Here is a 288,358-nt window from a genome sequence, read left to right on the forward strand (position 1 = left end):
TTTCCATCTTGATTTTGATGCAGAATTTTTCTCGGACACTTTGCCAACTGGGGACCTCCAATGGCTAGTGACAACCCCAGCCTGAGCCTTGATTGAGACTTGTTTTGTTATCTAGCATATGGTCTATCTTGGAGAATATGCCATGTGCTGATGAATAGAATATATATTCTGTAGTTGTTGGGTAGAATACCCCATTAAGGATATTGGACAAATATCCATTAAGTCCATTTGTTCTAGGGCATAGTTTAAGTCGATTGTTTCTTCATTGACTTTCTGCTTAATGACTTGTCTAGTGCTGTCAGTGGAGTATTGAAGTCCTGCAAGAATATTGTGTTGCCACGTATTTCATTTCTTAGGTGTGGTTCCCAGGCCAATGGAGTTTTGTTCCTAAGGGGATTATATCTGCCCCTGCTGCATCACACAGGTCACCAGGGAAGTAGGGCAAAGCTGGCAGGCACAGGCCTCACCCAGCTCTAGAGAGCCCAAAGCGCAAAAGACTAGTCTCACTCCCACTGTGCTCCTCTAACAGCACCGGGTTTATTTCCAGGTAGCCAATGAACAGTGGTGATAACTTGCCCCAGGCTACACGCCTCCCAGGTGAGAAAGCAAGCTGACTCACAGTTTCCTGGCTGTCCTGTGGAATCTGCAGCAGAAATTCGATTCCTTCAAAGGGTCTGTGGATTCTCAACTAGGCAATTTTATACCAGGGTGATATAGTTTGGCTGTGTTTCCACCCAAATCTCACCTTGAATTGTAATAATCCCCACGTTCAAGGGTGGAGCCAGGTGGAGATAATGGGATCAGCGGGGGTGGTTTCCCCCATACTGTTCTTGTGGTAGTGGATAAGTCTCATGAGATCTGATAGTTTTATGAAGGGAAATGCCCCTAAACAAGCTCTTTTGCCTGCTGCTATGTAAGATGTGGCTTTGTGCCTCATTTGCCTTTCACCATGATTGTGAGGCTTCCTGAGCCATGTGGAACTGTGAGTCAATTAAACTTTTTTCCTTTATAAATTTCCCATTTTCAGCTATGTTTTTTAGTAGCCTGAGAACAGACTAATACACAGGGACGTGAGCACCTACAGATTTGTGTATTAATGGGAACAGACTAATACACAGGGACTTGAGCATCTACAGATTTGTGTATTAATGGGAACTCTTAGTTAAGATTAGGTTTAGGGTTAGGGTTACAGCTAAGGAAACCAGTCACCTATGTATACCAAGGGATGACTGTACGTAGGAATTAATTTAACCAAAGAAGTGAAAGGCCTTCACACTGAAAACTATAAGATATTGATGAAAGAAAATAAAGAAGTCACAAATAAATGGAAAATATCTGATTATCATGAATTGGAATAACTAATGCTGTTAAAATGTCCATTACTACCCAAAGACATTGACAGATTTAATGCAAGCCCTATTAAAATCCTAATGGTATTTTTCACAGAAATAGAAAAAAAAAATTTAAATTAGTATGGAACCACAACAGACCCCACACACTCAAAGAAATCTTGAGCAGAAAGAATAAAGCTGGAAGCATCACACCAACTGCTTCCAAATATATTACAAAGCTGTAGTAATCAAAACAGCATGGTACTGGCATGAAAACAGAAACATAGATCAATAGGACAAAATAGAGAACCCAGCAATAAATTCACAAATGTATAGTCTATTAATTAAAAAAAAGTCAAGATCACACAATGGAGAAAGGACAGTCTCTTTAATAAATGGTGGTGTTCGGAAAACTGGCTATCCATCTGTGGAAAAATAAAATTAGGCCTTTATCCTTCACCATGTGCAGAAATCAACAGAAAATAGATTAAAGAATTAAATGTAAAACCTCAAACTATACAACTTCTAGAAGAAAACAGGAGAAAATATCCATGGCAGTGGTCTGGGCAATGATTTTTTAGATATCACCTCAAAAGCAGAGGCAACAAAAGCAAAAATAGATAAATGAGATTATGTCAAACTAAAAAGTTTCTGAACAACAAAAGAAATGATAAACAGAATAAAGAGACAATAAATGGCATGAAAAAAATTGCAAAGCATATAGCTGATGAGTTAGTATCCAAAATCTATAAGGAACTCAAGCAACTCAATTGTAAGAAAGCAATTAACTCAATTACAAAATGGACAAAGACCCATAACAGACTTTTCGAAAGAAGATATACAAATTGCCAACAGATACATGAAAAACTATTCATCACCAGTCATCAGAGAAATGCAAATCAAAAACACAATAAGACACCACTTCATACTTGTTGGAAGGCCTATTAAAAAGACAAAAGATAAGTATTGGTAAGGCTGTGTTGAAAAGGGCATCCTTGCATTCCCACTGTAGGTGGGAATGTAAATTAGTACAGCCATCATGAGAAAGAGTATGGAGGCTCCTCAAAAAAATTAAAAATATAACTGCCATATGATCCAGCAATCCCACTGCTGGGTAGATATCCAAAGGAAATGTAATCAGAATGTCAAAGAGATACCTGCACTCCCATGTTCACTGCAGCATTATTCACAATAACCAAAATATGGAATCAACCTAAGTGCCCATCAATGGATGAATGAATAAAGAAAATGCGCCAGGCGCAGTGGCTCATGCTTGTAATCCCAGCACTCTGGGGGCCGAGACAGGCGGATCACGAGGTCGGGAGATCGAGACCATCCTGGCTAACACGGTGAAACCCCGTCTCTACCATAAATACAAAAAGAAATTAGCTGGGCATGGTGGTGGGCGCCTGTAGTCCTAGCTACTCCGGAGGCTGAGGTAGGAGAATGGCGTGAACCCGGGAGGCAGAGCTTGCAGTGAGCTGAGATCGCGCCACTGCACTCCAGCCTGGGCGACAGAGTGAGACTCCGTCTCAAAAAAAAAAAAAAAAAAAAAAAAAAAAAAAAAAAAATTCAGTAATACATGCACAGTGGAATACTATTCAGCCTCAAAAATGAAGGCAATCCTGTCATTTGCGACAATACAGATGGACTTGAGGATATTATGTTAAGTAAAATAAGTCAGACTCAGACAAATATCACATGATCTCACATACGTGTGGAATTTAAAAAAGTGGAATTCATAAAAGCAGCGAGTAGAATGGTGGTTAACAGAGGGTGACAGAGGGCAGAGGTTGAGGGAAATGTTCATCAAAGACAAAAAAAATTGTAGGAGGAATGTGTAGTTCCAGAGATCTATCGCAAAACATGGTAACCACTCTTTATAAAAGTGTATTTCATTCTTGAAAAGAGCTAAGACAGTAGATCTGTTAGATCTGTTTTCTCATCACAAAAAAAAACTATAAGTATGTGAAGTAACACATATGTCAATTAGCTCAATTTAGCCATTCCACAATGTATACGTACTTCAAAATAACATGTTGTACACGATAAATATATACAATTTTTACTTCTCAATCAAAAAATTAATTAAATGGTATTTCTGGTCATATTCTCAACAAACTAACACAGGAACAGATAACCAAACACCGCATGTTCTCACTCATAAGTGGGAGTTGAACGAAAGCATATGGACACAGGGAGGGGAACATCACACACCGGTGCCTGTTGGGGGCTGGGGGGCAAGGGGAAGTGAGAGCATTAGGACAAATATCTAATGCATGCAGGGCTTAAAACCTAGATGATAGGTTGATAGGTGTAGCAAATCACCATGGCACATGTATACCTATGTTGCAAACCTGTCTGTTCTGCACATGTATCCCAGAACTTAAAGTAAAATTTAAAAAAATAAAAAATAATAATGAAATATTTTTAAGGATGATTTTGTCTTTTTCTCAGTGAGGTAATGTGCTAATGATAGTTAATTTGTGCTCCCACATGCAAGTGTTGCTCAATGTATTAAACATGCAAACGGGTAGCTCAGGAGAAGTTCTACATTTAGAAGTTTAGAATATAGCGTGTTTCAAGTCATGACAATGAATGTAAATTTCTTTTTCTGTAAGTGGTATAAAGACATTGAACAAGATTAATAACTAGAGTGACATATGATATACATTTTATACATATTCTAGGTTATGTGCATGTCAAAACGAAAACTGGGAGAACAATGTTTGCAGCTATTGCAGTTTGTTGCTTAGATCAGGGTCCCTAACCCCCAGAGCATGGGCCAATACCAGCAAGCATTACCACCTGAGCTCCACCTCCTGTCAGATCAGCTGCAGGATTAGCTTCTCATAGGAGGCTGAATCCTATTGTGAACTGTGCAAGCGAGTGATCTACGTTGCGTACACCTTCTGAGCATCTGACCTATGCCTGATCTGAGGTGGAATGGTTTCATCCCAAAACCATAATCCCTTTGCCTGCCAACACTCAATGTCCATGGAAACTAGGAAACCGGTCACTGGTGCCAAACAGGTTGGAAGCCGCTGGTTTAGACTATAGTGGCAGTAGTGCAGATGATAAGGTCAGATGGATTACACATATATTTTGTAGTTAGAGGTAGTGAGACTTGGTGATCATGTAGGGAAATGCACTGGAAATTTATTTTTCTTGAAGGAAATATAATTTTTGAGAAAGTCAAGAGACTATACAAACTTTTCTGTATTTGCAAAGCTAGAAATTTGCAAAGGTCTTGGGATTTATCCCTTGTAAATGTCAAGGGTTTTATGATATCTGCTTATTGTAGAAAACTTGAAAAATACAGATGTACCCAAATGTCACTTAGAAGTAGGTATGTATTGCATCTATGCCACAATTACATTTTTTAAGTACTTCCATTTTTATCTCCTACAATGTTTTCCCCAGCATAAGCAAGAATATAGACCTCCGAGTACCATCCCCACTATTTTCTCTGAGAATACACAAAAGGGGTGCTTTCTACAACTCTCTAAAGTTTTCCATAGTTCTTCATCCTTTCTTATTTTTCCCTCCAATTTCTAAATTTATCTCCCTCCGACACACACACACATAAACACACACACACACACACATACACACACACACACACACACATACACACACACGAGCTGCTTTACAGCATTTCAGGGCTGCTGCCTCTATAAATTTTATCAAGTGAACACTACCATCCATGATGGGATATTTTTAAGTGATAATTTTACATTTTTATAGGAAAAAAATTGTTTTTTCACCTTTTGCCACTTACATCTCATCCTAGTTGCCTCAAGAAGACAATTCAGTCATAATCGGGTCCTCATCTTTCTATCCACATCACTGTATCTAAGTTCTATAGATTATTACAACACAGCCAGAATAAACATCCTGAATTGCTACTCTGACCGCTTCTACCCCTCAACTAGCTTCATTGAAATCTTGAAATCTTTCAGTACCTTCTCACTGCCCTGGAACGGGAACCAAAGTTTCTCTATTTGCTTTTAGATATTTTTAGGACTTGCCAATGACTATTTCTACAGCCTCATCTTTTCACTCCATCCCCTTAAAACACGTACCTCATAGTCTAAACATTATTAAAACCATTCACTTCCTCAATATGGCAAGGGTCTTTCTTTTCAAAGTCTTCACATGTCTTGATCTTTCTTTCTAAAGGAATATTTCTTACACATATTTAGGACTTCAGTGTTAATATCTCTTCCTCTATAAAACTTTTCAAAGTAATACTTTGTATGATTCTGTTATGCCATTTATTACATTTACATTGTTGATTGTTTTATCATGTATAAACTCCACTATACTCCACAAGGACTGGGCATCCCTTTTGCCAAGAACCTCATAGGCACAGGACAAATATTTATTGACTTGTTGTGTTGGTAGTCTTTTGTGCCAATATTTCTCCCTCGTCATCTGAATACAAGCCACCGAGTAACTATATGCATTTTATGGAGAAGGCAAAATTATCTATAGAAACTGGTGGAGTATGTGTATCTAGTGTCTAGAAACTGGCGGAGTATGTGTTCCCTCACCAAATTTCTCTGCCACATTGGAAAATGTGCTGAGAAAAACAATTAAAGAAGAGAAAAACACCCAATATCTACTTGCTGTGTTTCCTCCAGTATCCTATTTTTATCAGATAGATAAATAGGTAGAAAGTATAGTCAGTTCCAGAGATCAAGAGATGATACAGAGCTAGATAAATAGAAAATAATAGTAATGCTTGAAAGCATACTGCATGTGATAATGTGTATAGTTTTTCGTTCTTTTTGTTGTTTTTTTTTTTCATTTTCTTTGTGTGTGTGTGTGTGTGTTTTAACATTATTCAGGAAACCTTTTCCATTTAATTGAAAATTGTTTCTAATGGCCACATGATATTCAAATATAAAATGCACATTATTTAGCTTTTTTTAATTTTTATTTATTTATTTATTTATTTATTTATTTTGAGGTGGAGTTTTGCTCTTGCTGCCTAGGCTGCAGTGACATGGTGCAACCTTGGCTCACTGCAGCCTCCTCCTCCCGGGTTCAAGCAATTTTCCTGCCTCAGCCTCCTGAGCAACTGGGATACAGGCATGCACCACCACGCCCAGCTAATTTTGTATTTTTTTTAGTAGAGACGGGGTTTCTCCATGTTGTTCAGGCTGGTCTCGAACTCCCAATCTCAGGTGATCTGCCCGCCTCGGCCTTCCAATTATTTAGCTTTCATATTCAATAACATATATTATTTCCATTTTTTGTTATAAATAATCCAATAGCAATAATTTCTGTCAAAATAGTTTCCTAAATCTGGATGTTATAGTAACATTTCACACTCCTGTGATCCTTTGCACTGGTGCCTGCTCTTCTAATGGGAACTTAAGAATGGTTTGGTGCACTTCCATTGAGACTCATTTATACAGGCTAACCTTCCTCTTTGCTAATTCTTAGTGACCCTCTCCAGTTTGGTATAGCAGCATGCAAGCTATTGAGTCTGAAGACATCAACTCATTGGAGTTGCGTGAGCTTGTAAATTCACTTAGTTTCCTCATTCTGATAATAATAATTACCTTACTCCTCTCCTACTGCTGCACAGGTTTTTGTTTCATGTTTTAAAATTTTGCTGTGTGTTTTATGACCATGAAGGAATAAAATATAAGCAACTGAATCTTAACTAACATTATGTGTATTTATAAAAATGGTTAATAAATTTTGTTTTACTTGAAATGATTTTATGCCCTTTGTATCACGTGGATTAATTTCAGATGCTCGATTCATACAGTGTGTTTGGATCATATCCAGAGTCTCAGGGTTGGCAAATAGATTCTTTCCAGTTTCACTCCAAATGACAGCTACAGTCTCTGTGTGTGTGTGTGTGTGTGTGTGTGTGTGTGTGTGTGTTCTGTTCCAGATGTACTTACCTTCCCAAGTTTTACAAAATTTCAAGTTTCTTTCAGCACATGATGTCTTTCCACAAGCTTGTTTGTCCACTTGGAATGCCATCTACCATTTCCCCCTCTCCACTGGCAAATTGACACACATCAAAGATTGAAAGATATTGGCAGATCATCTTCCAGATAAGTTTTAAAAGGCTGGGTGTGTGTATGTGTGTGTGTGTGTGTATGAAATGTATCATAATAGCTGAATATATGTAATTTTTCAGAGTGTATGTGTATGAATGAGCATGCATACACATGTATGTCTATCAGTGTGTGTATGTGTAAGAGACAGTCTGTAGGGGAATATGTATATTGAGGATTAAAAGAAAATGCACTTTTTCCCAGAGTTTCTTATGACAAAGCTTTCAGCCTGTGAATTTCTAGTTAATGGCAAATTGAGGACAGGATTGTGCTTCTCCTCAGGCTTTTACTCTGAAGGCAAATGGATGATAGGTTCCTGAAAGTCACTACATCTGCATTGCCCATGGCTGTGTGAAGCTGTCAGTTTCCTATCAGGAGATGACCTCACACAGCAAGGTGCAGATGCTTCACTGTATTAGTTATAACAGTACATTGGAGAGGGAGAACAGACATGCATTATTGTAAGGAAAATTAACAACCAGTGTCTGGGAGAGAAAAAATTGAAAATGACAGGCCAGTTTTAAGAGACCTTTTGTTTGGGCATACATTATTCACCTAGAAATGGACACAATTACTGAAAATTAGAAATGAAACTGGGCTTTATACAATGAAATGAGATAATTTCCCGGCCAAAACAAGTGGGCTCACGTTGAAAGGAAAGCCATTAAAATATACCTAAGCAGTAAGTTAATGGAGGAGGAATTCAATTTGAAAATGAGAGAACATTTTCAGATAGAAAGGGCAGGCAGTGGAACAGTGTGCTTAATGAAGTACAGTAGATATATTCAAGTTTAATCTAGATAATTTTAGATAATTATAGAAAATGCTTAAGATAAGAGATTTTTCCTGCTTTTTTCTGATGCCAAGTATTTGACTGGAAAAGAAAAAAACATCCTATTATCTGTTGTTTTGTATAACGTCTATTTTTAAAAACTGAAAAGTTTAAAGAGTTTTTCTCTAGGTTACTATATGTCAATCCATAAAAGGACTCTGCATTGTTGTCAAATACAGTAGTCCCCCTTATCTGTGGTTTTGTTTTCTGCCGAGGTCAACTGCAGACTGAATACATTAAATGGAAAATTCCAGAAATAAACAATCGAATAGTTTTGAATCACACGCTGTGCTGAGTAGTGTGTTGAAATCTCACACAGTGCTGTTCCATCCTTCCCAGGATGCGAATCCTCCTTCATCCAGCATCTCCAAGCTGTCTATGTGTCTTGCCTGTTAGTCAGTAGCCATGGTGGTGATCAGATCAAGTGTCATGGTATTGCAGTGCTTGTGTTCAAGTAACCCACCCTTGTTTTACTTAATAATTGCCCCAAAGCCCAAGAGTTCCATCTCTAATAATAAATTAAACCTTATCATAGGTATGTATGTGGACGGCAAATCTTAGCATATATAGGGTTCGGTACTATCCATGGTTTTATGCATTCACTGGGTGACTTGGAACATGTCCCTGAAGAATAAAAGGGAACTACTGTAATGCTTGACAAAGAACATCCAGGATTTTTATTGCTCCTAATTTCTCCACTTCTATATAAAGAATCTTATATTGGTTATTACCCCTACTTTCTCTTCACCCGTGAGTTGTAAGTCTGTGCTAGGAAATCACATGCTGGGAAATGACATTCTCTGACACTCAAAGGTGGCTTCAAGGCTGATGATGAGATTTTCCAAATCTTATCTCACTCCAAATATATATGTGAGTCTCTTTGAATTAGGATGACTGACTAGCCATAGGTAGTATGTGCCTATGTCTACAGAGAGGATCCAGGAAAGTAAGTAGATACTCAAATTTTGAATAGATTGTCTAGGAGAGAATGCTAGGATTCACCAGAGACGAGAGAGAAACACCAGAAGTAAGGAGAAGGTTCAAGGCAGTAATCCCCACAGGGAACCTACTGAGAGCCAGGAGAGGCTTCTGGACGCAGGGAAACAGTAAGAGACAGACCCCTAGGGCTTGGAATTTATGATCTTGGCTATAGGAGAAACCATGGACCCACTGGAGCCTTGGGCCTGACACATAGAGTTGCCTAAATATTGCACAGAGACGTTGCTCCAGAAAGGGAACTCACACAAAATCCTGTAGGTATTCAAGTCTGGAGCAGCCTCAGCCAGGCACCATTTTGAGATCCTAGGTACCAGAGATCTACAGACATGGCTGCTGCTGCTACACTGCTCACAAGAGGGAGAGAGGAGACTGGAAAAAACCACTCCCCACTGGCAGAGTCCCTACCAACCTGCTGTAAGCTGCTGTTGAGACTGAGATGTGAGTGGACCACACTCTACACAGCTTCTTCTCCACACTGCTTACCTGGAAGGGACCCAGCCCTCGATAGTCCCAGGCCCAAGGCACCATTTTGAGAGTTTAATGCTAGGCTGTGCCCTACCCTAAGGCTGAGTTCAGCCTGACTTGGTTGCAGCTGCCTTCTGACCAAAGACCAACAGAGAACCAGACTCTCTTACACATCTAGGACAATACTCACAGCCCTACAATGGGCTTCTGTGAGACTGAGATGTGAGGTGACCACACTCCCCACAGCTTTCTCCCCACACTGCTTGTCGGGAAGGGGTTCCACTCTCCCCGGTTTCTGATCCAAGGAGCCATTTTGAGAGAGTAGGGCTGGGTTGCACCCTGTCCTCAGGCCGAGTTCATGTCCACCTGGCTGAGGAAGAACAATAAAACCAGGATCTCCTATACATACCTAGAACAATTACCCACCACCATGCTACAAGCCGCTGTGAGGCCGAGACTTGGGCAGACCACACTCCCTACAGCTTCTTGTCCATACTGTTGGCCTGAGGGATGGATCACCCTCTCTGGTCACAAGCTCACATCTGGCACCATTTTGAGTATTTAATGCTTGGCTGTGCCTCCACACTTGGGCTGAATTTGAGGTGACATGACATGGCTGCACAACCACACAGCTGGAGGAAGGACAGCAGAGACCAAGCTCTCCTAAGCACACTTAGGACATTACCTACTTCCCTGCTACAGGTGGTTGTGGGAATGGGGACTAGCCTGCCCCCAGTCATCACAGCTATCAGGAACACTACCAGGTACTGCTTGGGTCCCAGTGGGTTGCTCCACTACTGCTACTGCCATCACCTGCACCACACCAGCTGACCAGAGGCCTGAAAACTCTCCCGTAAAAGCAGTGTGGCCCACTGCTCCCACTGCTCCCACTACTAGCTTCTAAGAAAGCCACCTGGAAGCACCAGAATCAGCCCTCCAGGAACCACTAACACTGAAACCAGTCTAAGCTTCTCCAGGGACAGACACCAGGTACATTTACCCCACTCCTGTCACCACTAGGGCCCAAAGACTGGCTCAAGTGGTGTCCCAGTCCCCAACAAAACTTAACCACAACTTAAAGTAATAACTGTGCCCTATGCCACCAAGGAAATCACACATACCATTGACCCTGTGTGCTGCCAAAGAAGTCATATAAAGATCACACTACCATGGACACCCAAAATCAAAGCCAGATTATCCTTCTGAATCAATTAGACATATACATCCTCAGGAAAAAAATTTTCCCGTACAAAAGCAAGTTCAAAAAATTGGAACAGGCTGGGCAAGGTGGCTCATGCCTGTAATCCCAGCACTTTGGGAGGCTTAAGTGGGCAGATCATGAGGTCAGGAGATTGAGACCATCTTGGTTAACACTGTGAAACCCCATCTCTACTAAAAATACAAAAAATTAGCCAGGCGTGGTGGTGGGTGCCTGTAGTCCCAGCTACTCAGGAGGCTGAGGCAGGAGAACGGTGTGAACCCAGGAGGCGGAGCTTGCAGTGAGCCGAGATGGCGCCAGTGCACCCTAGCCAGGGCGACAGAGAGAGACTCCATGTCAAAAAAAAAAAAAAAAAAAAAAATTGGAACAAGTGAATGCTACACCAGATGCACATATATCAATGGAAAGACACAGGAAATATGAAAAAGCAGGGAGATGTGACACAACGAAAGGACCACAACAATGGTCCAGCAACGGATTCTAATCAAAAAGAGTTCCTTAAAATGTCAGACAAATAATTCAAAATACTGATTCAAAAAAGCTCAATTTGATGTAAAAGAAATATAATAACCAATACAAAGAAATCAGAAAATCAATTCAGCATATGAATAAGAAATTTACCGAGGAGATAGATATCTTCATATAAGGAAAACAAACAGAAATTCTTTATCTAAAAACTCATTTTAGAAAATATAAAATACATTCAAAAGCTTCAGTAATAGACTAGACAAAGCAGAAAAAACAATCTCAGAATTTGAAGAGAGGTCTTTTGAAATAATACAGACAAAAATAGGGAAAAAATAATAATAAAAAAAATTCTTTGAGATTTCTGACACTACATAAAGTTACCAAACATAGGAATTATTGGTATTTCCAAGACAAAAGGAGAGATCAAAAAGTTGAGAAAACCTATTTAAGAAAGCATTTGATGAAAACTTCCCTAATCTAGAAAGATAGACATGTAGATATAGGAAGCCCAGCAATCTTAGGCAAACAGATTGCAAAAAAGGATTTCACCAGGGCATATTACATTCAGAATGTGTAAAGTAGAAGTGAACAAAATAATTCTAAAATTAGTAAGAGAAAAGCATCTACCTACCCATAAAGGAAACTACATCAGACTAACAACAAACTTTTCAGCAGAAACTTTATAGGCCAGAAGAGAATGAGACTGCATTTTGAAAGTGCTAAAAGTAAAAGAAAAAACAAACTTGTTACTCAAGAATTTTATGTCTTGCCAGAATAAGCTTCACAAATGAAGAAATAAAGTTTTTTTCAAACAAGCAAACACTGAGAGAATTTTTCACCACAAGATCAATTCCACAGGAAAATCTCAAAGGGCTCTTACACATGGAAATGAAAGATCAATATTCATTATCATGAAAACACATGGAAATATAAATTTCATAGTTCTTGTAAAACGGTCACACAAAGGAGAAAGAAAAATCAAATGGCAACATGACAGAATTTCATCAAACCACAAGGACAAAAGACGGAAATAAACAAAATGAATAAAACAATGTGAAAACAATTAATATTATGGGAACAAAGCCTCACATATCAATATTAATATTGAATGTAAATGAATAAAATGCTCTACTTAAATGATACAGATTGGCAGAATGAATTTAAATAAAAACGTAAACCAACTATATGCTGCCTACAAGAAACTCACATTTCCCATAAAGACACACACAAACTGGAAATAAAGGAGTGGAAAAAGATATTTCATACAAATGGAAACCAAAAGTCAGCAGTAGTAGCCATACTTAGATAAAATAGACTTAAATCAAAAAAGGTAATAAAAGACAAAGATAATGATATCTATAATGATAAAGGGTTCAGTTCAGCAAGAAGATGTAACAATCCTAAATATAAATGCACCCAACATCAGAGTACCAAAATTCACACACAAACTTGATCTAAAGAAAGAGATAATAATAGTGGGAGACTTCAACACCCCACTCACAGCACTAGCCAGATCATCAGGATAGAAAATTGACAAAGAAAGACTGTAGTTAAATTGGACTTTAGACCATATGGATTTACCAACATTAATGAACATTCCACTACACAACACCACCATATAACTTATTTTCATCAGCATATGGAATATTCTCCAAAATAGATCACATGCTAGGCCCCAAAACAAGTCTCAACAAATTTTTAAAAATCGAAATCATATCAAGTGTCTTCTCAGATCACAATGGAATAAAGCTAGAAATTAATACCAAGAGGAATTTTAGAAACTATACAAATATATAGAATTAAACAGGGTGCTCTTGCGTGATCACTGAATCAACAAGATGAATGTTTTTTAATTGCAACTAACGAAAATGAAAACACAACATACCAAAACCTGTGGGATATAACAAAAGCAGTGCTAAGAGGAAAGGGTTTAGCAATAGATGCTTATATTAAAAAAGTAGAAATATCACAAATTAACAACCTAACATCACATCTCAAGGAACTAGGAAAACAAAAACACACCAAATCTAGAGTTAGCAGAAGAAAAGAGATAACAAAGATTAGAGCAGAACTAAATAAAATACAAACAAAAACAATAAGGATCAATGAAACAAAAAGTTGTCTTTTCAAAAGATGAATGATATTGTTAAACCATTAGCTAGACTAAACAAGAAGAGAGATTATTAAAAAAAAAAATCAGAAATGAAAAAGGTGACATTACAACTGATTCCACAGAAATATAAAAGAGCATCAGAGGCTATTACAACCATATGCGCACAGACTAGAAAACCTAGAGGAAATGAAGAAATTTCTGGAAACATACAACCTCATGAGATAGGACCAGAAATACATAAAAGTCCTGAACAGACCAATAAAGAGCAGTATTACTAATTCAATAATGAATCAGTAATTAAAACACAATCTCCCAATAAAACTATCCAGGACCAAATTCTGCCATACATACAAAGAAGAGTTATTACTAATCCTCCTGAAACTATTCCAAAATTCCAAGGGAGGAAATTATTCCTACCCTATTTTGTAAGACCAGTACAACTTGATACCAAAACCAGATAAAGATACAACAAAACTGAAAACTACAGACCAATATTCCTGATGAACATAGATGCAAAAATCCTCAATAAAATACTAACAAATCAAATCCAACAGCACATAAAGAAGATAATACACTGTGATGAGCTGGAATTTATTCCAGGGATGCAAGAATTTTTCAACATATTTGAATTAATAAATGTGATACATGACATAAATAGAATTAAGGACAAAAACCATATGATTATCTCAATAGACATAGAAAAAGCATTTGATAAAAATTGTGCCCTTAACAAACTAGGCATAGAAGAAACATACTTCAATGTAATAAAGACAATATACCACAAGCCCACAGCGAACATCATACTTAATGAGGAAAAGTTGAAATCAATTCCTCTAAGAACTGGAACAAGACAAGCATGCCCACTTTTACCATTCTTATTCCACATAGTACTAGAAATCTTTACCCAGCAATCAGTCAAGAGAAAGAAAATAAAAGGCATCCAAATTGGAAAAGAGGAATTAAAGTATCCCTGTTCACTGAGGATATGATCTTATATCTATAAAACCTTTTAAAGACTCCACTAAAAAAGTCTTAGATTTGATAAATGAATTCAGTAAAGTTTCAGGATCAAGTATTAACATACAGAAATCAGTAACACTTTTATATACCAGTAATGATCTACTTAAGGACCAAATCAAGACAGTAATGCCATTTAGAGTAGCTACAAAATATAAAGTACCTCAGAATATATTTAACCAAGGAGGTCAAGATCTTTATAAAGGGAACTACAACACAATGATACAATAAATCATAGATGATACAAACAAATTGGAGAACATCCCATAGTCATGTACCGTAATGTGCAAGTATGGTTAAAAAAACCATACTTTGCAAAGCAATCCACAGATTCAATGCAATCCCGGTCAAATTACCATTGTCATGTTTTACAGAATTATTTTAAGAATCATAGAATTTATATGGAATCAAAAAAGAGCCCAAATATCCAAACCAATCATAAGTACAAAGATCAAAGCTGAAGACATCACATTATCTGACTTCAAATTATATTGCAAGCATGGTATTATTACGGTATAGTATGGTGCTATTATGGTACTATTATGGTACCATAGCATGGTACTATTATAATACTATTAAAATAGCATGGTACTATTATGAAAATAGATACATAGATCAATGAAACAGAATAAACCCAGAATAAAAGCCACATACCTAAAACCAACTGATATAAGTCTGAGCCCATATATCTCACCATATTAAAAAAATTAGCTCAGGATGTATTAAAGACCTAAACATAAAGCCTGAAAGTACATAAATTCTAGAAGAAAACCTAGGAAAAAATCTTTTGGACATTGGGCTAGGCACACAATTTATGACTGAGTCCTCAAAAGCTAATGCAATAAAAATAAAGGCAAATGGGAATTAATTAAAATATTCTCCACAAAATAAGTAATAATCAACAAAGTAAACAGACAACTCACAGAATGGAAAAATATTTGCAAACTATGCATTCCACAAAGGGATAATACCCAGAATCTACAAGGAACCCAAACAGCTCAGCAAGAAAAAAAAAATACAAAATGGGCAAAGAACATGAACAGGCATTTTTAAAAAGAGGACATAATAGCAGCCAACAAACATATGAAAAAATGCTCAATATTACTAATCATTAGAGAAATGAAAATTAAAACCAAAACAAGATACCGTCTTACACCACTCAGAATAGCTGTTATTAAGAAGAAATCAACAGACGTTGGTAAAGATGCAAAGAAAAGGGAATGCTTATCCACTGTTAATGGGAATGTAAATTAGCACAACCTTTGTGGGAAAGTTTGACGATTTCTCAAAGAACTAAAAATGGAACCATTCAATCCCTCAGTCCCACTACTGGATATATATACTCAAAAGGAAACAAACATTATATCAAAAATATGCCTGCGCTAGTATGGTTTTCACACCACCATTTACAATACCAAAGATATGGAAGCAACATAAGTGTCCATCAATAAAAGACTGGATAAAGAAAATGTGTCCCATATGTACTATGGAATACTACTCAGCCATAAAAAGAATGAAATAATGTCTTTGCATCAACATGGATGGAATTGGACACCATTATCCTAAGCGGAATATTTCAAAGTCAAATATGACATGTTCTTGCTTATAAATAGGAACTAAACACTGGGTACACATGGATATATAGAGTGGACTAATAGACACTGGAGACTCCAAAAGCTGGGAGGTGGGAAAGGACTTGAAAAGGAGTTGAAAAAAATATCTATTGGCTATACTCTTTGCTATTTGAGTGATGTGTACACTAGAAACCAAGACTTCATCACTATACAGTACATGCATGTAAGAAATTCACACTTGGGCTGGGCATGGTGGCTCATGCCTGTAAGCCCAGCACTTTGGGAGGCCGAGGTGGGTGGATCACGTGAGGTCAGGAGTTCAAGACCAACCTGACCAACTGAAACCCCGTCTCTACTGAAAATGCAAAATTGGCAGGGTGTGATGGAGCACTCTTTTTGAGTGAAACTCCATCTCAACAAGGTCAGGAGTTTGAGACCAGCCTGGTCAACATGGTGAAACCCCATCTCTACTAAAAATACAAAAAAAAAAAAAAAAATAGCCGAGTGAGGTGGCTCACGCCTGTAATCCCAGCTACTCGGGAGGCTGGGACAGGAGAATCACTTGAACCCGGGAGGTGGAAGTTGCAGTGAGCCAAGATCGCGCCACTGCACTCCAGCCTGGGTAACAGAGCAAGACTCCATCTCAGGTGAGGTTGGGGGAGAAAGTAAAGAAAAGAAATTTGCACTTATACCCCCTAAATATATAAAAATTTTAAAAAGTTATAAAAAACCACATGAACTTATCTAGGAAGATACCATCTCAAATTTATTTTCTCCAAGGCCATAAATTTTACCTTTCTAAATGTGGTCTAGAGATCAGTTCTTGGGTGTGGATACTGAAGTGACAAGCCCCACATCTGGTATTTATGTCTAAGGCACACATTCTGGAAAACCTCAGACACCAAAACCGGCTGGTAGTGACTCTCAAGGCACTGACACTAAGCTTCCTATCCTGTGATAATAACCACACAGACCATGGCAATGTATTTCTTCTACAAATAATTTATCATATGAAAAAAATGCCAACTTTCTCTTCCATAATATAATGGACTTTATTTACATTTACAATTAAGACTACCCCATCCCTACAGTGTGATGAGCTGCTATTCTAGTTCTTAACCATAAGAGAGATAATCTCTCTGTAATTATCTTTCTTTTGGCCCCTACCTTTTATTTCTGGAAACTCAATAGGAGCTGCTGGAATCTCAGAAGTGACATAACATACCAGCTAGTCAAAATAAAAGAAGTTGTTATTAAGTTCAGTTTATATAAATCTCATACCATACTTCTTACCCAGAAACAAAATAAAAAATCAACAATGTCCATATGTTCAGTATAGTTGCTTTTTTGCTTGCTTGCTTACCAATACAGATATTACCCAATAATGAGCAGTATAGAGTAGATTAAAGAAAGTTTGTATCTATATTCACCACTATGGACAGCTTCCAGAGCAGCAGAGATCTATAGGTGGCTCCAGCAGGTAAAATGAAAGTTTATCTCTTAATGGATCATAAACATTCAGAACAGAATCTACACAGATAAGAAGACCTTGCTCTGGGTCACACTAACAAGACAGCAGGATCCAATGGCCACAGGTCCTCTCATTATAATTGAATTTCCTTCTCTTATATTTTTGTTAGTAGCAGGCCCAAATGCATTTTCTTTGATCCAAGGAGTTTGAAGACACAATAGAGCTTAATGTGTAAATTCCTTCCATTGGCCAAAAGCCTTTTCTTGAAGAACATAACTTAGTGTGTTTACAAGTTTTAAAAGCAGAGCACTTCCCTACCCACTGTTCCTGTGCCCGTCCTGTTATTTCCATCTGTATAGCAGAATCCTCACTAGCGTAACACTCCTGGCCATTCACTTGCCCCTCTGTTACCTCCTCCCAGGAGGGGAAGGAGAGCTTACCTTGTTAGTGGGTTTTGAAAGACAATAACAAGCATGTAAGATCCACCTCCTTTGTCTTTCCTTTCTCCTGGAAGTTGGCAGATACTCTACTCTATGTCATAAGGTTGATAGGGATAGACCCCTCTCCCTCCACTGATAAGGCTGGCAGTTTCAGTAGTGTGTCCTCATGTCCTTACATATGGGTAGTAAACCTTGAGAAGAATTGTGAAGCATCATGTTGCAAGTGGACAAATACTGAAGAATCCAGGGCACATGGTATCTCATCTTCATGGCTTTCTTTAATATTTGTTTAGAATAATTTCTGTGTACTTATGAAACTTTTATTTTTCAGCCAGGTATGTAGGTCACTAAGAGTTTTTTTTACAAATCTTTGAGATTTTACCTACCATCCTTCACCAGGGCTGAGGCAAGATCAATTAGGAAATTACATGTTTTGATTTTTGAATTTTGTATTAACATACCCCTAAGGTTGTATTCCTTATCAGTTGATTATGCTTGTGAATATTGGAGATCCAAATAGCAGCCCTAGTCACAGTAATTCGATATATTTTGTAATTGAATAAAATAAAAATGGAGCCTCCTGTGAGGTTTGGATATATAACCTTCACTCGGATAAAGGTAGAAGACAGCTGATCATAAATATTTCAACCACCTCTTTAAATGTTATTCTTCAAGAAAGTTTACACCTGGGTGAGTTAATCTTGGGACTATTAGCCTGGCACAGGGACAGTCTTAGGGCATAGGAAAGTAGCAGAGAAATTGAAGAATGCTTTCGATGAATATGAGATGGTGTTTTAAGAAACGTCTGTCTTTGAAAATGAGGACAATTTAGGAAAATAAGTTAAAAGAATATATATATTTATATATTTCTCTAGTATATATAAATGTATATATGCATATAAGTGTATTACATATAAGTGTATGTAATACACATATATAATACATATATTCCCTATAATGTATATTCTCTTTATATATAAATATATATATAAATATATGCATATATAAATGTATAATACATATATAAACGTATACATATAGAAATTATATAAACATATATATTTCAAAGACAAGGTTTTAAAGGTCATAATTCAAATGAAAGGGATATAAAAATATACTTAGGACACTATATACCAAAACTTAACTACTTTTAAGATTTTTTCTTAATAGGGTCAGCAAAAGTGATTAGGGCTTAAGAAAACCTCACAGAATAATACAATAAAGATGACAGTGATCAAGCTGAAATAATTTCCCCAGATAGATCTAAGAATCAGAAAATTATTTTAAAATGCCATTTCAAAGCAACAGATAAAGTATACGTTAAGTGCTAGTGGAAAACTGCCTTCTTGAATATTGTGATAATTATAACGACAGATTCTATACTATTTTAACAAATGCAATAGGAAAAGACCAGGAGGAAGAGTGTAAAATCCTCAAATTATTGTTGAGTGAGTTTCAAAGTAAATTGATCATTGTGAATAGAGACACAGGTATTAAGTGTTTTATCAGGCAATATGCTATGGTAATTTTATGAAATTACAAGTCTGAGGCAAGATAAAAGATAAATGATATGAACTAGGGGGAGACTGTCAGATTTCAACAAGTTGAACCCGGGCTGGAGCTACATTTTGGATTGAGAGAGGAATAACTCTGAGATGGAATTACACTGCTCGGGATAACAAGGCAGAAATATTTTGACAGAAACAGAAATGAAAGCAACACATTTCTTGCTATAGAGGACCCCAGTAGAGTCTGAGATGTATATTATAAAGAAAAACATAAAAGAGCATTCAACAGAGAAAATTGAACATAGCTGTTTTCTCAACCATCTAAACAATGACACGTTTATAAATCAAGAGGAGCCCTAAGGAATAGTGGGAGGCCAACATCCAAGTTGGAAGAACAGGCAGAATTAGGCTGATAGATGTTTAGGGATATCAGGAAATTGAAGACACCCAAATATGACTGAATGAGGTCAAGCACTATTTGGAGAGCAAATAACTGAAGTTGTCCAAATTATGAATCAATGTATTTTGCCAGTAGAATTGCCTGTCATCGATATAAACACCCCACTGTCAGGAGAATGCAGCATCAGTAGAAATGTTGTGGACACAGAGTGGAGAAAGAAAACTTGGTAATAGAAAATCAGGCACTTGAATACTCTGAGGAATTGCAGGACAGAAGATAGGGTAGCCCATTATTTCCATTCTGGAACTTTGCTAGGGCCAGAGTATGGGCAACTGAAAAAAGTAAATGTTGATACTGTGTCCTCAGTTAGTGTGATTACATCAACTGTTCTGGAGAATGAGGTAGGGGCATGCCCATCTTCCTTTTCTTTCTCTTATTCTTCTCTTCTTCTCCCTATTTCTCCTCCTCCTGTTTCCTTTTCCTTCTCCTCCTCCTCCTTTTTCTTCTGCCTTCCTCATTCCCTCCTTTTCCATTTCTTTCCTCTCCTTTGTCTTTTCTCCCTTTAAAGGAACACCGAAATGTCTAACTTCATATTTTCAGGAATAAATATAATAGTATAGGAAATGATAACAGAGTTAACATTTTCTAAGATTGACTTGAAAATAAAATATTTTTGTTAATTTTCTCAGGCTTTGGCACAATTTTATTTTGGAAAATCTGATAAAACGATTTGTATTTAAATTGGGTGATATCTTTATTGGCATTTGCATCAATCTTGATGTTGTCATTTGATTTCATTACAGAATCTCTGACAGACTGCTTTGGACAAAGTGGCTTAAAATATTTTGGAATGGAAATAGGCAGGAACACTTCCAGCCTTGGATACAGTATGGATCTATTGTAGATGTGATTAATGTACTGTTCTAATCTATTTTAGATTTGTAGGGGCAAGATCTATATTCTCCAGTAGTATTTTAGGAAGATAATCAAGGGGGATAGTTTCATTATGGGGCAAGTGGTTTCATCAGAGTAGAGCATAAATGCCAATTTCCTTCAGAGTAACCACAACTTTGGTTGACCATGAGCTTAGTGGCCAAACCCAGTGAATTAAGAGAAGGAAAGACATGGAATATTTGGAGGAAAATACTTCTTCTCAAATTAGTGTTTTCATATGTGGTTTAAGGCCTTATGATTACACCAAATCTTGCCCTTTGCTATTCCTATATAGAGGTGGATTAAGTTCTCATATTGGTGAGTTTGAGACAGGACCTGAATTCAGGTAGCCAACCCTCCTTTCTCTCTTACTTTGAGACATAGGCTGACTGCAGAGCACACATGCATTTCATTGCTTTTGACTGTGCACAGAGCACAGAGAAAGTAGGCTTTTTCTCATGAGGGTTGGGGTGATGTGGCGATTTTCGGAAATGAGTTCATTTTGGGGGAATTGTCAACAGCAAGTAGTAACAGAAAGGTTAAGTTGTCTTTATAGAGCATCTCTGCCTATGTTGGAGCAATATGATAAACTCTACTTAACAAAGTGATGATATTGTGGGAAAATGGTGTAGGCTCTATGACATAGGTATGAAACTGTGCTACTGATTCCATAGACTTAAAGGCAAGACCTAAAATCAAGAGCTAATTCAAACAGAAATAGATGACAGCTCAATGTCAGAGCAGGCATTCAAAAATACATAAAATGGTCCAACAAATTGTGAGCAAGACAATATCCTTTTAGAAGTGCTGAGTGTAATGGTGGACATATTAAATATACAGCTGAATAATTTTAAACATTCTACTTAACTGAAAGCTTTTGGAGATCTTGGAAATATAATCTATCCTTGCAAAGCCCCACTTATGGAAAATAGACTAAAAAGAAGGTGAATGTCCCCTAACTTGCACATCCCACATGGGACAGTCAGGTGAGGTGAGGTTACCATCAAAAGTAATTCTTTAAAGAGATTCTAGTCATAATCAATGAGTAGTAAATAACCTATTGAAACCATCATTGTTTTTGGAGAAAATTATTTTAATATATTTACTAGCTGTCTTTTCACCCTATCAGGGAGAGGTACCATCTACAGAGAACTGTATGTTTACTTCAGAATATTATCTGGATTAGCACCAAAACAAAGTAAATTATATTTGCAAAATTTTTAGTTATTAAGTAATCAGTATGATAGAATTAGTTGTGTTAACAAATTTTTAATAGCTCTTAACCAATTACAATTATATTTAAGTATGACTTTTGATAATACAAAATATATCTACTTTAATTATTTAATTCAATAAAAACCATACATATTTAGATGTTTTGAATTTTAAAATAATACACCTGTTTATATTTAATAGATAAATAATTTACTACAGCAGCTTGTTTTATTAAATGAATAAGTAAACTCTCACATTAAAGTCGATATGAGTAACTTGAAATTTAATTCCACAGCTAACCAGTTTACCAGTTTTCTTTAGTAATTTATTCAAAAACTGACAGCAGAAGATTAACTTGCAAGTTGTTTTTTTATCCCTAAATGGTTCTGAAGTTTGTAATTAATGATCCTAAATAAATCAACCACTTTTTTCAGTATCAGTAGATGTGTGAGCCATGAAAATATGAACAATCAATCATTTAATTTATCATGTTTCTCACATTATGTTCTGTTGATCACTGATACGAGATTCCTTAACTCAAGTTTTAACAAATATTTATTGAAGGATGCACAGACTAAATCTCAGTATTTATAGAGAATATGTGTCAATGTCATAACTTCCTCATCCATGTCCAATTTCTCCATCCTCAACATACTCATTTTTCATAAAGAAATGTATTCCCAGAAGAGGTAAGAACTTTACTTTGTTCAGCAAACTTGATGGTTGTGTGTGTTATCTTTTATATTCACATTTTGTTATTAACAAATGATTCATCTCTGCACATACAATTCACAGATTAATAAATGAAAAGGCTTTTATTAATAACTAATGACATTTTCTTTATTTGCTGAAGACTGAAATTCAATGAGCTGAAAACTTTTCTTAATCTTTTAAAATAATATCTAGTAAAATTATCTGTGAGTTCCATTATATTGTATTCCTGTGATAATCTAATGCTACCTATATATCTTATAGTCAAAATATTTTGAATATGTTAATCAAGTTTATCCAAATTTTATTAAGTCTCTACTTTTGACAAAGCAGTGTAGGATATAGAAATGGAAAATATATAGGATACTTTTCCCTCCTCAGGTATTTATTCATACAGTATATTCTGATTTACTGTCTTAATTTCATTAATTTATATATTCAACATATGCCTTTTGGTATCTTAGCATGTGCCCTGACCATAAGGGCCTGAAGGCTGAATGGTGCTGAAGACAGTCTTCTTGCCCTCTTTGCCACTGAAATCCAGAGGACAGATAGGAAATAAGCAATGGAAAGATAATTTGGTTTGAAACAACATGAATATAATTTTCTTTAAAATGAAATGTATATAACATAATGTCTCTTTTTTTAGACAAAGTTTCACTCTTGTCCCTCAGGCTGAAGTGCAATGGCACGATCTTGGCTCACTGCAACCTCTGCCTCCCAGATTCAAGCGATTCTCCTGCCTCAGCCTCCCGAGTAGCTGGGATTACAGGCGCCTACCACCACACCTCACTAATTTTTGTATTTTTAGTACAGACGGGGTTTCACCATGTTGTCCAGGCTGGTCTCGAACTCCTGACTTCAGGTGATCCGCCCGCCTTGGCCTCCCAAAGTGCTGGGATTACAGGCGTGAGCCACCGCACCTGACCATAACATGACATTTCTTTGTGTAGTTGAATATGTATGTTATGAGTGAATATCTAAACGATGAATCAAATCTATTTTTATCAATAATGAAACAATGAAAATAATTATTCAGCTTTCCAAGGAAACCATCTTAGAGGAGGCAGAGTGTTATAAGCATGCTAAAGACAATGAACCTATTTATTTGCTTCCTCATGAATTCTCACAACATGATAAATTTTATTAGCATCAAAAAGGTACTGTTTTCTGATTTTAAAAGTTACATTATAGAATACTTATGTAAAAATCTATGCAAATTTGTATTTTAAAGCTTCCTGGCCCTCTTGTAATAACCCCCATGTCCATTAATTCCCCCGTTCTTCTGGAAGATTATTTCCATATCATTTTCTCTGTCCTAAAATCCCCATACCCTTCTCTTCTTTTTCTTTGTACAGGGGGTGGCCTTCCTATTTTAGTGACAAAATAGAACTGATTAGAAAAAACATTTCATGAACTTCTATCTTTACATCTGACACCTGTCTACAGCAATGTGCCCAATGATCTTCTTCTCTCCTGTTATCATAAACGCATTACTTCTGCTAACAGAGGTTTGTCAGTTTGCACATGAGATTTCATCTCTTCTTCCCCAGTATAGCATACTGTGCCAATAATTGTATCAGTCATCTTTTGTATCATTAACATTTATCTCTCTACTAGATCTCTACTATGAGTGCACACTTAATCTGGTCTCTCTACGCTACTTCCCTCTCTTGCTATTGCTCTTCGCTTTCCTTTCCCTTGGAGCAAAACTCGTCTATGGTGTTGTCCATATTCACTACTACTGATTTCTCCACTGTTGGTCTATGCTGAACTCACTTCATTCAGAATTTCAATTTCACCAGGCTCCTGAAAATGCTCATTTCAAGGTCACCAATGACCTCCACCTGGTTAAATCCAATAATCAATTCTCATGTCTCAGCTTGCTAGGCCTATCAACAGCATGTAACAGTTACTTACTGTCTGCTTATAAAAACTTTTTTTTTTCTACTTGGTTATCAGGTCACCACAATCTCCTGCTTTCCCTCCTGACTCCCTGCCATTCCTCAACCTCCTTGGATGGTTCTTCCACAAACATTTTAATGCCAATGATCAGTCTTTTGATATACTCTCTCCATTATCTGTTTTCATTGCCTTCCAGTTACATAATTTGAATACTTTCTCTTCACTCAGGACTTCCAAGGATATTTTCCCAGCCTGGATCTTTTCTCTGAATGCCAGACTCATATACACACCTGCCTACCTGACATCACTTGGATTTAAAGCTGGCATTTCAAATTAACATGGCAAAAAACTGACCTACTGCACCATCCTCTCCTGCATGAAAAAAACAAGGTTTTTCTGCAGCCTTTCCTGCACAAATTGATGACAACCTCATCTATCTATTCATTCACACCAGATAGAATGGAATTATTCTTGACTCTACTGTTTTGCTCCCTCACCACATGTACTACAACAGCAAAACGATGGCCTGTCCTCTTAAAATGCATGCAGAATTTGACTGCCTTTGGCCACCCCCACTGCCCACTCTGGTTCGAGCTACCATCATTTTTCACTTGATAATGCCAGTTTGTCAATGTGGTACATTTCTACCAGCAATGTGTTCCACATTCTCACCACATTTGGTATTGTCAGTCTTTTGTGGTAGATATGCAGTGACATTTTATTTTGATTTAATTTGCATTTCTTTGATTACTAACGAGGCTTCACACATTTTCATATTAGCCATTTGGAGATCTTCTTTTGGAGAGTTCCTGTTAAAACTTCTCACCTACATTTGAATAGCTTTGCTTTTATTGATATAAAGCCATTTTTGTATAATCTGAATATAAAACTTTTCCGGTTACATGAGTACTAATTATCATCTCCTACTCAGTGGCTTGATTTTTTGTTTTCTTAATTCTATCTTTCAATGAAGATAAGTTCTTATTTTTGGTAGTAAAATGTATCCATCTTTCTTGGATGGTTATTGGTTTTCTGTTTCCCTTAATTTTTTTCCTACCCCAAATATCGTGAGGATATTATCCTTTATAATCTTTTGAAAGATTTGACTTTAACACATAAATATTTAATCTGGCAGGATTTGATTTTGTGTGTGCTGTGACAAAGTGGCTAAACATCACTTTTTTTCATATGGAGATCCAATTATCTCCCTGGAAAAATAGTTGCTTTTCCACTGATCTTTAGAAGCATCTCTAAAAACAAATTGAGTGTTCATACAGGTGATTGTCCCCTTAGGCCCTCTGTTCCATTCTACTACAGGTGGGTGAAAGGCCTTATTAAAGATGAAAAACCCAGAAGTCATAAAAATATCAACAAATCTGATTTGATATTATTAAATAGATAATTTTTAAAGGTCTTAACCTGATACAAATGTGTGAACAAAAGTTAACATATAATCAATTATCTGAGGGAAATATACTTTCCTGGTATTGTATATTATTGACCGGAAGTTAAGTTCATTAAGCTATAGAACACTTCCATGAATCAGCATGAAAATTATCAGCAACACAAAAGGAAAATTTGTAAAGGGAAATAGATGTAGAGAATTCACTGGAGAATCAATAAAAATGGTATATGAACATATTAATACATTTGTTTCTCATAATTAATAAAATTTAAAACGATGCAATTTTCATTCTATCAGAATAGCAAAGGTTACTTACATGTTAGCATAATCTGTTACTGAGGGTGAATGAAAACCAACTTTTTTATATTCTATTGGTGGGAATGGAAATATGGGATACCTTTCATAATCCGTATCTGTATTGGCCTAGCTATTCTGCACGTGCATATAACCATAAACTCAATTTATCCTCTCCAAACCCTATGAAGCCAGCCCTTTTATTATCCCATTTCATTTGTGATATAAATACAACAAGTATAGGTAAAGTAATTTGCCCAAGATTAAAACTAGGTGGTTTTTTTTTTTTTTTGGCTGAAATTTGGTCCTAGTCTGACTTCACCCTCCAGGCTCTTAATCAAATTTAACTGCCTTTCTATGAATATTTGAGGATATTCATTGTAGCAGCTTTATCAATATAGTATTAGATATAACATAAATACCAAGCAATATAGAATTTTTTTAAAAAAACATTATCTTCAAGAAATGAAATATGAAGCAATCATTAAGAAAAGAATGCTATAAATCTGTAAGTGCTGATTAAAAAATATATAAAAACCTGGTGGTACTAGTTAACTTTGCAGTGAATCCTGGAAATCCAAAGTCAAAGGCAGATTTATTTTTCATTATTTCATAATTTTATTTTTCAATTCTACATTGATGCATGGTTTTAAATGTTTGTCAGGGGCATTTAAACCTTTCTGGGTAATGAAAAAATGTGATTAAAACAGATAATCAACTCTGTCTGGACCATGTCCACTCTTGAGGACTGCACCAAATGTACATACTTAGTAAAGAAAAGTTTTCACTCATCTTTTGCTCATGATAAATGTGGAATCTTAGGAACCATGCCTTGAACAGATTTGGCATCAGATACAGGCTGTGGTTTACCCCTTCAGTTAATTATAAAGAGAAAAAAATATATAAATGTAACAGTATCCATGACATTTGGGAGGCAGTTTGTGAAGGGGCCCAAAACTGTGAGGCTTCCTGCTGGGCTCTGTCATGCCTTCCAAGAGCCCTGATAGTTCATTCCTCAGAAGAAATGTCAAGCTGCCCATGCTGTCACAGAGCAGATGCTCTGCTGACGTCTTTGGGGAAGTGTCAAGTGACTAGAAACTGGATGCCAAAGATGGAATAAAACTCTTACCCTCAGCACTACATTCTGTGTGTCCCGTGTCACGGTATTGGGTGATAATCTCAGGTCTTGCTGTTAACGGTGGCCGCAGCTGGGGATGCCAAACATGTGATGGGAACACCAGACATGATGGGGAAACCAGAGGGTGTAGCTTTCTCTCTGCCTCTTTCACAAGAAGTTCTTTGTGGTTAGCAAGGAGAATGCATCTATTAAACTTGATTTCCCTTGGAAAAGGTTGCCCTCTTCTCTGGCAACTCTTACTTGAGAGGTATCCTCTTTATTTCAAAATGTATCTTAGAAGTATTCTTTCTTTGTATCTTGTCTTTTTTGTTCTTCAGTGTTTTCTAATATTTAGATTGCTTTTTCAAAGAAAGGCTTTATCAAGCCACAAAGTAAGTAATAAAAGTCCAGAAATTTACATTTTTTCTCTTTAAATTTTTTATGCATTATTTGATTGGAGCTTTAAAAAACACGATGTTTTATGGCTCCTTGCAGAGGATAAAACAGAAATCTCTGAGTTTAAATAGCTTGTCCAAAGTGATACAACTAATTAGAATTAGAGGTGGATTGAAAGCTCTAGTCTACTCTGTTTTTCCATATACTGAGAGCATTGCTACAGTTTCCTGTAATTCGTGCATTCATTCTCATTAGAGAGTAAGTCCAAGGCTTTAAAATACTAAGAACTAAAGTGAATAATATAGTGCTATTTTACTACAGAAAATTTCAAAAATTCTGAACAACAGAACAAATGATAGGGAGGAGGGAGAGAAGAGAAATATAAGGAAGAAAGAGAAAAGAAAGAACAGGAGGAAGGAGACCGGGGAGACAAGAGGAAGGAGGACAATGAAGCAAGAACATGATTAACCAGAGACAAACACTATTCATATTTACATTTATATTTCATTTTTAAGGTATGAATTTTGTCTTATAAATTGTTATGATCATACCCTCTAAGTCTTGATGTTATCATTTAACTTGATAAAATCAGAAGTTTCATAAGTTGGTAGACATTCTTTTAAATTTTAATTTTCCAGCTAATATTTTTAAAAATAGAATTCCCACTTTTCCTATGTTGGGTATTTATGGTTATGGTCTCCTTTATTATTGTAATTATAAAGTGATTGAGTAACATATGGTATTTTTCCCAGACAGGAAACTTTCACAGAAGTACAATTACTAGACTGAAGAGTAGGAATACTTTAAGGCTTTTGATATGTATGGATATATTTATTTCCAGAAAATTTTATACCAATTATTACTTATTACTTATTCTAAAATTGTATGAGAAATAACAGCATATATATATACATACATAGATATGTATGTATATAAAATTTAGGGTAATTTGATCAATATATTGAATGTTTTTTAGCTTGTATTATACTACTACCGAGCTAAAGAATTTTGATAATTTTGCTAAGTATTCTTATTTTTATTATGAATTATATTATTTACACATTGAAAATCTGATTGATTTTATGAGATTTATCTCATTCTATGTATTGAAGCCTGAAGTATGTATGATTTTGATGAACACTGCTTTAAAGAAATCAATGTAAAATTAATAAAATAAACATTTATAAGTAATGTGAAAATAAATTACAATACATACCATAATCATGATAAAATTCTGAATAAAAATATAGTATTTATGAAATTTCTAACATAAATCTATATTTTTCTACTATTATTTTTGCCATATTTTCTTTCATTGTCCCTTTACAGGAAAATGATTATGTAATATCCATTTCTGATATAAATAGAAACAGAAACTAGACAAGTGATTGCCTGAGGCTGGAGAGTCTGGTGTGGGATGGGGAGCCCAGGAGAAGATAGCAGGGGTGGAGAGAGAAATGGTGAATGCGTACTAATGGTTAGGGCATTTCTTTACTGAATGATGAAAAAGCTTTAAAATCGATTTTGGTGGTGGTTGCATATCTCTGTGAATATACTAAAAGCCATCAGATTGTGTATTTTAAATGAGTGAATAATGTAATATGCAAATTATATCTCAATAAAACTGTTAAAAAAATTCAGATGTCAGCTGGGCGTGGTGGCTCATGCCTGTCATCCCAGCATTTTGGGGAGGCCAAGGCAGACAGATTGCCTGAGGTCAGGAGTTCGAGACCCGCCTGGCCAACATGGTGAAACCCCGTCTCTACTAAAAATACAAAAATTAGCTGGGCATGGTGGCATGTGCCTGTAATCCTAGCTACCCAGGAGGCTGAGGCAGGAGAGTCGCTAGAACCCGGGAGGGAGAGGCTGCAGTAAGCGGATATCACGCCACTGCACTCCAGGATGGGCGACAGAACAAGACTCCATCTCAAAAAAAAAAAAAAAAAAAAATTCAGATGTCAGATTAGAAAGTCAAAGCAATCTTTTCTATAGTGATATAAATTAATTTTCATTAATAACTTATATTTTAGGAAAGAATACTTCAGCATCATAATGTGTTATTGAAAATGTCATTTACATTTTTGAGATGTAGTCAAACTTGGGAAAACTTTCAATTTTCTTTATATATGAGCTGTGAAATTTTAAAATATTATTGAATATATATAATATATGTATAGATATTTTAGCATAAAAATTTATTTTGACCAGGCTGCTTTGGAAACTGAGTTCTCCTTGTTAATTTTAAATGTCTGATTATTTGAAGAATACATGAACTAGTTTCTGGCACTGTAAAATTCAAATACCACCTTTTCTTCATTATCCCCACATTTCTTTTAAAAGTTTGCTTAACTTTAGAAAAAATTGACAGATAAGTATTTATTGTGTACAGCATGACGCTTTGATATATACAGTTGTATCTTGGTATCTATGGGGAATTGGTTTTAAGATCTCTTACAGATACCAAAATTCATGCATGATCAAATCCCTTATACAAAATGACATAGTGTCTGCATATAACCCATTCACATCCTCTCATATACTTTAAATCATCGCTTGATTAATTATAGTACCTATTAACCATGTAAATGCTTTGTAAGTAGTTAGTATACAGTATTCTTTGGAAAATAATGACAAAATTTGGCTATACATGTTTAGTACAGACATATACATCCATGTTTGTTTTCTAAATATTTCCATCCAATTGCTTGAATGCACAGATTTAAAACTGAAGGATCCAGAGGGCCAACAGTATGTACACTGTGGAGTGGTTAAATCTAGCTAATTGACAAATGCATTACTTCATATAGTTATTTTTGTGTTGAGAACATGTACCATCAACTGTCTTTAAATTTTTCAAGAATACAATAAAAGGTCGTTTTCTATAGACACAGTGGTGTAACATAGATCTTTTAAAATTATTCTAATTGTAATTATAAATCCTTTGACCAACATTTCCACACCTCTCTACCCAACTACCTAGCCTCTGATAATCACCATTCTATTCTCTACTTCTATGAGGTCAACTTTTTTAGATTCCACATGAAGGAGATTATGGAGTATTTGTCTTTCTGTGTCTGGCTCATTTTATTTAACATAAGGTCCTCCAGGTCTATCCCATGTTGTAACAAATTACAGGGTTTTTTTTCTTTCTTTTTTCTGTGGCTGAATAATATTCCATTGTGTATATGTACCACATTTTCTTTATTCATTCATTTGTTGATGAACACTTAGGCTGATTACACATCTTGGCTTCTGTGAACGGTCCTGCAGTAAGTATGGGAGTGCAGAAATCTCTGACATCCTGATTTCATTTCCTTTGTGTATATAGTGGTTGTATCATACAGTAGTTATATTTTTAGAATTTTAAGGAACCTCCATATTGTTTTTCATGATAGTTGTACTAATTTACATTCCCATCAATGGTGTGTAAGTGTCCCCTTTGTCCACATGCTCATCAACACTTACCTTTTTTCTTTTTGATAATAGCCATTCAAACTAGAGTGAGGTAATGTCTCATTGCGGTTTTAATTTGCATTTTCCTGATGATTATTTATGTTGGACTTTTTTTTTCATATACCTAATGGCCATTTTTTTCATATACCTATTGAAAAATACCCTTTTAGGTCTTTTGCTATTTTTAAATTGGGTTATGTGTTGCATTGCTATGGAGTCATTTGAATTCCTTATAAATTCTGGGTATAACCCTCTTATCAGATACATAGTTTCTAAATATTTTCTATCATTCTGTAGGTAATTTTTTCATTATGTTGATTGGTTCTTTTGCTGAATAACCTTTTTTGTTTGATATAATTCAATTTATATATTTTTGTTTGTGTTGAGTATGCTTTGAGGTTATATCCAAAAAAAATTGAATATTATTTTTAGATGTTGGATATAAAAATAAATCACTGAACATGGTATATCTTTTGATTCATTTGTGTCTTCTTTAACTTTTTTTATTAACGTTTGATAGTTTTTAATGCAGAGGTTTTTCACCTCTTTAAATTTATTCCTAAGTATTCGTGTGTGTGTGTGTGTGTGTGTGTGTGTGTATGTGTGTGTGTAACTACTCTAAATGGTATTGTTTCTTGATGGTTCCAAACCAGTGTCATGGAGTTTCTCCCCTATGGTTTCTTCCAGCAGTTTCATAATTTCAGATCTTACATTTGAGTCTTTAATGTACTTTGAGTTGACTTTGTGTATGGTGAGAGATAAAGGTCTAATTTTATTCTTCTGCATGTGGATATACATTTGTTTCAACACTACTTATTGAAGAGACCTCTTTTCACCATTATGTGTTCTTGTCTACTTTGTCAAAAATCAATTAGCTGTAAATGCATGCATTGATCTCTGGGCTCTCTATTCTGTTCCATTGATCTATGTGTCTGTTTTTATGCCAGTTTAATGTTATTTTTGGATATAGCTTTTCAGTATATTTTATTTATTTTATTCTATTTTTTTAAATATCTCCTCAAATTCCTTTTCTACCATGTAGTATATTTTAAATTTAGGTAATGTAGTATTTCTACCTTGGTCCTTTTTGCTCAAAACTGCTTTGACTATTCAGGGTATTTTGCGTTTTCATAAAAGTTAAAAAAAATCTATTTCAGTGAATAACTCCATTGGTATTTTGGTAGAAATTGCATTAAATCTTTAGATTATTTTGAGAAATATAGACATTTTAATACTTATTCCTACAATTGCTGAACATGGGGTATTTTTTATTTAATTATGTCTTCTTTAACTTCTTTCATCCATGTTTTATAGATTTTAAAGTAGAACACCTTCACCTCTTTAGTTAAATCCTGTATAATTCCAGTTATATAGTATCTTCCAAAAAGATGTTACATAATTTCAATCTTCTTAATTAGTGCATAATTTTGTTGAAAAGTTATGCATGTACATTCATCAGGGATACTGTCCTGTAGTTTCCTTTTTTGTTGTGTTCATGTCTGGTTTTGGTATCTGGGCAATACTGGCCTTGTAGAATGAGTATGGAAGTATTCTCTTCAATATTTTGGAAAAACGTGAGAAAAATTGGTATTAGTTTTTTAAAAAAGTTTGGTAGAATTTAGCAGTGAAAACATCTCAATTTTTATTATTGATTCAATTTCCTTACTTATTGGTCTGTTCAGGCCAGATTTCATTTTTTTAAGAATTCAATTTTGGTAGGTTGTATATATCCAGCCATTAATCCATTTCTTCTAGGTTATCCAATTTGTTGACATTATTGTTCATAATAGTCTCTTGCAATCCTTTGTATTTTTGTGGTATCAATTGTAATGTCATTTTTGATCTCTGATTTTATTTTTTGAGTCTTCTCTCTCTTTCTCTTTAAAATTTAATCTTGCTAAATGATAGTCAATTTTGCTTAATTTTCATAAACCATCTCGTTTTTTTGGTCTTTTGTATTGTTCTCTATTTTATTTATTTCTGCTCTTTTATTATTTCTTTACTTCTACAAATTTTGGGTTGAGTTTGTTCTTTCTAGTTCTTGAGGTGAAATGTTAGGTTGTTTAGAGAACTTCCTTGTTCTCTGATACAGGCATCTATTGCTATAAACTTCCCTCTTATAACTGCTTTTGCTGTATCCCATAGATTTTGATACATTGTGGGTTCATTTTTGTTTGTTTAAAGAAATTTAAAAATTTTTCATTTTTATTTTACTAAAGACCAGTTGGTTATTCAGCAGCATATTGTTTAATTTTCAGGTATTTTTAATATTTCCAAAATTTCTCCTGTTGGTCATTTCTAGTTTATGCCGATGTCAACTGGGGAAAATGACGAGACAAGTCTCAATCATTTTCAGATTTATTTGCCAAAGTTAAGAACGCGCCTGGGAGACAGGTCTATGCTTTTCTCCGAAGATGATTTTGAGGGCTCCAAATTTAAAGGGGAAAGGGTAGGATATTGAGAAGCACACAGTTTTCATATAAACAAAGGGGCAGAGGAAAAGTGTGGGAAATCTGCATTTTACATATGATAACAGAAAAAATGGGGTAGGGGAACAATTAGATATGCATTTGTGTCTGGTGGGAAGGGGGTGACTGCACCTGTAAAGATAAGCTATCAATTTGCATTGCCATGGCGGAGTTTTAACAGCTCACTAGGAATTCACTTGTGGGAGAAATATGGAGGAGGCGTGTAGCCTTTCATCTTCTAGTGATCTTATTTAGGAATCAAAACGGGAGGCAGGTTTTCATGGCCCAGTTCCCAGCTTGACTTTTCCCTTTGGCTAAATGAGTTTGGGGGTCCCAAAATTTAATTTCCTTCCATACCATTATATTCAGAAAAAACTACTGTATATTTTCAATCTTCTTAAATTTGTTAAAACTTGTTTTGTGGCCTTACATATGATGTATTTTGAAGAATGTTCCATATGAAGTTGAAAATAATGTATATTATGCAACTGTAGGATGAAGCGCTCTATAAATATCTGTTAGATCCATTATGTCTAGGCTGCTATTTAAATTCAGTGTTTCTTTGTTAATTTTCTATGTGGATGATCTATACATTGCTAATGAACTCCAGCTTTTGTTTTTCTTTATAGTTCCTTCATTTCTGAAGGGCAGCTTCATTGGGCACAGCTTTACCAGTATGCAAATTTTTTTTTCCTCAGTGCCTTGAATATATCATTCAACTGTCTCCTGGGCTGTAAAGTTTCCCCTGACAAGTCTCCTACTAGACATATTGAAACTCTCTTCCATATCATTTGTCTCCTTTCTCTTGATGCTTTCATGTTTTTTTCTTTGTCTTTAATCTTTGAAAGTGTGATTACACTATGTCATGGGGGTAGTTTTCTTTAGATTGAATGTGATTAGAATTCTATTAACTTTTTGTACCTAGATATTTATATCTTCCTCCAGATTTGGAAAGTTTTCTGCTATTATTTCTTTAAATAAGATTTTTATCCCTTTATCTTTCTCCGTTGTCTTTTAAATGCCAGTGATGCATCAATTTCGTCTTTTGATGATGCACACACTCTCATAAGCTTTCTTTTTTCCCTTTAAATCTTTTTTTTTCTTCTCTGTCTGTATATTTTCAAATAACTTCTCATTAAGTTGACAGTTTCTTTTTTCTCCTTGATCAACTTGTTACCAGTGGCAGGTAACTGAGTTACCACCAGCGAATCTGTATGGGTCTGCAGCAACCTCAGTTCCTGCCTCCTCAGAAGAAAGAATTGGACAGTGGGGCATAAGGCAGAAGGAGAGACTGAGACTAGTTTTAGATCAGGAGTGAAAGTTTCAAAAGTTCTAAGCAGAAACAAAAGGAAGGAAGGTACACTTGGGAGAGGGCCAAGCGGGCAACTTGAAAGTGAAGTGTGCGGTTTGACTTTTGACTTAGGGTTTTATATGTTGGCATACTTCCAGGGTCTTGCATCCTTTCTACCCTAAATCTTCTGTTCTGGTGGGCTGTCTGCACACACAGTGGCCTGCTAGTGCTTGGGATGGGAGCATGTGCAGCGTGTTTACTGGAATTGTATACATGCCCACTTAACGGATTCTTTCCTTACCAGCTGAATGCTCCTAGAAGGTCATTGTCAGTTAAATTTCACTATTTTGCCTGTAATGCACATGCTTGAACTCACTTGTCCAATTCCTGAGATCTTAACAGGAAGCTGCTGATCTCCAGTTTCAGGATTTACTATCTATAGGGAGACCACCTTTCCCTGGTGCTGGCTGTGACCAATTATTATTTTAGAGAGACAGTTAACAACCACCTGATCATCACCTCATGGTCACCTGACATTCCCAATCAGGCAGAGCCCTCTTCTGCCCTGCTCATGCTTGACTACCTACCTACTGTAACATTTCCCACGTCAAGAGTCCAAGACTACAATTCTTTGGGGAAAATTCATAAAGGTCAGTCTCCTGTAACTGCTTTCTGCTGACAGAGGGTCGGTGGTAATGGTTCCATGAATCTTGGCCTCTTGCTAGCTGTCGGGGCAGGAGGGTGTCTCTGTATGTTGGTGAAAGTGGTATCCAGCTAGGTCCAAAGGCGACAGAGGCAGGATTTGACCTCTGTTATGTCCCACTGATGGGCTGTCTAGGGGTCCTCTGTAGAAGGGTGAATCGAATATTGAGAAAACATTATCCCTCACTGAGAATCATCTGGAGCTTGATGGCCTGAAGGCAAAAGGAGAAAAATCAGGTTATTAGAAGACTTAAAATAAGGTGATGAGGACAACTCCAAAAAAATCCCGAGGCTGCTGACATGCCCAGGCAACTCATGGCTATAGTCATGCCTGCTAAGATAAATCTCTTTTCTTTACAACCTTCCTTACCAGAAATACCTCTTTACCTATATAATCTTTGAATTAAACAAGTAATTTCCCCTTCTCTTGGAAAGTTAAGGTTTGTGCTGCATGTTGCTGTGCAAGTCCTGTGAGGAGGGAGCAGAGAAGTTTACCTATATAATGTAGAAGTTATCGCCCCTTAAAAGATTGCTTAGTTAGAGTTTTGCAGGGCTTGCCTGAATAAGTGTGGGCTATTTCTAAATCCCTGATGAAATTATTGGTTAAATATATAGATAGCTTTCCCAAAAGAAATAGAGCTATTAGAAGGAAAGATGAATTCAGAGGTTGGGTAAATGTTAAGGAGGCACCCATCTTGGAAAGCATATTTTTGCCCCAAAGAGGTGTGGGGTATTTAGATATATTAGGGACTGATCAGAGAATGGTAATTGGTCCCTTAAGTAATACAAAGGGGTGTGAATTATTTCTTTTGGAGGGAAGGGATGCCATTTGCCCCAGTTACCCAAAAGGAATTGGAGGTTTGTTCAGAGAAGGAGATTAGCACAGAGCAGGCAGCTCTTAAACTCAAAAGGGAAATTTATAATTTTACTCGCACCTCCAGAGTTGTCCATAGCTTTGTACTATTGATGACAATGTCTGATTTGGAAAACAGCTGGAGCAGAGAGCCCCTTCAGCCCAAGGCCATCAGGGGTTGGGATTCTTCTCAGGGACCCTTTGGCCCTCAAGGCAGTCTCATTTCCAGTGGCTATGCTTGTGGCAGAAAGGATAAGCCATGGGAGGCGTTTTCCCATTTATCCCATTGGGGCGCATTTTGCCTTCCAGTGGCCTGGCTTCCTGTACCAATGGCATTTACGTGGAGGAGTGTCCTTAGGGCAACTTAAAGGCGGCTGTTGGGTTTGCAGAGCAGCCAATAGTTGAGCCTGCCTCCTTTCCCTGGGTTTCTCCTTTTCCTTAGCCTCTCCTCCTTATTTTGCTGTTGGTTTAAAAAGACTGAAAAGGCTAACCAAGGAACTCCTGCACTGGGTCCCAAGGCTGACTTTTGTAACTTCCTCCCAAGTCATTTTTAAGGAAACAGTATTACAAAAGAAAACTAGTTTTGTAAGGTTTAGGGGAATCAAACTTTTCCCAGTTTTGGGGGAAGCATCCAAGGGGCATGTCCTATGTTATGGAGATGTGATTACTCATCTGCGAAGAGAGAACAGAGCAGAAAAAGGAAAAGAGTAAAAGAAAGCTTTCCCTCTACTTGACTACTTTCATGATGGGCATTCCCCATCATTCTTTGGGTTCTGGAATAAACCAGTCTTACTGTGTACCCTTGGTACCATCTCATCACAATTACCCACTTGAGAATAGATGAGATGCTGGAGTGAAGAGTTGGACCCCTGTTCATCCTTAGGGTTCCAGAATAACTGGTCTTACCATGTACCCCTAATGTTTCATCTCTGTTCTAATGGTAATCTGTTAGCCTGGGACCAACCTACGTCTTTGTCCTATGAGTCTCTTGCACCTGCATCCTTGGGCTGGCCTATATCTTTGTCTCCATGACTTTAGAGTGACTCTCACCAAAAGCATTTGTGCAATAAAATGATTATCTCTTTTCTCAGATTCCAATTTCCCACATTCCTTAAGTAGATGAGAATTCTGTTTTTCAGCTAATTGCCACAAGGGGGCTGGACTTCCCTCCAGCTCCCTTCGACTATGACCTTGAAGGTCTTGATGAGAAGGGCGTGGAAGTAATTACAGAAATGGAGGCTACAGGAGGAAGTGGAAGGAAGGAAAAGGAATACTCCTGGAAAGCCTTCATATGTTCACAAAAACAGCAGCCCTTGGATTCTAGAGGGCAAAGTAGTAACCTCCGGAAGACTTGTGGCTTGAGATAAGAGTTCACAAATGGCAAAGGAAGAATTTTTTATTATCCAAAAGCTATGCTAACTCAAAAACAACAACAACAAAAAAAGGGTGGGATCCTTAAAAGGCCAGAGTGGTGCCTTATGCAGGCAAACAAACTACTTCAAAAGCCAATAGAAAACTTGGCCCTGTGTAATAACAGGAAGAAAAAGCATATGTTAAGTCATAAGGAGCTGACAGAGATGGAGTTCCAATTAGTGTCTGCCTGGGCAATGTACCAGCAGACAGGTGAAGGGTTGGAGGCCATTTGAGCTGATAGGGTAAAAACAAATATAAATCTCAGGGATATCTGCAAGGGAGCCCATGTCTTTGCTCCACACAAACGCAGTAAAAGTCATGGGCATACAAATAAAAGGGAGTGTGTGTTTAAGAAATCATGTGGTATGTGAAATGAAAGCAAAGTGGCAGATTTTCCACCAAGGTGGACAGTCTGGTGGATACACAAGGCCATTTCAGAACACACAGAGAGAAAGACAGAAGAATAGGCAGTATGGGTTCTTTGGAAAGAGCCGATTTTAGTTGAAAAAGCAGTGGAAACCCTAGACATTGTATGATTTTAGGCTTTAGCCCTACCACTCTCATGAGCCTCCTGTCCAGGAGAGCAATTAGTGCCTCAGTTCTAATTCCAGGGTCCTTCCCACCTCTGTGAGTCACCTATCAGGGTAAGCTGAGAGATTATCTGGGAGGAGCAGAGTCACTTATGACTAAGAGATTATTCTGGGGGTTGGATAGTAAGTAGGAGAAGAAAACCCTGTACAGATGTTGAACTCCTCCAGCTGAAGACGGTGAGCCATAGAGACGAGGCACTAGGGAATGTGTCTGAGTCATGCAGTACCAAAGTGTGTTGGTGGTGAAAGTTATCCAAGTCACACTGCACCAAAATATGTTAGGGTGGTGAATCCACATAAGTCTGCAGCAACCTCAATTCTTGCCTCCTCAGAAGAAAGAATTTGACTGAGGGGCATAAGGCAGAAGAAGAGACCAAGGCAAGTTTTACAGCAAGAGAAAAAGTTTGTTAAAAAGCTTTAGAGCTGGAACAAAGGAAGGAAAGTACATTTGAAAGAGGGCCAAGCAGACAACTTAAAAGACAAGTGCATGGTTTGACCTTTTGACTTGGGGTTTTACATGTTGTCATACTTCTGGGGTCTTGTGTCCCTTCTCCCCTGATTCTTCGCTTGGGGTGGGCTGTCCACATGCACAGTGGCCTGCTTGGGGAGGGAGCATGCACAGTCCATTTACTGGAATTTTACTCATGCTCGCTTGAGGCGTTCTTTTTACTGGTGGAATGTCCCTGGAAAGTCTTATATCACTTAACAGTCAGACTCTACCATTTTGTCTCTTAGTGCACATGCTTGAGCCCAGTCACCCAACTCCTGAGATCTTTTCAGGAAGTTGCTGATCACCAGTTTCAGGATTTTCTGTCCATAGGGAGTCTGCCTTTCCTTGGCGCTGGCTGCAACCAATCAATATTTTAGAGAGACAGTGTTAACAACTGCCTGACACTTACCTGATGGTCACCTGACATTCCTCATGGGGTGGGTTGGGGGAGCCCTCCCCTGCCCTGCTCATGTCTGACTAGCTACCTACTGTAACAAATTCTTTGTCAGTGTTCTCTCTTGCATTTTTATTTTATTGATTGTTTTTCAGCTTTAGGATTTCAGCTTGAGTTTATATTATTTCAATCTCTCTGTTAAATTTCTTTAATAAATTTCTTAATTATTTTTCTGTGCTTTCTCAAAGTTTCTTGAGCTTCCTTATAACTGCTATTCTGAATTCTTTGTTAGGCACTATATATATATTATATATAATATATGGTATTATATAGATAATATATACATTATATATAAAAAATATATATTATGGCCCTATAATATAATATTGTCTATATTATATATTATATAGATAATTTTATCTATATATCTAATATAATAGATAATATATCTAATATATAATATAATAGATATATTTAATATAGTTTTATCTATATAATATATAATATAGGTAACTTTATATAATATATAATATAATTTTACCTATATAATACATAATATATATTACATATTAGAAAGAGCAATAGGAACTTTCTATGTATTAGAAAGACCATTAGGAACTAAACTCCAGCACACACAAAAAAAAACTAATAAAAAATGAACATTGCTTCATTGACTTGTGAAACAATATAAAGAGGTTAACATATATGTCAAAACAGTATAAAATAAAAAAAGGAAAAATATATTCTGGCAAAAAACATTTGATTAAGTAATGGCAGAACATGTTCCAAATTTGATGAGACTTTGATGAAACACAAAAAACTCAAGTTCAAAGACCCTCAAGAAGAATAAGCAGAAAACTATACCAAGAAAATTATACCAAGACACAATCAAATTGTTGATAATTGATATTAAACACTCTTAAATCAGAGAAATAAGACATATTTCTGATCAGAAGCAATTCAAGCTGAAAGAAAAAGTAGTGCCATCTTTAAAGTACAGAAAAGAAACAGTGCATCCTGTCCCTTAGAATCATCTATCTAATGAAAATAATCTTCAAATATAAGGTTAACCTACAAATAAAAATTTAAAAAGTGGTAAGAAAACTGGTTATCAGCAGACCTCTAGCTCAAAACACATTAAAGAGTATTCTTCAGACTGTGTAAAACGATACTGGATAAACACTCAATTCTACACAAAGGAATGAGAAGCACTAGAAACTGTCAATATGTACATAGGTAAGATATTTCAATTTTTAATTTGTTTAAAAGACTAAAGTGTAAAAGATAATAACAATGTATGATAAAGTTTGTAAAACTCACAGATGTAAGATGTAAGATAATAGTAGGATGGATGAGAGAATATAGAGTATACTGTTGCAAAATTCTTATCTTAGATATACAACCAGGCACAGAGGCTCATGGCTGTAATTCCAGCACTTTGAGAGACCAAGGCAAGAGGATCACATAAGCGCAGGATTTTGAGACCAGCCTGGGCAACATAGTGAGACCCTGTCTCTATAGAAAATAAGAAAATTAGCCATACATGATGGTGTTCTTCTTTAGTCCCAGCTACTTCGGAGGTTGAGGTGGGAGGATCAATTGAGCCCAGGAGTTGGAAGCTACAGTGAGCCATGACTGCACCAATGTGTTCCAGCCTGGGTGACAGATTGAGACCCAGTCTTAAATATACAGAGATGGTAACAAGTGGAAGATTATTTGTCAACCCTAGAACTAGCAGTAAAAATAACACAAAGGGCATACATAATGAGTCAATAGCCACATTAGGGAAGTACTAGAAATTGTGAAAAATAAGGATAAAAAAGTGGAAAAAAATGATAAGTGTAACAGATAAAATACAAATAAGCTGAGGCTGTAAGTTCACCTTCAACAGCAATTACTAAAAGTTATTGGAACAAACATTTCAGATAAAGGAAATAAATTGTTAAAATGTGTAAAAAAGCAGAATAGAATTATATGCTATTTCAAGAGGTTTACATTAAATAAGAAGATAGTTTTGTTAAATGTAAGAGAATGAAAAACAGTTTATCACAGAAGCACTAGTCATGAAAAAAACTGAAGTGTCTATATTGATATTAGAGAAAATAAACTTCATGACACATTTTATGTCCAGAGATAAAGAGTAACATTTCCTAATGATAAAGGGTCATATCATCAAGAAGGCAAAACATAATACATGAAGCAAGTATGAGCAAAGCAAAAGCTAAAGAGAAACAGACAAATCGACAATTATAGTTGACAATTTAAACACTCTTCTCTTGGTAATATTTTCAACAGAAAATAATATTAAACACTTGAACAGCACTACAACCAACCTAACCTAATTTGCATTTATAAACATCACTTTGCACACTATTGCATAATAAGTTGTTTTCAAGTTCAAAGAAAATTTTAACCAATTTAGACTCTATGCTGGACCATAAAGTATGTCTCAGCTAATTTTAAAGAATTAAAGTTAGAGTAATCTCTTTGGCTTTTTTTTTTTTTTTTTGCGGTGGAGTCTCGCTCTGTCACCCAGACTGGAGTGCAGTGGCACCAACTCGGCTCACTGCAATCTTCGCCTCCTGGGTTCAAGCATTTCTCCTGCCTCAGTCTCCCAAGCAGCTGGGACTACAGGCACCCGCCACCATGCCTGACTAATTTTTTGTATTTTTAGTAGAGACGGGGTTTCACCGTGTTAGCCAGGATGGTCTGGATCTTCTGACCTTGTGATCCGCCCACTTCGGCCTCCCAAAGTGCTGGGATTACAGACGTGAGCCACCGTGCGCAGCCTTTTTGGCTTTAAATGAATTAACAAAAGTAACAAAAAAAACCTGCCAAGTATCTGGAATATTCTCAAATAATTGAAAATTTAACCTATTATTAAATAGAGCATGGATCAAAGTAGAATTTCAAAGGGAATTAGAAGTTATATCAAACTGAATGGTAATAAAAACACAGCCGATCAAAATTTAAAAATTACAAGAGAACTTCTTGTGGTAATTACTTATACTAAAAAAGAAAAGTGCAAACTTAATGATCTAAACTTTTACCTTAAAAAGCTAGAAAAATGAGATAATTTAAAGAAATCAAGAAAAAGAATTCATGAGTGAAACTCAGTGAAACAGAAAATAGAAAAGCCCTGAAGAAAAATAAAAACAAAAGTTGCTTATTTTAAGATTAATAAATTTGTTAAGAGTTTAGTTAGCTGGTCAAAGATAAAAAAGAAAACACAAATAACAATATGAATTAAAAACGGGACAATGCAGATCTTATGGACTTTAAAGATATAGGAATCTTATTAAAGATTTTATGTCAATTAACATTTTTGGTAAAATATGCATATATATATATATATATATATATATATATATATATATATATATATATATTTTTTTTTTTTTTTTTTGAGAGGGAGTTTTGCTTTTGTTGCCCAGGCTGGAGTGCAATGGCATGATCTTGGCTCACCACCCGGGTGAGCCTCCCATGTTCATGCGATTCTCCTGCCTCAGCCTTTCTGAGTAGCTGGGATTACAGGCATGTGCCACCACGCTTGGCTAATTTTGTATGTTTAGTAGAGACAGGGTTTCTCCATGTTGGTCAGGCTGGTCTCAAACTCCCGACCTAGGTGATCCACCTCGGCCTTCCAAAGTGCTGGGATTACAGGCGTGAGCCACCACGCCCAGCCTAAATGTGCAAATATTTTGAATACAAAGATTACCAACATTGACACAAAAGAGAAAATCTGCATGGCTCTATGTTTAATAAATATACCGTATTCAATATTACAAGTTGTGTATGCACACTCATACACTCACTCAAATATTTAAGAAAAATATAGCAATTTTAAACAAATTTTTTTAACAGAAATAAGAGATAGCACTTCCAAACATTGCATGAGGGCAATATTGCATTGGTAACAAAACCAATTTAAAAATACAAGAAAAGGAAATTATAGATTAATTTTCCTCATAAATCCACAGCAAAGTTCATTAAGAAAATATTGACAAAATCAGAAATTTTTAACATATGATAAACAAGTGAGATTTATCCGAAAAATTAAAAATGTGTTTACCACTTCAAAATTAATTCTTGTAGTCTTCTCCATTAATTCAGTGACAAAAGGATTACATGATAATTTCATAGATGCAAAAAAATTGACAAAAATTCAATGCACGTTTATATAAAAATAAGAAAAAAAGGAATAGAAGACATCACTCTAGTAAATCTAATCTATATAAATATAATAAAGGGCATCTATACAAGGTTCATATCTAACATCATATGTAAGAGTAAAAGATGGAATACTTTCCTGCTATCAAAGGTCAAAAACAAGGCAAATACATCTGCAGTTACTACTTGAGTAAACATTGTAGTGGAGATCTCAGCCCTGGCAATAAAATAAGAAAATAAAAAGCAGGGAGAGTGGATATAAAAAATTAAAACTTTCCTTATTTGAAACCAATAGAGAAACTTCAAAAATAAATACTTGTAGAGACAATTATTTTCAACTTGAGGCATCAAAGAAATTCAATGTTATAAGGAAGATTTTCAACAGAGTATTCAATTGACTGACTACTTATATGAAGAAGAAGAAGAAATGTTAACCTTAACTAATACTACAAATACCTGACACCATTTACAAAAGTCAATTAGAGATACATCATAGAGATGATATAATGATAAATTTAGAATAATCGGATTTCTACAACAATATAAGGAAGACTAATCATAACCTTGGCAAAAGCAAAGATTATTTAAATATAACAACTAGAAAGTATCAAGTATAAATTACTATTATAATAAAATGGGCTTCAGGCATAGTGGCTCATGTCTGTAATCCCAGCACTTTGGGAGGGCGAGGAGGGCAGATCACCTGAGGTTGGGAGTTTGAGACCAGCCTGACTGACATGGAGAAACCCTGTCTCTACTAAACATACAAAATTAGCCAGGCCTGGTGGCGCATGCCTTTAATCCTAGCTACTTGGGAGGCTGAGGCAGGAGAATCACTTGAACCTGGGAGGTGGAGGTTGTGGTGAACCAAGATCACGCCATTGCACTACTGCAGCCTGGGCAAAAACAGCGAAATTCTGTCTCAAAAAAAAGGAAAAAAAAAAGGCTTTATTAAAACTAAAAACTTTCAAATGACAGACAAACAAATACAAATAGGTAAGTCACAGAATCATGGAAAGTATTTATAAAACTTTGTGATAAAGGTTTTATATATACATATGACCTATATGTAATGATATTGAGCACATATTTATTTGTGCATAGGCCATTTGGATATGTATTTGACTGCATCACAAACAGCAAAAAGACACACTAATGAAAACTTTGCACAAAAGTCTTGAACAGGCATTTTACAAAGGAAAATATCCAAATGGCTTATGCACAAATAAAAATGTGCTCAATATTATTAGTTATCAGGGAAATGCAAATTAAAACTACAATTGAATACCACTACATGTCTACCAGTATGTCTAAAATTAGTAAGATTAAACACAAATTTTATCAAGAATTTATAGATCCTGGAACACTCATACCTTATTGGAGGAGTATTATGGTGCCTTGTAGCCAGCAATATCACATGTACATACCCAAATAAATGAAAATATGTGAAGTATGTCCATCAATAGAATAACTGATAAATTGTGATATTTCCCTACAATGAAATATTATTCAGCAATAAAAAAGAATAAACCAGCATTTTATGCAAGAGCATGGAAAATTTGCATATTTTCACTTGTAAAATGCTTGTTCAAGCTTTTTGAGCAAATTTTCATTGATTTGTCTTTTTGCTATTTGTAATGCTGTTATTTATACATTATGACTATAAGACCTTTACCAGAAATACTTATGCGTACTTTCTGTGATTCTGTGACTTGCCTATTCATATTTTTATTGTCTTTTGTTGGCAAGTTTTCAGTTTTGATGAAGCCCATTTTATTATAACATTATTTTACAGTTATTACTTTCTTAAAAGGATTATGCTAAATTAGAGAAGGCAAATACACAAGAGTATAGGCTGTATAATTCCATTTATTTGTAATTTCAAAACAACCAAAACTAATCCATAGTAAACAAAATCAAAACAGTGTTTTCCGGAGTAAGGGTATTGATTAACAAGAAAGAGGTACTTGGTCTCTTTTTTGGAAGCCTGAATATCTTACATTTTGATAAGAGTGTGGGGACAGGCTGTATGCAATTCTCAAAACTCATGAACCTGTAATCTAAAGACCTACTCATTTAATTGCATGTAAATGATTCCTCAATGAAAAAAATATCTTTTAGCATGTGTAGAAAAATGTCAATAGTAGTTACTGTAAATATTAAGTGGAAAATCCATATTTCTATGATTTGATTCATTTTTATTTGTAATTCATTTTATAATTTAAACATGAAAAAAAGCTTATTTAGTGTGGCTATTTAGTTTATTTCTATTTTTAATTGACAGATAAAATTTGTATACAGGTAGTCCTTGAGCAACATGGGTTCGAACCCCATGGGTTCATTTATATGCAAATTTTGTTCAATAAGTGTATTAAAAAATGTTTTGGAGATTTGCAACAATTTGAAAATCTTGCAGACAAACCACATAGTGTAGAAATATTTTTTTAATTAAGAAAAAGCTAGGTATGTCATGAATGCATACAATATGTGTAGCCACTAGCCTGGTTTATCATTTATTAGCATAAATATATACATATATCTATTATAAAAAGTTAGAATTTATCGAAACATATGCACAAAACATTTACAGAGTGTATGGTTGAGAAATATGTAACCAAATATAAAGAGACAGTATTAAATCATAATCACATAAAATTAACTTCAGTGCATACTGTACTACTGTAATAATTTCTTAGCCACCTCCTTTTGCTATTACAGTGAGCTCAAATGTTGTGTATATTCCTTTAAAATTCCATGTGATGTTAATCATCTCCCTGTGAGCACAGTTAATTTTGTATATGATGCGATGTGGTTCTAAACTCATTCTTCCATGTGCGGATGTGCAGATATCCAGTTTTCTCAATGCCACTTACTGAAGAGACTGTCATTTCCCAAAATCAATTGATGGTAGATGCATGGATTTATTTCTGGGCTCTGTATTTTGTTCCATTGCTCTAAGCGTCTGTTTTTATGCAAGTATTGTGCTGTTTTGATTAATATAGCTTTGTAGTGTATTTGTAAGCCTGCTAGTATGATACCTCCAGCTCTGTTCCAATGAACTTCAGGATTATTTGGGTTAATCAGGGTTTTTGTGCTTCCATAAGAAATTTAGGATTTTTTTATATTTTTGTGAAAAATGTCATTGGAATTTTGATAAGTATTGCATTGAATCTATATACCACTTTGGATTGTATGGATATTTTAGCAATGTTAAATTTTTCAGCCGATAAACACAAGATATCTTTTAATTTATTTGTGTTTTCTTCAATTTCTTGTATTAATGTCTTATAGTTTTCATTGTATAAATCTTTCACCTTCTTCATTAAGTTTGTTCCTAAGTATTTAAATTTTCTGTAGCTACTGTAAATGGAATTATTTCTTGATTTTGTTTTTGGATAGTTAATTCTTAGTGTATAGAAACACTATTGGTTTTCGTATGTTGATTTTGTATCATGGAACTTTGCTAAATTGATGTATTTATGAATTCTAACAGTTGTTTTGGTGGGGTCTTTGGAGTTTCTATATTTAAGATCCTATTATCTGCAAATTGGGATAATTTAACTTCTTCCTTTCCAATTTTATGCCCTTTATTTCTTTCTATTGCCTAATTGCTTGGCTGGAGCATAAAAAGTATGAAAAATATTTTGATAAGCTGAAAAATTTGACATTGAAAAAGACGTTTGAGATCCTGTAGTCTGCCTGTTGAATTTACACATGAATAACTTAGATCCAGAAGAGAACAATAGCTTTCTTAATATTGTACAAGTGACTGATAGCAACCAAAACTTACAATCCCACTCTCATTTAGGGTCTTACAGACTTTATACTAACTGAAACTTTTTGAGTGAAACAAGAAGCCACTAAAGGGTTATGAGCAGAGAAGTGATGTAAACCAGTTTACACTTTAAAATAATTACCTTTTTTTCTGGGTAAGAATATAGCATGGAACATTAAATAAGTAGAAGTAGAAAGACATTTGAGGAAATTATTATAGTGAGAGTTGGTGGTCTCTTGAATGAGAGAGGAATCAATCAATATGGTGAGAAGTAGACACATTTCAGATGTATTTTAAAGGTAGAGCCACACTATTTCCTAACAGATTGGATATGGTTCATGTAAAAGAGAAGCATAAAACATGACTCCAAATGATTTGTCCTGAGAGACTAGAGAGATGAGCTAGCCATGAAATAAGTTGGAAAACCTGTGGGTGACATAGTTTTGTTTTGTTTTGAGGGGGTTTGGGAGGGATACTTGTTATTGTCTGTCTTTTTTATTTTAGCTATCCTGATGTTGTGGCATGGTTCTGACTTGTGTTTCTTAATTATTAATGATGTTGAACATCTTTTCTCATGCTAATTGAGGAATGAGTTAACCATGTTAAGCCCAAATTTTCTATTAAATGGTCTGATGATTTATTAAGTATGTAGTTGCATACATGAGCTTAGAGTTTAGTTGACAAATCTGGTCTGGGGGTATATATTTGAAGGCCATTAGTACATTGATGATATTTAAAACTCTGAAATGTATATAATTACTGATACAGTAAATATGGAAAGTTGATAAGTGGACCAAGGACTGAACCCTAAGCAATGCAAGTGTAAGGTCAGAGAAAAGGGATGGAACCAGCATAAGGTATTGAGAAGGAATGGCCTGTAATAGAGGATGAAAACCAAGTAGGGTCCCTCAAAGCCAATTGAAGAAAGTGAAAATGCAAATAAAAACCGCTTCACAAGTAACTAATAGGGCAAATACTGCTGATAAATCAAGTAACATGACATTGCTTATCTCTTAACTAGAAAAACTGGGGTCTTTAATGTGAGCACAAATCACAGCACATTCTCCCTGATGTTTACAGGAGAAAAGGATACAGACTCTAATAAAATCTCACAGTTACTATTTCACAAAAGAAGTATGTTTCTGATACCAGACAATATGTCTAATACCTACTTTTCATACAGAAGTTAGTAATTCCAAGAACATTTATTTCTCAGAATTTTTTATTAGGGGGTACATGGAGAAAAAATTTAAAAAATAAAAATAATTTACATTTCTGGTTTAATGATTGCTATGTGTCCTTGTACACTATTCCTTTAATGACACATAATTTAAGGTAATTCTCCAACAATTTTGTTTAGTTGAAAGATAATTCATATGTGACAAAATTTACCATTTAAATGCAAAATCCAGTGGTTTTTAATACATTTACAAAGTGCACAATGATCATAACTAATCCAAGAACATTTTCCTTATCCCCCAAAGAAACCTCATACCCATTATGAGTCGCTGCTCTTCATTTGCCTCATCTTCCCACTTCCAGCCTTTGGCAACCACCTAATTCCTTATCTCTATGGGTTTGCCTATGCTGAACATTTCATATGCTACAATCATATATGTGGCATTTTATGTCTGACTTGGTTGACCTAGCATAATATTTTCAAGCTTTGTCCATATTGTAGCATACATCAGTATTCTATTCCTTTGTAATGACTGAGTAATATTCCATTTCATTTACCTGTTCATTAGTGGATGGAGTTTTTGTTTCTTTCCAACTTTTTTCCACTGGGAATAATGAGGCAATAAATACATGTGTAATTTTTTGTGTGTGAGCATATGTTTTTATTTTTCTTGGATATATAGCTAGGATTGGAAATGTTGGGTCATCTGCCAATGCTATGTTTAACATCTTGAGTAACTGTCAATCTATTTCTCCAGAGTGGTTACATCATTGTATGTTTCCAGCAACCTTGTATAAGGATTTTAATTTCTCTATTATCCTCCCTCTCAATACTTGTTATTGTCTTTTTTATTTTAGATATCCTGATGTTGTGACATGGTTCTCGTTTGCTTTTTTTAATGATTAATGATGTTGAACATCTTTTCTCATAATTATTGACCTTTTATATATCATCTTTTTGAGGCACCTTATTTCAAATTCTTTGCCCATTTTTAAATTAGGCTATCTGCCCTTTTATTATTGAGTAGTAAGAAATATAGATATTTCTTCAGAACATATGTATATGTTCTGGGGAGTAGATATTAAACTTCATGAGATATATGATTTGCAAATATTTTATCCCATTCTGTAAGTTGTCCTTTCACTTTCTTGATACTGCTATTTGAAATACAAAGGTTTTTAATTCTGACAAAGTCCAATTTGTCTCTTTTTAATTTTATTGCTTTAGCTTTAGATGTCATATCTGAGAAACCATAGCCGTATGCAAAGTCACAAAAATATTCACTCGTTTTCCTCTAAGGTAATCATAGTTTTAGTAGTTAAATGATTTAAAGCTATTGTCAGTTAATGATTGTATATTCTATGAAGACTCCAACTGCATCCTTTTGCATGTGGATATCCAGTTATTCCATCACCAGTTGTTAAAAAAAATACCATTTCCTCCCTGTTGAGTTGTTTTGGTACCTTTGGCAAAAATAATTCACCAAAGTACAGATTTACTTCTGGACACTCAATTCTATTTAATTGATCTGTTTGTCTGTCTTGAGACCAGTACACACTGTCTTGATTAGTATAGCTTTGTAGAAAGTTTTAAAATCAAGACTCTTAACTATTCTGGGTACCCTGAATATCCATATGAATTTTAGGATCATCAGGGAAATTTCTGCAAAAATTCCACCAGGATTTTGATAATAATTACAGTAAATCTGGAGATCAGTATAAAGAGCATTGTCATCCCAGGAATATTGTCTTCCAATTCATAAACACAGGATATTTTTCTACTTATTTAGGTTTTAGATTTCTTTCAATAGGTTTTGTAGTTTTCAGTGTATACGTCTTGCATTTTTGTTATGTTTATTCATAGGTATGCTCCTTTTTCTATGCTATTGTAAATGGACTCATTGTCTTAGTTTCATTTCAAATTGTTCATTGCTACTGTATATAAATACAATTGACATTTACTCAAGTGGCTTTTACATCAATGGTTCATTACCAGAAACTAAGCAGAAACTTCTTCTTTTCCTTTAATATTTAAATAAAGGTTAGATTTAATTTAAGATCTATATTACTTTGTTTAATTTATTTCTAATATGAAGGACACATCCTTACCTAATATTATGGGATGCCTGGCTCACTTTCTTACCAGAAATTTGGGGGGTTTTGTTTTGTTTGTTATTGACTTTTGAATTCTGGCAAGAAGATTAATTATTTGTTATGGAACAAATCTTACATTTCAAATGAAGATTTCCCATCTTTTCCAGACCTTCTTGTTTCTCATCAGAGGCAGACATAAACCCATTTTACTACAGCTGCTAATAATAGTAATGAAAATAAAAATGGGAGATGGTGCTGGTTTGGAGTGGGGGGTGTGTGTGTGTGCGCGCGCATATGTGGGTAAATACCGATAATTTTTATTTGAATATCACTAACAATTGTCAATCTGAAATTCTAACAGATTTTTTTCCGGCAAGCTACTAAGAATGTGGCTGATTTTGAGAAAAGAGATATTTTCTGAATCAGTTGTTTTCTTTAAACAATGTCTAGGTGGATGGATGAAGAATGTGTATTTTTTTGTAACTCCAATACACAGTAATGGACCCATTAATTTTGATGGATTACAGAAGAGAGCTAAAAACAAAATAAAACTTATTTTCCTGTTACAAGAAGCTACTGAAATTTTTCTCTCAGACTACTTTAATTATGTGTATGTGTGTGTGTGTGGAGTGTGATGTGCTGCTAACTCCTCGCAACACATTGGATGTGATCCAACAATAACCAATCAAATCAATGCAACTCAGACTGCCAGCACAGGACATGACAAGAAATTCTGCTGTCCTTTAGGATGCAATTACCCTGCCGGTTGCTGCAGAGAATGACCTCCTTTACTCTGGTAATTATTGAATCCAGACCTAATGTCTGGTCTCATTTCAAAGTCCCTGTCTGCAATGTCTATCCCAAGGCCAAGTACAGTAGGCAGTGAACCACCACAGCTGCCAAAAATTAGTACTTTGAAGAGCATCTTTGCCAGGAGATTATCATGCCTGTTCCCGTTAGAATCAACATTGCTTTTTCTGGCTCATTTAATGTAAAATGCAATTCAGTTTCAAAGATAAGTACTTTAATTCACAAATGGTTGACAGCAGTAGGATTAGTGTAGGCTATGTACTTAAAAATAGTTTGGGTCTGATTACATGAATTTCTGCACTGAGAAATATTTAACAAGATAGGAACTGATTAGATGATATTAATATTTGGCTTTATCAGCTCAGGAATAAAGAGACAATGAAGGTATGACAATTGAGTAATGAGATTTGGAACTGAAGCCATGATCTTCTATTTCATATTAAGAAACATTTTGAAGAAATAATGTATAGGTTTCATTAAAATTTATACTGTGATTTATTTTATTAAACTTCTACAGTGATTTATGAGACATTATTGCAAAAAAAAAAAAAGGTAGTTCAGTTTTTTTCCGTATTTGGCTAGAAGTTAAGTACTCTTGAGTTGAAACTTGGAGGACATGTCCTTATTAAAATGGAACTCATAAGTAATGTTTCTGTGCATTTCCTACAATCCAAACATGCAAGAGGGAACATTTAAATGCCTAGTGATTAAAATGAAAACGTTTTATTTTACTCGTAGCCTTTTAACTTTTCAGTTCATCATATTTATAGTTATCATTATTAGACATCTGGAAAAATATAGTTATGCTTGCTATTTATATTACAAACTAAAGACTTTGAATCACTTTTTAGACATGATCTCATTAACACTCTCTACATCTCTGTGAGGTAAGTGCAATTATCTTCATTTTATTGAGTTTAAATTACTTTCCAAGGTGTCAAATAAAATTGTGGCAGACTATGGTAAAAAAAAATCAAGGTCTCTCAGTGTCCACTCAAATGGTAAATTGTGTTCAATCAAACCAGAAAAAAAATAAATCTAGTTTTAAGTGGACAGGGCATAATTTTCTACACATAGTCATTTGATGTAGCTATATGAGACATAACATTTTGTAGTTATGCCATTTCCAGTATAATTTATCAGCCTGACCCAAATTCTAATGTATTTGTCAAACCAGTATTTTATGTAATGACATTCTCCTAAGTTTTCTGGAAGAAAGTTTTACACCGAGGTGAAAATGAAACTGACTTTCCCTGTAAATGCTGATTTTACTCATTAAAGAAGCTGTCATTGCCTTTCTAATTATTTCTAGTTTCGTCAACCTCTACCATTCAAAGTCACATTTATAATCTAGGGGTGGTTTTCAGATGATTGTTTAAAATGTGTTCTTTATAAATTAGGGAAAGGAAAGAAAGCTTATCAGTGTTTATCTTGTAGGTTTACTGAATTAGTATCAAGTTTTTTGTCCCTAATCTAAATGTTTCCTATTCCTAGACTTTTATAAATGCTGAGTACTTAGGCTAACATTTTTTACGTCTAACTTTGCTTCCAGACTTTCAAATGTAAGAGATTACAACAAATCCTGGTTTTTCATTTCATTTCATTATTTTATTTTATTTTATTTTATTTTATTTTTCATTTTTTATTTTATTTTATTTTATTTTATTGAGATGGAGTCTCGCTCTGTCCCTGAGGCTGGAGTGCAGCGGCGTGATCTCAGCTCACTGCAACCTCTGCCGCCCTGGTTCAAGCGATTCTCCTGCCTCAGCCTCCTAAGTAGCTGGGATTACAGGCATGCACCACCACGTCCGGCTAATTTTTGTATTTTTAGTAGAGATGGTGTTTCAACATGTTGGTCAGGCTGACCTCGAACTCCTGAACTCATGATCCGCCCACCTCAGCCTTTCAAAGTGCTGGGATTACAGGCGTGAGCCACTGTGCCCAGCTGTTTTTATTTTTAAAACACGTATATAGCCAGTTAATTTTCTACAAAAACGCTGAGACAATTCAATGGGACAAGAATAGTTTTTTCAACATGATAATGATAAAATTGGATATCCAAATGTAAAAGAATGAAGTTGGACTCTTGTCTTACACCACAGAGAAAATTAACTAAAACTAGATCATAAACCTAAACTTAAGAGCTAACACAAAACTTTCAGAAGAAAGTTAACACTTTCATGCTTGCATTTGGCTATATTTTTTTTGTAATGATTACATCAAAAGCATAGTCAATAAAAGAAAAATATAAAGCTGCACTTCATCAAAATCTAAAAGAACTTTTGTATATCAAATACCATTATTGACAGAGTAAAAAGTCAACCAACAGAATGAGAGAAAATACATGTAAATCATTTATTTGATAAAGGTTTAATATTCAGATTATAAAGAACTACTATAACTAAAAAACAAAAAGATAAACAACCCAATTAAAAATAGGCAAAGGGCTTGAATATATATTTCTATGAATAATATATACAAATGACCAATAATCACATGAAAACATGTTCAACATCATTCATCTGTAGGGAGATCAAAATCAAAACCATGATGAGTTACCAATTCACCCCCATTAGGATGGCAATAATAATAATAGTAATAACAATAAGAACAGATAAGGATGTGTAGAAATGGGAACTCTTACTACTACTGGTGGAAATGCAAAGTGGCATAGCCACTGTAGAAAATTGTCAATTCCTCAAAAAGCTAAACAAAATTATCATACGACCCAGCAAGTTCGCTCCCAGGTATATACTCCTAAAAATTGAAGAGAGGGACTCTAACAAACATGTAAATCAATGTTGATAGAAACATTCTTCAAAATACCAAAATGGTAGAAATAATCTGTGTCTATCAACAAATGAGTAGATAATAAAAATGTGGTATAATTGACACATGCTACAACATGGACGAATCTTGAAATTATGATGATAAACAACATAAGCCAAACATAAAAGAACACATATTTTACAATTCCATTAATATAAAATATCTAAATTAGGCAAATCTGTGGAGATGGGAACTAGATTAAAAGATATCAGGGGCTAAGGGTAAAGAAGAACAGGGAGTTATGGCTTAATGGGTACAGAGTGTCTGTTTGTAGTTGTTTTGAAAAAAAATAGTGATTATAGTTGCATCACATAGTGAATGTAATTAATAATACTAGATTGTAAAGTTAAAAGTGGTTAAAGTGTGAAATTTTATGTGGCTTTTTTTTAACCACATAAAACTCTTATTCTTTAGCATTTCAACCTAAACTAACTTACACAAAGTCCAAGTGAAATATGCACATTTAGTTTTAGATTTTCCAAAATGGATAACTCTTTATTGGCTTTTATAGTTAAAATAAAACAAAGTGTTGAAAGCCTCTCCACTATTTCAACTCTATCTAAAACATATTTAGTAGTTGAAAACAACACACATTCTACTAGACAGTGTGTGGAAATTATTTAGCCAGATACCTGTTATAGATAATAGCAATTGCTAAATTTCTGTCTACATGAAAACCTAAAGTTGTTCTAGGAATAATGTACACAGATCTTAGTGCCTGTTTGTGATAACTGTTTGTGATAACTGTTTTTGGCTGCTCAGAAAACTTTTCTATGAAGTTCTTTGTTTTATCTTTTCAGAATAGGTAAAGTTGCATGAGGGCTGTGTTACAGTATTTATTTTATTATTTGCATCCACAGGCATACCTTCTAGTTCAAGAGGCAAAACACAACTACACATATACAAATGTAAGAAAGCCTCCTTATTAAAATAAGAGACCTATAGTGATACTTCTTCATAATACAAATGAAAACAATTTTAATTATGCAAATTCTCAGTTTGATTTCAAAAGCAAGCACTTAGAAATTTAGTAGGGGAAAACCTACTTCCTTTTTAAATGAATAATTAGCAAACAACTTATGCATTTTATTTTAAATATTTTTAATTTTTAATTGGAATAAAGCATAAGTTAAATATTGTAATCTAAAACTCCTATGTGTAAATGTACATATACATCCAAGTCAGAATTTCCATTAAACAATTAGTAGTACTTCCATATATGAGGTACTCACACATTATCTTTTCTAGTATATTTCCACTTCATTTAAAAAAAAATAATATCACAGCCTTGAGCCATTAATGGTTCATGACTAGCAGTTGGAAAATACTAAACAAGTGAATTTCTAAAAAGGATCCATGGCATGAAGATAAACAGGGGGTGTAGTTAATGAGTGGCTGGCTGTACATCCTTTTCCATCTTGATGCTAAATGGCAGTTACCACAGACTTTATAGTGATCAACTGAGCTGCTCCTTGTATCTGTACTTTCTTGTAGAAAGGAAAGATTAACCTAGATTCCTAAATACAGTCCATTTTCTGTGAAAAATAAAAGTATTATTCTAACTGGCATTTGAATTCTTCAAACAAGGGGAAATATCTTTGAAAAAATACCTTGAAAAGTGCTACAGTTAGGTCTCTCACAAAGAGCCGGGACGTTAGCTAGTACTGAAGATTCAGAGAAAAGATAAAATAGCAGTGCTGCACGGTGAAACCCCGTCTCTACTAAAAATACAAAAAGAAGAAAAAAACAAATTAGCTGGGCGTGGTGGCAGGCGCCTGTAGTCCCAGCTAGTCGGGAGGCTGAGGCAGGGGAATGGGGTGAACCCCGGAGGCAGAGCTTGCAATGAGCCAAGATTGCGCCACTGCACTCCAGCCTGGGCGACAGAGCCAGACTCCGTCTCAAACAACAACAACAACAACAACAACAATAAAATAAATAAAAATAGTGCTGGATGGTACAATATGATTGCCTCCCTCCCTCCCTCCCTTCCTTCCTTCCTTCCTCCCTCCCTCCCTTCCTTCCTTCCTTCCTTCCTAGCTAGTATTGAAGATTCAGAGAACAGAGAAAATAGTAGTGTTGGTTGGTACAATATAATTCCCTTCCTCCCTCCCTCCCTCCCTTCCTTCCTTCCTCCCTTCCTTCCTTCTTCCCTCCCTTCCTTCCTCCCTTCCTCCCTCCCTTCCTTCCTCCCTTCCTTCCTCCCTTCCTTCCTGTGTCTCTGTTACCATGCCTTGTTCTATTTTCCTTATTTCTTCTGTGGGGATAAAACTGGAGGGAAAAAACAAGGAGATAACATATTAAAGAAGATATTCTTTTTCTTGACTTACTGCAATATCTAGGACTTCCAATCAATATTGGATAGAAATAATGAGAGGACAGCTTTGCCTTGTTTCTAATCTGAAAAGAAAAAACATGATCTTTAACCCATAAATATCTGTAAGTAGGCCCTGTATCAGATTGATGAAGGTACCTTCAAATCCTAGTTTACCGAGAGCTTTTATTATTAATAGCTGTTGAGATATAGCAAATGTTTATCTATTTTAGTATCATTATATGATGTATTTCTGTCAATATGGTGGATTATGTATACTAATTTTTTTAATGTAAAAACAATCTTGTATTTTTTATATGATTCCATCTGGGTCATGATGTATTATCCTTCTTAGTTTGCTGTATTATTTGCATTTATGTTCATGAGGAGTATTGGTCTGTAGTTTTATGTTCTATTATTTTCGTTGCCTGGTTTTGATATTGCAGCAATATTGACCTCACAAAATGAATTAAGTGCTTCTGCCTTTTTATGAAAAAGTTTTAAGAGTAAGTTATATTTTTGCCTTAAATATTTGGTAGAATTTATCAGAGAAGTCGCTGGACTCAAAGACAAATGGGATCTAATTAAACTAAAGAGCTTCTGCACAGCAAAGGAAACTACCATCAGAGTGAACAGGCAACCTACAAAATGGGAGAACATTTTCGCAACCTACTCATCTGACAAAGGGCTAATATCCAGAATCTACAGTGAACTCCAACAAATTTACAAGAAAAAAACAAACAACCCCATCAAAAAGTGGGCGAAGGACATGAACAGACACTTCTCGAAAGAAGACATTTATGCAGCCAAAAAACACATGAAAAAATGCTCACCATCACTGGCCATCAGAGAAATGCAAAGCAAAACCACAATGAGATACCATCTCACACCAGTTAGAATGGCAATCATTAAAAAGTCAGGAAACAACAGGTGCTGGAGAGGATGTGGAGAAATAGGAACACTTTTACACTGTTGGTGGGACTGTAAACTAGTTCAACCCTTGTGGAAGTCAGTGTGGCGATTCCTCAGGGATCTAGAACTAGAAATTCCATTCGACCCAGCCATCCCATTACTGGGTATATACCCAAAGGACTATAAATCATGCTGCTATAAAGACACATGCACACGTATGTTTATTGCAGCATTATTCACAATAGCAAAGACTTGGAACCAACCCAAATGTCCAACAATGATAGACTGGATTAAGAAAATGTGGCACATATACACCATGGAATACTATGCAGCCATAAAAAATGAGGAGTTCACGTCCTTTGTAGGGACATGGATGAAATTGGAAATCATCATTCTCAGTAAACTATTGCAAGAACAAAAAACCAGACACCGCATATTCTCACTCATAGGTGGGAATTGAACAATGAGAACACATGGACACAGGAAGGGGAACATCACACTTCGGGGACTGTTGTGGGGTGGGGGGAGGGGGGAGGGATAGCATTGGGAGATATACCTAATGCTAGATGACGAGTTGGTGGGTGCAGCGCACCAGCATGGCACATGTATACATATGTAACTTACCTGCACGTTGCGCACATGTACCATAGAGCCTAAAGTATAATAATAATAATAATAATAATAAAAAGAAAAAAAAATTTATTTGGGTAAAGGTTTTTAACTATGAATTCAATTAGATACCAATAGATGTCATTCTATTTAGTTTCTTATTTCTTCTTGAGTAAATTTTGGTAGTTTCTCTCTTTCAAGGAAATTGTAGATTTTAATTGTTAATACGTTTACTAGAAATTAGTTATAATATTATTTTTGTCCTTTTAAAATTTAAATAAACTTTTAAATAGTTTTATATTTACAGAAAAGTTGCAAAGATGGCACAGATAACTCTTTTATAACATGCACTATTTCTTATATTGTTAATATCTTACCTTACTATTGCATATTGTCAAAACTAGTGAAATAATATTGATACATTGTTATTAGCTGAAGTCCATACTTTACTTGGATTTCCCCAGTTTTTTCCTAATGTCCTTTTTTTATTCTAGTGTCCCATCTAAGATACCATATTGCATTCAGTTATATCTTCTTAGGCTTCTCTAGGTTATAAGGATTTATTAGACTATTTTGTTGTTGTTGTCCTTGACAGTTTTGGGGGGTACTTGTCAGGTGTTTTGTAAAATTTCCCTTAATTTATGTTTGTCTCATGCTTGCCCCATGATAAGACTGTGGTTATACATTCTTGGGAGAAGGACAACAGAGAAAATATGCTATTCTCAACATATCATTCACAGGTACATGCTGTCAACATTATTTATCACTAATGATATAAACTTTGACCCAAGCAAAATAAGGTGGTATTTTCTAAGATCTCCCACTGTAAAGTTACTCCCACCCTTCTTTCCATACTGTACTATTCATAAAATGATCACTGAAGGTAGCCTACTGATATGATTTGGCTGTGTCCCCACCCAAATGTCATCTTGATTAGTAACTCCCACAATTCCCACGTGTCGTGGGATGAACCAGTGGGAGGTGATGGAATTATGGAGGCAAATCTTTACTGTTCTGTTCTCATGATACTGAATGAGTCTCATGAGATATGATGATTTTAAAAATGAGTGTTTCCCTCCACAAGCTCTCTTTTTGCCTGCTGCCATCCATGTAAGACGTGACTTGCTTCTCCTTGCCTTCCGCCGTGATTGTGAGGCCTCCCCAGCCACATGGAACTGTAAGTCCATTAAACCTCTTTTTCTTCCCAGTCTTAGGTGTGTCTTTATCAGCAGTGTGAAAATGGACTAATACATCTATACTTATGGGTACAAAATCATTCTCCATCTTTTTGATGCAGGAATATTTTCATAATTTTTTTGAAAAGTTCCTGTATAGTCAATTTGTCTCTTTCCTTCTATAGGTTTAATAGAAAATTCATTTATATCAGTGTGAACTTATGCAGGTTTTTTTTTTTTCAATTCAATACTACATATTGATTACATTGCTCAAGTTCTTCCATGTTTTTCTATTGGGAGTTGTTTCAGTAGTTTTATTTGTCATTTTTATATATTTCTGTCATTTTAATTTTTGAGGAGTTCCTTATTTCCTGGAACTACAATATGCATAGAGTCTTAGAATTAGCCATATCTTCAGGGAGCCCCAGTTATTTTATTGAAGACTGATATTGAAAATATAACTTCTTATTTTTCTATACAATTTATCTTCACAGTTTATTTTGATTCTACTTTATCACTACGACTAGATTACTAATTATATATCTTTGTTTTACTGAAGTTTCTGTGGTTTACGATATGCATCTTTTACTTATCACATTCTAATTCAAAATAATACCATATTTCTACATGTACACTGTAAGAACCTTAAAGCACACTACTTCCATTCCTTTTGCCCAACTTCTGCTATTAGGTTTCGCCATTTTGCTTCTGTAAATGTTGATAATACCGTAGTATATTATTTTTGCTTTATATAATTTAATGTGCAATAATGATTTTTAAAATGGAAATAATTCTATATTTATCCATTTATTTCCTGATGTGTACATTGTTCATTATTTTGGTGGAGATTCAAACTAGCATGTGGTTTAATTTTCCTTTTGTCTGAAGAGATTCCCTTAACATTTTACGTGGTTTTTGTTCACTGAAAAAAATCATCTTACCAGAGTTTTGCCTGGAATTATGGGGTCATATGGTAATTTTATGGTTAACATTTTGAGAAACTTTGGCACTGCTATTTACACATTTGCATTCTCACCAATAATGTATGAGGAGTCCATTTTCCCCACATCCTAACCAATACTTTCCTTTTCCTTTTTTTAAATAAAATTATAACCAACATAGTGGATATGAAGTGGCACCACATTATAATTCTGATTTGCATTTACCTAATTGCTAATGATGTAGAGAATCTTGTCATGCTTGTTGGCCATTTTTATTTCTTTTCTGGAAATATGTCTATTGAAGTTCTTTATGCATTGTTTGGTTGTTTGTCTTTTTATTGGTAAGGTGTAAGTGTTCTTTATATGTTCTAGAAACTACATCCTTATCAATATTTGTTGATAGCTTTTTTATTATTAATATATTTGCAGGACTTTTTAGTTGTAATCTCTAAAGATGTTACTCTATTGCCGTATAGATTGCATAGTTTTTGACAAGAAGTCTGGTGTTTTTTCTGTCTCTTATTTTAGTAATACATGTCTTTTCTTCCGTTTCTCTTTCCAAGTTTTCTCTTTTCCACTTTTTTCCATAAATTTGATGTAATGTGTCCTAGTATAGCGTTTTTGTTATTGTTTTTCTTTGTTTGCTGTTTTTGTAATTCTCTTGATGTTCATTTAGTCTGAGCTTCTTGGATTTACAGATTTAGTTTGTAACAAATTTTGAAAATTTTCAGCCACTATTTATATAAATGTTTTTATCATTCCCCTGCCTAGCTTTCTTTTTTCTGTAATTCCAATAATGTGTATGGTAGACTGTTTTATATTGTCCCACAGATCATTGCTGTTTGTTTGTTTGTTTTTCGGTCTTTTCTCTCTGTACTTTATTTTAGAACATTTGTTTCTATGTGTTCTATACACTCATTTTTTTTTCCTGCAACATTGTACTCTGCTTTTCTGTTCAATTATTTTCATCTCATACTTTATTGCTAAATATTCTATGTTTTAATTAATCTTCCACTTTTGCCTTCATTATGTTCATATTTTCCTTTAAGCTCTTAAATATGTGGAGGGCTTTATAATAACTGAGTTTTTTAACCATTCTTATCAATGAATTACAATTTCTCCATCTTCTCTTTCTGTTTCTACATTTTTTTATCTCCCTGTTATGGATCACGTTTTCCTGCTCTGTATGCTTTATAATTTTTTAATAGGTGGCAGACACTGTTAATTTTACAATTTTGGCATTTGGCTTTTTATTGTACTCCTTTACATAATGTTGGATTTGGCATTGACATGCAGTTACATTACTTTGAATAATATTGTTTCTTTGAACATTTTTCTTTAAACTTTATTAGAACAAATTCAGAGAAGTCTTTAGCCCAGGGCTAATTTATTCTTAATAAGGCAATGTTCTTTAAAGAACTCTAAGCAGTGTTATGAGTACTATAGACTTTTCCACTTTGGCTAGTTTTAAAATTATTTTCATACCTATGTGACCTCCAAAAATTGTTCAGTTGTCTGTTTTTCAGTGGTTCTTTCTTTTTTCAAATGGGATTTTTCTTAACAGATTGGCAGTCAGCCACAAACTCAATAGAATCCCTCTGCAATTCACCTAATCTCTCTTTTTACCTCCTTCCTCTCCAGGAATTTGCATTGCAGTCTAATCAACTTGTCTTACCATACCATTATTTCTCTACTATCAATGCAATCTGACTTTTAGATTCTTTTGGGTTTTCATAATTGCACTGTGACCTGATTGTGTTTCCCAGGCAGTAGACTGAGGCAATTATATTTGCATTGCTCTTCACAGGAATCAGTCTTCCATTGTTTGTTGTCCAGGATCTAAAAACCATCTATTCTGAAAAGTAATACTTAACATTACTTTTCTGGTTGATTAAGGTAGTAGAGTAACTCTGATCTCTGTTGCTCTATTACAGACGGAAATTGCATTAGTCTGTTGTCACGCTGCTATAAAGAACTGCCCAAGACTGGGTAATTTATAAAGGAAACAGGTTTAATGGACTTACAGTTCTGCATGGCTCAGGAAACTTACAGTCATGGCAGAAGGGAAAGCAAACACGTCCTTCCTCTCATGGTGGCAGGAGAGAGAAGTACAGAGCAAAAAGGGGAAAAGCCCTTTAGAAAACTATCAGATCTCATAAGAACTTACTATCACGAGAACAGCATGGGGGAACCACCCCCATGATCTAACCACCTCCCACAAGTTCTTTCCCCTATCAGGTGTGGATTACAATAAGGGGATTAAAATTCAAGATAATATTTTGGGTGGGGTCACAGCCAAACTGTATCAGTAATGAAAGTTTTTGTGTACATCTTTAGTTTGCCCTTATTACTTTTTCAAATTATTCTAATGTATAGTTATAAAACAATTTATTTTTGCAACATCTTGTTGGTAAATATTTGATTGTTTTGACTTTGAGTTATTGTGATGGTTAATATTAAGTGTTGATTGGATTGAAAGATGCAAAGTATTGTTTCTGGGTGTGTCTGTGAGGGTGTTACCAGAGAAGATTAACATTTGAGTCAGTGTGCTGGGAGAAGGAGACCCACCCTTCAATCTGAGTGGGCACCATATAATCAGCTGCCAGCGCAGCTAGAATAAAGCAGGCAGAAGATGGAAGAGCAGACTTGCTGAGTCTTCTGGCCTTCATCTTTCTCCTGTGCTAGATGCTTCCTGCCCTCAAACATCAGACTCCCAAGTTCTTTAGCTTTTGGACTCTTGGACTTACACCAGTGGTTGCCAGGGGATCTCAGGCCTTTGGCCACAGATTGAAGGCTGCACTGTTGGCTTCCCTGCTTTTGAGGTTTTGGGACTCCTACTGATCCACCACTGACTTCCTTGCTCCTCAACTTGCAGATGGCGTATCGTGGGACTTGACTTTGTGATCGTGTGTGTCAATTCTCCTTAATAAACTTGCCTTCATATATATATATAAATGAAAATGCAAGCTTCAGACTGGAAGAATATTTGTAATACTTGCATCATTCACAACCAGAGTACATATATATATATATATATATATATATATGAAAGCAAGTTTATTTGTCAGGGTTCTCTGGAAGGACAGAATAGTATATATATATATATATGTATATATATATATTTTATTATATATTATATATAATATACAGTTATTATGAACATAATTGCTAGAAACATTCTTGTCTTTGTGCTTTGGTGGGCATATAACTTTTTTAGAAAATACCTAGGAATTAATTTCTCAGTCATAGGAAACCTGTGATTCGTTCTTTCCTTAGGCACTTATTTAGCTTGAGCAGATATCACTAGTTTTCCAAAATGGTTGTGAAAATGTATACTTCCGATACTAATGTATAAAAGTTACAGTTATTTCACATTCTCACCAACACTTTACAATGTCTGTCTTTTTAATTTTAGCTATTCTGTTTGGTGTGTAGGAGTGCCTTATTGTGGACTTAATTCTTATCTGCTGACTCATAATGGTAGTTACCCTATCCTTTCCTTATAAGGTGATTAAATATTGTCTTTTTGGAAGTGTATGTTCAGGTCTTTTTCTGTTTTTTGTATTTTATTTTTATTTTCTTATTAATTTATGGAAACTAAGTACTCTGTGAGTGATGCAAGTATTACAAATATGCTTCCAGTCTGAAGCTTGCATTTTTAACTCTTCTAATGATATTATCCCCTTTAATGAAGTTCAGTTTATTAACCTTTTATTTATATTTTACTTATTTAATGTTGAGTGCCTTTTATGTCCTGTTTAAGAAATGCTTACTTGCTCCAAGTTTATAATATAATCTTTATGGTGTTTGTATTCAGGAATCTCCAGATAAATAGAACCAATTGAATAAACATTTGCATATAAAAGGAGATCTAAAATGTGAATTGGCTCATGTAATCATGGATGGCCTGGGAAAGAAGGGAGTGGAAAATGGTCTAAATCTCAGAATGTGAAGGCCTCAATACCTGGAACTCTAATGTCTATGAACAAAAGAAGATGGATATCCCAGCTACAGAGAGAAAGCTAATTCTTCCTTCCTATGCGTTTTAATTCTATTCAGGTCCTCAATAGATTGGATGGTGCCCACCCATGTTGTTGAGGGCAGATCTTTACTCAGTCTTTGATTCAAATGCTAATCTCATCTGGAAACACCTTCACAGGCACACCCAGAATAATGTATTACCAGCCATCTGAATATTTCTTGACACAGTAAGGTTGATACATAAAATTAACTATCACAGTGTTCTTCTAGAATAGACATACAATTGGTTTTTGTGTATGGTTTAAGGTAGGGAAATTCAACAAACAAAACTTATATGTTTTTCTGTACAGGCATGCAGTTGAATCAGCATCATTTCTTTCTTTCTTTTTTTTTTTTTTTTGAGGCAGAGTCTCGCTCTGTCACCAGGCTGGAGTGCAGTGGTGTGATCTTAGCTCACTGCAACCTCTGCCTCCTGGGCTCAAGCGATTATCCTGCTTCAGCCTCCCAAGTAGCTGGGACTACAGGCACATGTCGCCACACCCAGCTAATTTTTTTTTTCTTGTATTTTTAGTAGAGATGGGGTTTCACCATGTTGGCCAGGATGGTCTCAATCTCTTGACCTTGTGATCTGCCCACCCTGGCCTCCCAAAGTGCTGGGATTATAGGAGTGAGCCACCGGGCCCGGCCCATCATTTCTTTATTCATCATAATGTCACTTTGCTTGTATATCATCTGCCTTTATATATGCAGATCATTATCAGGATTCTATCCTTTTCTTTGGATGGTTTGGTTAACCTTGTGCTAATATCACACTCTTGGTTATCAAAGCTTTATAATTGTTTTTGATATCTAGTAGTGTAAATCTTCCAGATTTATTTTTATCCCTTCAACATACTTTGGCTGTTTTTGACCCTAATTTTATCCAAGTTAGTTTGACAATTTTTTAAAAAAGTAATTTTTATTGCAATTGCATTGCATCTACAGATACATATCAGGAGAACTGACATATTTAAAGTGTCGAATCTTTCAATCCATGGGCTTAGCATATCTTCCATTTATTTGGATCTTCTACAGTATTATCAAAAGCCTGTCATGATTTTGATGCTTTGTATATTTTATTATTTTTCCTTTTTCGGTTTGGATACAGAAATGTGATTGATTTTTATATTGATCTCAATTCAGTGATCTTTAAAAATTACTTATTAATTTTGATTATTTGTTTATAAACTCTTTTGCATTTTTAGGCACATACTAATAGATTCAGGAATAATGATACTATTATTTCCTTATAACTTGTGGTTGGTTTTTCTTTCCTTATTCCACTAGCTACATCATTTAGCTCAATGTTGAATACAAGTGATAATAACAGGATTTCTTGCATTATTAGCAGTTTCAGAAAGAAAAATTTCAGTATTTCAACCTTGCATGTGTTCCCTGCCTTAGGATTTTTAAGATATTCTTTATTAAATTAAAAAGGGTTTTTTCTATTCCTATTTGATAAGTTACTCTTATTGTTTTTATTCTAAATCAGTGTTTAATTTTGGCAAATGCTTCATTCTGCATCTATAGAAATGATGATGTAATTTTTCTACTTGTTTTATCTTGTGTCTGCAATATCCTGGGAAGTGGTGGGTGGGTAGGATAGGATGCCTTATGTTCATCAGTTCAAATTGAAAAATGTCCTCTCCTCTAAAACTTAGTTTATTATTTTCATATTGCTCTCTTACTATTTGCATATTAAAAATATATTTTTAACAAAAGTAACCAGACCTATTTGTTATAGTGGCAACCATGACCTGACAAAGCCTACTGCATATTACCTTAATGTATGTTTTATCTTTTTTTCAAAAATTTGTGTTTTGATTGATTCATTAAATTTTCTGTTTTTTGTTTATGTTTTGCATCGTGAATTTCAGTTTTGTCTTTACTGTTGCTTAATGCTGTCTTTTTAATATATATTGAAAATTTAGGTGCTCTAACTTTTATGTATGTTGTAAATCATTCTTTTGATTTTTTCATGTATATTACAATATATAATGTTTTCAGCATCATTATCTTTAAAAGATTCTACAATATTATTTCGATTTCCACTTTCACCAGAAAGATTTAATAATAATAATTTAGCATACTTACATGATAAAGGTATTTAACTATTTTGTTACTGGTTTCTAGTTTTATTGCATAGAGATCAAAGATATTAGTGATATATATTCTACTTCATGGAATTTATTGATGTTTTCTTTGTGGTATGTTAAATAGTCAATTTTTATTATTTATACTTGGCATATTATTACATTTTAATATATAAGAGCAAAGTTATTGATTATAATTTTGTTTTATGCATTATTATTTATTTGTTATCCAATCGAGTTGACTGAGACTGGGAATAGTAGGTTAAAATTTCTTATTGTTTTGTTCTTTCTATTTGTAGCTTTAGTAATTTCTACTTTATGCTATTTAGTGTTGATTTACTTCTAGTAGTGGTAACTGCATTGCAAATGTTGGCCTTTACAAGGTGTTCTTTTTGGTCTAATTTAAAACATTTTGCCTGATTTTCTTTTGTCTTCTTTCTTTTTATATATTTGCCTGACCTTTGCTCATTCATTTAGTTTTAGTTCTCGGAATCACATTGCTTTATGCGAGTATCTTTTATATTGCCTTTTTTATGAGCCAATCTGAATTTCTTTTTTCTTTTAGGAGGAATTTAAAATGTTGTTGTTAAATCAACATTTACATTTGTGGATATACCTGATATGTGGAGTCTAAATTATATCTTATTCTCCTGTTATTTTTCTGTGTCACACTCTTTGTGGGAATAAATGTCTTTCTGTTTAACAACCTTATAAGGTATATTTGATGTATACAGAATCGCACATTTTTAAGGTGTATAATTTGATGAGTTTAGACATATGTCAACATGACAAGATAATAGACATATCTAACACCTCTCAAATTTTCATTGTGTCCCTTTTTAGAAATTTAAAGTGTTTTATTTTTAAATGTTTTTGGTATATGATAAAAACATTTAACATGAGACCTACTCTAAAAATTTTTTTAGGTGCACAATATTGTATTGTTAACTATAGACATTGTTATAAAGCAGATGTTTAGTACTTATTCATCTAACATAACTAAAACTTTATACTCATTGAACAACCTCTCTCTGCTTCCCCAACCCCAGCTCCTGGAAACCACTATTGTATTCTCTACGTAGGTCTATGAGTTTAAGTATTATAGATACATCCTAAGAGTGGAATTTTGCACTGTATGTTCTTCTGTGACTTATTTCATTTATAATGTCCTCTAGGTTAATTTGTGTTGTCACAAATTACAGGGTTTCCTTCTTTTGAAGGCTGAATAATATTAATATTCCACTGTATTAGCTTCATGGACTGGAGTACCTAACAGCCCAACCATCTGGGCACAGAAGGCTTTGGACAAAGCTAGTTTGGTGGGCTAGATGCTGGGGCAGCCACCAGAATGATACCCAGTTGAGGGAGAGCAAGCTGGGTGATCCCCACAGCTGTTTGCTGGGCCAAAACACCAGGCTGTGGGTGCCACGTCAGCTGCACACCTACAGCAAACACACTATGTGAGGAAATCCACTGTCCTTGACCTCCTATATCAACAGACCACCTATAGGTGTACTCTAAAACCTGTTCTGACGTTGCCAAGCATGCTGCAGGTCTTCTGATGACCTAATTTTTGATTAGGGCTACCCCTAAACAACAGAAGAGCACAGCCCACCAGAGCTCCCCTTGGGGCTACGGAAGTGCAGATACTGTGCCAGCGATTGGAGGGGACTCCCCAAAGACCCAGAATGGACCTGGCAAGGGGGTCATTATCTACCCCTCATCTCATCCACCACAGGGCACTGCTGCTAATGTGATGAAATACAACAGCCCTGTGACAGTTAGACCCTGTTTGCTGACCATTACTCTCAAACATCATCTACTGGATCTTAGCCTGAATTACAAGACCAAAAAAATTATTCCGGTATACATCACTTGTGAAAACACCAATCCAAGTATCTAGCCACAGATAAAGATCCCAAACAAAGCTTATTTGTTTTGGAGCGATTTCAAAGGGCCAAAGCTTTGTTTGGGATCTTTATCTGTGGCTAGATTCTTGGTTTGGGTTTTTCACAAGTGATATATACGGGAATAATATGTTTGGTCTTATAATTCAGGCTAAGATCCAGTAGATATAAATGTAGAAGGCATAAAGTGGCAAGCTGAATGAAAGACAAGACTCAATTGTCTACTGTTCTGAAGAGACCCATCTCACATGTAGTGACCCATCTTACACCCACAGATTCAGAGTGAAGGGATGGAGAAAGATCTATCATTCAAATGGAAAAAAAAACCACCAAGGGTTACTATTCGTATACCACATAAAACAGACTTTAAGCCAACAACAGTAAAAAAGGACAAAGAAGGGCATTGCATAATGATAAAAGTTTCCATTCAATAAGAAGATTTAACTATACTAAATATACACATACCCAGCATTGGAGCACCCAGATTCATAAAACAAATTCTTCTTTACCTACAAAAAGACTTCGACAGCTGCACAAAAAGAGTAGGAAGTTTTAGCACCTGACAGACTGCATTAGAAAGATCATCAAGGCAGAAACCTAACAAGTTCTAGATTTGAACTTGACTCTTGACCAATTAGACCTAATAGACATCTAAGTATATTCCACTCCCAAAACAGAATATACACTCTTCTTCTCCTCTCACAGAACATACTCTGTGATTGACCATGCTCAGTCATAAAGCAACTCTCAATAAATTTTTTTAAAAAAATCAAAACCTTGCAAAGCACACTCTCAAGCCATAGTATAACAAAAATTAAAAAAAAAAAATACCAAGACGATGTCTCAAAACCACACAATGACAAAGAAACTAAACAACTTGCTCCTGAATGACTTTGGGCAAATAATGAAATTAAGGCAGAAATCTAAAAATTATTTGGAATTAATGAAAACAGTGATACAACATACCAGAATCTTTGAGATACAGCTAAAGTAGTGTTAAGAGGAATATTTATAGTGCTAAATGCCTATATCAAGAAGTTAGAAAGATCTCAACTTAGGAATCTAGCATCACACCTAGAGCAACTAGAAAAATAAAACAGGAGAAAACCAACACCATAGCTAACAGAAGAAAAGAAATAACCAAAATCAGAAAAGAAGAAACTGAGTTCCAAAAATCTATGCAAAACATCAACAAAACTGAAGTTGTTTGAAAGAATAAACAAGATTGATAGACCACTAGCTAGTTTAAAAAGGAAAAGTAAAAGAGAAGGGCCAAATAAGCACAAGCAGATATGACAAAGATGACATTATAACTCATCCTTCAGAAATACAAAAGATCCTTGGGCACTATTATGAATACTTTCTATGCACACAAATTATATAATCTAGAGAAAATGAATACATTCCTGGAAACACACAAACTTCCAAAATTAAACCAGGAAGAAATTGAAAAATTTGAACAGAACAATAATGGGTTCTGAATTTACATCAGTAATAAAAAATTACCAACCAATAAAAGCCCTGGACCAGATGGAGTCTCAGCCTAATTGTACCAGATGTGTAAAGAAGAACTGGTATCAATTCTACTGAAAGTATCCCAGCAACTTCAGGGGGTCTCCTCCGTAACTAATTCTATGAATCCAGCATTATCTTAATACCAAAATCTGACAGAGACACAAGAAAAAAAGAAACTTCAGCCAATATCCCTGAAGAACATTGACACAATAATCTTCAACAAAATACTAGCAAGCTGAATCCAGTAGCACATCAAAACGTTTGTTTGCTACAATCAAGTAGGCTTTATTCCTGAGATACAAGGTTGGTTCAACATATGCAAATCAATAAATGTGACTCACCACCTTAACAGAATTAAAAGATTCAAAATCATATGATCATCTCAATAGATGTATAAAAAACCTTTGATAAAATCCAATATCCCTTCATGATAAAAACCCTCAACAGACTAGGTATCATAGAAACATACCTGAAAATAATAAGAGCTATCTATGTCAAACCCACAGTCAACGTCATACTGAATGGACAAAAGCTAGAAACATTCACCTTGAGAACTGGAACAAGACAAGGATTTCCACTTGCACCACTCCTGTTCAACATGGCCACTCCTGGAAGTCACAGCCAAAGCAATCAGTCAAGCGAAAGAAATAAAAGGCATTCACATAGGGAAAGAAGGGGTCAAACTATATTTGCTGATGATATTTCATACCTAGAAAATCTTAAAGACTGCCAAATGCTCTTGGAATGAATAAACTAGTAAAAATTCTGGATATAAAATCAATGTACAAAAATCAGTAGCATTTCTACAAACTAATAACATTCAAGTTGAGAGCCAAATCAAAAATACAATCCCATATATAATGATCATAAAAAGAATAAAATAGGAATAAATCTAACCAAGGAGGTGAAAGATCTCTACAAAGAGAAGAACAAAACACTGCTGATACAAACCAAAAATGACACAAATAAAAGGAAAATTATTCCATGCTCTTGGATTGGAAGAATCAATGTAATTAAAATGGTTATACTGCTTAAAGCAATTTACAGATTCAGTGCTATTCATATCAAACTACCAATATCATTTTTTACAGAATTAGAAAAATCTATTCTCAAATTCATATGGAAAAAAAAGGATCCCAAATAGCTCAAGCAATTCTAAGCAAAAAGAACAAAGCCGAAGGCATCACATTGCCCAACTTCAAACTATAGTACAAGGCTACAGTAAACAAAACAGCATGGAACTGGTACATAAATAGATACACAGACCAATGGAACAGAATAGAGAGTCCAGAAATAAACTAGCACACCTACAACCATGTGATCTTCAACAAAGTCTACAAAAATAAGCAATGGAGAAAAGACTACCTATTTAATAAATGATTCTGAGATAACTGACTAGCCATATGCCGAAGAATCAAACTGGATCCCTACCTGTAACCATATACAAAAATTAAGATGAATTAAAGACTTAAATGTAAGGCCTTACACTATAAAAATCCTAGAAGAAAACCTAGGAAATACCCTTCTTAATATCAGCCTCAGTAAAGAATTCATGGCTGTTATCAAAAGCAATTGTAACAAAAACTAAAATAGACAAGTGATACCTCATTAAAGAGCTTCAGCATAGCAAGATAAACTATCAAGGGAGTAATTAGACAACCTAAAGTATGCGAGAAAATATTCAGGAATTAGACATCCAACAAAGGTCTAATATCCAGAATCTTTAAGTAGCTTAAACAAATAAACAAGCAAAAAATAAATAACAGTATGAAAAAGTGGGCAAAGGACATGAACAGATACTTGTCAAAAGAATTCATACAAGCAGCCAACAAATACATGAAAAAAAGTTCATCCCCACTAATCATCAGAGAAATATAAATCAAAACCACAATGAGACGCCATCTCACATCAGTCAGAATGGCTATTGCTAAAAAGTCAAAAAATAACAGATGTTGGCGAGGCTGGAGAGAAAAGGAAACACTTATACATTGTCTTCTGGAATGTAAATTAGTCCAACCACTGCACAGAGGAGCTTGAAAATTTCTCAAAAATTTAACTACCATTTGAGTCAGCAATCTCATTACTGGGTATATACCCACAGAAAAATAAATTATTCTATCAAAAAGACACATGCACCCATATGTTTGTTGCAGCACTGTTCACAATAGTAAAGACTCAAATCTACCCATGTGCCCAAAACAGTGGATTGGGTAAAGAAATATGATTCATATACACCATGGAATACTGTGCAGCTGTAAAAAATGAAATCATGTGCAGCATCATGGATGCAGCTGGAGGCTGTTATCCTAAGTGAACTAATGCAAAAATAGAAAACCAAATACTGCATATTTTCACTTATAAGTAGAAGTTAAACACTGGGTACACAGGAACATAAAGATGGAGACAGTGGACATTAGGGACTACTAGAAGGGTGAGAGACGGAGTGGGGCAAGGGCTGAAAAACTACCTATTGGGTACTATACTCACTACTTGGGTAACAGATTTATTCATACTTCAAACCTCAGCATCACACAGTATACCTTTGTAATAAACCTGGACATGCACCCTCTGATTCTAAAACAAAAGTTAAAAAAAATTCCACTGTATGTATATACCACCATTTGTTTAATCATTCATCTGTTGATGGACACTTAGGTTATTTCCATATCTTGGCTATTTTAAATTTATATATACCTCTTCAGGATCCTGATTACAAATTTTTGCACATATGGCCAGATATGGGATTGCCAGATTATATGGTTATATTGGTACAAATATGTATACGGGTCACTTTCTTCCATTTCATAGGTTTCTTTTTTATTCTGTTGATTTTTTTCCTTTGATGTGGGGAAACTTTATAATTAGATATAGTCCATCTTGTCTACTGTTACCTGTGCTTTTGGTGTCATACTCAAAAACTTATTGCCACAATCAATATCAATAAGATTTTCCTAAAGTTTTCTTCCAGAAGCTTTACAGTTTTCAGTCTCATGCTTAAGTGTTTAATCTATTTGTAGTTGAGTTCTGTGTATGGTGTAAACTAGGGTTCCATTTTCATTTCTCTCGCTTGTGGGTTCCAATATTTCCAACACTATCTGTTGAAGAGACTATCCTTTTCCCATTGTGTATTCCTGGCACCCTGGTCAAGATCAGTTGACCATATGAGTTTGGATTTATTTCTGGATTTCCTATTGTTTCATTGGTTTATATACCTGTCTTTATGTTAGTGCCATACTGTTTTAATTACTGTAGCTTTGTAATGTTCTTTGAAATCAGGCAATATGATGTCTCCAGCTTTGTTCTTCTTTCTCAAGATAACATTGACTCTAAACCTTTGTGTTTCCACATAAAACTAGAGGCTGCTTTTTCTATTTCTGTAAAAACTAATTGGGGTTTCAATGGGGATAACAGTAAATGTGTAAATTGCTTTAGGTAGTATGAACATTTTTCCAATATTAAAGCTTCCTTCTCATTAGCACAGGGTATTTTACATTTATTATTGCCTCTTTCAATTTTTCCATCAATATTATTTTGTAGTTTTCAGTGTACAAGCCTTTCAGTTCCTGGTAAAATTTATTCCTAAGTATTATGTTATTAACCTTATTACAAATATGACTATTTTCTTATTTTCCTTTTTGGATAATTCATTATTAGGGTGTAGAGATACAACATACTTTTTTATGTTGATTTTGCTTCCTGTAACTTTATTGAATTCATTTGCTAGTTCTAACAGGACTTTTATTTCAGTTTTTGTGTGCACTCTTTATAGTTTACAATATATAGGATCATCTCATGTGCAAACAGATTGTTTTACTTCTTTCTTTCCCATTTGGATTCTTGCCTAATTTCTCTGGCTATGGCTTCCAGTACAGTTGGTCTTTGGTAGCAGTGGAGGTTTGGTTCCAGGACCATTTACAGATACCAAAATATGAAGATGCCTGAATCCTTTATGTAAAATGGTGTAGTATTTGCATATAACCCATGCACATCCTCCTGCATATCTTAAATCATAGCTAGATTACTTATAATACCTAATACAATCTAAATGGACATAATGTAAATATTATGTAAATAGTTGTCATTCTGTATTTTCTAATTGCATTACTGTTTGTTTTTGTGTTGTTATCTTCATTTTTTTATAAATATTTTTGATCCATGATTGAATCTGTGGATGCAGCACTCATAGATGTAGAGGGTTGACTGTGTTATATTGAATAGAAATAGAGAGTGAGCATGCTTTCTTTAACACCAATTTTAGGGAAAAACATATCAGTTTTTCACTGTTGAATATGATGTTATCTGCGTGCTTATCACTTTGTTTATTCCTTCTTATTAGAAAATGGTGTCAAATTTCATCACATGCTTTTTCTGCATCTGTTGAGATGATCATGTAATTGTATCCTTCATTCTGTTAATGTGGTATATCACGTTTATTGATATGCACATGGTGAACCATCCTGGCATCCTAGATATAAATCCTACTTGATCATGGGGAATGATCCTTTCAGTGTGCTGTTGAATTTGGTTTGCCAGAATTTTGTTGAAAGATTTTATGTCTATGTTCTTCATAGATGTTGGCCTGTAATTTTATTTTCTATGTCTGACTTTGGTATCAGGATAAGGTTGACCTCATAAAATGAGTTTGGAAGTTTTACTTCCTTTTAATTGTTTAGAATAAGTTAAGAAGGATTGGCATTAATTCTTTTAATGTTTAATAGAATTCACTTGTGACCTTTTCTTTGTTGAGAGTTTTTGATTATTCTGTTTTTGCTCATTATGAGTCTGTTCACATTTTGTATCTCTTTATGATTCAGTATTGGTGGACTATATGTTTGTAGAATTTTATCCATTTCAGCTAGGTTATCTAATTTGTTGGTACATAATTGTTCATTGTAGTATCTTATGATCTTTTATTATATCAGTGGCATCAGTTATAATAGCTTCTCTTTCATTTCTGACTTTATTTATTTGAGTATCTTCCTTTTTTTCACTTATTCTAGCTAAGAATTTGTCAGTTTTATCTTTAAAAAAAAAAAGCTGGTTTCCTTTGTTTTCCCAGTCTGTATTTCATTCATTTCTACTCCAATCTTCATTATTTTCTTTCCTCGGCTAACGTTGGCCTTTGTTTGTTCTTTTTCTAGCTCCTTATAGTGTAGTTAAGTTGTTTATTTGAGATGTTTCTTCTTTTTCAATGTAGGTATGTAAGGCTACAGACTTTCCTTTTAGTACTACTTTTACTATATTCCATAAGTTTTGGTATGTAGTGTTTTAATTTTCATTTTATCACAATACTTTATGATTGCCCTTTTGATTTCTTCTTCTGTGACCCATTGATTGTTTACAAGTGCATTTTATTTCTACATATTAGTGATTTTTTCAATTTTACTTCTATTATTGATGTTAATTTTATTCCATTGTGGTCTGGAAAGTTACCTGGTGTAATTTTTATCTTCTTAAATGTGTTAATATTTGTTTTGTTGTCTAACATTTCAATCTTGGAGAATGTTCTATGTGTGCTGGAGAAAAATGTGTATTGTGCCACTAGTAGATGGAACATTCCATATATGTTTGTCAGGTGGTCCATTTGGCTTATATTATTCTAGTTTGATGTTGGATGTTTTATCCATTGTTGAAAGTAGGGTATTAAAGTTTTACTGCTATTACTGTATTCTTTTATGTTTCTCTCTTCAATTATATTAATATTTGCTTTATATATTTATGTTCTTTAATGTTGGATGCCTATATATTTATAATTTTTATGTCTTTCTAGTGAATTGATCTTTTTATTATTACATAGTATTCTCCTTTGTCCATTGTGACAGGTGTTGACATAAAGTGTATTTTATCTAATGTAAGTGTAGCCATCCCTGCTATCTTTTGTTTACCGTTTGTATAGACTTTTTCCATTGCTTTACTTTCTATGTGTGTCCATAAATATAAAGTGAATCTTTTATATAGAGCATATAATTGGTCCTTGTTTTATTATTCATTAAGCTATTTTATCTCTTTTGATTGGAAGGATTAATTCATTTATAACTAATGTCATTGTTAATAGGTAATGATTTAATATTTCCATTTTTAATTTTTGTCTGTTTTGTAGTTTTGTTCCTCTTTTTCTCTATTTCTTTCTTCTTTTTGTTAATTTCTTTGTAGTACATTTTAAAAATTTGTTTCTTTTTTTCTTTTATGACTCTTTTATATTTTTTTTTGTGCTTACCATCAGGCTTACATAAAATATTACAGAGTTATAGCAGTCTATTTTAACCTAGTTTCAAGTTAACTTTAATCACATATAAAAAACTCCATAATTTTAATTCCCTTTCACACTCTGTATTGGTGATGTTAACTTTAATCTTTTTATCTTATGACTCTAGTAATACATTTGTATAGTTATATTGTTAAATTTTTTGTCTTTTATTTTTACATTAAAATTTAAAATGATTTTTACACCACAATCACAGAATTACAGTATTTTGTGTTTGTTTATATATTTACCTTTACTGGTGTATTTTATTCTTTCATATGTTTTTATGTTGCTATTGAATATCCTTTTATTTCAACATAAAGTATTGCTTTTAGCATTTGTTGTAAAGCAAGTCTACTGGTGATATAGTTCCTCAATTTGTGTTTGGGAAATCTTTATTTCCTCATTGTTTCTAAGTTCAGGTTTGCCAACTGTAGTATTTTTGTTTGGCAGGGGTTTTTTGTCTTTTCTTATTTCAGTACTTTGTATTTATCAGCTCACTCCCTTCAAGCCTGCAAGGTTCCTGCTGAGAAAGTCAACAAAAGTCTTATGGGGGCTCCACTGTACATGCAAAATAGTTTTACTTTGCTGCTTCAGAAATGATCTCTTTCTCTTTTACTTTTTACAATTGGATTATAATGTATCTCTGTAGATATCATTGACTTCATTCTATTTGGAATTTTTTGAGCTTCATGAATGTATTAGTCAGGGTTCTCTAGAGGAACAAAACTAATAGGATATATGGATATATGAAAGGGAGTTTATTAAGGAGAATTGACTCACGCAATCACAAGGTAAAGTCCCACGATAGGCCGTCTACAAGTTGAGAAGCAAAGAAGCCAGAGGTGGATCAATAGGAATCCCAAAACCTCAAAAGTAGGGAAGCCGAGAGTGCAGCCTTCAATCTGTGGCCAGGGCCTGAGATCCCCTGGCAATCACCGGTGTAAGTCCAAGAGTCCAAAAGCTGAAGAACTTGGAGTTTGATGTTTGAGGGAAGGAGCCATCCAGCACTGGAGAAAGATGAAGGCCAGAAGACTCAGCGAGTCTTCTCTTCCGTTTTCTCCTGTGTACTTTATTCTAGCCGTTCTGGCAACTGATTAGACGGTGCCCACTCAGGAGAAGTGGGTCTGCTTCTCCCAGTCCACTGACTCAAATATTAATCTCCTTTGGCAACACCCTCACAGACATACCCAGGAACAATACTTTGCATCCTTCAATCCAATGAAGATGACACTCAATATTAACCATAACAGTGAATGTAGAGGTCAATTTGTTTCTCCAGATTTGAGAAGTTTTTTGCCATGATTTAAAAAAAAATAAGATTTCTAATCCTTTCTGTCTCTTTTCTCCTTCTGGAATTCCTATCATACATACATGGGTTCACTTGTTTGTGTCCCATAAGTTCCATAGAATTTCTTCACACTATTTATTTTTTTTCTTTTTCTATTATTGGATAATTTTAAATGACCCATCTGCAAGTTTGCTGATTCTTTCTTCTGCTTGATTGAGTCTTTTGAAGTTCTTTTTTGATGTAGTCAGTTTAGTAATTGTGATATTTGACTCAAAAATTTCTGATTCTTTTATTATTTCTATCTCTCTGTTGATATTTTCATTTTGTTCATGTATCATTTTACTGATTCTATTTATTTGTTAATCTGTGTGCTCTTGTAGCTGAGTTTAAGGTGATTATTTTGAATTCTTCATCAAAAAATTAATTATTCTTTATTTCTTTAGGCTCAATTACTTGAGCTGGATTTTGTTCCTTTAGTAGTGAGTTCTATCCCTGATTCTGCATGTTCTTTGTCTGATCCTGTGTGTATTTTATTTACTGTGTTTCTGTGGTCTTTCTCTGTCCTTTCTTCTGTCTTTCAGTCTCCATCTCTGCCTTTTTCTTTACTTTCATCCTTGCTCTCACTGTTACTTTCACTCTTGTGCTCAATCTCTTTCTTGAGTGGTTGATCTCTTCCTTTTTTGCTCTCTCCCTTAAAAAGAAAACAAAAAGCAAAAAACTTTTTAATGTTTTGAACTGTGTATGTGTGTGTTTGTGTGCACTGACTTACATATCTATGGTTAATTTTATTTTAAAAATACTGTTCAAAATGCCCTTAGTGCCCCTTTTTTCCTTTTTGTATCTATGTTTTTCCTGTTTAGCTTATCTGATTAATTTTTATCATTTGGTTTTAATCTGTTTATGCAATAACAATGAACTTATTCCATTTTCTTCTTTCTTGCTCAATTCTCTTCTCATTTACTTCTACTCATCTTTTATTTATTTATCTTATTTATTTCTACTCATCTCATTTATTTCTCTTCATTTCCTCTCATCTTATTTCTACTATAGTAGAATCTTATTTCTACTATATAAATTCTTTTCATTTTTTTACTCTTCTTTCACTCGTTATTATTTTTAAATTTTATATTTGCAATTAAATGTATTTGTTTGCTTACTATCATTTAATTTGCCAAAGCTTTTGTGTTATCTCTTGTTGGATAATAGATTTCTCAGAAAAGGCTTATGAGTTCAGGTATCTCGTTGGTTGTACATGTCTATTGTCTTGATATCTTATTAGTAGCTTGGCTAGTTTGAAAATTCTTGCACTTTGTTTTCTATTTTACTCTATTTGTTCTTGCTCGTATGCTGCTGTCTAGAAATTTGATGTTAACTTCATTTTCTTCTTTTTGTAAATGTCTTAGTCTTTTATGCTTGAAGCCTCCAATAACGTTTTCTTTTTTATTTTTAGAGTCCAGTTATTTTACTTGACTTTATTTTGGGGTTGAGTGTTCCTTGTTAACTGTTTTTAGTAATAGGTCCATTTATTATGGAGATTCAGGTTTTCTTTTTATTAATGGGCAGTTTTCCTGAAATATAATTTAAAATATTAATTTTCATTGTTTTGTTTTTCTTCTAAAAGAAATTTCATGTTACTTTTCCCTTTTTTCTATATTTATCATTTACCATCTGATGCATTTTATCTAGTTTATGATTTTATTTATGTTTCTTGACTCTTTTCATAATACATCTCAATGTCCGTTAGTAGATTTTTATTTTTATGAAATCTACACTAACTGGTTTATTTTGTAATTTCTTATTCATTACTGCGTTTATTTTTGCCTTTTCTTAGTGTACACAATTGTCATTTCATATCTTTTTTCTTATTTCTTCCCTCATTGATTTATTAATTCATTTATTTTAAAAATATCTGCTTCAGAGTGCTCTTATTTTCTATAGTTGCTTGTTTTAAGTTACTTAGTTTTTCGTAATTACTGTTACAAGTTTTTGCCATTGTTTGTTTTGTTCTGCTTTGTTGTGTCTTGGGGTAATATTTTCTTCAGCTGAAATGTTTTAATTCTCATCTTGTGTTTTATTTTTATAGCAGCATAGTAAGAATGCTACTTTCTATTTTTGCTCATTTTTAAATGTCTTATATTTTCTGGGACTGGCAGTAGAAAATGTCTCTATGCCAACTAGGGTGAGGAACTTCATTGTGTTAGTGTGTTTCTCACATAGAAGGTGTTCTTGTCTGTTAGTAAAGTGAAACAGTTCATCCACTGGATGGCAACTTTCTTTGTGATGGGAGATGTTGAGGTGCCTTATTATTTTTTATCTTTTTATTTTCTTAATTGTCTATTTTCTTTTTTTTTCTTGCATATCCTGCTTCCAACTGACACCTTCTGTTAAGTTACCTCACTCTTTCCTGGCAGCAATAGTTTCCCAAGACTGCCAACTTCTCTTCCTTGGTAGTTAATATTTTGGTCAATGAAGCTGTAGGAATCAGTATTACAATGTTTAGCCAGTTTTCACACACTGTATGCCTCGTCTCTGTAAGTGTATCTACTGCACATGCTAAAAATAATGTACTTCCTGTTTCATTAGTGAGATTTCAAGATTCGTTTATTTATTCAAGTAATATATGCTGACAATTTACCATACTAATGAGGGATAATAAGTAAAATGAGTCCCCAAACTTACATTCTAGAAGATCCAACTAATAACCTACATAGTTGTAAGTGCCATAATATTTATTTTAGAGGCCACAGCTAAAGTTAGTTGCCTTAGTTCATACATACTTTCTGGAGGAAACAGAGACAAGTATTAATTAAGCAAAGAGATAAGAATAAGGATGCCACAGGCAAGACAAAACAACAATTGGATCTCACACTCAACAAAATTCAGAGTGAATGTTTATTTGATGTGTTATTTGTACTACACTTTATAATTACACTACAGTATACATATTTTGAGGAATAAATCATCTTTTGCAAGTGGATATCACAAATCATTTTCAAATGGATTTAGATAATAGTTTGAAGACACTTTTCTCCATCACATTCAATTAATAAATCAATTGCTTTAAGTGTTGTGTTTGCAAACATTTTAAAATGCTTTTGTTTCTAACATTATTGTCTTTCCTTAATAAATTTGTTATTTTTAACATCTCTAAAATTCTCCGAAATACAAGAACACTGGATACATCTAGTTTTGCTTTCGTTGTTTGTTCGTTTTGTTTTGTTTTTACACTGAGTCTCACTTCGTCACCCAGGCTGGAGAGCAGTGGTGCAATCTCAGCTCACTGCAACCTCTGCCTCACAGGTTCAGGCAATCTTCCCACCTCAGCCTCCTGAGTAGTTGGGACTACAGGCATGCACCACCACACCCAGCTAATCTGTGTGTGTGTGTGTGTGTGTGTGTGTGTGCGTATGTTTTTTTTTGTTGTTGTTTTTTTAAGTAGAGATGGGGTTTTGTCATGTTGTCCAGGCTGGTCTCGAACTCCTGACCTCAGGTGATCCACATGCCTCGGCCTCCCTGAGTGCTGGGATTACAGGCGTGAGCCACCGCACCCGGCCTCATCTAATTTTTTTTCTTTCTTTTTTTGTAAGAAATATGTCAGTTTGGCTCTGTCTTAGCCTTAGAGACTTAGTTCAAATCTGAGATAAGCAGTGGAATCAGAAAAGCATGACATCAATTATTAAATTAATATCCACAGTCTAATATAGTACAGTGAATCCAGAAATATAATTTAACATTCTGAACTTGGAAGAGTTATTTACTATATGTTAAACTATTTTTAAAATGTATTCGGGATGATGGTGAACCAAGCAAGGATTCTGAGGACTCTCCATTTGAAGCCATCTGCAAATTTATCACAGCTTTTGGAACAAATTTTAGTATAAGATTACTTTTTGCCTATAGTAAGATAACATTCATCCTATAGTACCTCCAAAATTATGCACATGCTCATACTTTTTTCATTCTTAGTAATGATGTTTCGGTTCTCATTACCTGAGTTTTTAAATGATAAATTCTCATTCAAATCTAGCTCAAGTTTCTTCTCTATGCAGAGTGATGGTGCCACCTTCCATGATTCAGCATTTAATACATTGCTTGGCAAATAATCATTTCATAAATATTGAACTAAAACTTTAACATTTTATTTCCTTTCAAAATATAAACAAAAAAGTTATAAAATGTTACAACCTACATGTATCCTGATTTAGAGCAAACAGATATTAATACTGTGATAATTTGCTTCAGAATTTTTTTCTTCTTAAGAAAGAGAGAAAAATCAAAATTGGAACTAAATCTTGTATGCTCACATCCACAGGTATAACTCCTCATTTTTCTCAGATGAAACCATTATAAATTTGATGAATATTCTTCATTCTGTATTATATTCTACTACATATGTGTGTTTTATATAGTATTGTTTAGTATTTTAGCTTATGAAATACTAAATAAGACATATAGAATGATAAATGAATTATTTTTAATTTATTTTAAGACTTTTATACTATTTTATACTATATCTATGTAAAATTTATTAATTTTATTTCTATAATGTATAACCTATAAATACACATTTTTATGCATTCCCTTGTTGATCAAATTTTGTTACAGGCATGGTAGCTTATGCTTGTAGTCCTAGCTACTCGGGAGTTGGAGGCAAGAAGATATCTTGATCACAGGAGTATTGAGGCTGCGGTGAGCCATGATTGTGTCATTGCACTCCAGCCTGGGCAACAGATTAAGACCCTGTTAAAAAAAAAAAAATTGTTAGATTTTCCTATTTTTTTATTTATTACCAAATATTAAGCAATACTACTCATTAAATACATCTCTACATGCAAATGTACAAGATTTTCTCTAGAAAATTTACAGATTAGTTAAATATTGGTTAAATTGTTCAGTCGTAGATTATTTGCATTTTCAATAATAGTTTTTCCATCATTACCTTTCAAACGTATTTATAACATAGAACACCCCTAAGCTGCATATGGGGAGCTTTAAACTCATATAGTTTCTTTAAACTTTGAAGTTTAAACTTTAAAGAAACTCACATAGTTTCTTTAAACTCATCCTTGCCCATACAAGTTATTTTGAATTTTTTCTCTAAGCTTATTTCATATGACGCCTGTTTCTTTAAAAATATATTATCGGCCGGGCGCGGTGGCTCACGCCTGTAATCTCAGCACTTTGGGAGGCCAAGGTGGGTGGATCACGAGGTCAGGAGATCGAGAACATCCTGGCTAACACGATGAAAAACGCCATCTCTACTAAAAATACAAAAAATAAGCCGGGCGTGGTGGCGGGCGTCTGTAGTCCCAGCTACTGGGGAGGCTGAGGCAGGAGAATGGCGTGAACCCGGGAGGCGCAGCTTACAGTGATCCGAGATTGCGCCAATGCACTCCAGCCTGGGGAACAGAGCCAAAACCCTTCTCCAAAAAAAAAAAAAAAAAAAGATTATTTTAAGGTTAAAACTTGTTCATGTTTATTGTACATATCGTGTGTTTATGTATTACTTGTCCTTTTTAAAAATGCACCTTTTTAATTTGTAGGAATATATTTATTCTTTTAAAAATGTATTGAAGAAATGCATTGAATGCCTCCTATGTGGAAAGCAAATCACTGTTACAGATTATAATCTTACAGCCACTAACAAGATGGAGTCCCTGTACTTATAAGTCAGTACTCTGCTGAGAGAAAATAATACTGTGAAGAGCTGAGATTTAAAGTGAAAGTACAAATCTTAGTAATTTCTTAAGAAAGAATATTCCAGAAAAAACAAAACAAAACATGAAGTATAAAGATTTCAAGTGGGGCTATGGTGGCCTTTCCCAGGAAGAGCAAAGACTATGACAGGTGACAAACAGTCATTATGGAGAAGTGTTAGTATCATGATGGATATAGTGACCACATTGGATTTTAAGTGTGTTGAGAAATCATTGGTAAATTTTGATGAGTGAACTTTTACCTGTTTGCATGTTAAATAAATGGTCCAGATAAGTAGCTTTCAACAGGGAGTGATTATTCCCCCCAGGAAATATTTGGGAATGTTGGAAGATATATATATATACACACACACACATATGTATATATATGTGTACTTACATGCATATATATACATATGTGTATATATGTATTTTATATATATATATGTGTGTGTGTGTATATATATATATAATTTCAAACAGGCGGGTTCCAGTGTTGTGTAGTTACACACAACACTGGATTCCAGGGTTGTGTAGTTACACACAACACTGGATTCCAGGGTTGTGTAGTTACACACAACACTGGATTCCAGGGTTGTGTAGTTACACACAACACTGGATTCCAGGGTTGTGTAGTTACACACAACACTGGATTCCAGGGTTGTGTAGTTACACACAACACTGGATTCCAGGGTTGTGTAGTTACACAGTGTTGTGTAGTGGTGAGTTACAGCTAAGTATCTTACAATGCTCAGGGCAGACTCTCCCAAACAGTTATCTAGCCCAAAATGTTAATAATGCTGAAGTTGAGAAGTCTGTCCTGCTCCTATATCAATCTAAAAGCAATATATTGATTGTGAATTTTCTCTATTAGGGTGAGGAAATTACTAATTTGCTGATTTTTTTTCTTTTTACTTTGCCTTGGTTGATCTCTAGATTTATTTTTCTATATGAAATTAAAATTCAACATATTTAGGAAATTACTTCATGGTAATTTTTGAGCAACTTACAGTTTTGTGACATGGGTGGTTTTTATTTTCTTCTAAAAATTATTTTGTCTTTTATTTCAGTTGTTTTGTAGTGTGTCTTCTCTAACTTTGGTCTTTTCTTCATTGTACTTATTCTTATATATATGTGTATGTATATGCATATATGTATGCATATATAGATATGTGTATACAAATATGTATATCTGTATATATACAATCTCTATAAATGACCTCCTGAATAAGTGATATTTGGAGTAGATAGTGACACAGCTGCTTTTAACTACTGTATTAATGATTTCTGATCTTCCTTGTCACATTGTCTTTGGGCATGTGTGTGGAAAACAGTATATGGCCTTCTTAATCATTCCATGGTACATTTTTCAAATCCTCCATCTCCCTACCACCTCTCTAGTTTCTGAGTATTAATTCTGTTTTGTTTATAATCGCTACTGTTGTGAGAAATACTGTTGACAAAGCATGCATAAGCTAATGAAGTGATGATAAAGTCATTGTGGCACAGAAGGCCAAACAAAATTGACATAGCTTATTGGTGACTTAATTGTGACTTGCTTTTTAATATCTTAGTTCTAATTTTAAAAAGCTAAGTCTAAAAATGTTTGAAAATTAGACTTGTGAAAAATTCACTGAGTTTTCATATCTATCTCTCTGTCTATCCAACTGTATTTCACTGACTTTTTTTTTTTTTTTTTTGACAGCCTGTCGCCCAGGCTGGAGTGCAGTGGCACTATCTTGGCTCCTGCAGCCTCCATCTCCTGGATTCAAGCAATTCTCCTACTTCATCCTCCCTAGTAGCTGGAATTGCAGGTGTACACCACCACATCCAGCTAATTTTTATATTTTTCCTAGAGACGGGTTTTCACTATGTTGGCCAGGCTGGTCTCGAATTCCAGACCTCAAGTGATCAGCCGGCCTCAGCCTCCCAAAGTGCTGGGATTACAGGCATGAGCCACTGCGCCCGGCCAATAGCTCACTGACTTGTATGGTAGCAGCTTGGAGGTTATGGCATTCAGTATCTAATTAAACATTTGTTGCTATATTTCAGTGGGTAAATTTAGGCTATGCAAAGAAAATGAAATGGATATTTTCTTGTAATATAAAAATTCAAATAAGTACAAGCCATCACTGGTCTGGAAGACGTTTCCTAGTTTAAGAGGTAATAAAAAGAGTGCTTTATCATTCACTGTGAAATTTTTCCTGTGTCTGTTGTCTTATATATCTATGTTTCTAAAACATATGGTATTGAAAGATTTGAGTTCTGATGTCAAATCTGACTCTTAGTCACCTGATGTTGATCAAATTATGTTCTAGTTTCAATCGGTTTGCTTATTTGTAAAATCTTCATGCTGCAGTTTGAGTGTTATTGTAGTGGAGGGTATTTAGAGGTCAAAATACTTCTTCCTAACTTATTGCTTTACCTATTGGTCACAACTTTTTAAAACTAGTCTAAATAATATAGTGGTTGTACTACAAAATGGTAAGTGAATATTTTAAAGTATGTAATAAACACTCATATTCTCCAAATGTACAGAAATTGTAATAAGATCAAAGCAAGTTAGAGCCACATTCCTATGAATTTAGCAAGGACAAATTATATATTTGCATTTGAAGGTGAAAACTGATAATGTAAGTGTTATGCATTCCTATAATGACAGCATCTACAACCTAATAATACAAAGATATTGTCTATAAGGAATTTACCTACTGATATTGGAAAAGTAACTACTAAAACCAACCCAAAAGGAATTATAAGAAGAGAGAAGATACAAAAGTAGTGATAATACTAAGATCTTTTAGAATTTTCCGACTTTGTCACAGATGATTACTTAGTTCAGAGAGGCCAAGGATACATTCATGACCACGAGAGTTCTCTGAAGATGAAGGACCATTTGTTGACCAACTGTGCAAATTCATTCATGAAAGTGACAGCACTCTTTTTTCTCCCTGAGTCTTTGAATACCCTTTTATCTTAAAAAAGATGTCTAGAAATCTATAAACTATAAAGAAAAGTATATTTTGGCAACATGAATACAGCCTACAACGATGAAACATGGAGAATATAGCCTCTATAAACATTCCTGTTACAAAAAGGAATAATGGGAGGCTTACAACAGACAGTAATCTCTAGAAATTCTGAAATCTCACTGGGCAAATTTATTAGGTTCATTACCTTGAAGATAGAAAAGCTTATCTGGTTAGGCCCCGTTTCTGTTTTCTTGGAAGGGATTCGCCACTTTACTTTTTATTTTTTTATGACTCTTGATTCTGCTGCTCAGGAACATTCTTTCTTTGTCCTCATTCTACTGGACCACTGCTGAAGAGGCAAAGAAGAAGATTCCATTCTTGGTAGCTGAGTAGAGTTCTCAGCCTGCTTCCTGTCTGTTGAAAGTTGAGGGACCAGAGATATTTTCATGATTGGAATGGTCATGGACTCTTTAGATCAAGTTGGTGGTACATTTGAAAATACAGCTTTTTCAAAAAGTTTTAAAGTTTTCTATGCATTTGATACTAACCAACTGCATTTATTAAAGCTGTACTTACAATTTTTTGAGGTTTGTTTCTCTCATATATATAACTATAACCTATTTGAGTGAGTTCATTAAATGTTCTACTCATGCCATATTTTTGTCATGGCAATAGCAGAAGCCCGAAAAAAGAAGCACATTTGTATAAACCTATCTCAAGACCCTGGTTTACATCATATCCAGTAACATTACATTGGGTAAAAGTAGTTACATGTCTATGAGCAATATCAAAGGAGCAGAAAAATATATTTTCCACATGCAGGTCAAAAGGGATGTAGTGAATATTTGCAAAATGTTAATTCAACATACCAAACTCACCATAAGAGTGATAAGCAGGATATCATAGGAGTTCCAGAGCTGAAAGAAAAAGCAAATATATTGAGTTACCATAGAAATTCATTGAATTAAAGAGTTAAAAAAAAAAAAACCACACACACACACACATTCAGTGATATCACACTCACATCAGTCACGGTGATAAATTACACTCAGAAGACCAGAAATTAGTCATTTCTTATTGGCAACGGTGTAGGCATAATGGAAAGAATAGAGTAAGACCAAATTTGAGTCAAATGGGGTGTGTAACCTTACACAAATTATGAACCAATTTGTACCTAGTTCCTCTTTAGCTAAATAGGAGTAAATATTGCCTGGTTTACATAATAGATAAAGGTTTTATCTATCTCTTTACCTAAAGAGAAAACCTAAATTTTTATCATTATTTAAATGTTATATCCCTCTGATTGCTACTGTCAGCACACACATGTATCTGTATTTGTTTTTCTCTTCATTGTAACTAACAAAAAGGATCAGATTTCAAAGAGAATTTTTGTTAACCCAAATAGATATAGTAATATGTACAGTTTTGATGATTAAAAAAAGAAAATATTGTTATAAAGTCTTCTATAATCAGGAATAATTATTTCATGTAACGGTATATTAAATTGAGTACATTTTGGATTGTGATTTGGTAAATACCTCAAACACTACTAAGCATATTCAGACTATATCTACAGTGAATATTTATATCAACTTTAATTGTCACACTGAAGATTGATTAAATAGGTTTTGGTTTATATCCTTTCTCTAAGTGAAAAAAAGATCATTTTTATTAAACTGTGATTAAAAACAAAACTATGCACTCATTTTCATACAAAAGTCACAAAATCCTAGTGTATCAATCTGCATAATGCATTTTAGATACAATCCACTAGACATCTGTATTAAAAGGGCAATTTGAGCACAGACCTAAATCATCCTTTCTTCTCTAAATGTTTAGTAATGCTATACAAAATGTACAAACACACATTAAAGAATATATTTGTATTTAATAAAAGACAAAATGGAAAGGAAGCACCCTGTGGAGAGTAGGAGATGAGGCTTCTTTGTCCCAGGGATTCTGAGATCAACACTGAGGGCTGGAGATTAAATGCCAAAGAACTATCTGCAACAGATCTAGGTTTAGTATAGTATGAAGATGAAACTCTGGGTCCATTTACATGTCTTGTAGGGAAGCTGGAGGTGAGGCTTAGACTTAGTAATTCTTAGGAAATCATTGCTTGGTTCTGGGATTGGAAATATTTTTTCTGAGACATAGCAGGATCATTATTCACTAAAAATTTTACAGTTTGTTTTTCTTGGAGAGCCCTCATAGCAGCAGTCAGACAACCACTGATAGGGTAGTCTCACTACCCTCAGAAACCAGTCTTTTCATAACAAGAGATACTTGCAACAAATTCCAGTGTCTAAAGATCTTACACACTGTATCTCAGACCATAATGAAATAAAAAGCAATTATGAACAACAAAATAAAAGCAAAATAATCAGTCAATCAAATAAGTAAATTTTTTTCTTTGTTTGAGACAGTCTCGCTCTGTCACCAGGCTGGAATGCAGTGGCTCAATCTCGGCTCACTGCAACCTCTGACTCCCTGGTTCAAGCGATTCTCCTGCCTCAGCCTCCCGAGTAGCTGGGATTACAGGCACATGCCACCACGCCCAGCTAATTTTTATATTTTTAGTAGAGACGGGGTTTCACCATACTGGCCAGGATGGTCTTGATCTTCTGACCTCGTGATCTGCCCGCCTTGGCCTTCCAAAGTGCTGGGATTACAGGCGTGAGCCACCACGCCCGGCCAAGTAAAATTTTTAAATGTGTAAATACAACAGAACAAGCTTCTAAACAATCCATGGTTTAAAACAAAAAAGTTAAAATTGTAAAACGTTTGCTTTATTTTCATATTTTAAATGTTTCATTTATTCAGATGCAGCAAGAGTGGTATTTAGAAGTAAACTTACGGCCTTAATTCCATTTTTAACACTGTATGAATATTTATAAGTGAATTAGCTGACCATTGTACTCAAAAAGCTAGAAAAAAAGTCAACAGAGTAAATTTTAAGAAAGAAAAGAAAATAAATTTAAAGTACTGAAATAGAATAGGGATAGACATACAGATCAATTCAATAGAATTGAAGAGTCTGGAAATAAAGCCACACATTTATTATCAATTGATTTTTCAACAAGAGTGCCAAGGAAATTAAATGAGAGAAACAATTATCTTTTAAACAAATGATACTGAGACAACTCTATATCCACACACAAAAATTTGAGTTTGGAATCTATCTTACACCATATGCAAAAATCAGCTTATAAAGGATCAAGGAGTTAATGTAAGAGATAAAACAATACAACTGTTTGAACAACGGAGATGTAATTTTCAAGATCTTAGTTTAGGCATTTTTTAAAAATACAACATTAGATGCACACAAGTGTTATAAGGAAAAATAGATAAATTGAACTGTATCAAAATGAGAAAATCTTGTGCTTCAAAGACATAATAAAGCAGTTTGGCATAGTGGCTTACACCTGTAATCCAAGCATTTTGGGAGGCTGAGGCAGGTTTTCTTAAGGCCAGGAGATTGAGAACAGCCTGGGAAATATGGTGAGACCCCACCTCTACAAAAATATTTAAAAATTAACCAGTCATAATGACATTTATCTGTAATCCTAGCTACTCAGGAGGCTAAGGTGGGAGGATCGCTTGAGCCTAGGCTTCTGAGGCTGCAATGAGCTCTGACTGCACCACTGTACTTCAGTCTCAGCAAATAAGTGAGACCCTGTCCCTAAAAAGTAAACAAATAATAAATAATTTTTTAAAAAAGTGAAAAGACACCTAATAAAATATGAAAAAAAATTTACAAATTATATATCTGATAAAAATCTGTATGTAGAATATATGAGAAATTTTTAAACTCAATGATAAAAAACATGATGCCATTTAAAAAGCGGGCAAAAGGTATGAATAGTAATTTTTCCAAATAAGATTTAAAAATGGCAAATAACCATATGAAAATGCTCAACATCATTAATAAGGAAATATGAATAAAAACCACAATAAGATACCACTTCACATTCACAAAATGACTACAATAAAAAAGACAGACCAATCCCTAATGTTGGCAAAGATTTTGAGAAATTGGAACTCTCAAAACTTTGATGATGGGAATGAAATATAGTATATCCACTTTAGTAAATGTTTTGGCAGTTTCTCAAAAAGTTAAACATAGAGTTACTAGATGACGCAGCAATTTCACTCTAAGATACAGATCCAAGAGAACTGAAAACGTAGTTCACTCAAAAACTTGAACATGAATGTGCATACAGTATTATTTATAATAGTCAAAAAGTAGAGCCAACCCAAATGTGCATACACTTATGATAGTCACAAGGTGGTACACCCTTCCAGTGGAATTTTATTGCCCCCAATAAGGAATGAAACCCTGATACATGCTATGACTTGGATGAACCTTAAAACATCAAGCTAAATGAAACAAATCAGTCACAAAATATGACAAATAATTCTACTTATATGAAAAATACAGAATAGCCAAATCTATACAGACATAGAGTAAATTAGTGTTTGCTTAGATGTGGGAGAGACAGGGAGAGGATGGAAAGTGATTAATCATGGTTACATTTTTTTTAAATAATAAAATATTCTAAATTTAGGTTGCAATGATGGCTGCAAAACTCTTAATATGTGAAAACTACTGAATTGTGTACTATAAAGGTGAATTTTATGACATGTTAATATCTCATTATAGGTAGTTTTAAGTAAATGAAATAAAATACAAGCAGACACTATAAATAATTTAGAAAACCATATTTATTATTTGAAAAGACTAATAAAATCATAAAATTCTGAAAAGACTCTTTGGAAATATAGGAGGGATGATGCATATTCTGTTCTTAGGTATGAAAGAAGTAACTTATCTACAAATCATTTATATTAAAGAGAAAAAACTATACTTATGATGTTATTTTAAACCTTTATGGGTATAAAATTTATATAGCATTAAACTGACCCACCCATTTTATGAATATAGTTCAATAATTTTAAATAAATTTATAGTTTTAATACCATTAACATAATTCAGTTTTGGAACATTTCCGTAATGCCCCATCCAAATTCCCATGAGCCCAATTGCAGTCAAATCACACTCCACCCTTAGTCCCAGGCTACTGATGATCTGCCTTTTTTATGTATAACTGCGCCTTTCCTGATATTTTATATAAATGAAATTATACATTATATAGTTTATGTGTGTATGGCTTTGTGTGTATTTGTGGGCATGCATTTAACTTAGCATAATATTTCTGAGGCTCATTTATATTTTAGCTTGTTTGTGTCTGTATTTCATTTCTTGTTATTGCTGAATATTATTCCATGGCATGGATATGTTACATTTCCTTTATCCATTTTCCATGATGGATATTTGGACTATTTTTAATTTTGGCTACAATAAATAATGCTGCTATGAACATTTACATACAAATCTTTGTTGAATATTTGTATTCAACAAACAAATCTTTGTTGAACAAAGATTCAACAACAAATCTTTGTTGAACAAAGATTCAACAACAAATCTTTGTTCCTTCTTGTTAGATTCTTTCTTAGATTCTTAGCAGTAAAATTGGTAGTTTTTATTTCTACTTATATGTAACTTTGTAAGAACTGCAAAAATGTGTTGTAGTTTCTCCACATCTTCACCAGCTTGTAGAATTAGCTGCCTTTTTATTACAGCCAGTGGGTGTGTCTAATTGTGGTTTTAAACTGTATTTCTCTAATGACTAATGATCGCAAATACTCTTTCATATACTTATTGGTCATTTATATGTCTTATTTTTGTGAAATATTCAAATATTTTACTTATTTCCAGTGAGCTAGTTGGTCTTATTAGTCAGTTGTAAGTATTCTTTATGTATTTTGGTTAAGAGCCTTGCATTAGATATATAATTTGCAGATATTTTCTCTCAGTCTATGAATTGTGTATTTTTCTAAGTGTCATTTAGAGTGTAATTTTCATTTTTAAAAATAATTTTAAAACGTTTTAATTTTTGTGGGTACATAGTAGGTGTATATATTTGTGGGTTACATTAGATGTTTTGATACAGACATGCAATACATAATAATCACATCATAAAAAATGGGGTATCCATCTCCTCAAGCATTTATCCTTTGTGATATAAACAATTCAATTATACCCTTTTAGTTATTTTACAATGTAAAATTAAATTATTGACTAAAGTTTACATGTTGTGCTATCAAATACTGGGTCTTATTCATTCTTTTGAGCTATTTTTTTGTATTTATTAACCATTTCCACCTCCCTTTAACCCTCCCATTACCCTTAGCAGCCTCTGGTAACCATCCTTGTACTCTCTATCTCCATGAGTAAAATTGTTTTGATTTATAGATACTACAAATAAGTGATAACATGTGATGTTTGTCTTTCTGTGCCTGGCTTACCTCACTTAGCATACTGACCTCCAGTTACCTCCATTGTTCCAAAGGACACGATCTCATTGTTTTTGATGGCTGAATAGTACTCCATTATGTATAATTATCACATTTTCTTTCTCCATTCATCTTTATCACATTTTCTTTCTCCATTCATCTGCTGATGGACACTTAATTTGCTTCCAAATTGTAGCTATTGTGAACAGTGCTACAACAAACATGGGAGTGCGGGTAGATCTTTGATATACTGATTTCTTTGCGTTGGGTATATACCCAGCAGTAAGATTGCTGGATCATATGGTAGGTCTATTTTTACTTTTTTGAACAACCTCCAAACTTTTCTCCATAGTAATTGCACTAATTTACATTTCTACCAACAGTGTACAAGGGTTCCATTTTCTCAACATCCTTGCCAGCATTTGTTATTGCCTATGTTTGGAAGTAAGTCATTTTAATTGGGGGTGAGATGATATCTTATTTTAGTTTTGATTTGCCTTTTTCTGATGATCAGTGATGAGCACCTTTTCATATACCTGTTTGCCATTTGTACTTCTTCTCCTGAGAAATTTCTATTCAAATATTTTGCCCATTTTAAAATCAGGTTAATAGATTCTTTTCCCTATAGAGTTGTTTGAACTCCTTGTATATTCTAGTTGTTAATTCCTTGTCAGATGGGTAGTATGCAAATATTTTCTCCCATTCAGTGGGTTGTCTCATCACTTTTCTTATTGTTCCCTTTGCTGTGTAGTACCTTTTTAACTTCATGTGATCCCATTTGTCCACTTTTGCTTTGGTTGCCTGTGCCTGTGAGGTATTGATCAAGAAATTTTGGCCCAGAACAATGTCTTGGAGAGTTCCCTTGATGTTTTCTTGTAGCAATTTCATAGGTTGAGGTCTTAGATATAAGTCTTTAATAAATTTTGATTTTATTTTTATATATGGTAAGAGATAGTGGTCTAGTTTCATTCTTCTCTATATGAATATTCAGTTTCCCCAGCATCATTTTATTAAAAAGACTGTCTTTTTCCCAGTATATATTCTTGGCACCTTTGTTGCAAATGAGTTCACTATAGGTATGTGGATTTGTTTCTGGGTTCTCTATTCTGTTCCATTGGTCTATGTATCTGTGTGCCAGTACCATCCTGTTTTAGTTACTATGGCTCTGTAGTATAATTTGAAGTCCAGTAATGGGATTCTCCCAGTGTTGTTCTTTTTGCTTAGGATATTTGGGCTATTCTGGGTCTTTTTTGGCTCCACATAAGTTTTAGGATTTCTTTTCTATTTCTGTGAATAATGTCATTAGTATTTTGCTAGAGATTTCAATGAATCTCCAGATAGCTTTGGGTAGTATGAAAATTGTAACAATATTGATTCTTCCAACCCATGAACATGAAATATATTTTCATTCCATGGTGTCCTCTTCAATTTCTTTTATCAGTGTTTTATAGTTTTCATTATAGAGATCTCTCACTTCTTTGGTTAATTCCTAGGTATTTAATTTTATTTGTGGCTGTTGTAAATGAGATTACTTTTTTGACTTCTTGTTCAGATTGTTCACCATAGGTGTATAGAAATGCTACTGACTTTTGTACGTTGATTTTGTATCCTGCAACTTTATTGAATTTCTCAGTTCTAACAGTTTTTTGGTGGAGTCTTTAGATTTTTCCAAATATAAGACCATATCATCTACAAACAAGAACAATTAGATTTCTTCCTTTTTAATTTGAATGCCCTTTATTTCTCTTGTCTGATTGCTCGAGTGAGGACTTCTGGTACTATGTTGAATAATAGTGGTGACAGTGGCCATTCTTGCTGTGTTCCAGATCTTGGAGGAAAGGCTTTTAGTTTCTTCTCATTCAATATGATACTAGCTGTTGTTCTGTTATATATTGCTTTTATTATGTTGAGGTATGTTTCTTCTATACCCAGTTTTTTAGGGCTTTTTTTTATAAAGTGATGTTGAATTTTATCAAATGTTTTCTCACCATCAATTGAAATGATTATTAGTTTTTTTCCTCATTCTGTTGATACGATGTATCACATTGATTGACTTGCATATGGTGAACCACACTTACATCCCAGGGATAAATTCCACTTGTACACGATGCATGACATTTTAAATGTATTGTTGAATTTTGTTTAGCAGTATTTTGTTAAGTATTTTTGAACCAATATTCATCAGAGATATTGGCCCATAGCTTTCTTTTTTTTTTAAATGTGTCTTCATCTAATTTTGGTATCAGAATAATACTAGCTTTGTAGAATGAGTTTGGAAGTATTCCCTCCTCCTCTGTTTTTTGGAATAGTTTGAGTATGATTGGTGTAAGTTCTTTTTAAATGTTTGGTAAAATTCAGCAGTGAAGCTATTGGGTCTCAGGATTTTCTTTACTGGAAGACTTTTGATTTACTTAGATCTTGTTACTTGTTATTGGTTTGTTCAGGTTCTGGATTTCTTCATGGTTCAATCTTTGTAGTGGTATGTATCTGAGGATTTTTACATTACTTCCAGATATTCCAGATATTCCAGTTTGTTGGCATATACTTGTAGTCAGAGAAGATGCTTGATATTATTTCTTTTTTTTAATGTTTTAAGACTTGTTTTGTAACTTAAAATATGGTCTATTCTTGAGAATGATCCATGTGCCTAGGAAAAGGATTTTTATTCTGCAGCTGTTGGATAAAATATTCCATAAATATATATTAGGTCCACTTGGTTTATAGTGCAGATTAACTCCTATGTCTCTTTGTCAATTTTCTGTCTAGAAGATATATCCCTTGCTGAAAGTGGGATGTTGAAGTCTACAGCTCTTATTGTACTGTGGTCTATATTTCTCTTTAGCTCTAATAATATTTGTTTTATATATCTAGGTGCTCCAGTGTTGGGTGCATATATATTTAAAATTTTTATATCCTCTTGGTGAATTGATCCCTTTTCCCTTTATCATTATACAGTGACTGTCTTTGTCATTTCATATTTTTTTTTGCCTTGAAATCTGTTTAAGTACAACTATTCCTCTTTTTTTAAGTTTCCATTGGCATGGAATATCTTTTTCAATCTCTTTATTTTCAGTCTATGTGTGTCTTAATAGGCGAACTACATTTCTTGTAGGTGAAAGATCACTGGATCTCGTATTTTTATCTGTTCAACCGCTCTATATCTTTTGACTGTAGGACTTAGGCCATTTACATTCAATGTTATTGATAAGTAAGAACTTACTAATGCCATTTTTTTTAATCTGTTTTCTGATTGTTTTGTGGTCTTCTATCCCTTTTGTCCTTGCTTCCTTCCTTTTAGCGAAGGTGATTTTCTCTGGTGATAGGATTTAGTTTCTTGCTTTTTATATTTTGTGTATATGTTGTATGCTTTTTTGGCTTGAGATTACCATGAAAAATGCAAATACTATCTTATAACCCATTATTTTAAGCTGATAAAACACCATTTGCATAAACAAGCAAACAAGCAAAAAGAAAATTAATGATGACTCCATGCCTTAACTCCATTCCCCCACTTTTTAACTTTTTGTTATTTTTATTTATATCTGATTGTATCATCTATGTCTTGAAAAGTTGTTGTAGTTATTATTTTTCATTGGTTCATCATTTAGTCTTTCTACTTAAGATAGAAATCGTTTATACACCTCAATTATAGTGTTAAAATATTCTGTGTTTTTCTCTGTAGTTACTATTACCAGGCAGTTTTGTATCTTCAAATGTTTTCTTATTACTCATTAATGTCCTTTTCTTTCTGATTGAAGTACCCCCTTTAGCATTTCCTGTAGAACAGGCCTGGTGTTGATGAAATTCCTCAGCTCTTGATTGTCTGGGAAAGTCTTTGTTTCTTCTTCATGCTCAAAGGATATTTTTGTTGAACATATTATTCTAGGGTAAAAGAATTTTTTCTTTTATCACCTGAATATGTCATGCCACTCTCTCCTGGTCTGTAAGATTTCTAATGAAAACTCTGCTGCCATACGTATTAGAGCTCCATTGTATGTTATTTGTTTCTTTTATCTTGCTGCTTTTAGAATCCCTTCTTTATCCTTGACCTTTGGGCATTTGATTACTAAATGCCTTGAGATAGCCTTATTTGGGTAAAATCTGCTTGGTGTTCTATAACCTTCTTGTACTTGGACTTTGATATCTTTCTTTCGGTTTTAGAAGTTCCCTGTTATTTTCTTGTTGAATAAGCTTTCCATCCTTACCGTGTTCTCTACCTCCTCTTTTAAGGCCAATAACTCTGAGATTGATATTCTACTCTTAGAGGTGGCATTCAAACCACAAGGCACATTCCTTTGCACCCATTCCCCTGCTTTTCAAAAGCGGAAGAGCCTCATCTTGTGGCCACCGGCACCACAGGCCCATGGGGAGTATTGCTAGACTACCACTGATGTTCCCTTAAGGCCCAAGGGCTCTTAAGTCAGCTTGTTGTGAATGTTGCCTGTCTTGGGACTCACCCTTTGGGGCAGTGGGTTCTCCTCTGGCACAGGACAGGTCCAAAAATGCTGTGCAAGAGCCAAGTTCTGGAATCAGGGACCTAAGAACCTGTCTGGTGCTCTACCTTTCTGTGGCCAAGCTGGTACCTAACATGCAATACAAAGTCCCCTTTACTTTTCCCTCCACTTTTCTTAAATGGAGGCAGTCTCATCTCTTAGCCACGACAACTAGGAATGTGATTAGTCTCACCTGAAGGCAGCAAATCTCAGGCTCATCCAAGGCCCTCAGTGTAGTACCAGTACTGCTGCTAGTTATTCTGGGCCCAAGGACTCTTCAGTTAGCAGGTGATGAACCCTGTCATGACTTGGTTTTACTCTTCAAGGCAGTGGGTTCCATTCTTGTCCAGGCTGTGTCTAGGAATGTCATCTGGGAGCCAGGGCTTGGAAAGGGGGCCTCATGACTCTGATTGCTGCCCTATCCCACTTTGGCTGAGTTGGTACCCAAAATACAAGAAAAAGTCCACCCTACTTTCCCTCTCCTCAAGCAGAGGGAAGAGGTATTTTTTGGAGCCATGAGGTGTGCAGCCTGGGGTTAGGGGAGGAGTGATGACAGCACTCCCTTAGACACCCCAGCTGCAGTCTCAGCATGTCATGTGCCCCTGAGTCCACTGTCTATGAGCCAAGTTCAGCACTAGGACTAAACTAGGATTTGTGGTCCTGGAGGCTGAAACTGCCTTTCAAATTTATTTAGGGCCCCAGCACAATTTAGTTTGCAATACTGAGGCCTACGGGAACTCAAGTTTGGATCACTGGAATTGGAGATTCCCCTCTTGCTGGGGCTGGTTTAAATCTTCCCTCCATGGGCAGGTATCACCTGATTTTGGTCAGATTTTGTTTTCTGCTATAATAGGGCGGCATTGAGTTTAATGCCTCACAGCTGCTGCAGTCTCCTTCTCCCCATTGCACAAAAATGCTCTCAGCTCCATGCCGTGGCTGCTGGGGGATAGGGAAGAGGTTGTGTTGGTAATTCAACACTGTTTTTCCTACCTCTTCAGTACCTCTCTCAGGGATAGGAAATTAAAACCAGGTACTGTGAGTGCTCACTTGATTTTTAGTTCTTATGAAGGTGATTTCAAGTTGTTAAATTGGTGTCCTTGCAGGGCAGTGGGAGGGACAACCAGTGGAATCCTCTATTCTATCATCTTCCTCTGCCTCTCCTACTTAAGTACAATTTTGTTTGTATTTTAATAAAGTCCAATTTATAATTTTTTATTTATGGTTCGTACTTTCGGTGTTGTATCTAAACTCCTTGTCTAATTCAAGTTCAAGATGATTTTCTTTTATGTTTTTAAAAGTTTGCAGTTTTAGTGCTTATATTTAGAACTATGATCTACCTTGAGTTAATATTCATGCATGGTGTAAGGTAAGATATATATACATACATATATAAGTATATATATATTGTTTTTGCAGGTGGGTATCCATATGTTTCAGCACAACTTGCTGAAAAATTATTCTTTCCCATTAAATTATCTTGCTACCTTTGTTAAAGATTGGCTAACCATAAATTACAGTTTATTTGTAGACTATCAATTCAGTTTCATTAATCTGTGTGTTCGACTCTTTGCCAATATCACACTATCTTAATTACTATGAATTTAGAGTATTATAATCATGTAGTATAAGTCATCTACCATTTTTCTTCTTTTTAAATATTTTTTTGATACTCTGGGTCCCTTGCATTTCTGTATACATTTTAAGATTAGCTTGTCAATTACTCCAGACTATATGGCTATGATTTAGATAGGAATTTAATGAAATCTATAAACAATTTGGAGAGGATTGCTATTTTCATTATAGTAGTTCCTATAATTCATGAAAATAGACAGTCTCTCTGTGTATTTACATCTTCTATAATTCTCCTGAGTACTATTTTATAGTTTTAGCATATAAATCCTATACTTCTTTATTAAATTTGTTCCTATTTATTCCTTTTTATGCCATTGTTAAATTGTTTTCATAGTTTCATTTTTCAGATTGCTTTTGACTAGTATATCACTTATTTTGAACACATAAATTGTAAATTTCCTAGAACAAGAAATTCAATATTCTGAGACATGCATTAAATATTTATAAAAGTATATTATAATTAAATTATAATTAAACCTATTGATGTGGAGATGTGTCAATTGGGGGAATATTCTTGCAATGAGTATTTTTATTCTGTTTTCTTTATTTTCATGTAATCTTTGTTTTAACTCTAAAATATTTCTCCTTTTTGTGTCTGTTCCCAATTATAAGAGTATTTCATAAAGAAAAGGCAGACATATACATTTGATGAGGCTCTAATACAGCTTTCTTATTTTACATGGATATCAACTCTACCTACCATCAATCCTGCTAACATAAAATCATATCCCTATAATTGCTAAATTCACTCAAGTAGAGAGAATTCTAACTGTCCTAAGCACTTTTCCATGTCTCAACCTGAAACTTTTACTTTGGGACTATTACAGGAGAACAGTTCTTTTTGATAAAAACTTTACAAATGTAATAGGCAAAGAACTACTTTGCAAATGGAACTACCAGATAAAATATACTGAAGAAAAACTATTTTTAGAAGTCTCAGAAATTTTTTCAACATATGATTAAATTGCAGCTAATCTGGAAGTCAGTAGACTTACACTATATGTAATTCAAGAAATAACCAAAGAATTTGCTATGGTCTCAGAATCCCTACAAGCAAAAATTTCCAAGACTTGGGCAGAATAATTGGAGTAGAGCCCTTAGGAGTCCAATTTAATATTTTTAAACTGCTAGTTAAAATTTCTCAATATCTTTTAAAAACTGAAGGCAAGGAAAGTCTTCAGAAAACAGTAACCAGAAAAGAAAATCTAGAAAAGTACTAGAAAAAAATATATATATATGTATATATACTGCTTGTACCAGCCCCTGTAACATGTTAAGCTTCTGTAAAATAATCTAATATTCAAGAATATAGACTTGTCAAAGATATACAGAACAATTAACAAATTAACAATTACTTCTCCAAACCTAAACATAGCACACTTGTTCCATATTTATACAAATTCTTTACTATAATAGATTGTATGCTTGGCTTTTATTAAGGTTTCTATTAATAGGTATACTTATTTGTTTTCACTTGGAAGAAAAGTCAGCAGTTAACCTGGATAGTTATTCCCTTGGAATGTATGAAGTCCTTTGCTATTTCTTCCAAGTCTCATATAAAACATTTAAATGCTCTGATCCAAAATATTGATGACTTTTAAAAATGTTTTACTGATTTGGACAGTTCAGCATTGACTTTATCTACTCACTCATATACGGGCACAGAGCTTCTATTTTTTTTTTTTAATTTGGCAGATAGCATTATATGTTTTTATTGTCCAATAGAGCTTCTAAGAAAATTTTTGAAACTCCATTTCTGGTAGACAACAGCTTGCTATCTCAGTCTCCATCCTTCATTGAAGGAAGGGCATTACCTAAAGAGAGATCACATATAATTCAAAATTATCCAAGGTGGGCCAACTATTTATTATAAATGTGAACATTAAACATTTCTGAACTAGCAATTCCTCTTTTTTATTTTACTAAATTAAACATCAGAGAACTATTCCCATAGAACTCAGAAACCTAAAATACCATCATTAATATCAAAATGTCTCTAATATCCACTTACAGTCTCTCTCGATCATAAATCTTATAAGTAAATAAAAAGTCACATCTTACTCTGAGAGAATTTACTTAATTTATTTAACAATAGAGAATTGTTTTACTTAATTTACTTAATTTACTTAACAATAGAGAATTTTACTTAATTTACTTAATTTACTTAACAATAGATTTAACAATAGATTAACTTAAGTAATTTAATTTACTGAATTTACTTAACAATAGAGAATTTACTTAATTTGCTTAACAATATGTCATACATAAAAGACATATAAGCCACTATTAGCCTATCCTTAAATCCAGGAGTGAAGGTTGATCCTTTTTACTATGTTTTCTTAAATATGCTGCTTTGTTGTTGCTTTTCTACATATCCTTGTAAAATGTTTGGCTTTCAATGATGAAGGCAACATTTTTAGTGTCTCCAGGCAAAAAGATGACATAGCTTTTATAACTTAAAACAATTAGATCTCATTGTACTCTCAAATATTGAACCAGTTCTGTCTGCGTTACTGAAATAGGCTCCACTTGGTCATGGTGTGTAACTTTAAAATACATTTTTGGGTATGATTTGGTAATATTTTGTTGAGAGTATTTTACATATGTTAATGGGAAACATTAGTTTATAGTTTTGCTTTATTGTAATTTTTATCCAGCTTTGGTATTAGGGTAATGTTGGCCTCATGAGTTATTTATGTTTGATTTAATTTCTTATGTTTGTTTGGGTGTGTAAGTATATGTATTAGTCCATTGCTGCACTGCTATAAAGAAATACCTGAGACTGGGTAACTTATAAAGAAAAGAGGTTTAGATGGCTCATGGATCCACAGGTTGTACAGGTAGCATGGCTGGGGAGGCCTCAGGAAACTTAGAGTAATGGCAGAAGGCAAAGGGGAAGCAGCTCGTCTTATATAACCGGAGCAGCAGGAGGAGAAAAGGGGAAGGTGCAACACTGTTAAACAACCACATCTCATGAGACTTACTATTAACAGAAAGCAAGGGGGATATTTGCTCCCATGATTCAATCACCTCTCATCAGGCCCTTCCTCCAACATTGGGGATTACAGTCTGACATGAGATTTGGTGGGGGGACACAAATCCAAACCATATCATTATGTCTCCTTGTATGAGTTTTGATAGTTTGCATCTTTCAAGAAATTGGACTATTTCATCTAGGTTATCAAATTTGTAGGCATAGTATTTCTCAAAGTATTATTTTATTATCATTTTAATGTCCAGGGTGTGAGTAGTAATGTCCCATTTCACATCTTATATTGGTAATTGTATCTTCTCTCCTGTTTGTTTGCTTTTAGCTTGGGTAGAATTTTATCATTTTATTGATCATTTCAGAGAACCAACTTTAGACTTTGTTAAAAGTCAGTGTAATTTATCACATCAGCAGGCTGAAATAGAAAAATTACATGATCTTATCAATAGATAGAGAAAAACCATTTGACAAAATCCAACAGCCATTTGTGATAAAAATTCTCCATAACTTGTATTATAGAGAAACCTCCTCTAATTGATAAAGGACATCTACAAAGAACCTATAGCCAACATTATATTTGACAGTTAAAAAACTGGGCAATTTCCCCTACTATTGAGAGAAGGCAAGGATATTATTTTTTACCACTCCTATTCATCATTGTACTATCCCAGGGAGCATAATAAATTAAATTGTACTAGAATTCAATTGAATTGAATCCTAGATAGTTCAATAAGACAAGGAAAGGAAATAAAAGGTATACAGATTGTCAGGGAAGAAACATAAGTTTCTATGTTCACAGATGACATGATTGTTTATGCAGAAAATATCAAAGAAAAGACCAAAATAATTCTGGAAGTAACAAGTGGGTCTAGCAAGATCACAGAACATGAGTTTAATGTATAAAAGTCAAATGCTTTCATATATGTCAGCAATGGTGATTAAAATTTAAAGGCATACATTTATAATAATTAGAAAAGAAATGAATGCTTAGGTATAATTCTAATGAAATATATACAGATTGTATGCTGAAAACCACTGTACTCTGATAAAATAAATCAAATAATATCTAAACAAATGGTGATATGATCCATGTTTGGATTGAGAGACTCAATATTGCTAGGATGTCAACTTGATCTTCTCAACTTGATCTATAGGTTCAGAGCAATCACAATAAAAATCCTAGCCAGCTATTTTGTTAGTAACCACAAACTGATTTCAAGGCTTACATGGAGCACTTTGGGATGCCAAGGTGAGAGGATTGCTTGAGCCCAGGAGTTTTAGACAAGCCTGAGCAACATAGTGAGACCTCATTTGTATAAAAAATAAAACAGCCCCAACAGGCTTGGTGGTGAACACCCGTGGTACTAGCCACTCAGGATGCTGAAGTGGAGGATTGCTTGAGCCCAGGAGGTCAAGACTGCAGTGAGCCTAGACAGCCCCTGTCCTCCAGCCTAGGTGATAGAGCTCTTGCTCTATGTTAAATAAATAAATAAATAAAATTTACATGGAAAGGCCGAAGACCTAGACTGAGCAGTACAAAAATGTTGCAGGAATCATACCACCGATTTTAAAGCTTACTGTAAAGAAATAATAATCAAGACTATGTAGGATTTGTGAAAAACTACATAACTATATCTATGAAACAGAATAGAAAACACATAAATAGACCTAAACAGATATAAAACTGACCTTTGAATTTGGGGCAAAGATAATTTCATGGAGAAAGGATAGTCTTTTCAACAGGATACTGGAAGAATTAAATGTTGAAAGGAAAGAAGGAAGGATGGGAAGAGGGAAGGAGGGATGGAGGGAGAGAGAAAGGAGGGGAAGGAAGGAAGGAAGGGAGGGAGGGAGGGAAGAAGGCAGGCAGGAAGGAAGGAAGTCTCAGACCATACACCTTTCTCAAAAATTAAAATAGATCATGAGCCTAAATATAAGTGGAAAGCTATAAAATTTATAGAATAAAATACATAAAATGTACATGAATGTGGGTTTGAAAATAATTTTTGATTCAATATCAAAAGAATGACTATAAAAATTGATAAGTTAGATTTTATTAAAGTTAAAAACTTCTTTTCTGCAAAAGGTTCTGTTAAGAGAATAAAAAGACCAAGCCACAAACTGGGAGAAAATATTTCCAACACATACATCTGATAAAGGGCTTGAATCTAGTAAATACAAAGAACTCTTAACACTCTAAGTTTTATTTTTTAGTTATTAGTTGTTTATTTTATTTTCAACTCTTAGTTTTAAGAGTTGAAAAATAAACAACCTAGTTAAACAATGGGTGAATCATCTGAACTGATACCTTACCAAAGAAGACATTCAGACAGCATGTAAACATATGAAAAGATGCTTAATTTCTCATTTTAAAATTTAAATTAAAACAACAATGAGATTCCTATTGCATATTCATTAGAATGAATAAAAATCAAATAAGCAAGCCAAGTAAAAACACACTAATTAGGTAATATTAGCAATTGTTGGCAAGTGCAGATCAACAGGAACCCTGATTGCCGGTAGAAATTCAAAATAAGAAAGCCTCTTCGGAAGACACTTTCACAGTTTCTTGCAAAGCTAAACATAGTCCCACCATAGGATTTAGCAATTCTAATTTTAAGCATTTGCCCATGAGTTGAAAACTTATGTTCTCACAAAAACCTGTATGCAAGTGTTTATAGCAGTTTATTCATAAATTCTCCAAACCGGAAGCTACAGATACTCTCTTCAATAGGCGAATGGAAAACCAAAGGATGGTATTTCCGTTCAATGAAATATTCTTCCATGATAAAAATAAATGAGGTATCAAGTCATGAAAATACATGGATGTTAAATTCATATTGTTAAGTGAAGTAGCCAGTCAGAAAATGTACATATTATATAATTCCATTTATATGACATTCTGGAAATCGCAAAACTATAATGCAGTTGCAAAATCAGTGATTGTAGCAGCAGAGAAGGATGCAGTGGAGGTTTGAATTGGTGAAGCACAGGGAATTTTTTAGGGCAGTGACACTATTTTGTATAATACTGTAAAGTTGGCTACATGCCATTAAGCATTTCTCAGTTCTTAGAACTTAACATAAGAAAAAAAATGAGCCTTACTATATGCAAATTGAAAAAACTATTTATGCAGTTAGGGTGTCCCAGAACAGAATGCAGAATGTAAAAAAAAAAAAAAAAAAAAAACTGTTTAACTGTTGTCTTAGTCTGTTTTGTGTTGTAAGAATAGAATACCTGAGACTGGGTAATTTACACAGAAATGAGGTTTATTTAGCACAGTTATATAGGCTGGAAAGTTCAAGGGCAAGGCTTTGAACTTGGTGAGGGCTTTATGCTGCATCACAATGGCAGAGAAGGTGAACTAGGAGAGTTGGAGACATCTGTATAAATTTATGTTTAGAAATTAATAAACATAAAGATAAATAAATTTATCTTTATTTTATTTTTTAAAGACAGGGTCTCTCTCTGTTGCCCAGGCTGGAGTGCAGTGGCACAATGATAGCTCACCACAGCCTCAACCTCCTGGGCTCAAGTGTTCCTCTCACTTTAGCCTCCTGAGTAGGACTATAGGCACATACCACCATACCTGACTAATTAAAAAACAATCTAGAGACAGGATCTCACTGTGTTGCCCAAGCTGGTCTTGAGCTCCTGGCCTGAAGCAATCCTTCCATTTCGGCCTCCCAAAGTGCTGGGATTACAGGTATGAGCCACTGTGCTAGACCTATAGGAGTATTCACAGATACGTGCAAATGCAAACATTAGTATACACATACACATGTTTTCATTCTCTCAGCTGATAGTGCCTAGAAGCAACCAACACCTCAATAGCCATGTGCATATTAAGTGCCCAGATCTTGGTTTCCAAAATGTTTCTCCAATAAAAGGAACCAGTGTTCCAAGTGGATTCTTGGAGCAATGGCAGATTCTAGGAATGAGACAAGATACATACATACACACACACGCATATGTACATATACATATATACACACACATACATATATAAAAACGTGTCTGTGTGTGTGTATGTGTATATACAGAACCCTATTATCTTGTAATGCCAGAAAGTGAGGCAATGCTTAAAAACAAACCAAAAAATGAAGAAACAGAAAATCAAAGCACAAATAAAAGTAATAGGTGTATAACAAAGGGACATAGGAGCCAAATGAAAAAGCTCTTAATGGCCAAAGATGGAAACAAAATAGTAACTAAACAAGTAAAGTAGCATCGACTAATAACCTAAAGTATAAGATAATTATCCACAGACTTCTTTTTTAAAATTTCAATAGCTTTAAGGGTAGAAAGTCATTTCTGGTTACACAGATAAATGTTATGGTCATGAAGTCTGGGCCTTTAGCGTACCCATCCCCTGAATAATGTGCATTGTACTCAACATGTAATTTCTTATCCTTATCCCTAATCCCTCGTCCACCATTCCCACCTCTGAGTCTCTAATGTCCATTATACCTCTCTGTAAGCCTTCGTGTACCCATAGTTTAGTGTGAGAACATGCAGTATTTGGTTTTCTGCTCCTGAGTTATTTTGCTTAAGATAGTGGCCTCCAGTTCCATCCAAGTTGCTGCAAAAGACATTCTTTTATTCTTTTTTAGGATAAGCAGTATTCTATGGTATATATACCACATTATCCACTCATTCATTGATTGGGACTTACGTTGATTTGATATCTTTGCAATTGTGAATTGTGGTGTGATAAACGTATGGGTACGGGTGTCTTTTTTATATAATGATGTCTTTTCCTTTGGGTAGATACCTAGTAGTAGAATTACTGGTTAGAATGGTAGATCTACTTTAAATTATTTGAGAAGCCTCCCTCTGTTTGCGATAGAGGTTGTACTAATTTACATTGCCACAAACGGGGTATAAGTCTTCCCTTTTCACTGCATCCACTCCAAAATTTTTGTGGTTTTTTTTTTTTTTTTGACATTTAAACAATGGCCATAATTACTAGGATAAGGTGGTGTCTCATTGTGATTTTAATTTACACTTCCCTGATGATTAGTGATGTTGATTTTTTAAATATATATTTCTTGTCTATTTGTATATTTTCTTTTGAGAAATGTCTATTCACGTCATTTGCCCACATTCATTCTGATATAAATAAATAATGAAATAAATTAACAAATAGGTGAGAAGACATGCATCTCCAAAAAACATCACAATTATTTGTGTCGATATTCTTCCCTTAATGAAGTAGAATGAAACTTGCCACTCTAAGAATGAGCTCAGCATAGCAACTTCATTTCAAAGAGTACAGTATGAAAATGGGGAGAATCCTGACAAACGCTACCTCAGCCAGGTAATCTAGGTTTATATTACCTAACCTTGGTAAATCATCCTGATAGTATGTACCCTTAATATAAAGTGATAAGAATGATACTTTCTCTCTGTGCTCTTCCTCCATAAAATGTATAGCTGCAGTCTGATCATGAGTAAAACCTCAAACGAATACCATTGAAGGACATTTCACCAAAATGCTGGATCTCTCCTCCTCAAAACTGTCAAGGTCATCAAACACAAGGAAAGTCTGAGAAATAATCACAGTCAAGAAGACCTTATGGAGATATGATGAATAAATGTAACATATTGACATAAGATCTGGAATTGAAAAAAGATACTCGGTAAAAACTTTAGAAATGTGATCAAATTATATACTTTAGTTAATTATAATGTATCAATATGGTACTTTGGACAAACGTACCATACTAAATACAAGGTGTTAATAATGAAACTAGATGCAGGATATATGGAAACCTCTGTATAATCTAAATAATTTTTCTGTAGTTCTAAAAGTGTTCAAAATATATTAAAAAAATAGCCTTCAATGAAATGCCAATAGTCATTTAGAGAGTGAAATGCCATTTGTCAATAGTGAACAAAACATTAAAACACTTAGAAATGATCATACCTATAAGTAATTGAGTCCTAAATAAAGGACACTATTTGGAAATATAAGAAATTGAGGGATTTGGAGTCAGCATGGTGTATTTTACACACATTTTTAGTGTGTAAGCTATAAAGACCAAAAAGAACAAGAGAGGAAGGTACGGAAGTACAACATCTTAACAAAATTCTGACGCCATATGCACATTTTATGCTGAGGATAGTTTTGTACACACTCCACAAAGTTGATGTTCAGTTTGAAGAGGATGGGGGTGAGGGATGAAAATTATCTCTGGAAACTTCAGGGAGATATTGGCAGTGTATGGCTCAATTTAGGGATAGAATGCCACATAAGCTTTAGTTACAAATATGTTTGTCTCTAAATTACATAAAATCAGTTTCTATTCTTTCTTAATATAAAAATAAATACATTTCATAAGAAATCAGCTTGTACAGGACCCAAACAGGATTATGCAAACAATGTAAATTAAAATCTCAGTGAAATTGATTTTTTCTCTTTCATATAAATCACAAAAATCTCAGTATTCTAAGACCATGTTTTCAATGATTAGACCGTGCTTATGGTGAGGGTTGCTACCTTTGATAACTTTAAGTTGTATATTTTGAAAGCTAAAATAGGTTTTCAAGATTGATTAGAAGGGTATGTTAAGTAAAATATTGCCTGAAACCAAACATTTAGGCTTTTAAGTAATTGTTTTCTTGATTTTTTTTTTTCTTTAAAGGTGAATGGAATTGTCACTACAGAACTATGCTTTTTATTTTCTCTAGAATGAACCTTGGTAATTCCATAAAAACTATTGAGAGCTTTTAAAGAACAAGAGAACTGCATGTCTCCAGGGACTTGCCAGCACTTAGTATTGCTTGTTTTCTGTTCCCTTTATTTTCAACAAGAAACAAACTTTAGATTTTAGACAAGAAATGTAGTCTTCATTAAGTTCTAGCCTATGTGGAAAACAAAAGAAGCTAGAAACTTTCTTGGGACTTTTGGCCAGTGGAGATCAATGACAGGGAAGTGGGAAGTTTTGTTTGGGAACAGGGGATTCTAAATGCTAGAGCTAGGTGGTCTGGCTCTGTAGAGGCTGTGTACTCAGGGAAAGCCTTACGGAGAAGTTAGAAATGAAAGTAAATCTGGAAAATTAGAGCCCAGATTATTTTTCTATATATTATTCGCAGCCCTAAAAGACTATACATAAAGTTAAGTAAAAGTCATGCTTTTTGGAGTCTGCTACCAGATGTCATACGCAGTGGGTGAGTGGGCTTCAGTAAAGTTGGCCTAGTCCGAAGAATATTCTATTTCACAGTCTATTATGTCAGAGGCATTTGAACCAGAGCAACTGCATCTTGAATAAGGTCTGAGTAATATAAGGCTGAGATCTGCTGGGCTGCATTCCCAGGAGGTTAGACATTCCTAGTCACAGGGCGAGATAGGAGGTCAGCACAAGATAGCAGTCTTAAAGACCTTGCTGATAAAACAGGTTGCAGTAATGAAGTTGCCCAAAACCTACCAAAACCAGGATAGCGATGAGAGTGACTTCTGGTCTTCCTCACTGCTCATTGTATGTTAATTATAATGCATTGGCGTGTTAAGAGACACTCCCACCAGTGCCATGACAGTTTACAGATGCCATGGCAACATCTGGAAGTTACCCTGTATGGTCTAAAAAGGGGAGGAACCCTCAGTTCTGGGAATTGCCCAGCCCTTTCCCAGAAAAATCATGAATAATCCACCTCTTGTTCAGCATATAATCAAGAAATGACTATAAAGATCCTTAGGCCAGCAGCTCAAGCCCCTGCTCTGATGGAGAAGCCATTCTTTATTCCTTTACTTTCTTAATAAACTTGCTTTCACTTTACGGATTTGCCTCAAATTCTTTCTTGCATGATATCCAGGAACCCCTTCTTGGGGTCTAGATAGGGACCCCTTTCCGGTAAAAATTACATTTATGTAGTATGTTTATAAGTTATAGCACACCTTCACATATGAGTTTATTTCTTCTAAACAAAACACTCCTCTTTTTCCTTGCCTTAGCTAAATCTTGAATGTAAACTTCTTGTCTTCATTTTTTAATCTCAATTTACATGTAAACATACCGCCCGTTGAATCAGTGAAACTGACATATTAAATACTATGTCTAATGGCTTCTTCTCAAACTTCATCCTACTCGACCTCTCTAGAGAATGTGATACCATCACAAGGCCCAGTCTATCTTTACATAACTCTCTGAGATTTGAGTCACAGATCCCTTCTCTCTCTTTGGCCACTCATTTTCAATCTTCTTACCCTCTATTTGTATTTTATTTTTATATGTTAAATTTCAGATTTCATAATCCCTTATTCCCTTTCCTTATTTTCCTATATTCATCTGGCTTTAAATACCACCTATACGCCCGTGTTCTGGATCTCTCGCTTGAGCCCAGATTTCTCCCTGTCTTCCAGAAGCTTATTCCCACAACCCATGAACATCTGACCTTGGATGTCACATAGCGCCTTCAAGTACACCATGGTCAAAAACAAAATCATCATCTTTTCTAACAAGACTGTTGCTTTTACCTCTAGATTAAGACACCAGCTAATCATTCACCTGGAAATCACTGGGTTATCCTGGTCTTTTCCTTGTGTTACACTTTTTCACATAATTAGTTACTGAGTCGTAGTGGTTCATGTGAGTTACAGAGATGCTCAGTCAGCTCCCCCTTTTTACCTCTCCCACTGGCACTCTTCTGGTTTAGGCCCTTTTTGGGGGTCAGCAACTTATACCCCAAAATAGAGCACTTGGATATGCCGGACTAAAGAAGCAGGCTCAAGGTCTCTCTGACCATTCCTGCACCTCTTCATACTCTCGGTTCTCTGTCTCTCTCAAAGAAACCAATGAAATACTGAAATTCCCTTATCTGACTAAAGTACAGACCTTCTAAAGAAGAGAACAATTATCTCTGGTCTCTTCCCTGAGTTTTTGCTAACTTATATCATGAGAAGACTGAGGTCTGTTAATACACTTGTACAGTCTTTTGTCACCAACCACTGTCTTGCAGTCTCTTCAGTATTTCAAAGAGAATCATTTACCAGCCATTATCTGCTCTGCAGACTCAACAGACTTTGATCTAAGCCATTGCATATTCTCCAAATCCATTCATTACTATCCTTCAAATTGCCAGATTTTCCCCATTTCCGCTCGCCTTATGAGGAAAGGTATATAAACATCTGTACCCCATTGAGTTTTGGGTAATCATTCTTCTGTGATAGTCCCACCCCCACCAATGTTAAAATTAATTTGGTATGCCTTTTCTCCTATTAATCTGCCTTTTGTCAGCTGATTTTCAGTGAAACTTCAAACAGTGAAGGGAACATTTTATTTGGCTCCAAAACTTCCTTACTCTCTTAGAGTATTCTAATTCATTTCCTTGCCTCTTTTCATAGAGTTTTTCTAAAATGAAAACGTACCATATGATTCAAATCTTGATAATATTTCTCTTCTCATTGATTACAGGACAAAGTATATCTTTCTCAGTCTCATGAATGGAGCCAGTTATAGTCAGGCTGCAACTGGCCCCTTCTTACCTTTACTTGGTCTCTACTGAACTTTAGACCTCACTGTATGTATGTCCCTCATATTGCCAAATGGCTTTGGTTGCTGATATCACTCAACAGGTGAAGTCTCATATTAACACACTTCTCTTTCCTCTTGTCACTCCTACTACAAAAAATTTAATCATTCACTTCATGTGCTCTCAAAGCTTTTCATAAAGTCTCCTTTTCCCCATCAATTCTTTTCCATCGTATTGCTTTTGGAATTACACTTTTACATATTCCAGCTCTCTAACTAGCTCTTTGACCTATTCTCCAGTGACTGGAAAAAAAAAATTGAGAGCAAAGACACTTGCTTGTGTATATATGTGTGTGTATATATATAGATATATACATATATATAATATATGTATATATATGCATATCTAGATATATAGATATAGATGGGGAGCTGCTGGCCTAAGGATACTTATAGTCATTTCTTGATTTTTAAAATATATATATATATATATATTTTTAGTCCAATAGCACGATCCTGGCTCACTGCAACCTCTACCTCCCAGATTCAAGAGATTCTCCTGCCTAAGCCTCCAGAGTAGCTGGGATTACAAGCACTGCCACCACGCCTGATTAATTTTTTTGTGTTTTTTGTAGAGACAGTTTTTCACCATCTTGGCCAGGCTGGTCTCAAACACCTGACTTCAAGTGATCCTCACACCTCAGCCTCCCAAAGTGCTGGGATTACAGGCATGAGCCACAGCACCTGACCTGTTGTTTATCTTTGTATCCCTGGCATCTAGCAGGTTTCTGGTAATTTATAGGCATTCAAATACATCTGAAAAATAAGTGACATGCATCACATTGTGAGCTACATGAAGGAGAATGCGTGAATAGCATCCAGCCTTGTCACTAGCTTCCAGATGGTTAAATTCTGGAGGACATAATATTTCACAAAGCTCAAAGGATGTGACTCAGGCTGCAGTGAAGGTCTGCCTCTCATTGCACCTGAATACTTTCTCTCAGAGCTAATCAAACAGACTTTTTCCATTTTTCCTAAAAAAAAAAATTCATGCCCAGCAAAACATCAACTAAAATAATCATTTATCTTCATCAGCAATAGAAATGTAGAGTTTGAAATAGAGAATATCTGAGTTGCAAGGCTATGTTTTATCTGAGTTTGAAGCAAATAATAAGCAGTAATATTATAATACTGTATTGTATATGTTCTATGTTATAGTTTGTATTTTTTCTTTTCCTTTTGTATTTCCTGTTTACTGTTTTGTCTTTCTTTTCACTGCCTAAGTACCTTCTTTTGATTGAAGAAATAGCTACAAGACAAAATGCAAGCAATGTTGCTCAGTGTAAAAGAGAGGACTAAAATGACTGACACTGTAAAGGTTAAATTATTCAGTGCTTATTCTATACCAGGTCTGATATGGTTAGGCTTTGTGTCCCCATCCAAATCTCATCTTGAATTGCAATTCCCATAATTCACACATGTCTAGGGATGGGAGGTGACTGGATCATGGGGGTGGTTTCCCCCATGCTGTTCTTGTGATATTGAGTAAGTGCTCACAAGATCGGATGATTTTATGAGGAGCTCTTCCCACTTTGCTCCTCACACCTCTCTCTTGCTCCTGCCACCATGTAAGACATGCCTCTTCCCCTTCTACCGTGATTGTAAGTTTCCTGAGGCCTTCCCAGCCCTGTTAAACTGTGAGTCAATTAAACTTCTTTTCTTTATAAATTACCCAGTCTCAGGAATGTCTTTATAGCAGTGTGAAAATGGGAAAATATAAGACCCTCTTCTAAGAACTTTACAAAACATTTTCTTTTTATAACCCATTATAAATATATTAACTCATTTAATTTTTAGAATAACTCTAATAGATAGGTACTATTATGTCTGCAGTTTACAAATAAGCAAATAGGTGATAGAAGGAATAAAAACATGTCCAAAGTAAAAAGATCTAGGTACAAAACTGGGATTCTAAACCAGAAAGTTTGCTCCACCAACTGTACCCTTAACTAGCTTGTTATCCTGCTTGTTTACTGAGGGAAAAAAAATAGTAACTCAGGGTAGTAAATTTAAGTTAGAACCCCTGGGAGTACATACACAAATGTTTGAACACACAGGACATATCAAAGGGGAGGATATAAATAACTTTGAAACTATTTAAAGACATTTCCCATTTATACAAATCATTTAGTGGAAACTATAATTATCCTGGAGATAGCTACTTATTAATATAGACAACTTAATCATAGTTGTTGAACTATGTGTTGTTTTTGAGAAGGACAGTAGGTTTAATTTATTAAAATTCACTGTGTAGTGACCCAGAACCACATTCTAACAACAGGTGATTTAACCTATACAAAAATAAATCTAATGATATTAATGAGTCAAGGAATCTCAAGTCTTTGAAAAGAGGTAGAACGCAGAACAAAAAGTCCTTCTGTAGTCATATTTATACACTATTATTTCAATTTCATCTGATATAGAGGATTTGTAAAAAGGGCCAAATTCATTCTTTGTGTATTTTGTGAAACTTACTAATTATATGTTACTTCCTTTGTCTTGATGGGCAATTTTGTTTTGTTGTTTTGTACATTCACTTTCTTCACCAGAAAAATTCATCCAAATAGGATGCTTCTGTATTTGCATAGTCTAAACATCACACTAAACTTCAATGTCCTTGATTTTGCTTCTCAGATTTGTCATCCTTATTAACTGCAGCCAGATAATTCTCTTTAGGGATTAGATGTAGTTCTGTAAGTGAGCTCCCTTCAGCACATTGACATCCCTTTGCCGTATGCCTCCATTTTCACTTTTCTTTGTAGCTTTCTTGTTGCCCTGTAATCTCACATGCATCTAACATTTGCTTGTCCTTCTTATTTAGTGCCTTGGTCCCATACAGAGGAAATTTAGTAGTGGGTAGTGATCCCCAGGGCTCTGTCTTTAGCAGTCTTGCCATTCTATGCTATGTTCCTTCCAGATGCATACTTCACCACATATAAATATGCTTATATTTATAATCATATGCTTTTATGCACACTTTTTCTGAAAAGTTCTGTGACTTTATCACCAGTTACTTGTTGGGCATTCCTACTCTAAAAAAACTCATACTTCAGTGGAAAGAAACAAAAGAGAAAACTACAGTTCAGAATTATATGAACGATGGGAAAGAGGGACATCCAACACAGTCTGGAGTGTCAGGGAGATTCCAGGAGACTGGTATATCACAGATGAGTAATAGGAGCCAGTCAAGAACAGAGGAAGACAAATGGTGCAAAACCACCACTGACAACAGAGTGGAGCTGCATGAAGCTTAGCTTGACAGCAGCATTGTGGCTAAGAGGATAAAGCATAGAAATGTGGCTTAAGAGGTAAGCAAGGCCAAATCATAAAAGGCCTACCCTCTGAAAGTTGTCAGATAAATACTTTAGAACTATAATTCTCAGGGTGGCATGGCAATTAGATTCTAGAAAAGCAAGTCAGGGGTCAAGAAGATGAGCCAGGAATCTACTGCAATTCTCATGACAGAGATGGACTGAATTAGAAGGGTTAGCAATTAAGTTGGAGATAAGCAAATGGATTCAAGAAATAGTTTGAAAGCTAAAACTGACACAGCTTTGCAATTGGATACCAGGTATATGGAAAGGGAGATCTCAAGAGTTATTTAAAGCTATATGGTTTGAGTTCTAGGTAGATTCACAATGTGAACGCAGAAGTTTTTGTTGGAGATGGAAGTTGAGATTCCATTTAAGACATGCTAAATATGAGGTTTCTATGCAACATCCAAGTGCAGATCCTTGGTAGATGTATAGACACATGGGTCTGGGGAACAGAATGAATATATGGACTCAAGATTTGGTTTCGAATATGGGGAAGGGATGATACAAAGAATATGTGTAAGATCACTGGCTGAGACTAAGCAAGTGTTCTCTAAGACTAGAGGAAAAAGAGCAGGCATGCAAGGGATATAAAGATATTTGCAGTTAATGGGCATGTGAAAAGTGGGATAGGTCATTTCTGATCTCTTAAGTTTCTTCATGATTTAGGAACTGAGATTATCTACTGGATGTAAAATGAATGAGACTGGATATCAGCTTGAGGACAGTGCTGAATTTTGGAATGGCACTTAAGGCAACGAAAATAATTAAAGGCAAGTAAAGGAGTTGCCAAGTGACATGAGAGCTGAACTAAGTGTGGAGGGTAGGAGCTCCTTGTGGTGCTTCAGAGTGTGTGATATAACTCAATTTGTGGCCATCGTACTGAAGTAGAGTCGAATGTTATCAGCATAAGCATGTCAAGCCGCTGTAACCTAAATCCAACCATTTTGTAATATATGCTATTATTTAAGTCCCTCAAATAGCCCTATAGAGTAATACTACTCTTATCTCCATTTTAAAGGTGAAAAAAAAGTTTGAGGAGAATAAGTAACTTGCTCCGGGAAACCCAGAAAGTCAGCAGGTGAAACTCAGAAACTCAGGGATGAGACCACTTTACATTGGACAAATAATATTTTTTTAAGTACATTAAGTTTGCTTTCTTCATAAAATGACTTTCATTCTGTGAGCAACACTGGCCACCAACCTTTAGTAAGAGCTAGTGTTTTAACAAAGGCTCATGATCCCAGCTTAGAGGCATTTTCAGGCATTCTGCTGAGGGTAGGGTTGAATTTGATAACTTTGAAGCACCTTCTAAATTAAATATTCTGAGTATCCCTCCTCTAAATGACAATGACAGTGTCTTTTTTAAAAATTTATTTCATGATATAAAATTTCAGGAGTGTCTTAAATTTTAAGTAACTCAATTTCTGTCTTCACTTACTGCTAGATAAAATATATGAGTTTGTTTAGTGTGATTGTGTGTGTGTATGTGTGTTTGCACAGAACCAGAGATTTGACTTTTGCTCTTTATTGCATTTCTTAAACTAGCTACACTTGGCAATTCATTTACATCAATAATTGAAGAGCCATCAGTCTCCTGTTGTCTTAAACTCCTTGCTATGCACACTAATGATATGCATGATTGGCTATTGCCATAAAAATGCACCATAAATTTTTTAAAGATAATTCAGCTACAGAGATGAATCAATATGAATCTACAGTGATAACATATGAGAAACAATTTCTCTAATGCCACTTCAAAGTAGTTAGCACTCCTCTTGATGAGAACCTGTCACTGCTTCCAGTTGGAGTTTTTAGGCACTGATTTAGCACTTCTCTCTTTCAAAATCTGCCTAAGGTATTCTGTTCTCATCCACCCAGTTTTTAGACTACCCATCCCTACTGATACTTCTTTGGTTTTCTGCCTTCTAGTTTCTAATGGTTTAGGTGTCCTGTAAGGGAAAAAGACCTATCATGTCTTATGTGTGCCATAAAATTGGGCACGAAATATGTATTGTGCTTAATCATTCATTTATTCATTCATTTGACAGACTGTCATTTGTTTGCCCTTAAATAGAGAGAGGTCTCATATGTGAGACTGCCATCCATTAGAAGACATAATTTGCAACAGAAATAAAACTAACCCTAAGCCCAGTCTGTGCTCACATAGAGGGTCAGTGTCTAAACTGAATAAGGATGTTCTGGGCCCTAAATATGTGATAATTTTTCTTATTTTATTGTAGAAAGTTGGGACATGCTATTTGTAGGTCATTCATCAGCCTGGGAAGCCACTGTGGGAAAAGGGCTGTAAGGCAGGTACAGCCACTTCTCTCAGCATTGTCTGTCATCAAAATGCATATATTTGTATTCTAGATAGTGTTGTTTGGCATACAGGGTTTTAACTTGCATACATGTTATTATGCTTTAATATCATTCTATGTCTTTATTCTTCTAAACTATATTTTATATCTATTCATATTGCACCATTTTATACCTAGTTCATTTTTTCCATGATATATTCCAGTGGATCCATAACATATCACTTGTCTACTCCTCTATTGATTATCCCTCAAATCTTTGATTACAATAAGCGTGCACGCACGCACACACACACTCCAATCAACTACTTGATACATGTCCCATTATAAACTTTGTCTGTGATATGTGCTCAGGAGTAGAAGCGATTATTTATAATGCATATGCTCACTTAATGACATGAGGAACCACCAGAATAATTTCTAGAATGGCTAAGGACTTTGACATAATCAACATGCTAGAGTTCTTGTCTGCCCACATCTTTACCACCACTGGGCATCCTGGCATCTTTCCAGTTTTTGCTCTTCTAATGAGTGTTGCCTTGTGTTTCATTTTTGTTTAATTACATTTTTTTTCTTATTTCAACTTTGTGTTATTCTTTGGAGAAGTTTCAAATATTTAGCATATATTCCCATGAATTGCTTTTGCCCATTTTTCTATTGGATTTCAAATATATTTTTTCCCAAGTTAGAAACAGGATGTTTAGTGAAAGAGGACCAGAATAGTAGTAAAACATAGGGATTCTAAATCAGACAGAGGTTTTTAAATCCTGGATCCATAATGTACTAGCTATGTGATATTAGGGAAGTTGTTTAAGCTTCTGTTCCTTTTCTTCTACATGACATCACTAAGGTTTTAATAAATGTTAAATTAAGTAAGCCATTTACTATTACTACTGTATGGCCAACAGTAATCATTTTAAATGGTCACTGATATGTTTGATTTAATCAAAGAAGACCATGTGATCTCTGTCCTCTCCCCTCCCCATCAGTTTTGTCAAAAGGGTCAAGGTAAGTAATGAGAGACTACCACCCTAATATGCATTGTCACTGTGATTTTCTTTTTGATAGAGTAATATTTTACTTGCATATAACTTACAATAAAATGTGCAGATCTTAAAAATTCAGTTCTATTATTTTTGACAATTTTATACATGCATGTAATTACCACCAAAAACATTTTAAACATTTCCATCATGTCACATTGTACTTCCCTCAGGTCAACTTTCTCTGCACCCTCAGCCCTGAGGATATTTTCCTGATTTTGCATAACACACGGTAGTTTTGATTGTTCTTGAGCTTCTTATACATGGATACTGTGTGTGCTCTTTTGTGTCGTGTTTCTTTGGATCAGCAGTATGCTTCCTAATTTATTCATGTTGCAATTATCAGCAATTTATTCTTTTTCATCACTGACTAGCACTCTCTCATATGAATATACCACATATGTTTATGCACTTCCTACTGATAGACATTTGAGTTACTTCTAGTTTGGGGCCATTATGAATATGGCTGCTAATGATTCCTTACTAGGGTGTGTGTGCTTGTGCATGCATGTGCATTCCTTACTAGGGTGTGTCTGCTGCATGCATGCAGGTGCACATATGCATTTGTATATCTTGAGGAAATGCCAAAGAGTAGACTGGCTAGGACATAGGGTTAAGGTAGATCTATGTTTACCTTTATCAGAACTACTAAATAGTCCTCCAGTGTGGTTAAACCACTTTACACTCCTGGCAGCAAGGTAATAGAACTCCAATTGTTACACATGCTTGCCAGCATTTGACATTGGCCATCTTTTTTTTTTTATTTTTTTTATTTTAGCCACTCTATTGGGTGTGAAAAGATATCTCACTGTGGCTGTGATTTCATTATTTGATGACATATTCCCTATTCATGTGTTTATTTGCCATTTTTATGTCTTCATTTGTGGAGTATCTATTCAAACATCTTGCTTGGTTTTGTTTATATTGAGTTGTCTTCTTTTATTGTTGATTTCTACATATATGTATATATTTCTATATTGTAGAAATCAGCAATAAAAGAAGACAACTCAATATAAGCAAAAGGCTATATATATATATATATATATATACACACACACACACACACACACACAAGCTCTTTTAAAAAATAAAGATTCTGTGAATATTTGCTCCAGTTATGGCTTTTTGATTTTTTAAATATTGCCTTTTGATTAGAAGAAATTTAATTTCAATTAAATTTGATATCTCTCTCTTGTTTTCTTTTACACTCTGTGATTTTTTTTGTTTTCCATCTAAAAAATATTTCTTATACAATGTAATGAAAATATTCTCTGGAATTTTTCTTTCATTAGCTTTATTATTATAGCATTCATAAGATGTTTCAACCTACGGCTCATCTTGCATTTTTGTGTTTGGCGTGAAGTGGGAATCAATGTTTATTTTTCATAAATAGAATTCTGGTTCTTCCAAACTTTTTTTTTTTTAATTTAGGCTTTTCTTTTCCTGTTTAATTGATTTTGCATTGTTCAAAAATAAATTAAGTAAACATTTATGGGTGATTTATCCACTTTCTCTTGTTGTACGATCACTGTTGATCGTACATCAGTGCTACATCATCTTTATTACTAGAGATTTGTATTAAATCTTAAAATCAGGCAGTATAAGTCCTCCAATTTTATTTTCCCAAGATAATTTTGGCTATTGTAGATAATATGCATTTCCATATTCAAGCTTGTCAATTTCTTCAACAGCAATGACAACAATAGCCTTGTGGGGTTTTAATTGCATTTGGGTTGAATCTATAAAAAATTTCTTATGAGAACTGACATCTTAACAATATTGAATCTTCCAATCCATAAACATGATATATATCTCCATTTACTTGTCTTCAAATTCTGTCACTAATGTTCAGTAGTTTTCAATTTAGAGGTCTTACATGTCTTTCATTGGGTTTATTCTTTAGGTTTTTAAATGCTTTTTCATACTTTCATAGATAGTAGCTAATATATACTTTTTCAGTTTGTTGATAATACATAGAGATATAATTAATTTTGGTGCAATAACCCTGCACCCCATCATCTTGCTAATTGATTCATACTAGCATAGTTTTTTGTAAATTTCATGTTTTTTTTTTTTTTTTTCTTTTTGAGACAGAGTCTCACTCTGTCGCCCACGCTGGAGTATGGTGGTTCCATCTCGGTTCACTGCAACCTCCGCCTCCCAGGTTCAAGCGATTCTCCTGCCTCAGCCTGCTGAGTAGCTGGGACAACAGGTTCATGCCACCATGCCCGAATAACTTTTATTTTTAGTAGAGACGGGGGTTTCACCACGTTGGTTAGGCTGGTCTCGAACTCCTGACCTTGTGATCTGCCCGCCTCGGCCTCCCAAAGTGCTGGGATTACAGGCATGAGCCACTGCGCCTGGCTGATTTCATGTTTTATATATACAAAATAAGTCATCTTTGAAGAATAATAGTTTTAATTCTTTTTCATCACATTCGTACAATTTATTTCCTTTACTTGCTTTAATACATAACACTTATAGTACCATATTTAGTGGAAGGGGTGAGAATGAGTAACTTTCCTCATTTTCAACTTAAAAATGTCCACTAATTTGGCATCATTAAATGGATGTTAAGTGTAGTTTTTATGGACAAAATATATAAATATTGAGGAGGTTTTTATTTTTCTTTAGATTCATAGTGTACTGAGAGGTTTGAACAATTATGAATTGGTATTGGATTTTGTCAAATGTTTTTCCTACATCTATAGATTAGAATAGTAGTATAATTTTAACCATTATTCTGTATAGTGAATCATATTGCTTGCTTTTTATGTTACAACAACCTTGCTGTCTTGAGGTGAGCCCCACTTGCTTAAAATTTATTAGCCTTTATGTTATATATTCCTAGATTTAGTTGGCTGATATTTAGTCAAAAATGGTTGCCTCTATGTTATGAGAGATATTCATCAGTAATTATTTTTTAAAAATTTCCTCTTAGTGTCAGAATTATGCTGAACCTATAAAATGAAGTGGAAAGTGTTTATTCCTCATCCATTTCTAAAACAAACAGATATCTTGTGTAGCATGGCTGTTAATCTCTCTTAAATGATTAATAAAATTCTTGGGCGGAGTCTCCAGGCCTGGAGTTTTCTTTATGGCAATGTTTCAGATTGTGATTTAACTACGTATAGTTCTATGCAGATCTTTCATTTCCACTTGTAGCAGCTGTTTTTGAATAATCTCATTAATTTTAAAGTGCCAAATTTATTGCCATACATTTTTAAAATATTTCCTCATTATCATGCTAATGTTTGTAGGGTCTATAGTGATGTTTTCTTTTCGTGTTCTTAATATTGATCATTTGAGATTGGTCTTTTGTTCTGTGTTTTGTCATCTTGGCTTTTTATCAATTCAATTAACTTTTCAAAGAAACTACTTATGCATTTGTTGTTTTCTGTAGTTTGTCCATTTTCTATTCAATTCATTTTTGCTTCTATATTAACATTTGTTGTTTTAACTGTTTTCTTATTTTGGATTTAGTTTATTCTTTTTTTGGTACTTTTATAAACTGGAATATTAGATTATTAAGTTTTACACTTTTCTTCATTTTCTAATGTAGGCATTTAGTGCTATAAAATTCATTATAATTAATGTGTAGCTGCATTTCACACATTTTGATAGTCTCTGCTTTCATTATCATTTAGTTTGAAAGATTTTCTAATTTCCCATGTGATTTATGTACCCAGGAGTTATACAAAATTGTGTTATTTAATTTCCCAATACTTAGAGATTTACTTGTTGATATTATTATTGATTCTTATCTAAATACCATTGTTGTCCGAAAATATGCTTTGCTTATTTAAATTATAAAATATTTATTAAGCTCAGCATATGGTTTATCTTAATGAATGCTGCATGTTCACTTGAAATTAATGTGTCTTCTTCAGTGTGGGAGTGTAATGTTCTCTAAATGTCAATTCAATCAAGTTGGTTGATAATTTGTTGTCGCTGCTGCTATTGTTGCCTTTTTCTCACATCCTCTATCCTTAATGATTTTTGGTTCGGATGTTCTATGACTTATTGTAAATATGGATGTCTTTATATTTCCCTGTGTAATTCTTTATATTTTCCTTTGGTTTTATCCATTTGTTTTTTCATGTATTTAAAAAATAATTTATTGAGGTAAAATTCATACAATATAAAATTGAACATTCTAAATTGAATAATTCAGTGGCATTTAATACATTCACAATGTTGTTTGACCACCACCTCCACCTAGTTCAAAACATTTCCATCCATACAATGCGCAACATCTTACCCATGAAACAGTTCTTCCCCTTCCACCTCTTTCTCAGCTTCTGGCAACTACCAATCAGTGCTTTGTCTCTATGAGCTTATCTATTCTGGAGAGTTTATATACATGGAATCATATCATATTTGTTATTTTGTGTCTGGCTTCTTCCACTTAGCATAATGTCTGTAGGTGCCTCCATTTTGAAGTATGTGTCAATACTTCATTCCTTTTTATTGTTTAATAATTCCATTATATGCATATGGCACAATTGTTTATTCATGATGGAAATCTGGGCTGTTTCCAACTTTTGGCTATTGTGAATAGGCCCACCCTGAACATGAATGCACACATACTCATGTGAGTGCCTTTTTAAAATTCTTTTGCGTGTACACCGAAAATTGCAGTTATTTGGTAATTTTGTCTTTAACTTTTTGAGGAATTACCAAAATCCTTCACAAAGCAGCTGAAACATCCCACCTGTAATGTATACAAATTCCAGTTTTTCCACATCCTCACCATCACTTGTTGTTTTCCATTTTAAAAAATTATAGTCCTCCTGGTGGGTATGATGTGGTACTTCACTGTCATTTTGATTTCAGTTTCACTAATGATTAATAATGTTGGACATATTTTTATGAGTTTTCTGGGTCTTTGAATATTGTCTTTGGAAAAATGTTTATTCAAATCCCTTATCCATTTTTAAGTTAGGTTGTTTGAATTTTGTTGTGGAGTTTTAAGAATTGTTTATGTATTCTGTTTAATAGACCCTTATTAAATACATGATTTGCAAGTATTTTCTGTAGATTCAGTAAATTCTCCATTCTTCTTAATTTTCCAATTAAAAGTTGCCTTTTCACTTTTTAGATAAAAGTTTGTGCTTTAAAATGTATTCAATTTTGATGACATTCCATTTCTCTATTTTTTAAATAGTGCGTGCTTCTTGTGTCCTACCTAAGAATCTGGTGGTAAATCTAAGGTCATGAAGATTTATCCATATTTTTTCTATGAGTTTCATTGTTTTAATGCTTATATTTAGGTCATTGACTCATTTACAATTATGTTGTGTACATGATTTAGGTTGAGGGTTCAACTCCATTCTTTTTCTTTATTATTTTTTTGAATGAGAAACTTCTATTGCATTGAGCCATTGTCATATTGGCATTGTATATAATAGTGTTTAGATTTCCCTGATTAATAAATATTTTAATACTGTTTTAAGCAAGTATTTAGAAATTGATTCATTCTTTATTTTACCGTTTATTTTTTTTCGAGACGGAGTCTTGCTCTTTTGGCCAGTCTGGAGTGCAGTGGCATGATCTTGGCTCACTGCAACCTCCACCTCCTGGGTTCAAGTGATTCTCCTGCCTCTGCCTCCTGAGTAGCTGGAGCTACAGGCAGACGCCACCAGACCTGGCTAATTTTTGTATTTTTAGTAAAGATGGTGTTTCGCCATGTTGGCCAGGCTTTTCTCAAACCTGGAAAGACCTCAGGAGATCGGCCTGCCTCAGCCTCCCAAAGTGCTGAGATTACAGGTGTGAGCCATCGTGCCTGGCCTGATTCATTCTTTTTAAGGTTATTTTATTTTATTTTTAGTTAACATGTAATAATTGTACATATTTATGAGACACAAGTAATATTTTCACACATGTATACCATGCATAATTATCAAATAAGGATTATTAGCCAATCTATCACCTTGAATATTTATCATTTCGTCATGAACATTCAAAATTCTCTATTCTAGCTTTTTGGAAATAGAATTATTGTTAACCATATTCACCCAATAGTGCTACAGAGCATTAGAATTTAATCCTAGCATTAGCTGTAACTTTGTATCCATAAACCGATCTTTTCTTATTCTCCCTTCCCCTTCCCGTTCCTAGCCTCTCATAACCTGTATTCTAGTCTCTACTTTTATAAGCTTTTTTTTTGCTCCCACATGTAAGTGAGAACATGCACTATTTATCTTTCTGTGTTTGACTTATTTCATTTAAGACAATGTTCTCCAGGTTCATCCATGTTGTCACACATGACAGTATTTTCATTCTTTCTTATGGCTGAATAGTACTCTACCAACTTCATTTTTGTTTATAAATATCTGTTTGTTCCAGCACTGTCTGTTGAAGAGGATATTCTATCCCCATTGAATAGTCTTAGCAACTTCTTAAAAATCAACTGGTCATAGATAGATGGACATATTGATGTATTCTGAATTCTGTTCCATTAGTCTCTGTCTGTTCTTATGCCAAAAGCACAGTATTTTTATTACTGCAGTTTTCTAGTAAATTTTAAAGTTGGGAACTCCGAGTCCTCCAACATTGTTCTTGTTTTTCAAAATTATTCTGGCTCTGTGGACACCTTTCAATTACATATACATTCGAGGATTCAGTTTTCTATTTCTTCAGAAAATGAGCATTAAGAAATGCTACTGTTTGCATTGAATGTGTTGATCACCTTGGGTAGTATTGCCATTTTAACAACATCTGGTCTTCCAATTCATGAACACATGATAACTTTCAACTTGTTTACATCTTTTAACATTTATTTCAGCAATGCCTCATAATTTTCAGCCTGCAAGTCTTCCACATGTTGGATTAAATTTAAGCCTCAGTATTTCATTCCTAACTTCATTCCATTGTGGTTGTAGGATATATTTTGCATTATTTTAGTCTTAAAATTATTCAGACGTGTTTTTGGTCTAACATCCACTTTGAATAGGTATATTTCATTCTTGTGGATGGTATTGTAAATATATTTTTTTAATTTCCTTTTTGGATTGTTTATTGCTGGTGTATGGAAACATGATTGATTCTTCCCTGTTGGTCTTATATCATGCAACTTTGTTTGTTTGTTAGCTCTAGTTACTTTTTATGAATTCTTGGCTTTTTTTTCTATAGAAGATCATGTCATCTGTGAATAGTTTTATTTCCTTCTCTCCAATAATAACGTTTTATTATTTATTTTTCTTGCTTAAATACTTTGGCTACAAATTTCAGTATATTTCAAATAGTTTGGCTACAAATTTCAGTATATTTCAAATAGTTTGGCTACAAATTTCAGTATATTTCAAATAGTTTGGCTACAAATTTCAGTATATTTCAAATTTTACTATTCCTATTGAATAGCAATAGTAAAAGCAGGCCTACTTGTCTTGTTCCTGATCTCAGAGGGAATACTTCCAGTTTATCACCGTTGACTACAACCTTAGATGCTGGTTTTTCGTAAATGTCTTTTATCATGTTGAGAACATTCGCTTTTATTCTTAATTTTCTGAATGTTATGAAATAGTATTAAATTTTGTCAAATCTTTTTTATATAAATTGATATAATCATATATAAATGTCATTTGTTCTGTTAATGTGTATATTACAGTGATTAAATTTCTTGTATAAAAACATCCTTCCATTCTTTGGATAAATCTCACTTGGCCATGATGTATAATCCTTTTAGCATGCTATTGGATTTAATTTGTAATATTTTGTTAAAGATTTGAACTTCTATATTTATAATGAATATTAGCTTGTAATTTTATTTTCTTATATTGTTTTTCCAGCTTTGGTATCATGGTAATGCTGGCCTCAAAATGAGTCAGAAAGTATTTCATCCTGCTCTATGTTTTTGAAGAATTTGAGAAGTATTGATACGAATTTTTCTTTAAATGTTTAGTAGAATTTACCAGTGAAGGCATCTAGTTCTGGATTTTCCATTTTTGGGAGATGGTTGATTAGGAATTCAATCTCTTTACTTTTTCTAAGTCTGTTCGGATTTTCTGTTTCTTCTTGAGTCAGAGTTGATAATTTGTGTATTTCTAAGAATTAGTCCATTTTATTTAGGTTATCTAATTTGTTGGTATAAAAATTCATAGAATGTTTTTATAATTATTTTTATTTCTGTAAGTAGTAAGGGTACTTTATTCCAGTAGCAGCATTATCATTTTCATTTCTGACTTTACTTGGTGTTTTTTGGTTTTTGATTTTGCTGTTCTAGCTAAATATATCTCAATTTATTGATCTTTTCATAAACTGTCCTTTGTTTTTATTGATTGTATCTAGAGCTTTTAGTTTCTAGCTCATTTTTCTTTAATTGACTTTATTATTTATTTTCTTCTGCTAGCTTTGGATTTAGTTTGCTCTTCTTTGTCTAGTTCTTTAAGGTGTAGCGTTAGTTTGTTAAATTCAGGTCTCTCTTATTTTTTAATGTAGGTATATTCAGCTATAAATTTCCTTTGGAGCCCTGCCTTTGGTGCATCCCATATATTTTGGCATGTATAGTTCCATTTTCATTATCTTTAAATATTTTTAATTACCTTTGTGTATTTTCTCATTTCACTGGTTGTTTAAAAATGTGCTGTTTGATTTTTACATATTTTAAAATTTTCCAGTCTTTCTGCAGTTATTAATTTCTAACTTCATTTCATTGTGGTTAGAGGATATATTTCATGTCTTTACTCTTTTAACTTTATTCATATTTGGTTTTGGTTTAATAGCCCCCTTTGATTAATATTAACTTAAACTTCAATATCATACAAAAAAATCTATTATACATCTCTACTCAAACTTTTTATGCTGTTGTCAAACATATCCATATAAATTATATATAATATAGATTGATAGTTATTTTTATAAATTTTAAAAATGATTCAGGAAATGAAAAGTGGAGTTACATTCTAAAAATACATAATATTGGTTTCAAAATTTGCTTATATACCTATCTTTGCTGGAAGTCTTTATTTTTTTTCATGTGGCTCTGTATTGCTTTCTAATATCCTTTCATCTCAACTTGAAAGACTTCCTTTAACATTTATTGTATAGCTGAGCTACTGGTAATAAACTCTCTCTACTTTTATGATCTGTGAGTGTTTTAATTTTATATTCATTTTGGAAGAATAGACTTGCCACTTGTAGAATTATTGGTTGAGATTTATTATTCTTTTAGCACTTTACACCCTCATACTGCCTTCTGTTCTACACAGTTTCTGATGAGACATCAGCTGTTAAATAAATTGAGGATAGCTTGTAAGTGATAAGTTGCTTCTCTCTTGATGTTTTCAAGTTTCTGTTTGTCTTTGTCTTTCAACAATTTTATTATTATATGTCTCAGTGTAGCTCTCTTTGGGATTATCCTACATGGAGTTCTTTGAACTTCTATGATGTATAGATTCATGTCTTCCATCAAATTTGGGAAGTTTGGGCCATTATTTCTTTAAATATTATTTAGCCTCTTTCTCTCTTCTTCTTCTGAGAGCTACATATTTGCATATGTTGATCTGCTTGATTGTGTCCTACAGGTCCCTTAGGCTCTGTTTACTTTTCTCCATTATTTTTCCTCTGCTCCTTAGACTGAGTAATTTAAATAGTCCTATATTTAAGTTTGCTAAATCTGTCTTCTCTCTGCTTAACATTGTTGTCAAACTGCTGTAGTTTTTCATTTCAGTAATTGTAAAACTATATTCAGTTATTATTTAGTTTTTTGAGCATATTTAACACAGGTAATTCAAGATATTTTTCTACTTGTCACATGGTCACTAATGTCTCTGTTCCTATGGCTTGTGTTCAACTAGTGTTTGATGGAAATTCAACTAGTGTTTAATGCCAACAGATTTCAAAAAGCAACAACAACAAAAACCACCTTGTCCATTTGTAGATTTTCTCTGTGCTGGGACACTTCTTTAACACTTTTCCAGGCCATTTCCGACTCTGCCTAAGGCTTCATTACCTTTTTGCACTGTGCCTGGTGATCAACCAGAGGTAAAGCATTAGGGCATGCATTTTACTTTCAAAATTCTTCAGCATACATGTGTACTTTTTAATGCCTTTGACATTTGGATAATATATTCTTATATTATCCAACACTCATGTGTACTTTTGAATGCCCTAATTTTCCCAAGATTCCCCTTCTCTGGATATTTTTCTCTCAGACTTTAAACCACCTATTGTATGTCTCAACGTTAAGTTTTCCCCAGATACCATCAGATTCTTCTTCCACCTTGCAATGTTTTAAAGCAACACATTTTAGTTTTCTTCCCTGAATGAGTTTTGATTTAAGTAAAACAGAGATAAGCACCTTGCATCAGTCCTTCGAGTAGCCGCCAGACAGGTTAGTAAAGACAGAAACTATAATGTGTGAATAAGATCTGCTCTGCTCCCTCTGGAACAAGGGACCAGGTTCCAATACTGACTGAGGCTGTGGGCTGCTATATTCAAGACTGTCATGAAGCCAAAGAAAGGTAGATAGAATCACCAGAAACATTTCCCACCGTTTTTTAAGTTGTCTTTTCCTTGATATACAGTTTTCTTAGTTGCTGGAGACCTGTGACTCTTTTCCAGAGTTCTGACAGAATTGGTTCTGATCATTTATGGTTATTTCTCAATGTTTCTTTATACAGAGTGGTGGTTGTATCTGCCTATTCTGTCATTTTACTGACATCATTTGTTTCGTGTATTTGAAACACTTTTATAAAGTATATTTACATATATGATTCTCATGTATTTTGACTATTTGACACTTTACCATTACTCTTTGCTTTGACATCTTATTCTGCATGATTCAAGATAAACACTCCAACCTCTTTATGCTTAGTATTTGCTTCATCATGTGCCTTGGAGTTTTTGATTGAATGCCAACCATTTTTGTGAAGTAGAACAACAAAGACAGGTAAACAAGGTCTGAATCCAAATAATAGTGTACCACATCTCTGTCAGGACAACACTGAGGGGAGTGCTCTGAGTGAGTCTAATCTTTGGATGGCCTGTGTCAGGTTATTCTTGCAGGTTTAATTGATTTTGTTTGCCTCTAATTTCAAATTTTTAAGGGCCATATTGGGATTTTAGATTTCGTTTAGAAAGGTTCAGGACCTGAACAGTAGAGATATTCCAGAGTTCTCTTTATCCTTTAAAAATTAGCTGCCAGTTTTATGAATACTGGGAGATCTCGCTCTACTTTACAGACTAGCACTAAGCTTTTTGGTTACTAAAGAATTTTCTGTGTTAATTCCCACCACGTCCTCTGCTTTCTGTGCTGCCAGAGATATCTCTCATCTTTGCTGCTCCATTCCAACTTTCAGAGGACAGCTGCAGTACACTTGTGAAAAAGAGATTTCTGTGAGCTTTCCTGCTGGCCTTTGGCGCATTTCCTGTTTTGCATTTCATATGGGAATGAATGTTTGTGTTGGTGTAGACTCAGTCTGGGGCTAGTACTCTTTAGGATTTGAATCAATTTTTCTAGTTCGCATATACATTTCATAAATGTGTAGAAGGTTGGATTTTTTTCTTCAATTTTCTGGCCTGTGGTGAGTTTGTTCTCTGCTAGAGATGATAGTAATCCTGTGTCTTTTTTGTCACAGCAAGTTCTCATAATGTTTTGAAATTTAGTTTGGTGAGGCTCTCTTATGGGTTTCTAAAGAGCTAACTGCTTCTCACGTTAGATAGGAACAATGGTCTCTTACAAACTTCTCTGCTATGCCTTTGGTTTTGTGCATATATATATTTATTTCAAACATCAAATCTTCTCAAGAAGTCCAGACTAAGATCCACCATGCTTTGAGCCTTTGGTAAACACTGTCAGAGTTCACAAAGGCAGTGTTCAACAGATAAAATTCTGAGCATTAAGTCTAGTTAGTATTTAGGAGTTTAGGCCATTAAATTTTTTTTTCAAATGCAGAATTTTTATTTTTAGGTCACTGTGCCCCTTCAGAAAGTCTTTCATATTGCTGACTTTCTTGATATTAGGGTGAAAGATTATGAATGGTCTAAAGGGACTGTTGATAACCATTAGAATTAACTATGTAAAAATACATTTATAAGTGAGGCATTGTTCACCAATTGACTCATTGTTATTTCTTTCTCTAATAATGGGTCTAATATATTTTACTATTACTACTAATTTTACTATTATTAATACATTGTACTAACGTATGTTCTGATTTCAAAATAGGATGGTTTTAGAATGTGATTTTAGAAAACAAATCTAATTTTAAAGAAAAGTATTTAAATAATGCTTAACAATATCAATATGTTTGTGATTTTCTTTTTTAAATATATGCACATAGTTTTACATATAATGCGGTATCACATCAGATAGGACATTTACTCTTATTTTATAAATTCAGATATGTTTGAAACACTTCTTTTAGTTTTCATAACAAGACAACCTTTATTCACCATACATTTCCTCCTTCCACCCTCCTTTAACTTGTGTCTCCACCACCCAGATGACCCAAGCTTCTGTTTCTTTCTGTAGCTTACAATGCTATAGAAGCTTTAATTACCTGACCCTTATTTGAGTCTCTGATTTTGTGGGATTCCCATGTATATGTAGGTAATTATATATGTTTTTTCCTCTATTAATCTGTCTTATGTTAATTTAATTCATAGACCAGCCAAAGAACCTATAAGGGTAGATGGAAGCCATTTTTTATTCCCCCACTTCTTCAAAATATTTTATTTTAGTTTTAGTTTAATAAGTTTTGGGGTACAGGTTGTTTTTGGTTACATGGATAAGTTATTTAGCAGTAATTTCTGAGATTTTAGTGCACCCATCACCTGAGCAGTGTACATTGTACCCAATATGTAGTCTTTTATCCCTAACTCCTCTCCCAACCAAGTCCTCAAAGCACATTATATCACACGCACACGTTTGCCTCCTCATAGCTTAGTTTCCTCTTATAAGTGAGAACATATGATATTTGGTTTTCCATTCCTGAGTTACTTCACTTAGAATAATGGGCAGTTTAAAATCTAATGTGAATATATCTTAGAAGTCTAGAAAGCATGTGGAACTATTCTCTTTCTGGGCTGTGAGCCCTTAGAGTTCTCCCTTCTGATTGCTTCATCTACTACACATAACTGCTCCTATACAGAAACTTTCTAAGATAATTCCTGTCCTCCCTTTAAATAAGCAGAAAGGAGGATGGAATGAGGAAGAATCTAAAAGAGGAGAAAGCTATAGGGGAGAATAAAGGGTTGGAGAGAGAGCCAGAAGGGAAAAGTCTGAGAGCCTGGCTGAAATATTGAAAATAGATGATTACAAGGGAGGCTCCTGGGAGAACTCAGGCAGGCTTCCTGGCAGAACAGGAGGCTGGTGTCTAGAGCTCAGTAACTCAGCTCCCATGTGTCCTCAGTATCATCTGTGTAAAAAGTCAGCTAGCAAAGGAATGGGGGAGGCTGGTTCTGTTCCTGTAAGTTATTTCTGGATGCATTATTCATATTTGAGAAATCATTTAGAGGCAGCTACTTTATTAGCTTATAAAGCACATTATATGGTTTTAAATTGTTAATACAGGCTGTTGTGATGCATATTGTAGCTCAGAAAAGCCATGCATCACTTTAATTCATAGCCTCATTATAAAGCTTGTTACAAAGTGCTGCATTATTGCATGAGGGATAGTGGAGCAACGTTTCTACAAGAAACCTGAATGTTTTATTTACATCATTGGTGGCTTGGTATAGCCAATAAGAAATGCATTGGAAGATGGAACTAGATCAGATTTTAAACTTCTTAAGGACAGAGACCAAACATCCTCTTCTTCCAGACTTCTCTTACTCTAAACTTTGCACCTGGTGCTAGCCTGGTTTCTGCATAATAAGTATTCAGAAAAGTTTTGCTTCAGTGAGCAGTCACTTGGTGACCTTGGACAAGTTGGCTTGTCTACTTCTTGTCAATATTCAGAAAGACTGGTATAAGCCTGAGCCCAAGTCCTAATTATAATCTATTCATTTAAGAGACTTTGATCACTATCTATGTGCCAGGAACTCTGCTGGACATTGGAGAGAAAATATTTTGCAGCATATCCCTACTCCCTGGCTTCATGACATTTACCACTGCTTCTACTGAAAAGGAGAAATGGAATGTATTTTTATTGGAGCATTGAAACTAATTGAGTTTTATATAATTTGTATATGACGAGGGTAGTATAGTAGTAAATTAACCTAATATCTAGAAGTCTGCGTGATCAGTAGACCTTCATTCAAACGGAAGATAAAACCATTTCTCCAGGAAGTGAGCTTGAGAAAGAAGTTCAACAACAACAACAAACCACCTAAGTGTGAGTCCTGGTTCCTCACTGGCTGCTTGTCCTTGGTCATTTAGCCTCTACTTGTGCTCAGTTTTCCTCTGTAAAGTGAGAAAATTGTTGCCTGTCTCATTGATACCTACACAAATGCTTAGCTGCAAGTCTGGAACACTGCAGGTGCTCAGCACATTTATTGTTTCAGTCATTCCGCAATTGAAAGCAGAAGGTGGACATACTCCTAAAATTCACCTGAACCCTAATAGGTGCACACCATGGCAGTCACAACTGTAAAGCATCAAGGATGAAACTGTATTTTAGGTTAGTGTTAAAGCCTTTAAATATTATAGGTTCTCTTTGGTTCACGTATAATCCAAGTGGGTACTGTGCGCCTTGACATATTTCACTGCTGGTAAATTGCTACTCCCTATACATAGCTTTATAAGACTAAAAGAATGTCCTGTCACTCAAAATTGGCAGAAACCTTCATCAGCTGGGGGCAAGGATTCATGATAAAGAGACATCAGAAATGATGTAAATTGGAAGAGAATCATGAAGGGCATTGAACATTAGTCCAAAGAATGCTGGCTGATGAGCAGACAATAGGGAGCCAATGCTTTTCCCTAAAGGCTTAAGGAAAATATTAGCGTTTGACTTTTGAAAGGCATATGGATCTATGTGTGTAAAGAGAGGAGGGGGTGGTAGGTGTGGAGCCTATATGAAAAGAAAAACAAAAAAACATATGTTAACAAGTTTGGACAGGACAACTGCCTTATTGTCTTCCAGATTCTGCATTTTCTGCTTCCCTCAATTTTCCTGACATCCCTACCACCTCTAACTCACGTGGACCACCAGGGTTCCATGTCGACACAGTTTTCCTTCCATGCTACAGAAAAATAATGCCACCTGTGACCTGTCTATAAGAAATAAGTGCCCCTGTAAGTTTCCTAAGGATATCCAGGAAAAGCAGAGATAAGAAAACTTAGGAAGGAAAGAAAAGTAATACCTGAATGATATTATTACACTAAACTTTGAAATTAGAAAGTGCCTTCTTCCTATATGTGGAAAATGTACAATAACATTTGCCCCTGTATTTATTGCTAGCTTATGGAATGATGAAATATAGATGACTGTGCCCCAAATCACCCGCATGCTGTGCCTTAGTCTTACTAGAAATAATTTTTCATAATTTAATAAACACTTCTCTAATTTTTTTAAATTTTATTTTAAGTTCCGAGGCACATGTGCAGGATGTGCAGGTTTGTTACATAGGTAAACATGTGCCACTTTCTGAATGCTAAACCAGAAAAAAAGGACGAGTCTCACACATTTTAGAGTTAATGAAGTTCAACGTTAGCAAGTTATTTACATCAAAAATAAGCATAGGATAAAAAAAGAGGGAATCTGTGCAAATACTTTTTTTAGATGAGATTTGTGCTAACAGGTGAATATCCAGACCAAAGAAACTTCTTCATTTGGCACCCTTTGATTTATTAATCCATGAAATAGAGTAAGGGACAGAAGTACACACAACTTAGCAATGCCCCCAAAAGAAGAGTTGCTAACATTGACGGACTTTCTTCTAACTTTTTATTTACAAAACTAGCACCTGTATATATTTTAACTCTAATTCCAAAATTTCATCATTTTCGTTATGTAGGAAGCAGAAAAGTGATGGATTCCTTTATTCCCTTCCCTTGGTATTAGATATGGGAAGTTGGCAGAAAAAAACCCATAATCTTAGCTAATGTGCAGGAACTCATGGGTTCATACAGAAATCATGACATAATCAAGAGTTTCAGTCTTTAGCTGGTCAAGTGATGTGCACCGAAATGGGTTCTCCTCTCTCCCTTGGTTAAGACTGAAATACTTAGTCAGTGCATGTCTACAGTAAATTCCAAGAATGCCTTTTCCAAGTTCAAGGAAAGCTTCCCAAGAGTTACAGGAAATGTCTCCCATGGAGCATCTGGGAAGATGTTAGAGGATTGGAATTGCTTTTATTCAAAAGCTTACCCATGAACCATTTTTTCAGCTCCTTTTATTTTGCTTGTTCTAGACCCCAAGACCTCAAGGCCTTGGCTGCTCTGTTGTCAATATCCCTCTTCTTTAAAGTAAAGCAACAAAGCAGAATGGTTTCCCAGGTGCCTCTTTTTGTTTCAATACAAAGCATGGAGGCTTCTTTTAGGTTTCATGTGTTTACTATTAGCGAAAACAGAGAAACAGAGGGGTGAAGAATAAACATGAATAAACATGAAACACACACACACATGCATGCAAACACTTCCACAATATCTCTTGCATTTATGCAGGTCTTTTAGAATGTATAATCATTCTATAGTCAGGATCTTATTGGGAAGGGGCAATATTACTTTTACCCCTAATTTATGTATAAAGAAACATAGGTCTTAAAAATTTTAAAGATTTACCCTTTAGCTAGAAATGGTGGAACTGGAGATGTTATTAATGCTGACTCTCTTGGCTGCCTGGCTCCTTCTAACACAGCATGAAGAACACTTAGCAGCGCTAGTAAGAATTTCTCTAGAATTTGCTGAAATGTCAGTGAGATGAAGCAGGTTTTTATATTATTGTTATCATTTGTAAGCATTTACAACTTGCCATACAATATATGTCTATATGCATATGTACGTATGGAATTCCATGCTAACAATCCCACAAGAGAGGTATTTTCTTCCTAATTTTGTAGATCTGAGTGTCTATTCTAATTGCCCATTTTGAACCATGTACTGAGTCCTGTCTGCCTCCAGCCCCATCATACCCTCTGTCGTCAAAGGATCTCTGAACTACTCCTTGGGATAATCAGACATGATCACTTTCCTGCTCTTCTAGTCCTGCATGTCCGCCATATCACTATGGAAAGCAGTGAAGTGTGGGGCAGGGGTTAGGGGTGTAGCTACCTCCTTCTCATTCCTTACTTCTTGTCCCCCTGTTAGCCTCTTCTAGACCCAGTCTCTAAGTGGCTTCTGATCTTCTTAGACAGTAGCCTGAGTTACTTTGGACCATTGTGACATGCAATTCCAGAGGGCACCATTTACTTTTGTAGTTACAGTCATGAGTATTTCTGGACACATGGTAGTGAAGTGTTAGGAGAAATAGGTGCCCTTTTATTCACATATACAAATGTGCCTTTTGAGCCAGAGGGCTATTAGTGACTCTGCCCCCTCTCAGGCAGAGGTGATCTGGCCTTCCCTCTTGCATATCCAACTTCTCTTCCCAATTATCTGAATGATACATAGTCCTTTGTTCCAGATGAAAGATTCACAATATAATTATTAGAAGTTATAGGTATATATTCCTTTCTACAGATAACTAGATTCAACGTTTTCGTCAAGTCTAAACAAGCAACTTGTTCTCAACATAACAAATTGCATTGCATTTGACAAGTCTGTACATTTGCTGTATTTCCTCCGCATTAACAAAATGTAACATAATAACCAAGTTCTCTAAACTATTGTATTAACTCTCTAACAAAAGAAAAAAAAATCTTTCATTCCTTGACCACTGATAATTAAAAAAAAATTTCTTTTCTATTTTTTGGCTAATTAACTGGTTTAGCATGACCATTTTTTCTCATCTCTGTTATTCTTTGGAAATGTGAACTGCTATATTCCTTTATATAAAAACTTTGAAATAGAATGAACATCTTCTGGTATTGGACAAGTAGAGTGTTTCCATTTTCTCTTTTGCTATTATAAATATCATGAGCATCTTTGTGCATATTTAAAGAATTTTTTCAAAAGATGAATTCTGAGAAATAGAATCACTTGGTAAAATAGGAGTATGTCTAATGATCTTGAAACATGGAGCCAAATTGATTTACAAGGAACATTGTGTTGTTTAGTTCCCCTAGTAGAAGCATTTTGAAAGCCTGCCACACTCCACTATCACCAACCTTGAAATAATTTGATAACAAAGAATATCCATATGTTTTAATATGCATTTTTTCTTCTAGAGAAGTTATTCTTTCACATGTTTATTAGATATGTTTATATTTCTTCTTTTTAAAACTTTTTTTCATATTCATAGCCCATTTGTCTATTATTGTGTTAGTGCTTTTCTTATTTGTTTTCAGGGGCACATTATTTATTCATGATATTATTCTTTGTTTATAATCTATTTAATATATATTCTTGAGCTGATGTTTTTACTTCTCTTTCTTTTGTCTTTGAGAGCCCACAACCCTCAAGTTATCCTTGATGTGAGTGGAATATTTATTTACGGATGATTGTAGAATTTTATATTTTTACTTTTTAGAAGTAATTTCTTAAATTACCTGGAAAGTATGTATCTCTGTATATCTAGGTGGCATGTTGTAAGGGTTATCCAATTAGATAATTTTCCAACTACCTGTACTAAATATTCAACACTTCCCCATTGGCTGGTGATTATTCCTCAATTGCTGGGGAACTGGCTCTCCAGATGGCCATCTGCCTCACTGGACTCTGCCAATTACCACCCTGGCTGGGCCCTAAGAGGCCCCACCTATCGTACCTTCAACTGGACTTGCTCATCCCTGATAATCATCTAAGTTTTTTAAGAGAGGTTTTTAAATATACTGTGCATCTGAGATGAAAATATTAAAGCCCCCTTGCTTTTGGTTGTGTAATTTTTTAAAAATTCCAGTTGGTAACTCTGAACATCTTGGCTTAATTATCTTTAAAAAGTAATGGAAAAATGCCAGATAAGTTGGGTAAAGCAGTGGTAATACCAAGGCAAGTTAGGATATGCCTATCCACTTCTCTTATCAGAAGGAGATCACTAAGGAAAACTGTCTTATGTAGTTGGGAGATTTGGGGTATTATTTATGTTACCTGAAATCATTGAGTTCTGTAAGTTGTCCAATATTGCCTAAGGATGTAAATTATATAACCATAAATATAGAAAAAAAATACAGGTTTTGAAACTTGGGTGACTGCAAAAGGAAGAGGAATCTTTACGAAATTAACCAAAGGGAAAGGGCTGGAGTCAAGGGTGACTGTCAATCAATTAAGAGTACATGTGGGAGTATACCAGATATTTTCCTTCATTTCATTTATTGGCTAAAAAGTGAATCTTAGTGTTGTTCTGGCATTTAGTTATCTACATTTTAGCTGTTTGAAAAAACCTACATACTTATCTATTATTTTACATTCAAAAGAATCTTGAATTCTATATTATTTTAGGTATTAGGATTGCCCTATGTGACCAAGCTGTGGCTCTGGTTATAGGTTTAGGACTCAGACAAAAACAAACAAACAAACAAACTTCAGTCTTTACACAGGTGCTTATCTTATTATGGGAGACCATCCTGTGTGAAGTTAAGAAACTTAGACTCTAGAGTCAGAAAATCAGGGTTCATTGTATTCTCCTGCCACCTACTTGATGAGGCAATTGAACTTTCTATGCCTCAGAGGCCTCTGTGTAATGGAGTTGGTAATCATTGTGCCTAGTCCAAGATTTTTTGGTGAGGATGAGTGGGAAAAAGTCAATTATATCCCTTATGGAGCTAACACTATACATTAGCTGTTATAACACTAATGTTCCACTTTCTTGGAAGTGTTCAATGTTATCTACTGATATGCAGAAAAAAAGAGAGATGATATGACTTCACGGGGATGATATTTTATCACAGTAAGAAGAAAAGTTTGTGTGTGTGTGCGTGTGCGCACAATATTCTACTGACCTCTTGGATAACTTGAGGGTTGTGGGCTTTTGGGATTTAAAAAAATGAGAATTAAAGTTTCCAACTTAGGAATATATTTTAAATAAGTTATAAACAAAGAAATAATGTCATAATTCTGTGTGTGTCTGTGGGGGATGTGTGCGTGTTCACTGACATAATCTCACAGGTATTTACACTTGTCAAAACTCATCAAACTGTACATTTAAGATCTATGTATCTTATTGTACCTAAATTATACATCAGTGAAAATGTAATTTAAAAATTTTTTTATTATTATACTTTAAGTTTTAGGGTACATGTGCACAATGTGCAGGTTAGTTAGATATATATACATGTGCCATGCTGGTGTGCTGCACCCATTAACTCGTCATTTAGCATTAGGTATATCTCCTAATGCTATCCCTCCCCCCTTCCCCCACCCCATAACAGTCCCCAGAGTGTGATGTTTCCCTTCCTGTGTCCATATGTTCTCATTATTCAATTCTCATCTATGAGTGAGAACATGCAGTGTTTGGTTTTTTGTCCTTGCGATAGTTTACTGAGAATGATGATTTCCAATTTCATCCATGTCCCTACAAAGGACATGAACTCATCATTTTTTATGGCTGCATAGTATTCCATGGTGTATATTTGCCACATTTTCTTAATCCAGTCTATCATTGTTGGACATTTGGGTTGGTTCCAAGTCTTTGCTATTGTGAATAGTGCCGCAATAAACATACGTGTGCATGTGTCTTTATAGCAGCATGACTTATAGTCCTTTGGGTATTTACCCAGTAATAGGATGGCTGGGTCAAATGGTATTTCTAGTTCTAGATCCCTGAGGAATCACCACACTGACTTCCACAGCAGCTGAACTAGTTTACAGTCCCACCAACAGTGTAAAAGTGTTCCTATTTCTCCACATCCTCTCCAGCACCTGTTGTTTCCTGACTTTTTAATGATGGCCATTCTAACTAGTGTGAGATGGTATCTCATTGTGGTTTTGATTTGCATTTCTCCAATGGCTGGTGATGATGAGCATTTTTTCATGTGTCTTTTGGCTGCATAAATGTCTTCTTTTGAGAAGTGTCCGTTCATATCCTTTGCCCACTTTTTTGATGGGGTTGTTTGTTTTTTTCTTGTAAATTTGTTGGAGTTCATTGTAGATTCTGGATATTAGCCCTTTGTCAGATGAGTAGGTTGCGAAAATTTTCTCCCATTTTGTAGGTTACCTGTTCACTCTGAAAAAACTCAAACAAGTTCTTTGAGACCTGAGATTGTTCAGAGCCTTCAATGTTCAGAGCACAGTCCCTGGTACCTAGTAGATGATTAATATTTGTTAAACTGGGAATCAAATCCAATGTGTTTTTGACTTTGATTAATAGTTATCTCTACGGTATCTGCTGAATCTAATAAGCAGTGATGAGGGCTGTCATGAGTACTTTTTTATTTCATTTATTCTTGAAATGTATTTGTTTTTCATTAACAAATAATTATATATGCATATATATTTAGGGTACAATGTGTTGTTTTTATATATGTATGGCTATTTTTGAGGTTGGCTCTTGTGGATCTCATTTTCTGTGCTTGTGATGTGGGAGGGAAGGAGAAGATGCCCTTCTCTAAGCTCCACACCACTTCTAAGATGCTAGAATTCTCAGGTGTTCTATTCCTAGTCTACTATGTTTGAGGATGAAAAAATTTTGCTCTCTGGGAGTACAAAACACAGCTCCAAAGCTGGGCTGGATGCAAACTAGAATGAATCCAGAGATGCAGAGCAGCTCTCCCCTGCCCCAGCCTCGCAGGTGGATACACATGGTATTTGGCCTTCTTTCCCCTTCCATTTCAGTGGAGTTCCACTCTATTCCAGCTGCAGGATAAACAAAGCATTTATCCCAGTCAATTTTAACAGCCTTCTCTTTGCACATTTGCATATAGCTTAACTTTTATACAGCCATGGGAAGCTCATAAAATCTCAGCCTGGGCTGACCATTAAAGAAAAACCATGGATTTGTATATATTTCTGGGTTTGCATACTTCCTGGAAACAGTAGAGGAACGGCAGGAGCCTTTAAAACTAATTAACAGCCGCCTGTTGGGGACATGGCCCTCAGCAGTAATTTATCCTGGGTGGGATTGCAGACCTGAGCAGGAGAACTTCAAAAGCTGTGTGCAGATCTGAGGGGACTTATGAAGTGGTGTTACTTACAACATGCACCTCCCATTACCCACTTTTTGGTAGAAAGTACAGTAGAAATATTTAATACATCTCTATCCTAATAGGAGAGGTAACAACAGGTAATTCTTTGCTATAATGTGTTTCCTACCACTACAACCTCCCACAAAGTATGGTAAGTTTTCCCTTCTTCCTATGAATGTTATTGCATGTTTTAGAAATTCAGGTAAAAACGATATTCCTGCTGCAGTCTATGGTGCTTCTGACATATTTTAAAACATGTGTGACTTTAAGACCTATTGTAGTTATACGATTTGTAGCCCTAACAGTTTCCTTTGCTCTTGCTAAGAGAATGATCTGATGCCATGAAATAGTAGACTTTAACAGTACCTTTTCCCTCAGGTAATTCTGTAGCTGCAGAAGCAGAATGATTTGCAATGTCTAATTTCTCCCTAGAAGTCCAAAAAAATGGAGTTATTAAAAGCTTGGAGAAGGGGGTGGCATAGAACATGGTTGTTTTCATTCCTACCAACTTCTTCTCTGGTGCTTCTTTCTCAGATAAGGGAGTTTCTTACTGATCAGCAGTGGCCAGATAGATTTGAGATCAAGCTTGAAAAACTACAAAATAATTTTCAGGTAGAATAGCGGCATATAAGGATTCCTGGGAATGAGCTGAAGAAGATTCAGGATGACTGAAGGAAATTTGAATCCCATATGCATCTCATGCCTCTAGGTAACCACAAGAATTTGCTACAGCTTTCCAATCCTCTGTTTCTTCATCAATACAATGAAAATTGAAATGAGAATCTTTTTGTGAGTCCTAGCCCCGTGGACATCCCACAAACAGGTCAAAAAAGTCAAAAATGGACTAATAAATGAAAGAAACTTTGATTGTAAAATTTCACGGATCAGAGAATTATACCACATTTGAACCATCATCAACTACTCCCACACTTCTATGAGAGGTGATACTTCTGGCTACCTAGGGGGAATCTCAGTACCTCTATGACAGATATATCAGGTGCCATTGACGCTGGGAGCTTGGTACTCATTAGTGAGCATGGCTGGTGAATGCCATGTGAATAACACTGTGGCATATTATACATTTGTGAAAAAGGTATTGCAATTGGCTTATGACAGTGAGCTTAGCTGGTATAACTGCTCGTAAATTGTGGCTAAGGCACGTGTCTGGGTGGCATGGAGAAGTACCTACAATGAAATAAATGCTTTTAATAATAGTGTTGCAAATGCAATGATCAGCTTGTCTCTAAAGATTTTACAAAGAACTTTGTTTTTTATTTGCTTAGTTAGGTTTTACAGTGCAGACTAAATTTTCTTAATTGATTTTATTCCTTGTTTCACCAACATCTCATATTGCAATGCATTGCACATTACCACATAGCTTCAAAGCCAGAAATTATCCCTGATTTAGATTTATGGGAAGAGTTTGCATACATTTTACAAACATGGATTTTCTTTTAGGTTCTAGCAAAGTGCATTTATATTGTATACAAAAAAAATGGAATATCTATTTTGCAATGCTTTTACTTAAATTCCTAATGAAATCATTATAAGCTCATTTATAAGCACTGTGGTTTGGCTGCCCATGTAGCAATTAATCTGATCCTTTTTAAAGCCCTAAGTCTTACCTGAACTAGGTGATACTGTAGAAGCTCCTTGATCCTTGTCTTGTGGCTTTGGTATTACCTCTACTGGAGGAAGGGTCTATTTAGTTTTTGTTTGCTTTTATTATTTCCTTCAAATCTCTGGCTGGTTATTGCATTTCTGTATCATTTTGAAATTTATAGTCTATTTAATAGCATTTTTATTTTTTATGATTATGTCAGTCTTACCCATAAGAGGGTCTTAGGGAATATGTTTTGAGATTCTTTCAATAGCATCCACATCTAGAAACTACCTAACTGAATTATGAGTTTTATTTTTTTACCAGAGGGAGCTATGAAACAGAAATGATTTTAGATGTAGATTATAATAATAATTTGGAGGCATCTTTATGATCTGTGAGTTTCATATCACTCTCATGCCTAGCACTCTCTTTGATTATTACTGTTCTAATAGAGCACTACAAAATTTCTATACATATCCAATAACAACCTCTACATCAGGGGTAGCAAGGGTATGCTTAATACTGAATTGTTCACCAAAATGTCAGGAACAGGTTGTTCAAATTATCCCAAAGGGTGGCGCAAATTGGTGTTTCTTCTTCAGAGATTAAATATTTACAGGGCCTGAAACTATTATTAATAGAAGGGAAAAAGATAATTTATTGGAAGCATACAGGGTGATTTCAAGGAATCCAAAAACATGAAGTCTCATTGTGCAGGACCAGGTCAGGAAGCTAGAAAGTTATCAGGGAACAAGGTGCCCCTTCACACCCCAACTTGCACACTTGTGATAACAGATCACCCACACAGATGAATACACACATATGATAGTAGAATAAGAGGAGACCCATAATTAGAGATGAGATAACACTCTAGAGCCTGTGCCAGGTTCCCGAGTCCCCTTCCAGGTGCTTCACCTATCCTGACTCATTCAGTCATCACAATGAGAGAATAAACTGAGTAGGGAGAAGTTATGTCACTTGCTTAAGGTCACACAAACCGGCCAATAACAAAAAGTAGAGTCCTGACTTGGTCCCAGCTGCCCGGCTCCAGACATGACTTCAGTTTTTCATTATTCTCGGCCAACCTGCCTTTTCTACTTTGCTGCTTCAGCCTTTCCCAGACTGTCCCAGCCCCAATATTGCACATATTCCAAGTTCAGGTGTCTGACAGAAATTGACTACATTCTCTGAGTTCCAATTTTAACTTCCTGGGCGATACAGTCTTTTAGGCAAAACTGAGTAAATAGTTCAATCTGTGATGGTGAGAGAGATGGGTCATCCAGTTCTGACCTGGCTGCTCCATTTCACCAAGCATGACCAGGAGCAATTCTCCTAAGAGAAGTATAGCCTAAGCAGTTACCCACCAAAGCTGTCTGTTATAATTTGTAACTTATAATATAAATATCATGGGGCATTGTGGGCTCACACCTGTAATCCTAACACTTTGAGAGGCTGAGGTGGGAGGATTACTTGAGGCCAGGAGTTCAAGACCAGCGTGGGCAACGTAGTGAAAACCTATCTCTACTAGAAATAAAAATAAATTAGCCAGGCATAGTGATGTATACCTGTAGTCTCAGCTACTCGGGGGGCTGAGGCAGGAGGACCGCTTGGGCCCAGGAGGTTGAGGCTGCAGTGAGTCATGGTTATGCCGCTGCACTCCAGCTTCGGCAATAGAGCAGGACCTTGTCTCCAGAAAACAACCGACAAAATAATATAAATATCCACATCTGAAGTGCTCATTCACATGATCCCCTGTACTTCTCTATATATCTTAAATTATTAATTTCAAATCAATCTAATTTACATTCCCTGAAGAAAAATTTTTGACAAGATGAATTGTGATGTATGCATTTCTAGAGTTCATTTTGCCTTTTTGCCTTCATTGCCCTCCAGATTAAAGTAAATTTAGACACCAAGTAAACACAATGAAGCTCTAGCAGTCTTAAGTTTCCCTTAAAGATAACTGCTAAAATTAATTACTCTATTTAATTCCAACAATCAATCTATGAGGCAAAATTGATACTATTCCCATTTTAACAATGAGAACTCTGAAGCAGAAGATTTTAAATTAATGTCCTGGTTCACACAATTAGTAAGTGGCAGACTCCAGATCCAAACCCAGTCTGAATGCAGGGCCTGAACTTTAAATTTTTACACTGCACCAACTGAAAACTAGCACATATCTGTGTTACTCATTTAACCCAGTATTTCTGAAGCATCCCCACCAGAAAATACCATTGCAATCTCAGGCATGCCAGTCACTCATAGATCAAAATCGGTCCTTAGTAATTTCATCTGCTAACTCCTAGAAGAATGGCTGTCTACATATCCTCTTGTCTTTGTGGACACCTAGTAGCAGTTGACCCATCTCTGTTCAGTTATGGGAACTGGAAGGAAATATATCTTAATGGTCTGAGTTCGCATCACCATCACCTAGATTGGGATTCTAAGTATGCTTTTTCAAATTTTTGTAATTTTGGACAAAGAAGCAAACCACTCTAATATTCATCTGTATAACTCAAGTGTAGATAGCTATCTCTCAATTTCTGTGTGGATTAAATGAGGTATGCTACATGTTTAATTTGGCTGCTAATAATAGAGGATGCTCAGTGTACTGTTCTCTCATTCTCCACTACAAGTATTTGACATCACTATCCTCACTGGCCCTTGCACATTCAAGCATTAGCATCCATCTCAGCACTTCTTATTTTTTTTTATTTTATTATTATTATTATTATTATACTTTAGGTTTTATGGTACATGTGTGCAATGTGCAGGTAAGTTACATATGTATACATGTGCCATGCTGGTGCGCTGCACCCACTAACTCGTCATCTAGCGTTAGGTATATCTCCCAATGCTATCCCTCCCCCCTCCCGCCACCCCACAACAGTCCCCGAAGTGTGATGTTCCCCTTCCTGTGTCCATGTGTTCTCATTGTTCAATTCCTACCTATGAGTGAGAATATGCGGTGTTTGGTTTTTTGTTCTTGCGATAGTTTACTGAGAATGATGATTTCCAATTTCATCCATGTCCCTACAAAGGACATGAACTCATCATTTTTTATGGCTGCATAGTATTCCATGGTGTATATGTGCCACATTTTTTTAATCCAGTCTATCATTGTTGGACATTTGGGTTGGTTCCAAGTCTTTGCTATTGTGAATAATGCCGCAATAAACATACATGTGCATGTGTCTTTATAGCAGCATGATTTATAGTCCTTTGGGTATATACCCAGTAATGGAATGTTAGACCTAAAACCATAAAAACCCTAGAAGAAAACCTAGGCATTACCATTCAGGACATAGGCATGGGCAAGGACTTCATGTCTAAAACACCAAAAGCAATGGCAACAAAAGCCAAAATTGACAAATGGGATCTAATTAAACTAAAGAGCTTCTGCACAGCAAAGGAAACTACCATCAGAGTGAACTGGCAACCTACAAAATGGGAGAAAATTTTCGCAACCTACTCATCTGACAAAGGGCTAATATCCAGAATCTACAATGAACTCCAACAAATTTACAAGAAAAAAACAAACAACCCCATCAAAAAGTGGGCAAAGGACATGAACAGACAATTCTCAAAAGCACTTCTTATTTAACTGTCTGGCTCTTCAGCCTGCTGTCCCATATATCTTCTGCTGTGAAATACTTTTATACCTTCTGTAATAGGTGAGTGAAACTCGAGGCCTCACAAATCTTCCTGAATTCTCTGCATAGGAAAGCTGAAGAGGCAATATTGTGATATTTTGACTGGTCTGTGGATTTGAACAAGGACCAAGAAAGCATATTCCAAAGAGAGCCCAATGTAATAGAAGGACATTAGATAATCTGTAGCTTTTTTGAAGGAACTTGAAGGAACCAGTAACTATACTCAGACATCACAGATTTTCCACGGGTGGAATATTTAGGAAATGTGCCACAATATTCTAAAATCATATTTTATAATCAGCAGAATCTGTGAAGTTTTAATCTACATGAATAATACTAAAGACGTGATTTCTATTGCCCTTTTTAGTTTTCATGGAATAGTTTTATGTAAACTCTTCTGTTGATTCTTGCAAAAATGATTGAAGTTTTTGTTATAACCTCCATTTTATTGATGGAAGAATTAGTTTCCAGAAAGATTAATGGCTTCTCTCATTTCATTGTTCAAATGTGGGCTTCCAGGTCTTGCAGAATAGGGCTTAACATCGTGGAGTTAGAATCAAATGGATGAGTTTTCATCCAAGATTGCTGAACATCAAAAATAAAAGGAAGAATTTACAGGAATGTGAACAAGTTGAGGAATATAGATCTCACACAAAAAGAAATGTGGACTTTGTCAACTGCCAGCATTGGTTTCCTCATCTGAAAATTTCACTCACAACAAATCTACAATTTGCTTAGCTTTTCCCTATCCTTTTCACTGCCTCTGGAACTGTAGAAAAAGTCTGGAGCAGAAACAAGAAGAATGGAAGTTTCAGCCCCCTGTTGCCTTACATAGATAAAGCAAAACCTTCCTATAATCCCCGTGGACTTCACTTCTCTGGCATAATGTGAATTGTTTGCTATGTGTCTACCCCTCCCTGCAAGGGACTCTAAGAAAGAAAGTGTAGAGAATGGGGCTGGGAATACTGCTGCCTCAAATAAAACTACTCAATTCTTAGCAAAAGAAAAAAAAGGGAGGGGAAGAGTTGTGGATTTTAGCGGGGTCAGCAAGAGTGTCTGTCTCACAGAGCTTGTAGAGATATTTTATAATATATACATTTTTGTTGTATAATTGGTATGTGATAAATCATTATGCATAATATTAAAATTAAGGTAATTAATGATAGCATTGTTTTCCTTTTCCATGGAAAACAATTACCTTTGAAAGAAAAATTATTAATAATAGTCATCAAAATTGAAAATCCTACCTTACAGTATTACTTTGTTTGTTTCCTAATATCTTTTAATTCATTTTAGCTTCATAATATTCCTGGAATAAAGATAGAGGGTATCAACATTATATTTGACAACAGGAAAACTTATCCCCATAGAAGTTAAGGGAATTGCTTAAATTAATGGCAGAAGTATATATTATTTTTACTTTGAATTTCACAGTATGATTTGAATTACATCTATTAGTACTCAAGAGCTACCCCTTCCGGATGGATAGAGGGAGTACTGTACATGATAAACAATGGAAATTTTTATTAATAACTTGTAGAAAAATTAATAGATAATATTTCCTTGAAATAGAACATTTGGCAATTGTAAAAGTGTGTTCACAATTTGATATCCGAAAAACATAAAGGAGACATGGCAGGTGAGACTCTAATTTAAATAGGAGGAAACTGAGACACTGATTGTGTATGTGATCTGTCCAAAGTCACTCAGATTATAAATGGAAGAGCTTGGCAGGACACTAGTTTTCTCAATTTTAGCTCAGTGGCTGTTTGACTAATCCTTGCTGCCCAGTAGGAACATAGACTTATTTTTGTCATTACCTCTCATGAAAAACAATATTTTGTAAAAGTTAGTAGTTCTGAACTCTTTTAAGTCAAAGCTTGCAAAAGTCAGTTTATATTTAGAATATACACATTTTATTGGGCCTCCACACCATGGGTTATGTTGGGAAAATATGATTAATTGCCAATATTGAGAAATTATATTTTATATGCAATCTTGGATTTCTAGCTCTCTCCTACTGATCTATATGTGAACCACATTCCTAAGTGGTATTAAAGGGCTGAACTACAGAACAGGCATGAATTCCTCAGTTTTCCACAGGTCCCTTAACTCTCTTTGGGGCCCCTAATGAGGAAACTAAAGTCCTTTCATTCATTTAATTTATCGGCAGGCAACTTTGTGACCCCTGCTTAACTTATAACAAGTCAATTCCTGATATGGAACACTATAGTAGATAATATGGTATTTTTCTTTTTCATTTCTGATATTTCTTTGAGATCTTTGTGGATTAAAATAGAGAAAGGAAAATTTGTGTGTTTGTTTTTCAAGTCAGAAAAAAATGTATTTACCCTCAGTCTGCTTGGCAGTGACTAGCGTATGCTAACTTCATTCAGCCACTGCTGGATATAGATTTGACATTGGCAGGCTAGTCTGGTAAGGAAAAGTGAAGGTGAATGAGGTATCTCTGAAAGTAAGAGAAAGCATGCAGACTGTAGTATGGAACACAGGCTGGTTCGGCATACGCCCATCTGCCACCAGAGCTTAGATTTAGGCCATTTGCAGCCCATTGTTTGACTGAGAAAGCCATACCCATCCTATCGCTAAGTTTACAGTCAAGTAGAGCTTCTTAAAGGAGTTGACTCACTGCTTGTTTTTCCCCCACATAAATATAATTAAATATGAAAGGTGGTGATGGTGGTTGAACATCTGTCTTTAGCTTTCAGATTTTTCACAGTCTGTTGATTAGGTTATGTTTTGTATTATTCCAATGTCCACAGCTGTCAAGTGAAATGGGAGCAGGCCTTCCAGAATCAGGGAGCTGAGGTCTATAGCAGCTCTTCACGTTCCACGTGGTAATAGTTGGTGACAGCTTCTCCTCTGAACAAATTGTTTTCCGTTGTTTGATGGGTCTCAGCTGTTCGAACCTGGGAAGTGATGAGTTTTGCCTTCATTTGGAAAGTAAGATAAGATCTGTTCAAACAGAGTTGCTGGCTTCTTTGGTTGTTATTGTTTAATTTTTTTTAAAATTGTGGGTATGTGTGTAGGAACATGTCCATTTTTGACAGCAAGTTCTCATCTTACCAAAGCATAATATCCGGAGCTTTCAAAGTTTGTGCTGTTCCTGATATATGGGAGGGAGGGATAAACACAAGGGCGAAAGGAGCATTTCAGACAATATCACTTCTCCCAAGCCCTCTGAGATTGATTTCTCCTTTTGATTCAGGAGCATTTGTTCTCAGGCTGATGTCTTTTCCTCATGAGTGATGTTAGCTCACACCAATATCCTTGGGTAACGCCAAACAGTGGTGTGTTAATTAAAATGGTAAGATCGGGAAACACAGAGGTTTTTCTTTCAAAGGTGTCAGATCTACAGACTTAATTTCATATGCTGTGAGTGTGCACACATAGCACCGAAGTTGAATATGTCTGAAATGAAAATGTCTGGAAGACTCTCCCCAGTGCCTTCATATTTCCTTCTCCTTTCTCTGTATTAAAATAGGGTCTTAGAAAAGTATCTAAACTGACTTTGACCCAAAGGTATAAATACTGAATAATTTATTGGTTACTTGCCCTTTAATATGAAACAGTTGTTAAGTATTGCTGTTCAATGGAATTTTCTGCCATGATGGGAATGTTACATAGCTGTCTGTCCACGTCTACAGCTACTGGTCACACATCCCTATTAAGCACTTGAAATGTAGCTGATATAACAGAGAGACTGATTTTTCAGTTTTGTTTTTATTTTATTTCAATTAACTTCAAATTAAAGTAGTCACATGTGGCTGGTGCCTACCATAAGAAATGCAGAAATGAAACGTTCATGATGAGATTTAAAGCTTTCGGCGATTCCAAATGAAGTATGTATATTTAGGAGAGCTTAATTAGCCAGGCATTACTGAAATCATACCTTTGCTAACTGAAAGGGTAGCACTGACCATTTCTAGTGTACGCCCCAGGAATGAGTAAATCATAGGCAACAAGATACTTGAAACATGAATGCATGAATGAATGCACAGTAATAATAAATAACACAATTTGTAGTATCAGAAAACATTTGTTTGAGCCAGGTACTTTGAACGTCACGTTTCTTGCATCATCTATGCAACAGTCCTATCAGGTCCCTATTATTGCCCTCCTTATTTTGCAGATGAAGAAACTGAAGTGTAGAAAAGGCCTTGCTCCAGGCTAAAAACGCTAGTAAAAGTTGGAATTACCTCTTCAACTTGGTTCTGCCTGTCTCTACAGCTTGCATTCACAATTAAAGTTACTACTGTGATGATGAGCTTTAAAGTCAGCTTACATTAGGGACGATAAATGAATCTCGTATCTGAGTGCAGTGTTGTAGATCTCCAAGGTCCCTTTCTTTTCTTTCTTTGATGATTACATTTAAAATAAAATAATGTCTAGATGCAACTAGCATAGAGTAAATACTCCATAAAAAGCAGCTGCATTATTTTTACTATCATCATAATTACATGATATTTCTATAAACTCTACTTGCATATGTGATATGAATCAGAAGGATCATTGAGTCATAAATGAACCTCATAAGTGGTTCTGCTCTTAATGTCACCAATGACAAAAATACCATGAAATCATAGTTGAAGATTTAAGCGGCCCAAAGAGAGTAGCTAAAAACATTCTGTCTTAGAAAGAAGAGCCATCGCTGTATGATTCTGTTCTCAACTCAAAATCAGTAATGGTATTTATGAATAGTTTTACCAACAGTACTGAATTTTTAAAAAAATCTTATATCTCATTATCTAAGGATTGCATGGTGAAGCTAGATGAAAGAGTGTATGTAAACGATATTTAATTATTAATTGGAGCAGGAATTGCATCTACCAACATTTCCACTGAGTATAATTATTACTTTCTGCTGTTCATTCTTCCTGAAATGTGTTTCCCGGCATTCCCACCCATAGGACCTGTCAACCACTGCGCTAGGCACGGAAGTTGGTGTAAACTGATCTACTAGTTATATTAAAAGGAAAAAAAAAAAATCCACAAAGCACTTAGCTGTCAGCCATAATATGATCTGAAGTCAATTCAATGGAATTGATTTGTTTTAATTCTTCAGTATTTCTAATTGGTCCCAAGTGAATTGCCAGTTAGGATTCATAACATTAAATTCAGGTTAACCATTTGATTGCTGATCTTTGCATTATCAATATATTAAAATATTGAGTGGCCTCTTCAATTGGCCACTTCTTAGTGATCACGTTAATACTTTTCTTTATTCCTTTGTGATGCTAAGAATGGTTTTCATGACACAAAAAAAAATTTAGTGTGCTTCTAGTAGGTTGGCAAAGCAACTGAATGCCTGAGCGGATCAAAGTAGTGATCTCTTTTAGTCTCTTTTGGACTTTTCAATTGGTCTTGTAGTAGAGAATACCTGAAGGTGTGTTTTGCTCTACAATAAGATGGAAATGGAAATAGGAAACTACAACTAGAGACCCTCAGGCCTGTGAGGCTAGGAAAACAAAGCAGAATTACATAGACTGGTTAGGGAGCAGGTGTATCAGTTGGGAAGCTGAGCCTTGGGAAATTTTAAACTTCTGAGTCAGGTGAGAGGAATATTCCAAGCCCACGAATCTGTCTGAGTTAGAAGCAGAGCTGAGGCCATGCGGCAAGGATGAGTTCAAGTCCTGTGCTACAGAGGTGCGCTTCTTCTATGGAAACCTGGGCACAACATCTGAGACTGCATAAGTAGAACACCAGATTCAGTTTATTTAGTACACCTTTTTTGGTAAAAATATAAATATCTATTCAGTCATCTCCTTTGTTTATCTTCACATTGATAAGACAAACGAATGAGATTGGGAAGCTTTCTAATTGAGCATGTGTCAACATCAGGCTGAAAGATATAGTTGGTGCACTATATTCGCCCAAAATGGTATGAGTGTATTTCCTTTGAAATAAACAGAGACCATGCTAATAAGTTAAAAGAATGGAAGGGAGGAATAATAAAACTTTAAAACAAGGCCAGGCGTGGTGGCTCATGCCTGTAATCCCAGCACTTTGGGAGGCCGAGGTAGGTGGATCACAAGGTCAGGAGTTCAAGAGCAGCCTGGACAGATGGTGAAACACCATCTCTACTAAAAATACAAAAAATTAGCCGGGCGTGGTGGTGGGGTGCCTGTAATTCCAGCTACTCAGGAGGCTGAGGCAGAGAATTGCTTAAACCTGGGAGGCGGAGGTTGCAGTGAGTCGAGATCGTGCCACTGCGTTCTAGCCTGGGTGACAGAGTGAAACTCCGTCTAAATAAAATAAAAAAAAAAAAAAAAAAAAAAAATTTAAAACAAACTAAAGCACAGGCTGAATCAGCAGCATTTAGTTGACTAAGCAGGAGGATGGTCTTTCCTTCTTCTTCTCTATCAGGGTTCTTTGTTTTGTATTAATTTTGTTTTTCTCATTCATTTATGTTGAAATTATTACTCAGTATCTGCCTGCATTTTAATTTTGTAAACTCAGTTTTTCAAGGTCTATCTATCCATCATGGCTTTAAGATTTCTGCCATTGATGTGTTTCTTAAAAATGTTCTGCTCATCAGAAAAAAAAGTTGGAAGAATATGCTTAATCATATCATCTTATTTTTTACTAAGGCCTATTTGATCACATTTTCTAAGTTTGAAACTTCAATGCATTATTTTAACCTTTTCGGTATCAGATATAGTTTGAGAATCTTATATGGTTTTCTTCTCCCAGGTACTTAGCTTTTGTTTTGTCTTTAAAATTTTTTCTCCCTGGATTTTAAGGGCTTATCTGCCCATACACTATGATTATGTATATTTTTTTAGTCTGAATTTTCCAGCATATGACACAAATGTTCTGCCTGTTCTTTGTCTAACACTACATGCTTTAGTTACTGTAGCTTTAAAATATAATCTTTTATTGGAGAAAATCCACCGTTATCACTCTTTATTTAAAATAACTAATTTGCAACGTTTAGACAATATTTTTCCATATATATCATTCATATAATTATTTGTTTTAATTTATTAAGAAAATTATGTCAGGATACAATTAGTTTGCATTATATTTGCGGGTCTTCCTTTCTTGCTTTTTTTTATCTCTCTCTTTGATTTTTTTTACAAGTTTTATAATATCAATTCTGAACATTTAAGTTAATGTTAGGTCTTTATTCTTTATTCAGGTCTTTTTCATGGACCTCGGTAAGGTTTCTTTGTATAAATTCTGTGCATTTCCTGAGAGCCTCAGGGAAGTTCCCCTAGTTCTTAGCTTGAATTATTAAAAATGGAAAAATGGTCCTTCTCCACAGGCTTCAGTATGTTTCTCCTCTTCCAACTTTTCAGTGGCATGGTGGAAACAATTGTAGGGTATTTTCAGTGAGCAAAAAGAATAAGGAATAATGAAACTAGTTGCCTTGGATGGAAATTAAGGGTCTTATTTGTACTGAGACTCAAGGGCATTACTCAATGAGAATGGGATTAATTCCTGAGTTGGCTAAATGACCTCAGAAGAGAATTCAGAGTACACAGCTTCCAAGATATGTATGTGTCTCCCTAGTTATGTTATTTCTCCCATTTTCTTTTCCTTAATATCACCTATGCCCCTTAGGATACAAACAAACAAATAAGAAGTGTACTATTAATATGTCCTTAAATGGCAGCTGAGAGCGTAAGCAAATGACTCACATGAGGTGGAAAACAGATCAAGGAAATTCAACTAAACCATATCAAAACAAAGGATTTGGGAAACGTCTGTTTAGAATAAAGGCAGCATTTCCTAGCTGCTTTTGCCACTCAGGTGTAATCATGCAACTAAGTTTTGGCAGATGGGATGTAAGCAAGAAGAGTATGCACGAATTCCAGGAATTAAGTCAAAGGAGCACAGTTTGCTAATTTGCCTACATTTCTTCCTATGGTGCCTGGGATGTTGACATGATGGCTTCCTTCAGATTTCTTCACCGTGAAGGGAAAATAAATTATTATCTTGTTAACTCATTGTTATTTCGGGTTTTGCTGGCAATTGCAGCTGAACCAGATTTTTAACAAACGTAATTTATGTCTTTTGCAGGAAGGATACATAAAAACAGCCACCACCAACCACACATATCCTCATGAAATTATTGAACTTCATGAATGAAGAAAGAAATTTTCAGTCACTCAAGCAGAAAAAAGCAACAGTCTCTCGAAGTTTAAAAAAAGTCAGGTTCACTTTCTTCACTTTCTTTTTTTTTTTTTTTTTTTTTTGAGACAGAGTCTCGCTCTGTCACCCAGGCTGGAGTGCAGTGGCGCCATCTCGGCTCACTGCAAGCTCCGCCTCCCGAGTTCACGCCGTTCTCCTGCCTCAGCCTCCCGACTAGCTGGGACTACCGGCGCCCGCCACCACGCCTGGCTAATTTTTTGTATATTTTAGTAGAGACGGGGCTTCACTTTCTAATTCTCTGGAGCAATATTGAGTTTTTTAAAAAGGGCTTAGGTCTACAAGTTCAGTGGAAAATAGTACATGACTGAAAAATCGTAACAAGATAAGTTTTCTTTCATACTTAAATGTTAGAAGAAGACATTGTCAAACAGCTTTAAGCTCGGGGAACTATTCTACCTGAGAGCCAATCCTGGAAAAATGTACCAAAAAATAAATAAATAAATAAATAAAAGCAAAATAAAACCAACGCCAAAAAAAATCACCTTAACCATGAAATATAGCCAAAACCACGAATAGGAAGACCATAATAAAGAGGATTGTTGATGAGTTTTGATGTCTTTTAAGTATTATACTACAAGTAAAGGACATTGGAAGAAATTACATATTTAATCTCAGGCATTGTAAATGACTAATAAAAATCCCACAGTGGGAAAAGGAAAAGTGGGAGAAATCATATGCTTTACTTTTCATTCCAGGCATGTAATCCAATGGTCTTCTTGATGTTCATCTTAGGTATCCTAAATTCATCACGTGTAAAACTAGATTTACATCCTTTCTCCCAAATTCAGTCTCTTTCCATTGTTCCCTATCAAGGGGTATTCATGCCATTCACTCACAAACTTGTTTACAAGACTTCAGTGGTCACCTTACGGAAGGAAACGAGTGTTCCTGGGGCTCCAGCACAGGCACCTGCATTTGTTTTCCCTCTGTCTGTGTATTTCTGTCTCTCACTTTACCCCTTTTACACTCCCTGTGCTTATATGTGGGCCTGCCATAAAACGTACTTTAACTTCTATTTCTTGTGTGGTAGGATCTCAGGGTTGTGGCTCCTGCAAGGTCCGAGGTCCTCTATATGCTACCCCATGGGTAAATTCAATTTAGGGATTAAAGAGTGAGCCTTGAGTCCAAGTCATGTTCCCAATATAGTTTTACCAAAATAGTCACTGCGTTGTGCCTCATTTGTATTCCTGCGTAAGTTCTCAGTGTGGTTCAGAAACAAGAGAAAGAGGCTTATGATTAATCTCTACTTTCTGAAGCCACATCATTATCTATTGTTTCTGCCTGTGTGGGTGAAGGACATTTTACCAACTCACTGTAATTAAAACTTTTCATAATCCTTTTTAGTCATTTAAGTGTTTCTCTTGTACCGGGCATATGAGGTTCTGATTTGTGGTCCACCTGATAAAGTTTTTTTCAGTTGGAGCTTTTAGGCAATCTGTACATGCACTTGTATGACAGACATATTTGGCTTCAAATTTTTAAATCATTTAGTTATTTTTTAAATTTTTCTCAAAGTGGTGATTGCTTTGTTTTGTATATGTGTTCTGATAATTTTGGATGTTTATACATTTTCTTCTAGTGGCTTCCTATAGGTAACTATAACTATATAATTTACTTTTTAAAAAATAATCCATTCAGGAATAATAACATTTATATAATTTTTACTTTCTCTTTATTTTTCTTGTTCTCTTAATTACCTAATTTTAGTGAACTTTTAGTTATAAAAAATGAAGAAATTAGCATCCCTGTTTTCCACCATTTGTTGAGTTACAGGATTCTTACACTTTCAGTATGTGTGAATAAATGTTCTCTTTTTAAAGCACAATCCCAACCTTGGTTGTGTAATCAAATAAATTGGACATCATTTCACTATAGAGTGAGTTTTAATTTTCAAGAGGTTAATAGTTTCTTTTTTTAAAAAAAAAGAGCATGGGAGGATTGTCTTTAGGTTAGCTTTAGGATAATTGTGTTCAGTTCCCTGACAAAGAAATGTACTAATGTAGCAATTTTAGTAACCACCATAATAGAAGAATAGATTTCTAAATTTCTACCTTACTCCTGTGACTAGTTTGTGAATTGGTCAGTGCCTGTAGGGAAGCAGGAGGAATGGCCATTACTAACAGGCAGAATTCTAACAGAGAAGCAGTATAAAATAGTAGTTAAAATAATGAGTTTTGGGGTCAGACTGCCTGATTTGAAGCCTAGATTTGCCACCTACTATGTGAGAAAAATTGCTGGTATTTTCTATAAAGTGGAGATAAAAGTCAGATCAAAACTTAAGTGAGAAAAAAATAACTATGTAGAAGAATGTTGTCACATAGTATATACTCAGTAAAGGCTGCTCATTATGGTATTATCCATTTCTTAATGTTTGCTAGTCTGTTAGATGAAAAATGGTGGCTAGTTTTTATTTGAATTTGCAGTTTCCAGATCAACATGGCTTAAAAATATTTTAAAAACATGTTTATTAGCCATTTGTATGCCTCTATGTGTTGTCTGTTAATGTTCTTTGTTCATTTTTCTCCTGAGTTACCTTTTTTGAATAAATGTTGGAGATCTTCTTACATTAAATACGGTAACATTGTGTATTGTATATTATTTTCAAATGTTTTCACTCAGTCTCACATTTATAATTTTAAAATTAAAGTAACATATATTCAGAAAAATGCACAGCTTGATGAACTTTTACTATCTGAGCACCTCTGTGTAGCTAGCACTCAAATCACAGATAAAAGGAAATATTTCAGCACCCCAGAAACTCCTCTCCTGGTCCATTCAGTTCCCCATCTGACCCAAGCATAATGCTATCCTGACTTCTGACAGTAGAGATGAGTGTGTTCTCATGTTCCTGTACTTTGAATAAATGGAATCATATGAAACTATACTAATTTGTATCTGGCTTCTGTTATTTATAATTTCATTTTGTTAAAGCATGGCATCTTTCATTTTAGAATAGCTTTTTTTTAGAATAGTTTTCATTTTAGAATAGTTTTTTTAAATGTCTTAAGACCTCAGTTATGTGAATAAAAAAATAAGTTAACCTATGGCTGTAGTAAAGGGTGGACTAGTAAATATCTTAGAATAATGTGATGTTGAGTAATTTCACCTCCTAAGGCAATGTTTTCCAGAAAAGAGAATAAAGTCCTTTTAGTCATTGGGATTCTAATTTTCAACAACATTGCAGCTAATCTCCATTATCTAGTTTTAAAGTTTTCGACAGTCTAGTTCTGACATACTCATCCATATTATGTCTTGTTCTTGGAAGGGGTCAATAAAGGCAAGTCCGTCATTATCGTCCAAACTCAACAGTCTCTTCTGTGTATCTTTCTCCTTCTCTCAAAATTGCCCTCTTGGTGCCCCTTCCCAGCTCAAGGCCATGTCACCCCCAACGCTCATTTCCACAGCCACCTGCCTTGCATCCAATGTGTATTTATTGGGTAACTCCTGTGTTTCACATAATACTTGGGTCCTGAGCTTAAAAAGTAAATGAGCCAAAGTCATTGTTATTAATGTGATCACAATCTAGTAGAAACATTATGTAAATACATAATTACAATAAAGTAAGTTTGGAAAATATGGACTGGGTATACGATTTGTATAAAGGAAGAGTGATTTACATTGCATATGTCAAAACTCATTGACACTGTGAAGTGAAAGCGTGACAGTGGGAGTGACAGATGATGACTTCTGGGAAAAGGAAACAGGTTGTGCAAAACCACAGAGGATTGAAACACTCTAGCAGTCACATGTAGGTGCCACTCTATCATCATTTGTAATGTAGAAATTGTTCCCATTTGAAAAGGGACCCAGGGAGCGTTTGAGCAAGATTTTGCAAAGGGGCATATATTTGGATGTAAGGCTGAGGAGGCAGGCAGGGACCATACCATGAAGGGATGTAGCTCATAGTGTCCGTAGAAGAGTTCTTGGATTTTAACTTGTTGTTAGTGAGGTTCCAAGAGAATTCAAGGGGTGATTCTGTTTTGGGTAGGTCACTCTGCACTACTTATGACAGTTTTGAAGTGATGAGGGCCAGGGGAATAGTTGTGCCGTCAACTGCGTGAAGGAATTCATCTGAACCCGTCTCTCACCAGAACTGTCAGTTAACTTGCTATCTGCCACCTCTTTCTCGCAATAGACCCATCCCAGGTGGATGCCACAATCTGGACTCTAATTTGCATGCCTGGCTGACTGAGAACTTTTGAAGAAAACACCATCACATGTGTGGATGACAGTGTGAATCCATGTCCACCTGCCCTTAGAAGAGCCTCAGCATCACCCAGCAATCATTTTGTTTGTTTTACTTCCTGGTAGAATGACTCTGATTCTTCTGAGTTATTATTTTAAAATTTAGATAGTCTTTTAAATTTCTTACTTAAACACATCCTTTTATTGTCTGGAGAAATTTGCCTGTTATTTCTTGAAGAAGATTGGAGGTTTCATGAATATTCCCTCTAACCACTTTCTGTCTTAGTCCATCGGCATTGCTATAAAAGAACACTTGAGGCTTGGCATTTTGTAAAGAAAAGAGGTTGATCTGGCTCGGGGTTCTAGAGGCTGTACAAGAAGCATGGCACCAGCCTCTGCTTCTGGTGAGGGTTTTAGGAAGCTTCCACTGATGGCAGAGGGCAAGGGGAGCTGGCATAACACATGGCAAGAGAGGCAGTAAGAGAGGGAGGGGTAGGGGAGGGACGGGGGAAAGGGAGAGGGGGAGGGGGAAAGGGGGGGAAGGGAGAGAGAGAGAGAGAGAGAGAGAGTGAGTGGCAAGCTCTTGAAAACAACCAGCTCTCACATGCACTAATATGGAGAGAACTCACTCATTACTGTGGGGAGAGCACCAAGCCATTCATAAGGGATCTGAAGCCATGACCGAAACGCCTCCCACCAGGCCCCACCTCCAACACTGGGGATTAAATTTCAACATGAGATTTGGAGGGGACAGATATTGAAGCTTTATCAGTTTCTCTCTCCCACCAAGATAAAATTGTATATTTATGACTACCTTTACCTCCTTTTCCCAGGGTTTAGAGACAAGATGCATTTACCAGTCCTTATATCTTTCATGTTTTTATGCCCGTTATAAGAAAATCCTAGCTACTTATGCCCTTGACCTTGTACTCCCATACTTTCTCATAAATTTATTTCCTTCACTCACTCATGCTCTCTCCAATAGCTTCAATTTATCCTCTCCATTTGATTCACTTTAGATTATATTATTTGAGACCACCTCCTAAAATTAACACTAGGATCACCAGGATTATGTTGCTCTGCTAGATTTTAGCTTTATACATTCCAGCTTTACTTAAGGAGGAAGCTGTGAGCTACTAAAGAGACTTTCTTCCCTTTTCTTTTTTTTGTGCTCCTGATATTGTTGAATACTGCCATAGAAATGGATTACACTTCAATTCACATCATGCGTGCTAAAAGACACCTGTAAATGAGCACCCTTGCCTGCTGTTTTATTTATATGCATCTAAATAATTTCCATAAGTCATCAGTTAAACATTCCTCCATCAATGTGTCATGGCTACATCTTGACTTCCAACCTTGAGAGTGCAAATAGGATAATATTAAGTGATCCTCCTATTCATATGTCCCTAGGGACAACTCTTTCTTTGCTTGTGGATACTTTTTTTTTTTTTTTTTTTGGAGACAGAGCCTCACTCTGTTGCCCGTGCTGGAGTACAGTAGTGCAGTAGTGTGATCTTGGCTCACTGCATCCTCTACCTCTCCGGTTCAGGTGATTCTCCTGCCTCAGCCTCCCGAGTGGCTGGGACTACAGGCGTGTGCCACCACACCTGGCTAATTTTTGTATTTTTAGTGGAGATGGGATTTCACCGTGTTGGTCAGACTGGTCTCAAATTCATAGCCTCAAGTGATCCACCCACCTTGGCCTCCCAAAGTGCTAGGATTATAGGCATGAGTCACGGCACCCTGCCACTTGTGGGTAGTCTTGAGTCAATTGATTTCTTTCTTAAGCGGAACTGGCTTGCACTTTGTTTTTCCGTACTTTCAAGCACTAATAAATATTTTTCCAATTTTTGTATGATTTTGTTCAAATAGTTCAAATATATTTCCTGAGAGCCTACTTTGCCCCATAAACCATTCTTGATTCGGAAACTATAAATGTGAGTAAGAGGCAACATTCTTGAACTTGTGGGTCTTACATTTGGGAGAGTATGGTGACAGTGATTTGCAGGAAAATAGACAATGCACAATTTTTTTTTTTAAAGAAACTGATTTTTCAAAAGGAGCTACAATGAGGAGGGAGTAGTTAACATATTTTTTTCATTGCATTCTACCTGAGCAGATGTTTCACACCTCTGTACCTCTAGTCTTTTCATCTTAGTAGGTACGCTCTGCAGACTTCAGCACAGCTCACTTGCACAGCCAAGGTTTTTGCAGAAAAATGATCATCCTGTGACTTTGAAACATTGAAGAAAACTGTTCTCTAAGATCATCCAGATTCTGTGCACTTCAAAGGATTTTGTTTTGTTTTCTCATCAATTTGTCAATGTAGGTTTTACAGTATTGAAACAATATGGTATTCCATTAAGCTAAGTTGAGATGAAAGCCCTTTCACGTATGGGAACCCTTCCACCCAGTTTGTGGCATGGACATTTGATTTCTCATTTGTGCCCCATGATTAGTGGGAGGACAGTACCTGTGCTGTCCTAACATTGCATCACAGTGTTGAGCAACAGTTACTGATAGATGAAGCAAAAGAGTATCTTTTTAAAACAATCACATTTTAAAGAAAAAAGGACTCCTCACTGGAAGAATGCAGCATCTGCAGCACTCTCCTGGCTAATTTGGCAGATTCAGAAATCAGTCAAATCAATTATGCAGCAACATGAAGACCAAATCTCTAGCTTGTTCAACCACATTTTGTCTTCCTACCATCTGTGTTAGCCTCCTGTGTTTCTGGAGGAAAAAAATCAAGTGGCTTCAGGAAGCTATTCTTTCCACTCTTACTTTGCTAATAGTGAATGAAAGCGCTTTGGCAAAGAAATCAGGATGATGATAATACGCTCAGACACATATTGATAGCCTTCTCTCATCACCTCACTGGCTCCAGATCCATGTAGCAGGGGAAGGAAAACCTCTAAGCCGAGGTAATAAGTGGAGGCTGACAGATGACAACCCCCAAACTAAATAAAATTTAAATAACACTTTATAGACATTTCTCTTTGGCCTTTAATGAGCTGCTGCTGAGTCAGGTTTTGTCATCTCCACCTGAGGCTCACAATAGGTACTGAGTAGTCAGCAAAAGATTAATAAGACACAAGATGAGAAAATTGAATGTTTCATGCCAGTGCTCTATATCCAGGCCCTGTTTACGAAGGCATAGGTGGAAATAAAAAGTGAATGGTAAGGAAGAAGTATTTTACAACATGTTGAGCCAAGGAAAACACTTCTGAAGGTATTGGCACAAAACACCCTATGAAGAAGTATAATTTATTATCCATTTGCTTTTAGGACACTATGTCACCCACTATTGATCATGTGATGTCCATGCCTCATTATACCTGTGATGGTTAATTTTATATGTCAAATGAACTTGACTGAGCAGGAGTGCCCAGACATTAGTCAGTCTTTATTCTGCACGTGTCTACGAGGATGTTCCTGGGTGAGATTAACATATTAATTGGTAGACTAAGGAAAGTAGATTGCCCTCCCTGATGTGGGTGGGACTTATCCAGGCAGCAGAAGAATGGTGAAATCTTTGATGCTTTATAAACAGTTTATGGGGACAATGTCTCAAATCAGCAGTTTACAAATGGATGATTCATTTTAAGAATGGATGCAGTGATGTTAAAGATGAAGTCTGTGATGACAGACCATCTACATCAATTTGTGAGGAAAACATTCATCTTGTGTGTGCCCTAATTGAAGAAGATCGATGAATAGAAGCAGAAGCAATAGCCAGCACCGCAACATCTCAATTGGTTAAACTCACAAAATTCTGACTGAGAAATTCAAGTTGAGCAAATTTTCTACTCAATGAGTGCCAAGACCTTTACACCCAGGTGAGCTATAGATGAGAGCAGAGCTTTTAATGAATATGTTAAGTAAGTGGGATCAAGATCCTGAAGCATTTTTTTGAAGAACTGTGACAGGAAGCAAAACATGGCTTTCCCAGTATGATCTTGGAGACAAAGTACAATGGGTACCAAGAGGTGGAAGTGGTCCAGTCAAAGAAAAAGAGGACCAGTCAAGAACAAAGGTCATGGCAATAGTATTTTGGGATCCTCAAGGCCTTTTGTTTATTGATTTCCTGGAAGGCCAAAGAACAATAACATTTGCTCATTATGAGATTGTCTTTAGAAAGTTAACCAAGGCTATAGCAGAAAAATGCCCAGGAAGGCGTCACCAGAGAGTTCTCCTCCACCACAATAGTGAGACTGCTCACTCCTCTCATCAATCATGGGCAATTTTGTGAGAGTTGTCATGGGAAATCACTAGACATCCACCCTACATTCCCGATGTGGCTCCTTCTCACTTCTTTTTGTATCTTGGTGTTAAAAATTCTTAAAGGGCACCCACTTTTTGTCAGTTAATAGTATAGAAAAGAATGCATTGACAAGGTTAAATTCCCAGGACCCTCAGTTCTTTAGGGATGGATTAAATATCTGGTATCATTGCTTACAAAAGTGTCTTGAACTTGATGGAGCTTATGTTGAGAAATAAACTTTATCTTTTTAATTTTTATATTGTAATTCCATATTCCATGAACTTTTTGAAGTCCCCTTATATATGTATTTGTGTGTACTTGTGTGTAGTATGTATGTATGTATGTGTACACACATATATGCACACACACACAACCCATTGGTTCTATCCTTTCTATGTGTCTATACATAAATCCTATTGGTTATGTTTCTCTGGAGACCCTGACTAATGCAATACCCAAGAAGCTCTGCCCTAGGACTGGTCTGCATATATTGAGGGGAAACAATGGACATGAAGAGACAAAGGAACATCCCTATCTTTTAGAAAGCTCTTATCTTCCTCTGCTTCTTCCTTGGTGCTCCTCTCTTGACAGAGGACTTGTGCTAATCTACATAATGACCTTCAGGAATATTTGGGTTTTCATCTACCTCTTCCCTCCAACATCCTCATCATGAAGCTATATATCTTTATGTAGTCATCAAGACCCTAAAACTGGATTCCTGCTGTTGCTTCAAACACTTAAAATACCCCCAGAATTGTCAGTAGCAAGTGTATCCAGAAATAATGTCATAACAGAATGATAATTAAACACATCCAATCAATTCAACCAAACAGTGATATGGCAGTGTATGAAATCAGTAAACATTGATAGAGGGAAGAAAGAAGGAAGGAAGGAAGAGAGGGAAGGAAGGAGGAAAGAAGGAAGAGTGTGCTTGCTTAATCTAAGCCATTACTTCTGTGATATAATGTCACTTAGATAAGTTGGTGAGAAGATCTTACCTTCAAAAGGTAACAAATCAGCGAAGAATCGGTATTCATGCACCCTTGACTGCAGTATAAGGTAATTTTTTTGAGGAACTCTGATAGTCCATATGCTTACCAGTGAATCTACACCATTCCTAGTTTACATTAAGCTAAACATTCCAAACTGTTAAGCAAAACCTTGTTTCCTTAATACAAGTAGATGTCTGACTGTGACTCAAATAGTTTTCACACTGCACAGCAGCTCCAGTGATAAAGCTGACGATTTCAGGACGAGGCATCATGTTCCAAGTTTGCTAAAAAGAAGTGTAGGAGGAAAGGAGAATATTCAAGAAAGGGTACTTAGATGGCTTCTTTCTTTGCTCTGTGTATTCAAACATGATGACTAAAACCCTAACACAAGCAACAGTCTCTCAGGAGCTTAGAGAGAATTCAGACACTGCCTTTCTGTATGCCCATTAGAATCCTGCACTAATTACTCCTGAAATAAATATCTACATAATTCAAAATAAGTTACATTTATCAACAAAACTCACTTGTAAACATAAATTTTTTTCCTAGCAGAATTATCTTTCCTACTATGTCTAAGTTTAATATCAAATTATAATGTCTCAAGCACTAGAGTAAGTGCCAATGCTTTCTTATTCACTCTTCATAAGATGGTCAAAATAATAGTATTATTTCTATTTTGCAGATGAGAAAGAATAAGGCTTAGAGTGTTGTAAAAAAAAAACTACCCAAGGTTAGCCAGCTAGCAAGCAAACAAATTGCAGTTTGGCCTCAGATCTGTTGGACCCCAGGAAATGATTCTTGATATTAGTCCTTGGATCCTGATCTTATATTCATGTATCAGTGGACATTTAAGGAAAGGATGAAGTGGTGCATACATCAAAATGAAATAAGTTCAGCTCTCTTTTTGTTCATTCATCAATTCGTCCACTTACCATGTATACTTTAGCTTCTACTTTGGACCAGTTATTGAGCAGACTGTCACAGACACATGCGTTAATCATGGTTTCTTATTTGAAATAACTCACAAACATGACCTTTGAACTGGTGACATCTACTTTTATGTCTGCTTCACCTTCCTCAAGTTTTTCATTGCCCTTCCTGCCCTCTGCCCATTTGACTGGACCACTTACCTCCCTTAACCCCTGATGCCTAACCTCCAGGTGGAATTGAAGCCTTATTTCTTCCAGTAAACCTGCCCTGGGCACCACTGACCTCCTGAGACATTTAACATGAGATGCAGCCCAGTGATTCACTGTTACCTAAATTTTCCTGTTGTTTAATTTTTCCATATGGACTGTAAGTTTATGGACAATAAGATCTATGGATAAAACATTGTTTCCTCATTAATATCACAATACAGGGCTCATATTATCTATGAAGTAAATTCAGAATAATTTTCAATTAGACATATTTCTTGAAAGTCAGTTGTATTTCTTTAAGACTTAAGTTGTCCCTCTTAAGACTAGCCCTCTGTTTAAGACATGGATGTAACTGGGATCTTCCCAGTTTGTATGGGTTTCTACCTTTCCAATCTCCAACCTTGTTTGACATCTCCCAGTACTAAAGAGAAGGATTCCATTACTTGGAAACCGCAAGAATTTCTCCCGGTAACAAGCATAAACTCTGGAATTCTATAGGAAAACAGGCAGCTTCTTATTGAAGGAAATTTTTAGGCACTACAACATAATTTTTCATTGGGATTTTTCATTAAAAAGCTTTTCATTAAAAGCTGACAATACATAAACCTAATGTGCTTTTTAAAATACATTTTTACCAAATATACTGGGCTTAAAACTTGAAAGAGAATTTCCCTCTCTTCTCTCTCTCTCTCTCTTTTTTTTTTTTTTTTTTTTTTTTTGTCTATGGCCCAAATTTTTTTTTCTTGCTAGCACTCTGGATCTGGAGCCTTGTATCTTATTGAGATTTGATGGTGACCTCACAGGTACCTTATTAACAATGAACCAGAGGGCTCAGTGGAGCTTGGGTTTGGAGTAATAAATCATACTGTAAGTAATTGCCGTGTTTGCAGTTTTCGAAGTTAGAGGAATGAAATAACCAAGATTGAGGGTCTGGCGGGTGGTCAAAGTGATTAGGGGTGGGGGCTGGCCTTTCATGGGGCTGACACATGCTTATGGTTATTAATTACTTTTACATTTACATTGCTAATTGCTGTTATTCTTTCCAGTTACAATGTAATTGAATTTAAAAATTGAAGCTTCAAATGTCAGGTCCAGATATTATACTGTGCCTCTGCCCAAGGAAGTTTATATACACGGTTTACGTTATACGAAAGCATGGATTATAAGGCAAGCTTCAAGGTGGCTAATGATACCCAAGGCAGAAAATTTGCTGCAAAGGAGATTCCGGGGGGTTAGAAAAGAGAAATAAGATCATGGAAAGTTAACATGTGAATTTTAACTCATCAATTAACCACTATGCATTTCAGTTATCCTATTTAACAGAAAGCATCTGTAAGTCAGCACGAACGATAATTTCTCCTGTAGTTCAGGTCAATATGTTTTTAAAACTGTCTATTTTCCATGAATTTTGTGACTTGAACTGTGCTGGGTGACGAAGGTGAGGGAATGTGTGTAACACATGTTTTCAGTCACTTAAGCCCCTGGGCCACTTGGCATAGTTCAGTGTTTCCTGACAACTTGGATATGGACCTCTGGAAGAGTTTGAGGAAAATGTGGACTCCTTCCTCTTGCACATGCACATAATTACACATGGATTCAGTGGAACCTGTGAACAAATGGGTGTGGGGATGAAATAAAGAATTCTGCTTTAATGGATCCCAGAATGGGAATGCCTGGTGCAGGAGCAAGCTGACTGGTAACCCGGCAGGATCACCACCAGGACACGCTGTTGGTGTTTGCAATCGTGATCCCCAGTTACTGAGAAAAATTAATCCGAGTTCTTTGTCTTTTCTCAAGAATGCAGGTAGATGGGTGATTCATCTTTTAGTTAAAATTTTCAACCAAAAAAATTGTTCTTTATTTAAGTATTATAGAACAACCATTAATAGTGCAAATGCTATTAATTATCATGAGAGTTCATTCCTTGATAACAATACTTGAATAAGGAACTTCTGTACATGGAAACACCACTTTTCCAGGATTTTCTCCCACACTTGGGGGCCTGGAGTGAGGAGCCATTCTGGCAATTCTCCCACTTCCTCTTCTGGTTAGGAAGCTCTGTGTGGTCAGGGCTACACACATTCCTGAACAAGGGCAAATTCTGCCATAGTCTACCATAAACACCTTGAAACATCATACTTATCTTACACTTTTCTCCCCATCACAAACACTACTTGGAGCTTTATAATTACCCAAGAGGAATTTAGTTGGGAAATTTCACATATCATACCTTTCTTTCTTTCTTTCTTTTTCTCTTTCTTTCTTTCTTTCTTTTTTCTCTCTCTCTCTCTTTCTTTTTCTTTCTTTTCTTTTCTTTTCTTTTCTCTCTTTCTCTCTTTCTTTCGAGACGGAGTCTCACTCTGTCACCCAGGCTGGAGTGCAGTGGTGCGATCTCAGCTCACTGCAAGCTCTGCCTCCCAGGTTCACCTCATTATCCCACCTCAGCCTCCCAAGTAGCTGGGACTACAGGCATGCACCACCATGCCCCACTAATTTTGTTTTTGTACTTAGTAGAGATGGGGTTTCACCGTGTTCGCCAGGATGGTGTCAATCTCCTGACCTCGTGATCCACCTGCCTTGGCCTCCCAAAGTGCTGGGATTAAGGGGCTTGAGCCACCACACCTGGCCAATATCTTTAATTTTTAAAGATTACAGGACAGAGGCCATGAGAAGGATACTAGTTCTTCAAAGCCTCCAGTCAGCTTGAGAATTGAAAATGAAAGTAGTTGCATGCTCTCAGAATTGGGCTCCATGGAACCACTGGGATTGCAGTTCCCTGGGATTTGGCTAACATGTTGTAAGGGCTTTCAGGAAGAAAGTAGCCTGGAAACATCATTATTGACCTCTGTTAGAGAGAAGTGTCCTAGTAGATCTAACAAAAGTTCATCTCTAATGGATGTGTTCTTTAGTGCCTCTCAGTAAGGCAAGATACCTTTAACAGCATCTTTGAAATTATAGTACTTTGTTCTAGTTTCATAGTAAATGCTCTGACGGCAGTGTGGGCTCTCTTGGGTTTCTTCCTTCTTTGCTGTGAAGACATACACTGCATATACACTGTCATTATCGTTGTTGTTAAGTAGTGTGAGAGCATGAGTTTCTACCCCATCATCTATGCAGGGCAGAGGCAGTGAATCCTGCTGGAGTGTAATAACAATCTATAAGTAAACCAGTTGTGGTGAAATCTATCAAAAAATGTGGCAATTTATGAAAATATGTCCCTCAAGCACACCAAAGTTGTCATCAAAGTGAGTTAACTGACAATTAACTTCCACGTCTTGCACAAAGGGTGCAGAATTCTAGTGTAAAAATAAAACCAGCTAATGCATATCTACTGTCTATGAACAATAAATCAGAAACAAAAAAATGAACAATGCCACTTGGTGCTTTTCAATGTACACTGCCATCTTATGGAATACTGCTGTTCAGTCTTCTGATTTAGAAAGGCTACTTTCAAAGGAGACTATAATGGTGATATTTTTGCCTACACATTTTAACTTAAAATTTCAGCCAATGAGCAGTTGTTGAGTGGCCACTGTGTTCTAGGAACTGGGTCACAAAAAGGATAATTTGTTAACAACTATTAGTACTGCTGTGCATTCCTGCTAACCATTACGCTTTGTAGGTGTATATTTATATTTTAAACAAATTATTTACATTAGCATTCAGTTAGTTAACTTTTGGCAAATTCACCTATACCCCAAGTAAAAGCATGTAGAGGATTCTACATGTGCCTCAGAGGCAGAGAGTGAAATGGCCAGGAAAGGAGGCGACATTTGTACTGGCCCTTAAAGGATATTTAGATTTTAATTATTTCCAGCCAACCTATTGGTATGTTCTTGTTCTACTTCACCAGCTCAGCTGAGGTGTCTCTCAAAAAGAGAGAGAGAGAGAGAGAAAGTAGAAAGAGAGAGAAGAAACAACAATATCAAGAACCACCTTTGTGCCCTGCCTCCTAGTCCTGAACTTACTTCCCCTCTGAGGAGCTCCTGCAGCTTTTGCCCTCTGCAGTACAGAAGGTTGCACATCATTCCAGTATTCCCACTATCCTGGGATCCTGAAGAGTCTCTTGAACTTTTCTGACTGACTGAGGCAATAACTTAATGTCACAGTCTAGAGTGTGTGAGCAAATTATACAGTCATGGACAGTACAGAATAATTTTCCCTCTGCCCAGATTTGTCCACTCAGCTCTCAGCCAACCACTTGCTCACTAATCTTGACGCCAACACCCGGCTTTGATGTGCTTTTATGATCTTCCTGGAAAACCTCCATGCACATCAGCAGGTCTAACACTCAGTTTCCCCATTGTACTTTCCCTCACCCTCCATGCCTTTGAAAGTAATGCTCTCTCCTAAAATCACTGGTCATCACTTCCATAACATTTACGTTTTGAAAATTTTCTTTATTTATGCAATTCATTAAATATTTACCAAGCCTACTCCAGATATTATCATAAAGATTATGAAACAGCAGTGAATTTAAAGTAAAAATGTTTCTGCCTTCTTTAAGCACATAATGTATTGTGCGGAATTAGACAATAGACAAAAAAGTAGCCTACATAGTAATGAGTGCTTTGGAGAAAAACAAATTGGAACAAAGAAATATTTGAGTATTGTGCAATAGTAAAGAGGGTGATCAGGGATCTTTCATGGATAAGAAAATAAGCAAAAAACTGAAGGACATATAATTAAACAAATATTTATTAAGAAGCTATTGTACTTCTAATCCCTAGATTCTAAAACAAACAAATAAATAAAATAGGTTCCTTATGTCTATGTGATTTATATCCTCTGTCAGGCATTAAATACTTCAGGAGAAAAACCCTACTTATTCTTTTTATCTTTACCAACCAATACAGAGACAAGTTCATTGTGCTTATAAAAGATTAGACGAAGAGTTAGATGTAAGAGCAATTGAATATTTTTCACATTTTCTAAAAATGTTGTCTTAGTCTCCCCCAAAAAAGGTTGTGAAAGAGACAGCATTGATAATCAGATATTTCAAATGTCCCTCAGAGTTTTCAGACCCCTTTGCTGTTGTCAGGGACAAAGAGTTTCATCCAATAAAACATGAGTAGAAGTTACATGTCTCACTTACGAGCCAAGGCATTTAGAAGACCATACATGAGCCTTCAATTTTCTATCCTCTGCCTGTGGCAACCTCAAAAGTAATGTGTCGAGATGGAAAAGTAAAAAATGGGGTACCTTGGACCACTGGATGGAGAAAAGTCCTACTAGATTGTAGCAGATTTTTTTCAAGAAAAAGAAACCTTGTTTTGTTAAGTAATTAAGATTTTAGAAATTATCTGTTACCATAACATTGTCCAATTTCTTTTGTTTTGTTTTTGAGGTGGAGTTTCACTCTGTCGCCCAGGCTGGAGTACAATGGTGCAATCTTAGCTCACTACAACCTCTGCCTCCTGGGTTCAAGCAATTCTCCTGCCTCAGCCTCCCGAGTAGCTAGGATTACATGTGCCTGCCACCATGCCTGGCTAATTTTTGTATTTTTCGTAGAGATGGGGTTTCGTCACGTTGGCCAGACTAGTTTCGAACTCCTGACCTCAGGTGATCCACCCGCCTCGGCCTCCCAAAGTGCAATCTGTTTTTGTCAAATGAGAATGTGAGCGTATCATTGCAGGGAGTATGTAATCAGTAGTTTTAAGCATTACTCATTAAGGTGTGGTAGAAATAGAACTGAGTTCACTGGAAGTTACCAAGAATTATATTGGCATGCTTTAGTTCACTGAAAAGTTAGGTCTAGGAATTTAAGGAGATTTTCCAAAGCTACTCACCTAGCTTCTAGAGACTCTGTAATAACAAATACAACAGCCCCAGCTAGTTTCTTTGAGTCTTTAGTTGCTATTCCATCCCTGGGTTGCATGGTATAGAGGGTTAAGGAGCAGCCGCTTTGATTTGTGTTAGGAAACTGAGGGGGCGTAGAAAACAGACACTTCCTGCCTCAGGAGGGCTTATGTCAAGAATACACACTGGAGTGGATAGTTTATTCTCATGAATTGAACAGTGTACCTAGCTGTACTGTTAACTCCAGGATAATGGAAACTTTAATCTGTTATTCCCCCACATTTCTCACAGCACTGAGCAAGAGAAGGGTCAGTAGATAATTGATAGCTGCATTTGTTGGTTGGTTCATTAGTTGGGTAATTGAAAAAGCCAATGAAATAGACAAAAGAAAGCAACCCAGACTGGTGACAGCACATTTTTTTTTTAATTACTTAGATCTCAGAGTTTGAATCTGGAGTTTCTGAAACCTAAATTAAGTAGTTATTAAACTTTCCCTGGTCTAGACTCTGAGACCAACTAGTAGGTAACATATCTATTTGCAGATACAATAAATTAACTCTGGATGATGTGAGCCCAAAAGACAGATGGGTGGAGAGCCAGAGTTAGGGACATGCTTAAGTCACCTGCAGACTTGCTATAGTGAGGATACCACCACCAGCGAGGACCCTGGGCACTAAGCACTAAGCCCTACAGCTGACACCATCTGTACTCCCAGCCCTGGGCACTGGCAGTCACCAATAGCAGCTACCACTGCTGCCCAGGAGGCTGTTTTCCCTATACCCTCTTCCTCTCAAAGCCTGTTATTAAGATTTCTTGTGTGGCCTTTATAGCTAATCTTCTAAAAATAGTGTATTTCATTTGCTGGATTAATTTGTTCACCTCACTTTCACTTTGCAACCCAAAGCAATTGGCTTCTTTCTCCACCACTCCACTGCTGCTGCCTTTTGGCTAACATCTCAGTGACTTTCTGATTGGTAAATGCAAAGAACATTTTATTCAACTGAGCTCTGATAAGTGTATACTCTTGATCACTCCCTTTTTCATGGGCACCTATGTTTCTGTTCATGCCTTAAGTGCTAGTATCCCAAGCGCATAATCCTTGATGCATAAATCCATTCACTCTACACTTCCCAGGGATCTAATCCACTCTTGTGATTTTAACTGCGACCTACATGGTTAATGACACTTATATCTTTATAGCTGTAACTTGTCTTCTGAGCTTCATATGTGTATGTGCAAATTGCTGGTAAACATCTGTAATTAAATATATCACAGGAACTTTGAAATTACATATTTTAGACTCAACTTATCCTGCACCCCAAATGTGGTTGTCTTTTTATGTTCCCTGGATCACTGAATTTCATAATTTTTCACCCGGTTTCCCAGCCAGGAACTTAGTAGTCAGCCTTAAATTTTTCATCTTGCTTAGCCCCAAAACGAAATCTAACAAGTCTCATATGTTGGAACTTTGTACATTCTTTTGGATCTATTCAATTATAACTAATAATCTCTTAATTCAGGATTTCTCAGAAATTTTCAAGTACTTTTTGACACAGTCCCAAGTCTAAACAGTCACCTCTGGCTCTCTGTTCTTCAGGGTCTTTCCTCCCACCTCCTTTTTTTTTTTTGGAGATGGAGTTTCACTCTTGTTGCCCAGGCTGGAGTGAAGTGGCATGATCTCAGCTGATGGCAACTTCTGCCTCCTGGGTTCAAGTGGTTCTCCTGCCTCAACCTCCCGAGTAGCTGGGATTACAGGCATGCGCCACCACCCCTGGCAAATTTTGTATTTTTAGTAGAGATGGAGTTTCTCCATGATGGTCAGGTTGGTCTCGAGCTTCTGACCTCAAGTGATCCACCCACTTTGGCCTTCCAAAGTGCTGGGATTATAGGCATGAGCCAATGCACCCAGCCTCCCCCCTCCTTTTATCAAGTTCATCACACCGTTCCTCTACACACATCCCAAGATGAAAGATGATGTCATTAAAAATGAAGTCACATAAGCTTTATCACATTTTTAGCCATTCAGAGGGTCCTGTATCTTCAGGCACATAGGCGTGCTCCTCCTTTTCCCACTGCACCCTGACAATATGAAGCCAGCATAGTTGCCTGCACATTCCATGTGGTTTCAACTCTATGGCCATGTTGTTCTGATGCCTTGAACGAACTCTTCTTTGATATAAGCTCTATTTATATCAATTAATTGTTGTTCATTTTTCAAGATATAGCTCAAGTATTACTTCCTCCAAGAAGTCTCCCTGGAACTCTCCAAAGTGGGGAGTTTTTTTTTTTTTTGTCCTTGTTTATCTGTATCAAACTATGTATATGCTCTGATAAGACTTAAATTTACTCACAAGTGTTCACTACCTGACATCTACTCACTGAAGAAAAAGTAGTTAATCAAAGACAGTGCACCCACATACCCTAGTGTGAATCATATTCCAGTCTTTATATTTTGTTGTTGTTGTTGTTCTGGGTACTTGTTCCATTTTGTGGTCTCTAAATATAGAAACCAGCAGAGGTCAGAGAGCCCCTCCTGGTAACCCCTGAGTTTGGATTGTTTGTACATTTTCCTGGATAGAAAATCTAATACAAATAACAGTTGTTTGTTAGAATTCCCATGGATTCCTTAAGTAGATTATGATAAATAGGCAAACAAATAAAAAATTTGACAGTAGGATACCAGGGCTTCTGGGAACAAGGGCTCCAAATAAGGTGGGTGGCTGAGGATGTTCTGTTTATTTCCATCTGTAAGTAGATTGTTCATAGCTCCTTACTCTCCTTTCATCCACTTCATTTTTCTCTCTTGCCATCAGATCATTTTTCCCTGCTCCTCAGTCCACATGGAGAAACCAAATGTCATAAGGGTGCAAATTTGAATGACCTTTGTTTGGGCTAGTCAGAGCAGAATATACTTTCGTTTAATTTTTGTTCCAAAATCCTAGAGAAGAACATTGGCATATTATGAGTCAAGTACCTCCCCTGGGAAAAAATAGCTCAGGAGGAATGGTAAGTTATACTATCATGGCAGGTCAGAGGAAACATTGGGTGTTGAATTGAGAGATTTATTTACTAGATTAAGAGGAAGGAAGTTGTGCAGGGCTAAAGAATAATAGCTATCCCCTGTACTTGTAATCCTTCATATATATGCAGTGTCCTTCATAGCTTACAAAGTTATTTTTATAAAATAAATTCACAGTTATTTTTGTGTTTATTTCCTGCACAACTCCTGTGATTTAAGGATACTATCCTCATTTTATAGATGAGGAAACCAAGACCCAAAGAGAATAAGAAATCTAATTTGACTTAAATAGCCAGTAATGCTAGAGCTAAGGCATGAATCACTGCCTTCATTCTTGAATGCAAGTGACTTGAAATATTGACTAATTTGTTGCGGATATTGAAGACCTCCAAAACTCAGTAGTGACTCTCAGAGTCAAGGCCGTACACCCTACTAGGTGAGACATATCTTGCCTAATGAAGTACCACTTTCTCTGCTTCTTAAAGAGGAGATATTGTTGAAATCTTTGCCTCTGTAAAACTGAAATCTCTGTCTTTGACTCTAGGTTTGTTTCTAAGCTAGGCAATCCATGTTTATTAATTTTTATAGAAAAGTCATACCTCTGGAATGATTCATTCATTTGGCAGGTGTTTTTTGAGCACTTACAATGAAAATGGCTGTTCCTACTCTACAATTGGGAGAAAAATAAGACACTATTCTGGCCATCAAATAATTTACAAAAAGTTGGGCCAGAGGTGGATATATGTAACTATAAAAATATTTACATGTGATAAATGTCATAAAAGAAGTGCAAACAAAATATTATGGGGATTCTGAAAAAGGGACATCACTGTAATAGGAGGTTAAGAAATGTATCACTGTGAAAGTGTCCCTTAGCGTGTAGGAAAGTGGAATTGAGTTAGTTACATGATTTAGTGAGAAACGGGCGTAATTGTACAGAGCAGACTTAACAAAACTGGGCTTTAACTTGAGCCTTACCTAGTTCCATCAGCTGAAGGCTTTAAGTTTATCCCTACCAAGTCTGTGTGTATTCACAACTGCATTGATTGTTCCCATTCCCACTCTCTGATCCATTTGTCCTCCTGGAAATGACCATAAATCCTATGCCGTCAATACACGTCTATAGCACTGTTTTTTTCACCAAGTATAATCACGTGCGTACACCAAGGTTTGGCATTTGTTATTATAAGTGCTAGAATATCATAACTTATTCTTCTTTGCACTAGTAAAAATGTTTCTTTTTAAATAAGAAAATGATTTGATTTTTAGTTCAATAGGATATTGTTATGGAGTTGTATATAAAAAAACTAAAAAGAGGGATGCATAAGTCTACAAAATGGTCTGATTTTTCACACTGTTTTTTCAGTCACCGCTGCTTCTCAAGGACAAAGTGGAGGTGCAGCAGGCTGCCTGAATCTGGCTTAGGCCAAGCTGAAGCTGGGGTGAAAGGCTGCAGTTGCAGAAGTGCCTTGTGAATATCTGTATCTACATATTAATAAGTATAAGAAGTTTTAAATATGTAAAATTATTTAATTTAGACAACAAATACATTTAGAGCAGTGACTATGTACTTAATCCTGGGGATCAGAAGAAAACCAGAAAAAAAGTCTGTGGTCAAACTTGCGTTGTAATGGGAAATAGACATTAAATAAATAAATAATATAATTTCAAAAAGTAATACTTGCTGTCAGAAATATAATGTGTGAAGAAAGGTGATTTTAGGTAAAGGAGGTTAGGAGACACCCAGGGGTAATATTTGAGAGGAGCTGTGAATGAAGGAGTGCAGGGAACGATGTGGCATGTGAGGGAAAACACAGTAGGTAAAAGGGAGAGCAAGAGAAAATGACCTAAAACTGGAATAACCTCAGTGCTTTGGGGAAACAGCAAGAAAGAAGGTGATATGATTAGGCTTTGTGTACCCCCAACCAAATCTCACATTGAATTATAGTTTCCATAATCCCCACATGTCATGGAAAGGACCTGGTGGGAGGTAATTTAATCATAGGGATGGTTATCCCCATGCAGTTCTCATGGTAGTGAGTGAGTTCTCAAAAAATCTGATGGTTTTATAGGGGGCTTTTCCTCTTTGCTCAGCTTATTCTCTCTCCTGCTGCCATGTGAAGATGTGCCTTCCACCATGATTGTAAGTTTCCTGAGGACTCCCCAGCCATGCGGAATTCTGAGCCAATTAAACCTCTTTCCTTTATAAGTTACCCAGATCTCAGGTATTTCTTCACAGCAGCGTGAGAACAGGCTAATATAGTAAATTGGTACCAGGAGTGGGGTGCTGCCATAAAGTACCTGAAAATGTGGAAGTGACTGTGGAACTGGGTAACAGGCAGAGAGTAGAACAGTTAGGGGAGGCTCAAAAGAAGACAGGAAAATGTGGGAAAGTTTAGAACTTCCTAGAGACTTGGGGGGCTCAGGAGACAGGAAGATGTAGGAAAGTTTGGAACTTCCTAGAGATTTGTTGAATGGCTTTGACCAAAATGTTGATAGTGATATGGACAATGAAGTCCAAGCTGAGGTGGTCTCAGATGGACATGAAGAAATTTTCAGATGGACATGAGGAATTTGTTGGGAACAAGAGCAAAGTTCACTCTTGTTATGCTTTAGCAAACAGACTAGCGGTATTTTGCTCCTGCCCTAGAAATCTATGGAACTTTCAAATTGAGAGAGACGATTTAGGGTATTTGATGGAAGAAATTTCTAAGCAGCAAAGCATTCAAGAGGTGTGAAGAGCATGAAAATGGAAAATTTGCAGCCTTATTCAGTAGAAAAGAAAAACCCATGTTCTGAGGAGAAATTCAAGTTGGCTGCAAAAATTTGCATAAATAATGAGCCAAATGCTAATCGCCAAGACAATGGGCAGGATGTCTCCAGGACATATCATAGACCTTCAGGGCAGCCTCTGCCATCACAGGCCTGGAGGCCTAGGAGGGAAAATTGGTTTCCTGGGCCTGGTCCAGGCTCCCCACAGCTGTGTGCAGTCCTTGATGCCCTGCATCACGGCCACTCTGGCTGTGGCTAAAAGGAGTCAATATACAGCTCAGACCATTGCTTCAAAGGGTACAAGCCCCAAGCCTTGGAAGCTGCCACATGGTGTTGATCCTGTGGGTGTGCAGAAGACGAGAATTAAGATTTGGCAACCTCCACCTAGATTTCAGAGGATGTATGGAAATACCTAGATGTTCAGGCAGATGTCTGCTGCAGGGGTGAAGCCCTCATGGAGAATCTTTGTGAGGGCAGTGTGGAGGGAAATGTGGGGTCCTAGCCTCCACACAGAGTCCCTAGTGGGACACTGCCTGGTGGAGCTGTGATTAGACAGCCACCATTCTCCAGACCCTAGAATGGTAGATCCACCAATAGCTCACACCATGCACTTGGAAATGTTGCAGACACTCCACGCCAGCTGTGAAAGCAGCTGGGAATGGGACTGTACCCTGCAAAGCTACAGAGGCAGAACTTCCCAAGGCCATAGGAGCCCACCTCTTACATCAGCATGACCTGGATGTGAAACTTGGAGTCAAAGGAAATCATTTTGGAACTTTAAGGTTTGATGACTGCCCTTTGAATTTTAGACTTGCATGGGGCCTGTAGCTCTTTTGTTTTGGCCATGTTTTCCCATTTGGAATAGCTGTATTTTCCCAATGCCTGTGCCCTCATTGTATCTCAGAAGTAACTAACTTGCTTTTGATTTTATGGGCTCATAGACAGAAGGGACTTGCCTTGTCTCCTATGAGACTTTGGTCTTAGACATTTGGGTTAATGCTAGAATGAGATAAGATTTGGGGGGACTGTTGGAAAGGCATAATTGTGTCTTGAAATACTAGGACATGAGATTTGGAAGGGGCCAGGGGTGGAATGATATGGTTAGGCTTTGTGTCCCCACCCATATCTCATCTTGATTTTAGTTCCCTTAATCCCCTTGTGCGGTAAGGACCCAATGGAGGTAATTGAATCATTGAGGCAGTTACCTCCATGCTGTTCTCATAATAATGAGTTCTCACAAGATCTGATGGTTTTATAAGGGGCTTTTTCCTCTTTGCTCAGCTCATTCTCTCTCCTGCCACCCTGTGAAGAGGTGCCTTCCACCATGATTGTAAGTTTCCTGAGGCATCCACAGCTATGCAGAACTATGAAAGGAAACTATAAAGGAAAGAACTCTTTCCTTTATAAGTTACCCAGTCTCAGGTATTTCTTCACAGCAGCATGAGAATGGACTAATGCAGAAGGCTCCTGGAGCTGGAGAAGAATAAGTACAGTGAAAAATAAAGAGATAAGGTGTATGAATAGGAAAAGGCAAACTCATGGGAGCCCTTGTAGGCACAGAATTAGGAGTTTATAATGGATTCTGAATGTGATAGGAAGCCATGGGGTCTTACAAAGGACAATTGTAGTTACTGATACATGAAGTGATAACTGTGTTGGGTGTGAAAGGGAGCAAAAGTGGAGTCGAAGAGAAGTTTTCTGGCATTTTTGAGGATTAGGCTTGAACTAAAGTAGCAGTTATACAGGAGAGAAGACAAAAATTTAGGGTGTATTATGAATGTGAACTTGAAAATAAACGGGAAGTGGGAAGTGAGAGAAATAAAGAATCTAAAGATAATTCAGTGATTTTTGACCAAGCAACTGAAAAAATTACACTATCACTTAATGATATGGGGAACATGGGAGAAAAAGTTGGGTATTGTGAGTACATGGGAGGGGCATTGATTAAGATCTCTAGGAGGAGGTGGTGGCATTTGAGACATCCTCATGGAAATGTGAATTTCACAATTGGAGTGCAGGGAAGGTTAGGAAAAACTTGGAAGTCATCAGAATATAGATGGTCTTGAAAGCCATAGGATTTGATGAACTAATCTAGGGAGTGTAGAAAAAGAAGTTCAAGGACTGAGATTTGAGACAGTCACAGAAGAATTATTTCATTTATAAAGTCAGCCAGGTTTAATCAAGCCTTCCAAACACTTTTGGGATTTGTGTGCTGTGTATCCTCAGAGTGCCCTTCTTTACTCTCTTCTTTCCCAATCTTAATACCAGGAGGCTGATATTGAAGGAATGGTTGAACTAGAGCCTCCTTGCTCTCTTGCTTCTGTTTTGAATTAACCATTAGGAGGAACCAGCGTGAGGTTGGAGAGCAAGAGGAGAAAAGTATTGGGATTTATTTCCCCTTTTATTTTTACCTAAAATCTTGGGATTTATTTCTCCTACTCCCTTAATAAAGGGCTGTTGTCTATGGTGAATGTCTATTCAGAACTAGAAGAACTAGAAGTAACTTTATACTTCCCATATGCTTGTTATGATATTAATCCCACACAATGCAACAGGCATGTGTGAAAACACTTTCAAAAATCAGACCTACCATTTTTCCCTGCCTAAGAGTCGAAGGGGAGGAATAAATGTGGCTTTCTCACTAGCCTAATAGCTTTATATCAGCAGTCCCTAATCTTTTTGGCACCAGGGACTGGTTTCCTGTAAGAATATTTTCACAGACCAGGGCAGCAGGGCGTGGTGGTTTTGAGATAATTTAAACACATTGCATTTATTGTGCACTTTATTTCTATTATTATTACATTGTAATATGTAATGAAACACTTATACAACTCACCATAATGTAGAATAAGCGTGAGCCCTGAGCTTGTTTTCCTGCAACTAGACAGTCCCATCTGGGAGTGATGGGAGACAGTGATAGATCATCAGGCATTAGATTCTCATAAGGATTATGCAGCCTAGATCCCTTGCATGTACAGTTCACAATAGAGTTTGGACTTCTCTGAGAATCTAATGCCATGGCTGATTTGACAGGTGGTAGTGCTGAGGCAGTAATGGGAGCAACGGGAAGTGGCTGTAAATGTAGATGAAGATTTGCTCCCTTGCCGTTCACCCCCTGCTGTGCAGACCCGGTTCCTAAAAGGATACAGACTAGTATGGGCTTTGTGGCCCAGGGATTGGGGACCTTGGCTCTATATTCTCTGATGCTTAGTATATGTGATGCAAGAATGACTGGGTGTTTTTAGTATTTTCCAGAAGCCCACATGTAATACTGCATGGATGAAAAAGCAAATGAGACCAGGGACCTGGGTGGAGCAATTCCCAAGAAAGAGAGAAAAAAAGATGGAGGAAATAATATCTCCTTGAAAACATCTCACTGAAGGAATTAGCCTGTGGAGGGGGAAATGACTCAGGGTGACAACACAGTCTATCTTTATTAACTTGGGCTTCTACCTACTACCAGATTCTTCCGTGTCTTACAGGAAAAGAGTACTAGAATTTGTTTTATTTTGAATTGGTTATGTAAGATAAAAACACTCTAAGGTCATGGACTTGGATTTCTTCTGCTGTCTATAATGTTTACACAATCTTCCATGTTCGCGTGGTAGGTAAGAAGTGTTATATGAACTGATAAAACCAGTTAAAGCAAGATAAACTCCAGAGGGAAGAAATAGTCTCCTTCCTGTCTAGTCTCGTACACTGTCCTCCTGACAGGGTGATGCACACTTGACCAAGTGGGAAAGTGTCATAGATATTTCCTTCTGTGTTATACATTAAATCTCGTGCTGGAATAGCTTTGCACCTCTCGAATATCGACACCATTTCTGGGAGTGCTGAAGTATCTCTGATCCAACCACTAATGCATTCATGCTGATGGGCCCTGGACTTCAGGGCAGAAGCTCTCCAAAGCTACACTGACTTCATTCTACTTCTTGACAGCTCCAAGGGGTGGTACTAACTGGACCCATAATTAATTTCACATGACAAGTATCCAGCCACATTTATTTTGGTTGGAAGCTGATGTTCTTATTCACCATGGCTGTCTTAAATTTTCAATATCATAGAAGATGCTTTCTGGCTGCATGCAGGATCGATGTTGAATTTTTGAAATTAAGTCAGTTAGCAAAATAGATGCTTAGAAAGACTGTAAAAACTGGATGTATTGTCAGCTACATGTTTGCCCCAGGCCATCTCTCAGAGATGTTACTGTCTAGTAAACTGAGTGAGGTGACATTGACCTGTGTATAAAATCCCCTCTTTCTCCCTTTTATAGAAGTTTTGGCATATATAGTATCTGCATTAACCTGGAAGGTTTTTGTTTACCTGTAATATATATCTGTGTTGAATATTCAATCTGTGCTAAACCGTGAGGATTATTATTTTAACTTAAATTTCTATTTGATTAGAGCATTAGCCAAAACAGCTGCTGGCCCATTAGAGAAGCAGAGTGAAGGGGCCAGAGTTGGATTTGAGTTCTGCCTCTTCCATTGACCAGCAATGAAGCTTGGTCAAATGATCCCCTGTCTTCGTATATCAACATGATTATAATAACGATATGTGTTACTTACAAAAATTCCTGCTATTGTGAATATTAAATGATGTATTTCACGGGAGAACACTTTTTAAGTACTTTTTTAGAAATGATAAAACTTTATATATTTTTTAAAAACATGAAGACAGTAACATTTTAGGTAAGACATTAGACCACAAAATACCAGAAGGCCTCTTTTGTACAACATTCAGAACAGAGTAATATGTAAATAGAGGGGAGTTAAAGGAATCTGATGTTGATGAACTAGAGAAAATAAACACACCTTTTTGTGGCAGAAGCTGGATAGAAGGAATTTAATTTTTCCTAACATTCCAAGATTCAGTAAGAATTCAGCAGTGGAGAGGCTACTTACACCAGCCTCATATTTTGAGGTCAGCAAAGAGGGAATTCAAGACATCTTTTTTTAAGTTTGATATTTAATCTGACAGAAATGTTACAAGATGGGCAACTTTTATGTTGCCTTTGTGTCTCTACTGGATGATGGTGGCCTTATGGGCAGGGATCATTTCATCTCGCCTAAAGCAAAGAGCACAGAAGAGCACACACGTAGGTGTTTGGTAACAGCCAGGTAATGAACTTGCTTGCTTCACTTCCATTTCAACCCTAAATAGAATGTAAAATGCCATTTTATGCTTGCAACATAGCGGCACAAATATTTTATGGATTTAGTTCAATGTATCTCATGAAATGAGAGCCAAGTAAATTGCTTGAAGGACACCCTCCCATAGCGTGACAGTGGCTCTGACCTGCTTTGTTCAGCTCACGTTAGCACAGACCTCATTCTCCAGCACCTACATTTATGAAAGATGGATGAAATAACTCCTAGTGCTTTCACCCAATCCTGAAATTGCTGCTTCACTACACAATAACTGTCTAGAATTGCTTATTCCTTTTCTTCTATTAATAATACATTAAACCTCCGTTTAAAAAAAAACTCAGAGAAAAAAAGGGAAAAGAAGATGATAATGACTTCTTGACAGATCTTGAATGAAAGGCTTTAATACAGCTTTAACTGAGCTTGACACACCATTTTTAATGTGCAAGTTCCTTCTGTTTCCCAATCTCTTCATACTTAATTGAGAAGTCCCACTTAGGGATGAGCGAAGAGTCTAATGAACCTCTTCTCCGAAATCATTAATTCAAAATATCTGATGTTGATTATGCATTTTTTTTGGTGATAACTACTCTCCCTGTTGATGTCTGCATAGAAATGGGCTGAATAACCATGTTTTGTGAATAGAACCCAGGCTGTTCAAATTGGAATGTTTTATTAATCACAGTTCTTAAAGATATTGAATATTGGAGGCGGTAGATCAGGAAATAAATCATACATACTTTTGAAATGTCCCTGAGATGAGTAGCTGTTCTCTTTATAAATATTACAAACCTCACATAATCCCTTAGGTAAAGACACAATATTCAACACACATAATGATGAACAACAACAAAACAGCATTTTAATTTGAACCACAGTAGCCCTGACTATGGTTTGCTCATCTTGTTAATTCATATCCCCTTGAGTTGTGCGAACTAGGCGATTAGTAGCCCCAAATAATAGATCATTATCCTGAGATGAAACAATCGACCCATATTTGGTCACTATCAGTGATTAATGATATAAAATAGAGATAAGCCTTATGCATGGAGGATTTGGGTATCATTTTAGTATCATGTCTAATACTTGCTGCACATCTAACCTAACATTTAAACTTATTTGGGCATACATGTTTATGTAGGCTTGTTAATCATTTACCTATAAAAATAAAAACTAGGTATTTCTGAAATTTGGAAAATATTTTGTATTGCATTTATTCTTTAGTTGGAATTATGGCATACATTAGCACTGTAAAATTAATTGCTCTAATTAGCAAATGTTATCAGTGACAAACTAACATAGAACATTTTATTTGCTGCAGTTGTCATTAATATCAAAAAAAAAAAAAGGAAAAAGATTTTTAAATAGTCATGTATGAGCCAATCGGGTCATATTGGAGTAGCCAACATCCCTATTCCTCTGACTTTTGAATCCAGTTACAGAGATCAGGGATTAGCACTGGGGTACCTCAAGTCCCTGGAAGCCCCTCACATCTCAGCTGCTCTTATACGGCTGCTACTTTCCCACTGATTACCCACTACTTCTATAGCTAATTATCTGTTGGCATAGTTCAAGCTTGTCTTTTCAAGCAGAAATGTAGCTGGAAACTCTTATTTATCTCTGATCCAAATCTGAGCCTGGGCTAGTGTCTTTATACAATCGTAGGTTCAGAAAAAAGACATGTTGATTGATTGATTGGTATTTGAGTGGTAAATCAATACCAGAATATGGCTTCTTTTTTAACTTATTCTCTGCAAAGTCAAAAAAAGCCACATCTGCTTAAGTAAAAAGGATGCATCATATATTTTCAATTCCTAACCTTGTTCAGACGGCAATAAAAGCAAATAGCCTTATATCTTTCTCTTTTAGATACTCATACTTATGAGAAGACATATTTTGCTTCATTTTACTAAACATTTTCAGCACCTAGGATCGAGTCACTGAGGATGAAAAAATATGAGGGCACTGTCATTATGGTACAATTTTGGAGAAAACAGATGTTGATACATGATAGAATGAAAACAGATATAAGATAGAATTGAAGGAATTTTAAATAAATTCACGATACACTATTGTCTGAAATTTAGGGTTGTTACACACTTTGTTGAACACACAAAGCTCCTTGAGTACAAGATCTATGTTTCTATTTTCTGTTATATCCCAATTCCTAGCAAGTCCTACGAAGAAACTCATATTATTGAATATTTATCAATAAAGGAATGCTCAAGAAATAATTTTATTCTGATATTTTTCCTCTAGTTTTACAAGCCAGTGACTAGCACATATAGCCAAACTATATGGCAGGATTAACAGAGTTATATTCATATTTTTCTTCTCATTGTGTGACTGGTGCTGGAGTGAGAATAATACATGGAGGTCAAGAGGCAAATGTTCTCCTACAAATTGCTTAGCCTGTTCAAAATGAACATGGTATTTAGAAAAGGAAGAAGTCAATTCAGCAATTTAATGGTACTCTGAATATTTTATATCTTCAAATACTTTATTTTCATATAAATTGAGAGTTCCACAAAAGTAAAAATATCAACGTGTGTTGAATGAGTGGTTAAAAAATGGACATCCCATTTTGTGTATTACAGCCAACGATAGCAATAGGCTTGTAATGATTGCAATTCGTGGACTTTTGTTTAATTTCCTGTGAAATTTGTATATTTGTCTTGCTCTTTTATGGGGGCAGGAGAAAGAGAGGTGTGTGTGGGTTTTTATGAAACCAGTCATGTTTCCCTGTTTATTAAGGTTGTTCTTACACCACCATTTCCAAGCACTTCATGTTGAGTATTGTGTATGACATGGTTAAAATTATTCTCCCATCCCGTGTGTGTGTCTGTACATGTATGTGTTTATGTGAATGTGATTTAAAGTATATAAATCCTTCCCAGGAACTAGGCCAGAAGAATTGAGAGCTATGTCAGGCCTCTGGAAGGTATGCTGTTTCACAGTGAGTAAAACTCTATGTAGGTAACAACACTAAATGGATCCCCAGTGATTTGCCCTTTTAGAAAGTGAGTGCTCTCTGAGAATCAGCAAAATCGTCCCTGAGTCTTTTGTTAAACTCTTCTTGAATTGTGCTTAAAGTGCCTGATTTGGTGTATGAGTGTGATTTTGCATGGTATGTGCATTGTGCCAAAAAAACAGGTGATCTGGGCAGTTCCTCGTCTCCCTTGCATTGTGACTTGTTATGTTCTGCCACTTCAGACAACACGCACGTTCTCTCCCACCTCACAAAACCCTTTTTCATCTTCAGGATGAATTTTCTCTGGTACCTCCTCAGCAAAGAGGTCAAAGAATGGAACCCTGACCTTGTGTGGATTCATGAATCTGCAGTACCCAGGCATCTTAAAAGAAAAAAAACAAATTTCTGCTGACCATGGCATTGCAGTTAGCACAGTGACATTGGGCAAGTTATAAAACCTCCTTGTATCTCAGTTTACTGAGGTATAAAATGATGCCAATGATGTACCTCCCTTCCAGGATTGTTGTAAAGATTAAATGAGTAATAAAAAGCCTAAGGTAAGTTCTTAGAACACTCCCTGATGGATATATACCATCTAGAATATCTAAGCTATGCTGTTGATACTGCCAACTGAGATTCTGGTGTGGAGTTTGTAGGAGACTGATATGGTTTGGCTCTGTGTCCCCACCCAAATCTCATCTTGAATTGTACTCCCATAATTCCCACCTGTTGTGGGAGGGACCCAGTGGGAATACTTTGAATCATGGGTACGGTTTCCCCCATACTGTTCTTGTGGTAGTGAACAAGTCTTACGAGATCTGACGGTTTATCAGGGGTTTCTGCTTTTGTATCTTCCTTCTTTTTCTCTTTGCCACCACCATGTAAGAAGTGCCTTTCACCTCCCACCATGATTCTGAGGCCTCCCAGCCATGTGGAACTGTAAGTTAAATTAAACCTCTTTTTCTTCCCAGTCTTAGGCATGTCTTTAGCAGCAGCATGAAAACAGATGAATACAGTAAATTGGTACCAGTAGAGTGAGGTGTTGCTGAAAAAGTACCCCAAACTGTGGAAGGGACTTTGGAACTGGGTAGTAGGCAAAGCTTGGAAGAGTTTCCTGTCAGAAGATGACAGGAAAACGTGGGAAAGTTTGGAACCTTCTAGAAATTTGTTGAATGGCTTTGACAAAAATGCTGATAGTGATATGAACAATAAGGTCCAACCTGAGGTGGTCTCAGATGGAGATGAGGAACTTGTTGAGAACTGGTGCAAAGGTGACTCTTGTTATGTTTTATCAAAGAGACTGGCAGTGTTTTGCCCCTTCCACAAAGATTTGTGAAACTCTCAACATAAGAGAGATGATTCAGAGTATCTGGTAGAAGAAATTTTTAAGCAGAAAAGCATTCAGGAGGCAACTTGGGTGTTGTTAAAAGCATTCCATTTTAAAAGGGAAACAGAGCATGAAAGTTTGGAAAACTTGCAGCCTGATGATGCAGTAGAAAAGAAAACCCCATTTTTAGAGGATAAATTCAAGCTGGCTGCAGAAATTTGCATACATAACAAGGATCCAAATGTTAATCCCCAAGACAATGGGGAAAGTGTCTCCAGGGCGTGTCATAGGTCTTCATGGCAGCCCCTCCCATCACAGACTCCGAAGCCTAGGAGGAAAAAATTGTTTTGTGGGCCAGGCTCTGTGTCCCAGTGCCTTGTAAAGCATAGGAACTTGGTACTCTGTGTCCCAGCCACTCTAGCCATTGCTAAAAGGTGCCAAGGTATAGCACTGGCCACGGCTTCAGAGGGTGCAAGCCGCAAATCTTGGCAGTTTTCATGTGTGTTGAGCCTGCAGGTTCACAGAAGTCAAAAATTGAGCTTTAGGAACCTCCACCTAGATTTCAGAAGATGTATGGAAATGCCTGGATGCCCAGGCAAAAGTTTGCTGCAGGGGCGGGGCCCTCATGGAGAACCTCTGCTAGGGCAGTATGGAAGGGAAATGTGGGATCTGAGCCCCCAAACCAATTCCCTACTGGGACACCATCTAGTGGAGCTGTGAGAAGAGGGCCACTGTTCTCCAGACCCCAGAATGGTAGACCCACCCACAGCTTGCCCCATGCACCTGGAAAAGCCACAGTCACTCAACCCCAGCCTGTGAAAGCTGCCAGGATGGGGACTATACCCTGCAAAGCCACAGGGGTGGGGCAGAGCTGCCCAAGACTATGGCAACTTACCTCTTGCATCAGTGTGACCTGAATGTGAAACACGGAGTCAAAGGAGATCATTTTGGAACTTTAAAATTTGACTGCCCCACTGGATTTCAGACTCACACAGGCCCTCTAACTCCTTTTCTTTGGTCAATTTCTCCCATTTGAAATGGCTGTATTTACCCAATACCTGTACCCTCATTATATCTAGGAAGTAACTAGCTTGCTTTTGGTTTTACAGGCTCATAGGTAGAAGGGACTTGCCTTGTGTCAGATGAGACTTTAGACCATGAACTTTTGGGTTAATGCTGAAATGAGTTAAGATTTTGGAGGAGTGTTGGGAAGGCATGATTTGTTTTGAAGTTTGGGGACATGAGATTTGAAGGGGCCGGGGGTGGAATGATATGGTTTGGCTGTGTGTCCCCACCCAAATCTCATCTTGAATTGTACTCCAAGAATTTCTACACGTTGTGGGAGGGACCCAGAGGGAGATAATTTGAATCATGGGGGTGGTTTCTCCCATACTGTTCTTGTGCTAGTGAATAAGCCTCACGAGATCTGATGGTTTTATCAGGGGTTTCCGCTTTTGCATCTTCCTCCTTTTCCTCTTGCCACTGCCACATAAGTGCCTTTCACCTCTCGCCATGATTCTGAGGCCTCCCCAGCTATGTGGAACTGTAAGTTCAATTAACCTTCTTTTTCTTCCCGGGCATGTCTTTATCAGCAGTGTGAAAACGGGCTAATACAGAGACCCACCATATCATTATAGTAATGGTGACTGAGAAATCCCTGAATCCACGAAGACCCCCAGGAGCTTGACAAGTGCTTTCCTGGTTCCTGCTTTAGTAAGCAGTATCACTCTCATCTCTAGGGTCATCTACCGCGTGAATGTGTTTCTTCTTAAAGCCTTTTCTGACCACTTGAGCCAACATTGATCTTCTTTCTCCCACTTTGTAATGCAGACAATGTGCACAACACAGCTTACCATATGATGTCTCAATTGTTGGTGTGCTTCTGTCCTGCTGGCATGCCTAGGTGATGAGGTTCGGCCAGTTGTTTTGTTATATTTGCCTGAACTCTTTTTAACCTTGTGACTCATCCACACAGGGTGGAGTAAGACTTGTTAAAGTAGTATTTGAAGATATGTGTGTGTTTGGGGTGGGGGGTGTTGGAGTGAGGATATCAACTCTCTTTACCAATCTGGGCATAACAATTTGACTATGATTGCACCATGTTATTCTCCTTACCCTAAAATCTATATTCAGTAATCATTTCAGGGGTTCTCAGAACTGTATGTAAGAGCAATAAATATTCAATAACAATGGCTAAACCCAATTTGTAGAAATAACTCTACATAGTTTAATTTTTTAATTTTTTTTTTTTTCTGGGACAGAGTCTTGCTCTGTCACCCAGGCTGTAGTGCAGTGGCATGATGTCGGCTCACTGCAACCCCCGCCTCCCAGGTTGAAGCAATTCTCCTGCCTCAGCATCCCAAGTAGCTGGGATTACAGGCGCCCGCCACCACACCCGGCTAATTTTTGCATTTTTAGTAGAGACGGGGTTTCACCATGTTGGCCAGGCTGTTCTCAAATTGCTGACCTAGTGATCTGCCCATCTCGGCTCTACATAGTTTTCTAACTTAATCAATTATGTATTTAGCAAACTACAAAGTGTTCATAGATACTTCTTTCATTGTTAAAGCACTGCAGAGACTTTCAAACAATTTTATTTTATTTTTGATATATTATTTCTTATTTTATCAACATGCCTCTTTCTTCTAACAAAATCTTAAACTGAGAACCAAGTACACGAACAGAAATGAGATGAGGAGGAGTATGTGTGAAACAGAGCTTGGTGATAGCATCTCTATCTAAAGACAGAACATTGGGTGGTAGTCCTAAGGCTCCTCAGACATCCCCTCTCCACCTCCGAGCCCCTTTTGTAGATATTTAGAGATCAGTGGCATCTACTGACTTCAAGGAAAATGAGTTGTGGAATGAGACAGGTCTGAGTTCAAATCTTGGTTCTGCTATGTATCTGCAATAAAATGAGCTAGGCTTTTGACATCTATGAGCTACAAAATAAGATAATATTCTAGTTATGATTATCTTTAAAGGGCTGTAAGAATTATCAAATATGTGGTCCAGAATATAGTATGTCTTCCTGTAAGGTAGATGCTATTATTCTCTTCTGTGTTTCATGTCATGGGCACCTGGTGTCAGTCTGTGTCAGAATAACTGCACTCTTAGATAACATGATTTTTCTCGGGTCCTAATGGAGAAAACAGAAATAGATCCATCACCATTTACACCTGATATTCGTTGTTCCCAAGCCCCCAACTGCTTTACTACAAAATCCAAGCTTTTATAAGGTTACCTCCCCACAAGACTTTCAAGTATTCTCCAAAGCAAAGATGTGCCCTCTGGTTATTATCCACTGCTGTAACTTAAGCTTCATATCTTAAGCAGACTTCCAAAGTACTGCTGTGGGTTTGTACCTCACTTTATTTTTGTACTTTCACATTTCCCAAAAAATATCCTAAGTTGATAATGAAGACTCACTACAAATGAACATTGGTATAAGATAAAACTTTGACTACCCAGGCAAAGGGGAAAAAATAGGCTTTCGTTATTACTTGTAGCTAGGGTCCACAGAAGAGTTGCCTAAACTGAAGAGAATTGTAGTGGTGGCATGGTGTTCATGTCTGATGATCCCAGCAAGCTAGGGACAGCAAGTCATGCTGGGGACACTCAGGTAGGTCAGAATTCTGCATTCCTCATCATTGCTGCCTCTAGACACCCACATGCCCTGCCACACTTCATTATAGCACTGATTTCAGGAACTGAGTAGAATAGTGTGTTTTGGCTAAGCTCAGATGCGAATCAGAGCAAAGTTCCTTGCACTCCAAAGTATCACAGCATTAAGAAACACAGCTTTTCCAATGGCCACACCTAGCTCCCTCCTCCTGGGTACACACAGCCCACTGAAGAGATCAGAATAAGTTCTAGTATGAGGTAATAAATTTACAATGCATGGCTTTGTTACTCAGTTTGGCCCTAGAGATTTGGTCTTCCTGACTTCCCTGGTAATGAGTTTCCTTTTGGGACCTGCATTGTTGCTCCCTGAAATCTGGTCCCTGGTGCCCCCTGGTGCCCCTAGGTAACCTCAATCGATGGTATAAATGATTTAAGCGGCATAGTCCTACTTCACTTGTCAGAAGCATCTGAGCTTAGATTTTGCCCACCCAAGATACCATTTTATATAATAGATCTGAGTGGATATATATACTAATTGTGGATAATTCTCAATCTCTATATGCATGTGGTCAAAATTTACACTTTAAACATAAGATGCTCCACTTACGATGTTCACTTTTTTACTGTTACACTGATTCATGCAAAAACTATGTGATAATATTCATAGGTATATGTACATTAAACACAAACTATATCTTTAAGTGTATTTACATTTTCATCCTCAAAACAATCCTATAATGGAAACACTTTGATTATGAGTACAGTATAGATAAGGAAACCTGAGACTGGAAAAAGGTAAGAAACATGTCCACAGTCACAGTGTAATGGCAAGCCTGGGATTTAATCCCTGGTCTTTTTCTAAAACACTATCAATTTGCAATAAATTAATTACTACATAAAGGTGACTTCTTTTTTGTAGTTGCATTATTAGTGTTTGTAAATTTTTTTATGATGGTTGCTTCTAAGGCATTCTTTGATTTCACATTCACAGAAAATACAGTGACATGTAAATGCATTGGAAATACAAAGAACGTAAGTGCAGATTCATAAATGCTCATCACTTGTAAACTTTAGTGTGTATCAGAATCCCCTGGAGGGCTTGCTAAAGTACAGAAAACTGGGCTCCATCCGGAGTTTCTGATTCACGTTGTCTGGGGTGGGGCCTGAGAATTTCTATTTCTAACAAGTTCCAAAGTTAGATTGATATTGCTGGTCCCAGGACTACACCTTGTGAATCATTGCTCAATACTAAATGGAAAATCAGTCACTGTTATGATGTGAGCCCCATCATTGTTCAATAATTTTCATAAATACAGCATACTTTAAAAACAGTGGTTTTTATGCTCACTGTTTCACAATACATGAGCTCTGAGCAAGATGCACAGCAAATGCTCATTTAGGACTCATGAATGGATGACCACTTTATATCTGACTCTCAAGTATGCATTGTCTGGAATCACCAATGCATCAGATGAGGCTCCCCATCCCACTTTCTTAGGTGGCTAGCTGAAAGGGAATTTGGGGTGGACCACGAATTGATTACCTCCTCTCTCCTGTTTCCTTTCACGGTCCTAAATGGAAGTTTTTGTACCTTTGGACCTATTTGTGTCTCTGGAGCTCTCCCAGGAGGGAAAAGAGAAGGAGATTAGCCAACAAAGAGCTGTGGCTCCAGGGTCCTCCCCTAGAAGCCCACAGGATTTTGCCCTTTCTCTGGTTTGCAGAGGAGAAATGGTAGGCAGGAAGCCATCCTGTGCCCAGTAGTCCATCCTATTTCCATTGGGCCCTTCTCTTCTGACGGCAATTTGCACCTCACCCAGGTGTGAAAACCTTTCCTGGGGCAGGGAAGATGCAAGCCCCTCTGTCAGCAGCAGGTTGAAGCCACTGTCCTCCTTGTTACGGAGAAAGTGAGTCTCTAGCTCGGCCTCTGATTTCCCTCAGACACTTGAACTATTCGTACTCTATTAGACACATATGAAGGAAGGAAATTGGACTTTCTCAGGTTTCAAATGTATCAGCAGGGATGTATGACTGAAAATTAATTCCCTGACACAGACTGATGAAGCCGGCGGTTTCCTGAAATACTGGGATATATTTTATATTTTTCATAACACATGATCTCAATGTTACATGTCTTCCCTAGTTCGAAATGCTGATGTTTTGACAATCGGACACAGAATCTTCCATTTTTATAAACAATTTTCTTGTTAATTAGTCAAAATGTCAAGAAATGGTCAGTTTGTATAGTAATGAAAAACTCTAATAAAAATCTGCATATCTTCTAATGAGTGCAGAATGTCATTTAGCTATAAAGGACCAGATGAACTAATGCACTATTAGATCTGGAGTTTGGCAATAACTGAAAACAAAACATCTCTTCTCTTAGTGTTTTTGTTTTTTTAATCCCCAAGTTCTCTTAGTGTTTTTGTTTTTTTAATCCCCAAGGTCTGCTTTTTTCACGTGATATTTTTTCGTCTCTCCTCCTAGCAGTACTAGTTTAAATACTGCTAGTCAAACAAGCTTCACTCATGAGGTATCGGTGAACATATTCTTAAACCAACTTTATTTTTACATACAATATTATATCGTTTTCATTTGATGTTTATTCATTTTAATTTACTATACTAAAGTCTCATATGTAAGCTCTGGAGGTTACATTTTAAATATCACTTATTATCCATGGTTTCTAGAGCAAGTTCCCTTATTTTTCTGATCCTTTGTCTACTTACTTGAAGAAAAGTATCAACTGCTTTATCTCACATGGTTGTGCTGATGGAAAAATGCCTGATGTATGTTAAAGAACTTAAAAACCTAGGAAATGTCATGCAAATTTGTAAGACTTGTCATTACTGTGTGATTGTACTAACCCATATAGAACTTTGTAACAGAAGAATCATCTAATCAAGATGATTAAAATCTATAACAAGGATAGCATCTAGAGGAGGCTCAATATATTGACTAAAAGATAAGACTGAAGGATTTAATGAGAGTTGACAGGACTCTCTTGATTGTACATTGAAGCCAAATAATTGGGATCTCTCTGCTATGAACACTTGACATCAGAGAATACTTCTAGAAACCAAGAAATATATTAAACAGAAAAAAAGGAGAAACAAATATTCAACAAGACAGAGATTACAGACATCCTGGAAGTGAATCCAAAAACAGATTCTCTTCAGCTCAGTCACAGCCCACCCAGAGATTAAAAGCAGCAGTCCTTTGTGTAATTTAAAATACTGAATAATATTGGAGCTGTAAGTCTTGTGGTCCCCGATCAACCAACTCCCTGAATCTCCCTGGGTTTTAAACAAATTGCTTTGTGGAGTAAGTATTGAAAGAACTTTGAGTAGACCAGTCAATCTTACTAAAAACACGTGAAGGAACTCATTGCACCCCCAGCGAATGGCTTTTCAGAACTCAGTCTGGGGTGTGTATGTGCATATGTATCTCCTTTTGGTAAAACAGAGACAGTATAACTAGTGGTTAGTATTTCTGGAAGTAGTTATCTCTGCACTTTAATTCCTTTTGTTAAAATCTAGAATAGCACTTAAATAAAGCAGCCTGTGGTTTCTGGAGAGATGAAAGGTGACTTATTTGGGCTTTTTGGTGGATGGGATCAGGAAAGAAACTGTGCGTTAGACAGTGCCAATGATAAAGAAGGGAGGAAGCTACTGATACCATTCACCTGATTCCACGGTGCATTAATGGTGGGTTGGAAGAATTATTAGGAGAGCCAATAAAGAAGGAGGGTGGGTGGTTGTAGTGGAATCATGAGAAAAAGGTCGTCTTTTGAAATATTTTCAGAAAATACGGTACTTACTCATTCGGTAGAATGTGAAGACTTGCAGCGCAATACTCACCAAAGACTTTCTGAGTCCAAGACCCTGTCAATCTTGAAAATGCATTTGCCTTGAGCTTTGAGTGGGCTAGTGGTGGGGGGTTAAGTATTCCCAGGTCTTTTGTAGAAAGGAGCCATTTGAAAGTTCTCAAAGGAATCTCTTACATATAGGCAGCTTCTTGAGTTTTATCTTTTTCTCTGTTTAGCTTGTTAATCTGAAAATAGATTTAAAAAAGTTTTTTTTTTTTTTTTACTCTATTGAAACATCAAATAAGCTTTCTTGAGCCGATCCATCTCTGTTTTGTGCTAGGCGTTGTGGCACTATATGTGGAGACATATACTACAATAATGGAAGAATGCACTTTACACCTCGAGCTTGAGGAATTAATGTTAAGATGTTTGCATGTACCATATAAATAAAAGGGAATGCCACATTATTTACCAAAGATGTGCACTGTAAATTGTTAGTAATACTTAGTGTGAGATATTTAAGGGGTAGCCTGACAGAGGAGACTTTAATTTAGTAAATATTTATCAAATATCTTTACTTATCTCTTCTTGATGACTTAGAACATAGAGATAAGTCAGTCACAGTCTTTGTTCTCTGGTTTCTTAAAAATCTTTACAGAGGTATTGCCAAATAGGACAATGAATATAAAAGTATAGGTTAGTAGTCAGTCTGTTATTTTTATATGGGAAGGTTGGAAATGAGTTAAAGTTAACTCAATTCTGGAAATAGCCTGCCTGCTACATTTTAACCCTAGTGCCATTGCTTTCCTAAATGAAAGCCCCAAATTGCCCATCATTTCTATATAATTTCATATTGAGAGTTGGGAAATAGCTAGGCTGAGTTAGCTTGGTCTGATAACTCACTCGGTTTTCTCTCCAAGGCACTAAAGCCTTTTTTGAGATCTCATTCCCCTCGATAAAGACATTCTGAAGTGATGCTTTTTCTGTCCTCTATTATGCAACAGACCGTTTGTTCACAAAGAGTGAGAATTGGAAAGAAAGAGTTTAGAAATCTCGCCGTTGTGGAAACTAAGACCTACTGTTACTCTTCACTTTCCTCTACTTGACATGCCCACAAAGTGCTATTAGTGCTGTTTCTCAGAGAAGTAAGAAATCCTCCTTGGTTGGTGTATCAGCAAAGCCTTCATGAAATGATTGGAATTTGAAAAGAAGTCTCAAAGCAGATTAATATTTTGATGGTGGTGATAGTGGAGACAGGACATTCCACTTGAAGTGGAGAATATGAGTGGAGGTACAAATATAAAACAGTGTGGGACATGACAATGGCAGTGCATAGTTATAATTTGTGAGAACTTATCATACATTAAAAGTACTAGGTAAATTCTGGAACGTAGATGTCAATGACATTTTGGAAAGTGTTTGTTAAATGCTAAGATGTATGTTTCCAGTATGCAGTGAGAGAGTCATGGAATGTTTGATTGGAATGTGGTTGAAGTTAATCTTAGCAAAATGTATATGGCTGTCCATCTGTGAAATTATTTGGAATAAGGCAAGCAAATAATGAGCTATGAAAATAGTCAAGGCAAAATATCTGAGTCTGAATTAATTAAATGGCAATTGCCGTGGAGAAGTATGAGCACATAAGACCAATATTGTGAAGGAAAAATTCTGATTGACTTCACATATATGACTTGGAATATAGTGAGTGGCTCTGGTGAATGTGAGGAGACATGGGAAGGTGAATGAAGATGACGCCAAGAGTAGGTGGCCGGTTGATCAGGAACATGAGGGTAACATTGCTGGCAACTGGATAATCAGAACAAGAAGTGGGTTGTTCCAGATGAGGGATGCATAGCCACTGGAGGTTTAGATGTTTCATATGCAGGTGTGTATACATTTGCAAAGCTATATTTTAGAATGATGAATCTGCTGGGAGTAAGAGGGTGTCTTGAAGGGGCTAAATCCTTTGAACATCAGGTTGGTCACTGTTAAAAGCTTCACAAGGGCCGGGCACGGTGGCTCATCCCTGTAATCCCAGTACTTTGAGAGGGTGAGGCAGGCAGATCACCTGAGGTCAGGCATTCGAGACCAGCCTGACCAACACGGTGAAACCCTGTCTCTACTAAAAATACAAAAATTAGCCAGGTGGGGTGGCATGTGCCTGTAATCCCAGCTACTTGGGAGGCTGAGGCAGGAGAATCGCTTGAATTTGGGAGTTGGGTGTTGCAGTGAGCGGAGATCGCACCATTGAACTCTAGCCTGGATAACAAAGCAACAACACTTCGTCTCAAAAAAAACTAAAAAAAAAAAAAAAAAAAAAGTTTCAAAAGGCTCATTCCCAAATGGCAGGATACATAGTTAGGAAATAGCGAAGCATCATGGTGAATAATGCTGACTTGTGATTGTATAACTAAAAGGACTTGTGTCTAGCAAATGGTCATGCATATAGATTTTCAAGAACAATTTTTGGGAGCATGGAACCTACATAATTTAAATACAGAAGTCAATTTTTACCAAAAAAAGAGAAAAAAAAAAAAAAACAGTCCTTACTAATTCTTCAGGAAGGCATGCACACATCCACAGGCAAGGAGGGGAGAACTCCATGTATTTCCATTGAGGGCCCCCCATAGTCAAAGGATTAAGACAAGAAAGACACATATTGATAAAGAAATTTTAATAACTGGAAGGAAAGGATAACACTTTTCAGCTTACAGAACTTGAGTACAATTACCTGACATCTATTTTTAAAAAAGAGAAGGAAATTTAATTGAATGCACAGTTAGACATCTATCAAAATGAATTTTCTTTAAAAACCTCATATAACAATATCCTATTTCTCTCTCAGCATAATGATTTCTTACCAACAAAGCCTGTCAGTGTCTCCTAGAAGCAATATTGAAGTGACTTCTTGCTGGAAATTCAGCAAATGAACTTTTTTTGCTCCCAGAATCTCTCTCCTCATTAGGCTAGTTAGAAATTCGCCCGGGGCTCCCAGCCCGTCTTCTCTGATGGATGCTAAGTGTAGAGAAGCTAATGGACACTTTAACTGTTAGGGGGCTTTCGATTCAATCCCTTGCAGCCTGGCAGCTCACTCCCAAGTCCTTTCAGCAGAGCTGCAATCATATGCACAAATATGATGGTTAAATATGTGCTAGAAGGAAAATCACATTTTTTTTCTCATGATAAGGGAGATACTTGTTAAAAATGGGAAATAATCTGTGAAGGTATTCAACAGGCTGGGACTTTCACCCCTTCAAGAGGCCCCTCCCACTGGACTGTCCCTACAGCAATTTGCTCCTTGCAAGGAACAAATGGGGAAGGAATCCCTTTTACCATTTCCAGGTGTGCTGATACAGCCTCCTCCTATGGACCATCATATAATTGTTCTTTAAGTTACCATCTAATAGCAATTACTAATAGAATATAACAGGCTTACAATAGTTTGAATTTCAAATGAAAAAAAGCTGGTGAGTAGCCTCTAAATGTGAAACATGTTTTATGTAAATATGTATTATCTGTGAATAGGTTTAATTAGCCCTTTTCCAATTACATTAACTTTCTTAGACTTTCCCCTTCCCTCCTTTGTACCCTTCCTGCCCTAATATCAGCATCAATAAATTGGTCGGTCAGTGATTGTTCTCTGATTGTCTGTGGCCCGTTTTTTTTTTTTTTTTCTCCATCATGTCAGAAGGTTTTTAAGTGATCATTTATTTTGTTTCTACTTCTCAGTTCTCCTCCAACAAGCCTGGCCCCGAAGCTCTGACTTTACAATTCATAATTGTGTTCTTAATCTACAGGTTAAATTTGGTTGGGGAAAACATGGGCTTGGTGTTTTAGATGGTTTAGATCCAATAATCCACAAATGTCTAGACATTCAAATAAGGTCAGAAAAAAAAATCTATTCTTTGAAATTTATTTAGCAATTTCAGACATTGATTTGGAGAAATGTGTCTTCCACAGGCAACTGAACGAGAAATCTGTTCTGGTTCTAAATATGAATCAAAGTGGCAAGACCCAGACCATCTTATCTATTTAAATGGAAGATTGTTTTGAAAGGTATAAAGATGCTCCTTCAAATCTGTCTGGTGCCAGAGCATCAAGGCACAATTTATCCCAAATGACTGCCATTGCTGTGAGGCAAGAGCTGAATGTAAAGAGGCACTGGAGCTCGGAATTCAACATTGATGGGGTTGTTTTCCCCAGGATACTACCTCATGATTTCATCGAGTCTATTGACTTTTTTTTTTGTTTTTGGAAAAAGTAAGATGCATATTTTGTTTGGTAGTGCAGGACTTTGTGCTACAAGATCCAGCTCATGTGACTCTGGTGACTATATAAGAACCAGAGCTTTCTGAATCTATGGCAACAATGTGTTGCTGTTCTAGTAATAGCATGTCTTATTGTTATCTCTGATGGCATGACCTAACATAATGTGACACATACTCGAAGAAGTAATATGACAAAGTGGATCAGGCAGGCAATGCTACACATGACAAATATGACATCTCATCTGAAACCAGTCCTGCTTTTAGCAGATACTAACTCAAAGGGCGTATCACTCTTGTCCATATCCTTCAGGCTTTTTGGTGATAAGAAGGCCACTTAAAGGCCACATCTGTTATGGGCATAGAAGTAAGCAGTATCAGGGTCGTAATGAAAGCAATGTTTGAGAGGTCATGTGCCCAAGAAATCAGTTGAAGGAGGTGTAATTAGGTGGTGAGAGTGAAGATAAGCTATCTATCCCCTCTACCACTTGGTCTCTAGGACTGACAGCTACAACAAAGCAGTTAAGTTGTGATTCAAGAAGCTCAAGTGGAATGGACCCTGCTGAGAGAGCTTTAATCTGTACCTTTAATACTTCACTGCAGAGAACTTCACAATTTGGTTCAAGTTCATTTCCTTGTTCAACTAATATAGTTCATGCCTTCATTATATCCATCAGCCAGGATCTGGTCAAAAATATAGAAACCACTTTAAGAATTTCAAACGGAAGAAAATTTGGTACAGAAACATATCTAAAAATTGTCAGAAAGGGTTACAGGAAACACTAGGAAATGGTGGTACAATCCAGAGATCAGAAAGTGGGGGAAGTACCTGAAACCCTTCTTCTAGGACTAGAGAAGCAAAAGAGAGAAAATAGAACTAGTGCATCAACCCTACCTACAAATGCTTTTTGAGCCCCAATTTTTCCATTCTTTTTCTGCTGCTTCTGCTGATGGGGACTAATCAGAATCTAACTGGAAAAGGAGTCCAAAGAATGTCATTTTTAGTTTTCCAACCTCTTCAATAGGTAGAAATGGAGTTTAGTACAGACAGACACTATTTGGCCTATTATGCTTATTTTAATGAAAGGTGAACAAGGCAAGGATATATTTATATGTGTATAATGTATATATACATATACATGCATATATATGTACACAAGTAACTACAATACATAGTGATAATGTGCTAGGCTTAAGTGTCAGGTAAGGGTGTGTTTATTCCTAGTTGTCTTTATATATCTGGGACCGAACAATAACACCTGCTATGTGCTTTTATTATTGGGAGGCAGAGGATGCAACATTTTCTAAAGATATGATATATTTAGCTACAGTACACATCAAATGCTTTGATATGGTTTACACTTTAATCTTATTTGGCAAAGGTTTTGCAAATGATATTAGCACTACAGTTCTTCTCACTTTGGAATGGATTTAAAATACTGTATGAGAACTGATATTTTGCTACTTACTGTCTCTTCAATTGTGGTACAATAAATGCTTGATATTTAAATTACAGGTTGACCCTAATACCCAGGGAAGAGAGTCACACACAGTTACTATGTTATTAGAAATGTTTTTTTTTTTTTAAACCCACAGTTCCTTTTTAAGAGTAGCATAGAGTAGGAGAAAAACAAATTGTAAAATATTAAATAATTTACAATGTGAGTCTCAAAAGGAATTTTCTACAAGTTGTTGTTTTTTCATGGCACAGAAATGCCTCATTATATTGATCATCACTGAGAAGTGAGGTGTTCTACTTAGCCTTTTTTTTTAACATAAGACTACCTTCTTAATTTATTTTTAATTATTGCTATATTTTAAGAGTAACATTTATTGTTTTCTTGCCTATAAAACTAACATACAACAGAGGAGTTGGATCAAGACTGTAAACTGAGCCCATTTTTTTTTTACTTTCCTCTGCACTAAAAGTTAACTGAAATTGCAGAAATAATACTTTAATAGAAAGTAAGAAAGGGTACAAAGCAGAAACTGTTAGGAAATTCTGGAAGAGAGTGGTTGGGATAAATTTTCAGAGGGATCAAAACATAGAAAATTGCCAAATACCAACAAGAACACTCTTTTTATATAAAGTTGAGAAAATCCAAGCTTTATAACAACAACTTCAAACCCAGTAGAGGCCTATGGTATAATCAAATTACTGAATTTGGATAAACCAGGCAATATGGATGCCTTCAGCTCTCCTACTATGATTTTGTTTATCGTCTATGTGCGTGCATGTGTGTGTGTGTGTATGTGTAGGTGAGCGTATATGTGTGTGCGTGTGTGTGTGTGTTTACACAGGTACGTGTTTTAGTTTTATTGAGAAACTAACATGATGCTAAGATTTCCTTTGCTTCCTTGAGTAATGATTTTTAAGGCCAGATCATCCTTTAGAATCTGAGTATAATTTTATGTTGTCAAATATTTTCTTAGGTACTTATTTTTAAATTTAGTCATTTAATTGAAAGAGGTAAATCTGTGGTTAATATTTGGTAGTACATGGTTAAGTAGGGCCATGGATTTGACTCAGTCTTTTTATCTTGTCCAGCTTCTAAGATCATTGTCTGGAGGGTCAGTGGATAGGTATAACAGTTTAGCAAATTTGCAGTGTCTTGTAATCCTGATGGAAACTGTTCTCACTATCTGATTTTGTTTGTATGCTTAAAAAAAATTAGTGTATGTAAGTAAACCTAAGGAATATGTATTTAGTAGTCCTTTGCTAGAAGTAACATGTCAAAATCTAAAACCAATAGAATACATCACTTTTTACAAATCATTTAAGGGCCACGCCTAGCCATTTTAGCCATTTGCCACGATTTTAACTTGGAATTTTGGTTCCAGAATAAATGTATAAGGTGATGTTCATGTTAGAGGGTAGGAGGAAGAGGTTTTCAGGAATGAAATGGCCCTGGAAACTTCAGAAATTACTCCTATGTAGTAAGGGATATCTGGGGGTAAAAATACAGAGTTTGATGACCTGCCAACTTGTTTACAAATGTATCAACTCATGGTGAAAATGTCTACTTTCTTTCTGTTTAGATGAATTCTTCATTCCCAAGATCACAATCGTGTTCTGAATGTTTAAATTTCATCCTAAATTTTTAACAATAATTTCCTAAATTCCAAGATAGTTGAAACCCAGCATCCCTTGTGTATCTTCACATTTATTTCAATCAAATAGTGCTATATAATCACCTTCTTAACTCAAGTTCAAGGTAGATATTATCCTCATTTTGAATATAAGGAATTTGTTCCCCACAGAGCAATGTCACAATTTTAAGCAATTTCTCAGTAATCACATAGCATGAAAAGTGGTAGATCTAAAATTTAATTCAAGTCTCAATATTTCTAAAAACCATGCTCTTTATTTCCCTTTTAAAATTTATTTTTCACCATAGTATATAATCCTTAATAATATGTGATTTAAAGTAGGGCCTAAAAGGTGGAAAGGTGGAAATTTTAATACCCACAATGATAGTGGTAAGCACACTGAAGCAGGAGAATAGGTAAAGATAAAATCAGAAGCAAGAACCCACATAGCAATCAGGAAGACCTCTACTTTCTCTGGAATGTAGAACATATGTATATCAGTAGTGCAAATAAGACAAAGATGGTAAAGGTATTGCACCCCAAGCTATTGTACCCCACAGAGGGATCTACAAGAGCTTCTGTAGGAGTGGAGTGTCATTACAGTTGACTCATCTTTGTAATCTAGCCATATATGCTGTACATCTTGCAGTGGAAGAGATTATAAAAATGATAAGGCAAGTTAAGAGCACTTTGTGGTTGGTGTAAGTCGCATGTGAAATAAAATTGTTTTACTTAAGGAGATTTTTGAAGAAATATTTAAATACAACATGATTTGTACACTGCTTGCTTAAATAATGTTCATCACCTTCACCTAAGTAAGAAGTTGATAGGCTCTTATTTTTAAAGTGAAAGGATAAATTTAATTGTAGAAGTGCTGAGAATGGGGAGATGACAAGTCACCCAGGAGATGATGTTCAATAAACAATTGTGGATTAGATCCATCACAGAGCATTCCAAATAGAGATGGTGACTGTATCCAGTACATAGCAATTGTTCAAATATTTATTAATTAAACTGGATTGAATTGCATTGAACTGAATGCAGCTGAACAGGGGCATCAAATACAACAGAGAAAAAGTAAACAATTAGAAGGACACAAAGATAGTTCAGTTGTAGTGTTATAGAAGTAATCACATAGGACAAGGCAGAGCAATGTCTGAAAGGAAGACTCTGGAAATGGTCACACAATGGTCAGTATGAGATCCAGAGGTCAAGGAATTCTGAAATATGTGAGTGGCGAAAAAGTAGCGCCAATTAATTACAGGAATATGAGAAAGACATGAAATAACAATCTTGCATTAATGTTTATGGAATATATACTCTAAGAAATACAAAAAAATATATAATAGTCAAATGTCTTTAATGGGTGCAGTTGTTTGCGGCTTGCAAGGCAGGGAACTGGGCCAGGAGCTAAGATAATAATGAAATAGATCCAATATAGCAGGGGTACCCAACCCCAGGGCCACAGATTGGTACTGGTTTGTGGCCTGTTAGGAACCGGGCCATACTGCAGGAGGTGAGCAAGCATTACTGCCTGCCTGAGCTCTGCCTCCTGTCAGAGCAGCTGCAGCATTAGAATCTTACAGGAGCACAAACCCTGTTGCGAACTGCGCATGTGAGGGATCTAGGTTGCATGCTCCTTAGGACAATCTAATGCCTGGGGATCTAAGGTGCAACAGTTTCATCCTGAAACCATCCACCCCCACCTCCCTGCCATGCTCCCAGCCAGTCCATGGAAAACTTGTCTTTCATGAGACTGTTCCCTGGTGCCAAAAATGTTGGGGACTGCTGCAATACAGAACCTATTCTTGAGGGGCTCCCATTTTTTCTATGAAAGATAAAACAAGTACACAAGTAGAAAAATGAAAGTGCCCTCAGAAAAGCCAACAATTTTGCCTTTTTCCCAAAGACATTCCCATTCTAGTGACATCTGGTGCTTCCTCATTACTTCCTGGTGAATGAGACCACCAGATATACATTCTTTCTTTATTCGCTGGACACTATGAGCTCAGGGACTTTATCTGCCTTGTTCCTGCTGCTTGCTCAGTTCCTAAAACAAAGGTTGCTTAATAAAACACTTTAAAAAAATGAAGTAATGGATGGATTAGTAAAAGAATGGACCCCTAACCATTTTTCAGATGAAATGCTGTTTTACTTGACCTTCTTTTTCCAGTTGCATTTACCAGTCTACGTATTTCTCCTACTATGTCAACCCTTGGGAAAAAAAAGTAATACTGTACTCAGCTGTCCTGTTTGAAATCTGCCACATTGTATCTCTCAACCTTGTGTTCTTAATTTGTTCCTTTAACATCATAGTAGCACAGCCCAGATAACTTACAAATACAATAAATGATACTGTTAGATTCTTTTGAAAGATAGAAAAATGCAATTTTCTTCACTTTCTCAAAATGATATAGCTTTTGAAAATATTAGACTTTTTACCAACTTCTGAATTCAGAGGTAAAGAGTTACCTTTCAATTACTTTCCACATGAACATAATGTGATTTGATATTGTCACCAGGTTCAGATAAATGGAAAATTATTTGTAGTTAGTCTGAGAGGTACGGAAGAACTCTGTAAAGCTGATCAGGTTTTGCTAGACTTTGAAATTCTTGGGGCCCCTGCAACCACCAGATACATCCAATTATTTGAAAGGGCGATGAAAAAAATTGGTCTGATTAAACTGAGACCATTCTCTGACTTCCTAAGCTTTCAGACAACTTAGGAACTAATACACACTGCACATGTCTCTTTCTGAAATGTTCTCCACCTTAGTTTTTATGAGAGAGTGAAAGCACAGTTCTGTAATATATGAAGAAATCTGTGGATTCTGTAGAGACAGGAACAGCATGGCATAAATCTCAGGAAGGCATCTTATTTCACAAATTTCCCATTTGATTCCTGCTATTGTGTGAGGCTGGGCTCTTCATCTCTGTCAAAATCAGTCTGGAAGCCTTCTGAGATTGCCTCTAGAAAAGCCAATACTCCCGCGGATTGGACCACAGATGCTATAAGTCTGAATGTACATTTAAGTATTGGTGTGCTTTAAATTTAAATGCATGGCTAGTTTTGTATCTATCGTACCTTTACAGAGTACTGAGAGGATTCCTGAGAGAAGCAGCATTAAATGCACTCTTGGGGACTTTTTTGGGGGAGTGGGGGAATCAGATAGGCATATCTCTAAGAAAAATATGTGGTAAAGACCAGGGGATATGACATAGAATTTAATGTCAGACTTACTTAAAAAAAAATTCCATGAGCTGGAGAGGGGAGAGAAATATTTATACAAAAAGCATGACTTATGAGTGTTAAAGGCCAGGTGTAGAACAGATAAGGCAAGGAAGGGCATAGGTAGTCTAGTGATAAGAACAGCTTGGGGCACAGACCCAAGAAAGACAAGGGAGTGGAGGATCCATGTCTAGGAGGAGTGCCTGGAAGAGGTGCCACAGGAGAGCCAGAAGCATCTGAATATGTCCATACACAAGGAATTTTCTGTTTACTCTTTACAATAGGGTGAGTTTTCTGCTTAGTGGAAGCATTTAGGTTCAACATCTAGATGTTTAGAAGCCACTCTATGTCCCTGATATGGAAGAATGTTATGATAAAATTAATGTTTTAAATTAGATCTACAATACTTATAACATCAAACATTGTAAGGACTTAGCGCATATTGGACACTGTTCCTCTATATCTATGAACTAATTTATCCCTCAATACAATGTAATGAGACTGCTACCATTATTTCTGTTTCAGATAACCAAACTGAGAACCAGAAAAGCTACGTAACTTGCCCAAGAATGCATAGTAATAAAAGGTAGGATTGGGAAAAAGCCTTAGGCTTTTGGGCTCCAGAGCCTACTAACTGCTAAGCTAAAAGCTATGCTAAGCTTTTTGTTTGCTATATATTTTTAGATAATAAAGTTTTTACAATAAAATAACTTTTAATAGTTTTATATTATTGGTTAGTAGGGATATATCAGAAGGTACTCAGTTCTCTTTTGGGTAAACAGTTTGTTTTCATTTTTTTAATGCTATGATAAGCAAAGCTTCATGAATTTTTATCTTTGCAAACACACCTCCAGGAAAAATCAGTTCTTAGCAGTGAAATGACTGGATCAAAGGATATGCATATTTTTAAGGATTTTGACATAGGCTGTCCTAAATCACTCTCCAGAAAAAATTTTCCCAATTTGCATTGCCCCATCAGATACTGAGATGGTAACTTTCTCTAAATTTTCACCAGAAATGATTATCTTTTTTATTTTTGACAGTTTAACAATTTCCATGTTAATCATTATAGATTCAATTGGAATTTTTTATTATAAAGTTAAATAATTTCATATGTTTAATTCTAATTTATCTCTTCTGTGATTAAGTGATCTTATTAATATATTTTTAATAGTGTTTTGTAAGAGTACAGTTATCACTCCCGTTGTTATAGCAAATATTTTCCTTAGAGATTTAATTTTAGAGGTTTTAGTTGTAAAAACGCTTTTAGTCAAATATATCAATATTTTTCTCTAGCACATTGACAATCAGTTTGATGCTCACAAATACTTTGTGTAGTCTCAAGATTATATAATTATTTGCTCTTATTTTGTAGTATGATTTTAATTTTTTAAAATTGATTTATTTGGATGAATTATTTAAAGTAGAGGGATTGCTTTTGTTTTTTCTCAAATAATTAGCTGCTTGTGCCAAATTAATCAAGTGACTTTTCAGCCACTCGCGTCACTATGACCATAATTTTTTTCTTTAAGCCGTTAGCATAAAGCATAACATTAATTCATGGTATTGAGTAATGTTGAATTAATAATTACTTTATATTCTAATATGTTAGCTCTTTTCCCTGAGACCTTTATCTTAATCATCAGAATGTTTTTTGTTTTCTTATTGGGAAATAACTTGAATTTAATTACAAAAATACTACAAAGTTATTGCAGAAACAAATCAAACAGTAGGAAAAACAGAAGAAAGGTAATAATCAGTATTTGGTTTTTAAGTTCTACCATTCCATCTCTGTTGGTTGCTGCTTGTAACACGCATTTTTCAAGATAGTGTACATATTGCTTTGTAATTGATAATTTATTTTATTTAATATACTTTATTTTTAGAGTTGCTTTAGGTTTAGAGCAAAATACGAATTACAAGGAAGACAAATTTAAATTAGAAGGAACATTTGTTACAACTGATGAACCTACATTGATGCATCATAGCACAATGCACACAATTTATATTAGGGTTCATTTCTGGTGTTGTACAGTCTATGAGTTTCAACAAGTGTTTAATGATATGTATCAACAATTACAGTCTCATACAGGGTATTTTCCCTGCTAAAAAATCCTCTGTGCTCTGCCCGTTCATTCCTTCACATTCCACTCCAGATCCCATGGCCACCACTGATCTTTGTACTATCTATCTCCGTAGTTTTGCCTTTTCCAGACCCTCATATGATTGGAATCATATAGTATGTCACATTTTAGGACTGGCTTCTTCCACTTAGCAATAAGCATTTAATTTTTCTCCCATCTCTTTTAATGGCTTGATAATTTCTTTTTAGTGCTAAATAAGACTCCATTGCCTGGATGTACCACAGTTTATCCATTCACCTACTGCCATACATCTTGGTTGCCTCCAAGTTTTGGCAATTATGAATAAAGCTGCTATAAACATCCACGTGCAGGATTTTGTGTGGGCATAAGTTTCTAAAGTGCTTTGGGTAAATATCAAGCAACATGATTGCTGGATCATATGGTGAGAGTATGTTTGTAATAAATATTTAAAATCAACAATATAGAATTTTTTATAGCTAAATATACATCTATAGCATCAAGTGTAATAACTATATAGTTTGGCACCAGGAAACGTGTCACAATTTATTCAACTAATCACATATTGTTTCATTTTCAGGCGTTTTTCAAATATTGAGTCTATTAAAATAATATAACATTCTTATATACAAATCTTTGGGGAAAGACGTTGTAGTGTAAGATATTAAAGCATACATTTTCTGGGGAGTGTTCATGCTCTTCCCCTTCATTCTGCATAAAATACCCACCCCAAAGTCCTCTTCCTACAAGTATCATTTTACAGTGAGGAATAACTTGAGTGCAATGAGGTGTGTGAATCTTAAGTGTACAGCTTTTAAGATTTTATTTAACTATAACCCCATGTCATAACTACCGCAAAGGAGGCACCTTCCTATCTGCCCAGCAGGTTTGTCCCATGATCTGTCCTAATGTTTTTTTAGCCAAAAGCCTGAAATGCCAGGTTGGGAATGTTTCTAGGTCTTTCTGCCCCATCTTTGGCCTGGAAGCCCAGAGGGCTCGTGTTGAGTTCCTCTTAGCTTCCTTAATCTGTCCCTCACCCCCATTACTGGGGAAGGGGAATCCCTCTCAGCACTCTTAACTGCCTTCGAACTTTGGCCTGCTCTCCAAATGCCCTTTGAAGGGACCCGAGAATGAGTTGGAAACCATGTCAGCTCACACGTGGCCAATTGACAGCCTGAGGGATGTTCCATTGGGTTACCTCTTCCTCTTCTGCATTGCCAAGGATGAGAGCAGCAGTCTCTTTCTTTTTATGAAAGGCTCTTCAGTTTCTGTCATGTAGTTGATTTCCATTTCTTTGTGTCCTCAATCCTCTAATGGGTTTTCAAAAACTATATTATAGTTTCCCAGTTTCCTTTTGGGGTTTGGGGTGAATGTTACAGTCTATTGAAACTTTCTACAACAGAAGCAAGTGCGGGACTCCTAGTGTTTTTAATTTTGTGCCCCCCCATCTATTTATATCTCTTTATAGCTGTAGATAGATGATAGTTGTCTAACTATCTTATTTATAATTCTAGAAATAGTATATTTTCCCTCTTATTTCACTGATGATGCTCTGTGTGGATCTTTTAAAAATTGTACTTATGGAGTCAATCACTTACACTACGATTACTTCTGCTAATTTTATTAATCATAATTCTACCTTTCTTAAGCTCATTCATTTTTCCAGATTCATAAGATTTACCATGTTTTTCTTTTATAATCTTACTTAAGCTTCCACATTTTTATAATGAACTTTGGGGATTCACGGGGAAAGTTTGGGAGGGGGGTAACTGATAAAAGACTACATACCGGGTACAGTGCACACTGCTCAGGTGATAGGCGCACTGCAATCTCAGAAATCAACACTGAAGAACTTAACTGTGTAATCAAAAGCACCTATACCTCAAAAACTGTTGAAATACAAAAAACGAGCAAAAGAATCTTAATGGAAAATAAAAGCATGTAAGGCTACAATATTTCCCCAGTTGTTATACTTTTGTTCTCAAGTAAAACATTTTAAAATAAAATTTTTCATAGTTCTTATTTAATTACTTTCAATGAAATTATTATTTAGCAAAACAATTTTTTGTCATTTCCTACTGACATATTCCTAGTATTGGAATATCCACTAGTACATACTAGCTACTAGTATTTCATTGTGTATAAAATATTTACTGTGTATAGTTTAAGAGTTCTTTCTTGAGTAGAATATAGTACTATTCCTAAATCCTCTAGAAGCATTCAGAAAGCATGTTGATGCTTTGTTTATAGAACACAGAGTTCAATATTTACCAAAATTGATTCAAATTTTCCATATCTTTACTCTTTCTCCAATTTTGTTGAGGCATAGTTGACAAATAAAAATAGTATGTACTCTAAGTTGTACAACTTGATTCAATATATGTATCCCTTATGAAATATTCACCGCAATCAAGCCAACGAACATATCCATCACCTCACACGTTTACTTTGTAATTTTGTATGTATGTAGTGAGAACAGTTAAGACCTATCTTCTTAGAAAACTAAATTTCTAAAAAATGGAAATTCTGATAAATATTAACCTGTGTGAATTACAGACTACTGATAATGCAGGTAGAGGTAGCACTTAAATCTCTGCCGCAAAATATGATAGAATATATTTCTATAAGAGAGTAGTGGCAATGGAAACGTGGCTCAATCAATCATCACACTCAAAAATATAACATGAATCTTCGATTGATATGGTGCTTTACCTTTTCAAACTTATTTTGTATGCATTCTCTCCTTTATTTGAAACAACTAAATGTTTGGGTAATGTTGTTCCTAATTCATAGATGTGGGAACTTACAGAAATTAAGTGGTTTCCCTAGTATCACACAACTTTTAAGTGGCCAAGCCAAGGCTTGAACTAAATTTTTATGACTACTAATTGTCTTCCAATTGTCTTCCTACAGCATTGAAATTGTCTACATAGCAGTTAAAGGTCTTTCTACTCAATGAATTTAAAAACCAAGATCAAAAAGGTATAGAAGTCCATAGCTTAGGTTAATTCAGCAGCTGATCCAGGGCCCTGGTTATTTTTATTTTTCTCCTTATGACGCTCAGCAAATTCACTCTTATAGTCTCCAGATGGGTGTGGTAGCTACAAGCATCACATCCTTACACTAAAGTACGTGGGGTGTGGTGGTGCCTATCATCCCAACTACTTGGGAGAATGAGGCAGGAGGACCGCTAGATTGCAGGAATTCAAGACTGCAGTGAACTGTGATCATGCCGTTGCACTCCAACCTGGGGAACAAAGAGAGACCCCCGTTTCCAAAATACACACACATGTATATATATGTATGTGCATACACACCCACACACATAAAGAGAGAGACATTCCTTTTTTGGTGGAGGGGAAGTGCTGTATATGTATGTGTGTGTAGATACATATAAATATATATACACATACACCTATAAAGCATATGTGTATAAATGTATATATTATACACACACACATATATATAGTACATCCCCGTCACCAAGAAAAAAAAAAATGTCCCTTCCTTATGTCACTTTTTAAGAATGAAGAAAATTTTCCCAGAAGACTCCACAGCAGAGATCCTTCAGAACTCAGTGGCCACATTATACGGCATGCTCAACCCTAATCAATCATGGGCAAGAAAAGTAAAATTACTGTTACTATGTTATAATTATCAAGATTTAGACCTCGAGACATGACACGCTGGTCTCTGATAATGAAAAAAATAAAACCACAAATTTTTATTGTCAAGAAGCAAATTTCTATTGTCAAGAATAAGGCTGGGAAGTGGCTCTGGGTAGGCAACAAAGAGTGTCTGTGATACAGATACGGAGATTGAAGATAAGAGCAAGAGAAGATGAGTCAAAAACTATTACAGACCATGCATCCTGGGAAATGGGGAAATAGATTATTATAGAGAGAAACAGGAAAAGAACAAAGAGGTGTCAGTCATGATGGAAAGATGATAGCTTTGGTTTGGCACAAGTTGGCCCGGGAGATGGGATTTTCAAAAGGAATCGCAGGCACATAGTTACAAAGTTTGAAGCATGTGAGAGCTGCGAGAGCAGCCAGAGTACAGATTGAGTCTTAAAAACTTCATAGAAGAAGCAATGTCGGTGTCATGGAAGCAAGTAAGATTACTGAGAGAGACACTGGAAAAGAACAAAAAGCGAGTATTAAGAATCATTCCTAATTAAGACTACAGAGTTAGAAATATGAATAAATGAAGAAGGCACAAATGGAAACAGAGTAGATATCATTAAAAAAAGGGATATGTCATTCCATTGCAAATGTAGACTATTAGACTCAACATTGAATAATTAACATCTCTGTCTTTTTTCTTCTTTTTAAGCAAACACTTAAAAATCTTTGAATGTTTCACCAAGTAAGTGGTTGTACCACAATTTATTTAATCTTTCTTCAGTTTTCAGATATTTTCTTACTTCCAGTTATTTTAAAAATTCATCTCCTTAATCCAGGCTCAGCCTTCCACCTCAGAATCTGCGTCAAGCAGTATGTAGACCCAGAAGAAGAGAATAAAGATGTTTTTAGCAAGAAAATTGGTTTAAAAACAATGTTTACTATAGAAAGAAACTGCTTGAAATTCTTTTGGTGTAATATGTAATAAGCTTAGCCAGCAATATATTTTTTCATATAGTTCAGAGATGATATTTACCCTCACAAAGGCTTAACCACAAGGCTGGATTCAGGAAGGGGAAGAAGAATGTGAAGTAAAGAAGATAAACTTACACTTGTGTTGGATGACTGTGGAAAGAGAAGAAAGGAAGGCAATGGCAAGGGAAGTAGTCAGATGGGTGTCTCAACAGTTATTTTTTTAGACTTTAACCCAAATAGGTCAAAATGTGTCATGATTGAAAACAAACAAAAAAACAGTTTGAGTTCAGGAGTCAGCTCTTCTTCATCTGGTTCTTTACAAACATTTAGGAGCCCTGCAAAATTAATGGATGACATTGTGCAGTTAGAAAGAGAGAATTCTAGTTTGCTTTTCTTAGCTTTCCTGAATTCCTCTGTGGCCTGGATCCTGCATGGCAGGGGCAAGGTGATCCTACAACAAAGCTGGAAGACTGATTTTGTAGGTTGCCTGATGGAGATGACACAGAGTCAGAAAGATCTAGAATTTGAACTGGAACTGAGCATCAGTTGAGTAAGTGGGGGAGAGATCATTAAGCTTCATTAGAAATTAGAGGAATTTATTTATATTTTATAAAACTAAAGATATCAATGCCAGCAGAATGACAATTAATAACGTGGTAGCTTGTTTCCAAAGTGACCACCATCTTTATCTCTTTTTCCTTTAGCACATGGCATTCTTCTATCAAGAGATAGAGGCTGTGCCTCTACTCTCCTTGAATCTGGGCTTCCCTTTGGAATTCACTTTACCAGTAGAATTTGGTAAAAGTAATGTTCTGGAATTTCTTGAGGTTAAGTCATTAGAAGTCTTCAAGCTTCTATGTAGGTGTCTGAGAATACCAGTCACCATGTTATGAGAAACACAAAACATGGAGAGGTCATGAGTGGGCTCTCCGTTTGACAACTTAAAACAAGTTTTTATCCATGGACGGCATCCGTTATCAGACATGTGACTGAGAGATCTTGGACATTCAGCTTCGTCAAATCAAGATGATTCTAGCACTATAGCTGCAATCCTGAAAGATGTGAGGCTGGAACCACTCAGCTGAGCCCAATGCACCCAGAGAACTGTGAAAGTTTCAACTTTGTTTTAGTGTAGCAAAAGATGAGATTAGTCCAAACATATCCCAGTGGATGATTCTGCATCCAAGCCCAAAGTGGATCTGAGGGCATCTTTGTCTGAGGACTCTTTCACCATTTAGGCAAGAGGTCACGTAAACCACGTTCCCAGATGCATTTTAGAGCAGAGCAGGAGTAAGAAATAGGCATAAGAAAGACTGAACATTTTTTGCTTAAAGACTAATCATTACCTGAAATAATTTAAAAATTATTATACTAAGCTAAATATCAAAACAATGAATATAGTAAGTGGAGGCTTATGAGGAAGACTATTATTTTCTACAGAAAAATAAATTTCATTTGTATATAGGTTACATTGTAATTAAACAGAGCACAGACCAGTTCATCACAGGCTGCTTTTGTAAATAAAATACTATTGGTATTGGAACACAGCAACACCCATTTGTTTCTCATTATCTGTAGGTGTTTTTGTGCTACCACATTTGCCACAGATGTTGTGTGGCCTAAACTATTTTCTATCTGGCACCTTAAAGCAAAAGTATGCTGATCTCTACATAAAGTAAAATTTGGAACCATGACTCATTAATCATAAAAAAATTGCAATTATATTTTCAGGGTACATTTCTAGAAGTGGAATTGCTAGCTACAGAGTCTGTGCAACATTAAAGACTTTCATACACTTTGGTCCTAATTTATCTTCAAACTGTATCAGTTTATCAGTTTACATATGATCATATCAAACATGAGATGACTAAATTCCCTATATTCTAGGCAATCCAAGATTCAACTGGTTAGTCTATATTTTGTTGTTTATAAAAAAGGACATTTTGTACACAATTTTAAATCTGTATAATACTTTTAAGAAGCAGAATTAGAGGATCAAAGGACAGTGTATTAAAATTATATCCCTTGCTATATGTTGCCAAATTAATTTCCAGAAAAGTTGTACCAAAATACTTCCCCTTACATATGAAATTGATATATTTCACTTAATAAATATGTCAAAGAAACTGACATACATATTTTATTTAGTAGTCTCAAGTTGTTGACATGTTAGACCAAAATTATATTCCATTTTTGTTTTAATTCATTTTTATTCCTCAGGAAATTCAAATATTACCTATAAACTTATTAATTATTTTTATTTATATAAAAGGCACCTCACAGCTTTTATTTTTGCCAATTATTTTTGTTTTCCTACTTGTGTTTATATTGTGTGAATTCAATAATACATTTTAAAAATGTGCTTATGAGTGAGTCTGCTATTGGACTGTCAATCCCATTTCGGCATTGATCTACTTCTATACTATGTGCTTTTCAGAAATAATTATTTTAGATAATAATAACTTTTGGCATCTGATAGGGATCAGATATATTTATTGTTCTTTAACTTTTGTTTATTCGTATGCATTTTCTCCTTAAGTTTGTTTTAGAAACAGCCTGTCAAAGTCCACAAAAGTCCTTTTGGAATTTACATTGAGATTGACTTGGTATGCTTGAAATGTCATTTAATTTTCTTCTAAGATGTTTGTCACTAAAAATTTTTCTGAGTTGATTATAAATTAAATGGTTTTAATGTTAGGACTGTAACTATCTGTTCATTTTAATAATAGTTTTGGCACATATTTTCATTTTTATTGTTTCATTATATTGATCTTTCTCATTGTGGTTTAATTCCTTCGTTGACTATTTTAAATGACATTCTTTATTGTGTAAATAGTTAAGTAAAAATTTTGCCATGAGAGGAGAAAAAAATGGTAATTTTTTAATAATGCGAATATAAAGTATAAATACAAACTATAATGTAGTTTAGAAGCTCTTGATATTTTTAAATAATAATAGTTTGGGTATAAATGGGGCCTTTAATTGGAGGATTCAAAGAGTGCACATAAATCATTTTAATTTTTAAGATATAATTGTTTCAGGCTTAAACTTTATGGCACTCAGGGCTCATTGATACCTGGCACTGGGGATAGGATGGGTTCACGGTGTTTCTGACTTATTTACATATCAACCCAATAGTATTCTTAGGGCCAGGCGCGGTGGCTCACGCCTGTAATCCCAGCACTTTGGGAGGCCGAGACGGGTGGATCACAAGGTCAGGAGATCGAGACCATCCTGGCTAACACAGTGAAAACCCATCTCTACTAAAAAATACAAAAAATTAGCCGGGCGTGGTGGCGGGCGCCCGTAGTCCCAGCTACTCGGGAGGCTGAGGCAGGAGAATGGCGTGAACCCGGGAGGCAGAGCTTGCAGTGAGCCGAGATCGTGCCACTGCACTCCAGCCTGGGCGACAGAGTGAGACTCCGTCTCAAAAGAAAAAAATAGTATTCTTAGAATGAAAATAGGTTGAGTTTCTTGGTCCTACTAAGTTTTTGATATCTTTATGCTATGGCTAAATAGTCCAGTCTTTTCTATATATCAGCTGCCATATTTTTATCTTTACTGTATATGATGTTTCTATGATATCTTCAGCTGAAATGATTATATCAAAACTATTTTGATTTTAGCTCTGTCTTCTGTTGCTTCTTCCATAGTCTGATCATAAATTTATTTCACTTCAGTAGCCAGGAGACATGGGCTAGTCTAGAGGTCTCTCTCGTGACCAGGAGAATAGGATGCTGCAAAACTCTGAGTAACATCTGATTCTCAGAGGAACAGCCAATCTGAGAACTGCTAATGGAAATATGACAGCAATAATGGGGCCCTCAGTAGGCATTCTAGGGACTGGGCCATCAACCAGAAGTGCTCATCATAATTCTTAATTCCTTTTAAGATGGGACAACCAATAAAGATGATATCAGGATCCTTAAAGAGGTTCTTTGGAGAGAACCCAAAAGTAAGCACGACTTAATACTAGATGTTATATTAACCAAAACACAACAAACTAGATTCATAGGATGTGCAGCTTGGGATGCAGGGATCTATGCCCACCAACCCAGGGGCTGCTGCTTGACTGCTTTTTTCTTACTGGCATCCCCTCTCCCACCCCTACCATGGATGGAAGGCAGTCATCTTTGAGGACAGATTTGGTACCATATTATAGGTCCCAAGTATAAAACATGTTTTTACCCAGGATGCCAGGATAATTTGCCTCTCCACCATAATTTTTATATCCCAATATACTTAGTCCCTGAACATTGAAAAAAGCCTATTGAAGAAAAGTAGAACATCACTTCTTCTTCCAATTTTAGTTAAAAACTAGTGCCCTATCCTGACTCCAAAATAGGTGCTTTACAGTCTTTGTTTTTGAAGCGTCAGTGTGTGTGTAGACTGTCCGACAGGCCCTGGCCTACACTCAGGGGCATTCACGCGGCCATGTCCTTCCCTCTGACATCTCTCTCCACAGCTTTCTTCTCTTGACTTCTTGCAAGAAGTCAACTTTCTAACTTGTTTTTCAGTTTGGCTATAGTCTCATTCCCTCAGCTTTTTCTCAGCTTCTGATTCCAAGTTATTTGGCTCTAGTTTTGCTTCTCCCCAGGCATAGCACATCTACCATGATGATCATCTTCTTTAGTGAGCTCATCAGCTCAATAGTGGAGGTACACACATGAAACCATCTTACTTTTCTCCAATAGCTGTTCCCAACTATGGTATGGAAGTCTCTCCTTGCTAATGGCAAATACATATTCTAATAATACTTTCAGCAGATTCCATAACTATCTTGTCACTTAAGAGTCATTAAAAGTCAATACAATCCAGCTTAAAACTAAAATTGCATGTCTACATCAAAACTGTCCCTCGTCCATGGTTTGAGAGATCTGAAGTGAGGAAGGAGTGTGGTGTGACTCAGTTTTACATTCATTCAATAATATTTATTGAATACCTACTGGATGAAAGGTTCATATCTAGGCAATTAAAATCTAGGCAATTAAAATCCATCAGTTACTGTCAGAGTAGGACCTGCTATATAATTTGTGAGGCTCAGTGAAAAACAAAATTGCAGGACTTTGGCCAGAATCTTCCTCTTTCAGGAACCCACTGAGCTAATTTCCCGCAGACAGACAGACCATGGACCTTAAATGCCTGTGCAGGAACATTACTGCTCAGTACCTACATTGGGGATGGGTAAGAAATCCCCACTTAGCCACCTAAATAACATGTGTCAATTGCCAACCCAAGGCAAGAGCCACTGCTGCATTACCACCTTGAGACTTCTCTGAACTTGCATCCACATTCTCCTGCTACCCAGGTCTCTGTAGGGATGGAGGGCAATGGTGAAATATAGACTCAGTGTCACCACAACTTCAAGGGTAAAGAAAGACGAAGCATTCCCAGCACACCGGGAGACTGAAACAGGAATATTCCTAGAGACCAGGAGTTTGAGACCAGCCTGGGCAGCGTAACAAAGACCTTATCTTTACAGAAAATTTTAAAAAATTATCTAGGCATGATGATGCTTACTTGTAGTCCCAGCTACTCTGGAGGCTGAGGTGGAAGGATCAGGTCGCTTGAATCTAGGAGTTTGATGTTGCAATGAGCTCTGATTGCACCACTGCACTCCAGTGTGAAGTGTGAGTGACAAAGAAAGACAGACCCTGTCTCTTAAAAAAAAAAAAAAAAAAAGAACAGAAAGGTCAGGCAGGCCCCAGGAAGCCAGGAATTTTGAAGTATGCAGCCAAAAATGATCCCAAGGAGGTAGCAAGAGTCAGGACAGAGCATGAAATAAGGCATAGAGGCCCCTCCCAGCTCATGTTACACTGTCCTGACAGACTTCATTGACAAAACACATAAATGTACTAAGGATTCCAAGACGAGTGTTAAGCTTCAAATGTATGTAGGGCCCTTATAGGCTCAGGGCCCTATGCCAGTGCCCTAGCATATGTCGATGGAGTTGGCCCTGTTTCCTGGTCAAGGACATTTGTCCTATGGGCTTTTCACTTCTGCCATAGGGAACAGAAAATAACTGACAGGCATAATGAAAAAGGAATAATATTGCATATTACAAGGTGAGAAGTTGTAAGAAAAAAGGCAGCAGCGTAACTGGGTGACAGTGATAAGGAGTTTTGGGAAAGGAAGCATTAACTTGGATAGGTGAGCTGGGCCTCCCTGAAGTAAGAGCTGAGCCCAGGCTTGTGGGACATGACACCTGTGTTTGATCAAGCTAAGGGAGAAACAGAGGTAAAGGCCCTAAAGTGCCTAATGTGCTTGAAGAATGGTAAGGAGGCCAGTGTGATTGCAGCAGGATAAGAGAGGGCCAGGATGGTGGCACATGAAGTCACTGAAATAATAGAACCTAAATCACGTAGCATCTTCTAAGTTACATAAGAATGCTGATTTGCATCGCTGCAAAATTTTGAACAGATGAGTGAAAGGTTCTGATTGAGGTTTTATATGTATTGCTTCTAGCTGTATATTGAAAGGGGACCTTGAAAACTCGACCCTCTATTCAGATCAGGGAAGTATCACTGGGGAGTCAGAAGTGGTAGGACTAAAGGTATCTATTGATGGAAAAGCCAAGAGTGTTTTCCTATTAAATAGGATATGGGTTATGAGAGAAGGAGAAGTGTTAAAGAGGATTCCCAAGTTAATTTTCTGAGTAACTAGAAGAATGAACTTACCAGTAACTGAGATAGAGAGGCTTCAGACAGAACAGATTTGGGGGCATGGAAAAATCAGGACTTGGTTTTGTACATGTTGAGAATTCTCCAAGTGGAGAATGAAGTTGCCCATTTGACTTAAGTGTTTGGAACTCAGGTGAGGGCTCTGGGCTGCAATGAGATAATTGTTCATTCCCCATTACTAAGGATCCCTCTTGTGCATATCAGTCTCTTCACAGCAATAAATGGTCTCTTACTCCATGTGCCCAAATTGAACCCATCCATTTTTATTTACCTCATTGTCCGCTTCCTCTTTCCTTCCTTCCATCCTTTCTTTCTTTCTTCCTTTATCACCGCCTTCCTGCAATAAATGTCTAGTGATCATTTACTGAAGGAGTCAGTATAATCTAGAGGTTAAGAACATGAACTCCAAATGCAAACAACTTGGAGTTTGAATGTGAAACCTCCTGTACCAGTTGAGTGGCTATGGGCAAGTCACACAGCCCCTCTTCGTGTTACATGAGGATGAAAATAATATTATGATCACATTAGGAGCATTAAGGAGCTGTTGTACAAATGAAGTTAGCTTACATAATAAGGGGTTAATACAGCACCTAGAATAGAATAAGCACTATACAAATGTTATCGCCCTATTATAATTACCTTTATTATTACTAGTCACCTATTATATTATATATTTCCTAATGTCATAGTGATTTATCAAGGTTTGATTACCTTAAACTTCTTGAAGGAAAACATCATGTCTCATATTTGAATAATTACAACAATCCATTTTTGAAGTAAATGTTTATTTGGGAGTGTATTAGGCTCTGCAGAAGCAATGATGAGCAAGATAGACTTTATCTCTGCTGCATGGAGCATACAGTCCCTGAGAAGGATGTTTAAATAAGTAATTATAACAAGTACTGAGAAATCTAATGGGAAACACAGCATACTATAAAGGCACATAGCAATGGTTATCCAGAGGAAGGGGAGGGGGGTGGTAATTCAAGAATGCTTCTCATGGAAAGTAATATTTAAACTTAAAAGAGTAAGAATGTGGAAGTTCTTTATAAGGCACTCATTTTTCTTCAGCTAATAATGTAAAAAAGACTGCAATTACAGGCTTAAATTGCCAGGACCCTCAGTTCCTTATTGATGGGCCAAATGGCTGGTATCATTGCTTACAAAAGTGAATTGAACTTGATGGAGCTTATGACGAGAAATAAAGTTTGTGTTTTTATTTTTATCTTTTAATTCCCTTTATTCAGGAATGTTTTGAAGTCCTCTCATATGTAGGATGGATAAATCCAGAGATCTAATTAATACACAATGTGAGGACTGTAGTTAACAATATTGTACTGTGTGCTGGAAATTTGTTAAGAGAGTAGGTTTCAAGTGTTTTTACCACACAAAAAAGAACAAAAAGAGAAAAAAGCAATTACGTGAACAAACGGATATGTTAATTTTCTTGAATGTGGTCATCATTTCACTATGCATATGTATACCAAAACATCATGTTGCATAACTCAAATATATACAATAAAAATAAATAAATAACACTGGTTTCCATGAAAGTAGAAAGAGAGGAAATAAAGAGTTATACACAAAGGGATAAAGAAAAGGAGGAGTCTGGGCACGGTGGCTCACACCTGTAATCCCAGTACTTTGAGAGGCCAAGGTGGGCGGATCACAAGGTCAAGAGATCGAGACCATCCTAGCCAACATGGTGATATCCCATCTCTACTAAAAATACAAAAATTTAGCTGGGCATGGTGGTGAGCGCCTATAGTCCCAGCTACTCAGGAGACTGAGGCAGGAGAATCGCTTGAATCCAGGAGACAGAGGTTGCAGTGAGCCAAGATCACGCCTCTGCACTCCAGCCTGGAGACAGAGCAAGACTACATCTCAAAAAAAAAAAAAAAAAAGGAAGGAAGGGAAAAGAAAGAGAAGGAGACAGGAAAGACCCTTAACCCCTTATTTCTTGTCCAGGACTCTTGATCCTGCAACTCCTAATCTTTCAGTCCGTGCTACATAAGAGCTTGAAGAATGGATAAGTTTTGATTATTTGTATAGAATTCGATAGACTAGTTTACCATATATATTGCCCAAGGTTATTTGGAGCTATTGAAGGATGAAGTGAGCAGACCATAAAAAAAAAAATTATAGAGGACCTGAAAATAAAACTTCTACATCATTGAAAAGGCACCTCCATCATTTAAAGTACATTTTATTCTTTGAGAATGGGTGTCAGTGCAATAAGATCTAAAATTGCATTTTTATGCTATAGATGGAATGCTGCTTTAAAAAGTGCTGATTGCAAATTAATCAACATTATTTGCAATCAACATTATTTATAATCAACAAGTAATTCCTGGGGGTAGGCAAACAGGTGCAGAAATGATATTTTCTGAATTACTGGCCTGCTAACATCACAGAAATGACATCCCATATGAAGTTATCACAAAGAGCACATTTCCAAAATAAATTATAAAGAAGATTAAATGAAATGGCAGAAAGGAAAATGGGGGTGGGGTGTCTATGGCATAAGAGACAGAAAAATGAAAAATTATAAATGATTGCACATAACAATTGCAAGTTCGAACTGAGAAACTATTTGAATTTAGAGTAACAAGATTGGAAAATGGATGGAGAAATAAATCCCAGGCAGAGACAGAAGAAAGTTGTAGTGTTAAATGTGCAGTCTGACTTCCTTCTGGAAAAAGTTGGGTCCTCCATGACCCAACAGACACATTTCACTGCAGAGGATATTTACAGTCCTTAGCCTACAATCTGGATTAATCCAAGACCCAATGACTAGAATATAAATGTGTGACTTAGATGGAGACGTAACAACCATTGGCTGAATTTTTATGATGAGCTTTGAAAATAGCTCCTTGATAGCTCTCTGAAAAGTAGGAGAAATTAAGAAAGCCGTTCAGTCTCATAACTAGCAGCCGCTGCCTCTAGCTAATCACAGCAACCCCCAAAATTGGTATCATTGTTCTCTCTAAGGAAAGGAACAAGGTGCTCTACAAAACCTGAGAATGTTTCCCACAGAACCCATTCAGAGCCCTGGTAACAAGTCACTTTTTTTTTTTTTTTCTTTAAGCTCTAGATACAGTGGAGGGACATCAAAGTCCAGGGAAGATAACAAAAGATGTGTCTATTTGTGGCTGCAAAATTCTGACTCTAAGGAGTTCTTTGATTTCACATTGATAGAACACGCAATGACCTGTATATGCAGTGCAAATACAAAGAACATAAGTGCAGACTCCTCGATTCTCAAGACTTTAGTGTGGTTTTCAAACTTCAGTGAGCGTCATCACATGGAGAATTTATCTGTTCAAACATTTTTCCGGGCCCCACCCCAGCCTGCTTAATTGGTAGGTTTAGGGTTTTTTTTTTTTTTTTGAAAATTAGTATTTCTAACACAATTTCCGGTGATGCTAATGTTACTGGTTCAGAACCACCCTTTGAGAGCTGCTGCTCTGTACTGCACAGTGATGAATGACAGTGCCAGAACTAAAGCTGGGACAACCTCTCAGCCAGCACAGAGGTCTCTCCACCACAGTGTTCCCTTTCCCCTACGTGCTACATTGCCCAGTGAATGCCCAGTGAAATATCTACGTGTTTATTTGTTCCAGCATATCCTACTTTGGCTTAATTAAGCAATTATTCAACAAGACAGAGGAGGCCCTGTGACCTCTTGCCAATTCTATTTGTCTGATATTCAGCATCACAATGTTCAAATAAACCACACACACACACACACACCATTTAAGCTGATTTAAGTTTCACAAGCAGATTACTCTTAAATTGCCTGACCTGTGAGGTCAGAGAGGTTCAAAGGTGCAGACTAAGGTCTACCCTTTTAAATACTCTTGATCTATCCCCCACCACCCATACCTAGGAACAAGGCAGCATCAAACTGTCATTACATGCAGTCATTTCCACAATGCATCCAGGAAGTTTTCACTCCATCTGCCTTGTTACTCCTGGATCTCATCTTTTTATATTTTAGTTGCCTTTACTCTGCATTTTGACCTCATGTATGCTCATGTTTCTTGTACTTGCCCAGTTCAGAAAGTTTTTGAGTTGACTTCCTCTTCCAATAGGGTTTTAGGATTCTTGAGCCACCCACTGACACAGGGGTAACAAAAGCAACAACAGGCAGGGTGCAGTGCTGGTCACCCACTGCTGCACCTGTCCTCCAAGAGATGGGTGCAGGTTATGGGGAGGGGCAGAGAGAAACAGCAGTTCATTACCCCCAGAGCTAAAGACAAGATTCCCTTGAGAATCCAGCTCCAGCCACATCACTTTTACTGCTGTTACCATTTTTAAAAAGTCAAAATATTCAGGTAAATCTTGGTTTCTGATGCTGCTCTCTATTTGCCATTTGCAGGAAGCTTCCCCAAAGCACCATAACTCAGAGATCTTTCATCTGAACTCCTAATAAAGTTTGTAATAGCTGCCAACGGTTGACCACTTGCTAAGCCCTAGGTGAAGCATTTTACTTGTGTTATGCCATTTAATAATTGCAATGTCTCTATCACAAAAGTGCTGTGTGCTCCACATGTCATGTATGAGGAAATTAAGACTTAGGGATTTTAAGTAACCTGTCCAAAGTTACTTCTCATCTGTGTTGGAGCTAGTATTTCAACTCTGTCAGTCGGTTGCCAGACTTGGCACTTGTGCTGGTGTGATTTCTGCTTTCCTATGGCACAGACAGCCTCAGCCAATCACACGGCACTTTCACAGTTTTTGTTTGACAGATTTGAGATGAATATCTTGTGAGCAAATGAACCTCAATTCAACACAGACATGTGGAGCACCAATTGGGTTTTCAGCCGGCTGTGTGCAAGGATCCACCACGATGGGGTGGGAGGTGGGAAAAGGAAAGCATTCAATTTGGTCCCTACCTAGGGAGAATTTAGATATGCATGTAAGCTGTGGAGAATTGGACAGGAGAACATATGGTGAAGTGGCCAAATGTGTGAGAGGCAAGCTATAAAACGTGTGTTTTAGCTGAAACCGAGAACTAAAAGAAGAGGCTAAATAGGCTAAATAGTATAAAGGAACATCTTCCAAAGTCAGTGGCAGAGCTACCCTCAGCTCTGATGGTGACAGACTGGCTGCCTAACGTCCTAAAAACTCAGTCATGTATCCGTTGCACTGGGGGTATTTACAATGCCCTCTCATTTTAATATTTATTTAGAAGTTAATTACTGTCACTGTCAGCTCTTTTATCTCAACAACATTTCAGAGAAATGTATTCAGGCATTATGTGACTTGTAAGTAAGATTAACGAGAAAGTTCACAGAAGTGTCATAATCAAGGGATTTGGCTGTTAATAAAGAACTTACTGAAAAACAAATGAGTTAACACTACACAGAATTTGAATTTGGCTAAAGCAAATTCTAGAATTGCATATAGTATAACACTTTTCTTTCTTTCGAGATGGAATTTCACTTTTGTTGCCTGGGCTGGAGTGCAATGGCGTGATCTTGGCTCATGGCAACCTCCGCCTCCTGGGTTTGAGCGATTCTCCTGCCTCAGCCTCCCGAGTAACTGGGATTACAGGCATGCACCACCACTCCCAGCTAATTTTATATTTTTAGTAGAGATGGGATTTCTCCATGTTGGTCAGGCTGGTCTCAAACTCCTGACCTCAGGTGATCCACCTGCTTCGGCCACCCAAAGTGCTGGGATTAAGCATATGTCATCATAAAGCTAGAATAAAAATTAAAGACCAATGACCACAGTTATGTTCAAAACGGGCAATGAGACTATCTAGGTTTGAGAGTTAGACTAGACTCAAAAGCCACACTTTTGCCCTGTATTATTTAAATCTTTAAATAAACACAAATACGCTTGCAGGTGGGCTTCATTGGACGTAATATCTGCATTATGCTGGCACACTCACACACAGACACACATAACTGATGAGCTGATAGAGTGTATTACCCCTGCTTTACAGATGGCTAAATGGATTAAGCAAATATCATTGCTGCAGCATGAAGCTGAGCCTTTGTATTCACTTATAAATTTAGGAAAGTCACTGAAGAGAAAGAAAAATCATGCAACTGGAATGGAGAAGAAAAGCTCCAATTATAGTTCCAGAATTGGCTGCCACCTTTAGTGTTAACAGAGTGTGCACGTTTCTCAGAATTGATACCTGCATTGTCTATTGGGAAACATTTAATCCCTGGCGCTGTATTAAGGAGGCTGGTGAACATACAACTGAAGAGAAATGATGTGAGTTCCTTCTGAGGTAGAAGAAGCTTCACTAATTGAAGTAGGAGCATATCAGAGGGTTCTGTGGACCTCTCTTAATTTGATTCCACTTACAGTGTACCGTTCTGCCCCTGCAGAATACCTGGAAATTGAATAAACATATGACTATTTGAATGTAGATGTAGTTCTGATGTTCCCACTGCCCTCTGCATAAGCTTTATCTAGGATTTGATTAGCTGTGTCTCTCCCGCTAAAAGGAAAGGCATTTTGTTTCATTTAATGTAGGATTACCAGTGACTAAAGTGTGCTATGCATATGGTTGGCTCCTAAGCAATGATCATGGCAGTGTATTTACAAAAACAACTCTTTTATCTTGGGGTCACTTCTCCAACAGCCTAACCTATCAGCACCAGAGCCAAGAATCAGAGAGAAAAGACAAAGCTCTTTGGAACAGTCGGGATGGTTGTAATACTGAGGTCTGTGAATTAAAATCTGTGCTTTATCCAAAGGAAATACTCGAGTGTTCACGTAACATCTATTTTTTAATCTTTATTTTTGTCTTCAGTAGTTGTTACTGGAACACAGTTAGTGCTCAGTAAACAAGTGCTGCATCAAGAAAGCATTTTGTGCATATTGAGGTTTTTGATCTGAAAAATATGAATGTGCTTAATGCTCGGGTACTTAAAAGCATAAGTTTTGGTTATCTGACAAGGATGCTCATGGTGGGAATTGATTCTCTTGTGATTCCAGAATAATGAAGTGCTGTATTGACTATTTCCATGTGACACCACTGACTTGTCCTGATCTGGAGAGGCTCTGGCTTGCTCAGCCTGCTGTTGAGTTTGCAATGAGAGTGCAAAGTCAAGACAGTTACAGATGCTAACAGGACATGGACACCTTTTCAGATAATTGACTTCATCTGTCTGCCTGTTTACGTGGAGAGCTGATTATCAGCCATGTGCAAATGCTGGGGAACCGATCTGATCTCTGTGATGTTTTACACTACAGGCGGAGCAGAGCCATCTTTCTATCCAACATTCACTCAGCGAGGCAGGAAATATAATTAAGCTTTCACGCATATTCCCATGGTACCCTGCACAGTCAATCATTAAAAAAAAAAGTCAGTGCCACAAGAGCTTGTTTGTTTGAAGACATCACCTAAGAACTTAAGAGCTCTGAGAGGCAGGAGAAGGGATGTAAGCCACGTGAGGCATGGGTAGGAGTGGTGGGTTCCTTAGGGGCGTGAAAAGCTGGGCTCAAGGTGATTGTGGGAAATTATTCTGCTATGCACATAAAGTATATTTAGTCCAATAAGCACAATCCAGAGAGCTTTTCATGGGAAAATTTCACTCCAACATTGCAGTGCCTAAAAGAATGAAAATTACTTGAAAATGGTCAGTATTGCTAGAGTATAATAATTGCTTGTTAGGCCAAATCTATTGTGCAGAGGACTTCACAGAAAATATTTATAGACACTTTTAATACAAAGAAATGTTATAGGACCAAGAATTATAAGACCCAATTTGAATTCCAACTTTGTCAATTATTGTGTAAACTTGAGCAAATTACTGAACCACTAAAACATCAATTTCTTCATCCATAAAATAGGTATGGCAAGATACAATCACACTGTTGTTCTGTGGCTCAAACTAAACAGTGTAATATATTTAAGGTAACTCATAGAATACCTAGACCTCAATAAGCTGTGATTGGTTTTATTAATCTTTTTGTTGTTATTCATGAAACACTAGTTCAAATACATATAGTGAATGCATTTAGAAAGCTATACATACTAGACTCTCTTTTTGATAGTTACAGCGCATGTACGAATTTTAAAGGCTCTGAAATGGTCTAATGGTCTAAGTTAAAAACAATAACAAAATAGCAATAGGAAAAAAAAAAAAAGGACGCCTATGTGGTTAACCCATTATTTTCCAAATGTATTTGAAAATAAGCCCTTTTTTTTCTTTTCTTTTCTTTTTTTTTTTGCAGAGTCTCACTCTGTTGCTCAGGCTGGAGTGCAGTGGCATGATCTTGGCTCACTGCAACCTCCACCTTCCAGGATCAAGTGATTCTCATGCCTCAGCCTCCCAAGTAGCTGGGATTACAGGTGTGTGCCACCACGCCCAGCTAATTTTTGTATTTTTAGTAGGGACAGGGTTCGACAATGTAGGCCAGGCTGGTCTCAAACTCCTGACCTCAAATGATTGTCCCAACTCGGCCTTCCAAAGTGCTGGCATTATAGGCATGAGCCATTGTGCCCGGCTGGGACCTATTTTTTTCTGTATTTAATTCTTACTACTATGTCATAGAACTAGGATTTCACATACTTTGGTAAAAGTCAACTTTGTCCAAATTCTTTAGTTTTCAGATCCCCAGACAAGTCTCTATCCAATGTGAGATTATAGCCCTTACCACAGGACACTCCATACCATGCACTATGGTGAAAGACAGAGATCTATTACAGTCTCAAAGTTGGTTCCATATTGGAATCACCTAGAGTACTTTAAAAATTACTGGTGTTTGGGTCCCACCACCAGAAATTTCTATATAATTGGAATAGATTAAGGCCTGGTCTCAAAATCTGTTTGAAACAGCCTAGATAATTCCAAAAGGCAGCCAAGTTTAAGAACTAGTGCAAATGATAACCCTAGGGCAATTTTTTTTGACACCATTGCCGTATTTTTCATTCAGATTTGAGGGTAAGCCTGCAATGTTTTTTACAAAGCTCAAGAATTTGGTAAATACCCAATGATCATGATCAGGTATCTGTCTGTAATCATTCTTTTATTAACTCACTTAATAATCATATACTGATCACAAAGGAAACAGCTATGTTCAATAGGTTCTGTTCAACCCTCCTAACTCCTTGCTCACCCAGTTCCAAAAGCCCTCCCGAGTTTCTCAGTACTACTACTCACTTGGATTATTTTACCATGCAGAATACCACATGGGGTGTTCTGCCCAGCTAATAATTATCTTTTTGTTTGTGCCTAATTCATGAAGCATCCCTCCCCCTGCCCTCCAGCTGAACCATGAGGTCCTAAACTCGTATATCAGCAATAGAGATAGGAAGGCAGAGACAGCCTCATACAGAATAAAGGACAAAAGCTTCAGAGTAAAATATACATGAGTGTAAACACTGATTCTACCTCTTATTATTATCTGCATGGTCTTAGAAATTTTAATTTCTCTGAGCTCAGTTTTCTTATTTATAAAATAGGGGTGATAACATTAACCTCGCATAGTGTGAAGATTCATTGAGATAAACCACGTGAAATTTATAGATCCAGGCATAACACACTAGAGATGATCAAACAAGAAAGTGCTTATTTATCCAAGTTGACCATTTTGAGACCTTAGCTTATTGCACCACACTTGTACTGAGCAGGATGTAGACTTCTTAAAGGTAATCTTGGAAAATAGACATTTCAAGAGCCAGGAAAAAGACTTAACGGTACTTTAAGCAAAGATAGTTTTCTTGAACTCATTGTTTTTCTGCTATAAATAAAAAATTGAAGAAAAAAATAATATGGTCATATTGATACATGAATGTAGAGAGGGAATATATTACTATTCTGGATAACTAATATCCTTAAACAGAAATAAATCTGATGAAATTCTATTTCGGTTGGACTTGAAGATATTTTCACTAAATACCTTTAGAGACCAAGTCAGAGAAAACATGAAACAGATTGCATAAAGGATATAAGAAACACATGAGTGAGTTATTATCCATGCTAATAAAAACTACAAAGAAACCTCCTTAATGACACAAGGATGCCCCAGAGCATGTGGGGAACGGTATGTGGTTTCAGGATGGCCTCCTAGGTTTGGGGCTCTGGCTGTGTGTCTGTACCAGACCAAAGAACATAGTCATTTGTTATGCTGTATCAATTAATACATTCTTTTCTGTTGGTGGCCACGTAACATCAACAAACATGATCCATTTCTGTTTTCTTTATGCCCTATCGATTCACCCTGGGACTATCTGTATGGCACTTGCTCCCAGGAATGCAAGTAAAGTTTCATGGAAACTGTTGCCATTATGGTCTTAGCTTCCTCTGTTCTTTGCGTAGTCACAGGAACTCGGAGCAAAGGTCATCAAACAGAGAAGCAGAATGAGGGAGGAAGACAGGCAGATACCACATAAGTCTGAGGCCATGGGTGTTTCACAGCATTCCTGTGTCCTTTATTGCCTGATAAGTTAGTCCCTATTTCTCCAAGGACTTTATTGGGGGTCTCTTCCATCTGCCCAATGCCATCCTGCAAGGAGTAAGATCAGAGCCTCAGGATCAGCAGGCGGGGTTTGGGATCAGTGGGTACTTGTGTTAGTCTAATTTGAAATCCATTTGCTGTGAAGAAAGACCTGAGACTGAGTAATTTATAAAGAAAAAGAGGTTTCATAGACTCACAGTTCCACATGGCTGGCGAGGCCTCACAATCATGGCAGAAGGTGAAGGAGTCAAGGCATGTCTTACATGGCAACAGGCAAGAGAATGTGTGCAGGGGAACTGCCCTTTATAAAAACGTCAGATCTCATGAGACTTTTATTCACTGTCGTGAGAACAGCACAGGAAAGACCTGCCCCCATGATTCAATTATCTCTCACTGGTTTCCTCCCACAACACACTGGGGTTATGGGAGCTGCAGTTCAAGATGACATCTGGGTGGAGACACAGACAAACCATCTCAGTACTCTTTAACAGGGTCTCTGGGAAAGTGAGGGGGTCCCCAGGTATACAGAGCCCCATATGGACTCTTCACTGAACTCCCACCATAGAATATACATGCCCTAGCCTGTTGACCAAGAAATTTGACAAATTTGCATTTCTGAAAAAAAGAGGAGTGTTAATGCATATTTAGTAGCATACTTCCTGGTAAATATTTAATAATAATATTAGCCATAATTCTACTATTATGATTATCATAAATCAAAAAGAGGAAGGCATAATATCAAGTGGTACAAGAAGGTCTAGTAAGATAAGGAATGTTAAAAGTTTATTGGCTTTAGCAATATGAAGATCATCTGTCACCTTGCAAGGTACACTGAGCAGTGAGTGGAAGGAGGGGAAACTGGAAAGAGGGTAGAAGACCTTTCAAGAAATTAGCATGGGAAGAATTGGCAAGAGACTAGCTGCAGTTAGACAGAGAACCTGGGTCAGTCACACTGTTTTTTATGATTCATTCTTCACCTAGAAAGGGGAGCATATGGTAGTGCTGAAGTGTGAGTGATTCCCAACCCTCCTGCATCTCCCACCTTCATGGTCCTTGGCTGCTCTAGGTCCTTGCACCATTCATGGATTCCCCAGTGTCTTTTGCACCCTCCAGGAGTATGACCTTACGAGACAATTGAAAATTCTTAAATTGCTAAGCCTCAGGAAGGATGTAAGAAATCAATAGAATAATAGAATTCTGCTCCCCATACTTTACACACGGTTATGACTTCAAGCTGAAATATTGGCACTCATTTTAAAATTAAAATGACTCATTTACTCATTCCTCTATGGATCCAGAGGGAGTGGAGGACTCTTTTAGCAGAAGCCAATGGCCAGAGCATGAAGAAACTTCCAGAGCTGTTTATAGAGCCTCTGATGCAAGGGGTGACTCAACAGAGAATTGCCTGACTCTAGAGAGATCAAACTATTTTTCCTGGAGAATGACTCAATTCTACTTTCTTCCATTTATAATTGGCCATTTCTGAGGCTGCCTGGTCTTCAGTCTTCTAAAAATAAAATTCCAAGAACTTTAAATCTCTGGAACCAAACGCACTGAGTCACCAAACGATTTCTACTCTGTGTTGTAGATTTGATTTTGTCTATTAGAGTATTACAAATTGACAATAAGTCAGTAAAACCAATCCTTCAGAATCCCTAATTCCTAAAATTTCTTCAACACTTTCATGTTTGGCATTTCCTTCATTTTTATTTCCTAAAAATTCTCTCCTTAATTGTGTTACTGATTATTTTCCCTCTCATTGGTCATATTTGCACTATTTTCTTATTGACAAAATAACAACTGTCCAGGGAAATTCAGCAGTTGGGCTCAAAGTCTTATATGTGAAGCCTTGCATTCTTCGATTGCATGGATGGTTGGGACGACTGACAGTGTTCATTGTGTTAAATTATCTGTCTCTGTTTCCAGAAGATGACATGACCTAGACTTGAGAAACTGCAGAGATGTTGACAAAAGAATGAACTCTATGGAAATCTTATTTGCTTTTAAGTAAAATGCCTATTGTTTTAAGCCCTACTAGCTCCCTGTTGCCTATAGGATAACTACCAAACTCTCTTGCATAGCAAGAAAATATCTTACAACCAAATCCTAACGTGCTTTTCTAGAATCACCTTTTGAGGTTTTTAAATCTTTGTTCTAAGCTATGGCTATACGTATTTTCCATGCATTGGTATATGCTATTTCTTCTACCTAGAGGTTCCTAGTTCCACATCTACATCTAATTTGAAAATACTTCTGATAATTTTATATCTAATTCAAGCATTAGCTCTTTTTCTAAAATTTCTGGCAAGTCCTTACATAGAAATCTCAAAGCACTTTATGCATACCTGTACCACAGATCTTATTCATTACTTTCATTGTTGAATCTCACTCACTGTGGGTCTCTTACAGTAATATATAATTTTAAATGTCTTGCTCAAATTCTTATAATTAGTAACTCAGTATATAAATAAAATGTTTACATTGTGTATTGCCTCCCCAAAATAAATTGCTCATATGATTTCCAAATTTCCAGGGTAGTTTAAAATGTAATATTTGCTAATTAATCCCTGATGAGCTGCAAGTACCTGACATCCTCCCCTAGAAATCGCATCTCCTGAATTTTAGTCTTTGATTCCTGTTACAACATACCCACTGCCTTCAGATAAATCAGAGTGTGAAAGGATTGATTTCAGTTTCTTGGTATGATATATGTTCCTAAATGCAAATTTGAAAGAAAAATAAAACGAGGTACTTATCTACTTCAGACTATTCTTGTTCAAGATGGAAAGAATCATAGACTGGGTAAGTGATTAGTCCAAAGCCAGGGAGTGATCTAGAATCAGATCCAGAACTAGAACGTAAGTCTCCTAATCATCATTTCTGGGATTACTGAGAGTAGCATTAGATTAAGAATCAAAATATCTGAGTCTCATTTTTGGCTTTGTCATCAATAAGCTGAGTTACTTAAAGCAAATCCCCTACACTTCGAGTTTTACTTGCTTTACCTGCAAAATAAGTACAAACCATACTTATAAGGTGTTGTGAAGGTTAAGTCTGATAGGAAAACCAGGGAACACTTTGAAAATTACTACACAATGTGTTCATAATAATTTTTATTACAAAATTAATTCTAGTTTGTAGCAGATAAGGAACCCTGTAGGTCACAGCTTTGAATGAACTCATCCTGGTCTTTGTTGCCTCTCTAAAGAGGAAATTTTTTCATAGAGTAACTTGGTAGCTTGTTAAGAATATGCCTTATTGTTCTTCTTGTTGCACAACGCACCACTCAAAGAAAGCTATTTTAATGATCGAATTTCAGGCATTTGGGGAAAGAGAAGGAAAGAAACTGGGTGCAAGGGCGAAGGTCTTCTCAGGGACTTTATCATTCACTAGGATCTCACTTTGTCTCAGAAAGCCATCATCCTTTCAAACGTGTGTGTAGTCTAGGCTATGCCTCACATACCCAATTAAGCCTCCACTCTAACTACAAGGAAGGTTAAACTTTACCTTCAGCTAATCTGTGGCTGATAGATACTTGTTTAAAGATAGCACCAAGGGTAGGCCACAGATGGCTTTACGACTTCACCTGTGTTCTACAGGAATGGTGCTGGTGGGATGCTTGATAGGGGAAGACTAAAAACTATGTCCATCAGGAAGGGGAACATCACACACCGGGGCCTGTCGGGCGTGAGGGGCTAGGGGAGGCATAGCATTAAAAGAAATACCTAACGTAGATGACGGGTCAATGGGTGCAGCCAATAACCATGGCACGTGTATACCTATGTAACAAACCTGCATGTTCTACACATGTACCCCAGAACTTAAAGTATAATAATAATAATGTGTCCATGCACAAAACCTAGCATTTGAACCTACCTGCAAAATCCATGCCTCTTCTTCCTCTTCACAGTAAGTATTGCGTGTACTGTATATAGTGTGTCCGTGTGTATGGGGCATGTGTGTGTATTTGTGTATATGTGTATCAGGGTAGAGGAAAGATGGTCTCCTAAAAGGGCAACAACGTTGTATTTGCCTTAGCATTCTCTAGGCCAAGTTGGACAACACCTCTGTACTCTGGAGACTGCAGCCTTGAATCACTCCTTGGCCAGATTGCTAATATTCCAAATTATATGTTCTATGGGAGTGTGCATGTATTAGTAAAGCCTCCAGAGACATTGCCTTGCCTGATAAATAGATAACGCTGCTTGGTGGATACCTTCTTATCTTCTTATTAATGATATGCCCAAAGCTCAGATTAACTCCCTACGACTTTGAAGACTGCCTCAATAGGCTTTTCTGAAAAATCAGAGCATTATAATCACTGCTTGCCCTTTAGCCACCCATTTTGAAATTTGGATAGAAAAATGATCCCATTTTCTTGCCCTGTTTTTTTTCCCCCCCTTGTGGCTCTATTATCACCAAGGGACACCCAGATTTATCTGCCTTAATAGTATATTTCATTGTTTTCCATAGGACTAAAAATAATAGACTTTTAAAGAGAAATAGAATTGAATTTTTCTCCTTCTTTAGATAACTTAGTAGGAATTCCAAAATTATTACTTGGGAGATTTTCCTCACTGTGAATAGATTATTGTCTGTGCTACATTTTAATTTCTCTTGCCTATATCTTTTTTTTTAAAAAAAAAAAAAACAATATATTACTATTTAAGGGTACATTGTTCACGCTCTTTCAATCTGAAGAAAAAAAGGTAGACTAGCTTCTGTTAATTAAAAGTGTGTGCTGGAGGGCGTGAGATACCTGTGGGTCACTCTTTTGGTTGTTAATTTTGTGGTTAAGTAAGCTGTGCCCTGTAGCACTTTGTGTCTGATTCACTATCACTTTGGACATTTAAATGTTAATTATCTTGGTTTTCTAAATTATTGTATCTGACTTTTCCATGCCCGGTGCCCTGGATATTACAAGCCATCACTAAGCTGGTGTTTGTGAAGATATCACAGCTTCTATCTCTTGCCTGATGGTAGAATGCATACTGCATACTTCATGCTGAATTATGAAGACCCAATTAAGAGTATATTCCAATCCGCTGGCTTATTATAAAAAGAGGATATAGAATAAAGAGATGGGGGGATTTGGAGCCTTTATATGACCAGGCAGGGAAATTGTGGTCAGAAATGGGCATGGAGAGGCCGTAATGCAGTCCAATAAAGGTTGGCATGTTAGATTCCATCTAAGATGGCTGGGCACGTAAGGGAAGAAATTAGCTGGAAAGCTAGCTGGCACAGCAATTGTTCACACAAAATTATCTTCTTAATAATGAATCTTAGCAGACTTTCCCTGTGTGTGTGTGTGTGTGTGTGTGTGCCTGCACGCACGCACGTGCGTATGTGTTTCATGATTTATTAAATAGATTAACTACATTGATTTTTACTTTGAGATTTCCAGGCAATCACACAATACTTGAATTTTTCAATCCTGTTGCTACATTATATGTTAATAAAAGCCAATGGCAAACATTTAAAAAGTTTTCCTAGATTAGGGCCCTTTCAAGAATCAATAATCTCATTGTCGTGGTTCAAAAAGCTATCAATTCTATGAGGACCACTAATGGCTGCAGAAAGAATGCATGTAAACACCACCAGAAAAAAATCAATGTTCTCTCTAAGTCATCGATAATTCTTGATGGCAATTGGAATTATGAAAAACACTACATGTACCTCATGTCTTAAGCATTTGGAAAGGATCCACATCAGGTAGCTGGAATCCTGGTGTCCAGGACAACGCAGCTACCATTTAGGCCTTGTTGATCTGTTAACTGGTGCTTGGATAATACCTTATGATTCCTAAGATAGTGTGTCATACACGTGACTCATTTGGCAGCCACAGCAACCCTGTGAACACTGAAGTAAAACTAGCCTCCTTGTTGTAGATGAAGTGCCAGTGAAGAGGTGGCACATTGGCCAAGCCAGTCACAGGAGAGTTGGGAATGACATGTAGCTCTTTTGACTCCTGTTCTTCCCCCTTGGTGGTGATGGGTGCCTCCACCTATATAACTGTGAATGCAATGTTTACTTATTCACCAATTCTCAATAGGCTATAATTAAGCAGTTTCGTGAGAAATCTGGATATTAGTAAATAATCCAGAGGTTCAACTGCATAGTACATCTCATCTAGGTTTACAGAGTCACTACAAATGAGTATTCACTCAAGGATAAGGGCTATCCTTTTTTCATGCTCTTCAATTTTCTCAGGGGTTGCTGGAGTATCTCTACTCTCTCAAATATGGTATTTGGCATTTATTCCCATACTTCCCCATTTTAAAGGGAGATGATAACAAATAGAGCTGTGCCTACTGAGGTCACTCAGCTCTTAGCCTTAGCACTGCATAGCAATGAACACATTTTTTATCCTCTAACATCGTAATTTTTTTAGGTAGCTGTCTCTGCCTTTGGTTAAGGCTTATTTTAAAATACAAATTTATGTTAAAATTTAAAAAATGTTTACAGATTTTGCTTTTAGTTTGAGACTTAACCTCAAAGAAACAGAATTAATAGAAGAAGGAAATGATCCTGGGAGATCCTCAATGCAGTAATGAATTCAACATTCTTCAATCGAATTTAAAATTTAATTATAGGTAATTGTTCCTTTTTTAATGAAGTACTTTTAACATAATGCTCCATTATTATATAATTAGATAGTTAACTCCATTAATCACATTCCAACTTATTTTTCTCCATGTTTTCTTTAAATATTTATATACTGTGACCATTTTTACAGCCACGATGCTCACTGTAATCAGAAGTATAAGTCAGGGTAGACAGAAGATCTTGGTGAAGAAAATTCAGTGTTGTTTCTCCAAGTGTGCCTCCCATGCCCCTTGATTTAGCAGAAAATTGTTTTCAATGTATCTTTCACATTTTCAAATCTATAAAAGGCATTCAACATTTTATCTGCCATTTTCTGACCTCTTAATATGCCCCACTCAGGCACTTTGCTAGGCCTGGATTCGGTGGAAAGGGAAGGCGAAAGATGACTAGGCATATTCTTTGATCTAAAGGAGCTCATAATTTAATGATGAAAAATATATGAAAGATGCTCATGGCTCCTTCTCTTAAAGAGCTCATAGTGCAAAATAAGTCAAGTGCAAGACGTGTCACAGATATGAGACACTATTAGATTTAGTGCACCAGTGATGGTGGAGGGGCATGGGGTAGGTGAGTCTGGCTGCATTCAGTCTTTTTCCGGTGACCGTGACTTGGTCGTATTTTACATGTTGAATTAAATTTGCACCACACATGAGTCCTTGCAAGTCTATATTAAATAGCTCATGTCCTAGCTCATATTCTTACTTCTCACTTGATATAGCAGGAAATGATATTCTTTTTCATGTTTGCACATAACCAAATAATTATTTTCAAACTGTATTTATTTAGCCCAGGGACAGATATCTAACCTAGCTCTGTAGTCTTACATATAGTCCACTGTGTATTCTTGGGCAAGTACTCAACCTTGCCATGTCTGTTTCCTTACTTATAAAATGGAATATATATTACATACAAAATTTTTAAAGTTAGTAAATATAAATCACTCAGAATCATTCTTAGCACCTAGTAAAAATACAAAGTGCTAGATATTACTTCCATAATTCTATTCTACTTTGATTTTTCTGTTTTTTTAGCTGGAGATTCAGTGAAAACTGACTTTACCAATGCCCTCTTTCTTGTCCAAAACTTCTATCTGAATATCCATGAATGGTTTCCATGAGAACGATTGAAGTTTGTGTATATTATAAACTTTTTTATTTTTAGAAAGAAAAGGAAACCCATTTTCAATGGCTGTTGTCTTACAGTACCTTCTCTATTATTTTGATGTTCTAATGGTTACTTTCAATGGGTATTGCACTAATGGACATTATCAAGGCTAGAGCAGCAGTCTTAAAAGACTTTAATAAAGCAGAAAAGAAAAATGAAAAGGAAGAGCTAGAAAACAGGAAAGTAATCTTCCTTTACCACTGATTTTACTGATTCCTTCACGTTATTATGTGTTTCAACCTACTTACCTGTGGTGACTCTGGATTCTGTATAACTGATTTGTTGTCACAGGAGAGAGTCATGCAAACTACAGAAATCCACCCAAAACCTAGAGAAGGAGAATATCTGTTTTCAGAGGAGCTGTCTGCTTTGGGGGGAAGTTCCAGAAGCAAGCCTCAGGAATTACAACATTATGAGAAACTGAATGATTAAAATTGTAGTTACAAATAGCTCTCCTTGGAACTGTCCCAGAATCTATCTTTTTCCTTTTCTGTTATTAACAACACCACCAACAAAAAACATCATGTGTAAAAGGGGTACCATAATAAAAACCCTAGCAGTGTCTACTGCGTGCTTCATGCAAGGTATCCATGATGGTCTTAACTCACTACAGAAGAACTTGGGGGAGAGTGGCCAATGTCAGGGGTTCACGGGGAAAAATGAAGTTGTCCACAGTTTGACCTCCTTTCTGCACCACTGGGAATTACTCTTTGCATAAGAAAATACTGCCCATTAGAAATGGGAGGTGAAATTACATATTGGACAAATGGGGCAGAAATTGACCCAGAGGTTTTTATTTTTCTGTGTTGCTCCTTGTTTCTAAATACACTGAAAATTCTTGACATTCACACAGTATTTTCTCTTTCCTCCAAGCACCCAGTTCACCGGTGATGCACAGGAAAGAATTGTTGATGTTCATTGGGCTTGTGTGGGAACTAAGGTGGTAGATTCTTATATTTAATGAATGATGAGTCTGTGGCAAATGCCTTGGAAAGTGCTACATATACATCACCTATTTAATCCTCAGAACCATTCTCTGGGGTCAAAATTATTGGTCCCAATTTACAGCTGGGAATGCCGAGGCTCTTGTGTGCTAAATAAATTTGCCATAATCAAGATTATGTCAGCCAGTTTGTTACTTCTTCCCTAGTTAATCACTACTATTAGAACATGAAACCTTGATTAAATTATCTATCTGAAAATTAACTTCAGGAATATAGGTTATTTTCAATATCTTTCCTTTGTGTTTGTCACCTGTTAGTAGGAATTCTCTTTACTTGATTTTGGAACTGACGGGTCTTAAGCTGAATATCTTTTGCATACAATTATTCACAAAGGTAGCAGGATTTTTTGAGAAGTTTTAATAAAAGATGAAGGGCTAAAATTTGACTCGAGAGTCAAAAGCCTAAGAAAATATCCAGAAACAAAAACATACAAACAGTAATCTGGATATATTCTTCCAGCAGATAGCTTAACCAAAAATGAATTCACCATGAAGTCTAGGTGTGGGAAATGCTCAGTGATGTTAAATTAACTCCACTGGTAACAACAGATATTCAAGTACATCCACTGATTTTTTTTTTTCTTTTTGTTATAGTTTAAGTTATAGGGTACATGTGCACAACGTGCAGGCTTGTTACATAGGTATACATGTGCCCTGTTGGTTTGCTGCACCCATCAACTCATCATTTACATTAGGTATTTCTCCTAATGCTATCCTAGCCCCCCACCTCCCGACAGGCCCCGGCGTGTGATATTCCCCGCCCTGTGTCCAAGTGTTCTCATTGTTCAATTCCCAACTATGAGTGAGAACATGCAGTGTTTGCTTTTCTGGGGCCAATATTCAACATTCTTAAAGAAAAGAATTTTCAACCCAGAATTTCATATCCAGCCAAACTAAGCTTCATAAGTGAAGGAGAAATAACATCCTTTACAGACAAGCAAATGCTGAGAGATTTTTGTCATCACCAGGCCTGCCTTACAAGAGCTCATGAAGGAAGCACTAAACATGGAAAGGAACAACTGGTACCAGACACTGCAAAAACATGCCAAATGGTAAAGACCATCGACGCTATGAAGAAATTGCATCAACTAATGCGCAAAACAACCAGCTAGCATCATAATGACAGGATCAAATTCACACATAACAATATTAACCTTAAATGTAAATGGGCTAAATGCTCCAATTAAAAGAGACGCATACACTGATGCTCTTTAAAATGGCATGATGACCCAAGGGACTTCTTGGTAGATGAGGAAAGATGTGAGTGAGTGGTCATTAAAAATATTATTTATAACTCAGGCAGGTGATTGAATGCAGACCTTGAATTGAATGAATAAGATAAATAGAAGCTACAGAAAATAGATACGTCCTCTTTATAGGCAATTATAATCTAACCAAACACTCCTAAGACTCAACTCAGAAGACTCAGAAGCAAAACTAATCTCTCTGAACCTCAGTTTCAAAACCTGTAAAACAGGAAAGCAAACACACCTCTCCTCTTATCGAAAGGAGAAAGTGTGTGTGGCAGTCCCAGGCTCTAGCTTGTCTAGCTTTCATCTTCACTTTTGCAGCCTCAGAGCATCCAGTCCTCTTCTTTCCCCCTCTGGATTTCATTCCCTGTCCCCTGGTTGAGTTGCTATATGCAAGGCAATGCTGATCGTTTAAGATGTTCGCTCTGTCAAACAACCTATTTCCTCTTTGTACTCTATGAAAGAGCAAAGCAAGGCTTTTTAAATCCAAAGCACCGATGATGTTTAAAAAGCAGCATTCACAAATGGCCCACCCAGGGAGTCTCTTGGCAAGGTGCTTGAGCCTCAGATGCAGGGGAGGCTCAGTGGACCAGGACTGTTTAGGCAAATCCTTCAGGAGTCTGGGGATTTGTGAAGCTCTACCTGGTATTTAATAAGGAAGTCTAAATGTCTGTCGGGTAGTCCTGTCCTGGCTGTGTTGGTGCATACCGGGGTGGGGGGGGGGGGCAGTTCTATCATACCAGTCAGTTGATGAGAAGGAGAAAGTTAGTGATGGCAAAGGCCATTCTCCCTGCATGAGATGGATTCAAATGCACAGAAAATACTAGGTCAAAAGTTCAAAGTGGTGCTTGTTCATTCTTGTGGCAGAAGTAGGATCACAAGGGAGAAGTTATACTTTGCAAGAACTGAAAAGAGAGAGGATTTTGAAGACATATGAACCAGCTTCAGTCAAAAGGCAGCTGCACTACACTAGACTCCTAAGACTACAAAAAGTTTCAGGCTGACAGTGTGTCTTCATTCTGATGGGAAAAAATAAAAGTGTTTCCTCTAGTTCTGGCAGCTCTGCCAGGAAAAAGAGGTATTAGCAGAAGTCTGAGCCTTCAGGGGTCTGGCCCACATCCCAGCCATATCCTGAGATAATGGCAGGACTTCCAAAAATTCTTGTGGCAGGGATCCGCATTTCCTGTCCTAAATGGTTAGGCCATCTGGAATGTCTATTATGGAAGCATTAAACTTATGGAACTGTCCTCGCAGGCTCTCAAAACTACTTCAAGTATTCTACAGAATAAAAATAAGTTGAATAGAAACAAACTGTGCAGATTACCAACTCTTCTAGTGGAAGAGGCACAAATGTACCAGAGTCATATGGAAAATACCAAAATATAAAAACTAAGAATTTAAAAAGTATATTTCACAGAGTGATTTCAAAGAAGAAATTTAGGATATAAATTTGAATCTAAAGTCAGGGCATTTTGGCCATGGACTTCTGGAATTTTTATAGCTACCTCCATTATGTACATTAATTACAGTTTCCATAGAAGCAAGACAAAGAGAGGCAGGTGGATTGTGCAGTAACTCCCACCTCCCCAAATGCGATCAATGTGCTTTGATGGGGAGGCAGGAATATCATCTATCCATACACAAGACAGAACTGCTCTTCTTTAGACATAGTTGTAATTTTGGAATACACATGTAAAGAAACTGACAAGCAAAAATATATAATAAAAAAGCTAGTCATAGTGAAAACATGCTCACACCTAAAATATTAGTTTTTCTATTGCCGCATAATGTGTTACCACAAATTCAGTAACTTTAAACAATAACCATTTATTATCTCCCAGTTATGTAAGTCAGAAGTCCAGGCCGACTTGACTGGGTTTTCTACTTTGGCTATCACATGGCCAAAAACAAGGTGTCTGCCAGACTGTGCTCTAACCTAAAACTCTGGTGAAGAATCCACTTCCAAGCTTGCTCTGGTTGTAATCCTTTATAATTAACAAGTAAGTGTAAGTAAGTGTTTCCCTGAGTTTTGTGACCCATTCTTGCAAATGATCAAACCCAAAGAGGAGGTAATGAAAATTCCTGATTTATAGCTGGTAGATCAAAAGCACAGGTGACAATTTGAGACTTGCAATTGGCATCTGAGGTGAGGGGGGTCATGTGGGACTGAGTCCTTAACATGTGGGGTCTGCACTAACTACGGCTTGTGTCAAAATTTAACTGAAGGTTAGAACACCCAGTTGCTGTCTGCTGGAGAATTGATGTGTGGGAAACAAAACAAAGCAAAATGCACATCTGGTGTCAGAAGTGCTCTGGGTTGTGTTGAGTGAGAGAATATTAGGAAAAGAAACAGTTTGTTTTTACTACTATATACACTGGAGCAGCCAACTGAGAGAGAGAGTGGGGTAAAACTGTTAGGACATTGAATCCTAAATGATCTGTCAATGAAAGATCTCCGTGGTAGGCTACCTAGCCCCTAAGTAGACTGCACCTTTACACTTCCAATAGATTAAATATTTGTCAGATGTTCCAAGGAATCAAAGACAAGGACCAGATCTGGATTCTCAGAAAATATTATCCCCCCTGTCAATGGCCTTACTGACACCTCAGCTAGGTCACTGATGGCAATGTTAGTATTTTAACACTCTCATGGAATATACCCTGTCTATACACTGGTTAAGCACCTGAGTACACTAGGATAGAATGTAAAGAAAATAAATGAGCTATATACAAACTGGGGCTCTAAGGAAAAATTAGAATATGTACATGACTATAAAGATGATGTCTTTGTTTACCATATATTGTAAGTTACATTATGTTATAAGATAATTTTTAAACAATAATCTCCCCTGTCCTTATGCTTAAAAGTTATAAACTAAATCACTGGTCTTCTTGATACTTCAGCATAAGGCCCTCTACAGAGGGTTAAAAAACTGTTCAGAATACATTGCAAGTATGCTTTTCAATGAATAAATAGATCAGTGAAGTTGTTCTAAACATACTAAGATTTATTTAACAGACTAAGATATTTTGGTTGAGATTTTTTTTTTTCAGGGGAGCCCTCTTGTGGGTGATAGGCATATTACCAAAACATAGATTTTCTTTGACTTGGTTGGGGATAGGCTGAGAAGAAGGCTTCATATTTTAATAATAAAGTTGAATATGTATGCACTTTGTGCCTCCACATAGTTTCTTCCTTTTTAACTTCTCTAATTCAAGTATAGAACTCTAGACTCCAAAGCTTTCAGAGGACATAAAAGGTCATCTAGTCCTGCGGTTCCCAAACTGGCTAGTCATCATCGTCATCCAGGGAACATTTTAAAAGTGCCTATTCTTGGGCAATACTCTGAGATATTTGGGGTTGGTAAGTGTATTAGTCATATGGCTATAAAGATACTACCTGAGACTGGGTAATTTATAAAGGAAGGAGGTTTAACTGACTCGCAGTTCTGCATGGCTGGTAAGGCCTCAGGAAACTTACAATCATGGTGGAAAGGGAAGTAGGGCACATCTTACATGGTGGCAGGAGAGAGAGGAGAAAGCAAAGGGGAAACCATCCCTTATAAAACCAACAGATCTTGTGATAACTCCCTCACAGTAATGAGAACAGTATGGGGGAACCACCCACATGATCCAATCACCTCCCTCCCTTGACAGGTGGTGATTACAATTCATGATGAGATTTGGGTGGGGACACAAAGCCAAACCATATCAGTAAGTCTAAAGCAGAGTCAGCAATCTCTACTGTGTTAAACCTCCCCAAGTGATTCTGAATATGAATCGGACTCACCACTGTGGTTTTCCAAATTCCCTTTAGGTTATATTTGCTGCAACCCAAGGGATATTAATATTTTAAGGTTATTCATTCAATCTCTAACTCAACGGTGAACTTGACAGGGACAGGGCCCTGTTGCCTTTCTATTCCTCTAGCACCTACTGCAGTGACGAGTAAAGAGTGGGTACTCAATAAATGCATATCAGATTGATTTAGGTAATTCTAATATGCTAATCTATATCATTAATAGTATGCAAATTATAGTCTCAATGGATTTACATTTTGGAAAGCTTTAAACAAGGAGATTACAGTGTAAAACTTCACAATAGTCAATCAATACAAATGACCTTAAACAATCCAGGAGCATTCAAACAAGTACCGTATATATCTGTAAGGCTTACATTGAATAGTGGAATAAAGTTGATATTTATCTTCCCCCACTTGCATTTAGAAAGAATGTGCTGTTATATTTAAGTTACAGTTAATAAAGTTTTTCAGCCTTTCTCACCATTCAATGTAATGTACTTGGTATGAGACCAGTAATGGAAAAAAACAATCTGCAAGAAATTGTGTAAGAGGGATATTCTCATTTATATGCACAATTTTGAATTCCAAGAAAATAAGAAGCAAGTTACCATGCATTTACCTTTACAAATGCTGGGCCAAGGCAAGATTGGATGGATATAAGCAATCGGATCTGACGATAATATATTCCATTTGCAATTGTTAGAGATTTATGCAAGATAGCAGGTAACACCTTTCTTTTGAATTTCAAATGCTGTGTAACCTTTTGAAGATAACAAGGGATATTCATCTGAAATAATGGTGGGAAATTTATAACGGAGACCACATAATTAGTTGTTATATTTTGCAAGTACCACACACTCTGATAGGAACATGGCTAGAAAAAAAAAATTCCTCAGTAAGAAGTCAGTTTCTTTCTTTTTTTCTTTTCTTTCTTGCAGTTGAACAGCTTTGTACATAGGATACTTAGAAGAATATAAATAAAGTGTAAGACATCATCCTGAAAGGCTTATGAGCTCTATTGGATTTTCAAGTTTATTTCTAATGTGTATCCTTATCAAAACAGCAAATTACGTAAGTCTGGGTTAAATTATTTACCACAACAGGGATCCTTCAGTCCAGAACCTAGCAATTCAATGTAGGATGGAAAAAAAAACAAACATAGATTAAATTTTCTTAGGATGGTCCTTTTTACACGTTATTTTCCAGCAGAATTCCATATTCCAACTTCAGTTCTGAGTAAAAATACATCTAAATTTCCTGGCATGATGCCTTACAGCATATTTGGATGCACATTAACAATAGTCATAAGAAGCTCAACATAACTGAGCATCAAATTTAGTACTATTTGCTTTCTCCTAAGGGGTTGGGGGAACACATGTAGATGTTATTCACATTTGTTTTCAAACCCTTTCAATTGTGGGGATGATGGCCAGCATTCCTGGTTTGACTTGCTGAAGTCAGGGTCTACTGAAGTCCTTATTCTTAAAATACTGTGGTTGTGCATTTTGACCTGTCTGGTCATTCCCTGAGGGACTGACACAGAGGCTGACTTTTGTTTTGCACTCCCCTACATCAACTTGCACCCTGGGCTAAAGCGGCATTCTGGGTGGCAAAAAGACTTAAAGACATACATACTTTGTGCTCACCTGGGGCAAGAGATGATGAATGGGATGAGAGGCAGACAGAACCCAGGATCCCAGGAAGAAATAATTCAAGGAAGAAGATTACTGGGGGGAAATAATGACTTAGAAGGGCCATTCCATACACTGGAAAGGCAAAGTGCAATGTGTACAACTAGGACCAGATTCATGCCCAGAAAAACACTTGAAAGTACTGGAGGCTTCTACCTTTGATAGGTCTATGGGCTTCACATATTAGGGCAAGATCATACATGGCCTGGATTAGCAATGGAGTCCCTAGCCCAGAGCCAAATCCCTAGCTCAGAGCAAAGAGGCAAAAACTAGCCTATTTTTATTTTTTTACTTGACTCCACACATTTAAGGAAATCTCTGTCAGGTCACTGACTGACCACTGAAATAACAGAACAGAGACATTACTGGCCACACACAACAAGGAATATAGTCCTTGATAAAATAGCTTGAACACATCACTAAACAAATGGACCACTGCATCCATCAAACATCAAAAACAAACCCTGGAGAAAAGAGAATCTGATTTCTAAAGTTACAATGCTAAAATATTCAAAATGCTCAGTTTTCAACAAACTACAAAGCACACATTTACCTCTGTAACAAATCTGCACATCCTGTACATGTACTCCAGAACTAAAAAATAAAAAAAGTACAGGGCAGACAAAGAATCAGAAAAGTGTGGCCTATTCATGGGGTGGGGGATGGGGGTGGGGAATCAATAGAACCTATCCTTGAGAAAGCCCAGACATTGGTCTTACTAGACGAACACTTTAAATTAGCTGTCTTCAGTAAATCAAAAGAGCTAAGAGAAGCCATGGACAAAGTATTTAAAGAAAACCAGGAAAATGGTGTAGGAGCAAAATGAGATATCAATAAATAGACATTATGAAAACGAAAAATAAAACAATTAAAATTCTGGAGCTGAAAAGCACAACTGAAGAGAAAAATATCCAGTCTCAGGATCAGAAAGTTTTATCTCTTTTCTTTTGTATAAAGGGAAGTGAGCCTAAGAGACCTGTGGGACAGCATCAAGTACATAAACATATGCATTATGGGAGTCCCAGAGAAGAAGGGAAAGAGAGTAAGGGACAGAAACAATATTTAAAGAAATAATGGTCCCAAATCTGACATACTTGAGGAAATACATGAATCTACACATACAAGAAGCTTCACAAACTTCAAAAAAGATAACTCTAAGAGAACTACACTGAGACACACTATAATCAAACTGAAACTACAAAGAGAGGATCTTGAAAACAGCAAGAAAGAAATGACTCATCATGCACAAATGATTCTCAGTAAGATTAGCAGCTGGTTTCTCTTTGGGAATCAACTACTGTAGGAAAAAGTGAATGGAATGATATAAAGTTCTGAAAGAAAATTTTTAAAAGGGTGTCAACCAAGAATTCTATATTCAGTAGTATTATTTTTCAGTGCATATCTGATAAGAGACTTGCATCTGGAATATGTAAAGAACGCTTACAACCCAACAACAAAAAGCAACCAAACTGATTAAAAATCAGCAAAGGACTTGAATAGACATTTCTCCAGAAAAGTTATGCAAATAGCACATAATCAATGTTCCAAATCATTAGTCATTAGAAAAGTGTAAATCAGAACCACAATCCGGTACCACTTCATACTCACAAGAGTAGCTATAATATTTTTAAATGGAAAATAAGTAGTGTTAATGAGAAAGTGGAGAAATTAGAACCTTCCTATATTGTTGGTAGAAATGCAAAATTATTTACCCAGTATAAAAAAATATTTGGCAATTCCTCAAAAGTTAAAATATGGAATTACTCTATTGCCCCACAATTCTACATCTAAGTATATGCCCATGTAATTGAAAACTGTTACTCAAATACATGTACACTCATATTCATAGCCACACCATTCATAGCAACCAAAAGGAGAAACAACCTAAATGTCCATCAACAGATGCATAAATATAAAAATACAGTATACACAGTGAAATATTATCCAGCAATGAAGAGGATTGAAATATTGAAAAATACTACAATATGGATGAACCACAAAACCCCTGTGCTAAGTAAAAGAAACCAGGTATCTTTTATGACTCCATTATATAGACTATCCAGAACAGATAAATCCACAGAGATAAAGCACAGATTGGAGGATTCTATGGGCTGGGGGCAAGGAGAAATGGGGAACAACTATTTAATTGGCATAGTTTCCTTTCAGGATGATGAAAACGTTTTTAAAAAGTGGATAAATACAGTGGGAACACAATTTTTTGAGCGTACTAATTGCCATTAAACAGCTCACTTTAAAATGGTTAATTTGATGTCGTGTGAACATTGTCTCATTAAAAAAAAAATCTCACAGGGAAAACATTGCAAGGTAAAACATATGTCATTACATGTCTACCACCTCCTCCAGAAACTTTAAAGGTTGGAGTTCAAAGGAGAGGAGTATCATTCTAGCCTATTGGCTTGGAACATCTTTTACAGACCACGGACACTAAACCTAGGAGTTGAGATAACTCAATAGGTGTTCTCCTAGAAGCCTGCCCTGATAATTCCATTCATGTAGGCTGATAATTTAAAGCCTGCATTTCCAGGTATGACTATTAATTCCCTGAGAGGCTGAAATGGCTCATTGTAGAATCAGTTATTAAATTACTCTTCACAAATATAAAGAAAATTCTCCAATGTGTAGCAGCAGCTGCTACTAAGTGATACACAATTAAGTACTGTGTTCATCTTTGCCCTTTTAACTCTGGTCTGGTAGTCCAAAGAGAGAACCATTCTATTAATACTTCTTTAAAAAAAAATGTTTTACAGGATATCACTATGTTGCCCCAGTCTCGAGTGCAGTGGCTATTCCCAGACACCATCCCACTACTGATCAGCATGGGAGTTCAGACCTGCTTCATTGCTGACCTGGGCCAGTTCATGCTTCCTTATGCAATCCAGCAGTCCCCTGCTTCCAGGAGGTCACATAATGATGCCAAACTTAGTGAGGACACATGATGAGCATAGCGCACTACAATCCTGGACCTTGGACCCAAGTGATCCACCCCGCCTCAGCCTCCTGAGTAGCTGGAACTACAAGCACATGCCACCATGTCCGGCTCTACCTCTTCCTACAGGGCTCTTGATCTCTCCCTTGTGCTCCTTAGGTGACTCGTTCAGTTCCATGTGCTGAACTGAGACAGTAGTTTTTATAGGCACTTTTTGTTTGCACTAGACTTGCCGCACAATTTCAGAGGCCAACTCTGACTCTTCATCTATTCGTCTATTGCCTGTCTCCCACTTATATTCTGCCAGAGAAAACATTTTGCTAAACATCATGCCATTTTCTTCTCTTTCTGTTCATCCAGTGACTTCTTATCCATCCCTTACTTTAAGCTTTCTTCTGGGCTAAACATTAAATAAGGCATGCCCTCCTCCATCCAAAATAAAACAAATAACTTGCCTTCTCTGAGAAGACCAATAATAATAGTAAGAAGAAGAAGCATGTGTTAATAAAATAACCAAAAAGTAATGTAACTAATAGTACTTATGGCAATTCAGTGCATAAAATGATTACACAGTTCACAATAGCTTAGGAAGCCTTCAGGGAGAAAATGGGATGTGTGTCAGAACTTAGAAAAGCAGATTTTGATAACAAGAAGGAGGAGGGCTTGGAGGGGGAGCATTGGTATACTCCATGTCTGTGGAAAATGTTGCCTTTTCAAGCAAGAGAGGGCCCAATCTACATGACTCTTTTTAAAAGTACTGATTTCTGGGCTGCTCTATATTGGCATATACATTGTAATTACAGTTTTCTGTTGGGCACACTTGGTCTTATGTCCTCCTTAAATTAGAACCTAAATACCAACATTAAGATGGCAAAGTTTTAGTTGAAAACAGGTAAGCACACACTACTGAATGTGATGTAAATCATATATGGTTTTCCAAATACATAACTTGAGAGTATACAGGCATTTTCAAAGTCAAGTGACATCCAGAAATAATTGCATTGTAAATCTTGTATTAACTATATGAAATAGTTTATACTTGGATTTTTACTGTTTCCTAGTCCTGATTCTGTAATTCTCCTTTTATCACTACTCCACTCAGAAGATCACTTATTTTTATAAAAGATCTTTTTTGTTTTGTTACAGAGTATTTTGTTACCAAACCCAGGATTTGAAGTACAGAGAATTTTAGTTTTCATAAGAGAACTCATTGGTACTATTTCCATTGTTTGGGCCACTTCTGGCATTATCACTTCTGTTTGGAAGAAAAAAATTAGTGAGGGCCTCACTTGTCCAGTGCAAGCATTCTGCTAACGCCCTCCGCAAATTGCATGTGTATAGGTTTATACAAAATGCTTTATGTTGCAATAGTATGAAAGCTATTGAAAAGTGGCACAAAATGATATGTCTAGACTGAGCACCCAAGGGAAAATTTATTTTTCTCTTTGTAATAATTAGGCTCTTGAAATTTGCAAGGACAAAATACTCCTGAGTTACACTAGTAAAGAGGTTATTTTATAGATACAATGGAATAGTTTATGTCAGGAGAAAGTATATCCTCAGTAAAAAAAAAAAAAAAAAAATAGAGGTATCAACTAAGAAATAGTATGATATTGAGTGTTCTGTCATGAGTCACCTAATATTCAGACCTTCAAAGAAAGGATCTTTTGGGATCCATTTGTCACTTTTCAGTATTGATCACCCTATTGATTAGAATTTTTCATGTGAAGTGGTTTTTTTTTTTTCTGTAATAATTCAACAACCTATCGTGTCAAACACTGTCCTCGGTACTGAGTTTACTTTGTTTTTTGAACTACACTCTACCTTCTTTTAGCTTACATTATAGTAATCTTCCATTTAAAATAAATTTAGCCTTTTTGTAGCCAGCCCAAACACAACTGACTTTGGTTCAGGCAATAATAGCTAGGATAGGACAATTGCTTTCACTTGACCCAAGTAGCAGTAGCTACTGCAATGTTATACAGACAAGGCCTCCTAGAGATTCTTTATTGGAAGGGGTTTTAACTTTATGAGCTCTATGAACGTAGCCACAGGACACATTGCACCTTGGAACGATTTCCTCTGTGGTCTATCTTGCCCTCAGCCTTAAATGACAATCTAAGTGGAGTGGGGAGTGCATACAGCCCTTTTCTTAAAAATAATTGTGTCGTTTCTTTTATGCCTTATTCTGACTTTTGTACTGGTCACAAACATCAGGTAACCTAAAAATACACAGTAAAGGTATAAGATAAGCAGATTTAGTAATGGCAAACATGATTAATTTTATTTTGCTGAAAAGAAAGGAAGACACACGTTTTTTAAAAAATTAGAAAGTAAACTTGTCTGCATTTAATTTCACCTTAACAGTTCTGTGTGATGGCTTCTGGAGGCATTACTGCTCCCATTTCACAGATGAATAAACAAGCTCACATATTTTGAAAGTGAGAGAGTAGAATTTAAACTCCAATTGTCTGGCTAGAAGCCTAGCTTTATTTCCATGTTACATTCTGTCTCTCCTGAAACTGCCAATTTGATTCAGCAAATATTTATTAAATGCATGACTGAGTTTTATTTTCCCCATGCTACTTGATTGACTAGTGGTTGGAATTGATTGACATTAGTGGCAAATTCTACCAGGCAGCCTTCACAATGGGGAGGGCATTTTTATGCATAATTGTAAGTGATGCTGTTTAAGCAACAACAGGCTTGCCAACCTTGCTCAAAACCCAGGGATAAGCATCCCTTTATAAAATCACACTCTAAATTATTTGAATAAATGACTTAATTATTACAGATATAATTTCTCTTCTCTTTTTAAATTTTATGGATACATAATAGTTTTATGGGCTATATATTTTGATACAAGCATACAATGTGTCATGACCAAGTCTGAGTAATTGAGATATCCATCACCTCAAACATTTATCATTACTTTGTTTTGGAAAAATTTCAATGCTTGAAACAACCAGAGGTAGCATAGATTAAAATATCCAGGAGGCTGGAGATAGCACTAATATAGTACGTCTCTGAAACCTCTAATCTTTACTTCTTCCCTTTCCACTAAGATCCTGAATTCTGTTGTATTCACTATTTGCCCCAGTGAAATTTCTTATTATCTATATCATGCATTTTAATTCACTCGTTATTCTTTTAAATCACACTGCATTTAAACGATTTTTGAATATGCAATAAATCTTACACACAGCATGACTTGTGATAGAGTGCTTTTCTACACCTCAAAGGCAACCCCCTTAGTTTTTAGCACAGTACTAGCACTCACTACATTTTAATAATAAAATTAAAACATCTCCAAGCAATAGAAATGCCCATTTTTGAAGTAATATAAAAAGGCCAAAATCTTAGCTCTCAATTCCCTTCTTTGCCACTGGAGTCTATTAATTTGGCTGATTAGATTCTAAACATGCGCACCCATGTTTCTAAGGAAAAAAAACATGGAAAGAATTTGTAACCCTTTTAAAGAAAACATTCTACTTATTGATTCACTAAAATACTCCTTTTCCCAGAACACTTTCCCATGTTTGTTCTAAAGGAGAAACGCGGTACAAAGTCTTCAGGCAGAAATTAGAGAAAAATATGCTTCCACTGGGATCCATTGACTATACATTTGAATAATTCTGAAATGGGAAGAAAAGTGTTCATTATTATCGTAATGCTCAAGTGTTATGTTTCTTTCCTTCAGGGTTGTAATAAGAGCTGGATCTTATGGGTCATGAAACAGTAGCCTGGGTCTCAGAAACAGGCTGTCACAGGCTCGAGGCTGCATATCCTTGAGGTAGAATTAAAGAAATTTTACACTTGACATAAAGAGAAAAATCTGGGAAAGCCAATGGGTGTGGGTATTAAATGGGCAATATCCATCGAGCATTTTCTACGTCAGGCACAATCCCAATTGCTGAATATCCACTATGTTATACAACCTACAAAAACCCTTGTGAGTTAGTTATTGTGCTCCTATTTTACGACTGAAGAAAATGTATCTTGATAGTTTCAGTTATTGGGACATGAATATGGTAGCTCATTATAAACTGTGTTCTACAAACTGTCTTAACACAAACTTTCCTGTCTGCCTGACCCACTGACCAAGGTTTATTCATCCCTTAGTTCACTTTCCTATTTGCATCTCTTCCCAGAAGTGCTGTAACTCATCCACATACTTGAAGTATTTAATCTCTTACTGTAATGGAACTGACTCAGAAACACAATATACCTAATTTTTGTAATTTTTAATTTTGATATAATTTCAAACTTACAGAAAAGTTGCAAGTTGTTACCATCAGGGAAAACTGGGTGAAGAATATGCAAGATCTGGCTGTATTATTTCTTAAAATTGCATACGCATCTACAACGCTTTCAAAATTAAAAGATTTTTAAAGTCATACGTATATGCTCTGTATGTACATCTAACCCACAATCTACATTGAAATATTATCAATTTCACATATATTCTATGTATGGCTTTAAAATGTGTATATTTAATATGTATATATTATACATACATATGTATGACATTTAAAACTTTTAATATATACATATATTTTAATATATGTAATAACTTTTAACAATGCATATATAATATATACATGATATATACATATAAACTTAATATGTGCATATATACGTATTCTGATAAAAAAATTGTATAAGGAGCTCATGTATAGCTTTTGATCAGATTGACCAGTCATTTATATTCTGACCCACTGGTTTTATTCTCTATCCTTGTCTCGCATATGTATATTATTTCTAATCTGTTTGACAGTAAGTTCAAAACATAATGTCTATTCACTTCTAAATACTTCAGTATCTGCAAACAATAAAAAGATACTCTTAAATAATCATGGTACAGTTATCAAACTCAGAAAACTAAGAATTGATGCAATACTCTTATCTAATCCACAGCCTACATTTAACTATCATCAATTTCACTATTGATCTTCTTAATTATGTTTCTCTGGTCACAGTTTAATCCAGGATTATACATGACTTTTACTTGGTTTTCTTTAATCTGGGACAGTTACATAGCTTTTTTTTTTTTTTTTTCTGACCTGGGCTATTTTGACAAACACATGTCAATTATTTAGTAGAATTGCCCTTGGTTTTGGTCTGATATTTACTTGTAATGAGATTTGGATTATGCATCTTGACAGAAGTATGACATAAGTGAATTTGTGTCTATCTCAATGTGACACAGTAGCAGGTACATGATGTTCATTCATCCCTATATTGGTATATTGGTGATATTAGTTTTAATCACTTGGTTAATTGGTGTCCTTCACTATAAGATCACTATTTTCCCTTTGTAATTGATGTAATGTATGAAGAGATATTAATTTGTAGTTGAGATGATGTAAATACATCTGTCTCTGATCAAACTCATACGCTAATTTTAGCATCAGTTACTAATTTTCTAATTCCATCCTTTCTTCTATAACTATTAGATTGATAGCACTCCACTGTAAGAGAACATTTTTCCTTCTTCATTTCTTTATTATTCAGTTATTTATTTATATTTTTATGGACTCAGGAATTGTTGTTTTATGCATTAGATTATAATCCTTTACTAGCATTATTTTGAGGGCCAAATTGTCTCAGATTTAATCAGTGCAAGTGCCTACAAGCTGGCTCCTGTTTCCTCTCAACCTGCCCAGGATTCTTCAAGTGTCTGTCACTTTCTGGTTCAAGAAGCTAACGTGCACTGTCTTTTAATGGGCTCTGTCAGACTTCCTCTAGTTACCCTGGAAATACCATCTCTCTATTGCCCTCTTGTCTCAGTTTGCTACTTAATGGACACTTTGGAAAAGCACCCACTCCCTGGACTAGTCTCTCTCTCAGTATTTGAATTTAAATATATTCCCAGGTGATTAAATCATCTGAAATGGCAGACTAGTTACCGAATCAAATCTTCTCTGTTCTGTGTGCACTCTAAAAATGGGAATGTCAGCATTTGGATAGTTCCTCAAATGTCTAATGTGCACCCTTGCTTCCATAGCCTCCCCTGGTGACAGATGTGGTGCTGTTTGACTGAGAAATGAGTTATGAAATGAGAAATGAGTGGAGTAGAGCCTGCACACCTCCAGCAACATACAGGTAGAAGGAAACTTGAGCAGCTTCAGACGACAACATCGTAAAGCCAAAGTGTTAAGAAGGTCCTAAGGACTCCCACACAACCAGTCACTGATTTAAGGGCAGTAAGAAAAGTGTATCCTGATACCTGACATTTGTCTCTTAATCACTATGACTTTAGGAAAGTCATTCAACATCTCTGATTTTCAGGGGTTTTTAAATTTTATTATTATTATTATCATTATTATTTGTTGAGACAGAGTCTCACTCAGTATCCCAAGCTGGAGTTCAGTGGCGTGATCTTGGTTCACTGCAACCTCTGCCTCCTGGGCTCAAGTTATTCTCATGCCTCAGCCTACCGAGTAGCTGGGACTACAGGCACGCACCACCACGCCCAGCTAATTTTTTGTATTTTAGTGGACACGGGGTTTCACCACGTTGCCCATGTTGGTCTCAAACTCCTGAGATCAGGTGATCCACCCACCTCGGCCTCCCAAAGTGCTGATATTACAGGCGTGAGCCAACATGCCCGGCTGATTTTCAGTGTTTTCATCTGCAAAAAAAAAATGAAAAATGTGACACTGCCCTGTCAAATTTAAAGAGGTTTTAATGGGAATGTGATTCTAAAGATAAATAGTATCTTGCTAAAACGCATGTTCAATTATTTGAGTTTCTGTTAATATTCACTTTGCTGAGTTAAATGTACAACATACACATTGTGTAGGCTTGTCTAGGAAAATGTGCAACAAAATGGCATAGCTATCAACTGTATGTAACTTGCAAAAATGTATCAATTTCTTTATATGACAGAGGAGATTGCCACAATGATATGTAGAATAAAACTATGTCAGCATCTCTTCCAGCACCCAGAACCCAGTGTTTTAAGACTATAAATCATGCTGCTATAAAGACACATGCACACGTATGTTTATTGCGGCATTATTCACAATAGCAAAGACTCGGAACCAACCCAAATGTCCAACAATGATAGACTGGATTAAGAAAATGTGGCACATATACACCATGGAATGCTATGCAGCCATAAAAAATGATGAGTTCATGTCCTTTGTAGGGACATGGATGAAATTGGAAATCATCATTCTCAGTAAACTATCGTAAGAACAAAAAACCAAACACCGCATATTCTCACTCATAGGTGGGAACTGAACAATGAAAACACATGGACACAGGGAGGGGAACATCACATTCTGGGGACTGTTGTGGGGTGGGGGAAGGCGGGAGGGATAGCACTGGGAGATATACCTAATGCTAGATGATGAGTTAGTGGGTGCAGCGCACCAGCATGGCACATGTATACATATGTAACTAACCTGCACATTGCGCACAGGTACCCTAAAACCTAAAGTATAATAATAATAAAGAAAGAAAGAAAGAAAGAAAGAAAAACAAAAAAGTGGGGAAAAAAAAAAGACTGCAGCCAGAAGAGGAACTCAGTACTACTATCCTTCATGATTATTGTTCTGCCTCCTGGCTGTTTATCTACAACGGTTTTCATCAAGATAAGAGTTGACTGGAATTGGATTCTCACAGGCCAATATAAAGGAAGCTTATTGAGTAGAATTCAGTCCCTGATGCCTCAGACATTGATGCTATCTACCTTGTCCAGGATACATCATACACATGGTGGCCAGGATGGAAGCGGTGGTTTTACTCAGTCATTGTAGCAGGGGCCATATAACCTATGCAGTAACAACTTTTTGGATTCACTTTTCTCACAGGGAAACAGAGCACAAATGGAGCATTATGGTGTGTGAAAAACATCAGGGTGTCACTCTATGTTGGTTCATCAGCATAGAAAAATGTTTCCCAGAAGACAAACAGATAGAATCCACTACCCTGCCAAGCTCCTTGGCTCTGATTTGTGCCTTATTTTAATTATCTCCTCTCTCACAACTCTATTCTTGAAACTGAAATAACTTTACTGCTGGATATTGCACCATCAGGTTAGTTGATTATGAATTGTTAATAACACAGCAACGGGAGGACCAATAACAAGTGCATTTACCATGCCTACTAAATATTTACTGTTGGATGTAACCAGCTATCTCAAACTCATGCCATATAGCAGGTGCTCAGTAGATACAGGATTATTTTATCTCTTTAATACATCTAGTTTTACATATGTGCCTTAACTAAGATGATGTTTTCTAGAATCTGAAAAAAGTCAAGTCAGCAGAAATAATTTGATTCTGATACAGTATGGGTTTCCTGAATTGATCTTGTGAGGTGAATTAAGAAAGCCAGAATTCTGAAAATTATTTTCTATAGCCAACTACTTACTGCAAAATGTTGTTGACAATCTCATTAAATGATACAAAGATTCCCTAAAGGTGCATTGAAGGATTCCTGCTATCTGACCTCAATTGTGAGCAGCAGAAGTAAAACATAGCTGTAATTCATTTGCTACATATTCCAAGCTAATGAGAACAAGGACCAAAAGGAAATATTTAAGTCAAGCAGCATGCCAATGGCCAAGTTCCAGGGCAACATGCATCCCCATCACTAGATTAGTCTCGAATCATGAAGAGCCATACATAAACTCTGGAAGCTAATAAGCTACCCACCTTTTACCTCAAACATCATTAATCCCTCGGTTTTATCCACTTTTAAGAACAGCATTTGAAATGGAATGCCTGCAGTAAGAAAGCACATGTTTGTCTGTGTAAGGTAGAAAATAATATGTTGATAGAAATTTTTATTAAATTATTAATATTAATTATAACATGTGAATGATATAAAGTAATAACATTCATATTTTTGAAATGTCAAGCAAAGTTTTTTCCATAAATGAGCCTTCTACTCAAGGATATAATCTTCACATTTATGATCTTCTTTCATTAGTAAAAATAAATATATGTATAAAGTGTTAACATTCTTATACATAGTTACATATGAGGGAATGTGACATATCATATAATGAATGATTTGTCAACATTAGATTTAAATCTCCCTACTAATGATGATATGGTAAGCTACATCTTTTTCATGACATGTAGGTCAAAGCCCATAATGTTTAAAGTCAAAGCAATGTATCAAAGTAAAATTGAAGAAACTAAGTTTAGTCGTTTATTACCAATACATTGAAGGCTTATAGAAAATAACATCTTTGTGAAAGCAGAATAACATCACTTTTGCTTTATCACATTTCTGTTTAAGATTTCTAAGCTTACAGCTAATTCATTGCAACTGATTTTTATGCAAATGATATCTATTTTTAGATATTTCCATCAAGCTGCAATGAGACTTTATATTGGGGAAGTGATGATTAAAACAGTATATATATATACACACACACATATATATACATGTATATATATGTGTATGTATACGTATATGTACATATATGTATGTATGTGTACACACATATATGGATATATGTGTACGTATATGTATAAGTACATGTATATAATTTTCAAATAAACCTAAATTTGCTAATTTTTATGCAAGTGCTAACAGTAACTAATGTGTTTTCTCTGTGTTTACCATTCTGCCATTTAAATGAAGAAGGCATATGCTTGCTCTCCGTAAGAAAATGGGCATGAATATAGTTTTTATGTCCTTACCTAAGGCTTTTTAGTTGGAAAGGGTAAATGTCTTCAGGCATTCTCTTCATTAAAAAAAAAATCGGCTTTCCACAAATGCCAAAAAGCTGTATCAGTGGCAAGGTAGTCTTGATGATCCTTGGAAAAGCTGAGATTTAATTCTTGGCAATGGGAGGAAGGTCATGCTAGAGTTACCCTTTTCATGTAGAAAAACAAACAACAAGCGTAGAGCAACCAATGCAGTTTCCAGTAAGCACTGCAATATTCAATCATTGAAGGCTCAACACTATCAAATTGAAGTATTCGTGTTCCCAAAACAAAATATTGTCACTGAGCTTTAAGGCTTAACATTGAGATAACATACATGGAACCTATGCATTCCTGAGAATGGATTATAGTGCACAGATAAGAAAAATGCATTCTACTTAAGTGCTAAGATGATAATGAACATTCGGGACTTAGAATAGCTTTGAATCGGAGAGCGAAAGATGCATTGTCTCCTAATGGTGCCTTTGCTTCTGTCTTGCTTTTCCACACTAGTGCATTATTCACACAGAAGCCAGATAAACCATTTTAAGACAAGAATCAGTGCGTGCCATTACCTTTGCTTTGGAATTTTTTTATGAGTGATTTCTTCTGCATGGGACGCTCTTCCCAAGTCACTCATGGAGTTTACTCTCTCATGCCATTCTAGTCTCTGCTCTGATGTCACCTCCTTTAAAAGGCTGTCCCAGAACACCTTAAGAGCAAATATACCTGTTTACTCTGATTTATTTTTCTTAGCACTTTTCAGTCCCAGATACTTTAGTATTTGTTTGCTTGTTTGCATGAAAATAAGCACTTTGTCCGTCTTGGTCACAGTATTCCTGAACCCAGAACAGGAGCTAGCACATCCTCGCTAATTAATAAAAAATTGTTGAATAAATGAATAAACAGATGGTCACAATAGACTGATCTGAAAACATAAAACTCGCTAATGGCCCAAGTCAATCTAAAGTTGAAACAGTTCATGAATGCTTGGATTTGAGAGACAATTAGAAAATATTTCCAATTTGTTAGACCAGTTCATGCTACTAAGGAAATAAAAATTTCTGCAAACTTTTCTTTTCCCTAGTCATCCTTTTCAGTGTATTTTTTAAAAGAAAACAAAGAGCATAAATATGTGAAGACCAGAACTATCTCATGAAAAATAACTAACTTTTCAAGGGTTTTTTTCCCCTGTTGTTGCTGTTTATTGTTTGTTTTTCTGTTTTCATGGTTTCCTTCCCATTCCTGAGCCAGAATGCCTTTATAACAGAAGTAAATTTGTGAACATTGAGTTTCTTTTCCTAAGGATTACTTGCATTTTGAACATGATCTCTCACTGCAGAAAAGAAAGGTTTTCTCCCTTGTCAAAGAATTCCTTGTCATAATTAGACAGCAATCTTCTTGTATATTTCATTCATCCCTGTATATCCCCTTGTTGGAGCACACTGCCTCATATGGCATCCTTGCTCAAGGAATACGAGCTTTTGATGTTGTTGAATGAATTATTCAACACTTAGGGGCAAGGCATATATGCTAGCAGTTTCTGGGATGAGAAGAGGAGAAGGAGGGAGAACCTGGAAAAACACCTTGCCACCAACACAATGTAGGGCCATGAAAACTCATTAGGTCAAAAAATTTTGACTCCAGAAGTATAAGGGGAGGGGAGTTTCAGGGTTCAAGGGAATTCTTAAAGTAAGGTTCTTTCTAGGCATCAACATAAATGCCTGCAAAATCGGAGGTTTCAGTATTGAGATTCAGCCTCATTGGAAAAGATATTCTTTGAAGGAAGCCAGAAGAAACAGCTTCATATAAAGAATATAAACTGTACAGAATGAGGAAAGACAAAGTTAGAACAAGAAACTTTATTCATGAGTATCAGGTCCAAAGATAACGCAATTCCATGTCTGGAAGAAATGAGAGTTTCAGATTAGGCTTGGCCATGGCAGTGAGATAATGGATGGTGGAAAGAAGATGGGTTTCCTAGAAAGTGGCACTAGAGATCTGAAGAAGGGAGAGGCCAGACTGTTTTAAAGGCCTGTGCATGGCAGACTTAGCCACAGTTCGGTAGTTAGTACCTGTTTGACCCACAAGTTGGGAAGAACATATACAAAACATGGACTGTGTGAGTCTCAGAACCCTAGGCATTCCATCAGTGGCCATGGAAAGTATTCCATTAACAAGCAGAAGACTGGGGATATCTGGAGAAGAGTCTAGATCTGAAAAAGAAGGCCGAGACAAGCAGATCTGGAAACATAGGTTGGGAGTTAAGAAAGTTTATATTAAAAACAAATAGCTGGGTGTCGTGGCTCACACCTGTAATCCCAGAACTTTGGGAGGCCGAGGTGGGTGGATCACTTGAGGTCAGGAGTTCGAGACCAGCCTGACCAACATGGTGAAACACCAGCTCTACTACAAATACAAAAATCAGCCAGGTGTGGTAGTGCATGCCTGTAATCCCAGCTGCTTGGGAGGCTGAGGCATGAGAATCACTTGAACCCGGGAGGCAGAGGTTTCAAGAGATCGCACCACAGCACTCCAGCCCATGCAACAGAGCAAGATCCTGTCTCAATAATAAAGATCCCAATAAAACTATAGAGCAGAGCTGCCCAATATACCTTTCCCAATGAAGCAAATATTCTATATCTGTATTTACCACATGTGACTGGTGTAATAGCCACATGTGGTTAGTGGCTACCACATGGAACAGCACGGCTATGGTGACTTTAGGTCCATGAGCTGATTAGACAGACCACATCTGGGGTATGAATGGGGCAAAACATTGCAGGATCGGTTAGGAGTATGCTTTAATTTTCAGCAATACATATGTGTTTACCCATATTAGTCTTATTTTATGTCTAGGTTAATCTGGGAACTTGAAAGGAGCTAAGCCTTTAGGGACACCACTGCATAAGTGTTTTGGAGATCTGGGGTGGAGTCAGAAGGGGGAAATGGTAACCAACAACACACTAGACTATGAGCTCTCTGAAATCAGAAACTTTGTTTTGGTTTCATTTTTGTTTTTCACTGCTGTATTTGCAGCATCTAGAAGCTAGGCACTTAATCGATCTTTATTTAAATAATGAACGAAAAGGCATCATGTCTGACATCCAGCATCAATGAATTGGTGGAGATGGAGTGTTGGAATCTGTGATGACTTTCTGTTGGCCCTACAAAAACTTGGACCACCAATGGAGGCATCCGTTTCCTCTTTGCACAAACTTAATTCTGGTTACTCTGGTATTTTATTATTACTAAGGAAAAATAACAATAATTGCTATTGCATGGGGAAGACTTGACAATCTTGACAAGATTGATAAAGGAGGGCTTGCTTTCAAAGGAATAATATCCTTCCTTACCTACTTTACAGAGGTGTGGTGAGAATTTATAAATATTTGGTCCTTAAATGCTCATAAAGTTCCTTGTTAAATGCCACAGACTCTGTCACAGAAGATGATTCTTTGAATGTTTAGTGGATGTAGTTCTGTCAGCAAAGAGGCAGATACTCACTGTGGAAAGGTCATTTGTACTTTTTGTGTGTCTTTTTAATGCTCCTTTCCTTTTTTCTGACTACAAAAAAGTGGATGTTAATTAAAAAGAGAAACATTTTAAAGCAGAAAAGTTTCATGGGAAAATAAACTTCAAATCAATTCCATATAATTATATATATGGATATGTATCTATAATCCGTATCTTCCTATCTCCAGGTCTCCACAGACTCATACACACATTCACATGAATTTTTAACATTTTGTTCTATTTTCTATGAGTATTTTTGAGTGTTTTGTGTGCATTAAACAAAACAAAAATGTTTAACAGTTTTGTATCCCACTTTTTTGCCTGTTATCATGATGGTGGATAATCTTCTAAAACGTGAAAATTAGTAGGTGCACATCAATTCCTTATAGGAATATTCTATATTTTCCAAATATCTATTGTTGGAAATTTGGGTTGTTTTTATTTTTGCACTATGATAAATCTTGATGCAATAATCATCATTTTACACCAGTATTTGTCCGTCTCTCTTCTTTTTCAAATTTAAGATAAATTTCTAAAAAGTGAAACTGTTGGAGCAAAGGGTAAATTTCTATTAAGGTTTTTGGTAAATTTTGCAAACTGTTATAGAGTAAGGTTACCCCATTCACACTCTCATTAAAAATGTATAAAACTGTTATAAAAGTCATTCCTTCTAGAATTGAATTATATTTTAAAAATCTATTGTAACGTGATGAGTGAAAACTCGATATTGCTTTAATTTGCATTACTGATTACTTGTAATGCTGATCTTTTCAACACATTTTCTGGCCTCCGTAAATTGTTCATATTGAATGCTCACTTCTATATTGAGGCATTTTTGCAAAATTCTTAAGAACTTTTTACAAGGTGAAAATATATACTACAAAAATGTCTTAGTTTACTCTTTGCTTCATACATTTATTTTTGGTTTTAATCAATACATTGTGTATCATATATCTAATACAGTGATCTTTGTATGCTTTCCATTGGTTTAATTTTTGCCTTTAAATTTTTCCTGTACAAAAAAATTATTTCTATTACTGTAAAATACTGAAAAACAAAAATAAAGCAGAAATCCACCTTGACCTTCACTTAATTCTTCTTACCATAGCCACCTTCAAAAAATATATTTTTGTTAGCTCTTAAGGTATCATTGCAGATATGATCTACATATTTAAAAATTTACATATACCATGCATATTTCCTTTTTTTTACATTTTAAAATAATTTTAATCATATATCTACTTTGCAACTTATATTTTACCAAACTCATGTCTTGGATATCTTTTGGCTGACTTATATTTTGAAAACCTATGGTCTACACACATACACACACACATGAGTATTTTTGGTAGATTTTTTGGAGGCTATCTTTAATTAATTGCACAGGAAAAAATCTAATGTTATTACTAGCTTATATACATAACAGTTTTTTTCAACATTTTATCCCGAATAATTAACTGATTCCCCACTGGTGTGTGCTGCTTTCTTTTCATACTTAGATTCGAATAAGCTCTGTATTGTAGTTTAAGGCTAACTAACATATTCAGTTAACATGTGTTTTAATTGTTGAACCAATTCAACTATCTTTTAGTTGTAGTTTTGTAATTACATATCCATAAAAACCTCGGTAATTTTTTTTATCACTCATTGCTGCTTTCTGTTTTAAAATTATCCGTGTTTTCTTCCAACTACACTTTCAAACCACTTTTTCAAGCCTCCCTTGTCCCTGTCAGAACAAATGAAACAATCTAATTTAAATCTTGATTGAGATTATCTTAAATCTCTATACTGATTTAGGAAGACATTCATTCTACAATGTTTGATATTCCCATCTTTAAACATGGTATATATCTCATCATGTTTTATATGCCTAGTAATTTTTTCTTTGTTTAATTTCCATAAGTTATCCACATTTCTTATCAAGTTGTTTCGTGTATTCTATGTCTTGTTGCATTATGAATAGCATATGTTTCATTCCGTTGTCCAATTTTTTATTGCTGGTATATTGGAAAGGTTTCTATTTACTTCATAATAATTTGAATCATATTTCAGGTAATTATCTTGTGTTTCCACAGAAATAAGTAATATATATTGATACTTGTCTTCTCATTACCAATAGCTGAAGATTTTATTTGTGTCTAAGTCTCTTTATCTTGATCAGTGTTTAAAACAACATAAGATAGTAATAGGAATATTAGGCAATTTTCTCATAAGCATCATTGAAGTTAAAATGCCTTCAGTATTTTCCAGTAACCATGATATTATCCTTAATAACTGAGAATTAACATCATGTAAGTTTAAAATAGATGTCATGTCGAAAATTACATCTATCTATGCTCTTTTTAAAAATAATTTATTTCCTAATATCAATAATGAAATAATCCTACTTGGCTGTCATAAGTTATTCTACTAATGTACTGTTTGTAAATAATTTATTTAGAATTTTTGCAACTGCATTCATAAGTTTTATTGGTCTATAAGGTATATTAATCACAATTTGCTTTTTCAGTGATTTTAGCTTCCTAATTTGTTAATCTTTCTATATTTTGCCAAGTAGTCAAATATTTTACATGACATTAGGGTTACTTTATAATATGATAATCTAAAAGGAATCCTTAGTAAAACTGTCTGACCCTAATAAGTCTTTAATTATTTTTCATTCTTTCTAATAGATATTAGACATTTTTGTTTTCTAACATTTCCTGAATCACTTTTTTATCACTTAAGAAATTCCTGTAAAAGTAACATTTTCATCAAAGTTCTTGTATTCATTAGCCTAGATTTTTACAAAATAGTTTTTACTACTTTTTAATGATCACTGTATCTGTTGAAATATAGCTTTTCATTCTAATGCTGTATATCGATGGGTTTGCTACATTTTTCTTAAAGAAAACAGCAAGCTATGTGCCTATTTAATTCATTATACTCTTTATTATTCCACAGAATCATCTCTTCAACTTATTTTTCAAATGTCCTTTCTGCATATATCAAATCAACTAATTTTGGTATTTTTTTCTTTCTCTGATGCCCTTAGGCTTGTGTTATTTCATAGAAGTGAAAACCTTAGATGAGTGACATTTATTTTTGTTAATGAATAATAAAAGCATTTAGGACTGTACATTGGCCTCTGAGCACAGGCTTGGAAATATTGTACAAATTTTGATAAAAATTTGTATGGTAGCTGCATAGTAACTGAATAGTTTCTCCCTCATTTATACAAGAGTTACTCATAATAAATATTGCATTTTTTCCTGCATTTGTTCTTTAAACTTTTATTTATACTTTCCAGTAATAGGCCTCAGTGGCATTGAGGCCAGAGAGACTTCTATGTTTTCATATTTTCGTAACATTGTAGTGTTTTATCCCTGGTCTAAAAAGTGATTGTTAAAGTGACTATTTCATCAGTCCTTAAAAAGATATACTCTGGGTTTATAGGGCATATATTTCTGTATAATGACTTTAACTGTACTTTAATAACAATTGTGTTCTGTTTATAAAACTCCAATTTTAAAATATTTTATTCTTTTCTAGTATATGAATTTATTTCTTTTAATACTACTTATTCATTCAAAAGCTGAGTGTTTCTATCAACTTAGCCTTGTATTCATAATAGGCTTTGTTTTATTTATTTGAGAAAAAATATTTCATGCATAACGATTTTTTACTATGGGATTAATATTATTTTTCAGTGAAAAACTTCTCTATTTATCCAGTGTAGTCTGAAGGTTAAAAAATATTGATGAATTTGGTCTTATTTCTGTCACATTGTTTTTTGACTCTTTGTTTAAAAATTTGTCATTTGTTCTGTTCCTTTTTTTCTCTTGCTACATATACTAAGTTGTTAATTTTATAAAAACATACTAATGATTTTGAAAGAATAAAAGTGTCTTAAGTAGAACTAATAATGACAGTTTGATTTGCAAAAATGAACTCCCAATATTTCTAAGATTATAAAAGTTATGAATAAAATATTGATCTTTTGTCTTCATTATTTCAGGTAAGTCACTTTATTCTTTGCTATTTCATTTTGAAGTTTTAGATGTAGATCTCCATTCATAAGAGATGTGGTTATCATTTGAATTTCAAGAATAAGTTTACTATTTGAATTTTAATTTGTTACCAAAATTTAAATAATTATAAAGATATCTTTATCTCTCTTTAGTGCTCAAGACTAGGCTTTTCATATCATGCCTTTCTAAATTAAGTTAGTATTTCTCAATTTTTTTCTTTGCTGGCTGAGATTATTAATATTTTTTTAGTTGAAACCATGGGATTTTATTACCTCTCTTTGGGCTTCTAGAAATAGCTATTTTATTGGGTACATATTTATTTTGTTGAAGCCTTTCTCCTTAAATTTATATTCACATTGCCCTAGGAATCTTTGTTTGTCTGTGTGGTATGTTTGTTTTGACGTTTTACCTTGGGCAGGAGAAATCTGAAACCACTTTGCTTTTTGTTCATTTAAAATCTATCCCTTTTTTTATAGCTGAATTTTTAAGCACTTTTTGTTGCAAACAGGAACATCTTTTTTTTTTTTTTTTTTAGCCATAGACCCCATTGATCTTTCAGTTCAAGTAATTTTTTATCCATTATATGCCTCATTATTTCTTTTATTTTCTTCTCTGTGTATACCTATTTTTCATAGATTGGATCTCATCTCTTCTATTTTATATGTAATGTCTGCTTTCTAGCCATTTTGATATTTTTTGTTTTTCCTTTGAATGAATGGAGAGCCTTTTATCCTCCTCCTCTGCATGATTCAATTTCCTGAATGGTCAATTCTAAAGATTAATACCTCTGATTTTTACTATTAACCTGTCTTCAGAGCAGAGTTTCTCAACCCCAGCATTATTGACATTGGGGCCAGATAATTATTTGTAGTGAAGGGCCATCCTGTGCATTGTGTAAAGTTTAGGCGCATCCCTAGCCTTTACCTCCTGGAGGCCAGTAGTATCCTTGCAGTTGTGACTATCAAAAATATCCCCAGACATTGTCCAACATTTGGGGGGAAGGAGAGAGAACTGCAAAATATCCTCAGTTGAAGACCATTTATTAAGACTTTGACAGTATTTTTATATCTTACCTTCTCTTTATATGAATCTTCATCTGAGACTTTGCTTTCTCTGACTCCCTGTTCTTGTTTCATTGATGCTTTAATTACATGCTTGTTTGTACATTTGCCTCTAAGCATAGCTTTGGAAATATTGCACAAATTTTGATAAAAAGAACTTTTATGGTAGCTGCATAGTAACCAAAGAAAGAGTTTCTCTCCGTCATTTATCCGAGAGTTATTCATAATAAATATTGCATTTTGTCTGTTTGTTGCCCACCAATATTTCTATAGTGGGCTTTTCTTAGGATTTCTCATCCATTCATATCCATTTCTTTCCATGGAAATGGGTAAAGAGACACATTCAATCTGTAATTCATTTATACTATACAAAAGAGAGCAACTACAGCATTCAATACTTCAAGCTTTTCTTTTTTTTTTTTTTTTTAACTGTTCCAAATTACTTTTAATCATTTCCCACTGGATAAGTACATACCTGACTAATTAACAAATTATAACCACTCTTACAGGACAATAAGCTACTCTCTATTAGAAGCCTTTGAATATTTGAACAATTGATTTTCTTATTAAAGTCTCTTCTGGAATTAGGATTGCTCTACCACTCTTGAGAAATAGCCTTTGGATGATATGTGATCTCAACACCACTATATTAGACATCAACTTAGAGGGGAAAAATAGGTGGCACTTAACCATTATGTTGTGCATTTGAACTTCTTTGCAAAAATTTTCTACACATACAAAGATATACATCTTTAAATCTACATGCTTTTTTTTTTTTTTGAGACGGAGTCTCACACTGGCGCCCAGGCTGCAGCAGTGGCATGATCTCCACTCACTGCAACCTCCGCCCCCCGGGTTCAAGCGGTTCTCCTGCCTCAGCCTCCACCACACCTGGCCAATTTCCTTGTATCTTTAGTAGAGACGGGGCTTCACCATGATGACCAGGCTGGCCCAATACTTCAAGCTTTTCTAAGAACAGCTCTGGCTTTGCATTGTTGTTAAGGAGAAGAGGATAAGAACATGACCAGCCACAGAGGGCCCCACTTTTCAGATCGCAGGCTACTTTCCCATCCTTTCGGTTTAATGGCAGAGCAGATCGTCTCTACCTCCCCTCTTTCCCTTTCTTCTTTCCTTTCCTCTCCTTCTGCCTTTCCCTGTCTCTTTTCTTGTCTTTCATCTTTCCTCTCTCCCTATGCATGTGTGAGATGGTAGCACAAAACTTTATAGTAATATTTGATAGCTGATGAGTAAGCAGAGCTATGGAATGCTTCGGCTAATTCTGCCACAGGTACTGCCTCATTTAAACATCACAACTCTTTGACATGAGCTCTATTATTTTGTCCATTTTACGGACAGAAGATATATACTAAGAAAGCTTAAGTTAAGGGATTTAGCTGATATTATAAATGGTGGAGCTAGTATTTAACTCAGGTTCCTCTGACCCCCAGATACCAGGCCACTGGCCACCATATTATTCTGCACAATGACTTCCTTAGCCCAGGAAATAGTCACCGTCAGATGGAAGTCAGGTAAGGATGACGAGTTGTGGCTACTTAGCTTTCTACCTAAATGGCTTTCTCTGTCCTCCAACAAGGGGCTAAACCACGCAATGAATCAAAGGCTTTCACTAACTTTTTCCTCAATAAACGCATGTTTTTGCTTGGGCAGCAGCCCATACACAAAGCATGATTTTTTTTCAAGCCTAACATAGTCCTATTATTAGTGAATATCCTTCTAATATTTTGACCTGAGTTCTCGTTTGCTCCTAAATTCTAGGGGTTTTTAAGGTTTTCATAAATTATGTAATTTTGTTGGTACTTTTATGGGAACATGGAAGAGGTTCTATCAGTCACCGATAACATATATTTAAAATTTTAATAAAAATATTGTATTTAAATTTCTTGACAATTAATCTTCTTGAATACTAATAAATATATTACTCCATGAAAACAGTACACGTTTTTCATGTATGTATTGCATTAAAATTAAATTTTTATTAAATTAAGCATGCCGTATTTTAATAAAATAATGAATGGTTTTTAAAAGGGGCCTAAAACCATGTGAAATGCTTTTTGTGAATCCAGTTGAAGAATTCTGGTGTCTAAGGCTAACACATTGTCACAGGACAGCCCTTATATCCTACTTTGGCTCAAAAGTTATAAATATACATGGGAAACTAAATAAAGATTTTCAACTTCTCATCCTCTGACTGAGTGACATTTTTATTTAAAAATGTCTCTTTTCTTATTTTTAACAAGATATTCAACTTGTAAAAATAATTCTTCAACTTTGTATCCATGCAATAGACTTACATTTTTCCAGAGAACAAAATCTTTCACAGAATTGCATAAAGAAAGCTCCCTGAGCTCTAGTGGGATGAAGGATCAGTAAGATCCTGATCCTGGAATACTAGCTTTTTATTCTCTGGTATGGGGTTAACGCTAGGGCATATCTCTGCACCTGAGCTACTAATAGGAAACCACATCAGAAAGTCCATAGGGTACTAGTCTGTCTATGCCCAGAAATTGTGTTAAATCCCATTTAGTCTCCTGAGTAGCCAGTGCCCATTCCCTCTTCTTCATGGCTAATGAAACCTTGTTTTTTTCTGGGATAGCAACATGCCCAGCCCAGCCTATGGATTATAATTAATCTGAATCAGTCTTCAATGGCCATATCGTATATTTTTGTCTGAGATCTATGCAGAAGTCACTGGAATGACTAATTTCTCATTTCTGAGAAAAATGTTTCTTCATTGATTCTGAGAGGAGAGGATAGACTTTAGAGATATAATGCTTCACCCTTACTCCGTCTCCTCCCTTCTCAGTCAGGCACTGGTGCAGCTGTCTCCTGTATATGAGACAAATACACAAAGGTGTGAACCATCCACTGAGGATGACAGAGGAGAAAATAGTAGGAGCCTTGGTTTCTACCCCCAGCACCCAAGCAAATACTAAAACCTCACAACTCAAACCTCTAAGTATGTGAGAATAACAAATACCTGTGTTCAAGCCCTATCACTCAGATTTGTAATACTTGCAGCAAAACAAGTTCTTAATTGGTATGGTTCCAAAGATTTCTTCTCTATCTCTATCTTACTTTTGTACTTTAGAAATGACTTCTACATACAATAATGGATTATTAATAAAGAAAGAAATTTGAAGAGAGTTGTAGCTATTTTATAGGAAAAAATATCCATGGAAACTTCAGCTGTTCTATGAGGAAAGCTTCCCCTCCCCTCCTCTCACAGTCAACGATCTCAAGAATAGACACTTAATTCTCATTATTCATGGTAGCTATTTTCTGTGCAGTGCCCCATGAAAAAATGAACTAGTGGATACTGAAACAGTGCTTCTGAGAGTTTTTAAAATATTTTTATATTATACATTTATAGTTTTATATATTTTATATATTTATATAATATCCTCCCAGATTTAACTCCAAATGTAATACATCCTGGGAGATTCTATTTTCTGTATCTTACAAAAGAGAAACAAAGTTCAGGATGTTGAAGTGACTTGCCTGAAGCTGTACCACTAACAGGTGCCAGAATTGGATTCAAATCCCCTTCAACTGGCTCTGAGCTGGAGCTTCTTGCACTACATTGCACTGCCCCCAACTTTCCCCCTCCCCGGTCATCTCTCTGTCAAGGCTGAAACAAGAAGGCAGAGTGTTGTCTTGATTCACCTCAGCTGGGAACATGGTGGGTGAGTGAAAGTTAAATTTTTCACTGCTTTGAGCATGTCTGTGAATGACTGCAATCTGCAAGTATTGATTCTGGAGTTATAAATAAATGTTAATGAGTAGGCAAATTACAAATAGAGAATTCCCAAATAATGAGAATCCACTGTAATTGTATTTTTGTTCTTTTCTCAGTGAAATGCATCTGGTGGTACCCGTCTTGAATATCCCTGCTAACAGCTTTGCTATCAACGGGTAAGCTGACTTCCAACCTCTGCTTCTCTGCATCGATGATTTCTTGCATTTTCTTTCAACCTATGTGCCTCGATGCACGCACACAAATGCTCATACACATACACAGAGATGTAGCCATATAATACCCATACTATATTATGTTCTCCAATGCATAACTGTGCCATTTAATTCCTCATTGATTCAGTACACAAAGCAGTGAGTGTATGGAAGAGTCAATATCATCTCTACTCAAATGTAGTAAAAATGAAGTCTCCATGTGCTTGCCCAGAGCTGAGGGGTTCTGCAAATAGGGAGTCACTGTAAATTGGCCAAGGTTATTTTGGGGGATGACAAAAATGTTCTGAGTTAGATTGTAATGATGGTTGCACCACTCTGTAAATGTACTAAAAATTATTGAATGGTGCACATTAAGTGGGTGGATTTTATGCTATGTAAATTATACCTCAATAAATATGTTAATAAAAAAAAAAACCATGATGCATCCACTACGCATGCACAGGCCTGCAGAACAGTGGGAGGACATATCTTCACTGGTCAGGAATTTACACTCGCTGAGGGTTTTCCATGTACAGTTGCCACACTGTTGTGCGGCTTTATTATTCACCTGTCACAAGAAAGCTGCAAAACTCTATGTGCTGGCATGAGTTGGAAATGTCTATTAACTTGTCAGCAAATGAAAAGGGTGAAGGGTTTTCATCTCTGCAGATGAATTGGAACAGGTGCAGCATGTCTCCAAGATCGCTAATTAAAACTACTCAGGACTTATATTTATTTTACATGAAAAAGAGTTTTACATGTGTTTGAAAACTGTATGGAAATATAGCTTTTAAAAGTTTGACTATCCAGTCAGGATTTATTTCTGCTTTATATCAGTTCCTGAATGAAACCCTTGCTAGGGCATGTTTCACATTCACTGGCTTATTTTATATTTCACATACCCATATAGCAAATGTAAGCTATATTTATTACCAAGAGGATTTCAGTTAGTTTGGGCATGTGCATATACTTTCAATTTGTGCCACTTCCATTTGACTCCATGGAATGATACTGATATTGTTTTTTATATAATCTTTGGAGAATTTGAGGTTCTTGCCCTCCCAAATTTTGTGCATTTGTTTGTAGTTCAGGGAAAGGGAAATAAGGTGCATGGAAAGAAAAGGAACAATTAGATGGATCTATGCTACACATTCTTGAAAAGAGTCTGGATCTAAGCATAAGAAAACCTGTATTTGAAGAACTTATGAAATTTTAAACAAGCCACTAAGCCTATCCGTTCCTTAGATACTTAATCTGTTAAGGCCTAGCTCAAATGTCAGTTCTTTCACAAAGCTTCTAGAGATCTCTCTAGCTGGAATCAACATTTCCTTCTTCTATCCTCCCATAAAACTGTGCACCCCTAATACATTTCATAGCACATTGGAGGAGGCATGCAGGGGTTGGCAAGTTGAGAGACAGTGTAGTATTATGCTGAACATTTGGATCCTGAAGTCAGAGAGTATCTGGGATGAAATCCCAGTCTTACCCCTTACTAGCTGTATAACCTTGGCCAAGACTCTTTAAATTTCTCACCTACAAAATTAGAATAATAATGGTGTTTGCCTCACTTAGTTCTGTTGTGAAGGTTAAGTGGAAGAAGCCAAGTAAAACACTTCAGATACTGACTAGGACAGGTTAATTGCTCCAGACAGGATGGTTGTTGGTATTATTATTTACCAGGAAGGCAGTGCAACATAGTAAAAGGAATTTGAAAAAGAAAAGCTGGGTTGAATTCTAATTCTACCAGTTGCTGGCCCTGTGATCTGGGAAAATCAGTTAATGATTTGACCATTAAGTCTTTCATCTATAATGTTGCCTTGGTCAAACAGAGGTGCTAAGAGCCAAATGCTATTGAGGGTATGAACACGTCTTATAAGTGAGAAAGCATTGTGCAAGTCTTAGATATTATTTGGGGAAAACTGAGTATATAAAGAAAATATATAATTTGTAGCCCATTAGACCTGTACTTAAGTTCTGGAATTATCATTTGCTAACTTTGTGGCCTTAATAAATTACTTGTCTCTGTGTGTCAGTTTTGTCACATTAATGAAAAGATAAAACTGCTGTTGTAAACCTAAAATAAAACAATATTTAAGTACAGAATTCACCATCAAGTACATAGCAGGTCTCAAACTGCTGGGCTTCAGTGATCTGCCAACCTCAGCCTCCCAAAGTGCTGGGACAACCTGGGCAATACCATTCTGGACGTAGGAATGAGCAAAGATTTCACAGTGAAAACGCCAAAAGCAATCGCGATAGAAACAAAATTTGACAAATGGGATCTAATTAAACTAAAGAGCTTCTGCACAGCAAAAGAAAATATCAACAGAGTAAACAGACAACCCACAGAATGGGAGATTTTTGCAAACTATGCATCTATAACCAGCTATCTATAAAGAACTTAAATTTACAAAAAAAATTAAAAAGTGCACAAAGGACATGAACAGACACTTTTCAAAAGAAGACATACATGCGGCAAACAAGCATATAGAGAAAGCTCAACATCACTGATCATTAGAGGGATGCAAATCAAAACCACAATGAGATACCATCTCACACACATCAGAATAGCTATTATTAAAACGTCAAAAAATAACAGATGTTGGTGAGATTGCAGAGAAAAAGGAATGCTTAAACACTGTTGGAGGGAGTGTAAATTAGTTCAACTATTGTAGAGAACAGAGTGGTGATCCACAGTGTGGGATTCATCCCAGAAATCCCATTTCTGGGTATATACCCAAAGCAATATAAATCATCCTATCATAAATACACATGCATGTGTACGTTCACTGCAGCACTATTCACAATCACAAAGACATGGAATCAACCCAAATACTCATCAATGGTAGAGTGGATAAAGAAAACGTACACATACACCATGGAATACTATGTGGCAATAATAATAATAATAAAAAAAACTAACTGAGAGTATGTCCTTTTCAGGAACATGGATGAAGCTGGAAGCCATTACCCTTAGCAAACTAACACAGGAACAGAAAACCAAATACTGCATGTTCTCACCTGTAAGTGGGAGCCAAAAGGTGAGAACACATGATCACACAGAAGGAAACAACAGACACTGGGGCCTGCCTCAGGGTAGAAAGCGAGAGGAGGGAGTACATCAGGAAAAATAACTAATGAGTACTAGGCTTAGCAGCTGGGTCACAAAATAATCTGTATAACAAACCCCTGTGATACGAGTTTACCTATGTAACAAAACTGCACATTACCCCGAACTTAAATAAAAGTTAAAATAGATAGAAAAAATAAAAGGTAAAATGTTTAACAAAAAAAAGTACATGGCAGAAATCAAATCATGTAATTTCACTCCTTATCACAGTTTATTTTGTTATATATGCATATGTCTGTCATTGATTTCCTGGAGTCAAAAGTAGACAGTGCTCTGCTTTGCACATTCCAAAACCCCGGGAATGAATTCACACAATACAAAAAGATTTCAGCCCCAGTTGTGAGTTGCTAGATAAGTACGGGGGCTGCAGCTCACCTTTCAGGCTTTAGACAGAAAACCGATAGGAAACCTATCCCAGAACCTTTGTCATATCTGAGGTTTTATTCAGGACTGAAATGAATTGCCAAATACAAAAGTACTCTGACAATTTCCAAGCCCTTTAATATAAAGATATGGGATTGCACAATGGCTGTCGCTATGTCAGGACAGAGAGCCCTCCGCCTGTTATCAGGCTTGCCCTGCACTTTTCTTTAGACTGGCCACCAGCTGGAGTGACACGTGGCATCATAAACAGAATTCCCTGGCACCGTGTGGGTTGTGGCAGGAACCAGCAGTCGGCCTCGTCTGACGGTACCCCATCTTGAAGAAAGAAGGGCATATGCATCCCAGCTAGCTTGCTCCAACGTAACCACTACCCCACCAGCTTCTAGGGAGTTGGGAGCTTATGGTTATCAGCACTACTCTTTCCTTTTGCTCCTCAGCCCCAATGGTTGAGAAGTGATGAGAGTAGACGACAAGCCTTGCCTGAAATGGTTTCTATCTGGCTAGATAGATTCTTTCCTGGTGCCTGTCTGCTCTTAGCAGGCTTAGGAAGCAGGGCAGAATGTGGAAAGAAGGATCACAAGACTTGAAACTTGATTTTGGCTGGAGTAATAAGAAAATATGTGAATCATATCAATCAAAAAAACAGTTTCTCTAAATAATTGTCATGACAACAGGCAACAGCTGTGAGGTCTCAACTGACAGCGGCACAGTCCTGGACCCAACACCAAGTAACCACTGGTGGCCTCCAGAAGGTAGCTCGGCAAAACCAGAGATCAGTTCTGCCTGCCTTTCTGACATCTGTCACGGGTTTACTTGTTCTTGTAAAACCTTTTCCATGCCAGATCAGCCAGTTACCCGCAGTCACAGCTCCCAACACTCAGCAAAAACAGAAAGCAAATGGAAGAATCATTAACATGGCAGAAACTATCTAATGCCAATGGCTTCTTATGACAGTACCTTGATCCCAGCCAAGTGGAGCACTGGCTGATATCAGCAGAACTAAACAGTGAAATGTGAGGATCAAATGGACAGAAGCTGAGGAGAGGGAAGTGAAAGTGAGCCCGGGAGGGAGGGAGAGGGGCTCCTCCCGCGCAGCAAGTTCTCCAGGGAGAACAGGGCCTTGACTCTCAGCCCACTGTTTGTCAAGTCAAAAAGTAAGAAAAGAAAAAAAAAAAAAAAAAAACAAGGAAAATCATAAGAAAAACTGCTATACTTAGTAACATGCAAGAATCATGCAATCAATTCAAACTCAACTAGTAAACCCACATCTTTCCGGAGAAAGAGACTTGGGCCATTTTCAAAGTCTTGCTTACGTGTGGCCACAGGAAGCAATATTATGAATATCCCCTTATATACCTTTTTTTGAGCAGCTGGCCAGGCCCAGGGAGTATCAAGCATTAAACATTAATTTCTCCACCTTCTGGCTCTTTCCAACTCTGTGTCTTCTCCTTTCTTTCATTCTCAAGGCAGAAAGAAACTGGAGTCTGGGTTCCACTGTGAAAAGACAAGAGTTTCTGCAGCTTGCAGCTTATTCCATCCAGGCAAGCAGCATCGACTTCAGGTGCTTGGGGAAGCCATCTGTAGCTCTTGAGGCGATGAAACAGGGCTGAGAATGCGATGCTTTCTGGATGCTCTGCTTCCAGCTGGAAAGACCACTGAGGAAGCCGCTCTTAAAGCACTTTCTGCAAAATAGCCTCCATCCATTCCATCTGGTGTTCTCCAGTGATAGAGAGCTGCCTAGATTGTCCCAGAAACTGAGGCAAGGGCTGCCAGGGTTCCCTCCAGAGAGGCACAGAAATGAGGAAGAAGTGGGGACTTGTGTTTTCCAGGTGAATCACAGAATGCTGGCCTCATACCTGTCATGCACAGGCGGCCTGAGCCTGCGGCCGGAGCTCAGTATACCAGGGGAAGAGAAGCTGAAACACAGGGCTTCTGAAATATACAAACCATAGACTAAATTCTGCTTGCTGAAACAAAACACACACATGCACACAGCAACTTTTAGCTAAAAACCTGGATGTATCAGGGCTGAGATGAAATGGAAATATCAAAGGTGTATGAAAAAGGAAAAAAGTATAATACTTTGGAGAATGTGAAAAACAAATGCAGAGAGCTGAGGAGAGAGAAAGGAAAGTGAGCCAGGGAGGGAGAGGTGCTCCTCCTGCACAGCAAGTTATCCGGGGAACAGGGCCTTCATCTCTCTGCCCACTGTTTATCAAGACACGTGGGGAATGAAGGCACAGTGTGCTCTTTATGCGTTTTTTCATCATTTTTTCCAGTGTGCGCCGATTGAACCAAAGCCTCTGTGTGGCACGCTGACAATGCCCTTTACCCTCCTCCTTTTATCTGGCCTGTTCTCTAGACTTGTCATTATTTTTCAGGCCCCATATGTTGGATTCCTTTCATCTTTTCTCAGAAATGATTACCTTCAGACCTGTTAAGTGAAAAGCTATGACATGGCACATAACATCTGAGCCATTTCAAATGGACCTCCTTGAAAGATTCATTTCAATACTAGAAAGGGACCTTCTTAATTAATCTTTGTTGTATATTATTATCACAAGATGAATAGGGAGGTACCTCATGCCTCTAGGGATACCTACCTGTGAGGCCCCAGGGAAAAGAAGGGGGAAAGGGGTTCAGTGAATGTGAAATTACCATATACTCTGGTTTATGCATTTTTAGAGAGTAAAAAAATCTATGTTTCTAGTCAATAATTTATATATAATCTAGTTTTAATAATTTGAGGTTTCTTACCAAAAATATAAAAGACCTTGTTCAGTAATACGCAGAGCTAATTAGACTACCATTGGTGGAGAAGGGGATATATATATATATATATATATATCTCCTTCATTCTGTTTCACTAAAGTATGAAATATTCTAGTATGGACAACATTGCCCTGACCTCAATAATTTTTTTTTTCTGAAATGTGCATCTCTAGTTTGACTCAAAGTGTTCATATTCTAAAGAATCAGAGTGTTTCTTCTTTCTTGAAGTGGTTCTTCAATGTAAGTCCTCTTCCTTCTCATAACTGAAGTGTAGGATTGGGTGATGCTCCATCTCATCACTACAAGTCATTACAAGGCTTTTAGCAAAGCTCTGAAAACCTAATCCTGGAATGTGGAACCCCTGAGCAAAGATGCAGCAATAGCCATTCAAGCCAAAATTTAATAATGACTATCATTTGTTGATGTTTACTAAGGGCCAAGAATATGTCATCTCACCAACAATCTCTAAGACACCAGTATCATTTTACTTGTTTTAGAGATGAGTAAATGAGTTAAGGAGAGGAGAAGCAATTTTATCATGTATTATGCATGTACAAATTGGCTGACAGTACACTTTGGTCACAGGCTCATCACAAAATCTGTTCTTAGAACCTTTGAACTACTCAGATTTCAGGCTTTCAGGGATATTCTTGAGTTAGCCATAGAGCTGTCCAGCAGTTATTATGCTAAACTTGGGTTGCTCCGTGAATCACTATTGAAAGTCGTGGTCCATTCTATCACCTTCAGGATTTCACACAAGATAGAATCTATTTTGGAAAGAACTTTAAAGCAAGGTCAAGGACATTATCAAATTTGAGACCATATTCTAAGAATGTCTACACTGATCATCAAGGAAAACGGCCCTACTCACGGAGTTCATTTATCAACTTGAGCCTATCTATAAGTAGATTGTAGTTTTCTTCTGGAGAAGCATGAACCCGGGAGTCAGAATGTCTGTGTCCAAACCCTGCTCTGCCACTTATCGATTGTGTGACCTTATCCAAGTTACTTCATAATAGCTCCATGCCTGAGTTTCCTTTTCTATGAAAAGACAATGACAATAGCGCCCATCTTGGATATTTCTGGTGAGGATTGAATGTGCTCTTGTAGAAAGGTGTTTAGGATGTATGCAACCCAGAGTAAGCACTTAAAAGCTGAAGTTATCGCTGTTTTTAGTTGAAATTAATCCATTTGTCACCTTCTTTGGACATCACATTCATCATGATCTTTTTCTTGTAAACATGTATTTTAGGGAAGGCTAATGAGTCCAGTGATACTTGAGGTGACTTCAAAGAGGACCCCCTTCCAGGGGTCATAAAATGCAAACTTTTACCACCCTACAAAGTAAAACTCCACCTTTGTTCTTCTCCTTCAAGCATTGCTGTGCCTTCTGGCTCATAACTCAGAGCATCTGAATGAGGGAAACTTTCTCTCTGGCTCAATCTCTCTTTTTCTTTCACTCTCTCAAACAAACACACATAATTTCTTAAGAGATTTTTTTCCACATCACAGTCTTTTTTATGTATCCCAATTTTAAATTTAAAAGACTACCTATGCTGAGAATTGTTCAGTGATGTTGATTTATGAGACTTATGCAAAAAAGGACAGTCTTACCGATGCACATATCTATTTGGCAAGGCAGCAGTGATTTATAAAATGACAAGCTGGTGACACTCATATAAAGGCAGCTTTCACGTAGCAAGTGTAAAGGCAAAAAGAAAATCTGCTACCAGTTGAATGACAAACTCCTTTGCTATTTTAAGAAGAGTATAAATGCCACCCTAGCTTCCATTTTGTGTCCACCTAGTGAAGGGTGTGCCATCTTAGAAGGGGTGCACAAGGTGACCTTTTCTTCCTGTTCTTGATCTCTGAAGCTCAAAGTTGGTCTGTCTTTCTCTAGTCACTGTTTATTGGTGTGTCATCCATGAACTTTTCTAAGCTTCATTAAAGCTCGATACATTTTGTACATTTTTCCATCCAGATGACCTGCTGGAAAAATATGGCATATGATATCAAGCCTCTTTTACTTATCCTAGCAGAATGTATTTGACATTTGAATATGTGTTATAGGAAAACTAAACTGGAGAAATTAGACTATGCTTATTAGATTTTTAAGACTATTATCCAGTCCCTTAGGCTCAATCATTATTGGTTTGGTTTGATATTGAAACTCTTAATTTCTTCCCTCAATTCAGCTATTATTCCACAGTAGTCTTTCTTTCTTGAGACTTAGTGTAGCACGCCACAGACAAGAGTCCCACTAGGCCTCTAGGCCCTCCCCTGATAATGCCCGAACCATCAGACATGATGGCTACAGCAGAAAATTGATCAAACACTGTCTGTAGTGAATTATCATGGCCTTTCTCTGACTACAGAAAAATACACATATTGAATGGAAATGCACTGCACAATTGTTTCCATTTGTCACATCAGCTAAAAGTGCATTCTTGCACTCTTCCCACATGTATTTGTCAGGATAGGCTTGGTTATAGCCACAATACCAGTGGCTTACATTAACACAAGTTATTTTTTGCTCATGCTGCATGCTTGTAATGGGTTAGTTGGGGTTTTGTTCCATGTCATCTTCACTTCTAGGAGCATGTTAATGGACCAATCTCTGTCTTGACTCTTGCTAGTCTTATGTCAGAAGAAAAAGGGATCATGGTAAACTAGGAAAATACCTACCCAGAAGAGACACACATCACTCTTCTCACATATTTTTAGCCAAAGCAAGACACATGGAAAATATAATTTTCCCCTAAGGAGGGGCACCAATGGGAGGAAAAATAACATCTTTTCTATGACAGAGTACTTTTGAAAAACAATCCCGCATACTATATTGAAAACTCAGAGAAGCAGAAGACGGTCACTGTAACATCATAAAACTGTCCCAAAGGGTAAGATGTGTCTGTGTGAGGGGTTGATTGGGAAAAAACTATTTTGCAATGAACAGAAACATTGGAAATTTCTAGAAAGAAGGAAAAAAGCAGTAGTACCTATTTACCACATCTTCATTATGTCTCCAGGTCACGAATTTTGGCAGAACATGAAAGAGATAAGGACGAGGTCATATCGTTAGATCCTCTGAGAATCTTCCTAGAATAGTTTTATGAAGGTGACAGATAACAGTAAAATCAGAGAAACTGGGGTCTGATTGAAATCAACTCTTCCCCATCCTGAGGATCAGAAAATAACGGGACAATGTCCCTCTTGAGAAGGAAACTGTCCTACCTGGTGAGTGGAAGATATGTCTGTGGCGGGACTAATAGGAAAGAAAGTATGTATTGCAGTCATCAGAAGCACTGGACATTTCTACATAGAATGCAAATTTTCTTTTTTCTCAAAAAAGAAAGCAGCAACTGACAGTAAGTGAACATAAATTATAGAAGGAGAAGAACAAAGAGCACTAAAAAATGGGAAAATGAAGAAAGCTGAGGAGCTGAAGGCGAGGAAAGAAAATGGGATTCCAATTAGGATGAGAGAGGCAGGCAGACCAAAGCCTGGAGAAGAACTGGCAGATCGTAAGGAACCAAGAAGAAGAATATATTTTTACTGATAAAGCTTAGCAGTGTTAAAAGGGGCTTATGAGAAGTGGTGAGATAAGTAACATTAATTTCTCAATTCAACAAACATTTTGAAATGTGTCTATGGCAGGCACTGTGCCAGGTTGTGGAAATCGAAATTTGAATGATACACAGGCCTTGATCTCCAGTGGCTTATATTCTGGTAGGAGTGACAGTTAATATACAGGGCATTCAATAATATGGGATTAAGCACAAAGAGAACTAAATTCAGGGTGCTACTAGGAGGAGCATGACACCTAAGACAAACAGAGGGAGAGAAGTACTGGAGGAGGATCAACAAAGATTTTCTGAAATGATAATTCTTGAGTTTCATGTTAAAGGATAACTGGGACCTAAGCATCTAAGGGAAAGTTGGCAACATTGCACCCGACAGGGCAAAGAGCAGATGCTAGTGTATAGAAACAACAGAGCCATAAAATAGAAGGTCATAATTAGGGTGCTCACCCCAGACTTGTGTGGCCAAAGATGAGGGAAATGGGAAAGGAGATGCAGTGACAGGAAGGAATTCGAGTGTGAATCATAGACCAGGCTCCTGGTGTCAACTGCACCACTGTTCCACCAGATATTGAGCCAAGACTTAATTTCTCTGGGCCTCTGTTTTCTTTCTATTAAAAATGCTGGTGTTGAGTTAATGATGTCTAAGATTTATTTCACGCAGGAAATTATAAGTGGTATAAATAAAGAGTTATTAGTGAAGAGCTAGAGCTCTGGCAGCACTTTTAAAATTAGCTGTTACAGCAAAGGGATTAAGAAGAGAGATGCTACGTCCTGGAGAAGAAAGATGCTCAAAGGTATCTCAGGTCATGTTTTACCGACTTCCCAGACTCAGCATCCCTTTTAGTCCCTTCCTGAAGGGACTATGATTGGGAGCTCATTACCACTTAAGAAAGCCGTTTTCAATGACAGGTCATTTTAGTGTTTGGAAAATGCTTCCCTGGACTATGGTTAAAGCTCATGATTGATGAGTCAAAGTCACTGCAGCATCCTGAAACTGCTCCACAGGGGAGTGAGGGATTTGACTGCCTGAGAGACAATTGGAGAAAACAGAAGCAAAGGACATTTCCATGCCAGAAGAAGAAAGATGAAGTTGAGAGCGAATGACCATGAATCACAGAGAGAGGAGAGGAACACACATTAAAAAATTGAAAGAGAAGCTAAGTTGGGAATTTGAGGTTGAGGAAAGAAGAGAGAATGCCATCAGGGTGAGGGTAGCAGACAGAATGCAGCCTAGAGAAGAACTGGCAGTTGGTAAGGGACCAAGGTGAAGGAGAATGTATTTTTCACCCATAAAGTTCAGTAGTGCTTTTAGAATTGCAAATATGCATTTAAATTTAATAATACAATTATGGTATATTAAATGTCAAATGACTGTTACAGAAAAGCACTTAAAATTAATACATATGCATGAGATAAATCCTGTCTGGTTGTCAAGGTCTGAATTCAAAGTTATATAAGCCAGGCTTTGCACTGAATTTTGTTACATCTTAAAGTTGCAAAGATCTTTGAATTTCATTGGTATTTAGCAAAGAAGCATGGGCAAGGCTTAGTTAGAACTGAGAGAAAAGGTGAGATTTTCAGGCAGTCAGCAGCAAAACCCAAATGCTATTCAAATCCAAAGTAAAACTGAAAGCAATAGTCATCTTCATTGCTGCTGTCATCATTGTCATCATTGCCATCATCATCATCATCACTATGGATGAAATGGCTGTTCAGTTACTTGAGTGTAGCTCTGTATTAACAAGGAGTCCTTGTTTCTTTCTGTCATTTCTACTTTACTTTCTCCTACCTTTTAGTGGTAAAAATATGTTAAATTTATCTTTTTAATTATTTTAACCATATATATGCAGTTTTAATCATAAAGATATGCAATAAACATAAACATATACACAAGAAAGAGCAAAAGTTTCCTGTCACCACTAATATCCCTCCACCAATTACACTTCTCAAAGGTAACCACGTGCTGTTCCAAATTTTTCCTTCAAGGCAGTATTTTCTGAAATCTATTAGGCCACTTCTAGAGGGACAATCATTTTGGTAAGCAGCAAACAATGGACATACACAACAAGTATGCTTCACGTAAGTGTGTTATTTGCAGGAATTAGCTCTGAGAGACGGCTGCCATCTCTCTATGCTTGGAGACAAATACCTTGAGTCTCTGCACCCTAAATGTTGGGGTCAAACTTGTGGTTAAACATGGTAGGTCGCACAAATGCATTTGCCTTACCTCTGTCCTGAAATGTCAATACAGTGACAGTAAATGGATGTTCAACAACCCACAAAGATGGTGACAAAAAAGCAGCAACACGGTTTTATAAATTGGAAAGCAGATACATAGGAATAACTGACACCCAGATGGGAGATAACCTCGAATCTGAACCAGAGGCAGGCTGATTTATATGAAAGAACCCCAGAAAAACTAATAGTTAAGGTGCCAAATAGTTATAGAAGTCATGATGCATTTATGACATTAAGTAGCCAAACTGTTTGAAAGTGGTGAAGGGTTTATTGTTGTGGTAGCAGGTTGAGCTAAAATAGTAATACAAGACTTAGAATTTCCCCTAAATTTGACCTGCCATATCACTCTGGTGTGAAGTTTGTAGTATCCAAACTTCAACCTTATACTGCGAGGTTCAATCAACATCTTAGTGATTTATACATAAATAAGAATGGAAAGCAAAGATCATGAAGTATTTGAAAAAACTTTTGGCCAAGTGGTGGCTCATGCCTCTAATCCCAACATTTTGGGAGGCCAAAATGGGTGGATCACTTGAGGTCAGGAGTTCCAGACAAGCCTGGCCAACGTTGTGAAACCCCATCTCTACTAAAATACAAAAATTAGCCGGGTTTGGTGTTGCGCGCCTGTAATCCCAGCTACTAGGGAGGCTGAGGCAGGCAAATTGCTTGAATCCGGGAGGTGGAGGTTGCAGTGAGCTGAGATCATGCCACTGCACTCCAGCCTGGGCGACAGAGTGAGACACCATCTCAAAAAAATATATATATATGTGTGTGTGTGTGTGTGTGTGTGTGTGTGTGTAGAAGGAATTATCTAGGGACTTGCTATCATCTGGCCTAATGTTTTCCTATAGAAAGGTATCCAAAAAGCAAGAAACGTAGCTCCTCATATCTTTTTTTTTTAACACTTCATGACAATCAGAGTAATTGCAGAGTGATATCCATTGATCCTCATTTATAGTTTGAGAGTATGTAATGTATCAGTAATCATCAGTTACTGATAAATTCCTCTTTTCCACCATCAATCTGTACTTGGACAAAACAGCAATCCTGGGGAAACATAGCCACTTGTAGACCCAAAAGTGGGGACTGTAGAGGGAGCAGACAATATTAGTGAATCTTCTTGGCTGGAGATAAAAGTAGTTTCTGGTTGGTTTTATCAGCATTATAACTATCACTTTGATCTCCATTTATCTGCCCCATGTATCTTATTTCTCAATTATTTCTAAATTTCTAGAAAATGAAAAAAAAATCTATATTGTCTTTCTAAATCCCCAAAATTTCTAAAGTAAAAGACAAAAAAAAGGAACTCAGAGAAAATTGAAAATATTAAGAGAACAAAAAATACAATATAAAATGATGACAGCAACCAGCAAACAACTATGTATAATAACCTGGGGGTGTAAGAGAAAAAGATAGCATGCATATAAGGAGGTTTAGCATTCATGAAAAATTAAATATTGTTGGAAATCAAAAATACATAAACAGAAATTTAAACAATAGTAATTTTAAAGGATAATGCTAAAAATATATAATAAAAAGACAAAGTGTCAAGTAATTAAGAAGACAGACAAAAAGTAGAGAGTCGATAGAGAAAGAACAAAGAAAAAATGGAGGGGAAATTATTAAGGAAATAAATCAAGAAAAATTTTCAGATCTAGGGAACTTTAAGTTCTAGATCAAAAGTGCTTTCCGATATGTACTGCAGTGGATTAAAAAAAAAAAAAAGTAAAAGTGTAAAAGCACTCTAGTATGCTCCAGCACTGGCAGGCCATATGCAATCCTGGTCACCTCACTGCCACACAACTGGATCCTGGATTCTGCAGAATCCCCTGCTCTTTGTGGCTTCTGTTTTCAGATTGACCTGCCACACTATCCAATGTGCAGCTGTTGAAGAGGGCCATTGTAAACCCAGTTGCCATCTTTCTCCTTCCTTGTTCCCAGATGCTGAAAGCTATGATTTTGTTCTTGCAAAATGTATATTTCTGGTTCACAGGGAGTTATCTTGTTACCTAGTTTGTTGTAAATTGTGTTAATGAGGTTTTGGTTTTACTGTCCTACTTCTTCATCTTTATGAGGGAATTTAAAGAGATTCAAAAATTATGTTATGGTCTCTATTGTCCCAGAATCTTATTTTTGTAAATTGTTTAAATGTGTAAAAACTATACATGTGTAACACTCATTTATTAGCTCACAGTTCTGTAAATCAGAAGCCTAGCATGAATGACTGAGTTCTCTGCTTAAAGTATCACAAAGTTGAAATCAACGTATGAGATTGCCTGAGTTCTTACATGGAAGATTTTGGGGAAAATCATCTTCTGAGCCCAATATTTATTTGGCATAACTCAGCTTCTTATGGTTGTGGAACTGAGGTCCCAGTTTTCTTGTTGGTTGCCCACTGAGGGCTGCTATCAATTCCTAGATGCCATCTATATTGCTTGACACACGATGGCCTTCATCTTCAAGCCAGTGAGGGAATATTTAATCCTTCTGCTTTAAATCTCTGATTACCTGTTCTACTACCAGTTAGAAAAAAATACTTCATGCTTTCAAATGGTTCGTGTGATTAAATCATGCCCACATGGATAATCTTCCTATCTAAGGTAAACTGAATATGATAACATAATCTAATCATGGAAGGTAAAGCGCATCATATTTAAAGTCCCAGGCATGAATAGCAGGGGAGTAAATAGGAATTCTTAGAGGTCATCTTAAAATTCTTCCCACAATACTTGCACTTCTGAATTGGGAATCAATGAAAAATAAAACATAGCAGATGTCTATTAAAATACCAGCTCCATTTCTCATGAAGCTGACCAGAGAATGTAGTTTTTGCCCAGTGGCTAAATGGGCTCACAGATCTTCTCTCACTGAATCAGACCACTTTACTTTCCCCATGCTTAACATGGTATACGTCAGGCATCCCTGGTAAAGGAAGAACTTTACTTGATAAACTACCTCATGAAAGAAGACTAAACTAGAATTCACTTTCTCTCCAGCCAAACAGATCTGAAAGCAAGAGACCAGAAACAAATCAAAACAAAACAAAATGGGAGAGTTGAGAGTGAACCAGACTCATTTCTTTTTTTTTTTTTTCAAAACTTATCAACTAGATAACATACTTCTCCTGCCACAAGGAGAAATGTATAAGAGGCAAAGAGAGATTGTTTAATCCATGACGAGTACCCTCAAGTGAAAATACAATAGTAAGAAAATGCAATTCCCTACCTTTCTTCCAATGCCTATCATTTTTTTTCTGATTGGTGCTCTTATATTCTCACCTCAAATCTTCTCCTTTGGGGCATCAACATAACAAATTCCTGAATAATTTAAGTGAATTCAGAATACAATCATTGATGTGCAACATTTTTTACACATTTTTATAGATATTTCTGGGTATACATAGTTAAATAAAACAGTGGTTTTGTCCTTTAATATGACGATAAATAAAAAAAACCCTTGATAACCCACTAGTGGGATTTATAAGCACATAAATAACAAGAATACAAAGAAAAATAATGTGCATGCAATGATGAAGGTGTTAACAAAGAGCTTTCAGAATTCAGAGGAAAGAGTGGAAACATTCAATTCAGGAGGGGAATTTGTGGGAATGTAGGAAATATGGGAAGTGGACTTAGTCAGAAGTGGGCACGAGAGTCATGAGAAATCAGAACAAAGGTATTGGGAGGCAAAGGTCCCTCATCTAGTCTTAGAGGACTGGAGGTATGGGTGGAAAGGCAGCCAGAATGATCCGTATCATGCTTCTTCTAATCCCTGGTCTGCTTATCTCTACCCTTCAAAGGGACAATGGTCTACAGCTCAACTATACGGTTTAGAATTTCTCTTTTATAACTATGTATTTTGAAAATTGAGGAGGCTTTTCAAACAGAAGTGGAGGGAATGTATTATAACTCATGATTATAATAGTCCTTCTCTTTTGTTTACAAAGGACCACACAGACTTCACAATGTGAAGATCACAAAAGCTACAGTACATTATTCTGCAGGTGCTTCAAGCTCAGCGTGTCACAAACTGAGAACATTATTCTACTTTTCCACTCAAACCCATTCATCCTCCTATGTTCCTCTATGTCAATAAGATCAAATGAAATCAGTCCTAAAAACTAGAAATCTGAGAGCCATTCTTCATTCTACATTACCAATCAGTGAAAGAGTCCTTATTTAATAAAACTCTGGAAACTTTGTTGAAACTAACTCCACACTTTTATCCCCACACTCTTTTAATTAAGACTCTAATATATTTAATTAGTATTACTAAAATTTATTTCCCAAGTGACATTCTTTACTTTTAGTCTTGCCAACTTTCTTATCAATTCTTCCTTCAACCTGATAGTAGAAGGAACTGTCTAAAATATCAAATAACACTGTCAATAATATCATGCTCAATGATAAATAATTCAGGTTACACACATCTACTGAAAGTTTTCTATGTGCCAAACAACACTGCACTATTAGTTGGAAGGGTCCTGGCTGTTGGTAATTTAGTGGAAAAATGAGATATATAAAAAGTACTTGTAGTATAGGATACTAAGTGCTTAGAAAAATTAAAAAGAGTTATAGAAACATGTCAAATCATGTCTAAATTAGTCATGCAAAGATATTTAGATTGTATTATTTAGGTAAGAGTTTGTTAAAAAAGACTGTAAAGTGTGTAATAAATTTAAGTTTATTGCAGCTGTATAGTAGAGATGGACTACATGCATAGTAATCTATTTCTTTTTCATGGGCACAAGAATAAGCATTTCCCAGTCCATGGTTTGGATATTTCACCTCTCCAAATTTCATATTACAATTTGATCCCCAGTGTTGAAGGTGGGGCCTAATGAGGGGTGTTTTGTTCATGGGGGCTGATCCATCACGAATGGCTTGGTGGCTTTCTTGCCATAATGAGTGGGTGATCCCTTTATTAGTTCCTGTGAGAGCAGGTTGTCTCAAAGAACCTAGAACCTGTGCCCCTCAACTCTTTTTGTCTCTCTTTTCATGTGATCTATGAACATGCTGCCTCCCCTTTCCCTACCATCATGAGTACAAGTAGCCTGAAGCCTTCACCAGAAGGAGATGATGGCACCATGCTTGTACAGCCTATAGAACCTTAAGCCAAATAAACATCATTTCTTTATAAATTACCTAGTCTGAGATATTTCTTTATAACAACACAAATGAACTCAGACAACCAGCTTCTCTTGCAGTTAAAGATGACATTATTGTGTTTTGGACAATGGGAAATATGTCAAAGAAGTATATGCCAGTACTACTCAAAGTGTGGTCTGTGTAATACTATCTTTCCTTCTTTCTTGCTGGTCCAAAAGGAAGTAAGTGTGGAAATTGAGAGTAGGTGTCACTAGGCAGGACCCTTCAGCTTGGGCCCGCAATGCAGTGATCCCACCCTTGGCTGATTGCTCCAATTGTTATCAGCTATGCTTTTCTCTGGGGAGGAGCCACAGGAGACACATGAAGGGTCCTCTGCTATTGCCACTGCCAAAGTCACTGTCCCTCCTGCCTCCAAGCTGAGGAGGAAAGATAAAGCCTCAGCTCACCTCACAATGGCAGTATGCAGGCCAGGAATGTCAAGCTGAGATCCGGAGCCAGAATTCAAGTGGAAGAGAAGCCCATGCCCTCAGGGCACTGAGAGAGAAAGCATGGCTACAAACATGAGAAAATATAGAGATGCCACATGGCTGAGCAGGAGCCCACCTACTGGCCATTACACCTAAGTGTCATCTAGTAGATCGCAGCCCAAACTTCAATATCAAAAACCTTTGCTAATATACCCATCCCATGAAACCAAAAACCTTTGCTAATATACCCATCCCATGAAACCAAGGACAAGAATTCAGCTCCAAATAAAGGCCTAGCACAAAGCCTCTGCTCTCCGAAAATATCCAGAAATGAAGTCAACTGACTATGCTCAAATTAAACCACAGTTAAAGGAACATCAGCTCACAGAGATAAGAAAGAACCAGCACAAGAACTCTGGCAATTCAAAAATCCACAATGTTTTCTTTCTTCCACATAACTACACTACTTCCCCAGCAATGGTTCTTAACCAGGCTGAAATGGTTGGAATGACAGACATAGAATTTAGAATATAGATAGGGATAAATATGATTGAGATTCAGAAACAGGTCAAAACCCAATCCAAGTAATCTAAGGAGTACAATACAATGATAAAGGAGCTAAAGAATGAAATGGCCATTCTAAGGAAGAACCAAACCGCTCTAATAAAGCTGAAAAACACACTATAAGTATTTCATAATATACTTGCAAGTATTAACAGCAGAATTGACCAAGCTGAGGAAAGAATCTCAGAGCTCGAAGACTGGTTCTCCAAACTAAATAAAGTTAGATGAAAATAATTTTTTTACAATGAACAAATTCTCAAAGAAATATGAGACCATGTAAAGAGACTGAATCTAAGACTCATTGGCATCCCTAAAAGAAAGGGAGAGAAAACAACCAACTTGGAAAATATATTTGAGGATATCATCCATGAAAATGTCTCCAGCCTTGATAGAGAGGTTGACTTTCAAAATCCAGGAAATGTAGAGAGCTCCTACAAGATACTATACAAGATAACCATCCCCAAGATACACAGTCATCAGACTCTCCAAGGTTGGCATGAAAGAAAAAAATGTTAAAGGCAGCTAGAAAGAAGGGTCAGATCATCTACAAAGAGAACTTCATCAGGGTAACAGCTGATGTTTCAGCAGAAACCCTACAAGCCAGAAAAGATTTGAAGGACTATATTCAACATTCTTAGAGAAAAGAAATTCCAAACAAGAATTTCGTATCCAGCCAAACTAAGCTTTATAAGGAAAGAATTTTTTTTCAGACAAGCAAATGCTAAGAAAATTTGTTGCCACCAGACTTGCCTTAGGAAAGGTCCTTAAGGGAGTGCTAATATGGAAACAAAAGGCCATTACTAGACACAACAAAAACAGAATTCAGTACATAGGCAATTGACACCATAAAGCAACTACACAATCAAATCTGCATAGTAATGAGCTAACAACATGACAGGATCAAATCTGAATATATCAATATTAACATTTAATGTAAATGGGTGAAATGCCTCAATAAAAAGGCATAGAGTGGCAAGCTGTATAAAGAAGCAAGACCCAACTGTATGCTGTCTTCAAGAGACCCATCTCACATGCAGTGACACCCATAGGCTCAAAGTAAAGTGATGGAGAAAATCTACCAATCAAACGGAAAGCAAAAATAGTGCAGGGATTGCTATTCTAATTTCAGACAAAACAGAATTTAAACCAACAATGTTAAAAAAAAGGACAAAAATGGTCATTATATAGTGGCAAAGGGTTTAATTCAACAAGAAGACTTAACTATTCTAAAAATATATACACTCAACACAGGATCAATCAGGTTCATAAAACAAGTTCTTAGAGACCTGAAAAGAGACTTAGATAATCATGTAATAATAGTGGGAGATTTTAACACCACACTGACACTTGTAGACAGATTATCAAGGAAGAAAACTAACAAAGACATTTGGGACCAGAATTCAATACTTAACCAAATAGACCTAATATATATCTACAGAACTTTCCATCCAACAGCAACAGAATACACATTTTTCTAATCTTCACATGGCACATACTTTAAAATCAACCAATCAGCCATAAAACAATTCTTAGTACATTAAAAAAAGAAATGAAATCACACTAACCCCACGCTCATACCACAACACAATAAAAACAGAAATAGTAAGAAGATTGTTCAAAACCATAAAATTACGTAAAAATTAAACAACCTGTTCCTGAATGATTCCTGGGTAAACAATGAAATTAAGGTAGAATATCAGGAAATTCTTTGAAATTAATACAAATAAAAATACAACATACAGAATGTTTGGGACATGGCTAAAGCAGTGTTAAGAGACAATTTCATAGTGCTAAGCACCCATATCAAATTCTAGCACTTTGGGAGGCCGAGGCAGGTAGATCACCTGAGGTCAGGAGTTCAAGACCAGCCTCAGCAACATTGTGAAACTTCATCTCAACTACAAATACAAAAATTACCTGCATGGTGCCATGTGCCTGTAAACCCAGCTCCTTGGAAGGCTAAGGCACAAGAATCACTTGAACCTGAGAGACAGAGGTTGTAGTAAGTTGAGATCATGCCATTGCACTCCAGCCTGGGTGACAGAGTGAGAGTCTGTCTCAGAAAATACAAAGAAGAAAGATCTCAAATTAACAACCTAACATCAAATCTTGAGTAGCTAGAAACAAAAAATAGCAAACCAACCTCAAAGCTAGCAGAAAACATAACCCAAATCAGAGCTGAACTGAATGAAATTCAGATGTGAAAAAAATACAAAAGATCAATGAAATCAGAGGTTCATTCTTTGAAGGAATTAATAAGATAGATGGACCACTAGCTAGACTAACAAAAAAAAGAGAGATCCAAATAAACATAATCAGAAATGACAAAGGAGACATCACCACAGATATCACAGAAATACAAAAAAAAAAAAAAAAAAAGAGAGAGAGACATTATGAGTACCTTTTGGCACACAAACTAGAAAACCTAGAAGAAATGGATACATTCTCATAAACAAACTACCTCCCAAGACTGAACCAGAAAGAAACCGAATCCCTAAACAGACCAATAACAAGTTCTGAAACTGAATCAGTACCAAAAGCATACTGACCAGAAATGGCCCAGATCTGGATGAATTTACAGCTGAATTCTGCAAAACATATAAAGAACAACTGGTAACATTTCTACTGAAACTATTACAAAATATTGAAGAGGAGAGATTCCTCCCTAAGTCACT

This window comes from Pongo abelii, chromosome 12 (genome assembly GCF_028885655.2).
Source record: "Pongo abelii isolate AG06213 chromosome 12, NHGRI_mPonAbe1-v2.0_pri, whole genome shotgun sequence".
In the NCBI taxonomy this organism is placed as follows: domain Eukaryota; kingdom Metazoa; phylum Chordata; class Mammalia; order Primates; family Hominidae; genus Pongo; species Pongo abelii.